Raw genomic sequence first — 288,358 nt, forward strand, 5'->3', positions numbered from 1 at the left:
GCGCAGCCTCGTGAGCGTTGTTATTTGCTGTACAGGAGTCTGTGCTCTTGTTATCCCTTGGCCATGCGCTGTGAGCGCTGCCTGTCTTATGACCTCATTTCATGTTGGCCGATGCGGTTATCGATGGCCATGAATCCCAGACCCCCAGTGTGTTTTCAATAATTCACACTGCGGGGCTGGGATTCATGGCCTTGTGCAGTAAATATGTTCGCCGCTCACAAATGTCCTTACACCTGCTTCAGACTGGGCGGCCTCAGCTCATCCCTTCTCGCATGCCGTGGCCATAAGGCCGCACAGTCTGAAGAAGGCGGAAGGAGATGAGTGAAGACAGGCGAACATATGCACTGCATATGCCCATCAATCACAACCTCGCAGTCAAAATAGATCAGACAACGAGGGGCGTTGTGTCGGGCAGGGCGGACGCACAGGCACAGCCAGCCAACCAATGATGTCAGAAGACAGGCAGCGCTAACAAGGGGGGTGCTGCGTGTCATTAAAAAGGAAAGTCACACCTCAGGGACATTTTAATGGTCTCTAATGAGACACATTTTGTACGTGTTAAATTCAACGTGGGCAAGGAGAAAAAGTCAGCCACCTTGTACAAATGCAGCATTACTGCTGTACAAGGTGGCTGTTATACATAGAAACACCTGGGGGTGGGGGTCAGGGTCCCTTTAATTTCAGTTCAGGTGCCTGCGTGGCCTTTGCAGGTCACGTTGCCGGCTACACAGCAGGGGAACAGCTGACGGTGCTGAACCCCACTAACACATTGGCTAGTGTTTTTCTCTGTGCAGCTAGCACGTCCGGGCAGAAACTGGCGGTGTTTGAGCCCAGGGTCAGCAGGAGGAGGAGAGGAGCAGAGTGTAGGCCGAAGCCTGCACTGGTGGCAGCTTTTGGTCTGTTGTGCCAGCGTGGCTTGTGCTGGACACGTTGCCGGCTAAACAGCAGGGGAACAGCTGGCGGTGCTGAACCCCACTGACACAATGGCGGGTGTTTTCCTCTGTGCAGCCAGCACTTCCGGGCCCCAACTGGCGTAGTTAGAGCCCAGGGTCTGCAGGAGGAGCAGAGTGTAGGCCGAAGCCTAATTGAACCAATTTCAAAGGCAACCTTTAACCCACCCTCAGGTGTTACAATGTAGAAGAGCCACACCTTGTGCAGCAGTGATGCTCCACAAGTGAAAGGTTGCTCTTTAAATTTTGCTCATTGCCCACGCAGAATGAAAGACGTACACAATTTTGCCCATTGTACAGTAGAACTGTATTGGAGGCGTGATTTGTGTTTTTAAGGAGATGCAGCACAGGTATCCAAAAATAACGCCTTGGTGCTGGGCGCAGCCTCGTGAGCGTTGTTATTTGCTGTACAGGAGTCTGTGCTCTTGTTATCCCTTGGTCATGCGCTGTGAGCGCTGCCTGTCTTATGACCTCATTTCATGTTGGCCGATGCGGTTATCGATGGCCATGAATCCCAGACCCCCAGTGTGTTTTCAATAATTCACACTGCGGGGCTGGGATTCATGGCCTTGTGCAGTAAATATGTTCGCCGCTCACAAATGTCCTTACACCTGCTTCAGACTGGGCGGCCTCAGCTCATCCCTTCTCGCATGCCGCGGCCATAAGGCCGCACAGTCTGAAGAAGGCGGAAGGAGATGAGTGAAGACAGGCGAACATATGCACTGCATATGCCCATCAATCACACCCTCGCAGTCAAAATATATCAGACAACGAGGGGGTTGTGTTGGGCAGGGCGGACGCACAGGCACAGGCAGCCAACGAATGATGTCAGAAGACGGCCAGCGTTACCAAGGGGGGTGCTACGTGTCATTTAAAAGTATAATCACACCTCAGGGGCAGTGAAATGGTCTGTAATGAGACACATTTTGTACGTGTTAAATTCAACGTGGGCAAGAAGAAAAAGTCAGCCACCTTGTACAAATGCAGCAGTACTGCTGTACAAGGTGGCTGTTATACATAGAAACACGTGGGGGTGGGGGTCAGGGTCCCTTTAATTTCAGTTCAGGTGCCTGCATGGCGTTTGCAGGTCACGTTGCCGGCTACACAGCAGGGGAACAGCTGGCGGTGCTGAACCCCACTAACACATTGGCTGGTGTTTTTCTCTGTGCAGCTAGCACGTCCGGGCAAAAACTGGCGGTGTTAGAGCCCAGGGTCAGCAGGAGGAGGAGAGGAGCAGAGTGTAGGCCGAAGCCTGCACTGGTGGCAGCTTTTGGTCTGTTGTGCCAGCGTGGCTTGTGCTGGACACGTTGCCGACTACACAGCAGGGGAACAGCTGGCGGTGCTGAACCCCACTAACACATTGGCTGGTGTGTTTCTCTGTGCAGCTAGCACGTCCGGGCAAAAACTGGCGGTGTTAGAGCCCAGGGTCAGCAGGAGGAGGAGAGGAGCAGAGTGTAGGCCGAAGCCTGCACCGGTGGCAGCTTTTGGTCTGTTGTGCCAGCGTGGCTTGTGCTGGACACGATGCCGGCTACACAGCAGGGGAACAGCTGGCGGTGCTGAACCCCACTGACACAATGGCGGGTATTTTTCTCTGTGCAGCCAGCACTTCTGGGCCCCAACTGGCGTAGTTAGAGCCCAGGGTCTGCAGGAGGAGCAGAGTGTAGGCCGAAGCCTAATTGAACCAATTTCAAAGGTAACCTTTAACCCACCCTCAGGTGTTACAATGTTGAAGAGCCACACCTTGTGCAGCAGTAATGCTCCACAAGTGAAAGGTTGCTCTTTAAATTTTGCTCATTGCACATGCAGAATGAAAGACGTACACAATTTTGCCCATTGTACAGTAGAACTGTATTGGAGGTTTGACTTGTCTTTTTAAGGAGACGCGGCACAGGTGTCCAAAAATAATGCCTTGGTGCTGGGCGCAGCCTCCTCAGCGTTGTTATTTGCTGTACAGGAGTACAGCTCCTGTACAGGAGCTCTTGTTATCCCTTGGCCATGCGCTGTGAGCGCTGCCTGTCTTATGACCTCATTTCATGTTGGCCGGTGCGGTTATCGATGGCCATGAATCCCAGACCCCCAGTGTGTTTTCAATAATTCACACTGCGGGGCTGGGATTCATGGCCTTGTGCAGTAAATATGTTCGCCGCTCACTCATGTCCTTACACCTGCTTCAGACTGGGCGGCCTCAGGTGATCCCTTATCCCATGCCGCGGCCATGAGGCCGCACAGTCTGAAGAAGGCGGAAGGAGATGAGTGAAGACAGGCGAACTTATGCACTGCTCGTGCCCATCAATCACACCCTCGCAGTCAAAATAAATGAGACAATGATGGGCGTTGTTTTGGTGCAGGGCGGACGCACAGGCACAAGCAGCCAACCAATGATGTCAGAAGACGGGCAGCGCTACCAAGGGGGGTGCTGCGTGTCATTTAAAAAGGAGAATCACACCTCAGGGGCAGTGAAATGGTCTGTAATGAGACACATTTTGTACGTGTTAAATTCAACATGGGCAAGGAGAAAAAGTCAGCCACCTTGTACAAATGCAGCAGTACTGCTGTACAAGGTGGCTGTTATACATAGAAACACCTGGGGGTGGGGGTCAGGGTCCCTTTAATTTCAGTTCAGGCGCCTGTGTGGCGTTTGCAGGTCACGTTGCCGGCTACACAGCAGGGGAACAGCTGGCGGTGCTGAACCCCACTAACACATTGGCTGGTGTTTTTCTCTGTGCAGCTAGCACGTCCGGGCAAAAACTGGCGGTGTTAGAGCCCAGGGTCAGCAGGAGGAGGAGAGGAGCAGAGTGTAGGCCGAAGCCTGCACTGGTGGCAGCTTTTGGTCTGTTGTGCCAGCGTGGCTTGTGCTGGACACGTTGCCGACTACACAGCAGGGGAACAGCTGGCGGTGCTGAACCCCATTAACACATTGGCTGGTGTTTTTCTCTGTGCAGCTAGCACTTCCGGGCCCCAACTGGCGGTGTTAGAGCCCAGGGTCAGCAGCAGGAGGAGAGGAGCAGAGTGTAGGCCGAAGCCTAATTGAACCAATTTCAAAGGTAACCTTTAAACCTCCCTCAGGTGTTACAAAGTAGAAGAGCCACACCTTGTGCAGCAGTAATGCTCCACAAGTGAATGGTTGCTCTTTGAATTTTGCTCATTGCACACGCAGAATGAAAGACGTACACAATTTCGCCCATTGTACAGTAGAACTGTATTGGAGGCGTGACTTTTCTTTTTAAGGTGACGCAGCACAGGTGTCCAAAAATAACGCCTTGGTGCTGGGCGCAGCCTCCTGAGCGTTGTTATTTGCTGTACAGGAGTCTGCGCTCTTTTTAGCCCTTGGCCATGGCCAGTTAGCGCTGTCCGTCTTATGACCTCATTTCATGTTGGCCGGTGTGGTTAGCGATGGCCATGAATCCCTGACCCGCAGTGTCTTTTCATAAAGTCACACTGTAGGGCTAGGATTCATGGCCTTGCGCAGTAAATATGTTCGCCGCTCACTCATGTCCTTACACCTGCTTCAGACTGGGCGGCCTCAGCTGATCCCTTATCGCATGCCGCGGCCATGAGGCCGCACAGTCCTCCATCAATCCTTCCAGTAGATGGGCATGGCACCAGGAGATGGAACAGGATCCTTGATGCAAACAACTGGTTAAGACGATGGTGCAGACAACAAGGATTTGGATTCCTGGACCACGGTGTGAATTACTTGTACGATGGACTCCTCGCCAGAGACGGACTACACCTCAACAAACCTGGGAAACACACATTCGCCAGAAGACTCGCTACACTCATCAGGAGGGCGTTAAACTAGAAGAAGAGGGGACGGGAAGAAAAACATTAGACTTGAACAAAGAAGAACCAGGAAAACATACTCAGATGGGAGGTAAGAACATTTCTAAAACAATCCACAGCGAGGAGATTGGAACAAAACAAAATCCTCTAAACTGCATGCTCGCAAACGCCAGAAGCCTGACAAACAAGATGGAAGAACTAGAAGCAGAAATATCTACAGGTAACTTTGACATAGTGGGAATAACCGAGACATGGTTAGATGAAAGCTATGACTGGGCAGTTAACTTACAGGGTTACAGTCTGTTTAGAAAGGATCGTAAAAATCGGAGAGGAGGAGGGGTTTGTCTCTATGTAAAGTCTTGTCTAAAGTCCATTTTAAGGGAGGATATTAGCGAAGGAAATGAGGATGTCGAGTCCATATGGGTCGAAATTCATGGAGGGAAAAATGGTAACAAAATTCTCATTGGGGTCTGTTACAAACCCCCAAATATAACAGAAACCATGGAAAGTCTACTTCTAAAGCAGATAGATGAAGCTGCAACCCATAATGAGGTCCTGGTTATGGGGGACTTTAACTACCCGGATATTAACTGGGAAACAGAAACCTGTGAAACCCATAAAGGCAACAGGTTTCTGCTAATAACCAAGAAAAATTATCTTTCACAATTGGTGCAGAATCCAACCAGAGGAGCAGCACTTTTAGACCTAATAATATCTAATAGACCTGACAGAATAACAAATCTGCAGGTGGTCGGGCATCTAGGAAATAGCGACCACAATATTGTGCAGTTTCACCTGTCTTTCACTAGGGGGACTTGTCAGGGAGTCACAAAAACACTGAACTTTAGGAAGGCAAAGTTTGACCAGCTTAGAGATGCCCTTAATCTGGTAGACTGGGACAATATCCTCAGAAATAAGAATACAGATAATAAATGGGAAATGTTTAAGAACATCCTAAATAGGCAGTGTAAGCGGTTTATACCTTGTGGGAATAAAAGGACTAGAAATAGGAAAAACCCAATGTGGCTAAACAAAGAAGTAAGACAGGCAATTAACAGTAAAAAGAAAGCATTTGCACTACTAAAGCAGGATGGCACCATTGAAGCTCTAAAAAACTATAGGGAGAAAAATACTTTATCTAAAAAACTAATTAAAGCTGCCAAAAAGGATACAGAGAAGCACATTGCTAAGGAGAGTAAAACTAATCCCAAACTGTTCTTCAACTATATCAATAGTAAAAGAATAAAAACTGAAAATGTAGGCCCCTTAAAAAATAGTGAGGAAAGAATGGTTGTAGATGACGAGGAAAAAGCTAACATATTAAACACCTTCTTCTCCACGGTATTCACGGTGGAAAATGAAATGCTAGGTGAAATCCCAAGAAACAATGAAAACCCTATATTAAGGGTCACCAATCTAACCCAAGAAGAGGTGCGAAACCGGCTAAATAAGATTAAAATAGATAAATCTCCGGGTCCGGATGGCATACACCCACGAGTACTAAGAGAACTAAGTAATGTAATAGATAAACCATTATTTCTTATTTTTAGGGACTCTATAGCGACAGGGTCTGTTCCGCAGGACTGGCGCATTGCAAATGTGGTGCCAATATTCAAAAAGGGCTCTAAAAGTGAACCTGGAAATTATAGGCCAGTAAGTCTAACCTCTATTGTTGGTAAAATATTTGAAGGGTTTCTGAGGGATGTTATTCTGGATTATCTCAATGAGAATAACTGTTTAACTCCATATCAGCATGGGTTTATGAGAAATCGCTCCTGTCAAACCAATCTAATCAGTTTCTATGAAGAGGTAAGCTATAGGCTGGACCACGGTGAGTCATTGGACGTGGTATATCTCGATTTTTCCAAAGCGTTTGATACCGTGCCGCACAAGAGGTTGGTACACAAAATGAGAATGCTTGGTCTGGGGGAAAATGTGTGTAAATGGGTTAGTAACTGGCTTAGTGATAGAAAGCAGAGGGTGGTTATAAATGGTATAGTCTCTAACTGGGTCGCTGTGACCAGTGGGGTACCGCAGGGGTCAGTATTGGGACCTGTTCTCTTCAACATATTCATTAATGATCTGGTAGAAGGTTTACACAGTAAAATATCGATATTTGCAGATGATACAAAACTATGTAAAGCAGTTAATACAAGAGAAGATAGTATTCTGCTACAGATGGATCTGGATAAGTTGGAAAATTGGGCTGAAAGGTGGCAGATGAGGTTTAACAATGATAAATGTAAGGTTATACACATGGGAAGAAGGAATCAATATCACCATTACACACTGAATGGGAAACCACTGGGTAAATCTGACAGGGAGAAGGACTTGGGGATCCTAGTTAATGATAAACTTACCTGGAGCAGCCAGTGCCAGGCAGCAGCTGCCAAGGCAAACAGGATCATGGGGTGCATTAAAAGAGGTCTGGATACACATGATGAGAGCATTATACTGCCTCTGTACAAATCGCTAGTTAGACCGCACATGGAGTACTGTGTCCAGTTTTGGGCACCGGTGCTCAGGAAGGATATCATGGAACTAGAGAGAGTACAAAGGAGGGCAACAAAATTAATAAAGGGGATGGGAGAACTACAATACCCAGATAGATTAGCGAAATTAGGATTATTTAGTCTAGAAAAAAGACGACTGAGGGGCGATCTAATAACCATGTATAAGTATATAAGGGGACAATACAAATATCTCGCTGAGGATCTGTTTATACCAAGGAAGGTGACGGGCACAAGGGGGCATTCTTTGCGTCTGGAGGAGAAAAGGTTTTTCCACCAACATAGAAGAGGATTCTTTACTGTTAGGGCAGTGAGAGTCTGGAATTGCTTACCTGAGGAGGTGGTGATGGCGAACTCAGTCGAGGGGTTCAAGAGAGGCCTGGATGTCTTCCTGGAGCAGAACAATATTGTATCATACAATTATTAGGTTCTGTAGAAGGACGTAGATCTGGGGATTTATTATGATGGAATATAGGCTGAACTGGATGGACAAATGTCTTTTTTCGGCCTTACTAACTATGTTACTATGTTACTATGTTACAGTCTGAAGAAGGCGGAAGGAGGGGAGTGAAGACAGGCGAAGATATGCACTGCACATGCCCATCTATCACACCCTCGCAGTCAAAATATATGAGACAACGAGGAGCGTTGTGTCGGGCAGGGCGGACGCACAGGCACAGGCAGCCAACCAATGATGTCAGAAGACGGGCACCGCTACCAAGGGGGGTGCTGCGTGTCATTTAAAAAGGAGAATCACACCTCAGGGGCAGTGAAATGGTCTGTAATGAGACACATTTTGTACGTGTTGAGTTCCACGTGGGCAAGGAGAAAAAGTCAGCCACCTTGTACAAATGCAGCAGTACTGCTGTACAAGGTGGCTGTTATACATAGAAACACCTGGGGGTGGGGGTCAGGGTCCCTTTAGATTCAGTTCAGGCGCCTGCGTGGCGTTTGCAGGTCACGTTGCCGGCTACACAGCAGGGGAACAGCTGGCGGTGCTGAACCCCACTAACACATTGGCTGGTGTTTTTCTCTGTGCAGCTGGCACTTCCAGGCCCCAACTGGCGGTGTTAGAGCCCAGGGTCAGCAGGAGGAGGAGAGGAGCATAGTGTAGGCCGAAGCCTGCACTGGTGGCAGCTTTTGTTCTGTTGTGCCTGTGTGGCGTTTGCAGGTCACGTTGCCGGCTACACAGCAGGGGAACAGCTGGCGGTGATGAACCCCACTAACACATTGGCTGGTGTTTTTCTCTGTGTAGCTAGCACGTCTGGGCAAAAACTGGCGGTGTTAGAGCCCAGGGGCAGCAGGAGGAGGAGAGGAGCAGAGTGTAGGCCGAAGCCTGCACCGGTGGCAGCTTTTGGTCTGTTGTGCCAGCGTGGCTTGTGCTGGACACGATGCCGGCTACACAGCAGGGAAACAGCTGGCGTTGCTGAACCCCACTGACACAATGGCGGGTGTTTTTCTCTGTGCAGCCAGCACTTCCGGGCCCCAACTGGCGTAGTTAGAGCCCAGGGTCTGCAGGAGGAGCAGAGTGTAGGCCGAAGCCTAATTGAACCAATTTCAAAGGTAACCTTTAACCCACCCTCAGGTGTTACAATGTTGAAGAGCCACACCTTGTGCAGCAGTAATGCTCCACAAGTGAAAGGTTGCTCTTTAAGTTTTGCTCATTGCACACGCAGAATGAAAGACGTACACAATTTTGCCCATTATACAGTAGAACTGTATTGGAGGCGTGACTTGTCTTTTTAAGGAGACGCGGCACAGGTGTCCAAAAATAACGCCTTGGTGCTGGGCGCAGCCTCCTCAGCGCTGTTATTTGCTGTACAGGAGTCTGCGCTATTGTGATCCCTTGGCCATGCGCTGTGAGCGCTGCCTGTCTTCTCACCTCATTTCATGTTGGCCGGTGCGGTAAGCAATGGCCATGAATCCCAGACCTGCAGTGTCTTTTAATAAAGTCACACTGCAGAGCTGGGATTTGTGGCCTTGCGCAGTAAATATGTTCGCCGCTCACACATGTCCTTACACCTGCTTCAGACTGGGCGGCCTCAGCTGATCCCTTATCGCCTACCACGGCCATGAGGCCGCACAGTCTGAAGAAGGCGGAAGGAGATGAGTTAAGACAGGCGAACATATGCACTGCACATGCCCATCAATCACACCCTCGCAGCCAAAATATATGAGACAACGAGGGGGGTTGTGTGGGGCAGGGCGGACGCACAGGCACAGGCAGCCAACCAATGATGTCAGAAGACGGGCAGCGCTACCAAGGGGGGTGCTTCATGTCATTTAAAAAGGAGAATCACACCTCAGGCACAGTGAAATGGTCTGTAATGAGACACATTTTGTATGTGTTGAGTTCCACGTGGGCAAGGAGAAAAAGTCAGCCACCTTGTACAAATGCAGCAGTAATGCTGTACAAGGTGGCTGTTATACATAGAAACACCTGGGGGTGGGGGTCAGGGTCCCTTTAATTTCAGTTCAGGCGCCTGGGTGGCGTTTGCAGGTCACGTTGCCGGCTACACAGCAGGGGAACAGCTGGCGGTGCTGAACCCCACTAACACATTGGCTGGTGTTTTTCTCTGTGCAGCTAGCACTTCCGGGCCCCAACTGGCGGTGTTAGAGCCCAGGGTCAGCAGGAGGAGGAGAGGAGCATATTGTAGGCCGAAGCCTGCACTGGTGTCAGCTTTTGTTCTGTTGTGCCTGCGTGGCGTTTGCAGGTCATGTTGCCGGCTACACAGCAGGGGAACAGCTGGCGGTGCTGAACCCCACTAACACATTGGCTGGTGTGTTTCTCTGTGCAGCTAGCACGTCCGGGCAAAAACTGGCGGTTTTAGACCCCAGGGTCAGCAGGAGGAGGAGAGGAGCAGAGTGTAGGCCGAAGCCTGCACTGGTGGCAGCTTTTGGTCTGTTGTGCCAGCGTGGCTTGTGCTGGACACGATGCCGGCTACACAGCAGGGGAACAGCTGGCGCTGCTGAACCCCACTGACACAATGGCGGGTGTTTTTCTCTGTGCAGCCAGCACTTCCGGGCCCCAACTGGCATAGTTAGAGCCCAGGGTCTGCAGGAGGAGCAGAGTGTAGGCCGAAGCCTAATTGAACCAATTTCAAAGGTAACCTTTAACCCACCCTCAGGTGTTACAATGTTGAAGAGCCACACCTTGTGCAGCAGTAATGCTCCACAAGTGAAAGGTTGCTCTTTAAATTTTGCTCATTGCACACGCAGAATGAAAGACGTACACAATTTTGCCCATTGTACAGTAGAACTGTATTGGAAGCGTGACTTGTCTTTTCAAGGAGACGCAGCACAGGTGCACATAAATAACGCCTTGTGCTGGGTGCAGCCTCCTGAGCATTGTTATTTGCTGTACAGGAGTCTGCGCTATTGTGATCCCTTGGCCATGCGCTGTGAGCGCTGCCTGTCTTCTCACCTCATTTCATGTTGGCCGGTGCGGTAAGCAATGGCCATGAATCCCAGACCCGCAGTGTCTTTTAATAAAGTCACACTGCAGAGCTGGGATTTGTGGCCTTGCGCAGTAAATATGTTCGCCGCTCACACATGTCCTTACACCTGCTTCAGACTGGGCGGCCTCAGCTGATCCCTTATCGCCTACCACGGCCATGAGGCCGCACAATCTGAAGAAGGCGGAAGGAGATGAGTTAAGACAGGCGAACATATGCACTGCACATGCCCATCAATCACACCCTCGCAGTCAAAATATATGAGACAACGAGGAGCGTTGTGTCGGGCAGGGCGGACGCACAGGCACAGGCAGCCAACCAATGATGTCAGAAGACGGGCACCGCTACCAAGGGGGGTGCTGCGTGTCATTTAAAAAGGAGAATCACACCTCAGGGGCAGTGAAATGGTCTGTAATGAGACACATTTTGTACGTGTTGAGTTCCACGTGGGCAAGGAGAAAAAGTCAGCCACCTTGTACAAATGCAGCAGTACTGCTGTACAAGGTGGCTGTTATACATAGAAACACCTGGGGGTGGGGGTCAGGGTCCCTTTAGATTCAGTTCAGGCGCCTGCGTGGCGTTTGCAGGTCACGTTGCTGGCTACACAGCAGGGGAACAGCTGGCGGTGCTGAACCCCACTAACACATTGGCTGGTGTTTTTCTCTGTGCAGCTAGTACGTCCGGGCAAAAACTGGCGGTGTTAGAGCCCAGGGTCAGCAGGAGGAGGAGAGGAGCAGAGTGTAGGCCGAAGCCTGCACTGGTGGCAGCTTTTGTTCTGTTGTGCCAGCGTGGCTTGTGCTGGACACGTTGCCGACTACACAGCAGGGGAAAAGCTGGCGGTGCTGAACCCCACTGACACATCAGCTAGTGTTTTTTCTGTGTAGACAACACTTCCAGGTGGCAACTGACAGTGTTGAAACCCAGGGAATCAAAGAGGAGCAGAGTGTAGGCCGAAGCCTGCAGTGGAGCAAGTTGAAAGGGAACCTTTAACCCCCCCCCCAGGCATTTGTTGCTGAAAGAGCCATCTTGTACAGCAGTAATACTGCACATGGAAAATGGTGGCTCCTAAAATTATGCTCCTTGCAAACGCTGAAGTACACACTCATATAATGTGTCCCCTCACACCGTTAAACCGTCCCGGAAGTGGGACTTTCCTTTGTAATGTGACACAGCACAGCCGTCATTCCAACCCCCTTGGTGCCGTGCGCCACCTCCTCAACGTTGTTTGGTTCTTTCACGGAGCCCGCGCTGTAATGTTATCCCTTGGCTATGCACAGTTAGCGGTGCCCGTCTTCTGACATCATTTTGGTGCCAGGCTGGCAGTGCCTGTGCGTCAAAGCTGCCCGAGATCCAACCTTGCAGTGTCATCTATTGTAATCCCACTGCGGGCCAGGGATCCATGGGCATGCGCAGTGCATATCATCGCCTCTCACTCACCTCCTTCCTGCTTCTTCAGACTGTGCGGCGTCACGGCCGTGGCATGCTATTAGGGATCAGCTGACGCTGCCTAGTCAGAAGAAGCGTGAAGAAGGGGAGTGAGAGGCTAGTATATGCACTGCGCATGGCCATGGATACCAGGCCCACTGTGGGATCACATTAGACGACACTGCGAGGTGGCATTTCGGGCAGCGTGGACGCACAGGCGCAGCCAGGACGACAACAAATGATGTCAGAGGACGGGCAGTGCAAACTGTGCATGGCCAAGGGATAACATAACAGCGCAGGGTCCATGACGGAATCAAACAACGCTAAGGAGGCAGCGCACGGTGCCAAGGGGGTAGGAATGACGGCTGTGCTGCGTCACATTACAAAGGAAAGTCCCACCTCCGGGACGGTTGAACGGTGTGAGGGGACACATTACATGAGTGTGTAGTTCAGCGTTTCCAAGGAGCATAATTTCAAGAACGACCTTTTCCTTGTGCAGTATTAGTGCTGCACAAGGTGGCTCTTTCAGTAACAAACGCCTAGGGGGAAGGGGGACAGGTTCCCTTACATTTTAGTTGTGCCAGCGTGGCGGTCGCATGACACGTTGCCGGATACACAGCTGGGGATCAGCTGACGTTACTGAACCCCAATAACAGAGGAGCGACTGTTGACTGTGCAAACAGCACTTCCAGGCACCAACTGGCGGTGTTAGAGCCCAGGGACAGCAGGAGGAGCAGATTGGAGGTATTGCCGCACACACAGCTGGGGATCAGCTGACGTTACTGAACCCCAATAACAGAGGAGCGACTGTTGACTGTGCAGACAGCACTTCCAGGCACCAACTGGCGGTGTTAGAGCCCAGGGACAGCAGGAGGAGCAGATTGGAGGTATTGCCGCACACACAGCTGGGGACCAGCTGACGTTACTCAACCCCAATAACAGGAGCGACTGTTGACTGTGCAGACAGCACTTCCAGGCACCAACTGGCGGTGTTAGAGCCCAAGGACAGCAGGAGGAGCAGATTGGAGGTATTGCCGCACACACAGCTGGGGATCAGCTGACTTTACTGAACCCCAATAACAGAGGAGCGACTGTTGACTGTGCAGACAGCACTTCCAGGCACCAACTGGCGGTGTTAGAGCCCAGGGACAGCAGGAGGAGCAGAGGAACAGAGTGTAGGCCGAAGCCTGATTGGAGCAAGTTGAAAGGGAACCTTTAACCCCCCCCCAAGACGTTTGTAGCTGAAAGGGCCATCTTGTGCAGCACTAAGGATGCAAAAGGAAAAGGTTGCTCTTTTAATTATGCTCCTTGCAAACACAGAAGTAAACACTAAAAATGTGTCCCCTTATACCGTAAAACTGTCCCGGAGGTGGGAATTTCCTTCGTAATGGGACGCAGCACAGCTGTCATTCCTATCCCCTTGGTGCCGTGCGCTGCCTCCTCAGCGTTGTTTTAAGCTGTCACGGAGCCTGCGCTGGTCTGTTATCCCTTGGCCATGCCCAATTTGCACTGCCTGTCTTCTGACATAATTTGGTGTCAGGCTGTCAGTGCCTGTGCATCCACGCTGCTCCAGATCTCACCTCGCAGTGTCGTCTAATGTAATCCCACTGCTGGCCTTGGATCCATGGGCATGCACAGTGCATATCCTCGCCTCTCACTCCCCTCCTTCCCTCTTCTTCAGACTGTGCGACGTCACGGCCGTGGCATGCTATTAGGGATCAGCTGACGGCGCACAGTCTAAAGAAGGCGGAGGGAGATGAGCGAGAGCCGAGGTGAAGATATGCACTGCGCATGCCCATGGATCCCAGGCTCGCAGTGTGATTCAATCAGAAGGCACTGCGAGGCGGGTTCTCGGGCAGCACGGGCGCACAGGCGCAGCCATCCTGACACCAAATTATGTCCGAAGACAGGCAGCGCAAATTGGCCATGGCCAAGGGATAAGAGAACAGCGCAGGCTCCGTGACAGCTTAAAACAATGCTGAGCAGGCAGCGCATGGCACCAAGGGGGTAGGAATGACGGCTGTGCTGCGTCACATTATGAAGGAAAGTCCCAGCTCCGGGACGGTATAACGGTATAAGTGAACACATTTTATAAGTGTTAAGTTCTGCGTGTGCAAGGAGCTAAACTAAAAGAGCTACCTTTTCCTTGTGCAACATTACTGCTGCACAAGATGGCTCTTTCAGTAACAAACGCCGGGGGGGGGGGGGACAGGTTCCCTTACATTTAGGTTGTTGTGCCAGCGTGGCGGTCGCAGGACACATTGCCGGCTACACAGCTGGGGATCAGCTGACGTTACTGAAACCCAATAATACTGGTTCGTATGTTTTGACTGTGCAGCCTGCACTTCTGAGCCGCAACTGGCGGTGTTGGAGCCCAGGAATAGCAGTTCAGGTGGTAGAAAGATGAACACATCAGGAGACCTGGATGACACTTAATTACTTAATCAGGCAGAGGAGTGGCAAATTCCTGCGAGATCCAGGCCTGGTTCATTTTCAGGAAAGTAAGCCGGTCAACGTTATCGGAGGATAGTCGCATGCGACGGTCTGTTAGTACACCACCTGCGGCACTAAAGACACGTTCCGATAAGACACTAGCCGCAGGGCAAGCCAGCACCTCCAATGCATACTGGCTTAGCTCTGGCCATGTATCCAGCTTAGAGACCCAAAACTTGAACGGGGAAGAGCCGTCTGGGAGTACAGTAAGAGGGCAAGCCATGTAGTCTGTCACCATCTGACGGAACCGTTGCCTCCTGCTGACTGGAGCCGCCGGTGATGGTGTAGACATTTGGGGTGGGCACACAAAACTTTGCCACAGTTGTGCCATACTGGGCTTGCCTTGGGCAGAGGCACTGCTTCTGCTCCCTCTTTTTGCAGAGCCTCCCCCACTGCCTCGACGCACTGAGCTGCTTTGTAAAGCACTAGCAGCACTCCTCTCAGTTGGACTGGAGAAGATGATGAAATTCACCAGTGTGTCGTGGTACTCCCGCATTTTACGCTCCCGGGTCAACGCTGGGATGAGGTTTTGGACGTTGTCCCGGTAGCGAGGATCGAGGAGGGTGAACACCCAATAATCAGGCATGTTGAGAATGTGGTCGATGCGGCGGTCGTTTCTCAGGCACTGCAGCATGAAATCCACCATGTGCTGCAGACTGCCAACTGGCCCAGAAATGCTGTTCTCTGCTTGAGACATGATCTCTGCCCGCTCGTCATCACCCCACCCTCACTGTACACACTGACCACTGGACAATTGTCTCACTCCCTCCTCTGGATGCAGGTCTTCCTCCTCCATTGACTCCTCCTCATCCTCCTCACAAAGTGGCCCCTGCGTACCCCTTTGTGAGGAACCACGTGGCGCTGGCTCTCCAGAAGCTGATGGAAAAGGTGACACCTCATCCTCCACCTCTTCCACAACATCATCCCTTAACTCTTGCAAAGTTTGTTGAAGCAGGCAGATAAGGGGGACAGTCATGCTGACTAGTGCATCATCTGCACTTGCCATCCGCGTGGAATAATCAAAAGGACGCAAAACCTGGTAGACGTCCTTCATAGTGGCCCACTCTGTGGTTGTGAAGTCTGATCGGCACTGACTGCGACTTTTTTGCGCCTGATGCTGCTGGTACTCCATTACTGCTTGCTGCTGCTCACACAACCGCTCCAACATATGTAACGTGGAATTCCACCTGGTAGGTAGGTCACATATGATGCGGTGTTCCGGAAGGCGGAATCGGCGCTGCAGAGCAGCAATGCGGGATCTTGCCAAGCTGGAACGCCGCAAGTGAGCACACTGTAGGCGGACCTTGTGCAGCAGTGCATCAAGATCCGGATAGTCCCTCAGAAAACTCTGCACAACCAAATTGAGCACATGTGCCAGACATGGGATGTGAGTGAGGTTGCCAATGGCCAAAGCTGCCACCAGATTTCGGCCATTGTCACACACTACCATGCCTGGCTGGAGATTCGCTGGCACTAACCACACATCGCTCTCCTACTTGATGGCATTCCAGAGCTCCTGCGCTGTGTGGCTTCGATTCCCCAATGAAACTAGTTTCAAGACGGCCTGTTGACGTTTGGCCACGGCTGTGCTCATGTCGGTCAGAGGTAAACGTTCACGTGTCCATGTGGAGGTGGACTGTGACGGCTCCTGCAGCGATGATTCTGAGGAACTTGTGTATGAGGAGGAGTCAATGCGTACAGACTGGATTCCTGCAATCCTTGGAGTGGGCAGGACACGTCCTGCGCCACTCGCACGATCTGTACCTGGCTCAAAAACATTAACCCAATGGGCAGTGAGGGAAACGTATCGCCCCTGGCTATGTTGACTGGTCCACGCATCGGTGGTGAGGTGGACCTTGCTACTGACGGCGTTCAGTAGCGCGTGTTTTATGTGTCCCTCCACATGCTTGTGCAGGGCAGGGACAGCTTGCCTGCTGAAGTAAAAGCGGCTGGGCACCTTGTACTGTGGGACTGCCAATGCCATCAAGTCACGGAAGCTGTCAGTCTCCACCAGCCTGAATGAGAGCATTTCCAGGGACATAAGTTTGGCAATGCCTGCATTCAGAGCCTGTGCTCGGGGGTGGTTGGCCGAGAATGCCCGCCTTTTCTCCCATGCCTGTACTACCGATGGCTATAGAGTAGACTGGGAGTGTGAGGATGACTGGGAATGTGGTGCTGTGGGTGGAATTACACTAGGTCTCTGGACAACAGTGCCAGAGGTTCTTCCATGGCGATCCTGGGAGGAAGCCAAACCAGCTGTGCGTGAGCTGGAGGAAGAGGCAACACGAGCTGAAGAGGTGGTAGCTGCCGTTGTTGGTTGGCCTAGGTCTTCAGTGTGTTTTTGTAACTACACCGCGTGCCTGTTCCGCACATGTTTCCACATATTTGTGGTATTGAGGTTGCTGACACTTTTACCTCTTTTGACTTTCTGATGACACAGCTTGCATTTGACAAAACAAATGTCATCTGCAACTGTGTCAAAAAAGGACCAGGCACTGCAAGTCTTGGGAGCGCCCTTTTTGGCTTTTGAAAGAGACAGGCTCCTAACGGGTGCCAAAGTGGAGGCTACAGGCTCCGCAGTCTTCCCCCTCCCTCTCCCTCTTTGGCCCGTAAGGGGAATCTCTTCCTCAGAGCTGCTCACACCACCTTCCTGTTCCTCACGCCACGATGGGTCAAGGACCTCATCATCTCCATTACCCTCTGCCACCAACTGCTCCTCCAGGGTAGTCTCGGCAGCACAGTACGCACCAGAAAGCGGCACCTGAGTTTCATCATCAGATGCGTACTGCGCTGTGGTCACCGCAGGCACTGGCCCACCCGCCTCTTCAGAGTCAGAGAGACAAAGCTGTTGGGCATCACTGCACACTGCCTCTTCTTCCATTTCTCCAATGCTGCTTGGCTGGCCCCCTGTTTCCAAGCCAAGAGATTCAGAGAACAGAAGTAGAGACGGCTCCTGTCCTGGGCTCTCTGACTGCCTGGCCAATTTGGCAGGTGGTGAAGAGACAGATGGCTGCTCTCCAGTGCTCTGTGCCTGAGAGGATGTGTGTTGTGAGTTCTGTTTTTGGGCTCCCTCTGGTGGTTACTGATGGTACTGGGTGACTTGTCTTTCCTGGTCTCTGGGTTCCACCTGTTCCATCAGGATATGGGAGTTTCCTATTTAACCTGGCTTTGCTGGCATTTCCTCGCCGGTTATCAATGTATCCAGTGTGTCTTGTTACCTCTGCTCCCTGCTCCTAGAAACTTCTGGTCAAGCTAAGTTTGGATTTTCCTGTTTTGGTGTTTTGCTTAATTTGGTTTTTAGTCCAGCCTGCAGATATGTGATTCTTTGCTGCTGGTTGCTCTAGTGGGCTGAAATTGCTCCTCATGTACCATGAGTTGGCACATGAGTTCAAGTAATTTCAGGATGGTTTTTTGAAGGGTTTTTCGCTGACCGCGCAGTTCACTTTTGTATCCTCTGCTATCTAGCTTTAGCGGGCCTCATTTTGCTGAAACTGTTTTCATACTGCGTATGTGCTTTCCTCTCATTTCACGGTCATTATATGTGGGGGGCTGCTATTTCTGTGGGGAATTTCTCTGGAGGCAAGAGAGGTCTGTGTTTCTTCTAATAGGGGAAGTTAGATCTTCGGCTGGAGCGAGACGTCTAGGATCATCGTAGGCACGTTCCCCGGCTACTTTTATTTGTGTGTTAGGTTCAGGGTCGCGGTCAGCTCAGGTTCCATCGCCCTAGAGCTTGTTTGTATCTGTGCTTGTCCTTTAGTGATCCCATGCCATTGGGATCATGACAGATGTGGCACTAATTGAAGTCGATGCCGATGCGTTAGCTGCCATCCATCCGACAACAGCTTCAATTTGATCTTCACGCAGCAGCGGTGCATGGCGCTCTCCGACAAAGCTGCGCATGAAGGACTGTTCCCTGCTGAAACTGAGTGATGATGAGTCACCGTGCCCGCAGCAGGCACAGAATCACCACGTCCTCTCCCTGCTCCTCTCCCTGCTCCGCGCCCCGTGCCCACGTGCCTTACTCCCTGCCCTCTTCATCTTTGTTGACAGATAAAGATAAGCAGAAAAGTACTAAGGCCTTAGTGTGCTTATTCCTGAAATGCTCCTCCTAACAGGAGTAAGAAACACTAATGTTGTAAAGTGTGGACTAGACTTTATAATGGATAAAATGTGGCCTACACAAGTGTTAAGTGGTGTTTGGTGAACTTTACTTTTTTTTTTATGCAGATCGGGCTACAGAGCGACTTTAACACACACGGGGACCGTGCAGACAGCAGTAAACGGCGCTGCAAGGCCCAAAAACCCTCCTCTAGTTTATCCTATGTAGTGTTTTTCCACTATTTAGCTGGAGACGGGTGGAAAGACACTAATAGGAAATTTTTTAAACAATTTTCAACTGGCTGCACTATTTGAAAAAAAGGAAAAGTTTTTTCACGGTATGAGGCAGTGACACACCCTGAGCTGAATCCAACCGGCTGTGGCTGCACACAGACTACAGGGCGAGCTGCGCTCACACGGAGACCGTGCAGACAGCCATAAACGGCGCTGCAAGGCCCAAAAACCCTCCTCTAGGTTATCCTATGTAGTGTTTTTCCACTATTTAGCTGGAGACGGGTGGAAAGACACTAATAGGAAATTTTTTAAAACATTTTCAACTGGCTGCACTATTTGAAAAAAAGGAAAAGTTTTTTCACGGTATGAGGCAGTGACGCACCCTGAGCTGAATACAACGGGCTGTGGCTGCACACAGACTACAGGGCGAGCTGCGCTCACATGGAGACCGTGCAGACAGCCGTAAACGGCGCTGCAAGGCCCAAAAACCCCCCTCTAGGTTATCCTAAGTAGTGTTTTTCCACAATTTAGCTGGAGACGGGTGGAAAAACACTAATAGGAAATTTTAGAAAAAATGTGCAGCAGGCTGCACTATGAGCAAAAAAGGACAATGGATAGAACTGTGTGAGGCAGTGTGAACCCCCCCTGAGCTGAATACAACCGGGTATATGGCTGCACACAGACTACAGAGTGAGCTCCACACACACACACACACAGAGAGACCTTGCAGAACGCTGTTAAAACAGCGCTGCAAGGCAAGACCAAGGTGAACAGTGAACAACACACAGCGTTTTGCTAAATTAGCCTTGGGAAAGCAAAATAAAGCAATTAGCTATCTCAACTGGCCCTCAGTTAGAACACAGCGTCCTGTCCCTAACTGAAATCACAGCAGAGTGAGCGCAAAATGGCGGCAGCGTTTTTTATAGTGCAGAGTGACATCATTTCAGCAGCCAATCACAGCCTTGCCAGTACTTACATACCCACCATGCTAAACAGGATGTGCCCACACTTCCATTCATTCCTCATTGGCTGCTGCGTGCAGTTTGAATTCTGTGAACTTCCGATTCCGGTATCCGATACGCGGGAAGTATCGGAATTCGGTATCGGAATTCCGATACCGCAAGTATCGGCCGATACCCGATACTTTCGGTATCGGAATGCTCAACACTACTCATGAAGAGAATGCCAAGAATGTGCAAAGCAGTCATTAAAGCAAAAGGTGGCTACTTTGAAGAACCTAGAATATAAGACATATTTTCAGTTGTTTCACACTTTTTTGTTAAGTATATAATTCTACATGTGTTAATTCATAGTTTTGATGCCTTCACTGTGAATGTACAATTTTCATAGTCATGGAAATACAGAAAAATCTTTAAATGAGAAGGTGTGTCCAAACTTTGGTCTGTACTGTATATTGCTCCTACATCATATTTCTGCATAAAGTATATTGGACCCCATATATTGCTCTGTACAGAATAATGGGCCCCATATATTGCTCCATACAGTATAATGGCCCCATATATTGCTCTATAAAGTATATAATGATGTCCCATCATTAGTCCCATGGATTCCAGTGCCATCTTTATGCTGATGACACTCAGATCTACCTCTCTGGCCCAGGCAAACCCCTCTATGCTGTCCAGAATCCCAGAGTGTCTATCAGCCATATCCTCCTTCTTCTCCTCACGGTTCCTCAAACTCAATGTGGACAAATCTGAACTCATCATCTTTCCTCCATCTCATAGATCTTCCTTACCTGACCTATCCATCACAATTAACGACACCACTCTTTCCCCGTACCAGAAGTCTGCTGCCTCGGAGTAACCCTTGACTCTGCCCTGTCCTTCAAACAGCACATCCAAGCTCTTTCCACCTCCTGTCGCCTCCAGCTCAAAAATATCTCCAGAATCTGTCCTTTCCTCAACCCTCAATCTACTAAAATGTTTGTGCATGCCTTCATCATCTCCCACCTCAACTACTGCAACACCCTTTTCTGTGGCCTCCCTGCTATCACCCTTGCACCTATCCAGTCCATCCTTAACTCTGCTGCCCGACTAATTCATCTCTCTCCTTGCTGCTCCTCTGCTTTCCCCCTTTGCAAATCTCTTCACTGGCTCCCATTCCCTCAGCGTATCCAGTTCAAATTACTAATACTGACCTACAAAGCCATCCATAACCTGTCTCCTCCATATATCTCTGAACTAATCTCCCGATATCTTCCCCTAATGTAATCTCCTGTCCTCCCAAGACCTCCTTCTCTCCTCCACACTTATTCGCTCCTCATCCAACTGCCTCCAAGACTTCTCCAGAATATCCCCCATCCTCTGGAATTCTTTGCCCCAACACGTCAGACTACAAACCACATTCGAATCCTTCAGACGGAACCAGAAAACCCACCTCTTTAGGAAAGCTTACAGCCTGCACTGACCCTGCTGCCTCCTCACCACTACAGTAGCTACCGCCTCACCGCCTATGCAACATCAATAGTAAAAATATGTCATGTTAAAACTAATACAAAAAACAAAAAACCTGCTATACTCACCCTCCGCCGCCTTTCTCGCTCCTCTCCACGCTCCCGGGACCGCTCCATTGCAAGCGGCAGCTTTCGCTCCCGTCCCGTCCCGTGGCTGGGCAATATACTACATTGCTGGGCAATATACTACGTGGCTGGGCAATATACTACGTGACTGTACAATATCCTACGTGACTGGGCAATATACTACGTCATTGGGCAATATACTACACGACTGGGCAATATACTACGTGACGGGCCAATATACTACTTAGCTGGGCAATATACTACGTGGCTGGGCAATATACTACGTGGCTGGGCAGTATACTACGTCGCTGGGCAATATACTACGTTGCTGGGCAATATACTACGTGGACATGCATATTCTAGAATACCCGATGCGTTAGAATCGGGCCACCATCTAGTACAGTATATAATGACCCTCACATATTGTTCCATACAGTATAATGGGATCAATAAAATGCTCCATATTGTATAATGGACCTCATATATTGCTCCATACAGTATATAATGGCTAGTGATGAGCGAACGTGCTCGCCACTACTCGTTACTTGCCCGAGTATCACTATGCTTGGTGTACTTGGCGAGCAGCGAGCATTTCCGGGATTATTCGGAGGTAATTGGTGTCTCCACCCAGCATTTTTGGCGGATGTTAGAGACCCAATCACGGTGCAGGGATTGTCTGCCAGGCCATGAAACGCCGCAGCCATCTTTGTTGTGGTCGTGCAGTTGGATCGCCCCCAGACACAGGGCCACGAGTTCTCGGTACCGGGCCTCTCTGGTTCGGTTCTGAGGCTTTCACGGTGGCTAGACCCGGTCCGCGACCCTGCTAAGGGGCGTCCAATAAAAGTGGTACAGTCTATCAGGGATTCGTGATGCCACCTGTGGTGTTCGGTCAGGTTGACCGACGCTGCTGTGGGGTCCGCTGGGGTGATGGAATGGCAGCTGGATGGTATACCTTCCCACAGGTAAAGTATGTCCCCAGGGCTTCCCAGTAAGGTAGATGGTGATGGTGTGAGGTGCAGTCAATAACGAGGACACAAGGTTGCAGTCTCTTTACCTCTTTACTGAAGACTTCAGGATCCGCAATCCAGAGCACAGTTAACAGGGCTTTCTGAGACCGGCCGGTCCGATGGGCACATCCAGAGTTCCCTTTGCAGGTGGAAATCAGTGCCTAGCACTAGCGCCTGTGTGTTGTAGTGCTACCCTGCTGAGCATTCAGAATAGTCCTCACAACTGCTGTTCTCGTTCGTTCGTACTTTCTAGTTCTCTTTATTTCTCTCGTTAGTTCCAGATGTTACTAGTTTCTCGTCCCCCAGGTATGTTATGGCTAGGATGCACCCATATGACGGGATGGCTCGGAGCTCTTCCGGGACCCTAGAGACGCCCCTCTCCACGCGTTGCCCCTATGTCTTCATAGGAAATTTAAGGTAGACAGCCAACCTATAATTAACTGTCCTGCGGAGTTCGAAGTAAGGCCTAGAGTCAGTTACTCCCGCGGTGTTCCGGCCACCGGCTACACGCCTCAGGATGTTGCCTCGGTCTCACAGCACGACTCCTACTGGCTCTCCTTTGTGCTTGATCTCGTTTCTCACTGTTCCACAATATCCTTCCCTTCGTGTCACTTTCTTAGGATACCGCCGCGGGGTGTGCAGGTGCGGTTCCGTAACGTTCTGCTCTGTTTGCTAGGCACCTGCCAGGTTCCCACGCCTGACAGGGACCCCCCTGTGTCTTCTCCCTGCAACACCCCCTGCCACGGGATGTTGCCTGAATCCAACCCAGTCAGCTTCTGACTAACTTCCTATCCAACCCCTAGTTTTACCAGTGTGAGGAGTGGCCCAATAAATAAAGCCTTTTTCTCCCCCTAGTGGCCGGAGTGTGAAGTGTAATGTGTGCTGGTGATACCTGGTCAGTAGAATTCCTTCAGTGCCATCAGACGTACCATCACTCCCCTTAGCGGCAGAGTGTCATACTGCAACGACCAGATCTCTGGGGCGCTGCACAGTGATTGGCTTGGCCACACAGCATCATCCTGAGTATAAGAGACCTGGCACTGCCCTGCTCGCCGCATTCTGTTCCTGATTCAGTGAGAGTAGGGAGAGCTGGTGCCCAGATAGGATCAGAATCGTGGTTTTTAGAGTTAGTGTAGGTCTGCAACTCTTAAATCCACAACTGCTCAGAAACCAAAAGTCCTTAATAGGGCTAATTCGGGGGCCCGATATTGCAGCGCTAGGTAGGCAGGGCACAGCATATCCACATCAGTGCAGGCACTGTATGTGCGTCCATTGCTCCCACTACATCCCTCCCAAAGCTCCATAACTGTCTGCTAATATTTTTTTTTTAAAATAACATCCTATTCTACATACTATAAATAACTCTCATTACCCAGCCGGGTATTCTACTAAGTGCAAATTCTGAACAATAATTTAACTTTTCCTTTAAGGGCGTATAAGCTGAACCCACTAAAGGCCTACTATAAAATACTATAAAAATAACTCAACTTTTCTTTTTTTTTCTAGCTTCACCAATGCAGGACCGCCTAGCTCCCGGGCTGGGCCTACTGTCATTGTCTCTCTTTCAGCAACCAACTGTCGTTCTACGGTTCTCCGGAGGACTCTCTCTCTAACCCCTACGGGTTCACTCTAATCTTTCCTGTCCTCAATCTCTATTAACATTATCAAAATTTTCTAAATCACAACATTATCAACATTTCAACTTTTCTTAAGGCAACATGTGAACGTTTCCTTTAAGAGGGAACCAAGTCTGTATGAGGTAGTGCAGATTCTCTCTGTCTGCAAGTCCAATGAAAGCAAGACCTTCTGCGTCATGTCCAAAAACAATCTCTTCGCAAAGTCTTCTTTCTTTTGGAAAACCAGTAGGGAGCACCTTTAAGAAGGTGCAAACTATGTACAAAACAGTTTTGGAATCATTCACTGTTCATGATCCGGCAGTCTTTGGAAACAATGATAACTTGTGCAAAAGGAAATAGAAAGAGAAATGTAAAGCAATAGGGATCCCGCGTCAACAAAGGGATCTCTTTAAGGAATAACCCTGGACGGCTTTAGAGCAGCAAAAGCAGGATAAAGAGTTAACTATTTACATCTTTTTCGGATCTTTGAGGTTTATTTCTCGACGTTGGTGGTTGTGACAACTCCACAGGCAGCAGTGGGCGGGGCCACCCCGCCGGACACTCACGGGCACTCGGCGTGGTCACAGGAGATCCCGGGCTCCAGTCGGGAGTCTGTGTGGCAATGGTTCTGAACCTCCTTGCAGCCGAGGTGCCAACCATTCCTGAGGCTGGGCTTTCTGCCACCACCGTAGTGGTAGTGTCCACGGTTAAGGTAGTGATTTTCACGATGGTGCATGTGGGGGTCACTACTGTAGTCTTAGTGGTGGTCGTGGTCCGGTCACAAGGGGGCACCCTCGCTACGGGGGACGGCTTCTCCGACTCCTTGTCTGGCGATGTCATGGGGACTGGCCGCTTGCGTACATTCAGGGCGAACCACCCCCTCTCCCCAAAGTGCCGCGTGTAGGTGACCTCGTCCCCCGGGTAGAGATCCTGGTCCGGGTGGCCTTCCCTGAGATGGGACTCCACATCCCTCCGGTTAACGAAAACCTCGGAATACAGATCCGGCTCCTTGATGAAGCCCCATCCCCCACGGAGCTTGAAATCCACAACGGTGCCCTGCCTGCATGGGGCCTGGTGGGCGGTGCGGTCCTTGCGGGCCCGGTCCTTTGCCTCGAGGTCCCGCTGGTAGTGGGCTTCTCGCTGGGCCTGGTGCTGTCTCTACTGCTCCTCCCACTGCCGATCCAGCTGAGCCTGGTATTTCTCCCAGCTAAGGGCCTCCACCATCTCCCCTTCCTGCGTCTTCACCCCGGGGAACCCCATGATATTCGATCCCGGGTTCACCCAGCGGCATATGGTGCGCTCGGCATAGACCTCGCCTGGCATGGCGATCGGCGAGATCGGGGCCTTGTAGAAATGCTCCATGCCGATGGCCCGGTCCCAGTGTGGAAGAGGCCTGCGAGCATGGGGCCCGGGGGAAGGGGGTGCTGCAACGAGGCCTATCAGCAGGTCCTCCGCTGGCGGGACGGGGTCAGCAGACTCACCAACCGACGTGACTTCCTCCGTTGCAGCCGAATCCAAGGATGGTAAAGGATCCGGGGTCGGGAGTTCCTCCGCTGGTGCCTCATGGCATGAGGCCTTGGTCTCTAGCCGCCACTGGAGAAGCTGCTCCATAAGATCCTCCATCTCACCCTGCAGGAGATCGGTCCCAGATGTGAGGCTCTGGCTGCTGTGCTCGTCCGGGTAGCTGGGGGAGCCCTCTGCTTCAATCCTGCAGTCTGGGTGTGAGCGGCCGGCCATGGCGTCCTCCACATGGGTCACTCCCTGGTCTCTTTCCCGCTCTCTCCTTCGTGGGCGGTTTCGCTTCTTGTGTCTCCGCCCTCCATTGAGGATCAGGAGGCGGATCTCAGCTGCTGACGGACACGTCCTCAAGGTACAGAAATATTTAGACTGGGCGGCCATTATCCTTCGCGCTCTTCAGCTTGCTCACGCCCACTTCCGCACCCTTCTTCTTCTCCTGTGCTCCTTGTGGCGCGGTAATGGCGGTGGTTTTGGCGGGAATCTTGCGGCAGATAGCAATACACAGTCTTTGCAATAAATCACAGTCCTAACACGTTTCAATCACAGTTCCAAGGCACACATGACCTGCTTTTCAGGCTTAAGTACGATCCTGTTCGTGACGCCAAGTTGGATCGCCCCAGACACAGGGCCACGAGTTCTCAGTACCGGGCCTCTCTGGTTCGGTTCTGAGACTGTCACGGTAGCTAGACCCGGTCCGCGACCCTGCTAAGGGGCGTCCAATAAAGGTGGTACAGTCTATCAGGGATTCGTGATGCCAACTGTGGTGTTCGGTCAGGGTGACCGACGCTGCTGTGGGGTCCGCTGGGGTGATGGAATGGCAGCTGGATGGTATACCTTCCCACAGGTGAAGTATGTCCCCAGGGCTTCCCAGTAAGGTAGATGGTGATGGTGTGAGGTGCAGTCAATAACGAGGACACAAGGTTGCAGTCTCTTTACCTCTTTACTGAAGACTTCAGGATCTGCAATCCAGAGCACAGTTAACAGGGCTTTCTGAGACCGGCCGGTCCGATGGGCACATCCAGAGTTCCAGAGAGGGCACTCGGCGTGGTCACAGGAGATCGCGGGCTCCAGTCGGGAGTCTGTGTGGCAATGGTTCTGAACCTGCTGAAAGAGCAGTCAGATGTCTGGATGACACCGCTGAACCTACAGCCAGGCATGGTTGTGTGTGACAATGGCCGTAAGCTGGTTGCGGCTCTGAGGCAAGGTGAGCTCACACACGTGCCTTGCTTGGCCCATGTGCTTAACCTCGTGGTTCAGCATTTTCTGAAAAGCTACACGGAGCTGCCAGATCTAATAGTGAAAGTACACCATCTGACCTACTCATGTTAGAAAGTCAGCTACTGCTTCAGCCGCCATTGCCGTGCTTTAGCAGCGTTTGCAGCTTCCAGCTCACCGGCAGGTGTGTGATGTCCCCACGCGCTGGAACTCTACGCTGCTTATGTTGGAAAGGCTTTGTGAGCAGAAGAGGGCAGTTGTTGACTACCAACATCAACAAGGCAGACGATATTCAGTTCAGACTCCACACATAAGACCTCAGGAGTGGACATGGATGTCCAACATATGTACCATCCTCCAAAACTTTGAGGACTGCACCATGATGGTGAGCGGCGATGACGCCATTATTAGCGTCACCATCCCGCTTCTTAGCATTCTGAAACCTCTCTGATCACAATTAAAGAGGATGCATTGCAGGCAGAGCACGAGAATATGGAGCAAGAAACCATACAAGGGGATTACACTCATGCCAGCCTCATGTCTTCTCATCGTGGACTGGTAGTTAATGAGGAGGAGGAAGAACAGGAGCTACTTTCATGCGCATTAGATGGTACTACAAACTCAGCTGTCATACCATCTGTTCAGCGGGGATAGCCTGAGGACAGGGAGGAGGAGGATGAGAAGGACAGTATGGTCAGTCATCCTGTTGGTGAGGACACGGAAGTCTTTCCTGTTAGCAGTCTGGCACGCATGGCTGACTTTATATTGCGCTGCGTTTCACATAACCCTCGCATTATAAAAATTTTGGGTGACTCTGATTACTGGTTGGTGACACTTCTAGACCCACGCTACAAGGAGAACTTTCAATCTCTTCTACCAGAGGCAGAGAGGTGTACTAAAATGTTGCAGTACCAGAGAGCCCCTGTAGCGGAATTACTTAGAAAATTCCATGTGAGAACGCTGGCAGCAGACGTCAGAGTTTGTTGTACAACCAAGGAGTCCAAGCGAGAGAGACAGAAGTGCAATTCAGCTCAGGCAGGGGACAGTTTTCTCAGACCCTCCCTTCATGCTGTCACAAGAAGTGCAATGTTTATGAAGTTGGTCAGGGAGTACCTTGCAGATCGTACAAATGTCCTCCGTGATTCCTCTGTGCCTTTTAATTATTGGGTATCCAAGCTGGACACGTGGCATGAACTGGCTCTCTACGCCTTGGAGGTCCTGGCCTGCCCTGCTGCAAGTGTTCTGTCAGAGCGGGTTTTTAGTGATACTGGTGGAATTATAACAGATAAGCTCATCCGCTTGTCAACTGAAAATGCTGACAGGCTGACTCTTATAAAAATGAATAAGGGCTAGATTGGGAAAGGCTTCTTTACACCACCAAGTGAAAACAGCGAAACATAACCTCAAATACATTCTCTCTTTTGGTGAGGTGTATTCTCATGCACCTCTTCACAACCACACATGGGTATACGCTTCCACATTTGGACTGTTTCTTTTTATACTCCTCCTTATCCTCATCCTCATCATCCAGAACCACTAGATGACCAGGGTGAACGCACTCTGTACTGTTATAGGCCGGTGAATTTTGGGCACGGGGACTGTGAAGGCGCTATTTTATTTAGTAAAAACAGGACTCCACTGCACGACCAGCTCTACCCTCGCCTACTGTATTCTCACCCACCCCTTGTAGATTGTGAGCCCTCGCGGGCAGGGTCCTCTCTCCTCCTGTACCAGTTGTGACTTGCATTGTTTTAGATTATTGTACTTAGTAACATAGTAACATAGTAACATAGTTAGTAAGGCCGAAAAAAGACATTTGTCCATCCAGTTCAGCCTATATTCCATCATAATAAATACCCAGATCTACGTCCTTCTACAGAACCTAATAATTGTATGATACAATGTTGTTCTGCTCCAGGAAGACATCCAGGCCTCTCTTGAACCCCTCGACTGAGTTCGCCATCACCACCTCCTCAGGCAAGCAATTCCAGATTCTCACTGCCCTAACAGTAAAGAATCCTCTTCTATGTTGGTGGAAAAACCTTCTCTCCTCCAGACGCAAAGAATGCCCCCTTGTGCCCGTCACCTTCCTTGGTATAAACAGATCCTCAGCGAGATATTTGTATTGTCCCCTTATATACTTATACATGGTTATTAGATCGCCCCTCAGTCGTCTTTTTTCTAGACTAAATAATCCTAATTTCGCTAATCTATCTGGGTATTGTAGTTCTCCCATCCCCTTTATTAATTTTGTTGCCCTCCTTTGTACTCTCTCTAGTTCCATTATATCCTTCCTGAGCACCGGTGCCCAAAACTGGACACAGTACTCCATGTGCGGTCTAACTAGGGATTTGTACAGAGGCAGTATAATGCTCTCATCATGTGTATCCAGACCTCTTTTAATGCACCCCATGATCCTGTTTGCCTTGGCAGCTGCTGCCTGGCACTGGCTGCTCCAGGTAAGTTTATCATTAATTAGGATCCCCAAGTCCTTCTCCCTGTCAGATTTACCCAGTGGTTTCCCGTTCAGTGTGTAATGGTGATATTGATTCCCTCTTCCCATGTGTATAACCTTACATTTATCATTGTTAAACCTCATCTGCCACCTTTCAGCCCAAGTTTCCAACTTATCCAGATCCATCTGTAGCAGAATACTATCTTCTCTTGTATTAACTGCTTTACATAGTTTTGTATCATCTGCAAATATCGATATTTTACTGTGTAAACCTTCTACCAGATCATTAATGAATATGTTGAAGAGAACAGGTCCCAATACTGACCCCTGCGGTACCCCACTGGTCACAGCGACCCAGTTAGAGACTATACCATTTATAACCACCCTCTGCTTTCTATCACTAAGCCAGTTACTAACCCATTTACACACATTTTCCCCCAGGCCAAGCATTCTCATTTTGTGTACCAACCTCTTGTGCGGCACGGTATCAAACGCTTTGGAAAAATCGAGATATACCACGTCCAATGACTCACCGTGGTCCAGTCTATAGCTTACCTCTTCATAAAAACTGATTAGATTGGTTTGACAGGAGCGATTTCTCATAAACCCATGCTGATATGGAGATAAACAGTTATTCTCATTGAGATAATCCAGAATAACATCCCTCAGAAACCCTTCAAATATTTTACCAACAATAGAGGTTAGACTTACTGGCCTATAATTTCCAGGTTCACTTTTAGAGCCCTTTTTGAATATTGGCACCACATTTGCTATGCGCCAGTCCTGCGGAACAGACCCTGTCGCTATAGAGTCCCTAAAAATAAGAAATAATGGTTTATCTATTACATTACTTAGTTCTCTTAGTACTCGTGGGTGTATGCCATCCGGACCCGGAGATTTATCTATTTTAATCTTATTTAGCCGGTTTCGCACCTCTTCTTGGGTTAGATTGGTGACCCTTAATATAGGGTTTTCATTGTTTCTTGGGATTTCACCTAGCATTTCATTTTCCACCGTGAATACCGTGGAGAAGAAGGTGTTTAATATGTTAGCTTTTTCCTCGTCATCTACAACCATTCTTTCCTCACTATTTTTTAAGGGGCCTACATTTTCAGTTTTTATTCTTTTACTATTGATATAGTTGAAGAACAGTTTGGGATTAGTTTTACTCTCCTTAGCAATGTGCTTCTCTGTTTCCTTTTTGGCAGCTTTAATTAGTTTTTTAGATAAAGTATTTTTCTCCCTATAGTTTTTTAGAGCTTCAATGGTGCCATCCTGCTTTAGTAGTGCAAATGCTTTCTTTTTACTGTTAATTGCCTGTCTTACTTCTTTGTTTAGCCACATTGGGTTTTTCCTATTTCTAGTCCTTTTATTCCCACAAGGTATAAACCGCTTACACTGCCTATTTAGGATGTTCTTAAACATTTCCCATTTATTATCTGTATTCTCATTTCTGAGGATATTGTCCCAGTCTACCAGATTAAGGGCATCTCTAAGCTGTTCAAACTTTGCCTTCCTAAAGTTTTCCTTGTTTTTATTATGTATACCCCTCCTCACATATAAAGCGCCATGGAATAAATGGCGCTGTAATAATAAGTAAAAATAATAATAATAATTTCATTGGGCCTACTTCTTAACTCTGTCTCCTGCATTGTATCCTTTACCTGCCACTAGATCACCAGGGTGGATGTGCTCTGTACGGTGCATTTTGGGCAAGGGGGCTGTGATGGCACTATTTTAATTTGTAAAGAAAGGATCCCACAATGGGGAATTGGGCATTACATTACATTGGGCCTACTTCTTAACTCAGTCTCCTGCAGTGTGTCCTTCACCTGCCACTAGATCACCAGGGTGAACGTGCTCTGTACGGTGCAGTTTGGGCAAGGGGGCTGTGATGGCACTAGTCTATTTTTAAAAGAGGTACCCCCATTAAGGGAATTGTTTGGCACCTCATGCACTGCATTACAAGTTTTAGAGACACACACCACTACATTGGGCCTAATTCTTAATTCTGTCTCCTGCAATGTCTCTTGTTTAACTGCCACTAGATCACCAGGGTGAACGTGCTTTGTACCAGTGAAGTTTGGGCAAGGGACCTGCGATGGCACTAGGCTATTTTTAAAAAAGAACACACCGTGAAAAAACTGGTTGGGAAAACTGTTAACCCTACGATGGTATCTATACTGGTACCTGCCTACCTGCGGGGGTTGGCGCCCTAGGGGAAACGTTATGGCGCCCCCACTCCACGGCGGCTGGCCCTATGGTCCCTATTGAACCCTTTAAGATCCCGGGTCCCACTACCTAATCGTATATCCAAAGGAACCCCTCACAACTATGTAGACTAAGGGTTAACTAGACCCCAAACCGTGCCATAAAAACAATAAGGAGCATGTAAGAGAGGAGATACATAGATAAATGAAAGCAGCCTTGGAGCACTTGATTTCTACTCCACTAAACATACAATATTCTCATCAACAGACTGCAAACATGCTCTTCAATCATATATATAGATATGCTGGGGAGTATGTCTCCACATAAGGACGTAATTATTAGTATACTCATCCAGCCACAGCATGTCATCCTCCTCTCCCCAGAACCCTATCTGCTATCATCGGGACACGTTTGTTGATCAGGGCCTCCTGATGAGCCGACGAGGCGAAACGAGTTGAGGCGGTACTGGGGAGAGGAGGATGACATGCTGTGGCTGGATGAGTATACTAATAATTACGTCCTTATGTGGAGACATACTCACCAGCATATCTATATATATGATTGAAGAGCATGTTTGCTCTTTAAGGTACACAAATATAATAAAGTCTTTGCCAACAAGGATGTGGTTTCACCAATGTGGGGTACCTTTTTTAAAAATATACTAGTGCCATCGCAGGCTCCTTGCCCAAAATTCACCGGCCTATAACAGTACAAATCACGTTCACCCTGGTGATCTATTGACAGTTAAACAAGAGCATTACAGGAGACAGAGTTAAGAAGTAAGCCCAATGTAGTGGTGTGCGTCACTGAGATTTGTAATGTAGTGCATGATCTGCCAAACAATTCCCCAATGGGGGTACCTTTTTAAAAAATATTTCAAAAATCTAATATTGCACAGGGGTAAAGCAGAATAAATCATATAAAGCCCCATAAAATTCTATTTATTTCAAAAATTTAAAAAACCACCAACCTGTGGTTTACCCAAAATATCACAAAAAAACACACCGTGAAAAAACTGGTTGGGAAAACTGTTAACCTTAAAGAGCTCCCTTAAAAAGCTCCTTTTTGTGTTGCCTGGTTGCTCACATTGGACACAATACACTTCATATAAATTTTATAAAGCAATGCTGTTAGTTTGGCTCAGTAGTTCATTAAAAATATAGCTTTGTCCACTATATTAGTTTCTCTCCTTGAGAGCCATAACTTTGGCTGCCTCAAATTTACAAATAGCGAATATGCACATGGCAATTTGTAACCAAGATTTAAATACTGTATACCCAATGCATTCAGACAATCACATAGCTGCCTTTCTTGCAAAACAGTTACAGATGTGACAGACAATGCTCATAGTGACACTATCTTGAAAAATATTTGTTTATTCACTTCACAAACAGTTCTAACCCTCTAAATGTTTGCTGTTTGTCATTGTAAAACATTAAGGTTTACTGAAACTATGCTGGTGGTGGTTTGATCTAAATCCTTGTGGCTTTTATTTTCTAGGGGTTTATGGCCTCTCGTCTGATGACTCCATGATATCTCAGTTTCATCCAACCTTGAAAAGTGGCCACTTGAAGGTCTGGGTGAAACTTGAGTTACTACATAGTGTAAATCACTAGAGTTGAGCGACCTTGACCTTTTTAGAGTCGAGCCGGGTTTCGCGAAACCCGACTATCTCAAAAGTCGGGTCGAGTGAAATCGGCCGATTATGACGTAAAGTCGGGATCGACCGAAACACGAAACCCAATGCAAGTCAATGGGGCAGCATAGTCGGCAGTGAGTGGGGGCCAGGAAAACACCTAGAGTGCCCATTTTAATGTCAAAACCATCCATTCTTCTTAATGAAGCTTGTCAAGCGTAATTTACCTTATAATAATTGGAAGGCATTTGAAATTGGGGGTCAAGTTGTGTGGGGTAGGGCTGGTTCAAGTAATTAGTGGGCCCAGGAAATCTGGACCACGTCACGGCAGTGGAGCAGGGAGAGGTAAGTATTTCAACTTTGCAAGTGCTGTGATCCTGAGCAAGCAGGGGGGGCCCACTTGTTGGCATTGGCACTGGCACAGGGCCCCTCAAAGTACAGCGGTGTGTTTGCACGGCGGGGGCGCCTCCCACCGGCAGCAACACTTTTGCGTACTATGAGAGGCCCTGTGCCAGTGACGTCGCCAACTAGTATTCCTCCCCCCACCTGATGAAGGAACCTGCACTTTCATCTGCACCTTCCTCTTTGTCCCCGTGTAAGGTGGTATGGTATGCGGGAAGAGCAACCTGACTTTCAGCAGGGTCACAATGTTGTTGTGTAGCATGCACGGGGAATGTTGCGTTATGGGTCAATGTACCAGCAGACTCATCTATCACTGGCTGGGCAATGGGCACGATGAAGTGGAAACACAGATATAGGCCCAAAGAATAAAGTGGGCTAAATGCAGTTCAAAATTGGTAACACAGGAATAACCAGGGGGCATTGCAGTGGAGGACAACTGGAATGAGAGGCTGACACAGAGAGTAGGGCCAAATCAGTAAGTAGTCGAAATGCAGTTCAAAATTGGCAACCGTAGTAAACAGGCGGCACAGCTTTGTTCAGTGGAGGAGAACAGCAAGGAGTGGCAGACACCGATAGTAGGCCCCAACCCAACTAGTAGGCCAAATGCAGTCTAACATTAACAACTACTTAACGAGAGCCTGAAAATGGAATTTCAGGACAGGAAACCAGGAGAACAGCAAGGAGTGGCAGACACCGATAGTAGGCCCCAAACCAACTAGTACGCCAAATGCAGTTGTTCCATTTAACCACAATTTAATGAGAGCCTGAAGATAGAAGCTCAGGAAAGGCAACCTGGGGAACACCTTGGAGTGTAACACACCATCTCTCTCCACCCCATACCCATTTTGTAGGCCTAATGCAGTGTACTTTTCTACAACTACTAAACGAGAGTCGGAAGACCGAAGCAATGGCAAGGAAACCTGGGGAACACCTTGGAGTGTAACAAACCCTCTCTCTACACCCCATACCCAATTTGTAGGCCTAATGCAGCGTAGTTTCCGACAACTACTAAACGAGAGCATGAAGATCGAAGCTCAGGAAAGGCAACCTGGGGAACACCTTGGAGTGTAACACACCCTCTCTCTACACCCCATACCCAATTTGAAGGCCTAATGCAGTGTAGTTTCCAAGAACTACTAAACGAGAGCTGGAAGATCGAAGCTCAGGAAAGGCAACCTGGGGAACACCTTGGAGTGGAACACACCATCTCTCTACACCCCATACCCAATTTGAAGGCCTAATGCAGCGTAGTTTCCAACAACTACTAAACGAGAGCCGGAAGATCGAAGCTCAGGAAAGGCAACCTGGGGAACACCTTGGAGTGTAACACAACGTCTCTCTACACCACGGAAGGGCTGATTCTTAGGAAGGAAGGCTGTTGGAAATAAGCATTGCGCGTCCGAGGGTGATTATATTCTTATTAGGTATATACTCATCCTCGGACGCGCCCTGCTTCTTTATTTGGAATGAATGTTTATTTGCAATGTGGTGTTGACTTTCTCTATTATTTTGGTAATTAATGATTTTATTATTTTCATTGTTTTGCATCTTCTCGGCAATAATATAAAGAAGACGCGACAGGACAACACTCGGTGGATGCCATATCTGTGTTTTCAATTTAAAAAACCTTTCAGTTAACTACTTGCAGGAGAAAGTAATTGTAGCTGGTGGCCATTTTTAGTACTGTACCAGATTTTAGTTGTCTGTTTGTTTTTAATGTTAAAATGTCTGCATTTGATATCTCTCCAGTATTTTCTTTTTTGTAAGCAAAATACTTATTTTTATATTTTCTGATGTTGGTTCCAGGGGTACACGGGCAGCAGTGCCCTGGTCAGTGTAGTAGTAGTTGAAAGAATGGACCGCAGACAGGCATCGAAGGCCTAAAATAAAAAAATTGGGCTGGCTGTAGGCAATTTTAAATTGGTTCCAGGGGTACACGGGCAGCAGTGGTGTGGTCAGTGGAGGCCTAGTGGAAGGAGTGACCGCAGACAGGCATCGAAGGCCTAAAATAATAACACATGGCTGTAGGCAATTTTAAATTGGTTCCAGGGATACATGGGCAGCAGTGGTGTGGTCAGTGGAGGCCTAGTGGAAGGAGTGACCGCAGACAGGCATCGAAGGCCTAAAATAATAACACATGGCTGTAGGCAATTTTAAATTGGTTCCAGGGGTACACGGGCAGCAGTGGTGTGGTCAGTGGAGGCCTAGTGGAAGGAGTGACCGCAGACAGGCATCGAAGGCCTAAAATAATAACACATGGCTGTAGGCAATTTTAAATTGGTTCCAGGGGTACACGGACAGCAGTGGTGTGGTCAGTGGAGGCCTAGTGGAAGGGAGGACCGCAGACAGGCATCGAAGGCCTAAAATAATAACACATGGCTGTAGGCAATTTTAAATTGGTTCCAGGGGTACACGGGCAGCAGTGGTGTGGTCAGTGGAGGCCTAGTGGAAGGAGTGACCGCAGACAGGCATCGAAGGCCTAAAATAATAACACATGGCTGTAGGCAATTTTAAATTGGTTCCAGGGGTACACGGGCAGCAGTGGTGTGGTCAGTGGAGGCCTAGTGGAAGGAGTGACCGCAGACAGGCATCGAAGGCCTAAAATAATAACACATGGCTGTAGGCAATTTTAAATTGGTTCCAGGGGTACACGGGCAGCAGTGGTGTGGTCAGTGGAGGCCTAGTGGAAGGAGTGACCGCAGACAGGCATCGAAGGCCTAAAATAATAACACATGGCTGTAGGCAATTTTAAATTGGTTCCAGGGGTACACGGGCAGCAGTGCCCTGGTCAGTGTAGTAGTAGTTGAAAGAATGGACCGCAGACAGGCATCGAAGGCCTAAAATAATAACACATGGCTGTAGGCAATTTTAAATTGGTTCCAGGGGTACACGGACAGCAGTGGTGTGGTCAGTGGAGGCCTAGTGGAAGGAGTGACCGCAGACAGGCATCGAAGGCCTAAAATAATAACACATGGCTGTAGGCAATTTTAAATTGGTTCCAGGGGTACACGGGCAGCAGTGGTGTGGTCAGTGGAGGCCTAGTGGAAGGAGTGACCGCAGACAGGCATCGAAGGCCTAAAATAATAACACATGGCTGTAGGCAATTTTAAATTGGTTCCAGGGGTACACTGGCAGCAGTGGTGTGGTCAGTAGAGGCCTAGTGGAAGGAGTGACCGCAGACAGGCATCGAAGGCCTAAAATAATAACACATGGCTGTAGGCAATTTTAAATTGGTTACAGGGGTACACGGGCAGCAGTGGTGTGGTCAGTGGAGGCCTAGTGGAAGGAGTGACCACAGACAGGCATCGAAGGCCTAACATAACAAAAATGTCAATACAATGGTATTGTCAGTGGCAGGCATTGAAGGATGTCAGCGCATAGACTAAACATTGGTGGAGCTGTGAGATAATTTTGCAAGTGGTAGAGCAGTGTTTGAGCTGGGGTGGGGGGAAACTGTCTTGTGGCCGGCGGTACAGGCCCAGGGCCCCTCATATTACAACGGTGTGTCTGACGTTGGGTGCGCACCACCACCGCCAGAGACACTGGCCCAGTGTACTAGGTGTACCCTGGTACTAGGAGGGGCCCAGTGGCAGTGCTGTCGACCAAAAGCGGGCTCACCCACCTCTTCAGACAAACTGCACTCTCACGGGTGCTGTCGCCAAGTGTCGATACCACGGCCCCGTGTGGGGAGTTTGGCCATTTAGTGAGGTGTAAACATGTCGTATGCTGGACAATCAGGTGCTGAAAATTACGAGATTGGAAAAGGCATTCAGAATAGTCCACAGGCAAGACCTTTTCATAGGAAAGCTAGGTGTCAGCCGGGCAAGGTGGGGCAAAAGATTTCGAAATCCAGTTGTGGTTCATTTTAATGAAGGTTAGATCATCTACATTTTGGGTAGCCAGACGAGTCCTTTTTTCTGTTAGTATTGAACCTGCAGCACTGAATACTCTTTCTGATAGGACACTAGCTGCCGGGCAAGCAAGCTCCTGCAATGCATATTCTGCCAATTCTGGCCAGGTGTCTAATTTTGATGCCCAGTAATCAAATGGGAATGACGGTTGAGGGAGAACATCGATAAGGGATGAAAAATAGTTTGTAACCATACTGGACAAATGTTGTCTCCTGTCACTTTGAATTGATGCTGCAGTACCTGTCCTGTCTGCGGTCATAGCAAAATCACTCCACAACCTGGTCAGAAAACCCCTCTGGCCAACGCCACTTCTGATTTCTGCCCCTCTAACTCCTCTGGTCTGCTGGCCCCTGCAGCTCGTGTGAGAACGATCACGGGCGCTGTGTGCAGGGAATGCCAGAAGCAAACGGTCAACAAGAGTTGATTGTTTGGTTGCTAATATTAGTTCCAAGTTCTCATGTGGCATTATATTTTGCAATTTGCCTTTATAGCGAGGATCAAGGAGGCAGGCCAACCAGTAATCGTCATCATTCATCATTTTAGTTATGCGTGTGTCCCTTTTGAGGATACGTAAGGCATAATCCGCCATGTGGGCCAAAGTTCCAGTTCTCAAATCTGCGGTTGTGCTTGGTTGAGGGGCAGTTTCAGGCAAATCCACGTCACTTGTGTCCCTCAAAAAACCAGAACCCGGCCTTGCCGCGCCACCAATTTCCAGTGGCCCCGGAAAAGCTTCCTCATTAAAAATATAATCATCCCCATCATCCTCCTCGTCCTCCTCCTCCTCTTCGCCCGCTACCTCGTCCTGTACACTGCCCTGGCCAGACAATGGCTGACTGTCATCAAGGCTTTCCTCTTCCTCAGCTGCAGACGCCTGATCCTTTATGTGCGTCAAACTTTGCATCAGCAGACGCATTAGGGGGATGCTCATGCTTATTATGGCGTTGTCTGCACTAACCAGCCGTGTGCATTCCTCAAAACACTGAAGGACTTGACACATGTCTTGAATCTTCGACCACTGCACACCTGACAACTCCATGTCTGCCATCCTACTGCCTGCCCGTGTATGTGTATCCTCCCACAAAAACATAACAGCCCGCCTCTGTTCACACAGTCTCTGAAGCATGTGCAGTGTTGAGTTCCACCTTGTTGCAACGTCTATGATTAGGCGATGCTGGGGAAGGTTCAAAGAACGCTGATAGGTCTGCATACGGCTGGAGTGTACGGGCGAACGGCGGATATGTGAGCAAAGTCCACGCACTTTGAGGAGCAGGTCGGATAACCCCGGATAACTTTTCAGGAAGCACTGCACCACCAGGTTTAAGGTGTGAGCCAGGCAAGGAATGTGTTTCAGTTGGGAAAGGGAGATGGCAGCCATGAAATTCCTTCCGTTATCACTCACTACCTTGCCTGCCTCAAGATCTACAGTGCCCAGCCACGACTGCGTTTCTTTCTGCAAGAACTCGGACAGAACTTCCGCGGTGTGTCTGTTGTCGCCCAAACACTTCATAGCCAATACAGCCTGCTGACGTTTGCCAGTAGCTGCCCCATAATGGGAGACCTGGTGTGCAACAGTGGCAGCTGCGGATGGAGTGGTTGTGCGACTGCGGTCTGTGGACGAGCTCTCGCTTCTGCAGGAGGACGAAGAGGAGGAGGAGGGGGTGCGAACGGCTACAGCCAATTGTTTCCTAGACCGTGGGCTAGGCAGAACTGTCCCAAACTTGCTGTCCCCTGTGGACCCTGCATCCACCACATTTACCCAGTGTGCCGTGATGGACACGTAACGTCCCTGGCCATGCCTACTGGTCCATGCATCTGTTGTCAGGTGCACCTTTGTGCTCACAGATTGCCTGAGTGCATGGACGATGCGCTCTTTAACATGCTGGTGGAGGGCTGGGATGGCTTTTCTGGAAAAAAAGTGTCGACTGGGTAGCTCGTAGCGTGGTACAGCGTAGTCCATCAGGGCTTTGAAAGCTTCGCTTTCAACTAACCGGTAGGGCATCATCTCTAACGAGATTAGTCTAGCTATGTGTGCGTTCAAACCCTGTGTACGCGGATGCGAGGCTAAGTACTTCCTTTTTCTAACCATAGTCTCATGTAGGGTGAGCTGGACTGGAGAGCTGGAGATCGTGGAACTAGCGGGGGTGCCGGTGGACATGGCAGACTGAGAGACGGTGGGAGATGGTATTGTTGCCACCGGTGCCCTAGATGCAGTGTTTCCTACTACGAAACTGGTGATTCCCTGACCCTGACGGCTTTGGCCTGGCAAAGAAACCTGCACAGATACTGCAGGTGGTGCGGAAAATGGTGGCCCTACACTGCCGGAAGGGATGTTGCGTTGCTGACTAGCTTCATTGGCCGAGGGTGCTACAACCTTAAGGGACGTTTGGTAGTTAGTCCAGGCTTGCAAATGCATGGTGGTTAAATGTCTATGCATGCAACTTGTATTGAGACTTTTCAGATTCTGTCCTCTGCTTAAGGTAGTTGAACAGTTTTGACAGATGACTTTGCGCTGATCAATTGGATGTTTTTTAAAAAAATGCCAGACTGCACTCTTTCTAGCATCGGATACCTTTTCAGGCATTGCAGACTGAGCTTTAACCGGATGGCCACGCTGTCCTCCAACAGGTTTTAGCTTTGCCACGCGTTTTGGGCAAGATACGGGCCCGGCAGATGGAACCTGTTGCGAAGTTGATGCCTGCTGCGGCCCCTCCTCCTCCGCTTCAGAACTGCTGCCGCCTGCACCCTGTTCCCCCAATGGCTGCCAATCGGGGTCAAGAACTGGGTCATCTATTACCTCTTCTTGTAGCTCGTGTGCAACTTCGTCTGTGTCACCGTGTCGGTCGGTGGTATAGCGTTCGTGATGGGGCAACATAGTCTCATCAGGGTCTGATTCTTGATCAGCACCCTGCGATGGCAATGTTGTGGTCTGAGTCAAAGGACCATGATAGTAGTCTGGCTGTGGCTGTGCATCAGTGCACTCCATGTCAGATTCAACTTGTAATGGGCATGGACTGTTAACTGCTTCACTTTCTAAGCCAGGGACGGTATGTGTAAAGAGCTCCATGGAGTAACCCGTTGTGTCGCCTGCTGCATTCTTCTCTGTTGTTGTTTTTGCTGAAGAGGACAAGGAAGCGACTTGTCCCTGACCGTGAACATCCACTAACGACGCGCTGCTTTGACATTTACCAGTTTCACGAGAGGAGGCAAAAGAGCTAGAGGCTGAGTCAGCAAGATAAGCCAAAACTTGCTCTTGCTGCTCCGGCTTTAAAAGCGGTTTTCCTACTCCCAGAAAAGGGAGCGTTCGAGGCCTTGTGTAGCCAGACGACGAACCTGGCTCCACAGCTCCAGACTTAGGTGCAATATTTTTTTTCCCACGACCAGCTGATGCTCCACCACTACCACTACCCTCATTACCAGCTGACAATGAACGCCCCCGGCCACGACCTCTTCCACCAGACTTCCTCATTGTTTTAAAAACGTTACCAAACGAACGGTATTTGTTGCTGTCACACAACTTACACGGTGAGCTATAACTTCAGTATGATTTAGCTACCCCTTTACAGGTGGGTGAGACCACAACGAAAATCAGCCACAATGTTACACACTCTGTTGTTGTTGGCAACAAATGAGATGGCACACACGCAGGACTGTCACTGAAGCGCAAATGTAAATATTTATCTCCCACTGATTTGTGTTTGTTTTTTTTAAAAGGGAGACTTCAGAAAAAAAAAAAATAAAAAAAAAATTATTTTTTACAGAAGAATTTATAAAACAAATAAAATGAAATGATTGTTTCAGGGAGAATTTAGGAAAAAAAAAAAAAAAGGCTTTGTAGGGCCCACTGAGTGAGAGAGGACGCACACAGGAGTCAGGAGTGGCACACAAGCCCAAAGGCCAATATTAATCTCCCACCGATTGATTTAGTTATTTTTTTTGGTAGATTTTGGAACCCAAATCAAGCAAAAAAATTAATAGGCTTTCTATGGCCCACAATTGGGGAGAGAGAGAGAGATGGCACACCCAGGAGTCAAGACTGGCACACAAGCAGAAGGGGCAATATGAATCTCCCACAGATTTTTTTTTTTTTTTTTTTTTCAGGGAGACTTGAGAGAAAAAAAAATACAAAAAAATGATTTTTTTCAGGAATAATTTAGAAACCAAAGAAAATAAAATGATTGTTTCAGGGAGAATTTAGAAAACAAATAAAACAAAAAATAGGCTTTCTAGGGCCCACTGAGTGACAGATGACGCACACAGGAGTCAGGAGTGGCACACAAGCCCAGAGGCCAATATTAATCTCCCACTGATTGATTTAGTGATTTTTTTTGGTAGATTTTGGAACCCAAATCAAGCAAAAAAATTTATAGGCTTTCTATGGCCCACAATTGGGGAGAGAGAGAGAGATGGCACACCCAGGAGTCAAGACTGGCACACAATCAGAAGGGGCAATATGAATCTCCCACTGATTTTTTTTTTTTTTTTTTTCAGGGAGACTTTAGGAAAAAAAAATAATAGAATAAAATGATTTTTTTCAGGAATAATTTAGAAACCAAAGAAAATAAAATGACAGGAGTCAGGAGTGGCACACAAGCCCAGAGGCCAATATTAATCTCCCACTGATTGATTTAGTGATTTTTTTCAGGTAGATTTTGGAACCCAAATCAAGCAAAAAAATTAATAGGCTTTCTATGGCCCACTATTTGTGAGAGAGATGGCACGCTCAGGACTGGCACACAAGCCCAGAGGCCAATATTAATCTCCCATTTTTTTTTTTTTCCAGGGAAAATTAATAAACCCAATAAAAAAAATAATAATAAATAGGCTTTCTATGGCCCACTATCTGAGAGAGAGAGATGGCACGCTTAGGACTGGCACACAAGCCCAAAGCCCAATATTAATCTCCCACTGATTGATTTAATGATTTTTTCAGGTAGAATTTAGAACCCAAATCAAGCAAAAAAATTAATAGGCTTTCTATGGCCCACTGAGTGAGAGATGGCACACACAGGAGTAAGGAGTGGCACACAAGCCCTGAGGCCAATATTTTTCTCCCACTGATTGATTGATTGATTTTTTCAGGTAGAATTAGGAACCCAAATCAACCAAAAAAATAAATAGGCTTTCTATGGCCCACTATTTGTGAGAGAGATGGCACGCTCAGGACTGGCACACAAGCCCAGAGGCCAATATTAATCTCCCACTTTTTTTTTTTTCCAGGGAAAATTTATAAACCCAATAAAAAAAATAATAATAAATAGGCTTTCTATGGCCCACTATCTGAGAGAGAGAGATGGCACGCTTAGGACTGGCACACAAGCCCAAAGGCCAATACTAATCTCCCACTGATTGATTGATTGATTTTTTCAGGTAGAATTATGAACCCAAATCAACCAAAAAAATAAATAGGCTTTCTATGGCCCACTATTTGTGAGAGAGATGGCACGCTCAGGACTGGCACACAAGCCCAGAGGCCAATATTAATCTCCCACTTTTTTTTTTTTTCCAGGGAAAATTTATAAACCCAATAAAATAATAAAAAATAGGCTTTCTATGGCCCACTATCTGAGAGAGAGAGAGATGGCACGCTTAGGACTGGCACACAAGCCCAAAGGCCAATATTAATCTCCCACTGTTTGATTTATTGATTTTTTCAGGTAGAATTTAGAACCCAAATCAAGCAAAAAAATTAATAGGCTTTCTATGGCCCACTGAGTGAGAGATGGCACACACAGGAGTAAGGAGTGGCACACAAGCCCTGAGGCCAATATTTTTCTCCCACTGATTGATGTTGTGATTTTTTCTGGTAGATTTTGGAACCCAAATCAAGCAAAAAAATAAATAGGCTTTCTATGGCCCACTGAGTGAGAGATGACACAGACAGAGATGGCACTCTAGCAGAAATGTCAATCTTAATCTCCCACAAAAAAAAAAAAAAAAAAGGAACTGTCCTTCAATTACTATCTCCCTGCAGTAATCTCAGCCAGGTATGGCAGGCAGCAATAAGGAGTGGACTGATGCACAAATTAAATAAAAAGTGTGGACAAACAAACAAGATAGCTGTGCAGAAAGGAAGGAACAAGAGGATTTGTGCTTTGAAAAAAGCAGTTGGTTTGCACAGCGGCGTACACACAGCAATGCAGCTATCAGGGAGCCTTCTAGGGCAGCCCAATGAGCTACAGCGCTGAGGAAAAAAAAAAAAAAAGGAGCTTCCACTGTCCCTGCACACCGAAGGTGGTGTTGGGCAGTGGAAATCGCTACAGCACAAGCGGTTTTGTGGTTAATGGACCCTGCCTAACGCTATCCCTGCTTCTGACGAAGCGGCAGCAACTTCTCCCTAAGCTCAGATCAGCAGCAGTAACATGGCGGTCGGCGGGAACTCCCCTTTATAGCCCCTATGACGCCGCAGACAGCAAGCCAATCACTGCAATGCCCTTCTCTAAGATGGTGGGGACCAGGACCTATGTCATCACGCTGCCCACACTCTGCGTTTACCTTCATTGGCTGAGAAATGGCGCTTTTCGCGTCATTGAAACGCGACTTTGGCGCGAAAGTCGCGTACCGCATGGCCGACCACGCACAGGGGTCGGATCGGGTTTCATGAAACTCGACTTCGCCAAAAGTCGGCGACTTTTGAAAATGTTCGACCCGTTTCGCTCAACCCTATAAATCACTATACAAATCCAGAGAAACATGACTAAGACAGATGCCAAAACTGGGATACCTGTACATGTACAGTATGCTGATACCTGCATAATTAGGGATGCCCATGCAGTGTAGGTAATCTCCCAGGGGTTCTCTGCCTTGGTGTTGTTTCTCTGATATTCCAGACGGATGATGTTTAAAAGCCTCTTGGTGATGATCTAAGTATACTGTATGCTGTTATTCACTATATTTATTTAATCATTATATGTACTTATTAACCTGTGTATGTTAACATATAATAACGTGTACGCACTCACGCTATTCAATCATACTATTCCTTGAATTTTGTAGTTTGCAATAAAATTGCGTTGTATTGCAAGTATTAGCCTTTTTTTAAAGCTGTATTTGAACCTTAGTGTTAAAAACATGGCAAATAAAATTGCCAAATTATCCTGTAAATAATTGTGCAAATAGGGAACCATCATACAATTAAAAAATACGAGTGGATTTTCATGGGCCCTTCCAGTATGTGGGCTTAAAGGCGTAATGGGGTGCATATGACTGACTATGCAGCAGGATGATATAGAAAATGTTCAGCACAGCCTAAAAGAGGAGGTGCATAGATATAGGTTCCTAAACCTTAATACGTGGAATAGTTGCAACTAGAACACTCCAATGTGATGCACAAAAGGGGGGTATTTAATATACATACAGTAACCACAAACGTTTCGGTCTGCAATGGACCTTCATCAGTGTGCTAAATGTAGCATGAATGGTATATATAGTGGAACCCCAATAAGAATTGACTGATTCGCATCAAAATGTAAGTTTTACTGGAAAAATTGCACTGAAAAAATTTTGAATGGTAGGTCAGTCCAGCTAGCGGGAGAGGAAGAGACACGAGAGCCACGCGGTATCCTAACTATGCGGCAGGGCTGGCCTTGCTGCCAATGTGTAAAACAAAGGAGTACGGGAGTACAAAATGCATATTGTGAAGTGGATTTTCATGGGCCCTTCCAGTATGTGGGTACCAAGGCCTAATGGGGTGCATATGACTGACTATGCAGCATGGCTGGCCTTGCTGCCAATGTGTAAAACAAAGGAGTGCGGAGTACAAAATGCATATTGTGAAGTGGATTTTCATGGGCCCATCCAGTATATGGGTTCCAAGGCGTAATGGGGTGCATATGACTGACTATGCAGCAGGGCTGGCCTTGCTGCCAGTGTGTAAAACAAAGGAGTACTGAGTGCAAAATGCATATTGTGAAGTGGATTTTCATGGACCCATTCTCTATGGGTGTTCCAAGGCGTAATGGGGTGCATATGACTGACTATGCAGCAGGGCTGACCTTGTTGCCAATGTGTAAAACAAAGGAGTACAGAGTACAAAATGCATATTGTGAAGTGGATTTTCATGGGCCCATCCAGTATGTGGGTTCCAAGGCGTAATGGGGTGCATATGACTGACTATGCAGCAAAGCTGGCCTTGCTGCGAGTGTGTAAAACAAAGGAATACGGAGTACAAAATGCATATTGTGAAGTGGATTTTCATGGATCCATTCTCTATGGGTGTTCCAAGGCGTAATGGGGTGCATATGACTGACTATGCAGCAGGGCTGACTTTGTTGCCAATGTGTAAAACAAAGGAGTACGGAGTACCAAATGCATTTTGTGAAGTGGCTTTGCATGGGTTCATCCAGTATGTGGGTTCAAGGGCTTATTGTGGTGCATATTGTGGTAGCAGGGCAGGCCTTGAATTCAATGCAGCACTTTTTCAAGAGTCCCTCCTGGACATCTTATGACAGGGGTATTGTTCTGCATCGTAATTCTTGGCAGCCCATCCACTAACAGCATAGGGTACAACAGCTTAGGAGACCCACTGTTTCATAATGGCCCTTTAAGAAGATTAATGCCGCCTGATGCACCAGTTAAAATAGGCTCTGTGACATTAAGAGTCCCTCCTTCATAAATGAAACAAGATGGGTCTGCTTATGTATCACATACCACATGGCCAGCTAGGGTTGTTAAATGTTAGAAGGACATTTCCCAGTGAATGCATTTGTAGTGGTTGAAAGCAATGTTAAAGTTTAAAACCGCTTCAAAAACGGTGCGTCTAAACTAAGCCTAAGTGGGGGAGGAAATTTTCGGTCTGTGGTTAAATATTTAGCCTTACAGGCAAGTCATTAAACTGCAAAGGATGTACCTTGACAAATTTCCAAGCAAGTTTTGGTTTAGTTTTAATGTGTTTTTTGTGGCACCGGGAAAAATGGCATGAATCTCGGAAAAAAATAGATTAAAGCTGTGAAGTAGGAGTTAGGAATGCTTCCAGGGGCGATCCCCATGATGTCCCTGTGTCATTTGAACAGTGTTTCCATAATTTTCAGATGTTTTTAGACCTTAAAAGGACCCCCGGGGGGGAAGGGGGGATCACAGTAAAAATACTCAGGTCTCCCATAGCCCTACATTGGGCTCGCTGTTCTGGCCGAGTACCCGAGTATACCAATTTGCTCGACCCGAGCAACGAGCACCCGTGCATTTTAGTGCTCGCTCATCACTAATAATGGCCCTATGTATTGCTCTATAAAGTACAATGGCCCCATATATTGCTCCATACAGTATATAATGGCCCCCACATAATGCTCCATATAGTATAATGGGCCCTATATATTGCTCCATACAGAATTTAATTGCCCCCAAATATTGCTCCAAACAGTATATAAAGGGCCCCATATATCGCTGCATACAAAAAAAATTAAATCCTCACCTCTCCTCGTTTCCTGCAGGTCCGGTATCTTCAGCGTCCTCTGACTCTCCAGGGCTCAGCACAGAGGGCGTGTTGTAGTGGCATCATTGCGCTCTCTGCCCTAAGATATCACAGAGTAAGGAGCTGCTGAAGACACTGGAGCTGTGGAGAATGAAGAGGGGTGAGTATTTCAGGGGGGCCCAGTGCCGGCCCTGATAGTCACAGCAGATCAGGTCTGCGTGTGTGTGCCCCTGTCTCCTAGGCTTTTAAAGGTCCCCTACTCCTAACATTTTTTTTTCTTCCTTAATCTTCTCTCTCTCTGACTCACCAGAAATTTCACCGGTAACCCGCCAGTCCAGTCCGACCCTGTGTGGGGGCGAGATTTCAAAACTGGCTAAGGAATTTCTATCTGCACATTGTGGAAAGGGATGAAATGCTTAAAGGAGAGTTACATCACTTCTAATGTGGTGTACTTAATTATTTGTACTAAATGTCCAACTGGGGGTCTGTATGTAGAGGAGACAAGGCAGAAACTGAGAACAAGGATGAACTCTCATCGCCATACAATAAAAGAAAAAAGAATGGATCTACCTGTGGCAATACATTTCTGTCTCCCCAATCATAGCATTATGGACACGAAAGTGGACACGAAAGTATAAAAAGGTAACTTCAAATCTCAGAATTACAGAAGAGTATGGGAATATAAGCTGATGATGACCTTTGAGACTCTCAGTGCAGGAATGAATGTGTCGCATTGATTTATGTCTTTTTACATCAACTAAGGAATTTGCTTCTCAGACCATGTGGGGTCATCATAACAGAACCAGACTCCAATCAGAGGACAATAAAACATTCCTAATCTATGAACTGTTCCAATATTTATGGTATAACTGTTTATCACTCACATAATGGTAATTCTGCTACAAGTCACCTGTCTTATCTATGGCATTTTTCTGTGATGTGTTGTGCATAAATTTGTGATTTTTCAGAATTGCTTTTAGTCTATGCCTGATGAAGAGACCGGAGTAGTCTCGAAAGCTTGCAATTTGTTACCATCTTATCAGTTAGCCATTAAAAGATATCAACCACTGAGGACTCTCAATTCTAAATATTTTTCTAAAGGAGAGTGTACCTTCATTATTCAACACGCAAATTAACTTATCATTCTTTACTTTCCTGTTGGATGCATTTTGAATCAAGTAGAAAAGCTCTATATTCTTTAGTGTTATTGGACGAATAAAAAGAAACCATATACTTCCATGTGTTCTTTATTATAGTACTGTACAAGTCATAGGAAGTGTGGGGATATGCAGTAGACATAACCAGGAGCCTTTAATGTGAGATTACATTATCTAGACTTGTACAATGCAGCTAAAAATTAAGCCTATATCTTACTAGATCTGATCATGTACATATTGTAACTACATGTAACTACATGTTTATCACTCTGAACATCCACAAAGTTATTTCTATTGTGCAGGTCACATGCATTTCCAAAGCAGAAGGTACTGTTAGCCTCATTTTATCATATGCAAATACTAAGTGTTTTAGTTTCATATTGTGTTTGCTGTTAGGATAGAAACATGAGTGTAGCTTATTAATAATAAGGCCACTGGTAAAAATTCCAGTATGAAAATAGAATTTTGTGCTTCATTTATCGAAAACATTTTCCACATATGTAAGAAACCAGAATCATATTTTTCACAAACTTTCATAAATTTTTGTGATGAATGTGGCACCCCTAGGGGTATTTGCCACAAAAATAGTTACTGACAGTAAGTACAAATACTAAAATAGCAAGACTGCACTACCACCTCCGGCCAGAAGGGGGAGCTCCAGAGACTCCCCTTGATCCATTCTGGTCTGAGAGAAGAAATGGCAGTTGGGCCAAGGAGCTGATAGTGAGAGGTCATACAGTTGAATCTCTAACAGCCCTGTGACTGTTACCAGGCCTAAATCACCGGCCTGAGGAGAAGAGGGATAGAGAAAAAGGACATTGTGAGAACCGGGTAGCATTAATCACTACCCAGAACAGGCGCAAAGACGGATACCGGATCCGTGGCTGTATTCATTATATATAATACAGCAACCGGAAAAACGTGAGGTGATATCAGCTTCACTAGGGCCGGACGCAGCAACAGACACAGAGTTCAGCGGTACTCCCAGAGGGGGTAAACCGATAAAAGGACTCGGGTTGCCCGTCGAACCAGGACCCGGAGGGGACAGATTGGGCCGGCAGCCAGTTCACATACAGCAGCAGGGCCACACAGAAATTGCGCACAATAAGAGGCGAAGACCCCGGCAGGGTCAAAGTAACTCAGAGTTCCCATACAGACTCCGGTGACAGGACTGGTTGTAAATCCTTTTATGTTAAAGTAAACTGGTTAAACGTTTCAGTGCCTCAGTCTTTCATTTGGACAATAGCCATCTATCCAGGATCAGGATCGTCACCGCTGGGAGAACCTGCTGCTGATCAAGTAAGTGCCTGTCCCCTCATGATACCCCTTACACTGTGCATTGCCTGAGGCCACAGCACCGGGTCAAGCCACCCGTGACATCCCCCTCAAGAGACAGACTCCATTGGTCCGGTGCTGGGTATCCCGGTCTCCTGGGCGTCACAATTGGCGTCACGAACAGGATCTAGCCAGCCCGTATACCGGGTATTGTGTGCCGTGATTGGAGCCCAAAACTGTGAAAACTGGGATGAAAAATCTTGAAAATTGACTTTATTAAAGAAAAATCCATTCCCCATTGAAAACTATTGAAAGTGACTTTTCCCCATTGGTTATAATGGAGTAAAGATGGCCGCCATCCCCTGAGGTAATCACTTCATAACCGTTAGGCACGAGACTGTTAATTGAGCTACGCCATCACCTGAGCCCCAGTCTAACTGAAAAACTTCAGAATCCGCCATTACAGAGCGCGGTGGGTGGGAGCAGCAGGGGGCGTGTCATTGTGGGCGGCACCAAGCTGAGCGCTCTGACATCAGAGCAAGGGGAAAATCGATCCTGCTGCACAGCGGAACGAATCTACACTATCCCGACGGAAGCGGAGGACCGGAAGGGTCCGGATTAACTAAGGGGGCACAGTATGTCGCAGCACGGAGACGCCGCAGCACTCGGCAACGCTAATGCAGCTGAAAGACAGAGTGTCAATAGAGAGTCCGGCAGCGCAGCGGTGCAAGGAGTGGCGCCCATCATGCCGGTGCTGATGCCATATACCCCGGGTGGCCCATGGCTTCCAATGTATGAAGGTGAGCCTAATACCCTTGACGATTTCAGAGAAAAGATGCTGGCCCATTTTGACATGTTCCCTGTGGGTGAAGTTCAGCGTGTTAGTCTCCTGATGATGCAGTTAAGTGGCCATGCTAAGCGAGAAGTCACAGCATGGGCAGCTGATCTAAAAGGCACTGTTGAACGCATATTTGCTGGATTAAAAGCTACATTTGAAACCACGGCCAGCAGCAAAGCTAAAATACGATTCTTTAGTTGCAAACAAAAAGCTAATGAGGGCGTGAGAGACTTTGCCCTAAACCTGCAGGAAGCCCTTAAATCACTTACACTGGCTGAACCCATTTTTAACACCGGAGCGGATAAACTGCTAAGAGATCAATTTATTGAGGGACTCTACACCCCTTCTCACCGGGGGCATGTGAGCATGCTTGTTTTTAAGAACCCTGAATTGACATTTGCCCAATTAAAGGAGAGCGCTATACGTCTCCAGCTGGCAGAGGCACCTCGGGATCAGGATCCTGCGCAACCCATGGCAGAGGCACCTCAACAACAGGGAGTGCCAGTGACATCAGCTATGTCTGGGGCCATTGCTAAGCCCCTGGGGCCCAGTACTAATGAGGCTCTTCAACAAAAGCTTGACTCTTTAGCTGATGTTGTTGCTTCAATGGCTAAAACCATGCAGGAGATGAGAGGACACAAGATGGAGTTGGCAAACTGTAGAGAGGATGTTCCATGGATGAGACCCCGGAGATACCCGACATGGAGAGGACGACCCCGCGACCGCTACCAACCGGATGGACAGCCCATTTGCCGCCGTTGCCAGCAGCCGGGCCACTTTGCACGAGATTGTGATTTAAACGGGAATCCCCTGGGAATGCGGGCCGCTTCGCAGGAATGAACTTTCAAGGCCCAACACCCTGGCACGACAGGTACATCGGAGGACGACCCATTATCCCTATCGTGCTGGACGGAATTCCCCTCAACGCTTTGCTGGACACAGGTTCCCAGATTTCATCTATACCGTATATCCTTTATAAGAGGTACTGGGCTGATGCAGATATTGATAAAGGGCCCTCTGATGTTGAACTAGATATATGGGCCAGTAATGGTAAGTTGGTACCGAAACTAGGATTCAGGGAGATGACCATAAAGATTGGTAAAGTAGAACTGAAGAAACAGGGTATAATTGTTGTTGATGTTGACCGGCGGAACTGTGAACCAACTGTATTGATAGGAATGAATGTGTTAGAGAACTGCTTTTCCGAAGTCATTTCTGTCTTACAGCAAATTGCTGAAACTGCCCAATCCTGCCAGCAGAGAGTTCTCCGGAGGGAAATAAAAGTATTGATGTTAAGGCAACAGGTAGAAGTTGCAGGTGGAGAAATCGGCAGTGTGAGGGTAAGTGATCCAGCGTCTATTGTAATCCCACCAAAAACAGAAATGCTGGTATGGTGTAGAGCAGCCATTGGTACTAAGGGATGAGATTATCAAGCCTTAATAGAACCAGTGTACACCGACAGCAGGCCCACTATACTCACAGCACGAGGGATAGTCGAGGTACACCGGGGACGAGTGCCGGTACGACTTTTGAACTGTGGAGAGGAAGAGGTCACTTTGCCAAGGTATGCTACAATGGCAAAGCTATATACTGTTGACAACAATGCCATCACAACCATTGAGCCCTTAGAACCAACCTGTCAGGTGGAAGGCAATGGCTCAGATGGAGAAATGGAGGATTGGTGCCAACAGCTACACGTGGGCATAAATTCAACACCTACCCATCAAAAACAAGGGGTGTATAGGCTAGTGACGGAATATGAACAAGTCTTCAGTAAACACCCATTGGACTTCGGACGGATAGAAGGGGTAGAACACACAATCCCCACAGGTGACCATCCCCCAATAAAAGAAAGATATAGACCCATACCGCCTGCTCACTATCAATGTGCAAAAGATATGCTGAGGGAAATGAAACAGGCCGGGGTAATAAGAGACAGCTGTAGCCCCTGGGCGGCCCCTCTAGTGATTGTCAAAAAAAAGGACGGAACCATGAGAATGTGCGTAGACTACCGGAAGATTAATAACATCACCCATAAAGACGCCTACCCCTTGCCTAGGATAGAAGAGTCCTTAACTGCTTTGAAATCTGCTAATTATTTTTCCACCTTAGACTTAACAAGCGGGTATTGGCAAGTCCCTGTGGCTGAGAGAGATAAGGAAAAGACGGCATTCACCACACCAATGGGTCTATGTGAATTTAATCGCATGCCGTTCGGACTCTGCAACGCATCCGGTACCTTCCAGCGGCTGATGGAATGCTGCCTCGGACACAAGAACTTCGAGACCGTCCTCCTGTACCTAGATGATGTGATCGTCTACTCAAAGACTTACGAACAACACTTAATAGACCTGGCAGAAGTGTTCGAAGCCTTATCCAGGTATGGCATGAAAGTCAAGCCATCCAAATGTCACCTTCTCAAGCCAAAGGTACAGTACCTGGGACACATCGTGAGTTCGGAGGGAGTAGCACCAGATCCCGAGAAAATAAGCGCCATAAGGGATTGGCCAAGACCTACCAGCGCAAAAGAAGTGAGACAATTCCTGGGATTGGTGGGTTACTATCGCAGATTTATAAAAGGATTTACCAAGTTGGCAGCACCCTTGCAAGACACCTTGGTAGGGCAGACGAAGAAACCTTCAAACCGAAACCCTCCTTTTCAGTGGAACGACGAAAGGGAAGACTCCTTTGAACAACTAAAGAAGGCACTAACCGGAGAAGAGGTTCTGGCATACCCAGATTACCATAAACCTTTCATCCTCTACACCGATGCCAGTAATGTGGGACTAGGAGCGGTGCTGTCACAAAAGCAAGAAGGTCGGGAGAAAGTCATCGCCTTTGCAAGTAGAAAGCTCCGGCCTACTGAAAGAAATTCAGAAAATTACAGCTCCTTCAAATTGGAACTACTGGCAGTAGTTTGGGCTGTGACGGAGCGTTTCAAACACTATCTGGCCGCTGCAGAATTTATTGTCTATACTGACAACAATCCGTTGACCCACCTGGACACAGCCAAATTAGGTGCGTTAGAACAGCGATGGATAGCCCGGTTATCTAATTACAACTTCATAATCAAGTATCGAGCAGGTCGCAAGAATGTAAATGCCGATGCCCTATCCCGGATGCCACACTTGAGAGATGTAGAAGAGGAAACGGGGGAGCTTGAAGAAATTGAACTACCAGCCTTCCATCGTCCCAAGGCAAAACATCATCAGTCAAGTACCTATCAGAAACAACAAGAGGTGAATTTTAATCCGTTAGCACACCATAGATGGGCTGACACCCAAGACAGCAATCCGGCTGTGAAGTTGGTGAAGGAACTGTTGACTGAGCAAAGTGCATATCCCTATGAGGATGCCCCAGAAGAGACGCATCAACTCTGGAAAGAGAGAGGCAAAATGTTCCTGTATCAAGGGAAGCTCTGTAGAAGATACACCAATCCGAAAACACATGAATTGGTTTGGCAGATTATTGTGCCTAAACAAGATGTGAAGATGGTCCTCGAAGCTTACCATAATGGTGCTGGTCACTTCGGTTGGAAAAAGTTAGAAGTACTTCTAAGAGAAAGATTTTATTGGGTCGGGATGAGAAAATCAATCGAACAGTGGTGCAGAAATTGTGGCCCGTGTAACCTCAGAAGAAACGATCAAAAGAACCAAAGAGCACCACTGCAGCCCATAATCACCAAACAACCACTTGAACGTGTAGCCATGGACCACGTGAAGTTGACACCAAGCCGCTCCGGCTATGTCTATGCCTTGACCATCGTGGACCATTATTCACGTTTCTTGGTAGTAGTACCCGTAAAAGATCTGACAGCAAAAACAGCAGCCAAAGCATTCCAAACGTACTTTTGTAGACCCCATGGATATCCGGAACAGGTTCTCACCGACCAAGGTACAGCCTTTGAATCAGAGATCTTCAGAGAATTCTGTAATATGTATGGTTGCAAAAAGATCCGGACGACGGCCTATCATCCACAAACAAACGGCTTATGCGAGAAGATGAACCATATTGTAATAGACCTACTAAAGACTTTACCTGAGACAGAAAGGAATCAATGGCCAGAGAAATTGCCTGACTTGGTGGATCTGTATAATCATGTCCCGGTGAGCTCCACCAACTGCACCCCAGCTTACCTTATGCGTGCAAGACCCGGCCAATTACCAATCGATCTAGAAATGGGAATTCTGAAACCAGACGCAGAAGTTCAAGACTCCAATTGGGATATCATACGGCAAAAGCAGTATCGCCAAGTGCAAGAGAGTGTGGAAAGAAGCCTTCAGCAAACTAGAGAAAGACAAGAGCAAACTTTCAACCAGAATGCTCTAGCGACCCCATTAAGACCGGGTGACCAAGTGCTCAAGAGAAATCGTCGAACCAATAAACTGGACAATCAGTGGGAAGCCGTACCCTACACAGTTTTACCAACAAGAGTGGATAATCCTAAAATGTGTCTCATTAGCAAAAACGGAGGATTAACATCTGTACTAGTGTCAAGAGACAATCTTAAATTATGTCCGGAAGCATTGAAAGAGCCAGACGTTGTCCAGCCAGAACCAGAAGTTATTCAACCCATACAGGTTCAACCAGTAAAGGAAAAAGAAGAGGAAGTGTATCACACCTGTATAGGAGACTTTCCCAAAACCCTACTAACATACCATGGTGCAGTAGTGGTTCCCATGGTGGCCTTTTACCCAACACCGAACCCAATACCAGAAGTCCCAAGACAGGAAGAGGCTGACCCCGTACTACAGGAGGTTCCAGGCCAGGAAGAACAGATTCCTGGTCAGAGTAATCCCATTCACGGTGGACTTGCCAACTCCATAGTCGTGGAATTATCTTTAGCAGAGCGGGCAGATACTACATCCGCAGTAGACAGTAGTACACCACATGAAGAGACACCGCTATTACGTAGATCACAGCGTAGTACCCAGGGTCAATTACCGGCCAGGTATGCAGATTACCAACTATAAAGCTCATAATGTGAATTGTATATATGTTATGCCGTATATAGTTAAACAGAAAATGTAGTATAGTCATTGCTATCAGTCTGCAACGTTTAAGCCCAGTGCCTACAGAGACTTGTCTGTATGAACTTATTGCATATTCTTGAACTTTTTATCAGCCCGGAGGCACTAAATCAAAGCTCCGGAAAGACTGCTTTTTGAACTTTGCTTTTTGCTCTTTTTGAACTTTCTTTAGACTTTATATTGATAACTCCGTTGGAAAAATGGAACTAAATTCCTGGACACTAAGTACAGTGCCGTTCCTAATACCTTCAAGGATAGAACTGTATTAATGGACGCTATTTGAAGTGACTTTTTACAGAACTCTATTTTTGTTTCCTTGAGTGGTTTTTGTAACTTTTCATTTTTAAGACTCTGTACATATTAATTGTTATTTCAAAATGTTATTGTCCCACAGTCCCGGAGTACTGTTCTTAACTAAGGGGGAATGTGGCACCCCTAGGGGTATTTGCCACAAAAATAGTTACTGACAGTAAGTACAAATACTAAAATAGCAAGACTGCACTACCACCTCCGGCCAGAAGGGGGAGCTCCAGAGACTCCCCTTGATCCATTCTGGTCTGAGAGAAGAAATGGCAGTTGGGCCAAGGAGCTGATAGTGAGAGGTCATACAGTTGAATCTCTAACAGCCCTGTGACTGTTACCAGGCCTAAATCACCGGCCTGAGGAGAAGAGGGATAGAGAAAAAGGACATTGTGAGAACCGGGTAGCATTAATCACTACCCAGAACAGGCGCAAAGACGGATACCGGATCCGTGGCTGTATTCATTATATATAATACAGCAACCGGAAAAACGTGAGGTGATATCAGCTTCACTAGGGCCGGACGCAGCAACAGACACAGAGTTCAGCGGTACTCCCAGAGGGGGTAAACCGATAAAAGGACTCGGGTTGCCCGTCGAACCAGGACCCGGAGGGGACAGATTGGGCCGGCAGCCAGTTCACATACAGCAGCAGGGCCACACAGAAATTGCGCACAATAAGAGGCGAAGACCCCGGCAGGGTCAAAGTAACTCAGAGTTCCCATACAGACTCCGGTGACAGGACTGGTTGTAAATCCTTTTATGTTAAAGTAAACTGGTTAAACGTTTCAGTGCCTCAGTCTTTCATTTGGACAATAGCCATCTATCCAGGATCAGGATCGTCACCGCTGGGAGAACCTGCTGCTGATCAAGTAAGTGCCTGTCCCCTCATGATACCCCTTACACTGTGCATTGCCTGAGGCCACAGCACCGGGTCAAGCCACCCGTGACATCCCCCTCAAGAGACAGACTCCATTGGTCCGGTGCTGGGTATCCCGGTCTCCTGGGCGTCACATGATAATCTAAATATACGGTATATGGGGCCCAATTTATTATTTGCAATTTATTGAAGTCACTTTTCTTTTTTTTATTGTGGTATTTGCTGATGGGTTTTGTGCTATAGTAAATTCTTCAAAATGTCACACACAGCTCATGAATTTGGCGCAAACAAAATGCATTTTTTGTCTTTAAAGGGAACCTGTCACCTGAATTTGGCAGGACCAGTTTTCGGTCATATGAGTGGAGTTTTCAGGTGTTTGATTCACCCTTTCCTTACCCGCTGGCTGCATGCTGGCCGCAATATTGGATTGAAGTTCATTCTCTGTCCTCCGTAGTACACGCGTGCGCAAGGAAAGGGTGAATCAAACACTTGAAAACTCCGCCCATATGACCGAAAACCGGTCCCGCCAAATTCAGGTGACAGGTTCCCTTTAACCAGTTTTAACAAAACTGTGCCATATTGAAAACAACTTCAGAAATCTTAATCCAGGGACGTAACTGAGATGTGCAAAGAAAATTGGACATATGGTAAAAGTTGCATTTTATGAATTTGTCTAAAATATCTGTATAAGCAAAGTTGTCACGGTAAATAATGACTTAAAAAAAGACACCTTAAAAGTGGTGGAAATAGTATAGAGAATATAAATGCAAAAGCAGGAAAAAAAGAAGCAAATTATTCCAGAAAACTGAAGAAATGTTTCCCCAAGCAGCAGACAGCTTCAATCATGCTACTGTATTCGTTACAATGATTCCTATTAAAGCATAGAACATCTCCAAATAGAAGAGTGCAATTCCATCTCAAGCTGTTGCAGCTGCTGCAGGAACCCACGATTGGGAGCAATACAACGGCGCTCAGAGACATGGCGAATGGCATCTACTAAGGAAAACCCTTGGAAGATCATTAGGTAGGCAAGAATCAATGTAGCAGAGCGACTTTTTCCCAGAACACAGTGTACAAGAACTTTTCCTGTAAAGAAAGGTTTATATTTTAGTACATATCTCTCACCATAGTAGAATTCCTTATACTTGAGTTTTTTAATATTCATGTTTGGCAGCAGATAAATAACTTGATTATATCTTTTAGTCCACTGAAAAATAAAAATTATGAAGATATTTAATCTCATCCATTATGTGAGTGAGAGCTAACTACCTTACAAGGAATCTATCAGTAGGATGAGCCCTCCTAAGCCATCTATATAGCCATGCAGGTGATGGGAAGCTGAATAAAAAATCTCTTTATTAGGGATGAGCAAACGTGCTTGGCGATACTAGATTATCAACAGAGTATCTGGGTCCTCGGATGTGCTTGGCACTCGAGTATTGGCTGGTGCTCGGATTTGAACTTGAATCTCCGTTCACATGTTTGGCACCTGTTACACAGCCAATAAAAATGTGATGATTGACTGCCAGTCACTGTAATGACATAGCCATCTTGGTATCATATGACTATGATTGGCTGTCCACATTAGGTTACTAGAGGTTATAAAAGGACAGGCGCCGCCATGCTCAGCTCACTGACGCCATTGCACAGCTCAGAGACAGTTTTGTTTGGAGGGAGAGAAGAGTTATCCAGGCCTGTATTTGCACTGTTTAACTAATCAGAGTCCTCTAGTGTTGATACTGGCACTGATGCTGAACCTTCATACTAACAGTCCTTCTAAGGGCTAATCTTCGCTTTGCTGTCAGCATAAGATTCATTCTTCATTTAGCCTAGGGACAGTTGCAGGAGCCTCTGGGCAGAGATTGGGGCTTTGCAGTATTTTGCTAAATATATACAGTGGGGAAAAAAGTATTTAGTCAGCCACCAATTGTGTAAGTTCTCCCACTTATAAAGATGAGAGAGGCCTGTAATTGACTTCATAGGTAGACCACAACTATGAGAGTCAAAATTGAGAAAACAAATCCAGAAAATCACCTTGTCTGATTTGGCAAGATTTATTTTTGCATATTATGGTGGAAAATAAATATTTGGTTGTAGGGAGGAGAGCCAAGCTAACAGTCTCTCTTGCATGTCTGGGCCGGAACTGTCGGGGCTATCACCATTGTTGCAGGGGGAAGAGATTTCTGGCCCAAGCTAGTCAGGACACCTGAGTGATGGGGCGGGTCCAACATAAATATCTGTCTGAGCGTGAAGACGGGACTATTGAGGGGGAACGCGCTTGTGAGCAGTTAGACGGTTGACTCCTTCTCGACGGACCCACGCCAGCTAGCTGCGCCTGTATTCCTGGCTAGCAAGACTACCAAAACATTCTACCCTCAGCCCAGAGACACTTCCGCACTGGGTAGTGACCAGGATAGAGCGCATACCTTCGCTCCGTTCGCCATCGCGGAGGCACCGCTTTGGCCCATTCTTGCGGTGCCTGCTGAGGACCGGCCCGTGCCTGTGGCTGTGTCAGCTGGACTGTGTGCTTCTACTTGCCTACTGAACTTTCTGCTTCTTTCACTGTGCTGCCGACCATCATCTCTACCCCATCGTGTGCCCAGATCAGAGAACACGTGCCGAAGGACAGGGAGGATTCGTCATCGCAAGGAGACAAGAATCGGAGATATCTCGCACTGCCTGTGGCGCCGCTCAGGGATCTTCCAGCCACCTCCCTCCACCACACAAAGACTGATAAGTTAACCTGTTTTTACCTTCTGCATTTGACTTTGCCCATCCGCAAGTTTACACCCTTTACCCCCTGCTTGTAATATCTCTGTTTGATAAAAAAGTACCTGTTAACCGTTGCTCTGTCTCCTGTTTGCCACTGCATCCTACACATCTGCTAGCATACTACATTTGGCGTAGTCAGCAGGATGCAGTCCAATAGCATGCAGGCGGCAGACCAAGCAATGGGGGGTGGCCCCAGGACTAGCCTTTCCCTGGAGGTCATGCTGAGCAATTTGCTCAAATTCACGGGAAGCAACACTTTGCTGTGGAGCTGGGCTGAACGCCTTAGAGGCATGATGGGAATGCACCCTATGACCCCTGTGCTTGAGCCTGAGGTGGCCATTATGGCACTGGATGGAGAAGTAATGTTACGGACCCCACGAGACCGGGATACCTTTAACAAGGTGTTACAGATCTTGGAGGAGACTCACGGAGACCCCACAGACGTAAGGGAACTGAGAGCATGTCCTTTAGCAGAATGCAGAGGGAGGGGGAGACCGTAACCCAATGTATGAATGCATTACAAGAACTACACAGACGGGAAGGGGCGTAGGACCCACAGACATAATGTTACGAGACTACCTAGTGACAATATTGCAAGACGTGCTGACGAAACAAGCTCTGCAAGAATGTATGCGAGTTAACCCCCAAATGACGTTCTCTGAAGTAGGGAGTGAAGCATGCATGCGTGAACAGGAGCAGGGGGTGACAGTCCCGGTGGGAAGGTTCAGACCGTGGGGGTGTCTGTTAATGCCATTACTGAACCCCAATGGGTGGAACAACTGAAGAGAGAACTTCTGAGAGTGAAAGTAGAACTGGCTGACATAAAGAAGATAACAGAGGCTACCAGTAATTCTCCAGAGAGCAGGGAAGGCCCAGAGCTCTGCCGTGACTCCAGAATGCTTTGCCAGCTGAGGCCCATCACTTGTTACAACTGCGGAGAGAGCAGATACATCACACGGGAGTGCACCCGCCGAGGAAGAATTGAATCTTGCCACCCGTTAAACTAAAGGGCTCTGAGCCGAAGGGACACCGCCCGGAGCCAGAACAGGTGAGGAAGAGTGGAAGTCCCGCAAGTTTAGTGCCAACATTTGATCAGTTTCTATGAAGAGGTAAGTTCCGGATTGGACCAATTGAACCCAGTGGATGTAGTGTATATGGACTTTTCAAAAGCTTTTGATACGGTGCCACACAAAAGGTTGATACATAAAATGAGAATAATGGGGATAGGGGAAAATATGTGCAAGTGGGTTGAGAGATGGCTCAGGGATAGGAAACAAAGGGTGGTTATTAAGGAGCACACTCGGACTGGGTAGCGGTTAGCAGTGGGGTACCACAGGGGTCAGTATTGGGCCCTCTACTTTTTAACATATTTATTAATGACCTTGTAGGGGGCATTCAGAGTAGAATTTCAATATTTGCAGATGACACTAAACTCTGCAGGGTAATCAATACAGAGGAGGACAATTTTATATTACAGGATGATTTATGTAAACTAGAAGCTTGGGCTGATAAATGGCAAATGAGCTTTAATGGGGATAAATGTAAGGTCATGCACTTGGGTAGAAGTAATAAGATGTATAATTATGTGCTTAATTCTAAAACTCTGGGCAAAACCGTCAATGAAAAAGACCTGGGTGTATGGGTGGATGACAAACTTAAATTCAGTGGCCAGTGTCAGGCAGCGGCTACAAAGGCAAATAAAATAATGGGATGCATTAAAAGAGGCATAGATGCTCATGAGGAGAATATAATTTTACCTCTATACAAGTCACTAGTTCGACCACACTTAGAATACTGTGCACAGTTCTGGTCTCCGGTGTTTAAGAAAGACATAGCTGAACTGGAGCGGGTGCAGAGAAGAGCGACCAAGGTTATTAGAGGACTGGGGGGTCTGCAATACCAAGATAGGTTATTACACTTGGGGCTATTTAGTTTGGAAAAACGAAGACTAAGGGGTGATCTTATTTTAATGTATAAATATATGAGGGGACAGTACAAAGACCTTTCTGATGATCTTTTTAATCATAGACCTGAAACGGACAAGGGGGCATCCTCTGCGGTTGGAGGAAAAAAGGTTTAAGCATAATAACAGACGCGGGTTCTTTACTGTAAGAGCAGTGAGACTATGGAACTCTCTGCCGTATGATGTTGTAATGAGTGATTCATTACTTAAATTTAAGAGGGGACTGGATACCTTTCTGGAAAAGTATAATGTTACAGGGTATATACACTAGATTCCTTGATAGGGCGTTGATCCAGGGAACTAGTCTGATTGCCGTATGTGGAGTCGGGAAGGAATTTTTTTCCCCAATGTGGAGCTTACTCTTTGCCACATGGGTTTTTTTTGCCTTCCTCTGGATCAACATGTTAGGGCATGTTAGGTTAGGCTATGGGTTGAACTAGATGGACATATAGTCTTCCTTCAACCTTAATAACTATGTAACTATGTAACTATGTAACATGCCCCCTAATATGGGCAGAAATGGACAGACATGCAGTGCGATGCCTGGTGGACATGGGCTCGCAGGTGACAACGTTGCTCAGAAGCCTACTTCCGGCGACATTTTCCCAGAGCAAAATGGCCTGAATAGGGCCCTGTGATAAAGATATAAAGTTAATGGTGGCCAACCAACTGCCCATCCCAGTCACAGGGGTGGTATAGATGCAAGTGTCTATCTGTGGGAAAGACCTGAGATGGAAAGGCGTTTTACTGACACAGGGAGAAGTGAGTAATGGACCCGCTGTCACCTTGGGGATGAATGTGCTGAAGGAGTTTGGAAGTCTTCTCATCAAAGAGCCTTCTAACGAAACTCTAAAACAGTGGGGCCCACATACACTGCAGAGAATAATTTTCCAACAATTAGTACGAGTGGCACAGGTACAGGAGTTTAGTTGTGAGGGAGAAGTGTTAGGAAAGGTAATCGTCCCGGCCTCCACCAAAATTGTTCTCCCACACGTGCCTGTGTCCCCTTGGAGGGGGTTGAGGTCCAAATTGAATCATTTTCTCCAGAACAACTACCCATGGGGCTCCTAGTGGCGCATACATTAGCCATTGTACGGGAAGGGACTGTACCGGTGTGGTGCATCAACTTAGGTGATCAGGACATTACTGTTGTTCCCAGAAGCTCTTCTGGGAAGGTATAAAGACGTTTTCGCCCTCCACGAGGATGATTTTGGCTGCACCACAGCCACTACGCATGAAATACCAACTGGGAGCACCGCGCCCATAAGAGAGCGTTACCGACAAATCCCCCCACAGTTATACTAGGAAGTGAAGAGCATGTTGAATCAAATGTTGCAAGCCGGCTTTATTAGAGAGAGCCAGAGTCCGTGGGCTGCTCCAGTTGTGTTGGTACGGAAGAAAGACGGCACCTTACGTTTTTGTGTGGATTACTGAAAATTCAACGCCTGTACAGTGAGGGACTCGTACCCGTTACCCCGGATTGAGGCGTACCTGTCTGCTTGGGGAAAGCCAGGTTCTTCTCTCCACTGGACCTCGTCAGCGGCTACTGGCAAGTCCCAGTATCTGAACAAGATCGAGCAAAGACTGCCTTCATTCTTCCCATGGGCCTGTACGAGTTCAACTGCATGCCGTTTGGCTTAGCCAACGCTCCTGGAACTTTTCAACATCTCATGGAGAGGTGCCTAGAGGATTTGAACTTTGAGTTGATGCTCATCTACTTGGACGACATTATAGTCTTTGCAGCTTCATTCGAGGAACATCTGCAATGCCTGGAACACGTGTTGGCCGGCCTTCAGAAACACGGACTAAAGGTGAAGACCCAGAAGTGCCATTTGTTCCACACGTAAATTGAATACATGGGCCATGTCGTTTCAGCCGAAGGGTTAGAACCCTCCAGAGAGAAGGTTGCCGTGATTCAAAACTGGCCCACTCCAGAGACAATGAAAGATGTGCAGGTGTTCCTAGGACTGATGGATATTACAGGCGGTTTGTGAAGAATTTCACTCGACAGGCAAAGCCCTTACAGGAACTGTTGAAAAGGTACCCTCTGGTGCCAATAACTGGAAGATCTGCTGGAAGGAGCCCGAAGAAGAAGCCTTTGAAGATCCCTAAAAGGCACTCACTGAAGCTCATATCCTAGCTTATGCTGATTTCTCTCAACCGTTTATTCTCCACACTGATGGGAGTCTGCTGGGACTTCAAGCTGTGTTGTCACAGATGCAGGACGGAAGAGAGAGGGTGATCGCTTATGCAAGTCGGTCCTTTCACGATTCCAAATGCAATCCGGACAATTACAGTTCTTTCAAGTTGTAGCTGTTGGCATTGGTGTGGGCTATGACAGAGAGATTTGCAGAATATTTGCCTGGCTCCAAAGTGAATACTGACAACAACCAGCTTGCGCACCTGGAGAACGCGAGACTAGGGGACCTGGAACCGCGATGCATGGCCAGAATGGTGAAATTCCACTATAAGATTGCCTACAGAAGAGGGGCAGAAAATATCCATGCCAATGCCCTGTCCAGGAGGAAGAGTACTAGACCTGAGCGAGACAGAGATGAAGAGCTAGAAGAGGATGAAGTCCCTAGATTCCGGAGGTCCACCTGGACCGTGGAGGCAACGCAGAGGCAGAAACATTCTTCAGTCCAAGATGGTATACTGGGACATACTTGAGATGAGTGGGTTCAGCTTCAACAGGAAGATGGTGAACTGGCTTTGTTAAGACACTGTGTGGCTTCTCAGAGACTTCCCAGCTTGACAGAAAGAGGTACTTTGTCCCAGGGTGTGTTGTGGATCCTATGGCAATAAGAACAACTGCGGATGAAAAATGGCTTGTTATATTGGAAAACGCAACTGCGGACAGAGCAGAATGTGACCTGGCAAGTCCTCGTTCCAACAACGTCATTGCAAGGAGCCCATTTTGGTCCAGAAAAAAACCTTCCAATGGCTACAGCAGTTCATCTTCTACCCCCAGTAGAAGATGAAAGTTGACGAGGCCTGTAAAAATTGCGAGCCATGTGAACTGGCTAAGCCGCCGGAGCAGAAGGCTCCCATTCAGCCCACTGTAACCTCTGCTCCTCTGGAACTCTTGACAATAGACTATCTAACCATCAGCCCGGCTCATCAGAGCTATGAACATTGCCTGGTAATGGTGGATCACTTCACAAAATTTGCCATGGTGACTCCGACCCGGAATCAGACTGCAGAGTCCGCTGCATACACAATATGTAAAAACTTCATCCAACCCTATGGGTATTCGAACATAATTCACTCCAATCAGGGAGCTTGTTTCTTGGAAGAGTAATGTATGAATGCACCACCTGTACCGAGTTGACAAGTCCCACACCACACCGTACCATCCTCAGGGTAATGGTGCCTGTGAACGATTTAACCGCACACTGATTCAGATGCTAAGAACTCTAGAGGAAGATTGAAAGGCCAGTGGCCAGAATACATTCCTGAACTGGTGTGGGTATATAATAATCGAGTACATTGAACCACGGGATATACACCTTACTCTCTTCTGTTTGGCCAAAAAGGAAAAGGAATCACCGAGTTGGCATTGGACCCAGAAGAGGACTTTCCATGGACGGGGGTGTCCTCCTGGGTTTGGGAACATCGACACCACCTGCAGACCCTACACCGGTTGGTCCAGACCAGATTACAGGAGCTGGTACATGCAGAAAAGACCCCATCCGGAGCAACAGAGTTTTGAGCTGGAGATCGTGTCTTAGTGCGGGAGAAGCGCCCTTGAGACAAGCTGGAAAATCTTTGGGAGAAAGAACCGTATCAGGTAAAGAGAACAGTTAGTCTAGAAGAACCTGTCTACTAAGTCCAGCTTGAAGGAGAGGAAGATGCCCCACCACTCTAACTCTTCACCGGAATATGCTCTAACCCTGCCTGTATAAGAATCCTGTCCTAGTAGAAGAGGAGCCCGAGACTCCACAGATGGTCCATACGCCAGCGGAATAAGAGGACGAAGTAAAGAGTGAAGGATCAAGATCCGAGAGGTTGGAACCAGAGAATACGGGTTCACCTATGGCTCTTCCATCACAGCCGGATTCAACCCCACAAGAGAGCTCCACCACTTTTCCTGATCTGAGATGCTCCGAATGAACAGCAGCTGGCAAGCCCCCTATCGCTATGACCAAGAACATTTTATCTGGCAAAAATAAAGAGAAGACAGTCACACACTCCTCGAAGAGTCTCGCCCATGGAATGGTGAGGAAAAAGAGTGGGGGAGTGAAGGGAGGAGAGCCAACCTAACCACCTCTCTTGCGTGTCTGGGCCGGAACTGTTGGAGTTGTCACCATTGTTGCAGGGGGAAGAGATTTCTGATCAGAGCAGTTCAGGACACCTGACTGATGGGGGCGGGTCCGACATAAATAGCTGTCTGAGCTGGAAGACGGGACTCTTGGCGGGGAACGCGCTTGTGAGCAGTTAGATGGTTGACTCCTTCTCAATGGACCCACGCCAGCTAGCTGTGCATGTATTCCTGGCTAGCAAGACTGCCGACACATCCCACCTTCAATCCAGAGAGACTTCGGCATTGTGTGGTTACCAGGATAGAGTGCATAACTTTGCTTCGCTCGCCATCGTGGAGGCACCGCTTAGTCCCATCCTTGCGGTGCCTGCTGAGGAAAACCCGTGCCTGTGTCCACTAGATTGTGTGCTTCTACTGCGGCCTTGTCTACTGAACTTTCTGCTTCTTTCACTGTGTTACCGACCATCATCTCTGCACCATCGTGTGCCTGGATCAGGAGACCACGTGCCAAAGGACCCGGAGAATTCATCATCGCAAGGAGACAGTGCATCGCCCTTCCGCGGGACCGGATCAGTGACATCTATTGCCGCCGAGGGATCTTCCAATCATCTCCCTCCACCACACAGAGACTGATAAGTTAACCTGTTTTTACCTTCTGCATTTAACTTTCCCCATCCACAAGTTTTACACCCTTTACCCCCCTGCTTGTAATATCTCTGTTAACCCTTGCTCTGCCTCCTGTGTGTCACTACGCACTACACACTACGCACCTGAAGTTAGTCAAACACACTGGTTATACCGAGGTATCATATAGGATAGAAATAGATATAAAATATAAGACCATATATAGTAAGTAAAATCAAGATACCCGGGAACACCAAATGTGTCAATCGTGTAGTATAACACTACAAAGAGCTAAAAGAGGTCGTGCTCATAGCATGCTAAGGCCAAGAAACCATTCACAGCAGAGGATATGAATAATTAAATATTTATTTATTAAATGGTATAGATCAATTTATAAAAATTCCAATATTAAAAACCAAATATCATTCAATATACATGTATTTAATAATGTAATTAATATACTAGTGCCCATACCTATTTGGCTGCCATCATATATATTATATGTATGTTCACACCCGTAAGGACTTAAAATTACCTACTATGGTTACAAAATGGTGTAAAAAATGCAAAAAAAAATTTTTGCAAAAAAATTATATGTGTAAAAGCTCTTTTTATAATAAAGTGCAACAATGTGCGTATAAGAAAGATAGCAAAATAAAGTGCAATCAGTGAAAAGGTGCAGATGCATTAAGTGCAAAAAACATATATTAATAAAGTGCTGACCCACTGAAAAAGGAGCTGTGCGTCCGAAACGCGCGTCAGGGTGCACCATACCTTATTGGCGATCCGTACATTAACCCCGTATATCCACAAGTAAGTGACTTCATATGATGATTCAACCATCAGCACTTTATTAATATATGTTTTTTGCACTTAATGCATCTGCACCTTTTCACTGATTGCACTTTATTGTACATATAATATATATGATGGCAGCCAAATAGGTATGGGCACTAGTATATTCATTACATTATTAAATATATGTATATTGAATGATATTTGGTTTTTAATATTGGAATTTTTATAAATTGATCTATATCATTTAATAAATAAATATTTAATTATTCATATCCTCTGCTGTGAATGGTTTCTTGGCTTTACCATGCTATGAGCACGACCTCTACTACGCACCTGAAGCATACTACATGGTCACCTAAAAACATGCAAGATTTCTGGCTCTCACAGACCTGTAGTCTAGTTAGTAGTTCACAGAGTATTTTGGCTTTGTGTTACATTTTTTGGCACATAACAATGCAAAAAATGCATTCAAAATTTATTCTGGATTTAGTTAGTCATCCATAGAGTAATATGTGCTATCTGATACATGTCAGTAGTATATAGCACTCCATAAAAGCGTTCAAAACATTTTCCGGATTGAATTTGTCACCCATAGAATATTACGTGCTTTGTGTTACATTTCAGTTTTATATAACACTCAAAAAAAAGAGTTATTTTTTTGGTTCAATTAGTTATTCATAGAGTATTACATGGATTCTTTTACATTTTGGTGGTATGTATTTAAGCGGTAAAAAAAAATTCTGGATTCAATTAGTCATTCATAGAGTATTATGTGCTTTGTGTTACAATTCGATGGTATATAGCACTCCAAAAAAGCGTTCAAAATTGTTTCTGGAATGAATTTATCATCCATAGAGTATTACATGGTTTGTGTTATATTTTGGTGGTATATAACACTCCAAAAAAGCCTTTAAAATGTTTTTTTTCTGGATTCAATTAGTCATACATAGAGCATTATGTGCTTTCTGTTAGATTTTGGTGGTGTATAACATTCCAAAAAAGCAGTCAAAAATGTTTCTGGATTCAATTAGTCATTCATAGAGTATTACATGCTTTGTCTTACAATTTAATGGTCTATAGCACCCTAAAACAGTGGTCAAAATTTTTCTGCAATGAATTTGTCATCTATAGAGTATTACACAGTTTGTATTACATTTCTATGGTATATAACACTCCAAAAAAAGGTTCAACATTTTTTCTCGATTCAATTAGTCATCCATAGAGTTCTTCATGCTTTCGGTTACATATCAATGGTATATAACACTTTAAAAGGCATTCAAATATTTTTATCGATTCAATTAGTCATCCATAGAGTTTTACGTTCTTTCTGTTACATTTTGGTGGTATATAACACTCCAAAAATCATTCAATTTTTTTCCTGGATTTAATTAGTCATTCATAGAGTATTACGTGCTTTGTATTACAATTCAGTGTTATATAGCATTGTTAAAATTATTTCAAAATTTTTGCTGGATTGAATTTGTTATCCATAGAATATTATGTGCCTTGTGTTACATTACATTGATAAGTTCAATGTTTTTTTGGATTAAATTACAGTAGTAATTTATATAGTGTAACATGCTTAGTGGGCAACAATTTGTCAAAGATCACAGAATCCCTCAAGATTCACAAGAGAATGACCAGAGAATGCTTTCCTAGAACCATCAAGTCCTGAACCCAGGCTGTAGACTTCACCCCGCTGGGGTTCTTGAGGACTGCGGACAGGAGAGCCAGAATCCAGCAACTAGTGAATGGACTGCGGGGCCTAGGCTAGTCAGAAAAGGGTATGGGTGCCAGGACCAAGATTGGAAACATGCTAGCGGGCCTACTAGCTACAAACTATTGATAATTGGCATCCCAATTGGAGGTTGTTATGTATGACTGGCAGGGGAGGTGAAAGAGTTTGGAATCCATCATCACATCTTGTTCAACCAGCAGGCAGTAGAGATGGAACACTTGCCTCAAATGTTCCAAGAGGTGACAGCTGGAACCAAGGTCACATTTATCAAAATAGATGTGCAACATGGCTGGCATGTGGTGGGTGTGATCCGAGAAGTAAGGGAGCAGGAGTAACCCTTCTTGCAAAATGAATGAGCCTAGGAGAGGCTCCTCAAGATGGGGCTACCACCACAGAGACATTGGACTGTACTTAGGATTCCCCATCTCTTATGTGGGAGCAAGCAATTGTGCAGGCAGCACAGGGAGTTGTCACCAATTTCTGCATATTGAGGGCTCCGGCATTAACCAAAGCCATGTCACGTGGGAATCGGGCTCCAGGAAGCAGGTGGAGGCAGTCCCCCCAGCCTCCCGAGGAAGAAGAAGAAGCGGACACCTGAAAAGGATGACTGTATTACCCTCCTTATATTTTTTTATGAGTGTAGGAGTACATCAACTACAGTTTCAAAATATTTGAGTGAGGCATGCCAGTTGCCTTCGAGTGTCTATGGATGACTTGTTGACCCACCTTAATGCAAAGCCTTAATTAGTGCAGAAGTGCCACAACAACAGTTTATTATATATTTTTTTAAAAGCACTACAGTTGATGCCTTCATAGGTGTATGGATGACCCTGCTTGTAATTTTGGCAGTCTTTACACTGTGTGCAGAGCTTTTATGAGTGTAGGAATACCACAACTACACTTTGTACACAATATTTGAATGAGGCAATACAATTGGTGCCTTCAAGGGTGTATGGATGATCCTGCTTGTAATTTTTGGCAGACTTTGTACTTATTGCATAGCCATTATGAGTCTAGGAGTACCACTACATGACAATTTGAACATAATGTGTATGAGGCCCGCTTTTATTTCTAAAACAGAGTATATCTGAGTTCATCTTCCATTAAATTTTGGGCAGTTCTTGCTTCTTTCATTCATTACTGTAACATTTCCATTTTTTAATTAAATATAATAAAAATTAATAAAAATTTCAATTTTGGTTTACTTAAATTATTATTTTTTAAAATCCTTATAACATTTTGCCTTATATACCAATCATTACATAGGATAGAATGTTTCTTAAAGAAAATCCTGTAAACTCCAATTTCTTATTGGTTTTGAACATTTTATAGTGATGAGCGAGTATGCTCGTTACTCGGGATTTCCGAGCATGCTCGGGTGTTCTCCAAGTATTTTGGGCGTGCTTGGAGATTTAGTTTGTGTCACCGCAGCTGCATGATTTGCGCCTGCTAGACAGCCTGAATACGTGTGGGAATTGTCTGTTTGTTAGGGAATCCCAACATGTATTCAGACTGTCTAGCAGCCACAAATCATGCAGCTGCAGCGACACAAACTAAATCTCCAATCACGCCCAAAATACTCGGAGAACACCCAAACATGCTTGGAAAACCTGAGTAATAGCATACTGGAGTAAAAGTGTGACATAATTATTCTCAGCAGAGATCTTCGAGTCAGAGATGCTTCTACAAGCCTTCTCATGCTGTTCTTCCTTCTATTCATCCCTTTTCCATCCATTTCATCATTTTCACTGGCCCCCAGAATTCCTTGTAGGGTCTGCCAGAAAAATGCTTGTATTTCCTCTTGACTCCCATTATACTCGCTACTTGAAACGAGCACCCAAACATTAGGAATTGCACTGTTTGAGTAACAAGCATCCAAGCATTTTAGTGCTCGCTCATCCCTCTCTTTATATAATCTTGTAGATCTCCTTGAGAATCTGGCTGTAGACCTTATTAGAAATGATAGGATGCATAGTGTGACACATGTAGTGACAGACAGTTTTTTAATTAATAATAATCTCTGGAGGCAGGTTCTCACGCAAATCAATTTCTGATCCATAGTTCTTGATGGATAATTTACATATTAATAAAATGCAGATTTCTCTGGAATAAAACTTCAGATCGCAGATATCAAGGTACAATTTTATTCAGCTTCCTATGACCTACTTAGAAGGGAAGATCCTACTGACAGATTCTCTTAAGGCCATTTGTCACAGTATTATGGGACAATTGTTTGAAGGGTGCATCTGCGACCGGGCGCGTGTTGAAACTGCCTGCTGATGCCCAGCACCCATTTCAACTAGATACAGTTAGGGCCAGAAATATTTGGACAGTGACACAAGGTTTGTTATTTTAGCTGTTTACAAAAACATGTTCAGAAATACAATTATATATATAATATGGGCTGAAAGTGCACACTCCCAGCTGCAATATGATAGTTTCCACATCCAAATCGGAGAAAGGGTTTAGGAATCATAGCTCTGTAATGCATAGCATCCTCTTTTTCAAGGGACCAAAAGTAATTGGACAATGGACTCTAAGGGCTGCAATTAACTCTGAATGCGTCTCCCTCGTTAACCTGTAATCAATGAAGTAGTTAAAAGGTCAGGTGTGTGGTTTTGCATTTGGAAGCTGTTGCTGTGAGCAGACAACATGCGGTCAAAGGAACTCTCAATTGAGGTGAAGCAGAACATCCTGAGGCTGAAAAAAAAGAAAAAATCCATCAGAGAGATAGCAGACATGCTTGGAGTAGCAAAATCAACAGTTGGGTACATTCTGAGAAAAAAGGAATTGACTGGTGAGCTTGGAAACTCAAAAAGGCCTGGGCGTCCACGGATGACAACAGTGGTGGATGATCGCCGCATACTTAATTTGGTGAAGAAGAACCCGTTCACAACATCAACTGAAGTCCAGAACACTCTCAGTGAAGTAGGTGTATCTGTCTCTAAGTCAACAGTAAAGAGAAGACTCCATGACAGTAAATACAAAGGGTTCACATCTAGATGCAAACCATTCATCAATACCAAAAATAGACAGGCCAGAGTTAAATTTGCAGAAAAACACCTCAAGAAGCCAGCTCAGTTCTGGAAAAGTATTCTATGGACAGATGAGACAAAGATCAACCTGTACCAGAATGATGGGAAGAAAAAAGTTTGGAGAAGAAAGGGAACGGCACATGATCCAAGGCACACCACATCCTCTGTAAAACATGGTGGAGGCAACGTGATGGCATGGGCATGCATGGCTTTCAATGGCACTGGGTCACTTGTGTTTATTGATGACATAAGAGCAGACAAGAGTAGCCGGATGAATTCTGAAGTGTACCGGGATATACTTTCAGCCCAGATTCAGCCAAATGCTGCAAAGTTGATTGGACGGCGCTTCATAGTACAGATGGACAATGACCCCAAGCATACAGCCAAAGCTACCCAGGAGTTCATGAGTGCCAAAAAGTGGAACATTCTGCAATGGCCAAGTCAATCTCCAGATCTAAACCCAATTGAGCATGCATTTCACTTGCTCAAATCCAGACTTAAGACGGAAAGACCCACAAACAAGCAAGACCTGAAGGCTGCGGCTGTAAAGGCCTGGCAAAGCATTAAGAAGGAGGAAACCCAGCGTTTGGTGATGTCCATGGGTTCCAGACTTAAGGCAGTGATTGCCTCCAAAGGATTTGCAACAAAATATTGAAAATAAAAATATTTTGTTTGGGTTATGTTTATTTGTCCAATTACTTTTGACCTCCTAAAATGTGGAGTGTTTGTAAAGAAATGTGTACAATTCCTACATTTTCTATCAGATATTTTTGTTCAACCCTTCAAATTAAACGTTACAATCTGCACTTGAATTCTGTTGTAGAGGTTTAATTTCAAATCCAATGTGGTGGCATGCAGAGCCCAACTCACGAAAATTGTGTCACTGTCCAAATATTTCTGGCCCTAACTGTATGTGTCTGAGAATGCACTTTCAGCTCAAATGTATTACAACGTCAAGACTCGCTAGCTCACTGCACTGTAATACACGTTGCCAATGACCGACACGTCAATGAGATTGACATGTCGGTCACGGGTGGCATATGATGTCACTGCTAACATGGTTAAGTCAACTTCCAGCCTCTGTGCCAGCTATGGATGGTGAAATTGCATTGCTTGTTTTTTTTAAATATGTTCGAGAAGAATGGCAGAACGAGGAACATTGCAATTGGAAAGGGCTCAGGATGGGGCGCATTAATTACAGGAAAGTGTCCAAGATGGCATGGAGAACAATATTACAGGAAGGGAATGCTAATATTATATATGATAGGGACATTATTACAGAATGGGGCCAGGATGGGTAACATTATTACAAGGGAAGTCAAACACATATGTCTTTATAGGATCTGGAATGCTTCAAGGGTCTGATTAAATTGAAGATCTAGATCTACAAAACAAAATTACAACAAAGCCCCCATTAGCACAATTTTAATAGCACTGGAATCTTCATATGGGGCAGAGAGTTCCTTGAGCCCGCTCACATTTTTGGTCCCAAATGTGAATGCTAACTAGGCACTCTCTATAGTTAGACCTCTGCCTGCTTCTACTACATGAAGTCAGTGTACATGGTATGCAGAGTTAAGCTCCACCCCTCAAGTGACGTCATTGTTCTCTGCACGTCGCCGGGTATTCTGACATCACAATCTGACCTTGCTCACTCCTCTGTGTTGCTGGCTTTGTCAATGCTGATCTGAGCCAGCAATGCAGAGTGCAATCTGTGATTGTGCACAGCATGCTGGGATTTCAGGGAGAGGGCAATGGCTGTGGCAGTGACCACAGCCTGTAACCCTTGATGATGCTTCATTTGAGTATCCCAGCATACACTGGAAATAGTAGAAAAAAAAAATCTAATAGCATTTAGTGCAGATAGGTAACAGTAGGGAATTTTTAATGCAAGCATATTAGAAATTAGTTTAGACTAAATAGGGATTTAAATGAACAGTTTTGTCCTGTGGACCAACCCTTCAAGGTATTTAAGGTATTTAAGGTACTTGAAGTGCTTGTAAAAGAACTAAAGATTGGCATAAATGAGTAATATGACATTGATTAATACTTACTGTATAACCATTGATGGCAGTATTGAAAGTGTAGCTGTGCGCTATGAATCTGATTCTTCTCTGTAGATGTTCATTGTGATGATATTTTAGATCCATCACTAAAGAGTAAGGCCATGTTCACACTTTGCGGTTTTTACCGCGGAACCGCAGCGATTTTGCCGCTGCGGGTCCGCTGCAGTTTCCATTGCATTTACAGTAACATGTAAACCCTATGGAAACCACAAACCGCTGTGCACATGCTGCGGGAAAAACCGCGTGGGAACGCAGCGGTTTACAACCCGCAGCATTTCACTTCTTTGTGCAGAATCGCAGCGATTCTGCACCCATAGGAATGCATTGATCCGCTTACTTCCCACATGGGGCTGTGCCCACCATGCAGGAAGTAAGCGGATAATGTGCGGATGGTACCCGGGGTGGAGGAGAGGAGACTCTCCTCCAGGCCCCGGGAACCATATTTGTGTAAAAAAAAAAAAAGAATTAAAATAAAAAATAATGATATACTCACCTCCCAGCGCTGCACGCCGCTGTCCGGTCTCAGGTTTGCTATGCGACCAGGACCTGCGGTTACGTCGCGGTCACATGACCGTGACGTCACGAAGGTCCTTCTCGCACAGCATCTTTGGAACCGGACCACCGCCTGCAGCGCCAAGGAGATCGGGACGTCAGAGGGTGAGTATATCATTATTTTTAACATTACTATTGATGCTGCATATTGCTGCATATGCGGCATCAATAGTAGGAGTAAATCCCGCAGCGGAACCCGCAACACAAACCGCGATAAATCTGCAGGGATAACCGCAGCGGGTTTGCCTTGCAGATTTATCAAATCCGCTGCGGGAAAACCCGCGGGAGAACCCGCAGCTCCCTTCCTAGGTGTGAACATATGATGCTTAGCAAGATAATTGCAAAATCATAAATGAATATCATTTTTTATATAATGCAAATGTTATGCGCATACAATGCTCAAAAAAATAAAGTTAACACTAAAATCCCACATCCTAGATATCATTGAATGAAATATTCCAGTTGTAAATCTTTATTCATTATATAGTGGAATGTGTTAGGAACAATAAAACCTAAAAATGATCAACGAAAAATCACAACTAATATCCCATGGAGGTCTGGAGTTGGAATGATGCTCAAAATCAAAGTGGAAAATTAAGTTACAGGCTGATCCAACTTCAGTGGAAATGCCTCAAGACAAGGAAATGATGCTCAGTAGTGTGTGTGGCCTCCACATGCCTGTATGACCTCCCTACAATGTCTTGGCATGCTCCTGATGAGGCAGCGGATGGTCTCCTGAGGGATCTCCTCCTAAACCTGGACTAAAGCATCCGCCAACTCCTGGACACAGGGCCGCCATCAGGGCATTACAGCCGTGACTGGCGTATGGGGCCCGGTGAGCAGAGGGGGCCCGCATCGGGCCCCGTCTTATCTGCTCACCGGGCCCCTACCGGCAGCCGCAGGCTGAACCGGGCCCTTAGGGGCGGCCGGCGCTGCAGCTGTTTAACGCTATTGACGTGCGGGCCCGCCAGCCAATCTGAGGCTGGCAGCTGACATCAGCCGCAGCGTGCAGGTCGCCGGCGTCTGACGTCATTGTCAGTCGCCGGCGAGTGCACGCTGCAGCTGCGTGGAGAGAGCAGGAGCGCAGCAGGTAAGCATAACTTGTTTTTTTTTTTATATATATTTATTGAGAGCGGCGATCCGGGGGGACCCAGGGCAGTAAAGCTGGACGCAGGGGGGAGCAGAAAGTTGGACATAGGGGAGGGGGGCAGAAAGCTGGACACAGGGGGGGGGGCAGAAAGCTGGACACAGGGGGGGCAGTAAGCTGGACACAGGGGGGCAGAAAGCCGGACACGGGGGGGGGGGGGGGCAGAAAGCTGGACACAGCGGGGGCAGAAAGCTGGACACAGGGGTGGGGCAGAAAGCTGGACATAGGGGGGGGCAGAAAGCTGGACACAGGGGGGGGCAGAAAGCTGGACACAGGGGGGGCAGAAAGCTGGACACAGGGGGGACAGAAAGCTGGACATGGGGGGGGCAGAGAGCTGCACACAGGGGCAGAAAGCTGCGCACAGGGGCAGAACGCTGGACACGGGCAGAACGCTGGGCACAGGGGCAGAAAGCTGGACACGGGGAGAAAGCTGGGCACAGGGGCAGAAAGCTGGGCACAGGGGCAGAAAGCTGGGCACATGGACAGAAAGCTGCACACAGGGGCAGAAAGCTGGACAGGGGCAGAAAGCTGGACACGGGCAGAAAGCTGGACATGGGGAGAAAGCTGGGCACAGGGGCAGAAAGCTGGGCACAGGGGCAGAAAGCTGGGCACATGGACAGAAAGCTGCACACAGGGGCATAAAGCTGGACACAGGGGCAGAAAGCTGGACAGGGGCAGAAAGCTGGACACGGGCAGAAAGCTGGGCACGGGCAGAAAGCTGGACATGGGCAGAATGCTGGACACAGGGGGGGGCAGAAAGCTGGACACGGGGGGGGCAGAAAGCTGGACACAGGGGGGCAGAAAGCTGGACACAGGGGGGCCCTGGACACAGGGGGGGCAGAAAGCTGGGCACAGGGGCAGAAAGTTGCGTTCAGGGGCAGAACGCTGGACACGGGCAGAACGCTGGGCACAGGGGCAGAAAGCTGCTCACAGGGGAAGAAAGCGACACGGGCAGAAAGCTGGGTACAGTGTTATGATCCGGTGACCTTGGAGCAGCATGAGAACTTTCACTGGAGTAGGTGGTCACTATACTGACCGCAATCCTGAACTTAACACCGCAACTAGAAGTAGCCGTGGAGTGTACCTAACCAATCCTAGACACCTCGTCACAGCCGGAAGACTAAATACCCCTAAAGATGGAAATAGGAATACTATCTTGCCTCAGAGCAGATCCCCAAAGGATAGACAGCCCCCCACAAATATTGGCGGTGAGTCGGAGAGGAAAAAACATACACAGGCAGAAAAACAGGATTTAGCGCAGGAGGCCACTCTAGCTAAAATAGGACAGGATAGGACAGAGTTCTGTGCGGTCAGTATTAAAACCCTTCAAAAATATCCATAGCAGAATATACAAAAACTTCCTACATCTAACTAAAGACGTAGGAGCGTATATCTGCAACTCCAGCGAATCCTACAATCAGAGCAGGAATACAAACAAAAACAAGCACACTGCCTGTGTGCCACAGAAAGAGAAACAGACACTTATCTTTGCTGAAATGGCAGCCAAGCAGGAGAAGCCAGAAAGAGATCCATCATATCCCAAAAAACATTGACAACTGGCCAGGACTAATGAGTCCAGCAAGCCTAAATAGCCCAGTCAGAACTGCAATTAGCAGATACACCTGTCCAAGACTGCAGCCCAAGAACACTTGCATTACCATCTGCTACCACCAGAGGGAGCTCAAAAGCAGAATTCACAACAGTACAGGGGCAGAAAGCTGGACACAGGGGGGGCAGAAAGCTGGACACAGGGGGGGGGCAGAAAGCTGGACACAGGGGGGGGGCAGAAAGCTGGACACAGCGGGGGCAGAAAGCTGGACACAGGGGGGGGGCAGAAAGCTGGACACAAAGGGGGGAAGAAAGCTGGACACAGGGGGGCAGAAAGCTGGACACGGGGGGAGAAGAAAGCTGGACACAGGGGGGGCAGAAAGCTGGGCACAGGGGCAGAAAGCTGCGCACAGGGGCAGAACGCTGGACACGGGCAGAAAGCTGCACACAGGGGCAGAAAGCTGCGCAGGGGCAGAAAGCTGGGTACAGGGGCAGAAAGCTGGGCACAGGGGCAGAAAGCTGGGCACAGGGGCAGAACGCTGGACATGAGCAGAAAGCTGCACAAAGGGGTAGAAAGCTGCACAGGGGCAGAAAGCTGGGCACAGGGGCAGAAAGCTGGGCACAGGGGCAGATTGCTGGACACGGGCAGAAAGCTGCACACAGGGGTAGAAAGCTGCACAGGGGCAGAAAGCTGGGCACAGGGGTAGAAAGCTGGGCACAGGGGCAGAAAGCTGGGCATAGGGACAGAAAGCTGCACACAGGGGCAGAAAGCTGGACACGGGCAGAAAGCTGGACAGGGGCAGAAAGCTGGACACGGGCAGAAAGCTGGGCACGGACAGATTGCTGGACACGGGCAGATTGCTGGACACAGGGGGGGGGCAGAAAGCTGGACACAGGGGGGGCAGAAAGCTGGACACAGGGGGGGCAGAAAGCTGGACACAGGGGGGCAGAAAGCTGGACACAGGGGGGGCAGAAAGCTGGGCACAGGGGCAGAAAGCTGCGCACAGGGGCAGAAAGCTGGACACGGGCAGAAAGCTGGGCACAGGGGCAGAAAACTGGGCACAGGGACAGAAAGCTGCACACAGGGGCAGAAAGCTGGACACAGGAGCAGAAAGCTGGACAGGGGCAGAAAGCTGGACAGGGGCAGAAAGCTGGACAGGGGCAGAAAGCTGGACACGGGCAGAAAGCTGGGCACGGACAGATTGCTGGACACGGGCAGATTGCTGGACACAGGGGGGGGCAGAAAGCTGGACACAGGGGGGGGCAGAAAGCTGGACACAGGGGGGGGCAGAAAGCTGGACACAGGGGGGGCAGAAAGCTGGGCACAGGGGCAGAAAGCTGCGCACAGGGGAAGAAAGCTGGACACGGGCAGAAAGCTGGGCACAGGGGCAGAAAGCTGGGCACAGGGGCAGAAAGCTGGGCACAGGGACAGAAAGCTGCACACAGGGGCAGAAAGCTGGACACAGGAGCAGAAAGCTGGACAGGGGCAGAAAGCTGGACACGGGCAGAAAGCTGGGCACGGGCAGATTGCTGGACACGGGCAGATTGCTGGACACAGGGGGGGTCAGAAAGCTGGACACAGAGGGGGGGGCAGAAAGCTGGACACAGGGGGAGCAGAAAGCTGGGCACAGGGGCAGAAAGCTGCGCACAGGGGCAGAACACTGAACACAGGTAGAACGCTGGGCACAGGGGCAGAAAGCTGCGCACAGGGGAAGAAAGCTGGACACGGGCAGAAAGCTGGGCACAGGGGCAGAAAGCTGGGCACAGGGACAGAAAGCTGGGCACAGGGACAGAAAGCTGCACACAGGGGCAGAAAGCTGGACACAGGAGCAGAAAGCTGGACAGGGGCAGAAAGCTGGACACGGGCAGAAAGCTGGGCACGGGCAGATTGCTGGACACGGGCAGATTGCTGGACACAGGGGGGGTCAGAAAGCTGGACACAGAGGGGGGGGGCAGAAAGCTGGACACAGGGGGAGCAGAAAGCTGGGCACAGGGGCAGAAAGCTGCGCACAGGGGCAGAACACTGAACACAGGTAGAACACTGGGCACAGGGGCAGAAAGCTGCACACAGGGGCAGAAAGTGACACGGGCAGAAAGCTGGGCACAGGGGCAGAAAGCTGGGCACAGGCGCAGAAAGCTGGGCACAGGGACAGAAAGCTGCACACAGGGGCAGAAAGCTGGACAGGGGCAGAAAGCTGGACACGGGCAGAAAGCTGGGCACGGGCAGATTGCTGGACACGGGCAGATTGCTGGACACAGGGGGGGGAGAAAGCTGGACCCAGGGGCAGAAAGCTGGACACGGGCAGAAAGCTGGGCACAGGGGCAGAAAGCTGGACAGGGGCAGAAAGCTGGACATGGGCAGAAAGCTGGGCACAGGGGCAGAAAGCTGGGCACAGGGGCAGAAAGCTGGGCACAGGGACAGAAAGCTGGACACAGGGGGGGGCAGAAAGCTGGACACAGGAGCAGAAAGCTGGACAGGGGCAGAAAGCTGGACACGGGCAGAAAGCTGGGCACGGGCAGATTGCTGGACACGGGCAGATTGCTGGACACAGGGGGGGCAGAAAGGTGGACACAGAGGGGGGGCAGAAAGCTGGACACAGGGGGAGCAGAAAGCTGGGCACAGGGGCAGAAAGCTGCGCACAGGGGCAGAACACTGGACACAGGCAGAACGCTGGGCACAGGGGCAGAAAGCTGCGCACAGGGGCAGAAAGCGACATGGGCAGAAAGCTGGGCACAGGGGCAGAAAGCTGGGCACAGGGGCAGAAAGCTGGGCACAGGGGCAGAAAGCTGCACACAGGGGCAGAAAGCTGGACAGTGGCAGAAAGCTGGACACGGGCAGAAAGCTGGGCACGGGCAGATTGCTGGACACGGGCAGATTGCTGGACACAGGGGGGCAGAAAGCTGGACCCAGGGGGGGAAGAAAGCTGGACACAGGGGGCAGAAAGCTGGACACAGGGGGGGCTGAAAGCTGGGCACAGGGGGGGGCAGAAAGCTGGACACAGGGGGCAGAAAGCTGGACACAGGGGGGGGCTGAAAGCTGGGCACAGGGGCAGAAAGCTGCGCACAGGGGCATAAAGCTGGACACGGGCAGAAAGCTGGGCACAGGGGCAGAAAGCTGGGCACAGGGGCAGAAAGCTGGGCACAGGGTCAGAAAGCTGCACACAGGGGCAGAAAGCTGGACACAGGAGCAGAAAGCTGGACAGGGGCAGAAAGCTGGACACGGGCAGAAAGCTGGGCACGGGCAGATTGCTGGACACGGGCAGATTGCTGGACACAGGGGGGGCAGAAAGCTGGACACAGAGGGGGGCAGAAAGCTGGACACAGGGGGAGCAGAAAGCTGGGCACAGGGGCAGAAAGCTGCGCACAGGGGCAGAACACTGGACACAGGCAGAACGCTGGGAACAGGGGCAGAAAGCTGCGCACAGGGGCAGAAAGCGACACGGGCAGAAAGCTGGGCACAGGGGCAGAAAGCTGGGCACAGGGACAGAAAGCTCCACACAGGGGCAGAAAGCTGGACAGGGGCAGAAAGCTGGACACGGGCAGAAAGCTGGGCACGGGCAGATTGCTGGACACGGGCAGATTGCTGGACACAGGGGGGCAGAAAGCTGGACACAGGGGGCAGAAAGCTGGACACAGGGGGGCAGAAAGCTGGGCACAGGGGCAGAAAGCTGCGCACAGGGGCAGAACACTGGACACGGGCAGAACGCTGGGCACAGGGGCAGAAAGCTGCGCACAGGGTCAGAAAGCGAAATGGGTAGAAAGCTGGGCAAAGGGGCAGAAAGCTGGGCACAGGGGCAGAAAGCTGGGCACAGGGACAGAAAGCTGGGCACAGGGGCAGAAAGCTGGACAGGGGCAGAAAGCTGGACACGGGCAGAAAGCTGGGCACGGGCAGATTGCTGGACACGGGCAGATTGCTGGACACAGGGGGGGGCAGAAAGCTGGACCCAGGGGCAGAAAGCTGGACACGGGCAGAAAGCTGGGCACAGGGGCAGAAAGCTGGGCAGGGGCAGAAAGCTGGACACGGGCAGAAAGCTGGGCACGGGCAGATTGCTGGACACGGGGGGGGGGCAGAAAGCTGGACACAGGGGGGGCAGAAAGCTGGACACAGGGGGACAGAAAGCTGGACACAGGGGGGGCATGTTATGATCCGGTGACCTTGGAGCAGCATGAAAACTTTCACTGGAGTAGGTGATAACTATACTGACTGCAAATCCTGATCTTAACACCGTAACTAGAAGTAGCCGTGGGATGTACCTAACAAGCCCTAGACACCTTGTCACAGCCGGAGGACTAAATACCCCTAAAGATGGAAATAGGAATACTACCTTGCCTCAGAGCAGAACCCCAAAGGATAGGCAGCCCCCCACAAATATTGGCTGTGAGTAGGAGAGGAAAGACACACACAGTCAGAAAACAGGATTTAGCACAAGAGGCCACTCTAGCTAAAATAGGAAAGGATAGGACAGAGTTCTGTGCGGTCAGTATTAAAACCCTTCCAAAAATATCCACAGCAGATTATACAGAAAATTCCTCCATCGAACTAAAGACGTGGAACGTATATCTGCAACTCCAGAGACTAGTAAATTCAGAGCAGGAATACAATCAAAAAACAAGCACACAGCTTGTGTGCCATAGAAAAAGAAACAATGGAGCAAAAAGAAGGGGAAAGAACCACTCTACAATACTGCACACCACAACAAGTATAGAAATATATAAAAAGGTAAACTTTATTGATGCAACGATAAAAACATTAAAAACAAGTGAAAAATACCAAAATACCCCACAATGATCCGTCAAGGTAACAGTAGCCAAACAGGGGCATGTATCCTACAGGTGAAATAATAATTCTTATAATCTGGGCAGTATGCATGTCTAAATACTAAGTCATTATAATAAACACACACTGGATACAATGCACAAAAGTAACCTTGTATAGCTACGCCTCCTAAATGAAGCCAAACTTCACCAAATAGAGAATATATATACTATTCTTGAAGGTCAAGGTAAGAAAACAGATCCTATCAAAAAGTATAGGTGAAGATGACAAAGAATTTGTCAGTACCTGTATGTCAGCAAAAAGTACACTAGCCAAATAGGGCAGCGCCAGACAAAAGGTCACCGAACAGGGTCAACAGACCAGAAGCGGATGCATCAAGTGCTCTACATATAAGGCTGCAATGGTCATATGCCCAAAGAGTGCATGGAGGTCCCAGGTCCAGCCATATGGAGCTATAGGAGCAAAACCGCCAGGCAACAATGTGTGAGGAGGCAGGGATCAGTGCAGGGAAGGACCCCACGCGTATCGCCGTTACAAGGACGGCTTCGTCAGGGGAAGGGTGCTACACAGACCATCAAAGACAGTTTAAATACCTAATAGCTGTAGCAGGAGGTGGGCACAGAACGCCGGAGACCGGAACCGGAAGTGACGCACGTTGAGGGCGGAAGGACATGAACGGCAGACGTCTCTGCCAGTACTGCACAATGCGCATGCGCCCAGAATCTACAGCGCAGCGCATTGTGCATAATAAAACAAGGACCGACGGGAGGGTGAAATACACACAGGTAGATGTAGTACATGAATGAAATATCCACCGCTAATGGCCATGGTAATGAGGCCCCATAAGATATATAAAGGGGACAGAAGAACAACAGCCACACGTAAGTGAACATGAATAGACACAGAAGGGACATAACACATAGACACACAATAAACAAGACAACGAACAATAAGACCTGCAAATAAAAAAGCTGTAAAATAAAGCAGCTGGAGTAGAGAGCAAACAGAGACACCGTACTCACTGAAAGATATATTTATTAGTTGTAAACAGGACCAAAAGACTAAAGGACAAAAATATGTACAAACCAAAAGATGTTGCATGGCCCATATCTAATAAACGAACACAAATCCGTCCTTGTAACGGCGATACGCGTGGGGTCCTTCCCCGCACTGATCCCTGCCTCCTCACACATTGTTGCCTGGCGGTTTTGCTCCTATAGCTCCATATGGCTGGACCTGGGACCTCCATGCACTCTTTGGGCATATGACCATTGCAGCCTTATATGTAGAGCACTTGATGCATCCGCTTCTGGTCTGTTGACCCTGTTCGGTGTCTGGCGCTGCCCTATTTGGCTAGTGTACTTTTTGCTGACTTACAGGTACTGACAAATTCTTTGTCATCTTCACCTATACTTTTTGATAGGATCTGTTTTCTTACCTTGACCTTCAAGAATAGTATATATATTCTCTATTTGGTGAAGTTTGGCTTCATTTAGGAGGCGTAGCTATACAAGGTTACTTTTGTGCATTGTATCCAGTGTGTGTTTATTATAATGACTTAGTATTTAGACATGCATACTGCCCAGATTATAAGAATTATTATTTCACCTGTAGGATACATGCCCCTGTTTGGCTACTGTTACCTTGACGGATCATTGTGGGGTATTTTGGTGTTTTTCACTTGTTTTTAATGTTTTTATCGTTGCATCAATAAAGTTTACCTGTTTATATATTTCTATACTTGTTGTGGTGAGCAGTATTGTAGAGTGGTTCTTTCCTCTTCTTTTTGCTCCATTGTCATTTTACTACCACTCTTCTGCACCCCTCTATATATAGTATATATAGTATAAGTAGTGCGCTGGTGCCGTTAATTTTGTCATTACTGTTGTTTAGGCATTTTTTGATGCCTTTTTCTAGCCAGCAGCACACAGCTTATCATAGCTTTTCATATTTACTGCATTTTTGACTATATTGTTATCGGGAGTTGTGTGGGACACGCCTGGGCCCATGGATTGGGACGCACGGGAGGCGGCATGGAGGGCCGCTTCTTCCCAGGCCTTTGTGGAGACCAATAATGTCCCAGGTGATTCAGTCTTTTCAGGTCTTACCACAGAATTAATTGCCTCACTAAAGCATGGTATCTGTTATGACCTGGTGGTCAGGACAATAATGGACCTGGTGGTTAAGAGCACACGGAATGACCTGATAGTTACTGTTAATAAGGACGAGCTCTGGGACGTGGGAACTCTGCTGACCGCAATCCCTAAACCTATCAAACACACTAGAAATAGCCGTGGATTGTGCCTAACGCTCCCTATGCAACTCGGCACAGCCTAAGAAACTAGCTAACCCTGAAGATAGAAAAATAAAGCCTACCTTGCCTCAGAGAAATTCCCCAAAGGAAAAGGCAGCCCCCCACATATAATGACGGTGAGTAAAGATGAAAATACAAACACAGAGATGAAATAGATTTAGCAAAGTGAGGCCCGACTTACTGAACAGACCGAGGATAGGAAAGGTTACTTTGCGGTCAGCACAAAAACCTACAAAAAGACCATGCAGAGGGCGCAAAAAGACCCTCCGCACCGACTCACGGTGCGGAGGCGCTCCCTCTGCGTCCCAGAGCTTCCAGCAAGCAAGACAACAAATTAAATAGCAAGCTGGACAGAAAAATAGCAAACCCAAGAAATACAAGCTGGAACTTAGCTTCTGATGGGAAGACAGGTCACAAGAACGATCCAGGAGTGAACTAGACCAATACTGGAACATTGACAGGTGGCATGGAGCAAAGATCTAAGTGGAGTTAAATAGAGCAGCAGCTAACGAAATAACCTCGTCACCTGTGAAACTCAGAAACACCCACCAGAGGAAGTCCATGGACAGAACCAGCTGAAGTACCATTCATGACCACAGGAGGGAGCCCGACAACAGAATTCACAACAGTACCCCCCCCTTGAGGAGGGGTCACCGAACCCTCACCAGAGCCCCCAGGCCGACCAGGATGAGCCAAATGAAAGGCACGAACCAGATCGGCAGCATGAACATCAGAGGCAAAAACCCAGGAATTATCTTCCTGACCATAACCCTTCCACTTGACCAGGTACTGAAGTTTCCGTCTCGAAACACGAGAATCCAAAATCTTCTCCACCACATACTCCAACTCCCCCTCAATTAACACCGGGGCAGGAGGATCAACGGATGGAACCACAGGCGCCACGTATCTCCGTAATAACGACCTATGGAACACATTATGGATGGCAAAAGAAGCAGGAAGGGCCAAACGAAATGACACAGGATTGATAACCTCAGAAATCTTATACGGACCAATGAAACGAGGCTTAAACTTAGGAGAGGAAACCTTCATAGGAACATAACGAGACGACAACCAAACCAAATCCCCAACACGAAGTCGGGGACCGACACAGCGCCGGCGGTTAGCGAAACGTTGAGCCTTCTCCTGGGACAATGTCAAATTGTCCACCACATGAGTCCAAATCTGCTGCAACCTATCCACCACAGTATCTACACCAGGACAGTCTGAAGACTCAACCTGCCCTGAAGAGAAACGAGGATGGAAACCAGAATTGCAGAAAAACGGCGAAACCAAAGTAGCCGAGCTGGCCCGATTATTAAGGGCGAACTCAGCCAACGGCAAAAATGACACTGAAATTTGACTGTAATTTTATTAAGAAGGCGGTAATCAATACAAGGTCTCAAAGAACCATCCTTCTTGGCCACAAAAAAGAACCCTGCTCCTAACGGTGATGACGACGGGCGAATATGGCCTTTCTCCAAGGATTCCTTTATATAACTCCGCATAGCGGCGTGTTCTGGCACAGATAAATTGAACAATCGGCCCTTAGGAAACTTACTACCAGGAATCAAATGAATTGCACAATCGCAATCCCTATGAGGAGGTAGGGCACTGGCTTTGGGCTCATCAAATACATCCCGATAATCCGACAAAAACTCTGGAACTTCAGAAGGAGTGGAAGACGAAATAGACAAAAATGGAACATCACCATGTACCCCCTGGCAACCCCAGCTGGACACAGACATAGATTTCCAGTCCAATACTGGATTATGAACCTGTAGCCATGGCAACCCCAAAACGACCACATCATGCAGATTATGCAACACCAGAAAGCGGATATCCTCCTGATGTGCAGGAGCCATGCACATGGTCAATTGGGTCCAATACTGAGGCTTATTCTTGGCCAAAGGTGTAGCATCAATTCCTCTCAATGGAATAGGATACTGCAAGGGCTCCAAGAAAAAACCACAGCGCCTAGCATACTCCAAGTCCATCAAATTCAGGGCAGCGCCTGAATCCACAAATGCCATAACAGAATAGGATGACAAAGAGCAAATCATAGTAACAGACAATAGAAATTTAGACTGTACCGTACCAATGGTGGCAGACCTAGCGAACCGCTTAGTGCGCTTAGGACAATCGGAGATAGCATGAGTGGAATCACCCCAGTAAAAACATAGCCCATTCCGACGTCTGTGTTCTTGCCGTTCAGCTCTGGTCAAAGTCCTATCACATTGCATAGCTCAGGCCCATGCTCAGATAGTACCGCCAAATGGTGCACAGCTTTACGCTCACGCAAGCGTCGATCGATCTGAATGGCCAAGGACATAGACTCATTCAGACCAGCAGGCATGGGAAACCCCACCATGACATCCTTAAGGGCTTCAGAGAGACCCTTTCTGAAGATTGCTGCCAGGGCACATTCATTCCACTGAGTGAGCACAGACCACTTTCTAAACTTCTGACAATATATCTCCGCTTCATCCTGACCCTGACACAGAGCCAGCAAGATTTTCTCTGCCTGATCCACTGAATTAGGTTCGTCATAAAGCAATCCAAGCGCCAGGAAAAACGCATCAACATCACGCAATGCCGGATCTCCTGGCGCAAGGGAAAATGCCCAGTCTTGAGGGTCACCACGTAACAAAGAAATAATGATCTTTACTTGTTGAACAGGGTCACCTGAGGAGCGAGGTTTCAAGGCAAGAAACAATTTACAATTATTTTTGAAATTCAAGAACTTAGATCTATCACCAAAAAACAAATCAGGAATTGGAATCCTAGACTCTGACATCGGATTCTGAACCACAAAATCTTGAATGTTTTGTATCCTTGTAGTGAGATTATCCATCCAAGAGGACAGACCTTGAATGTCCATGTTTACACCAGTGTCCTGAACCACCCAGAGGTAAAGGGGAAAATAGAGACAAAACACACTGCAAAGAAAAAAAAATGGTCTCAGAACTTCTCTTATCCCTCTATTGAGATGCATTAGTACTTTGGGCCACCTGTACTGTTATGACCTGGTGGTCAGGACAATAATGGACCTGGTGGTTAAGAGCACACGGAATGACCTGATAGTTACTGATAATAAGGACGAGCTCTGGGACGTGGGAACTCTGCTGACCGCAATCCCTAAACCTATCAAACACACTAGAAATAGCCGTGGATTGCGCCTAATGCTCCCTATGCAACTCGGCACAGCCTAAGAAACTAGCTAGCCCTGAAGATAGAAAAATAAAGCCTACCTTGCCTCAGAGAAATTCCCCAAAGGAAAAGGCAGCCCCCCACATATAATGACGGTGAGTAAAGATGACAATACAAACACAGAGATGAAATAGATTTAGCAAAGTGAGGCCCGACTTACTGAACAGACCGAGGATAGGAAAGGTTACTTTGCGGTCAGCACAAAAACCTACAAAAAGACCACGCAGAGGGCGCAAAAAGACCCTCCGCACCGACTCACGGTGCGGAGGCGCTCCCTCTGGGTCCCAGAGCTTCCAGCAAGCAAGACAACAAATTAAATAGCAAGCTGGACAGAAAAATAGCAAACCCAAGAAATACAAGCTGGAACTTAGCTTCTGATGGGAAGACAGGTCACAAGAACGATCCAGGAGTGAACTAGACCAATACTGGAACATTGACAGGTGGCATGGAGCAAAGATCTAAGTGGAGTTAAATAGAGCAGCAGCTAACGAAATAACCTCGTCACCTGTGAAACTCAGAAACACCCACCAGAGGAAGTCCATGGACAGAACCAGCTGAAGTACCATTCATGACCACAGGAGGGAGCCCGACAACAGAATTCACAACAGGTGTCAGGCTACTCTGGAACATTCGGTGTTTGGAGGAGTACTTGAAATTGAATATTGTACCCAGGGGACTCAGGATCTCTATTTTTCCTGCTTGGGAACCATCCCCCACTTTTCGCATAATTTGGGAGCAGGGCTTAATACGATGTTCAAATATCTTGATCAATTTGCTTATTACACACGACAGAGAGCTGTTAATCACTGTCAAGGCTGACATTAAAAATCTGGAATCCAAATTGGGTAATTTTGAGGAGGTTTCTCAGGTCCAGCCTTTCAGACTAACACTCAAGGATTTGCTAGACAAATACGACAAAGAAATTATGTCTAAAAAGCGCTCTAAATATGCTAGCGATAAAAGAGACTTTGATGATAAAACAGCATTTTCCTGGACACACCAGGGAAATAGACGCCGAGGTTTGAATCGCAGAGAAAGAGCTACTGGTACCGAGAGACCACCATCCACAGATGCACATACCTCGAGTGATTTTTTGTCCTCGGCAGAAAGCGATATCGACCCAGGACCAGGCAGGGACGCAGGAAGCGGACTTGTTCGGATCACCAGAAGTCACAGCTACAGACCACCGCGTCGCAATCCCCCATGGAGACAATTTCGCAAGTGATCTCATTGAGTTCGGAGAATACCCGTGAGTATGATCAGGAGGATGCTCTCCAGATTGTCAATCTTTCTAGTCATGTCCTCTCCATACATGAGACTTCTGTCCTTTCCAAAGGTTTAACTTTTTCACCAGTTCAACAGGTGGATAAATTTACTTTGATTAAAGATTTGTTTTTGTTCTGTAGAAAAATTATTATACAAGTTCTGCACAACAAACCGCAAGCTGCTCCTTTCTGGAACAGACTGAGCAGAACGTATTTCAAGATCTTATGGATTTGCTCAATGAAGGACAGAATGTTACAGGTAGGTCTAAATTCCCGCACAGGAATAAATCACATGTCTCGCCACCTTTCTCCATTGTCCCTGCGGTCAGGATATTTTTTGAAATGGCCAAAAGGGACATTGAGGCATTGCCTATCAAGATCAATAAAACTAACAACCTGACATTACTAGAGAGACGCGCCCTATCTGATCTCAAAACCAACGATGAGTTCATTATCCGTGAGGCTGACAAGGGGGGCAACATTGTCCTCTGGCCTCACGACCTCTATGTGGAAGAGGCACGTAGTCAATTGGACAATGTGAGATATTACCAACAATTTCCGTCAGACCCCACGGGCGTTTACTCGATCAAATTGAGAACGTTAATTGACAGAGCTCTGGAATTAGGCATCATCAATAAAGGAGAACGGGACTTCATCTGGGTGAAACATCCCACTACGTCAACGTTCTATATGTTACCTAAATTGCACAAAGACATCCACAAGCCACCTGGACACCCTATTGTTTCCAGCTTAGGGAGTCTGTGCGAGAAAGCCTGTACATATATTGACTTTTTTTTACAGCCCTTGGTTTTGGAACTTCCCTCATACATCAGGGACACATCACATTTCATCACATCATTACAAGGGATTACGTTGGCTCAAGGTGAGATCATGGTTACATGTGACGTTGAGTCGCTATATTCAAACATTGACCATGACCACGGCTTACAATCTGTTTTATTTTTCTTAGATCTACAGCAACATTCCGACAGGTTACATGACTCCTTTATAGGAACATGACGGGAAGACAACCAGACCAGATCCCCAACCCGAAGCCGGGAACCAACACACCGATGACGGTTAGCAAAACGTTGAGCCTCCTCCTGAGACAACACCAAATTGTGCACCACATGAGACCAAATCTGCTGCAACCTGTCAACCACAGAATCCACACCAGGACAGTCAGAAGGCTCAACCTGCCCAGAAGAAAAACGAGGATGAAAACCAAAATTACAAAAGAAAGGCGAAACCAAAGTAGCCGAACTAGCCCGATTATTAAGGGAAAACTCGGCCAATGGCAAGAAAGCCACCCAATCATCCTGATCAGCAGACACAAAGCATCTCAAATAAGTCTCCATAGTATGATTAGTTCGCTCGGTTTGACCATTTGTCTGAGGATGAAGCGCAGAAGAAAGAGACAAATCAATGCCCAGCCTAGCACAAAAGGCCCGCCAAAATCTAGAAACAAACTGGGAACCTCTGTCGGACACAATATTCTCCGGAATACCATGCAAACGGACCACATGCTGAAAAAACAACGGAACCAAATCCGAAGAGGAAGGCAATTTAGGCAAAGGCACCAAATGAACCATCTTAGAGAACCGGTCACAAACAACCCAGATAACCGACATTCTCTGGGAAACCGGAAGATCGGAAATAAAATCCATAGAAATATGCCTCCAGGGCCTCTCAGGGACCGGCAATGGCAAAAGCAACCCACTAGCACGGGAACAACAAGGCTTGGCCCGCGCACAAGTCCCACAGGACTGCACAAAAGAACGCACATCACGCGACAAAGAAGGCCACCAAAAGGACCTACCAACCAAGTCTCTGGTACCAAAAATGCCAGGATGACCAGCCAACATGGAACAGTGAACCTCAGAAATCACTCTACTAGTCCATCTGTCAGGAACAAACAGTTTCCCCACAGGACAGCGGTCAGGCTTGTCAGCCTGAAATTCCTGAAGAACCCGTCGTAAATCAGGGGACATGGCAGAAAGGACCACCCCTTCTTTCAGAATACCGACTGGTTCTAAGACCTCAGGAGAATCAGGCGAAAAAATCCTAGAGAGGGCATCAGCCTTAATGTTCTTAGAACCTGGAAGGTACGAGACCACAAAATCAAAACGGAAAAAAAACAAGGACCATCGAGCCTGTCTAGGATTCAGCCGTTTGGCAGACTCGAGGTAAATCAAATTCTTATGATCGGTCAAGACCACAATACGGTGCTTAGCTCCCTCAAGCCAATGTCGCCACTCCTCAAACGCCCACTTCATAGCCAACAACTCCCGATTGCCGACATCATAATTGCGTTCAGCAGGCGAAAACTTACGGGAAAAGAAGGCACACGGTTTCATTAAGGAACCAACAGGATCCCTCTGAGACAAAACGGCCCCTGCCCCAATCTCAGAAGCGTCAACCTCAACCTGAAACGGAAGAGAAACATCCGGTTGGCGCAACACCGGAGCAGAAGTAAATCGACGTTTAAGCTCCTGAAAGGCAGAGACAGCTGCAGAGGACCAATTCGCCACATCAGCGCCTTTCTTCATCAAATCGGTCAAGGATTTAACCACGCTGGAAAAATTAGCAATGAAACGGCGATAAAAATTTGCAAAACCCAAAATTTTCTGAAGGCTCTTCACGGATGTGGGCTGAATCCAATCATGAATGGCCTGAACCTTAACCGGATCCATCTCTATAGACGAGGGAGAAAAAATAAAGCCCAAAAAAGAAACCTTCTGCACCCCAAAGAGACACTTAGACCCTTTCACAAACAGGGCATTGTCACGAAGGATCTGAAATACCATCCTGACCTGTTCCACATGAGACTCCCAATCATCGGAAAAGTCAAAATATCGTCCAAATATACAATCAAGAACTTATCAATATAAGTCCGGAAAATATCATGCATGGAGGACTGAAAAACAGATGGAGCATTAGTGAGCCCGAATGGCATCACAAGGTATTCAAAATGGCCTTCGGGCGTGTTAAACGCAGTTTTCCATTCATCACCCTGCTTAATACGAACAAGACTATATGCCCCCCGAAGGTCAATCTTCGTAAACCAACTAGCTCCCTTAATCCTAGCAAACAAATCGGTAAGCAAAGGTAAAGGGTATTGAAACTTGACCGTGATTTTATTCAAGAAGCGATAATCAATACAGGGTCTCAAGGAACCATCTTTTTTAGCAACAAAAAAGAACCCCGCTCCCAACGGTGAAGAAGATGGCCGAATATGCCCTTTCTCCAAAGACTCCTTAATATAGCTCCGCATCGTGGTATGTTCAGGCACAGACAGGTTGAAAAGTCGACCCTTAGGAAACTTACAGCCTGGAATCAAGTCAATAGCACAATCGCAGTCCCTGTGCGGTGGAAGGAAACTGGACTTGGGCTCATCGAATACATCCTGAAAATCAGACAAAAACTCTGGAATTTCAGAAGAGGAAGAAGAGGAGATTGACATCAAAGGAACATCATTATGAACCCCCTGACAACCCCAACTAGTCACAGACATGGACTTCCAATCCAACACAGGATTATATACCTGCAACCACGGAAAACCCAGCACGATAGCATCATGCAAATTATGCAACACCAGAAATCGACAATCTTCCTGATGGGCTGGCGCCATGCACATGGTCACCTGTGTCCAAAACTGGGGCTTATTTTTAGCCAAGGGTGTAGCATCAATGCCCCTTAAAGGAATAGGGTTCTGCAAAGGCTGCAAGGGAAAACCACAACGCCTGGCAAACTCAAAGTCCATTAAGTTCAAGGCGGCGCCTGAATCCACAAACACCATGACTGAAAATTATGACAATGAGCAGATCAAGGACACAGATAACAGAAATTTAGGTTGTACAGTACTGATGGTAAATGAACTAGCGATCCTCTTTGTCCGCTTAGGGCAGACTGAAATGACATGAGAAGCGTCGCCACAATAATAACACAACCTATTCTGACATCTGAATCCTTGTCGTTCCGTTTTAGACAGAATCCTATCACACTGCATTGGCTCAGGAGTCTGCTCTGAGAACAACGCCACAACGCGCACAGTTCTGCGCTCCCGTAAGCGCCGGTCAATCTGAATGGCCAGAGACATAGAATCACTCAGACCGGAAGGCCTGGGAAACCCCACCATAACATCTTTAACGGATTCAGAAAGACCCTTTCTGAAAATTGCCGCCAAAGCATCATTATTCCATTTAGTCAACACAGACCATTTTCTGAATTTCTGACAATACAATTCTGCCGCCTCTTGACCCTGAGACAGGGCCAACAAGGTCTTCTCAGCTTGATCCACAGAATTAGGTTCATCATATAATAATCCTAAAGCCTGAAAAAAGGAGTCTACATTAAGCAAAGCCGGATTCCCAGATTCCAGGGAAAACGCCCAATCCTGCGGGTCAGATGACGATTTTAACCTGCTGAATGGAATCACCAGAGGATCGAGGTCTCAGAGCAAAAAATAGTTTACAGTTGTTTTTAAAACTCAAAAATTTGGACCTGTCTCCAAAAAACAAATCAGGAGTATGAATCTTCGGCTCTAAAACAGGAGTTTGAACAATATAATCAGAAATACCCTGTACCCTAGCAGCAAGCTGGTCTACACGAGAAACTAATTCCTGAACATCCATGCTTGCACAAGGCTCCTCAGCCACCCAGAGATAAAGAGGGAAGAGAAGATAAAGCAGACTGAAGAAAAAAAAATGGCTTAACATCTTTCTTCCCTTCTTCTGAGATGCATTTAACTCATTATTGGCCAGTTGTACTTTTATGATCCGGTGACCTTGGAGCAGCATGAAAACTTTCACTGGAGTAGGTGATAACTATACTGACCGCAAATCCTGATCTTAACATCGCAACTAGAAGTAGCCGTGGGATGTACCTAACAAGCCCTAGACACCTCGTCACAGCCGGAGGACTAAATACCCCTAAAGATGGAAATAGGAATACTACCTTGCCTCAGAGCAGAACCCCAAAGGATAGGCAGCCCCCCACAAATATTGGTTGTGAGTAGGAGAGGAAAGACACACACAGTCAGAAAACAGGATTTAGCACAAAAGGCCACTCTAGCTAAAATAGGAAAGGATAGGACAGAGTTCTGTGCAGTGAGTATTAAAACCCTTCCAAAAATATCCACAGCAGATTATACAAAAAATTCCTCCATCGAACTAAAGACGTGGAACGTATATCTGCAAATCCAGAGACTACTAAACTCAGAGCAGGAATACAATCAAAAAACAAGCACACAGCTTGTGTGCCATAGAAAAAGAAACAGACACTTATCTTTGCTGAATTGGCAGCCAAGCAGGAGAAGCCAGACAGAGATCCAACACTTCCCAAGAAACAATGACAACTGGCAAGGACTAATGAGTCCTGCAAACCTAAATACCCCAGTCAGAACTGCAATCAGCAGATTACACCTGTCCAGGACTGCAGCCCAGAGACAACTGCATTACCACCTACAACCACCGGAGGGAGCCAAAAAGCAGAATTCACAACAGGGGCAGAAAGCTGGGTACAGGGGCAGAAAGCTGCGCACAGGGGCAAAACGCTGGATATGGGCAGAATGCTGGGCACAGGGGCAGAAAGCTGCGCACAGGGGAAGAAACCGACACGGGCAGAAAGCTGGGCACAGGGGCAGAAAGCTGCGCACAGGGGCAGAACGCTGGACACGGGCAGAATGCTGGACACGGGCAGAACGCTGGACATGGGCAGAAAGCTGCACACAGGGGCAGAAAGCTGGACACAGGGGCAGAAAGCTGGACACGGGCAGAAAGCTGGGCACAGGGGCAGATTGCTGGACACAGGGGGGGCAGAAAGCTGGACACAGGGGGGGCAGAAAGCTGGACACAGGTGGGGGCAGAAAGCTGGACACAGGTGGGGGCAGAAAGCTGGACACAGGGGGGGGCAGAAAGCTGGACACAGGGGGGGGCAGAAAGCTGGACACAGGGGGGGCAAAAAGCTGGACACAGGGGGGGCAGAAAGCTGGACACAGGGGGGAGGCAGAAAGCTGGACACGGGGGGGCAGAAAGCTGCGCACATGGGCAGAAAGCTGCACACAGGGGCAGAAAGCTGCACAGGGGCAGAAAGCTGGGCACAGGGGCAGAAAGCTAGGCACAGGGGCAGAAAGATAAGCACAGGGACAGAAAGCTGCACACAGGGGCAGAAAGCTGGATACAGGGGCAGGAAGCTGGACAGGGGCAGAAAGCTGGACACAGGCAGAAAGCTGGGCACGGGCAGATTGCTGGACACGGGCAGATTGCTGGACACAGGGGGGGAAGGAAGCTGGACACAGGGGGGGCAGAAAGCTGGACACAGGGGGGGCTGTTGTGAATTCAGCTTTTGGGCTCCCTCCGGTGGTTGTAGAGGGTAATGCAGTTGTGACTGGACTGCAGGATTGGACAGGTGTATCTACTAATTGCAATACTGACTGGGGTATATAGCCTTGCTGGACTCTTTAGTCCCTGCGAGTTGTCCATTGTTTTTGAAGGATTCACTTCCCTGCTGGTCTCTCCAGTTTGCTGTGCTTTTCTACAAAGATAAGTCCTGGCTTTGTTTTTGCTGTCCACCTGCTGTGGACCTTAAAGTTTTGTGCATATTCTTGTTTTTGTCTTGTTCAGCTTTGTCTGTGGTGGATATTTTCTAGTGTTTTTATACTGACCGCATAGTACTCTGTTCTATTCTTTCTTTTTAGCTAGTGTGGCCTCCTATGCTAAAATCTGATTTCATTTCTGCGTATGTTATTTCCCTCTCCTCTCACCGTCAATATTTGTGGGGGGCTCTCTATCCTTTGGGAATTTTCTCTGAGGCAAGATAGGTTTCTTGTTTCTGTCTTTAGGGGAAGTTAGATCTTAGGCTGTGTCGAGGGGTCTAGGGAGTGTCAGGTACCCCCCACGGCTACTTTTAGTTGTGCTGCTAGGTTCAGGGTTTGCGGTCAGTACAGGGACCACCTTCTCCAGAGTCCGTCTCATGTTGCTCCTAGGCCACCAGATTATAACAGTACAACTGGCCAACAATGAGTTAATTGCATCTCAGAAGAAGGGAGAGAAGCTTTTGAGCCATTTTTTTCCTTAGCCTGTTCCTCCCTCTTTACCTCTGGGTGGCTGCGGAACCTAGTAATAACATGAATGTTCAGGAGTTAGTTTCTCGTGTGGATCAGCTTGCTGCTAGGGTACAGGGTATTTCAGAATATATTGTTCAGACTCCTGCCTTAGAACCTAAGATTCCTACTCCTGATTTATTCTTTGGTGACAGATCCAAATTTTTGAGTTTCAAAAATAACTGTAAACTGTTTTTTGCATTAAGACCCCGGTCTTCTGGTGATCCTATTCAGCAGGTTAAAATCATCATATCTCTGCTGCGTGGTGACCCACAGAATTGGACATTTTCCCTGGAAACTGGCAATCCTGCTTTGCTTAATGTTGATTCGTTCTTTCAGGCATTGGGGTTGTTGTATGATGAGCCTAATTCTGTGGATCAGGCTGAGAAAATCTTGTTGGCCCTGTGTCAGGGTCAAGAAGCGGCAGAATCGTATTGCCAGAAATTTAGAAAATGGTCTGTACTGACTAAATGGAATGAGAATGCCTTGGCGGCAATTTTAAGAAAGGGTCTTTCTGAATCCATTAAAGATGTTGTGGTGGGGTTCCCCACGCCTACTGGTCTGAGTGATTCTATGTCTCTGGCCATTCAGATTGATCGGCGCTTGCGCGAGCGCAGAGTTGTGCACTCTATGGCGTTGTCCTCTGAGCGGAGCCCTGAGCCCATGCAGTGTGATAGGACTTTGTCTAGAGCTGCACGTCAAACATTCAGGCGTCAGAATAGGTTGTGTTTTTACTGCGGCGATTCGGCTCATGTTATTTCTGATTGCCCTAAGCGTACAAAGAGAATCGCTAGTTCTGTTACCATCAGTACTATACAACCTAAATTTCTGTTATCTGTGACCTTGATCTGCTCATTGTCATCATTTTCTGTCATGGCATTTGTGGATTCAGGCGCCGCTCTAAACTTAATGGACTTGGAATTTGCCAGACGTTGTGGTTTTCCCTTGCAGCCTTTGCAGAACCCTATTCCTTTGAGGGGCATTGATGCTACACCGTTGGCTAAAAATAAGCCCCAGTTTTGGACACAGCTGACCATGCGCATGGCGCCAGCCCATCAGGAAGATTGTCGTTTTCTGGTGTTGCATAATTTGCATGATGATATTGTGCTGGGTTTTCCATGGTTGCAGCTACATAATCCGGTGTTAGATTGGAAATCCATGTCTGTGACTAGTTGGGGTTGTCAGGGGGTTCATGATCAGGTTCCTTTGATGTCAATTTCCTCTTCCCCCTCTTCTGAAATTCCTGAGTTTTTGTCAGACTTCCAGGATGTATTCGATGAGCCAGTTCCCTTCCACCGCATAGGGACTGTGATTGTGCTATTGACTTGATTCCAGGTTGTAAATTCCCTAAGGGCCGACTTTTCAACCTGTCTGTGCCTGAACATGCCGCCATGCGGAGCTATATTAAGGAGTCTTTGGAGAAAGGGCATATTCGGCCATCTTCTTCACCGTTGGGAGCGGGGTTCTTTTTTGTTGCCAAGAAGGATGGCTCCTTGAAACCCTGTATTGATTATCGCCTCTTGAATAAGATCACGGTCAAATTTCAATATCCTTTGCCTTTGCTTACTGATTTGTTTGCTAGGATTAAGGGGGCTAGCTGGTTTACTAAGATTGACCTTCGAGGGGCATATAATCTTATTCGTATTAAGCAGGGTGATGAATGGAAAACTGCATTTAATACGCCCGAAGGCCATTTTGAATACCTTGTGATGCCATTCGGACTCTCTAATGCCCCATCTGTGTTCCAATCCTTCATGCATGATATCTTTCGGAGTTATCTCGATAAATTCATGGTTGTATATTTGGATGATATTTTGATTTTTTTCCAATGATTAGGAGTCTCATGTGAAACAGGTCAGGATGGTATTTAAGATCCTCCGTAATAATGCTTTATTTGTGAATGGGTCAAAGTGCCTCTTTGGAGTGCAGAAGGTTTCTTTTTTGGGTTTCATTTTTTCTCCCTCATCTATAGAAATGGATCCGGTTAAGGTTCAGGCCATTCATGATTGGATTCAGCCCACATCTGTGAAGAGCCTTCAGGAATTCTTCGGCTTTGCTAATTTTTATCGTCGTTTCATTGCCAACTTCTCCAGTGTGGTTAAACCTCTGACCGATTTGACCAAGGAAGGCGCTAATGTGACGAATTGGTCCTCCGCGGCTGTCTCTGTTGTGAATTCTGTGATCGAACTCCCTCCTATGGTCATGAATGGTACTTTGGCGAATTCTGTCCATGGACTCCCTCTGGTGGCTGTGAGTGGAGCTGCTGCTTCTGAGGTTCCTTCCACAGGTGACGGAGTTTATTCTTTGGCTGGCTGCTCTATTTAACTCCACTCAGATCGTTACTCCATGCCAGCTGTCAATGTTCTTGTACTGGTTCAGTTCGCTCTTGGATCTTTCTTGTGACCTGTCTACTCCAGCAGAAGCTAAGTCCCTGCTAGTTAATTATTTGTTCATTGTTTTCTTGTCCATCTTGCTATCATGATTTTGGCTTGCTAGATGGAAGCTCTGGGATGCAGAGTGGCACCTCCGCACCGTGAGTCGGTGCGGAGGTCTTTTTGCACACTCTGCGTGGTCTTTTTGTAGTTTTTGTGCTGACCGCAAAGATACCTTTCCTATCCTCAGTCTGTTTAGTAAGTCTGGCCTCCCTTTGCTGAAACCAATTTCATTTCTGTGTTTGTGACTTCATCTTAACTCACAGTCATTATATGTGGGGGGCTGCCTTTTCCTTTGGGGAATTTCTCTGATGCAAGGTAGGCTTTATTTTCTATCTCTAGGGCTAGTTAGCTCTTAGGCTGTGAAGAGGCATCTAGGCCGAGTTAGGTACGCTCCACGGCTATTTCTAGTTGTGTGTTAGGATTAGGGGTTGCGGTCAGCAGAGTTCCCACTTCCCAGAGCTTGTCCTGTGTGAGTTTAACCATCAGGTCGTTCCGGGTGCTCCTAAGCACCAGGTCCATAACAGTACAGCTGGCCCAAAGTATTAATGCATCTCGATAGAGGGATAAGAGAAGTTCTGAGACCATTTTTTTTTCTCTGCAGTGTGTTTTGTCTTTCTTTTCCCCTTAACCTCTGGGTGGTTCAGGACACAGGTGTAGATATGGACATTCAAGGTCTGTCCTCTTCTGTGGATCATCTCACTGCAAGGGTCCAAAACATTCAAGATTTTGTGGTTCAGAATCCAATGTTAGAGCCTAGAATTCCAGTTCCTGATTTGTTTTCTGGGGATAGATCTAAGTTCCTGAATTTCAAAAATAATTGTAAATTGTTTCTAGCTTTGAAACCCCGCTCCTCTGGTGACCCCGTTCAACAAGTAAAAATCATTATTTCTTTGTTGCGTGGTGACCCTCAAGACTGGGCATTTTCCCTTGCGCCAGGAGATCCTGCATTGCGTGATGTAGATGCGTTTTTTCTGGCGCTTGGATTGCTTTATGATGAACCTAATTCAGTGGATCAGGCAGAGAAAATCTTGCTGGCTTTGTGTTAGGGTCAGGATGAAGCGGAGGTGTACTGTCAGAAGTTTAGAAAGTGGTCTGTGCTTATGAGTGTGCCCTGGCGGCAATTTTCAGAAAGGGTCTTTCTGAAGCCCTTAAGGATGTCATGGTGGGATTTCCCATGCCTGCTGGTCTGAATGAGTCTATGTCCTTGGCCATTCAGATCGATCGGCGCTTGCGTGAGCGCAAAGCTGTGCACCATTTGGCGGTATTCTCTGAGCATACGTCTGAGCTTATGCAGTGTGATAGGACTTTGACTAGAGCTGAACGGCAAGAACACAGACGTCGGAATGGGCTGTGTTTTTACTGTGGTGATTCCACTCATGCTATCTCTGATTGTCCTAAGCGCACTAAGCGGTTCGCTAGGTCTGCCACCATTGGTACGGTACAGTCTAAATTTCTTTTGTCCGTTACTCTGATTTGCTCTCTGTCGTCCTATTCTGTTATGGCATTTGTGGATTCAGGCGCTGCCCTGAATTTGATGGACTTGGAGTTTGCCAGGCTCTGTGGTTTTTTCTTGGAGCCCTTGCAGCATCCTATTCCATTGAGAGGAATTGATGCCACACGTTTGGCCAAGAATAAGCCTCAGTACTGGACTCAATTGACCATGTGCATGGCTCCTGCACATCAGGAGGATATTCGCTTTTTGGTGTTGCATAATCTGCATGATGTGGTCGTTTTGGGGTTGCCATGGCTACAGGTCCATAATCCAGTATTGGATTGGAAATCTATGTATATGTCCGGCTGGGGTTGTCAGGGGGTACATGGTGATGTTCCATTGCTGTCAATTTCGCCTTCCACTCCTTCTGAAGTCCCTGAGTTTTTGTCAGATTACCGGGATGTATTTGAAGAGCCCAAATCCGGTGCCCTACCTCCTCATAGGGATTGCGATTGTGCTATTAATTTAATTCCTGGTAGTAAGTTTCCTAAGGGTCGACTGTTTAATTTATCTGTGCCAGAGCACGCCGCTATGCGGAGTTATATAAAGGAATCCTTGGAGAAAGGTCATATCCACCCGTCGTCATCACCGTTGGGAGCAGGGTTCTTTTTTGTGGCCAAGAAGGATGGTTCTTTGAGACCTTGTATTGATTACCGCCTTCTTAATAAGATCACAGTCAAATTTCAGTACCCTTTGCCGCTGCTGTCTGATTTGTTTGCTCGGATTAAGGGGGCTAGTTGGTTCACCAAGATAGATCTTCGAGGGGCGTATAATCTTGTGCGAATTAAACAGGGCGATGAATGGAAAACAGCATTTAATACGCCCGAGGGCCATTTTGAGTACCTGGTTATGCCATTCGGGCTTTCTAATGCTCCATCTGTGTTTCAGTCCTTTATGCATGACATCTTCCGAGAGTACCTGGATAGATTCATGATTGTATATGTGGATGATATTTTGGTCTTTTCGGATGATTGGGAGTCTCATGTGAAGCAGGTCAGAATGGTGTTCCAGGTCCTTCGTGCGAATTCCTTGTTTGTGAAGGGGTCGAAATGTCTCTTTGGAGTTCAGAAGGTTTCATTTTTGGGTTTCATTTTTTCCCCTTCTACTATCGAGATGGACCCTGTTAAAGTTCAGGCCATTTATGATTGGACTCAGCCGACATCTGTGAAGAGCCTGCAGAAGCTCCTGGGCTTCGCTAATTTTTACCGTCGCTTCATCGCTAATTTTTCTAGTGTTGCTAAACCGTTGACTGATTTGACCAAGAAAGGTGCTGATGTGGTCAATTGGTCCTCTGCGGCTGTAGAGGCTTTTCAGGAGTTGAAGCGTCGTTTTTCTTCTGCCCCTGTATTGTGCCAGCCAGATGTTTCACTCCCGTTTCAGGTCGAGGTTGATGCTTCTGAGATTGGAGCAGGGGCTGTTTTGTCGCAAAGAAGTTCTGATGGCTCGGTGATGAAACCATGTGCCTTCTTTTCTAGAAAATTATCGCCTGCTGAGCGCAATTATGATGTTGGCAATCGAGAGTTGTTGGCCATGAAGTGGGCATTCGAGGAGTGGCGACATTGGCTTGAAGGAGCCAAGCATCGTGTGGTGGTCTTGACGGATCACAAGAATTTGACTTATCTCGAGTCTGCCAAACGGTTGAATCCTAGACAGGCTCGATGGTCGCTGTTTTTCTCCCGTTTTAATTTTGTGGTTTCGTACCTTCCGGGCTCTAAGAATGTGAAGGCTGATGCCCTGTCAAGGAGTTTTGTGCCTGACTCTCCGGGTGTTCCTGAGCCGGCGGGTATTCTCAAAGAGGGGGTGATTTTGTCTGCCATCTCCCCTGATTTGCGGCGGGTGCTGCAGAAGTTTCAGGCTGATAGACCTGACCGTTGTCCAGCGGAGAAACTGTTTGTCCCTGATAGATGGACTGGTAGAGTTATCTCTGAGGTTCATTGTTCGGTGTTGGCTGGTCATCTTGGAATCTTTGGTACCAGAGATTTGGTGGCTAGATCCTTTTGGTGGCCTTCTTTGTCACGGGATGTGCGTTCTTTTGTGCAGTCCTGTGGGACTTGTGCTCGGGCTAAGCCCTGCTGTTCTCGTGTCAGTGGGTTGCTTTTGCCCTTGCCGGTCCCGAAGAGGCCCTGGATGCATATTTCCATGGATTTTATTTCAGATCTCCCTGTTTCTCAAAGGATGTCGGTCATTTGGGTGGTTTGTGATCGCTTCTCTAAGATGGTCCATTTGGTACCCTTGTCTAAATTGCCTCCCTCCTCTGATTTGGTGCCATTGTTTTTCCAGCATGTGGTTCGTTTGCATGGCATTCCAGAGAACATCGTCTCGGACAGAGGTTCCCAGTTTGTTTCGAGGTTTTGGCGGTCCTTTTGTGCTAAGATGGGCATTGATTTGTCGTTTTCTTCGGCTTTCCATCCTCAGACAAATGGCCAAACCGAACGAACTAATCAGACTTTGGAAACATATCTGAGATGCTTTGTTTCTGCTGATCAGGATGATTGGGTGTCCTTCTTGCCTTTGGCTGAGTTCGCCCTTAATAATCAGGCCAGCTCGGCTACTTTGGTTTCGCCTTTTTTCTGTAATTCTGGTTTCCATCCTCGTTTCTCTTCAGGGCAGGCTGAGCCTTCGGACTGTCCTGGTGTGGATACTGTGGTGGACAGGTTGCAGCAGATTTGGACTCATGTGGTGGACAATTTGACATTGTCCCAGGAGAAGGCTCAACGTTTCGCTAACCGCCAGCGCTGAGTTGGTCCCCAACTTCGTGTTGGGGATTTGGTTTGGTTGTCGTCTCTTTATGTTCCTATGAAAGTTTCCTCTCCTAAGTTTAAGCCTCGTTTCATTGGTCCGTATAAGATTTCGGAAGTTCTCAATCCTGTGTCATTTCGTTTGGCCCTTCCAGCTTCTTTTGCCATCCATAATGTGTTCCATAGGTCGTTATTGCGGAGATACGTGACGCCTATGGTTCCCCCCGTTGATCCTCCTGCCCCGGTGTTGGTCGAGGGGGAGTTGGAGTATGTGGTGGAGAAGATTTTGGATTCTCGTATTTCGAGACGGAAACTCCAGTACCTGGTCAAGTGGAAGGGTTATGGTCAGGAAGATAATTCCTGGGTTTTTGCCTCTGATGTTCATGCTGCCGATCTAGTTCGTGCCTTTCATTTGGCTCGTCCTGATCGGCCTGGGGGCTCTGGTGAGGGTTCGGTGACCCCTCCTCAAGGGGGGGGGTACTGTTGTGAATTCTGTGATCGAACTCCCTCCTGTGGTCATGAATGGTACTTCGGCGAATTCTGTCCATGGACTCCCTCTGGTGGCTGTGAGTGGAGCTGCTGCTTCTGAGGTTCCTTCCACAGGTGACGGAGTTTATTCTTTGGCTGGCTGCTCTATTTAACTCCACTCAGATCGTTACTCCATGCCAGCTGTCAATGTTCTTGTACTGGTTCAGTTCGCTCTTGGATCTTTCTGGTGACCTGTCTACTCCAGCAGAAGCTAAGTCCCTGCTAGTTAATTATTTGTTCATTGTTTTCTTGTCCAGCTTGCTATCATGATTTTGCCTTGCTAGCTGGAAGCTCTGGGATGCAGAGTGGCACCTCCGCACCGTGAGTCGGTGCGGAAGTCTTTTTGTACACTCTGCGTGTTCTTTTTGTAGTTTTTGTACTGACCGCAAAGATACCTTTCCTATCCTCAGTCTGTTTAGTAAGTCTGGCCTCCCTTTGCTGAAACCTGTTTCATTTCTGTGTTTGTGACTTCATCTTAACCCACAGTCATTATATGTGGGGGGCTGCCTTTTCCTTTGGGGAATTTCTCTGAGGCAAGGTAGGCTTTATTTTCTATCTCTAGGGCTAGTTAGCTCTTAGGCTGTGAAAAGGCGTCTAGGCCGAGTTAGGTACGCTCCACGGCTATTTCTAGTTGTGTGTTAGGATTAGGGGTTGCGGTCAGCAGAGTTCCCACTTCCCAGAGCTTGTCCTGTGTGAGTTTAACCATCAGGTCGTTCCGGGTGCTCCTAACCACCAGGTCCATAACATGTCTCTGCCTTTCAGGAGCTTAAACACCGATTTACTTCTGCCCCTGTGTTGCGTCAGCCAGATATTTCTCTTCCATTTCAGGTTGAGGTTGACGCGTCTGAGATTGGGGCAGGGGCCGTTTTGTCTCAGAGGAATTCGGATGGTTCCTTGATGAAACCATGTGCCTTCTTTTCTCGGAAGTTTTCGCCTGCGGAACGCAATTATAATGTCGGTAATCGGGAGTTGTTGGCTATGAAGTGGGCATTTGAGGAGTGGCGACATTGGCTTGAGGGGGCCAAGCACCTTATTGTGGTCCTGACCGATCATAAGAATCTGATTTACCTCGAGTCTGCCAAACGGCTGAATCCTAGACAGGCTCGATGGTCCCTGTTTTTCTCCCGTTTTGATTTTGTGGTCTCGTACATTCCTGGTACTAAGAATGTTAAGGCGGATGCCCTCTCTAGGAGTTTTTTTCCTGATTCCCCTGGGGTTCTTGAGCCGGTCGGCATTTTGAAGGAAGGGGTGATTCTTTCTGCCATCTCCCCTGATTTACGATGGGTTCTTCAGGAATTTCAGGCTAATAAACCTGACCGCTGTCCTGTGGGGAAATTATTTGTTCCTGATAGATGGACTAGTAAAGTGATTTCTGAGGTTCATTGTTCTGTGTTGGCTGGCCATCCTGGGATTTTTGGTACCAGAGATTTGGTTGGTAGGTCCTTTTGGTGGCCTTCTCCTTTTTGTGCGTTCTTTTGTGCAGTCCTGTGGGATTTGTGCGCGTGCTAAGCCTTGCTGTTCCCGCGCTAGTGGGTTGCTTTTGCCATTACCGGTCCCCGAGAGGCCCTGGACACATATTTCTATGGATTTTATTTCTGATCTTCCGGTTTCCCAAAGAATGTCGGTTATCTGGGTTGTCTGTGACCGATTTTCTAAGATGGTTCATTTGGTGCCTTTGCCTAAATTGCCTTCTTCTTCTGATTTGGTTCTGTTGTTTTTTCAGCATGTGGTACATTTGCATGGTATTCCGGAGAATATTGTGTCCGACAGAGGTTCCCAGTTTGTCTCTAGGTTTTGGCGGGCCTTTTGTGCCAAGATGGGCATTGATTTGTCTTTTTCTTCTGTATTTCATCCTCAGACAAATGGCCAGACTTAGCGAACTAATCAGACCTTGGAGACCTATTTGAGATGCTTTGTGTCTGCTGATCAGGATGATTGGGTGGCTTTTTTGCCATTGGCCGAGTTTGCCCTTAATAATCGGGCTAGTTCGGCTACTTTGATTTCGCATTTTTTTGGTCATTTTGGTTTTCATCCTCGTTTTTCTTCTGGGCAGGTTGAGCCTTCTGACCTTCCTGGTGTGGATTATGTGGTCGACAGGTTGCAGCAGATTTGGGCTCATGTGATGGACAATTTGGTGTTGTCTCAGGAGGAGGCTCAACGTTTTGCTAACCGTCGTCGTTGTGTTGGTTCCCGACTTCGGGTTGGGGATCTGGTTTCGTTATCTTCCCGTCATGTTCCTATGAAGGTTTCTTCCCCTAAGTTTAAACCTCGATTTATTGGTCCTTATAGGATTTCTGAGATTATTAATCCGGTGTCCTTTCGCCTGGCTCTCGGCCTCTTTTGCTATTCATAATGTCTTCCATATATCTTTGTTGCGGAAATATGTGGAGCCCGTTGTTCCCTCTGTTGATCCTCCGGCCCCTGTGTTTGTCGATGTGGAGTTGGAATATGTGGTTGAGAAGATTTTGGATTCTCGTTTTTCGAGGCGGAAGCTTCAGTACCTTGTCAAATGGAAGGGTTATGGCCAGGAGGATAATTCTTGGGTTTCTGCCTCTGATGTCCATGCCGCTGATTTGGTTCGTACCTTTCATCGGGCTCATCCTGATCGGCCTGGGGGCTCTGGTGAGGGTTCGGTGACCCCTCCTCAAAGAGGGGCGACTGTTGTGAATTCAGCTTTTGGGCTCCCTCCGGTGATCCCTTCCGGTGTGGCTCCCGGGCTGTCATTCTTCCTTGTTACCTGTGAATAAGGCGATTTTGGCCTCTATTCTTTTTGACGCATGCGCTATCCATTTGTGGCGGCGGTGTTCATGGTGGGCGTTCCTGGTTAGTCATGTGGGTTTCCACGTGACTTCCCTGTACGCTTCCTGATCGAGGCGCCTTATGGTTACCTAGTAAATGAGTAGCACTTCCGGTCCTTGCGCTCTTTCTATTTCCGGTCTGGGCCTTTTTATTCTCCTCTCTTCTGCCTTCCTGTGTGCTCCCTGACGAAGGTGTTCCGAAACGCGCGTTGGGGCGGGCACCGGGACCCACACTGGCCAGCACTTGCCTGCATTACACGGTGATGTATTCTGACTGCCTGACTTGTTGAATTTTTTATTTTTTCTTTGTGACTACTCTCTTATACATGTGGCTCTACTGTGAGCCGGGTTTGGTATTAAGATGATGCTCTTCCCTCTGTATACTTTTGTATATAGTACATGTCAGGACCTTCCTTATACATATGTATTTTGTAATAAATATCTTTCAGATGATATATGAGGCCGATGTGGGTGCCTAGCGCCTGGCGTTAATTGTATTGGTGGCTTTTCCGTTGCTGCCACCACTTCTATGTCTTTTCTAATAAAGTAATTGCCGTATTTTCAAGACCTGAATTGTTGAGTGGAAGTTATTTTTCTTCCCCCCCCTTTCCCCCCCCCCGGTTGTAGAGGGTAATGCAGTTGTGACTGGACTGCAGGATTGGACAGGTGTATCTACTAATTGCAAAACTGACTGGGGTATATAGCCTTGCTGGACTCTTTAGTCCCTGCGAGTTGTCCATTGTTTTTGAAGGATTCACTTCCCTGCTTGTCTCTAGTTTGCTGTGCTTTTCTACAAAGATAAGTCCTGGCTTTGTTTTTGCTGTCCACCTGCTGTGGACCTTAAAGTTTTGCGCATATTCTTGTTTTTGTCTTGTTCAGCTTTGTCTGTGAAGGATTTTTTGCAGCTAAGCTTTGTCTCTGGAGATGCAGATATACCCCCCATGTCTTTAGTCAGATGTGGGGATTCGTATTTTCTGTGGTGGATATTTTCTAGTGTTTTTATACTGACCGCATAGTACTCTGTTCTATTCTTTCTTTTTAGCTAGTATGGCCTCCTATGCTAAAATCTGATGTCATTTCTGCGTATGTTATTTCCCTCTCCTCTCACCGTCAATATTTGTGGGGGCTATCTATCCTTTGGGAATTTTCTCTGAGGCAAGATAGGTTTCTTGTTTCTGTCTTTAGGGGAAGTTAGATCTTAGGCTGTGTCGAGGGGTCTAGGGAGTGTCAGGTACCCCCCACGGCTACTTTTAGTTGTGCTGCTAGGTTCAGGGTTTGCGGTCAGTACAGGGACCACCTTCTCCAGAGTCCGTCTCATGTTGCTCCTAGGCCACCAGATCATAACAGGGGGCAGAAAGCTGGACACAGGGGGGCAGAAAGCTGGACACGGGGGGCAGAAAGCTGGGCACAGGGGCAGAAACCTGCGCACAGGGGCAGAACGCTGGACACGGGCAGAACGCTGGGCACAGGGGCAGAAAGCTGGACACGGGCAGAAAGCTGGGCACAGGGGCAGAAAGCTGGGCACAGGGGCAGAAAGCTGCGCACAGGGGCAGAACGCTGGACACGGGCAGAACCCTGGACACGGGAAGAACGCTGGACACGGGCAGAACGCTGGACACAGGGGGGGCAGAAAGCTGGGCACGGGCAGATTGCTGGACACGGGCAGATTGCTGGACACAGGGGGGGGCAGAAAGCTGGACACAGGGGGGGCAGAAATCTGGACACAGGGGGGCAGAAAGCTGGACACAGGGGGGCAGAAAGCTGGACACAGGGGGGCAGAAAGCTGGGCAAAGGGGCAGAAAGCTGCGCACAGGGGCAGAACGCTGGACACGGTCAGAATTCTGGGCACAGGGGCAGAAAGCTGGACACGGGCAGAAAGCTGGGCACAGGGGTAGAAAGCTGCGCACAGGGGTAGAACGCTGGACACGGGCAGAACGCTGGGGACGGGCAGAACACTGGACATGGGCAGAACGCTGCACACAGGGGCAGGAAGCTGGACACGGGCAGAAAGCTGGACACGGGCAGAAAGCTGGGCACGGGGCAGATTGCTGTACACAGGGGCATATTGCTGGACACAAGGGGGGCAGAAAGCTGGACTGTTGTGAATTCTGCTTTTGGGCTCCCTCCGGTGGTTGTAGATGGTAATGCAGTTGGGGCTGGACTGCAGGATTGGACAGGTGTATCTGCTAATTGCAAAGCTGACTGGGGTATTTAGCTTTGCAGGACTCATTAGTCCCTGCCAGTTGTCAATGTTCTATTGCCAGTAATGGTTCTCTGCCTGGCCTCTCCTGCCTGCTGCCATTTCAGCTAAAGATAAGTGTCTGATTCTTTTTCTTAGGCTCATAGGCTGTGTGTCTATTTTTTCGTGCTGTTCATAGTTTCTATTTTGTTCCAGCTTCGACTGTCCTGTTGTTTTTTCAGTCTGGTTGGATTCGCTGGAGTTGCAGATATACTCTCCACACCTTTAGTTAGGTAGTGGAGTTTTTGTATTTTTCTGCTGTGGATATTTTGTAGATTTTGAGCTGACCGCTCAGTATCCTGTACTATACTTCCCTATCTAGGTAGAAGTGGCCTCCTTTGCTAAATCTGTTTTCCGCCTGTGTGTGTCTTTTCCTCTCCTACTCACCGTCATTATTTGTGGGGGGCTGCCTATACTTTGGGGGTCTACTCTGAGGCAAGTCAGTTTTCCTATTTTCCATCTTTAGGGATAATTAGTCCTCCGGCTGTGTGGAGGTGTCTAGGTCTGGATAGGTACACCCCACGGCTACATCTAGTCTCTGTGATAAGTTCAGGGTTAGCGGTCTGTATAGTTACCACTACTCCAGCAAAGGTTTTTTCATGTTGTTCCAAGGCCACCTGATCATAACAGTACAACTGGCCAACAATGAGTTAATTGCATCTCAGAAGAAGGGAGGAAAGGTTTTGAGCCATTTTTTTTCCTCAGCCTGTTTTGTCTTCTCCTCCCTCTTAATCTCTGGGTGGCTGAAGAACCTAGTACTAACATGAATGTTCAGGAATTAGCTTCTCGTGTGGATCAGCTTGCTGCTAGGGTATAGGGTATGTCAGATTATATTGTTCAGACTCCTGCTTTAGAACCTAAGATTCCCACTCCTGATTTATTTTTTGGTGACAGATCCAAATTTTTGAGTTTCAAAAATAGCTGTAAACTGTTTTTTTGCATTGAGACCCCGGTCCTCTGGTGATCCCATTCAGCAGGTTAAAATCATCATATCCCTGCTGCGTGGTGACCCACAGGATTGGGCATTTTCCCTGGAATCTGGCAATCCTGCTTTGCTTAATGTTGATTCTTTCTTTCAAGCATTGGGTTATTGTATGATGAGCCTAATTCTGTGGATCAAGCTGAGAAGACCTTGTTGGCCCTATCTCAGGGGCAAGAGGCGGCTGAATTGTATTGTCAGAAATTCAGAAAATGGTCTGTGCTGACTAAATGGAATGATGATGCTTTGGCGGCAATTTCCAGAAAGGGTCTTTCTGAATCCGTTAAGGATGTTATGGTGGGGTTTCCCACACCCTCCAATCTGAGTGATTCTATGTCTCTGGCCATTCAGATTGACCGGCGCTTGCGGGAGCGCAGAACTGTGCGCGCTATGGCGTTATCCTCAGAGCAAATTCCTGAGCCTATGCAGTGTGATAGGATTCTGTCTAAAACGGAACGACAAGGTTTCAGACGTCTCAACAGGTTGTGTTTTTATTGTGGCGACGCTTCTCATATCATTTCTGTCTGCCCTAAGCGGACAAAAAGGATCGCCAGTTCATTTACCATCAGTACTGTACAACCTAAATTTCTGTTATCTGTGTCCTTGATCTGCTCATTGTCGTCATTTTCTGTCATGGCGTTTGTGGATTCAGGCGCCGACTTGAATTTGATGGACTTTGACTTTGCTAGGTGTTGTGGTTTTCCCTTGCAGCCTTTGCAGAATCCTATTCCTATAAGGGGCATTGATGCTACACCCTTGGCTAAAAATAAGCCCCAGTTTTGGATACAGGTGACCATGCGCATGGCGCCAGCCCACCAGGAAGATTGTCGATTTCTGGTGTTGCATAATTTGCATGATGCTGTCGTGCTGGGTTTTCTGTGGTTGCAGGTACATAATCCTGTTTTGGATTGGAAGTCCATGTCTGTGACTAGTTGGGGTTGTCAGGGGGTTCATAATGATGTTCCTCTGATGTCAATCGCCCCTTCTCCCTCTTCTGAAATTCCAGAGTTTTTGTCTGATTTTCAGGATGTATTCGATGAGCCTAAGTCCAGTTTCCTTCCACCGCACAGGGACTGCGATTGTGCTATTGATTTGATTCCAGGCGGTAAGTTTCCTAAGGGTCGACTTTTCAACCTTTCTGTACCTGAACATACCGCCATGCGGAGTTATATTAAGGAGTATAGAAAAAAGAAGAGGGTAGTTCCAGCTTCAATAAAATCTTGAAAAACTTTAGGTTCTGTAGAAGGACGTAGATCTGGGTATTTATTATGATGGAATATAGGCTGAACTGGATGGACAAATGTCTTTTTTCGGCCTTACTAACTATGTTACTATGTTACTATGTAATACAATAAATTAAAATGAAGAAAGAACTCCTGGGATAACACCATAGCACATACGAGGTAGGCAACGCGTTTCGACCGACGCAGCGGTCTTTGTCACAGCTGATCTAATCATCGATTCATCCGGTATAAAAAGAATCAAAGACCAATGAAATGGTAAGAAATCCTCACATGACTCAAAGGTCCTAATTGTTAACAAAAAATAAAAAATGAACAAAACTATACAGATGGAAAAACTATACAAATAACAAACGTCAATATTGAAATGCAAATTAATATATAAAGAAATACAAAAAGTGTATAGGGAGCATAGGGAGCTATAAATGTAACGTCACTAATTGCACTACATGCAAGATTTTATTGAAGCTGGAACTACCCTCTTCTTTTTTCTATGTATCTTTACCACGTCTCGTCGGGCCGAGGTTTCGGGCTTCTCATGTGATCGGTGAGCTGGCTTCCTTTGTGTTGTTTGCTTATATTAAGGAGTCTTTGGAGAAGGGGCATATTCGTCCATCTTTTTCACCGTTGGGAGCGGGGTTCTTTTTTGTTGCTAAAAATAGATGGTTCTTTGAGACCCTGTATTGATTATCGCCTCTTAAATAAGATCACGGTCAAGTTTCAATACCCCTTGCCTTTGCTTTCTGATTTGTTTGCTAGGATTAAGGGAGCTAGTTGGTTTACTAAGATTGACCTTCAGGGGGCTTATAATCTTGTTCGTGTAAAGCAGGGTGATGAATGGAAAACTGCGTTTAACATGCCCGAAGGCCATTTTGAATACCTGGTGATGCCATTCAGACTCTCTAATGCTCCATCTGTTTTTCAGTCCTTCATGCATGATATCTTCCGGAGTTATCTTGATAAATTCTTGATCATATATTTGGACGATATTTTGATTTTTTCCGATGATTGGGAGTCTCATGTGCAGCAGGTCAGGATGGTGTTTCAGATCCTTTGTGACAATGCCTTGTTTGTGAAAGGGTCTAAGTGTCTTTTTGGGGTGCAGAAGGTTTCCTTTTTGGGCTTTATTTTTTCTCCCTCATCTATAGAGATGGATCCGGTTAAGGTTCAGGCCATTCATGATTGGATTCAGCCCACTTCCGTGAAGAGCCTTCAGAAATTTTTGGGTTTCGCTAATTTTTATCGCCGTTTCATTGCTAATTTTTCCAGCGTGCTTAAATCCTTGACTGATTTAACTAAGAAGGGCGCTGATGTGGCGAATTTGCGCTCTGCGGCTGTCTCTGCCTTTCAAGAATTTAAACGTCGTTTTTCTTCTGCTCCAGTGTTGCGCCAGCCGGATGTTTCTCTTCCGTTTCAGGTTGAGGTTGACGCTTCTGAGATTGGGGCAGGGGCCGTTTTGTCTCAGAGGGATCCTGTTGGTTCCTTGATGAAACCGTGTGCCTTCTTTTCCCGTAAATTTTCGCCTGCGGAACGCAATTATGACGTCGGCTGTTATGATCTGGTGATTAAGGAGCGACATGTGACTAGCTCTGAGCAGGTGGTAGCTATACTGACCGCAGTCCCTAAGCTCAACACAAGACTAGAAGTAGCCGTTGGATGCTCCTAACTCTGCGTAGGCACCTCGTCACAGCCTAAGAGCTAACTACCCCTAAAGACAGAAGCAGGAAAACTATCTTGCCTCAGAGAAAATCCCCAAAGGATAGATAGCCCCCCACATGTAATGACTGTGAGAGGAGAAGGAAATGATATACGTAGTATGAAACAAGATTTAGCACAGGAGGCACCTGCTAGCTAGATAGAAAAAGTACAGAACAGAGCACTGTGCGGTCAGTAAAAAAAAATAGAAAAAGTCCACCGCAGGGAAATGCAAAAAGTCTCCACACCTAACTAAAGGTGTGGAGGGCAAACTCTGCTGCCCAGAGCTTCCAGCTTAGCTGAATAGATCCATATTGATAAGCTGGACAAAAGAGCAAAAACAACAAAATACTGATCAACAAAGTCCACAACAAGTGAACTGCAAAAAGACAAGCAAGGACTTAGGATTTCCTGACACTCTGACCAGCTCAGCAAAGCTAAGAGCAATGACTCCAGGCAGGAACAATTGACAACTGGCATTGAAAGAGAGATAAGGCCAGACTAATATAGCCGAGCCAAGAAGACAATCAGTGAAAACAGCTGCAGGAGCTAAATCCAAGAAGCAGCCATGCCACTCAAAACCACAGGAGGGAGCCCAAGAGCAGAACACACAAAAATGCTACTTACAACCACCGGAGGGAGCCCAAGAGCGGAATTCACAACAGTACCCCCCCCCCCTTGAGGAGGGGTCACCGAACCCTCACCAGAGCCCCCAGGCCGATCAGGACGAGCCAAGTGAAAAGCACGAACCAAATCGGCGGCATGAACATCGGAGGCAACAACCCAAGAATTATCCTCCTGGCCATAACCCTTCCACTTGACAAGATACTGAAGCTTCCGCCTCGAAAAACGAGAATCCAAAATTTTCTCAACCACATATTCCAACTCCCCCTCAACCAACACCGGGGCAGGAGGATCACCAGATGGAACAATGGGCACCACATATCTCCGCAACAAAGATCTATGGAAAACATTGTGGATGGCAAAAGAGGCTGGAAGGGCCAAATGAAAAGACACAGGATTGATAATCTCAGAAATCTTATAAGGACCAATAAACCGAGGCTTGAACTTAGGGGAAGAAACCTTCATAGGAACATGACGAGAGGACAACCAGACCAAATCCCCCACACGAAGCCGAGGACCAACACACCGACGGCGGTTAGCAAAATGTTGAGCCTTTTCCTGGGACAACGTCAAATTGTCCACCACATGAGTCCAAATCTGCTGTAACCTGTCCATCACAGAATCCACACCAGGACAATCAGAAGGCTCAACCTGCCCTGAAGAAAAACGAGGATGGAAACCAAAAATACAAAAGAAAGGCGAAACCAAAGTAGCCGAACTGGCCCGATTATTAAGGGCAAACTCGGCCAACGGCAAAAAAGTCACCCAATCATCCTGATCAGCAGACACAAAGCATCTCAAATAGGTTTCCAAGGTTTGATTAGTTCGCTCAGTTTGTCCATTTGTCTGAGGATGGAACGCCGAAGAAAAAGACAAATCAATACCCATCCTAGCACAAAAGGCCCGCCAAAACCTGGAAACAAACTGGGAACCTCTGTCAGACACAATATTCTCCGGAATGCCATACAAATGAACCACATGTTGAAAAAACAATGGAACCAAATCAGAGGAGGAAGGCAATTTAGGCAAAGGTACCAAATGGACCATTTTAGAGAACCGGTCACAAACTACCCAGATAACAGACATCCTCTGGGACACAGGAAGATCCGAAATAAAATCCATGGAAATATGCGTCCAAGGCCTCTCCGGAATGGGCAAAAGCAACCCCCTAGCGCGGGAACAGCAAGGCTTAGCCCGGGCACAAGTCCCACAGGACTGCACAAAAGAACGCACATCCCGTGACAAGGATGGCCACCAAAAGGACCTAGCAACCAAATCTCTGGTACCAAAAATCCCAGGATGACCGGCCAACACAGAACAATGGACCTCAGAAATTACCTTACTTGTCCATCTATCAGGAACAAACAGCTTCCCTACAGGACAGTGGTCAGGTTTATTAGCCTGAAATTCCTGAAGCGCCTGCCGCAAATCAGGGGAGATGGCAGACAGAATCACCCCTTCCTTAAGAATACCAACCGGCTCAAGGACTCCAGGGGAATCAGGCAAAAACTCCTAGAGAGGGCATCCACCTTAACATTCTTAGATCCTGGAAGATATGAGACCACAAAATCAAAACGGGAGAAAAACAGGGACCACTGAGCCTGTCTAGGGTTCAGCCGCTTGGCCGACTCAAGGTAAATCAGATTCTTATGATCGGTCAAGACCACAATGCGGTGCTTGGCTCCCTCAAGCCAATGTTGCCACTCCTCAAATGCCCACTTCATAGCTAACAACTCTCGATTGCCGACATCATAATTGCGTTCCGCAGGCGAAAATTTTCGGGAAAAGAAGGCACATGGCTTCATCAAGGAACCATCAGAATTCCTCTGAGACAAAACGGCCCCTGCCCCAATCTCAGAAGCGTTAACCTCAACCTGAAAAGGAAGAGAAACATCCGGCTGACGCAAGACAGGGGCAGAAGTACATCGGCATTTAAGCTCCTGAAAGGCCTCAACAGCCTCAGAGGACCAATTAGTCACATCAGCGCCTTTCTTCGTCAAATCGGTCAGGGATTTAACCACACTAGAGAAGTTGGCAATGAAACGGCGATAAAAATTAGCAAAGCCCAAAAATTTCTGAAGGCTCTTCACAGATGGGGGTTGAATCCAGTCATGAATGGCTTGGACCTTAACAGGATCCATTTCTATAGACGAAGGAGAAAAAATAAACCCCAAAAAAGAGACCTTCTGAACTCCAAATAGGCACTTAGACCCCTTCACAAATAGAGCATTATCACGAAGGATCTGGAATACCATCCTGACCTGCTTCACATGACACTCCCAATCATCGGAAAAAATCTAAATATCATCCAAATACACAATCAAGAATTTGTCAAGATAATTGCGGAAAATATCATGCATAAAGGACTGAAATACAGAAGGGGCATTAGAAAGCCCGAAAGGCATCACTAGGTATTCAAAATGGCCTTCGGGCGTATTAAATGCAGTTTTCCATTCGTCACCCTGTTTAATACGAACAAGATTATATGCCCCATGAAGGTCAATCTTGGTAAACCAACTAGCCCCCTTAATCCTAGCAAACAAATCAGAGAGCAAAGGTAAAGGGTATTGGAATTTGACCGTGATCTTATCAAGAAGGCGATAATCAATACAGGGTCTTAAGGAACTATCCTTCTTGGCAACAAAGAAGAATCCCGCTTCCAATGGTGACGAAGACGGCCGAATATGCCCCTTCTCTAAAGACTCCTTAACATAGCTCCGCATGGCGGCATGCTCTGGCACAGACAGATTGAAAAGTCGGCCCTTAGGGAACTTACAGCCAGGAATCAAGTCAATAGCACAATCACAGTCCCTATGTGGAGGAAGGGAACTTGACTTGGGCTCATCGAATACATCCTGGAAATCTGACAAAATTTCAGGAACAGCAGAAGAGGGGGAAGAGGAAATTGACATTAAAGAAACGTCACTATGTACCCCTTGACAACCCCAACTAGTCACAGACATTGATTTCCAATCCAGCACTGGATTGTGTACTTGTAACCATGGAATACCCAGTACAACAACATCATGTAAATTATGCAACACCAGAAAACGGCAATCTTCCTGATGTGCAGGAGCCATGCACATAGTCAGCTGAGTCCAATACTGAGGTTTATTCTTGGCCAATCAATACCCCTCAAGGGTATGGGACTCTGCAAAGGCTGCAAAGAAAAACCACAGCGCCTAGCGAATTCTAAGTCCATTAAGTTCAGAGCAGCGCCTGAATCCACAAATGCCATGACAGAAAAAGATGACAATGAGCAAATCATGGTCACAGACAGGAGAAACTTAGGCTGCACAGTACTAATGGTAACAGATCTAGCGACCCTCTTAATACGCTTAGGGCAATCAGAAATAGCATGAGCAGAATCACCACAGTAAAAACACAACCCATTCTGACGTCTGTAAAATCCTATCACATTGCATGGGCTCAGGACTCTGCTCAGAGTACACTGCCATATGGTGCACCACTTTGCGTTCGCGCAGGCGCCGATCAATCTGAATGGCCAGAGACATAGAATCGCTCAAACCAACAGGCGTGGGAAACCCCACCATAACATCTTTAAGGGCTTCAGAAAGACCCTTTCTGAAAATTGCTGCCAGAGCATCCTCATTCCATTTAGTGAGCACAGACCATTTTCTATATTTCTGGCAGTATAATTCTGCCGCTTCCTGACCCTGACACAGAGCCAACAGTGTTTTCTCAGCATGTTCTACAGAGTTAGGTTCATCATACAATAATCCGAGCGATTGAAAAAATGCATCTACATTAAGCAGTGCTGGATTCCCTGACTCAAGAGAGAATGTCCAGTCCTGAGGGTCACCACGCAGCAGAGAAATAACTATCTTTACTTGCTGAATATCCTATGATCCTGGTGATCTGGTGATCCTCACCAGAGGAACGGGGTTTCAGAGCAAAAAACAATTTGCAGTTATTTTTAAAGTTCAAAAACTTAGGATTTCCTGACACTCTGACCAGCTCAGCAAAGCTAAGTCCTTGCTTGTCTCTTTGCAGTTCACTTGTTGTGGACTTTGTTGATCAGCATTTTGTTGTTTTTGCTCTTTTGTCCAGCTTATCAATATGGATCTATTCAGCTAAGCTGGAAGCTCTGGGAAGCAGAGTTTGCCCTCCACACCTTTAGTTAGGTGTGGAGACTTTTTGCATTTCTCTGCGGTGGACTTTTTCTAGTTTTTTTTTACTGTTCTGTACTTTTTCTATCTAGCTAGAAGGTGCCTCCTGTGCTAAATCTTATTTCATACTACGTATGTCATTTCCTTTTCCTCTCACAGTCATTACATGTGGGGGGCTATCTATCCTTTGGGGATTTTCTCTGAGGCAAGATAGTTTTCCTGCTTCTGTCTTTAGGGGTAGTTAGCTCTTAGGCTGTGACGAGGTGCCTAGGCAGAGTTAGGAGCATCCCACGGCTACTTCTAGTGTTGTGTTGAGCTTAGGGACTGCGGTCAGTATAGCTACCACCTGCTCAGAGCTAGTCACATGTCGCTCCTTAATCACCAGATCATAACAGTACAACTGGCCAAAAATGAGCTGAATGCATCTCAAAAGAAGGAAAAGAAAAGGAGTTCTGAGCCATTTTTTTTCTTTGGTTTGTTTTGTCTTTTTTCTTCCTCTTAATTTCTGGGTGATTCAGGATTTGGATGCAGGCATGGATGTGCAGGGGTTATTTTCTCGTGTGGATCAGCTTGCTGCAAGAGTACAGAGTATTCAAGATTATGTTGTTCAGTCTCCGGCCTTAGAGCCTAGAATTCCTACTCCAGATTTGTTTTACGGGGATAGATCTAAGAGCAATGACTCCAGGCAGGAACAATTGACAACTGGCATTGAATGAGAGATAAGGCCAGACTAATATAGCCGAGCCAAGAAGACGATCAGTGAAAACAGCTGCAGAAGCTCAATCCAAGAAGCAGCCATACCACTCAAAACCACAGGAGGGAACCCAAGAGCAGAACTCACAAAAATGCTACTTACAACCACCGGAGGGAGCCCAAGAGCGGAATTCACAACAGTCGGCAATCGGGAGTTGTTGGCTATGAAGTGGGCATTTGAGGAGTGGCGACATTGGCTTGAGGGAGCTAAGCACCGTATTGTGGTCTTGACCGTCCATAAGAATTTGATTTACCTCGAGTCTGCCAAACGGTTGAATCCTAAACAGGCTCGATGGTCCTTGTTTTTTTTCTCGTTTTGATTTTGTGGTCTCGTACCTTCCTGGTACTAAGAATGTTAAGGCTGATGCCCTCTCTAGGAGTTTTTTGCCTGATTCTTCTGAGTTCTTGGAACCAGTCGGTATTTTGAAGGAAGGGGTGGTCCTTTCTGCCATTTCTCCTGATTTACGACGGGTTCTTCAGAAATTTCAGGCTGACAAACCTGACCGTTGTCCTGTGGGGAAACTGTTTGTTCCTGACAGATTGACTAGTAGAGTGATTTCTGAGGTTCACTGTTCTGTGTTGGCTGGTCATCCTGGTATTTTTGGTACCAGAGACTTGGTTCGTAGGTCCTTTTGGTAGCCTTCTTTGTCGCGTGATGTGCGGTCTTTTGTGCAGTCCTGTGGGACTTGTGCGCGGGCCAAGCCTTGTTGCTCCCGTGCTAGTGGGTTGCTTTTGCCTTTGCCGGTCCCTGAGAGGCCCTGGACGCATATTTCTATGGATTTTATTTCCGATCTTCCTGTTTCCCAAAGAATGTCGGTTATCTGGGTTGTTTGTGACCGATTCTCTAAGATGGTTCATTTGGTGCCGTTGCCTAAATTGCCTTCTTCTTCTGATTTGGTTCCGTTGTTATTTCAGCATGTGGTCCGTTTGCATGGTATTCCGGAGAATATTGTGTCCGACAGAGGTTCCCAGTTTGTTTCTAGGTTTTGGCGGGCCTTTTGTGCCAAGATGGGCATTGATTTGTCTTTTTCTTCTGCATTTCATCCTCAGACAAATGGCCAGACTGAGCGAACTAATCAGACCTTGGAGACCTATTTGAGATGCTTTGTGTCTGCTGATCAGGATGATCGGGTGGCTTTTTTGCCATTGGCCGAGCTTGCCCTTAATAATCGGGCTAGTTCGGCTACTTTGGTTTTGCCTTTTTTTGTAATTTTGGTTTTCATCCTCATTTTTCTTCTGGGCAGGTTGAGCCTTCTGACCTTCCTGGTGTGGATTCTGTGGTTGACAGGTTGCAGCAGATTTGGGCTCATGTGGTGGACAATTTGGTACTGTCTCAGGAGGAGGCTCAACGTTTTGCTAACCGTCGTCGGTGTGTTGGTTCCCGGCTTCGGGTTGGAGATCTGGTTTGGTTATCTTCCCGTCATGTTCCTATGAAGGTTTCTTCCCCTAAGTTTAAGCCTCGGTTTATTGGTCCTTATAGGATTTCTGAGATTATTAATCCGGTGTCCTTTCGCCTGGCGCTTCCGGCCTCTTTTGCTATTCATAATGTCCTCCATAGATCTTTGTTGCGGAAATATGTGGAGCCTGTTGTTCCCTCTGTTGATCCTCCGGCCCCTGTGTTGGTCGATGGGGAGGTGGAATATGTTGTTGAGAAGATTTTGGATTCTCGTTTTTCGAGGCGGAAGCTTCAGTACCTTGTCAAATGGAAGGGTTGTGGCCAGGAGGATAATTCTTGGGTTTCTGCCTCTGATGTCCATGCCGCTGATTTGGTTCGTACCTTTCATCGGGCTCATCCTGATCGGCTTGCGGGCTCTGGTGAGGGTTCGGTGACCCCTCCTCAAGGGGGGGGGGGGGTACTTTTGTGAATTCTGCTTTTGGGCGCCCTCCGGTGGTTGTAGATGGTAATGCAGTTGGGCCTGGACTGCAGGATTGGACAGGTGTATCTGCTAATTGTAAAGCTGACTGGGGTATTTAGCTTTGCAGGAATCATTAGTCCCTGCCAGTTGTCAATGTTCTATTGCCAGTAATGGTTCTCTGCCCGGCCTCTCCTGCCTGCTGCCATTTCAGCTAAAGATAAGTGTCTGATTCTTTTTCTTAGGATCATAGGCTATGTGTCTATTTTTTCGTGCTTTTCATAGTTTCTATTTTGTTCCAGCTTCGACTGTCCTGTTGTTTTTTAGTCCTCCGGCTGTGTCGAGGTGTCTAGGTCTGGATAGGTACACCCCACGGCTACATCTAGTGTCTGTGATAAGTTCAGGGTTAGCGGTCTGTATAGTTACCACTACTCCAGCGAAGGTTTTTTCATGGTGTTCCAAGGCCACCTGATCATAACACTGGACACAGGGGGGCAGAAAGCTGGACACAGGGGGGGGCAGAATGCTGGACACGGGGGGGGGGGGGGGGCAGAAAGCTGGACAAAGGGGGGGGCAGAAAGCTGGACACAGGGGGGGCAGAAAGCTGGACATGGGGGGGCAGAAAGCTGGACACGGGGGGGGCAGAAAGCTGGACACAGGGGGGCAGAAAGCTGGACACAGGGGGGGCAGAAAGCTGGGCACGGGCAGATTGCTGGACAAAGGGGTAGATTGCTGGACACGGGCAGAATGGAGAAACGGGGCATGATTGGAGACACAGGGGGCAGGATGACAGACATGGCGGTATGACTGGAGACACTGGGGCATGACTGGAGACAGATGGGGCAGAATTGAGACACAGGGGGCATGATTGGAGATGGGGCAGAATGGTGATACAGGCATGATTGGAGACACTGGAGGCAGGATTGGAGACAGATGGGACAGGATCATGGGGCAGGATGGATACGATGGAGACAGATGGGGCAGGATGGGGAGATCATATGGGGCAGGATGGATACTCATTAGGGCAGGATGGGAGAACATATGGCTGACGCCAGGAATGAGACACACGGGGGCTAGGATGGCGAATATTATTACCATAGGGGCTAATTAAGGGATATTATTACCGCAGTGATGTATTTATTTTATTTTTTGAGTATACTGTTCTAAATGGGGGGGCGGTCCTATTACTGTGTAGAGTGATACTATGTCGCCTTCATGTGGTGTAATGTAGAAGTTGGGAAAATTAAGTAATGTGTTCTGCAAGTGGAATTCGAGATAACGGTGGTATTTCCTGCAGAGACGAGTCCTGGCTGGATGAAGTGATGGCGGTCTGTGCTGGATGAAAGATGAAGGACTTCACCTAGAGACGTCACTGGTGAGTCAGTGTGTTACCTATACACTGACACTATACACTGTATACTATATACAGAGGTCCTGTGTATAATGTCACCAGTGATCACTGGATTACCTATACACTATATACAGAGCTCCTGTGTATAATGTCACTGGTGATCACTGTATTACCTGTACACAGACACTGCATACTAAGTACAGATCTCCTGTGTATAATGGCACTGATGGTGATAGTATTGTGTTTTTTTTTTTTTTATTATTGATCAGTATTGTAGTATTCAGTCACTATGTGGTGGTAATATGTGGTCTGGTCATGATGTTGTGGTATTTGTTCCTTGTATTTGATATTATTCTAGCAATGTGGTGGTAATATGTCATCTGGTCATGGTGTGGCGGTATTTGTGCCTTGTAGATACTATTATAGGTCACTGTGGTGATATGGTGTCTGGACTGTTATGAACAGGTGATTCAGAACCACAATGGACCTAGTGGTTAAGAGCACACAAGTGACCTGATAGTTACTAACATAGGACGAGCTCTGAGACGTGGGAACTCTGCTGACCGCAATCCCCAATCCCATCATACCACACTAGAGGTAGCCGTGGATTGCGCCTAACGCTCCCTATGCAACTCGGCACAACCTGAGAAACTAGCTAGCCCTGAAGATAGAAAAATAAGCCTACCTTGCCTCAGAGAAATTCCCCAAAGGAAAAGGCAGCCCCCCACATATAATGACTGTGAGTTAAGATGAAAATACAAACACAGAGATGAAATAGATTTTAGCAAAGTGAGGCCCGACTTACTGAACAGAGCGAGGATAGGAAAGATAGCTTTGCGGTCAGCACAAAAACCTACAAACAACCACGCAGAGGGGCAAAAAGACCCTCCGCACCGACTAACGGTACGGAGGTGCTCCCTCTGCGTCTCAGAGCTTCCAGCAAGCAAGAAAAACCAATATAGCAAGCTGGACAGAAAATATAGCAACCAAAAGTAACACAAGCAAAACTTAGCTTATGCAGGGCAGACAGGCCACAAGAACGATCCAGGAGAGAGCAAGACCAATACTGGAACATTGACTGGAGGCCAGGAACAAAGAACTAGGTGGAGTTAAATAGAGCAGCACCTAACGACTTAACCTCGTCACCTGAGGAAGGAAACTCAGAAGCCGCAGCCCCACTCACATCCACCAGAGGAAGCTCATAGACAGAACCAGCCGAAGTACCAGTCATGACCACAGGAGGGAGCTTGACCACAGAATTCACAACAGTACCCCCCCCTTGAGGAGGGGTCACCGAACCCTCACCAGAGCCCCCAGGCCGACCAGGATGAGCCAAATGAAAGGCACGAACCAGATCGGCAGCATGAACATCAGAGGCAAAGACCCAGGAATTATCTTCCTGACCATAACCCTTCCACTTGACCAGGTACTGGAGTTTCCGTCTCGAAATACGAGAATCCAAAATCTTCTCCACTATATACTCCAACTCCCCCTCAACCAAAACCGGGGCAGGAGGATCAACGGATGGAACCACAGGTGCCACGTATCTCCGCAACAACGACCTATGGAATACGTTATGGATGGAAAAAGAAGCTGGAAGGGTCAAACGAAAAGACACAGGATTAAGAACCTCAGAAATCCTATTCGGACCAATGAAACGAGGCTTAAACTTAGGAGAGGAAACTTTCAAAGGAATATAATGAGATGACAACCAAACCAAATCCCCAACACGAAGTCAGGGACCCACACAGCGCCTGCGGTTAGCGAAACGTTGAGCCTTCTCCTGAGACAATGTCAAATTGTCCACCACATGAGTCCAAATCTGCTGCAACCTATCCACCACAGTATCCACACCAGGACAGTCAGAAGACTCAACCTGCCCTGAAGAGAAACGAGGATGGAAACCAGAATTGCAGAAAAACGGCGAAACCAAAGTAGCCGAGCTGGCCCGATTATTAAGGGCGAACTCAGCCAAAGGCAAAAAGGACACCCCTATCATCCTGATCAGCAGAAACAAAACATCTCAGATATGTTTCCAAGGTCTGATTGGTTCGTTCAGTCTGGCCATTTGTCTAAGGATGGAAAGCCGAGGAAAAAGACAAATCAATGCCCATCCTAGCACAAAAGGCTCGCCAAAACCTCGAAACAAACTGGGAACCTCTGTCAGAAACGATGTTCTCCGGAATGCCATGTAAACGAACCACATGCTGGAAGAACAATGGCACCAAATCAGAGGAGGAAGGCAATTTAGACAAGGGTACCAAATGGACCATCTTAGAGAAGTGATCACAAACAACCCAAATGACCGACATTTTTTGAGAGACGGGGAGATCCGAAATAAAATCCATAGAGATATGTGTCCAGGGCCTCTTCGGGACTGGCAAGGGCAAAAGCAACCCACTGGCACGAGAACAGCAGGGCTTAGCCCGAGCACAAATCCCACAGGACTGCACAAAAGAACGCACATCCCGCGACAGAGACGGCCACCAAAAGGATCTAGCCACCAAATCTCTGGTACCAAAGATTCCAGGATGACCAGCCAACACCGAACAATGAACCTCAGAGATAACTCTACTCGTCCATTTATCAGGGACAAACAGTTTCTCCGCTGGGCAACGGTCAGGTCTATTAGCCTGAAATTTTTGCAGCACCCGCCGCAAATCAGGGGAGATGGCAGACAAAATTACCCCCTCTTTGAGAATACCCGCTGGCTCAGACAAACCCGGAGAGTCGGGCACAAAACTCCTAGACAGGGCATCTGCCTTCACATTTTTAGAGCCCGGAAGGTACGAAACCACAAAGTCAAAATGGGAGAAAAACAGCGACCAACGAGCCTGTCTAGGATTCAACCGTTTGGCGGACTCGAGATAAGTCAAGTTCTTGTGATCAGTCAAGACCACCACGCGATGCTTAGCTCCTTCAAGCCAATGACGCCACTCCTCGAATGCCCACTTCATGGCCAACAACTCTCGATTGCCAACATCATAATTACGCTCAGCAGGCGATAACTTCCTGGAAAAGAAGGCGCATGGTTTCATCACCGAGCCATCAGAACTTCTTTGCGACAAAACAGCCCCTGCTCCAATCTCAGAAGCATCAACCTCATCCTGGAACGGGAGCGAAACATCTGGTTGGCACAACACAGGGGCAGAAGAAAAACGACGCTTCAACTCTTGAAAAGCTTCCACAGCAGCAGAAGACCAATTGACCACATCAGCACCCTTCTTGGTTAACTCAGTCAACGGTTTAGCAATACTAGAAAAATTATTGATGAAGCGACGATAAAAATTAGCAAAGCCCAGGAACTTTTGCAGACTCTTCAGAGATGTCGGCTGAGTCCAATCATAAATGGCCTGAACCTTAACAGGGTCCATCTCGATAGTAGAAGGGGAAAAAATGAACCCCAAAAATGAAACCTTCTGAACACCAAAGAGACACTTTGACCCCTTCACAAACAAAGAATTCGCACGCAGAACCTGGAACACCATTCTGACCTGCTTCACGTGAGACTCCCAATCATCCAAGAAGACCAAAATATCATCCAAGTATACAATCAGGAATTTATCCAGGTACTCTCGGAAGATGTCATGCATAAAGGACTGAAACACTGATGGAGCATTAGAAAGCCCGAATGGCATAACCAGGTACTCAAAATGGCCCTCGGGCGTATTAAATGCTGTTTTCCATTCATCGCCCTGTTTAATACGCACAAGATTATACGCACCACGAAGATCTATCTTGGTGAACCAACTAGCCCCCTTAATACGAGCAAACAAATCAGACAGCAGCGGCAAGGGGTACTGAAATTTGACCGTGATTTTATTTAGAAGGCGGTAATCAATACAAGGTCTCAGCGAACCATCCTTCTTGGCCACAAAAAAGAACTCTGCTCCCAATGGTGACGACGACGGGCGAATATGACTCTTCTCCAAGGATTCCTTTACGTAACTTCGCATAGCGGCGTGTTCAGGCACAGACAAATTAAACAGTCGACCTTTAGGAAACTTACTACCAGGAATCAAATTGATAGCACAATCACAATCTCTATGCGGAGGTAGGGCACTGGACTTGGGCTCATCAAATACATCCCGGTAATCCGGCAAGAACTCTGGGACCTCAGAAGGGGTGGATGATGAAATAGACAGAAAAGGAACATCACCATGTACCCCCTGACAACCCCAGCTGAACACAGACATTGATTTCCAATCCAATACTGGGTTATGGACTTGTAGCCATGGCAACCCCAACACGACCACATCATGTAGATTATGCAACACCAAAAAGCGAATATCCTCCTGATGCGCAGGAGCCATGCACATTGTCAGCTGGTTCCAGTACTGAGGCTTATTCTTGGCCAAAGGCGTAGCATCAATTCCTCTCAATGGAATAGGATACTGCAAGGGCTCCAAGAAAAACCCACAGCGCCTAACATACTCCAAGTCCATCAAATTCAGGGCAGCGCCTGAATCCACAAATGCCATGACAGAATAGGATGACAAAGAGCAGATCAAAGTAACGGACAAAAGAAATTTGGACTGTACCGTACCAATGGTGGCAGACCTAGCGAACCGCTTAGTGCGCTTAGGACAATCGGAGATAGCATGAGTGGAATCACCACAGTAAAAACACAGCCCATTCTGATGTCTGTGTTCTTGCCGTTCAGCTCTGGTCAAAGTCCTATCGCACTGCATAGGCTCAGGTCCATGCTCAGCATGCTCAGATAATACCGCCAAATGGTGCACAGTTTTACGCTCACGCAAGCGTCGACCGATCTGAATGGCCAAAGACATAGACTCATTCAGACCAGCAGGCATAGGAAATCCCACCATGACATCCTTAAGGGCTTCAGAGAGACCTTTTCTGAAAATTGCTGCCAGCGCACATTCATTCCATTGAGTGAGCACAGACCACTTCCTAAACTTCTGACAATATATCTCTACCTCATCCTGACCCTGAGACAGAGCCAGCAAATTTTTCTCTGCCTGATCCACTGAATTAGGTTCATCATACAGCAATCCGAGCGCCAGAAAAAACGCATCAATATTACATAATGCAGGATCTCCTGGCGCAAGGGAAAATGCCCAGTCTTGAGGGTCGCCACGTAATAAAGAAATAATGATCTTAACTTGTTGAACTGGGTCACCAGAGGAGCGGGGTTTCAAAGCCAGAAACAGTTTACAATTATTCTTAAAACTCAGAAACTTAGCTCTATCTCCAGAAAACAAATCAGGAATAGGAATTCTTGGCTCTAACATAGAATTCTGAACCACAAAGTCTTGAATATTTTGTACTCTTGCAGTGAGATGATCCACACAAGAAGAGAGATCTTTAATGTCCATCACTACACCTGTGTCCTGAACCACCCAAATGTCTAGGGGAAAAGAAAAACAAAACACAGTACAGAGAAAAAAAAATGGTCTCAGAACTTCTCTTTTCCCTCTATTGAGAAGCATTAGTACTTTGGGCCTCCAGTACTGTTATGAACAGGTGATTCAGAACCACAATGGACCTAGTGGTTAAGAGCACACAAGTGACCTGATAGTTACTAACATAGGACGAGCTCTGAGACGTGGGAACTCTGCTGACCGCAATCCCCAATCCCATCATACCACACTAGAGGTAGCCGTGGATTGCGCCTAACGCTCCCTATGCAACTCGGCACAGCCTGAGAAACTAGCTAGCCCTGAAGATAGAAAAATAAGCCTACCTTGCCTCAGAGAAATTCCCCAAAGGAAAAGGCAGCCCCCCACATATAATGACTGTGAGTTAAGATGAAAATACAAACACAGAGATGAAACAGATTTTTGCAAAGTGAGGCCCGACTTACTGAACAGACCGAGGATAGGAAAGATAGCTTTGCGGTCAGCACAAAAACCTACAAACAACCACGCAGAGGGGCAAAAGACCCTCTGCACCGACTAACGGTACGGAGGTGCTCCCTCTGCGTCTCAGAGCTTCCAGCAAGCAAGAAAAACCAATATAGCAAGCTGGACAGAAAATATAGCAACCAAAAGTAACACAAGCAAAACTTAGCTTATGCAGGGCAGACAGGCCACAAGAACGATCCAGGAGAAAGCAAGACAAATACTGGAACATTGACTGGAGGCCAGGAACAAAGAACTAGGTGGAGTTAAATAGAGCAGCACCTAACGACTTAACCTCGTCACCTGAGGAAGGAAACTCAGAAGCCGCAGCCTGTTGAGAGTTCTGTTTTTGGGCTCCCTCTGGTGGTTACTGATGGTACTGGGTGATTTGTGTTCTGCTGTCTCTGGTCTCCACCTGTTCTACTAGGATTTGGGAGTTTCCTATTTAACCGGGCTTTCTTGTCATTTCCCCGCCGGCTATCAAGGTTATCAGAGTGTTTTGTTACCTCAGCTTCTGGCTTCAGTAATCTTCAGGACAAGCTTAGTTTTTGATTTTCTTGTTTCACATTTAGCTTTATTTTTGTCTTGTCCAGCTTGCATGTAATTGTTTCTTTGCTGCTGGTTGCTCTAGTGGGCTGTAATTGCTCCTCATGTTCCATGAGTTGGAACATGAGTTCAAGTAATTACAGGATGGTTTTTTGAAGGGTTTTTTGCTGACCGCGCAGTTTACTTTTGTATCCTCTGCTATCTAGTTTTAGCGGGCCTCATTTTGCTGAATCTGTTTTCATACTGTGTATGTGCCTTCCTCTCATTTCACCGTCATTATATGTGGGGGGCTGCTATTTCTATGGGGTATTTCTCTGGAGGCAAGAGAGGTCTGTGTTTCTTCTAATAGGGGAAGTTAGATCTTCGGCTGGTGCGAGACGTCTAGGATCAACGTAGGCACGTTCCCCGGCTATTGTTATTTGTGTGTTCAGGTTTAGGGTCGCGGTCAGCTCAGGTTCCATCACCCTAGAGCTCGTTGGTGCTTGTCCTTTTGTGATTCCCTGCCATTGGAATCATGACAGTATAGCTGGCCAAAATGTTTGGGCTGAAGTAGGAGGAAAAGTAGTCCGAGGAAGTTTTTTGTTTTTTTTTCTCTCCTCTGAGGTTGCTGCCTAGCCTTAATTGCAGCCTGGCTGATTTTTTTTTTTTTTTTTTCCTCCTCTTAATCCTTGAAATGCTCTGACCTTAGCTGTTTATCATGGACGTCCAGAGTTTAGCTTCCAGCTTGAATAATCTTGCTGCTAAGGTTCAAAATATACAAGATTTTGTTGTACATGCTCCTATGTCTGAACCTAGAATTCCTATTCCAGAGTTCTTTGCTGGAGATAGATCTAGTTTTCTGAATTTTAGGAACAATTGCAAGCTGTTCCTTTCTTTGAAATCTCGCTCTTCTGGAGACCCTGCTCAGCAGGTTAAGATTATTATATCTTTCCTGCGGGGTGACCTTCAAAATTGGGCATTTGCATTGGCACCAGGGGATCCTGCGTTGCTTAATGTGGATGCGTTTTTTCTGGCATTGGGTTTGCTCTATGAGGAACCTAACCAGGAGATTCAGGCTGAAAAAGCTTTATTAGCTCTCTCTCAGGGGCAAGATGAAGCAGAAATATATTGTCAAAAATTTCGGAAATGGTCAGTGCTTACTCAGTGGAATGAGTGCGCCCTGGCTGCAAAGTTCAGAGATGGCCTTTCTGAGGCCATTAAAGATGTTATGGTAGGGTTCCCTGTCTCTCAAAAAATGTCCGTCATCTGGGTTGTGTGTGACCGCTTTTCTAAAATGAGAACTATACCAAGAAACCTTGTAGCTAACCGATGCTGAATAAAATTACGTTTTTATTATTTAAAAACAACACAGCCACCATACACACAACCGTACTTAACTACAACATAACCCTCACACTGTAAATAATCTAACTTTCCCTGCCTATACAGCGGAGGTTGGCACCCTAGATAAGTTCGAGATTGGCGCCCCCGCTCACCGGTGGCTGTCCCTTTTTCTCCTGTCCAGCCCCTGATAATGATGTGATGCAGTTAAATATCAATCAAACACGACAGGGAAAAATATGAAAAAGACAGTGATTGCTTTTAAACATATATCATCTATAGCAATCAAATAGACAGTGTGAGGTAGGGTGAATGACAGACTAATGTAAAAGTGCAAAATAGTGCATAACATACATAGAGTACCTCTCTACAACTGTTCCCTGCTCTGATAACCTGCCTAACTGTGGAGGTTGGCACCCTACTGTACAGCGGAAACGGCGCCCCCACTCCTCGACGGCTCACCCTACCAGTGGCCCTAGAAATTACACTACAGTACAGTGGGCATATAGCCAATATAACGACCATAGATATAGACACAAGGCAGATATGAACTATGTCAATAGAAAAGAGCACAGTCTGGGTCAATACTGTGCACTCATATTATGTTGTTAAAAAAGATACCAGTTAAACTCAATAGGGTACTCATCATTTGATGTTTCAGAGGATAAGTTCCTCATGCCTCAACGCGTTTCACCGATTGGATCATCAGGAGGCTGGGATATTCAGATGCTGCATGGTGGCCACCCACGTTGCTAGTATTTATAAATGATAGAAGTGGGCCCTGCACCAATCAGGAGAAATCACCTTAACCACTAGAGGTGGAAAAGGAGCCTCCACACAGCGGGTCCCATTAGTAGATAGACACTCAATTAAGCCCAGCATTTAGATTATGTTCTCACCTCGGCACCGTTCCCCAACAGATGTTAAACGCTAAACCGGAAGTGAAACTGGCGTCCATAGCGCGTGGTAAACCGGCCTGTGTATGGAGATCCATTGCGCATGACCGGAAGTTATCCGGACGTCATATTCTAAAGGCTCGGGATAAATCTATCCCTATGTTTAGACGCCATTTGCGCATGACCGGAAATGCCCCGGGCGCCATTTTCTTGATGTCATATTCATAACAGCCCTAGATGCATGAGCAGCAATTGCGCAAAACCGGAAGTAACCCGGGCGCCATTTTCTTGAAGCTCTGAAAGCGCAGATATCATTTGAATGTTATCAAGGCTTTACCGGTATCCCTTTATATTGGCATATACTCCATATTTGTCACTCAAAAGAGCGCTTGTCCCCTGATATTAATAAGCCTGAAATTATACCGGCAAATATTGCGCCTGGTCTAATTTTGTATATCCCAATGACCATTACGCATAGCCGGGTATATCTCGGGGACCATTTTCCTAAGGATCTATATGCCAAATCATATTCTAACAGCGATTAACTACATATACATAGTAGCCTCCTTAAATAGGAGGGAGAACAAGTATTGGACTATAATTGACAATATGTGAAAGTCCCTCAAATATTTTATCTGGGCAGATATACTGAGCTTGCACTATGACATATTCAATCATATGCATATATCGAATGATAATAAACAACCGGGTGCTTGAATACCTCTAGAACTCTAATAGCATGACATCATTGATCATAAATAATAAACCACAATAATTTGTGTATCCCACAAGAGATGGGATAAAGCGCTATAGTATGGCAAGAACACTTCTAGATAAAAATCAGAGATCCAACTATCCTTAACATCCTGGTTGTCAAAAAGTTGAAAACCAGACTTCTCGCATATATATCAATGTGTCTCAAAATAAAAAATAAAAAACTAATGAATTGTAAGAAATAATTATAATAAACCAGAGTCATGGTATAGCCCCTTTAAAGAAAGCATGCATATGATACATTTTCATTTAAGCCCCTGGGAGCAACACAATTGAAGCGATAAATCCAGGCACACTCCTTCTGTAGCAGTAGCCTGTCAAAATTCCCACCCCGGGGATTCGGAGTGAATGTTTCAATGATACTGAATGAAATATCACACACATTGCCGCCATGAATTTCATTCATATGTCTGGCGACCGGAGTATCACGTTTATGTCTAATATCGCCAATGTGTTCCCCCACCCTCCTCCTCAACTCTCTCCTTGTCTTTCCAACATAATTTTTAGGGCATCCACAAGTGGCTCCATATATATTACACCACTGGTCTTGCAATTTGAAAAGTCACGCAGATAGTATTCTCTGTTGTTTGATACACTAATGATTGATCTACATGGCCGCATATATTTGCAGTTGACACAGTCTCCACATTTGAAAAAACCGCACGTTCTGCGATCTAGCCAAGTACCTTCTGGGGCTGACCTCTTGAAATGGCTGTGTACTAATTTATCCTTGAGTGAGCGACCCCTTCTATAGGTAACAAATGGCCGGGGGCCCACAAGATCCGCCAAGTCAGGATCAGCTGTTAAAATGTCCCAGTGCTTGGAGAGAATTTTCATTATTCTGTTATTCTGGCAGTCATACGTGCCAATAATTCTAATTTTAGATGGAATTTGACTATCCCTATGGTTACGGGACTGTGTTTGTAACAGAGAATTTCTATCTTGCTGGAGGGCATGATTGAAAGCCCTCTCGATGATACCTCTTGGGTACCCTCTCTCGGTGAACCTCTTTTTCATATCCACCGCTTGTTTAAGGAAGGCATCCATGTCAGAGCAGTTCCTCCTCAGCCTCAAGAACTGGCCTTTGGGAATACCACTTTTTAGAGCCTGCGGATGATGGCTCTCCCATCTGAGTAAGCTGTTCGTGCTTGTCGGCTTACGAAAAATCTGAGATCTCAACAATCCATCGCTCCCCCTTGTTATTTGGACATCCAGGAACGATAATGAAGTTTCATTGAACTCATAGGTGAACTTCATCCCTATCTCATTGATGTTGAGCTCATCCATGAAATTGATAAACTCTTGTTGTGTGCCCTGCCAAATGACAAAGATGTCGTCAATGAATCTATACCACACACTGACGTGTTGATGCCACCATCTTATGTCATCAGTGAAGACAATGGTTTCCTCCCACCAGCCCAGGAACAGGTTTGCGTAGGACGGGGCGCAGGGACTGCCCATAGCCGTGCCCCTGAGCTGGTGGAAGTACTTCCTGTCAAAAATGAAAAAAATTTTCGTGAGTGTAAATTGTAAAAGATCCAAGACAAATTGGCTGTGATCTTTGCACTGTACAGCTCTAGATTTCAAAAAGTGTTCAACTGCTCTCAATCCCAAGCTGTGTGGTATATTGCTATATAGGCTCTCCACATCTATAGAGGCCAAGAAGGAACCCTCAATGACATGGATGCCCTCCAATTTAAGGAGGAGGTCAGAAGTGTCCCTGATGTATGAGGGAAGGGCTAGTACAAAGGGACGAAGTATCTCATCAATATAAATACCACAATTCTGTATGAGTGAGTCCGATCCCGAGACTATAGGGCGGCCTTTGATCGGATTTAAACCCTTATGCACCTTAGGTAAGGTGTAAAAGGTGGCAATCAGGGGATACAAAGGTAGAAGAAAGTCAAATTCGTATCTACAAATGAGTTTTCTAGACAGCGCTGTTTCAAGAAGGGAGGACAGTTCACTTTTATATATAACTGAGGGATCTAATGATAGAGTCTCATAAGTGTCTCGATCTTCCAAGATCTTTTTACACATTTCAATATATTTCAGCTCTGTCATGATCACGAGATTCCCCCCCTTATCGGAGGATTTTATGACCAACCCCTTCTTTTTGGTGAGCTGAAGTAGAGACTCCTGTTCCATCACTGTTAAATTTGAGTCAGGGGACCCTGATGGAATTTTCCTCAGATCTCTTTCTACCAAGCTGAGAAATATATCAATGCCCGTAATGTCACCTTGAGGAGGCATTTTAGTACTCCTATTTCTCAGATTGGTGAATGGAGTCTCTCTTGTAGCTGACTCATTTTCCTCCAGTAATCCCACCAGTGCTCTAAAGCCTTCCAGATCATCCTCATTCAGGCCCAATTTTTCGCAGTCTGTCTGATCATTATGTGAAAAAAACTTCTTCCACCTCAACTTTCTACAAAACAAATTAATGTCTTTTGTCCAGCCAAAACTGTCAAATTTATTTGTGGGGACAAAATTAAGACCTTTCCTCAGAACACTGTAATCCTCCCGTGTAAGAGGTACATCAGATAAATTAATGATTTGCCCATGATTTAGATTACACGGGGTCTCAGGCCATACCCCGGTCCGACATCCCTCTCTAAAAAAGAGGCCGAGGAAGACGAGGAGGAGGGCAGTGGTAACATTTGTGAAGTATTTCTCCCACTCATGGGTCCTCCTGTGGCTTGTTGATTCTGACCACCCCTGTAGGAACCCTTTGTGTGGTATCTTCCCCTGCCCCTCCATCCAGTTCTATATCGTCTTCCTCCTCTCAGAGGGGGGTTTATAGACTGAGAATGTTCAGTGTCGGATGTCTCAATGTCTGATGATGAGATATCGGCAGGGCCGCATTTAGAGTTTCTGCTGCCCTAGGCACTTTTAGCGCTGCCTCCCCCTTTGGTGAGTATGACACTATCGGCAGTGACTTTGGCAAAAATCGCTGATGTGAAAGTCGCCTTTTGCAGCAGATCCGACAGTTTTTCCGCATCTGCCGCGTAATGGATCACTTAGGGCAACACTGCGTTCGGCCTCATTCATTCCCTATGGGACTTACAGACATGTGCGGCTCTTGCGGTTTTGCCGCCATCCGGCAAATGCGGTACTTGCAGCAATGAGAAAAAACACTACTAGCAGTGTTTTATGTATCATCGTAAGTGCAAAACCGCAATTGCCGCACATGTTCGCAAGTAGCCATCATTACCTGTCCCTGCACCTTGCTAGCTCATCCCTATCCAACCCTCCCTGACCTAAAACTACACTATAAAGCTTCAGAAAAGCAATTTATTAACTGCCATATTCCTATGATAATGAGGGCTCTAGGCTACGGCGTAGACTGGGACGGGCAGTGTCCGGGTCTCCATCCTCTCTGTGCACACCCTCAGTCCCTGCCTCACTGCCTGTGCACAGACCTCCCTCCACCGCACCCGGTAATCACCGCTCGCAGTAGCATACCAGCAGAGGTGTATCTAGGGTTTCTGGCACCCGGGGAAAGAATTCATTTTGGTGCCCCCCCTCCGCCAAGGACATATGTGATTTGCACACTCAGTCATGTGCCCACGAGCTCCTCTCCCTAATGCTCTCAATGTTCAGTGAAAAACTAAGAGAAGCAGAAGAGAAGCTCGATGTCACAGGACCATAAGAGTATGTGTCCACGTTCAGGATTGCATCAGGATTTGGTCAGGATTTTTCATCAGTATTTGTAGCCAAAACCAGGAGTGGAACAATTAGAGGAAAACTATAATAGAACCATATGCTCCACTTCTGTATTTATCACCCACTCCTGGTTTTGGCTACAAATACTGATGTAAAATACTGACCAAATCCTGATGCAATCCTGAACGTGGACACACACCCTAAGTCTGAAAAATCGCATATGAGTGACGTGTCCATGTGACGACTACTGGAACTTGCAGAGCTGAATCCTGACATCGCAGCTTCTGAATTCTCACAACGCATGCACTGCACTTTTAGGATTCTCCCTTGCCGGTGGACGGTCATGTCAGCACAAGTATGTGATTTGTAGACTTCTGACCACATTCTGACTAGATGTGCCCGGCCTCGCTCAGTTCATTTTCATTGACGGAGGTCACGCATGTCTAGTCAGCACGTGATCGCATTAATGTAAATCCCCAGCATGAGAGAATCCTGACAGCGTGCAGTGTGCACTGTGAGAATTCAGAAGTCTGCAGTCACAAAGAATGACTGCAGACTCATCACAAGCCTGGACATCCCCTTTAAAAGGGACTCTGTCACCTGAATTTGGAGGGAACAATTTTCAGCCATAGGGGCGGGGCTTTCGGGTGTTTGATTCACCCTTTCCTTACCCGCTGGCTGCATGCTGGCTGCAATATTGGATTGAAGCTCATTCTCTGTCCTCCATAGTACACGCCTGCGCAAGGCAAGATTGCAGATTGTGCAGGTACAGTATGTACTACGGAGGACAGAGAATGAGCTTCAATCCAATATTGCAGCCAGCATGCAGCCAGCGGGTATGGAAAGGGTGAATCAAACACCCGAAAACCCCACCCCTATGGCTGAAAATTGTTCCCTCCAAATTCAGGTGACAGTGTCCCTTTAAATCTCCTAACATATATAAAAACATGAGAGTTAGCATCACAAATAACATTTACATCCAGGTACCTTATAGATGACGTCGCCTCTGGAGCCGTTCTCCTTTTCTTCATCTTGTCCAGATCCCATGATGAGTTTTCTCATCCACAGCCGTCTCTGCAGACTTCCATCTTCGCCGCTCTTTTGCAGAAAGTCTCCACATGACGCCCTTAAAGATACAAGTGTCATTATAATGCTCCCAAATAAAAAATTGCCCCTCACTATATTGTCTGCACAAAGTATGACCCCCACACTGTCCCTCTTATGGTACATGCTCTTCACACTGTCCTCTCCTTTCTATACCAGTCCCCTCTTCACACTGTCCTCTCACACTGTGTCCCCCTTATAGGGCCCAGTATTTATACTCCATATTTATACTCCATCCTCCCACACTGCGTTCATGCCTCCCCCATCCTCCCACCCTGCGTTCATGGCTCCCCCATCCTTCTCCCCTGCAAGCATGGCTCCCCCATCCTCCCACTCTGCGTTCATGGCTCCCCATCCTTCTCCCCTGCGTTCATGGCTCCCCCATCCTTCTCCCCTGCGTTCATGGCTCCCCCATCCTCCCACTCTGCGTTCATGGCTCCCCCATCCTCCCACTCTGCGTTCATGGCTCCCCCATCCTCCCACTCTGCGTTCATGGCTCCCCATCCTTCTCCCCTGCGTTCATGGCTCCCCATCCTTCTCCCCTGTATGCACGGCTCCCCATCCTTCTCCCCTGTATGCACGGCTCCCCATCCTTCTCCCCTGTGTGCACGGCTCCCCATCCTTCTCCCCTGTGTGCACGGCTCCCCATCCTTCTCCCCTGTGTACATGGCTCCCCATCCTTCTCCCCTGTGTGCACGGCTCCCCATCCTTCTCCCCTGTGTGCACGGCTCCCCAACCTTCTCCCCTGTGTGCACGGCTCCCCATCCTTCTCCCCTGTGTACATGGCTCCCCATCCTTCTCCCCTGTGTGCACGGCTCCCCATCCTTCTCCCCTGTATGCACGACTCCCCATCCTCCCCTGTATGCACGGCTCCCCATCCTTCTCCCCTGTATGCACGGCTCCCCATCCTTCTCCCCTGTGTGCACGGCTCCCCATCATTCTCCCCTGTATGCACGACTCCCCATCCTTCTCCCCTGTATGCACGGCTCCCCATCCTTCTCCCCTGTATGCATGGCTCCCCATCCTCCTCCCCTGTGTGCACGGCACCCCACTTTTTTCCCTGTCATACTTACCTCTCACCGGCGCGCAGCACAGAACTTCCTGGCATCTCAGCGTCTTCCTTCCTGTCTTCAGCGGTCACATGGTAGCGCTAATTAAGGGTGATGAATATGCGCATATTCATCACCCTTAATGATCGGTACCATGTGACCGCTGAAGACAGGACGGCGCTGAGACGCAGTTGCAGCCACCGCTGGAGGAAGGTGAGTATTACGTCTTCAGGGAGGGAGGGAGGGGGGCGGGAAGGAGGGAGGAGGGGGGGGTGGGAAGGGGGGAGGGAGGAGGGGGGGCGGAAACGTGACCCCGGAGTTTTATAAAATAAAAAAAAAAAAAAAAAGGAAAAAACCTAGCTCAAGGGCGCCCCCCCGCATCCCGCCGCCCTAGGCACGTGCCCTCAAGTGCCTAGTGGCAAATACGGCCCTGGATATCGGAGACACTATTTTGATGAAATGAGTATGCCTGATTTTCCCCAAAGGCCTTAAAATCTCTCTGGAACTGCAGTTGTTTCCTCTCCTTAATAAAGGATTGGTATTTTTCCACAGAGGTCTGTAGTAGGCCTTCCCGTCTATTAAAGTCCGGGTCCCCTTTTAGTTTCAAAATTTGATCTATAGATTTATTCAGTTGTTTGGATGATGCTTCAAATAGCTTTTTCTCCTCCTCCAAAAGCAATTGCATAAATCTTATTGAAGAATCTATAGATTCTTTCAACCACTTCCCTAATAGATCAGGGGAAGCAGTTCTCGGTGACGGATTCAAATGAATTCTTAGGCCTCTGGGGATTACTCTATTTTTAATGTAATTTTCTAAGGCCTTAATCTCCCACCAAGATTTTATATGTTCCTTGTAATCACCATACAGGTCACCAAACTGAGATTTCAGTGACTGGTTCGTATTATTTACACCAGGCTGGCTACTTGTGCAAAAAGCCTGATTCGCATCCTCCAACCAGGATTCTGTGTTCAAGGGACCTGATAAGAAGCTTGCCATACCAGCGAAAAGCAAAAAACTAAACAAAAATTTGGATTGAACATTCAAGGTTCAAAATCAAGAGAACTATACCAAGAAACCTTGTAGCTAACCGATGCTGAATAAAATTACGTTTTTATTATTTAAAAACAACACAGCCACCATACACACAACCGTGCTTAACTACAACATAACCCTCACACTGTAAATAATCTAACTTTCCCTGCCTATACAGCGGAGGTTGGCACCCTAGATAAGTTCGAGATTGGCGCCCCCGCTCACCGGTGGCTGTCCCTTTTTCTCCTGTCCAGCCCCTGATAATGATGTGATGCAGTTAAATATCAATCAAACACGACAGGGAAAAATATGAAAAAGACAGTGATTGCTTTTAAACATATATCATCTATAGCAATCAAATAGACAGTGTGAGGTAGGGTGAATGACAGACTAATGTAAAAGTGCAAAATAGTGCATAACATACATAGAGTACCTCTCTACAACTGTTCCCTGCTCTGATAACCTGCCTAACTGTGGAGGTTGGCACCCTACTGTACAGCGGAAACGGCGCCCCCACTCCTCGACGGCTCACCCTACCAGTGGCTCTAGAAATTACACTACAGTACAGTGGGCATATAGCCAATATAACGACCATAGATATAGACACAAGGCAGATATGAACTATGTCAATAGAAAAGAGCACAGTCTGGGTCAATACTGTGCACTCATATTATGTTGTTAAAAAAGATACCAGTTAAACTCAATAGGGTACTCATCATTTGATGTTTCAGAGGATAAGTTCCTCATGCCTCAACGCGTTTCACCGATTGGATCATCAGGAGGCTGGGATATTCAGATGCTGCATGGTGGCCACCCACGTTGCTAGTATTTATAAATGATAGAAGTGGGCCCTGCACCAATCAGGAGAAATCACCTTAACCACTAGAGGTGGAAAAGGAGCCTCCACACAGCGGGTCCCATTAGTAGATAGACACTCAATTAAGCCCAGCATTTAGATTATGTTCTCACCTCGGCACCGTTCCCCAACAGATGTTAAACGCTAAACCGGAAGTGAAACTGGCGTCCATAGCGCGTGGTAAACCGGCCTGTGTATGGAGATCCATTGCGCATGACCGGAAGTTATCCGGACGTCATATTCTAAAGGCTCGGGATAAATCTATCCCTATGTTTAGACGCCATTTGCGCATGACCGGAAATGCCCCGGGCGCCATTTTCTTGATGTCATATTCATAACAGCCCTAGATGCATGAACAGCAATTGCGCAAAACCGGAAGTAACCCGGGCGCCATTTTCTTGAAGCTCTGAAAGCGCAGATATCATTTGAATGTTATCAAGGCTTTACCGGTATCCCTTTATATTGGCATATACTCCATATTTGTCACTCAAAAGAGCGCTTGTCCCCTGATATTAATAAGCCTGAAATTATACCGGCAAATATTGCGCCTGGTCTAATTTTGTATATCCCAATGACCATTACGCATAGCCGGGTATATCTCGGGGACCATTTTCCTAAGGATCTATATGCCAAATCATATTCTAACAGCGATTAACTACATATACATAGTAGCCTCCTTAAATAGGAGGGAGAACAAGTATTGGACTATAATTGACAATATGTGAAAGTCCCTCAAATATTTTATCTGGGCAGATATACTGAGCTTGCACTATGACATATTCAATCATATGCATATATCGAATGATAATAAACAACCGGGTGCTTGAATACCTCTAGAACTCTAATAGCATGACATCATTGATCATAAATAATAAACCACAATAATTTGTGTATCCCACAAGAGATGGGATAAAGTGCTATAGTATGGCAAGAACACTTCTAGATAAAAATCAGAGATCCAACTATCCTTAACATCCTGGTTGTCAAAAAGTTGAAAACCAGACTTCTCGCATATATATCAATGTGTCTCAAAATAAAAAATAAAAAACTAATGAATTGTAAGAAATAATTATAATAAACCAGAGTCATGGTATAGCCCCTTTAAAGAAAGCATGCATATGATACATTTTCATTTAAGCCCCTGGGAGCAACACAATTGAAGCGATAAATCCAGGCACACTCCTTCTGTAGCAGTAGCCTGTCAAAATTCCCACCCCGGGGATTCGGAGTGAATGTTTCAATGATACTGAATGAAATATCACACACATTGCCGCCATGAATTTCATTCATATGTCTGGCGACCGGAGTATCACGTTTATGTCTAATATCGCCAATGTGTTCCCCCACCCTCCTCCTCAACTCTCTCCTTGTCTTTCCAACATAATTTTTAGGGCATCCACAAGTGGCTACATATATTACACCACTGGTCTTGCAATTTGAAAAGTCACGCAGATAGTATTCTCTGTTGTTTGATACACTAATGATTGATCTACATGGCCGCATATATTTGCAGTTGACACAGTCTCCACATTTGAAAAAACCGCACGTTCTGCGATCTAGCCAAGTACCTTCTGGGGCTGACCTCTTGAAATGGCTGTGTACTAATTTATCCTTGAGTGAGCGACCCCTTCTATAGGTAACAAATGGCCGGGGGCCCACAAGATCCGCCAAGTCAGGATCAGCTGTTAAAATGTCCCAGTGCTTGGAGAGAATTTTCATTATTCTGTTATTCTGGCAGTCATACGTGCCAATAATTCTAATTTTAGATGGAATTTGACTATCCCTATGGTTACGGGACTGTGTTTGTAACAGAGAATTTCTATCTTGCTGGAGGGCATGATTGAAAGCCCTCTCGATGATACCTCTTGGGTACCCTCTCTCGGTGAACCTCTTTTTCATATCCACCGCTTGTTTAAGGAAGGCATCCATGTCAGAGCAGTTCCTCCTCAGCCTCAAGAACTGGCCTTTGGGAATACCACTTTTTAGAGCCTGCGGATGATGGCTCTCCCATCTGAGTAAGCTGTTCGTGCTTGTCGGCTTACGAAAAATCTGAGATCTCAACAATCCATCGCTCCCCCTTGTTATTTGGACATCCAGGAACGATAATGAAGTTTCATTGAACTCATAGGTGAACTTCATCCCTATCTCATTGATGTTGAGCTCATCCATGAAATTGATAAACTCTTGTTGTGTGCCCTGCCAAATGACAAAGATGTCGTCAATGAATCTATACCACACACTGACGTGTTGATGCCACCATCTTATGTCATCAGTGAAGACAATGGTTTCCTCCCACCAGCCCAGGAACAGGTTTGCGTAGGACGGGGCGCAGGGACTGCCCATAGCCGTGCCCCTGAGCTGGTGGAAGTACTTCCTGTCAAAAATGAAAAAAATTTTCGTGAGTGTAAATTGTAAAAGATCCAAGACAAATTGGCTGTGATCTTTGCACTGTACAGCTCTAGATTTCAAAAAGTGTTCAACTGCTCTCAATCCCAAGCTGTGTGGTATATTGCTATATAGGCTCTCCACATCTATAGAGGCCAAGAAGGAACCCTCAATGACATGGATGCCCTCCAATTTAAGGAGGAGGTCAGAAGTGTCCCTGATGTATGAGGGAAGGGCTAGTACAAAGGGACGAAGTATCTCATCAATATAAATACCACAATTCTGTATGAGTGAGTCCGATCCCGAGACTATAGGGCGGCCTTTGATCGGATTTAAACCCTTATGCACCTTAGGTAAGGTGTAAAAGGTGGCAATCAGGGGATACAAAGGTAGAAGAAAGTCAAATTCGTATCTACAAATGAGTTTTCTAGACAGCGCTGTTTCAAGAAGGGAGGACAGTTCACTTTTATATATAACTGAGGGATCTAATGATAGAGTCTCATAAGTGTCTCGATCTTCCTAGATCTTTTTACACATTTCAATATATTTCAGCTCTGTCATGATCACGAGATTCCCCCCCTTATCGGAGGATTTTATGACCAACCCCTTCTTTTTGGTGAGCTGAAGTAGAGACTCCTGTTCCATCACTGTTAAATTTGAGTCAGGGGACCCTGATGGAATTTTCCTCAGATCTCTTTCTACCAAGCTGAGAAATATATCAATGCCCGTAATGTCACCTTGAGGAGGCATTTTAGTACTCCTATTTCTCAGATTGGTGAATGGAGTCTCTCTTGTAGCTGACTCATTTTCCTCCAGTAATCCCACCAGTGCTCTAAAGCCTTCCAGATCATCCTCATTCAGGCCCAATCTTTCGCAGTCTGTCTGATCATTATGTGAAAAAAACTTCTTCCACCTCAACTTTCTACAAAACAAATTAATGTCTTTTGTCCAGCCAAAACTGTCAAATTTATTTGTGGGGACAAAATTAAGACCTTTCCTCAGAACACTGTAATCCTCCCGTGTAAGAGGTACATCAGATAAATTAATGATTTGCCCATGATTTAGATTACACGGGGTCTCAGGCCATACCCCGGTCCGACATCCCTCTCTAAAAAAGAGGCCGAGGAAGACGAGGAGGAGGGCAGTGGTAACATTTGTGAAGTATTTCTCCCACTCATGGGTCCTCCTGTGGCTTGTTGATTCTGACCACCCCTGTAGGAACCCTTTGTGTGGTATCTTCCCCTGCCCCTCCATCCAGTTCTATATCGTCTTCCTCCTCTCAGAGGGGGGTTTATAGACTGAGAATGTTCAGTGTCGGATGTCTCAATGTCTGATGATGAGATATCGGAGACACTATTTTGATGAAATGAGTATGCCTGATTTTCCCCAAAGGCCTTAAAATCTCTCTGGAACTGCAGTTGTTTCCTCTCCTTAATAAAGGATTGGTATTTTTCCACAGAGGTCTGTAGTAGGCCTTCCCGTCTATTAAAGTCCGGGTCCCCTTTTAGTTTCAAAATTTGATCTATAGATTTATTCAGTTGTTTGGATGATGCTTCAAATAGCTTTTTCTCCTCCTCCAAAAGCAATTGCATAAATCTTATTGAAGAATCTATAGATTCTTTCAACCACTCCCTAATAGATCAGGGGAAGCAGTTCTCGGTGACGGATTCAAATGAATTCTTAGGCCTCTGGGGATTACTCTATTTTTAATGTAATTTTCTAAGGCCTTAATCTCCCACCAAGATTTTATATGTTCCTTGTAATCACCATACAGGTCACCAAACTGAGATTTCAGTGACTGGTTCGTATTATTTACACCAGGCTGGCTACTTGTGCAAAAAGCCTGATTCGCATCCTCCAACCAGGATTCTGTGTTCAAGGGACCTGATAAGAAGCTTGCCATACCAGCGAAAAGCAAAAAACTAAACAAAAATTTGGATTGAACATTCAAGTTTCAAAATCAAGAGAACTATACCAAGAAACCTTGTAGCTAACCGATGCTGAATAAAATTACGTTTTTATTATTTAAAAACAACACAGCCACCATACACACAACCGTGCTTAACTACAACATAACCCTCACACTGTAAATAATCTAACTTTCCCTGCCTATACAGCGGAGGTTGGCACCCTAGATAAGTTCGAGATTGGCGCCCCCGCTCACCGGTGGCTGTCCCTTTTTCTCCTGTCCAGCCCCTGATAATGATGTGATGCAGTTAAATATCAATCAAACACGACAGGGAAAAATATGAAAAAGACAGTGATTGCTTTTAAACATATATCATCTATAGCAATCAAATAGACAGTGTGAGGTAGGGTGAATGACAGACTAATGTAAAAGTGCAAAATAGTGCATAACATACATAGAGTACCTCTCTACAACTGTTCCCTGCTCTGATAACCTGCCTAACTGTGGAGGTTGGCACCCTACTGTACAGCGGAAACGGCGCCCCCACTCCTCGACGGCTCACCCTACCAGTGGCTCTAGAAATTACACTACAGTACAGTGGGCATATAGCCAATATAACGACCATAGATATAGACACAAGGCAGATATGAACTATGTCAATAGAAAAGAGCACAGTCTGGGTCAATACTGTGCACTCATATTATGTTGTTAAAAAAGATACCAGTTAAACTCAATAGGGTACTCATCATTTGATGTTTCAGAGGATAAGTTCCTCATGCCTCAACGCGTTTCACCGATTGGATCATCAGGAGGCTGGGATATTCAGATGCTGCATGGTGGCCACCCACGTTGCTAGTATTTATAAATGATAGAAGTGGGCCCTGCACCAATCAGGAGAAATCACCTTAACCACTAGAGGTGGAAAAGGAGCCTCCACACAGCGGGTCCCATTAGTAGATAGACACTCAATTAAGCCCAGCATTTAGATTATGTTCTCACCTCGGCACCGTTCCCCAACAGATGTTAAACGCTAAACCGGAAGTGAAACTGGCGTCCATAGCGCGTGGTAAACCGGCCTGTGTATGGAGATCCATTGCGCATGACCGGAAGTTATCCGGACGTCATATTCTAAAGGCTCGGGATAAATCTATCCCTATGTTTAGACGCCATTTGCGCATGACCGGAAATGCCCCGGGCGCCATTTTCTTGATGTCATATTCATAACAGCCCTAGATGCATGAGCAGCAATTGCGCAAAACCGGAAGTAACCCGGGCGCCATTTTCTTGAAGCTCTGAAAGCGCAGATATCATTTGAATGTTATCAAGGCTTTACCGGTATCCCTTTATATTGGCATATACTCCATATTTGTCACTCAAAAGAGCGCTTGTCCCCTGATATTAATAAGCCTGAAATTATACCGGCAAATATTGCGCCTGGTCTAATTTTGTATATCCCAATGACCATTACGCATAGCCGGGTATATCTCGGGGACCATTTTCCTAAGGATCTATATGCCAAATCATATTCTAACAGCGATTAACTACATATACATAGTAGCCTCCTTAAATAGGAGGGAGAACAAGTATTGGACTATAATTGACAATATGTGAAAGTCCCTCAAATATTTTATCTGGGCAGATATACTGAGCTTGCACTATGACATATTCAATCATATGCATATATCGAATGATAATAAACAACCGGGTGCTTGAATACCTCTAGAACTCTAATAGCATGACATCATTGATCATAAATAATAAACCACAATAATTTGTGTATCCCACAAGAGATGGGATAAAGTGCTATAGTATGGCAAGAACACTTCTAGATAAAAATCAGAGATCCAACTATCCTTAACATCCTGGTTGTCAAAAAGTTGAAAACCAGACATCTCGCATATATATCAATGTGTCTCAAAATAAAAAATAAAAAACTAATGAATTGTAAGAAATAATTATAATAAACCAGAGTCATGGTATAGCCCCTTTAAAGAAAGCATGCATATGATACATTTTCATTTAAGCCCCTGGGAGCAACACAATTGAAGCGATAAATCCAGGCACACTCCTTCTGTAGCAGTAGCCTGTCAAAATTCCCACCCCGGGGATTCGGAGTGAATGTTTCAATGATACTGAATGAAATATCACACACATTGCCGCCATGAATTTCATTCATATGTCTGGCGACCGGAGTATCACGTTTATGTCTAATATCGCCAATGTGTTCCCCCACCCTCCTCCTCAACTCTCTCCTTGTCTTTCCAACATAATTTTTAGGGCATCCACAAGTGGCTACATATATTACACCACTGGTCTTGCAATTTGAAAAGTCACGCAGATAGTATTCTCTGTTGTTTGATACACTAATGATTGATCTACATGGCCGCATATATTTGCAGTTGACACAGTCTCCACATTTGAAAAAACCGCACGTTCTGCGATCTAGCCAAGTACCTTCTGGGGCTGACCTCTTGAAATGGCTGTGTACTAATTTATCCTTGAGTGAGCGACCCCTTCTATAGGTAACAAATGGCCGGGGGCCCACAAGATCCGCCAAGTCAGGATCAGCTGTTAAAATGTCCCAGTGCTTGGAGAGAATTTTCATTATTCTGTTATTCTGGCAGTCATACGTGCCAATAATTCTAATTTTAGATGGAATTTGACTATCCCTATGGTTACGGGACTGTGTTTGTAACAGAGAATTTCTATCTTGCTGGAGGGCATGATTGAAAGCCCTCTCGATGATACCTCTTGGGTACCCTCTCTCGGTGAACCTCTTTTTCATATCCACCGCTTGTTTAAGGAAGGCATCCATGTCAGAGCAGTTCCTCCTCAGCCTCAAGAACTGGCCTTTGGGAATACCACTTTTTAGAGCCTGCGGATGATGGCTCTCCCATCTGAGTAAGCTGTTCGTGCTTGTCGGCTTACGAAAAATCTGAGATCTCAACAATCCATCGCTCCCCCTTGTTATTTGGACATCCAGGAACGATAATGAAGTTTCATTGAACTCATAGGTGAACTTCATCCCTATCTCATTGATGTTGAGCTCATCCATGAAATTGATAAACTCTTGTTGTGTGCCCTGCCAAATGACAAAGATGTCGTCAATGAATCTATACCACACACTGACGTGTTGATGCCACCATCTTATGTCATCAGTGAAGACAATGGTTTCCTCCCACCAGCCCAGGAACAGGTTTGCGTAGGACGGGGCGCAGGGACTGCCCATAGCCGTGCCCCTGAGCTGGTGGAAGTACTTCCTGTCAAAAATGAAAAAATTTTTCGTGAGTGTAAATTGTAAAAGATCCAAGACAAATTGGCTGTGATCTTTGCACTGTACAGCTCTAGATTTCAAAAAGTGTTCAACTGCTCTCAATCCCAAGCTGTGTGGTATATTGCTATATAGGCTCTCCACATCTATAGAGGCCAAGAAGGAACCCTCAATGACATGGATGCCCTCCAATTTAAGGAGGAGGTCAGAAGTGTCCCTGATGTATGAGGGAAGGGCTAGTACAAAGGGACGAAGTATCTCATCAATATAAATACCACAATTCTGTATGAGTGAGTCCGATCCCGAGACTATAGGGCGGCCTTTGATCGGATTTAAACCCTTATGCACCTTAGGTAAGGTGTAAAAGGTGGCAATCAGGGGATACAAAGGTAGAAGAAAGTCAAATTCGTATCTACAAATGAGTTTTCTAGACAGCGCTGTTTCAAGAAGGGAGGACAGTTCACTTTTATATATAACTGAGGGATCTAATGATAGAGTCTCATAAGTGTCTCGATCTTCCAAGATCTTTTTACACATTTCAATATATTTCAGCTCTGTCATGATCACGAGATTCCCCCCCTTAACGGAGGATTTTATGACCAACCCCTTCTTTTTGGTGAGCTGAAGTAGAGACTCCTGTTCCATCACTGTTAAATTTGAGTCAGGGGACCCTGATGGAATTTTCCTCAGATCTCTTTCTACCAAGCTGAGAAATATATCAATGCCCGTAATGTCACCTTGAGGAGGCATTTTAGTACTCCTATTTCTCAGATTGGTGAATGGAGTCTCTCTTGTAGCTGACTCATTTTCCTCCAGTAATCCCACCAGTGCTCTAAAGCCTTCCAGATCATCCTCATTCAGGCCCAATCTTTCGCAGTCTGTCTGATCATTATGTGAAAAAAACTTCTTCCACCTCAACTTTCTACAAAACAAATTAATGTCTTTTGTCCAGCCAAAACTGTCAAATTTATTTGTGGGGACAAAATTAAGACCTTTCCTCAGAACACTGTAATCCTCCCGTGTAAGAGGTACATCAGATAAATTAATGATTTGCCCATGATTTAGATTACACGGGGTCTCAGGCCATACCCCGGTCCGACATCCCTCTCTAAAAAAGAGGCCGAGGAAGACGAGGAGGAGGGCAGTGGTAACATTTGTGAAGTATTTCTCCCACTCATGGGTCCTCCTGTGGCTTGTTGATTCTGACCACCCCTGTAGGAACCCTTTGTGTGGTATCTTCCCCTGCCCCTCCATCCAGTTCTATATCGTCTTCCTCCTCTCAGAGGGGGGTTTATAGACTGAGAATGTTCAGTGTCGGATGTCTCAATGTCTGATGATGAGATATCGGCAGGGCCGTATTTAGAGTTTCTGCTGCCCTAGGCACTTTTAGCGCTGCCTCCCCCTTTGGTGAGTATGACACTATCGGCAGTGACTTTGGCAAAAATCGCTGATGTGAAAGTCGCCTTTTGCAGCAGATCCGACAGTTTTTCCGCATCTGCCGCGTAATGGATCACTTAGGGCAACACTGCGTTCGGCCTCATTCATTCCCTATGGGACTTACAGACATGTGCGGCTCTTGCGGTTTTGCCGCCATCCGGCAAATGCGGTACTTGCAGCAATGAGAAAAAACACTACTAGCAGTGTTTTATGTATCATCGTAAGTGCAAAACCGCAATTGCCGCACATGTTCGCAAGTAGCCATCATTACCTGTCCCTGCACCTTGCTAGCTCATCCCTATCCAACCCTCCCTGACCTAAAACTACACTATAAAGCTTCAGAAAAGCAATTTATTAACTGCCATATTCCTATGATAATGAGGGCTCTAGGCTACGGCGTAGACTGGGACGGGCAGTGTCCGGGTCTCCATCCTCTCTGTGCACACCCTCAGTCCCTGCCTCACTGCCTGTGCACAGACCTCCCTCCACCGCACCCGGTAATCACCGCTCGCAGTAGCATACCAGCAGAGGTGTATCTAGGGTTTCTGGCACCCGGGGAAAGAATTCATTTTGGTGCCCCCCCTCCGCCAAGGACATATGTGATTTGCACACTCAGTCATGTGCCCACGAGCTCCTCTCCCTAATGCTCTCAATGTTCAGTGAAAAACTAAGAGAAGCAGAAGAGAAGCTCGATGTCACAGGACCATAAGAGTATGTGTCCACGTTCAGGATTGCATCAGGATTTGGTCAGGATTTTTCATCAGTATTTGTAGCCAAAACCAGGAGTGGAACAATTAGAGGAAAACTATAATAGAACCATATGCTCCACTTCTGTATTTATCACCCACTCCTGGTTTTGGCTACAAATACTGATGTAAAATACTGACCAAATCCTGATGCAATCCTGAACGTGGACACACACCCTAAGTCTGAAAAATCGCATATGAGTGACGTGTCCATGTGACGACTACTGGAACTTGCAGAGCTGAATCCTGACATCGCAGCTTCTGAATTCTCACAACGCATGCACTGCACTTTTAGGATTCTCCCTTGCCGGTGGACGGTCATGTCAGCACAAGTATGTGATTTGTAGACTTCTGACCACATTCTGACTAGATGTGCCCGGCCTCGCTCAGTTCATTTTCATTGACGGAGGTCACGCATGTCTAGTCAGCACGTGATCGCATTAATGTAAATCCCCAGCATGAGAGAATCCTGACAGCGTGCAGTGTGCACTGTGAGAATTCAGAAGTCTGCAGTCACAAAGAATGACTGCAGACTCATCACAAGCCTGGACATCCCCTTTAAAAGGGACTCTGTCACCTGAATTTGGAGGGAACAATTTTCAGCCATAGGGGCGGGGCTTTCGGGTGTTTGATTCACCCTTTCCTTACCCGCTGGCTGCATGCTGGCTGCAATATTGGATTGAAGCTCATTCTCTGTCCTCCATAGTACACGCCTGCGCAAGGCAAGATTGCAGATTGTGCAGGTACAGTATGTACTACGGAGGACAGAGAATGAGCTTCAATCCAATATTGCAGCCAGCATGCAGCCAGCGGGTATGGAAAGGGTGAATCAAACACCCGAAAACCCCACCCCTATGGCTGAAAATTGTTCCCTCCAAATTCAGGTGACAGTGTCCCTTTAAATCTCCTAACATATATAAAAACATGAGAGTTAGCATCACAAATAACATTTACATCCAGGTACCTTATAGATGACGTCGCCTCTGGAGCCGTTCTCCTTTTCTTCATCTTGTCCAGATCCCATGATGAGTTTTCTCATCCACAGCCGTCTCTGCAGACTTCCATCTTCGCCGCTCTTTTGCAGAAAGTCTCCACATGACGCCCTTAAAGATACAAGTGTCATTATAATGCTCCCAAATAAAAAATTGCCCCTCACTATATTGTCTGCACAAAGTATGACCCCCACACTGTCCCTCTTATGGTACATGCTCTTCACACTGTCCTCTCCTTTCTATACCAGTCCCCTCTTCACACTGTCCTCTCACACTGTGTCCCCCTTATAGGGCCCAGTATTTATACTCCATATTTATACTCCATCCTCCCACACTGCGTTCATGCCTCCCCCATCCTCCCACCCTGCGTTCATGGCTCCCCCATCCTTCTCCCCTGCAAGCATGGCTCCCCCATCCTCCCACTCTGCGTTCATGGCTCCCCATCCTTCTCCCCTGCGTTCATGGCTCCCCCATCCTTCTCCCCTGCGTTCATGGCTCCCCCATCCTCCCACTCTGCGTTCATGGCTCCCCCATCCTCCCACTCTGCGTTCATGGCTCCCCCATCCTCCCACTCTGCGTTCATGGCTCCCCATCCTTCTCCCCTGCGTTCATGGCTCCCCATCCTTCTCCCCTGTATGCACGGCTCCCCATCCTTCTCCCCTGTATGCACGGCTCCCCATCCTTCTCCCCTGTGTGCACGGCTCCCCATCCTTCTCCCCTGTGTGCACGGCTCCCCATCCTTCTCCCCTGTGTACATGGCTCCCCATCCTTCTCCCCTGTGTGCACGGCTCCCCATCCTTCTCCCCTGTGTGCACGGCTCCCCAACCTTCTCCCCTGTGTGCACGGCTCCCCATCCTTCTCCCCTGTGTACATGGCTCCCCATCCTTCTCCCCTGTGTGCACGGCTCCCCATCCTTCTCCCCTGTATGCACGACTCCCCATCCTCCCCTGTATGCACGGCTCCCCATCCTTCTCCCCTGTATGCACGGCTCCCCATCCTTCTCCCCTGTGTGCACGGCTCCCCATCATTCTCCCCTGTATGCACGACTCCCCATCCTTCTCCCCTGTATGCACGGCTCCCCATCCTTCTCCCCTGTATGCATGGCTCCCCATCCTCCTCCCCTGTGTGCACGGCACCCCACTTTTTTCCCTGTCATACTTACCTCTCACCGGCGCGCAGCACAGAACTTCCTGGCATCTCAGCGTCTTCCTTCCTGTCTTCAGCGGTCACATGGTAGCGCTAATTAAGGGTGATGAATATGCGCATATTCATCACCCTTAATGATCGGTACCATGTGACCGCTGAAGACAGGACGGCGCTGAGACGCAGTTGCAGCCACCGCTGGAGGAAGGTGAGTATTACGTCTTCAGGGAGGGAGGGAGGGGGGCGGGAAGGAGGGAGGAGGGGGGGCGGGAAGGGGGGAGGGAGGAGGGGGGGCGGAAACGTGACCCCGGAGTTTTATAAAATAAAAAAAAAAAAAAAAAGGAAAAAACCTAGCTCAAGGGCGCCCCCCCGCATCCCGCCGCCCTAGGCACGTGCCCTCAAGTGCCTAGTGGCAAATACGGCCCTGGATATCGGAGACACTATTTTGATGAAATGAGTATGCCTGATTTTCCCCAAAGGCCTTAAAATCTCTCTGGAACTGCAGTTGTTTCCTCTCCTTAATAAAGGATTGGTATTTTTCCACAGAGGTCTGTAGTAGGCCTTCCCGTCTATTAAAGTCCGGGTCCCCTTTTAGTTTCAAAATTTGATCTATAGATTTATTCAGTTGTTTGGATGATGCTTCAAATAGCTTTTTCTCCTCCTCCAAAAGCAATTGCATAAATCTTATTGAAGAATCTATAGATTCTTTCAACCACTTCCCTAATAGATCAGGGGAAGCAGTTCTCGGTGACGGATTCAAATGAATTCTTAGGCCTCTGGGGATTACTCTATTTTTAATGTAATTTTCTAAGGCCTTAATCTCCCACCAAGATTTTATATGTTCCTTGTAATCACCATACAGGTCACCAAACTGAGATTTCAGTGACTGGTTCGTATTATTTACACCAGGCTGGCTACTTGTGCAAAAAGCCTGATTCGCATCCTCCAACCAGGATTCTGTGTTCAAGGGACCTGATAAGAAGCTTGCCATACCAGCGAAAAGCAAAAAACTAAACAAAAATTTGGATTGAACATTCAAGGTTCAAAATCAAGAGAACTATACCAAGAAACCTTGTAGCTAACCGATGCTGAATAAAATTACGTTTTTATTATTTAAAAACAACACAAGCACCCGGTTGTTTATTATGATTCGATATATGCATATGATTGAATATGTCATAGTGCAAGCTCAGTATATCTGCCCAGATAAAATATTTGAGGGACTTTCACATATTGTCAATTATAGTCCAATACTTGTTCTCCCTCCTATTTAAGGAGGCTACTATGTATATGTAGTTAATCGCTGTTAGAATATGATTTGGCATATAGATCCTTAGGAAAATGGTCCCCGAGATATACCCGGCTATGCGTAATGGTCATTGGGATATACAAAATTAGACCAGGCGCAATATTTGCCGGTATATTTTCAGGCTTATTAATATCAGGGGACAAGCGCTCTTTTGAGTGACAAATATGGAGTATATGCCAATATAAAGGGATACCGGTAAAGCCTTGATAACATTCAAATGATATCTGCGCTTTCAGAGCTTCAAGAAAATGGCGCCCGGGTTACTTCCGGTTTTGCGCAATTGCTGCTCATGCATCTAGGGCTGTTATGAATATGACATCAAGAAAATGGCGCCCGGGGCATTTCCGGTCATGCGCAAATGGCGTCTAAACATAGGGATAGATTTATCCCGAGCCTTTAGAATATGACGTCCGGATAACTTCCGGTCATGCGCAATGGATCTCCATACACAGGCCGGTTTACCACGCGCTATGGACGCCAGTTTCACTTCCGGTTTAGCGTTTAACATCTGTTGGGGAACGGTGCCGAGGTGAGAACATAATCTAAATGCTGGGCTTAATTGAGTGTCTATCTACTAATGGGATCCGCTGTGTGGAGGCTCCTTTTCCACCTCTAGTGGTTAAGGTGATTTCTCCTGATTGGTGCAGGGCCCACTTCTATCATTTATAAATACTAGCAACGTGGGTGGCCACCATGCAGCATCTGAATATCCCAGCCTCCTGATGATCCAATCGGTGAAACGCGTTGAGGCATGAGGAACTTATCCTCTGAAACATCAAATGATGAGTACCCTATTGAGTTTAACTGGTATCTTTTTTAACAACATAATATGAGTGCACAGTATTGACCCAGACTGTGCTCTTTTCTATTGACATAGTTCATATCTGCCTTGTGTCTATATCTATGGTCGTTATATTGGCTATATGCCCACTGTACTGTAGTGTAATTTCTAGGGCCACTGGTAGGGTGAGCCGTCGAGGAGTGGGGGCGCCGTTTCCGCTGTACAGTAGGGTGCCAACCTCCACAGTTAGGCAGGTTATCAGAGCAGGGAACAGTTGTAGAGAGGTACTCTATGTATGTTATGCACTATTTTGCACTTTTACATTAGTCTGTCATTCACCCTACCTCACACTGTCTATTTGATTGCTATAGATGATATATGTTTAAAAGCAATCACTGTCTTTTTCATATTTTTCCCTGTCGTGTTTGATTGATATTTAACTGCATCACATCATTATCAGGGGCTGGACAGGAGAAAAAGGGACAGCCACCGGTGAGCGGGGGCGCCAATCTCGAACTTATTTAGGGTGCCAACCTCCGCTGTATAGGCAGGGAAAGTTAGATTATTTACAGTGTGAGGGTTATGTTGTAGTTAAGCACGGTTGTGTGTATGGTGGCTGTGTTGTTTTTAAATAATAAAAACGTAATTTTATTCAGCATCGGTTAGCTACAAGGTTTCTTGGTATAGTTCTCTTGATTTTGAACCTTGAATGTTCAATCCAAATTTTTGTTTAGTTTTTTGCTTTTCGCTGGTATGGCAAGCTTCTTATCAGGTCCCTTGAACACAGAATCCTGGTTGGAGGATGCGAATCAGGCTTTTTGCACAAGTAGCCAGCCTGGTGTAAATAATACGAACCAGTCACTGAAATCTCAGTTTGGTGACCTGTATGGTGATTACAAGGAACATATAAAATCTTGGTGGGAGATTAAGGCCTTAGAAAATTACATTAAAAATAGAGTAATCCCCAGAGGCCTAAGAATTCATTTGAATCCGTCACCGAGAACTGCTTCCCCTGATCTATTAGGGAAGTGGTTGAAAGAATCTATAGATTCTTCAATAAGATTTATGCAATTGCTTTTGGAGGAGGAGAAAAAGCTATTTGAAGCATCATCCAAACAACTGAATAAATCTATAGATCAAATTTTGAAACTAAAAGGGGACCCGGACTTTAATAGACGGGAAGGCCTACTACAGACCTCTGTGGAAAAATACCAATCCTTTATTAAGGAGAGGAAACAACTGCAGTTCCAGAGAGATTTTAAGGCCTTTGGGGAAAATCAGGCATACTCATTTCATCAAAATAGTGTCTCCGATATCTCATCATCAGACATTGAGACATCCGACACTGAACATTCTCAGTCTATAAACCCCCCTCTGAGAGGAGGAAGACGATATAGAACTGGATGGAGGGGCAGGGGAAGATACCACACAAAGGGTTCCTACAGGGGTGGTCAGAATCAACAAGCCACAGGAGGACCCATGAGTGGGAGAAATACTTCACAAATGTTACCACTGCCCTCCTCCTCGTCTTCCTCGGCCTCTTTTTTAGAGAGGGATGTCGGACCGGGGTATGGCCTGAGACCCCGTGTAATCTAAATCATGGGCAAATCATTAATTTATCTGATGTACCTCTTACACGGGAGGATTACAGTGTTCTGAGGAAAGGTCTTAATTTTGTCCCCACAAATAAATTTGACAGTTTTGGCTGGACAAAAGACATTAATTTGTTTTGTAGAAAGTTGAGGTGGAAGAAGTTTTTTTCACATAATGATCAGACAGACTGCGAAAGATTGGGCCTGAATGAGGATGATCTGGAAGGCTTTAGAGCACTGGTGGGATTACTGGAGGAAAATGAGTCAGCTACAAGAGAGACTCCATTCACCAATCTGAGAAATAGGAGTACTAAAATGCCTCCTCAAGGTGACATTACGGGCATTGATATATTTCTCAGCTTGGTAGAAAGAGATCTGAGGAAAATTCCATCAGGGTCCCCTGACTCAAATTTAACAGTGATGGAACAGGAGTCTCTACTTCAGCTCACCAAAAAGAAGGGGTTGGTCATAAAATCCTCCGTTAAGGGGGGGAATCTCGTGATCATGACAGAGCTGAAATATATTGAAATGTGTAAAAAGATCTTGGAAGATCGAGACACTTATGAGACTCTATCATTAGATCCCTCAGTTATATATAAAAGTGAACTGTCCTCCCTTCTTGAAACAGCGCTGTCTAGAAAACTCATTTGTAGATACGAATTTGACTTTCTTCTACCTTTGTATCCCCTGATTGCCACCTTTTACACCTTACCTAAGGTGCATAAGGGTTTAAATCCGATCAAAGGCCGCCCTATAGTCTCGGGATCGGACTCACTCATACAGAATTGTGGTATTTATATTGATGAGATACTTCGTCCCTTTGTACTAGCCCTTCCCTCATACATCAGGGACACTTCTGACCTCCTCCTTAAATTGGAGGGCATCCATGTCATTGAGGGTTCCTTCTTGGCCTCTATAGATGTGGAGAGCCTATATAGCAATATACCACACAGCTTGGGATTGAGAGCAGTTGAACACTTTTTGAAATCTAGAGCTGTACAGTGCAAAGATCACAGCCAATTTGTCTTGGATCTTTTACAATTTACACTCACGAAAAATTTTTTCATTTTTGACAGGAAGTACTTCCACCAGCTCAGGGGCACGGCTATGGGCAGTCCCTGCGCCCCGTCCTACGCAAACCTGTTCCTGGGCTGGTGGGAGGAAACCATTGTCTTCACTGATGACATAAGATGGTGGCATCAACACGTCAGTGTGTGGTATAGATTCATTGACGACATCTTTGTCATTTGGCAGGGCACACAACAAGAGTTTATCAATTTCATGGATGAGCTCAACATCAATGAGATAGGGATGAAGTTCACCTATGAGTTCAATGAAACTTCATTATCGTTCCTGGATGTCCAAATAACAAGGGGGAGCGATGGATTGTTGAGATCTCAGATTTTTCGTAAGCCGACAAGCACGAACAGCTTACTCAGATGGGAGAGCCATCATCCGCAGGCTCTAAAAAGTGGTATTCCCAAAGGCCAGTTCTTGAGGCTGAGGAGGAACTGCTCTGACATGGATGCCTTCCTTAAACAAGCGGTGGATATGAAAAAGAGGTTCACCGAGAGAGGGTACCCAAGAGGTATCATCGAGAGGGCTTTCAATCATGCCCTCCAGCAAGATAGAAATTCTCTGTTACAAACACAGTCCCGTAACCATAGGGATAGTCAAATTCCATCTAAAATTAGAATTATTGGCACGTATGACTGCCAGAATAACAGAATAATGAAAATTCTCTCCAAGCACTGGGACATTTTAACAGCTGATCCTGACTTGGCGGATCTTGTGGGCCCCCGGCCATTTGTTACCTATAGAAGGGGTCGCTCACTCAAGGATAAATTAGTACACAGCCATTTCAAGAGGTCAGCCCCAGAAGGTACTTGGCTAGATCGCAGAACGTGCGGTTTTTTCAAATGTGGAGACTGTGTCAACTGCAAATATATGCGGCCATGTAGATCAATCATTAGTGTATCAAACAACAGAGAATACTATCTGCGTGACTTTTCAAATTGCAAGACCAGTGGTGTAATATATGTAGCCACTTGTGGATGCCCTAAAAATTATGTTGGAAAGACAAGGAGAGAGTTGAGGAGGAGGGTGGGGGAACACATTGGCGATATTAGACATAAACGTGATACTCCGGTCGCCAGACATATGAATGAAATTCATGGCGGCAATGTGTGTGATATTTCATTCAGTATCATTGAAACATTCACTCCGAATCCCCGGGGTGGGAATTTTGACAGGCTACTGCTACAGAAGGAGTGTGCCTGGATTTATCGCTTCAATTGTGTTGCTCCCAGGGGCTTAAATGAAAATGTATCATATGCATGCTTTCTTTAAAGGGGCTATACCATGACTCTGGTTTATTATAATTATTTCTTACAATTCATTAGTTTTTTATTTTTTATTTTGAGACACATTGATATATATGCGAGATGTCTGGTTTTCAACTTTTTGACAACCAGGATGTTAAGGATAGTTGGATCTCTGATTTTTATCTAGAAGTGTTCTTGCCATACTATAGCACTTTATCCCATCTCTTGTGGGATACACAAATTATTGTGGTTTATTATTTATGATCAATGATGTCATGCTATTAGAGTTCTAGAGGTATTCAAGCACCCGGTTGTTTATTATCATTCGATATATGCATATGATTGAATATGTCATAGTGCAAGCTCAGTATATCTGCCCAGATAAAATATTTGAGGGACTTTCACATATTGTCAATTATAGTCCAATACTTGTTCTCCCTCCTATTTAAGGAGGCTACTATGTATATGTAGTTAATCGCTGTTAGAATATGATTTGGCATATAGATCCTTAGGAAAATGGTCCCCGAGATATACCCGGCTATGCGTAATGGTCATTGGGATATACAAAATTAGACCAGGCGCAATATTTGCCGGTATAATTTCAGGCTTATTAATATCAGGGGACAAGCGCTCTTTTGAGTGACAAATATGGAGTATATGCCAATATAAAGGGATACCGGTAAAGCCTTGATAACATTCAAATGATATCTGCGCTTTCAGAGCTTCAAGAAAATGGCGCCCGGGTTACTTCCGGTTTTGCGCAATTGCTGCTCATGCATCTAGGGCTGTTATGAATATGACATCAAGAAAATGGCGCCCGGGGCATTTCCGGTCATGCGCAAATGGCGTCTAAACATAGGGATAGATTTATCCCGAGCCTTTAGAATATGACGTCCGGATAACTTCCGGTCATGCGCAATGGATCTCCATACACAGGCCGGTTTACCACGCGCTATGGACGCCAGTTTCACTTCCGGTTTAGCGTTTAACATCTGTTGGGGAACGGTGCCGAGGTGAGAACATAATCTAAATGCTGGGCTTAATTGAGTGTCTATCTACTAATGGGACCCGCTGTGTGGAGGCTCCTTTTCCACCTCTAGTGGTTAAGGTGATTTCTCCTGATTGGTGCAGGGCCCACTTCTATCATTTATAAATACTAGCAACGTGGGTGGCCACCATGCAGCATCTGAATATCCCAGCCTCCTGATGATCCAATCGGTGAAACGCGTTGAGGCATGAGGAACTTATCCTCTGAAACATCAAATGATGAGTACCCTATTGAGTTTAACTGGTATCTTTTTTAACAACATAATATGAGTGCACAGTATTGACCCAGACTGTGCTCTTTTCTATTGACATAGTTCATATCTGCCTTGTGTCTATATCTATGGTCGTTATATTGGCTATATGCCCACTGTACTGTAGTGTAATTTCTAGAGCCACTGGTAGGGTGAGCCGTCGAGGAGTGGGGGCGCCGTTTCCGCTGTACAGTAGGGTGCCAACCTCCACAGTTAGGCAGGTTATCAGAGCAGGGAACAGTTGTAGAGAGGTACTCTATGTATGTTATGCACTATTTTGCACTTTTACATTAGTCTGTCATTCACCCTACCTCACACTGTCTATTTGATTGCTATAGATGATATATGTTTAAAAGCAATCACTGTCTTTTTCATATTTTTCCCTGTCGTGTTTGATTGATATTTAACTGCATCACATCATTATCAGGGGCTGGACAGGAGAAAAAGGGACAGCCACCGGTGAGCGGGGGCGCCAATCTCGAACTTATCTAGGGTGCCAACCTCCGCTGTATAGGCAGGGAAAGTTAGATTATTTACAGTGTGAGGGTTATGTTGTAGTTAAGCACGGTTGTGTGTATGGTGGCTGTGTTGTTTTTAAATAATAAAAACGTAATTTTATTCAGCATCGGTTAGCTACAAGGTTTCTTGGTATAGTTCTCTTGATTTTGAACCTTGAATGTTCAATCCAAATTTTTGTTTAGTTTTTTGCTTTTCGCTGGTATGGCAAGCTTCTTATCAGGTCCCTTGAACACAGAATCCTGGTTGGAGGATGCGAATCAGGCTTTTTGCACAAGTAGCCAGCCTGGTGTAAATAATACGAACCAGTCACTGAAATCTCAGTTTGGTGACCTGTATGGTGATTACAAGGAACATATAAAATCTTGGTGGGAGATTAAGGCCTTAGAAAATTACATTAAAAATAGAGTAATCCCCAGAGGCCTAAGAATTCATTTGAATCCGTCACCGAGAACTGCTTCCCCTGATCTATTAGGGAGTGGTTGAAAGAATCTATAGATTCTTCAATAAGATTTATGCAATTGCTTTTGGAGGAGGAGAAAAAGCTATTTGAAGCATCATCCAAACAACTGAATAAATCTATAGATCAAATTTTGAAACTAAAAGGGGACCCGGACTTTAATAGACGGGAAGGCCTACTACAGACCTCTGTGGAAAAATACCAATCCTTTATTAAGGAGAGGAAACAACTGCAGTTCCAGAGAGATTTTAAGGCCTTTGGGGAAAATCAGGCATACTCATTTCATCAAAATAGTGTCTCCGATATCTCATCATCAGACATTGAGACATCCGACACTGAACATTCTCAGTCTATAAACCCCCCTCTGAGAGGAGGAAGACGATATAGAACTGGATGGAGGGGCAGGGGAAGATACCACACAAAGGGTTCCTACAGGGGTGGTCAGAATCAACAAGCCACAGGAGGACCCATGAGTGGGAGAAATACTTCACAAATGTTACCACTGCCCTCCTCCTCGTCTTCCTCGGCCTCTTTTTTAGAGAGGGATGTCGGACCGGGGTATGGCCTGAGACCCCGTGTAATCTAAATCATGGGCAAATCATTAATTTATCTGATGTACCTCTTACACGGGAGGATTACAGTGTTCTGAGGAAAGGTCTTAATTTTGTCCCCACAAATAAATTTGACAGTTTTGGCTGGACAAAAGACATTAATTTGTTTTGTAGAAAGTTGAGGTGGAAGAAGTTTTTTTCACATAATGATCAGACAGACTGCGAAAGATTGGGCCTGAATGAGGATGATCTGGAAGGCTTTAGAGCACTGGTGGGATTACTGGAGGAAAATGAGTCAGCTACAAGAGAGACTCCATTCACCAATCTGAGAAATAGGAGTACTAAAATGCCTCCTCAAGGTGACATTACGGGCATTGATATATTTCTCAGCTTGGTAGAAAGAGATCTGAGGAAAATTCCATCAGGGTCCCCTGACTCAAATTTAACAGTGATGGAACAGGAGTCTCTACTTCAGCTCACCAAAAAGAAGGGGTTGGTCATAAAATCCTCCGATAAGGGGGGGAATCTCGTGATCATGACAGAGCTGAAATATATTGAAATGTGTAAAAAGATCTAGGAAGATCGAGACACTTATGAGACTCTATCATTAGATCCCTCAGTTATATATAAAAGTGAACTGTCCTCCCTTCTTGAAACAGCGCTGTCTAGAAAACTCATTTGTAGATACGAATTTGACTTTCTTCTACCTTTGTATCCCCTGATTGCCACCTTTTACACCTTACCTAAGGTGCATAAGGGTTTAAATCCGATCAAAGGCCGCCCTATAGTCTCGGGATCGGACTCACTCATACAGAATTGTGGTATTTATATTGATGAGATACTTCGTCCCTTTGTACTAGCCCTTCCCTCATACATCAGGGACACTTCTGACCTCCTCCTTAAATTGGAGGGCATCCATGTCATTGAGGGTTCCTTCTTGGCCTCTATAGATGTGGAGAGCCTATATAGCAATATACCACACAGCTTGGGATTGAGAGCAGTTGAACACTTTTTGAAATCTAGAGCTGTACAGTGCAAAGATCACAGCCAATTTGTCTTGGATCTTTTACAATTTACACTCACGAAAATTTTTTTCATTTTTGACAGGAAGTACTTCCACCAGCTCAGGGGCACGGCTATGGGCAGTCCCTGCGCCCCGTCCTACGCAAACCTGTTCCTGGGCTGGTGGGAGGAAACCATTGTCTTCACTGATGACATAAGATGGTGGCATCAACACGTCAGTGTGTGGTATAGATTCATTGACGACATCTTTGTCATTTGGCAGGGCACACAACAAGAGTTTATCAATTTCATGGATGAGCTCAACATCAATGAGATAGGGATGAAGTTCACCTATGAGTTCAATGAAACTTCATTATCGTTCCTGGATGTCCAAATAACAAGGGGGAGCGATGGATTGTTGAGATCTCAGATTTTTCGTAAGCCGACAAGCACGAACAGCTTACTCAGATGGGAGAGCCATCATCCGCAGGCTCTAAAAAGTGGTATTCCCAAAGGCCAGTTCTTGAGGCTGAGGAGGAACTGCTCTGACATGGATGCCTTCCTTAAACAAGCGGTGGATATGAAAAAGAGGTTCACCGAGAGAGGGTACCCAAGAGGTATCATCGAGAGGGCTTTCAATCATGCCCTCCAGCAAGATAGAAATTCTCTGTTACAAACACAGTCCCGTAACCATAGGGATAGTCAAATTCCATCTAAAATTAGAATTATTGGCACGTATGACTGCCAGAATAACAGAATAATGAAAATTCTCTCCAAGCACTGGGACATTTTAACAGCTGATCCTGACTTGGCGGATCTTGTGGGCCCCCGGCCATTTGTTACCTATAGAAGGGGTCGCTCACTCAAGGATAAATTAGTACACAGCCATTTCAAGAGGTCAGCCCCAGAAGGTACTTGGCTAGATCGCAGAACGTGCGGTTTTTTCAAATGTGGAGACTGTGTCAACTGCAAATATATGCGGCCATGTAGATCAATCATTAGTGTATCAAACAACAGAGAATACTATCTGCGTGACTTTTCAAATTGCAAGACCAGTGGTGTAATATATGTAGCCACTTGTGGATGCCCTAAAAATTATGTTGGAAAGACAAGGAGAGAGTTGAGGAGGAGGGTGGGGGAACACATTGGCGATATTAGACATAAACGTGATACTCCGGTCGCCAGACATATGAATGAAATTCATGGCGGCAATGTGTGTGATATTTCATTCAGTATCATTGAAACATTCACTCCGAATCCCCGGGGTGGGAATTTTGACAGGCTACTGCTACAGAAGGAGTGTGCCTGGATTTATCGCTTCAATTGTGTTGCTCCCAGGGGCTTAAATGAAAATGTATCATATGCATGCTTTCTTTAAAGGGGCTATACCATGACTCTGGTTTATTATAATTATTTCTTACAATTCATTAGTTTTTTATTTTTTATTTTGAGACACATTGATATATATGCGAGAAGTCTGGTTTTCAACTTTTTGACAACCAGGATGTTAAGGATAGTTGGATCTCTGATTTTTATCTAGAAGTGTTCTTGCCATACTATAGCACTTTATCCCATCTCTTGTGGGATACACAAATTATTGTGGTTTATTATTTATGATCAATGATGTCATGCTATTAGAGTTCTAGAGGTATTCAAGCACCCGGTTGTTTATTATCATTCGATATATGCATATGATTGAATATGTCATAGTGCAAGCTCAGTATATCTGCCCAGATAAAATATTTGAGGGACTTTCACATATTGTCAATTATAGTCCAATACTTGTTCTCCCTCCTATTTAAGGAGGCTACTATGTATATGTAGTTAATCGCTGTTAGAATATGATTTGGCATATAGATCCTTAGGAAAATGGTCCCCGAGATATACCCGGCTATGCGTAATGGTCATTGGGATATACAAAATTAGACCAGGCGCAATATTTGCCGGTATAATTTCAGGCTTATTAATATCAGGGGACAAGCGCTCTTTTGAGTGACAAATATGGAGTATATGCCAATATAAAGGGATACCGGTAAAGCCTTGATAACATTCAAATGATATCTGCGCTTTCAGAGCTTCAAGAAAATGGCGCCCGGGTTACTTCCGGTTTTGCGCAATTGCTGCTCATGCATCTAGGGCTGTTATGAATATGACATCAAGAAAATGGCGCCCGGGGCATTTCCGGTCATGCGCAAATGGCGTCTAAACATAGGGATAGATTTATCCCGAGCCTTTAGAATATGACGTCCGGATAACTTCCGGTCATGCGCAATGGATCTCCATACACAGGCCGGTTTACCACGCGCTATGGACGCCAGTTTCACTTCCGGTTTAGCGTTTAACATCTGTTGGGGAACGGTGCCGAGGTGAGAACATAATCTAAATGCTGGGCTTAATTGAGTGTCTATCTACTAATGGGACCCGCTGTGTGGAGGCTCCTTTTCCACCTCTAGTGGTTAAGGTGATTTCTCCTGATTGGTGCAGGGCCCACTTCTATCATTTATAAATACTAGCAACGTGGGTGGCCACCATGCAGCATCTGAATATCCCAGCCTCCTGATGATCCAATCGGTGAAACGCGTTGAGGCATGAGGAACTTATCCTCTGAAACATCAAATGATGAGTACCCTATTGAGTTTAACTGGTATCTTTTTTAACAACATAATATGAGTGCACAGTATTGACCCAGACTGTGCTCTTTTCTATTGACATAGTTCATATCTGCCTTGTGTCTATATCTATGGTCGTTATATTGGCTATATGCCCACTGTACTGTAGTGTAATTTCTAGAGCCACTGGTAGGGTGAGCCGTCGAGGAGTGGGGGCGCCGTTTCCGCTGTACAGTAGGGTGCCAACCTCCACAGTTAGGCAGGTTATCAGAGCAGGGAACAGTTGTAGAGAGGTACTCTATGTATGTTATGCACTATTTTGCACTTTTACATTAGTCTGTCATTCACCCTACCTCACACTGTCTATTTGATTGCTATAGATGATATATGTTTAAAAGCAATCACTGTCTTTTTCATATTTTTCCCTGTCGTGTTTGATTGATATTTAACTGCATCACATCATTATCAGGGGCTGGACAGGAGAAAAAGGGACAGCCACCGGTGAGCGGGGGTGCCAATCTCGAACTTATCTAGGGTGCCAACCTCCGCTGTATAGGCAGGGAAAGTTAGATTATTTACAGTGTGAGGGTTATGTTGTAGTTAAGCACGGTTGTGTGTATGGTGGCTGTGTTGTTTTTAAATAATAAAAACGTAATTTTATTCAGCATCGGTTAGCTACCTCACACTGTCTATTTGATTGCTATAGATGATATATGTTTAAAAGCAATCACTGTCTTTTTCATATTTTTCCCTGTCGTGTTTGATTGATATTTAACTGCATCACATCATTATCAGGGGCTGGACAGGAGAAAAAGGGACAGCCACCGGTGAGCGGGGGTGCCAATCTCGAACTTATCTAGGGTGCCAACCTCCGCTGTATAGGCAGGGAAAGTTAGATTATTTACAGTGTGAGGGTTATGTTGTAGTTAAGCACGGTTGTGTGTATGGTGGCTGTGTTGTTTTTAAATAATAAAAACGTAATTTTATTCAGCATCGGTTAGCTACAAGGTTTCTTGGTATAGTTCTCTTGATTTTGAACCTTGAATGTTCAATCCAAATTTTTGTTTAGTTTTTTGCTTTTCGCTGGTATGGCAAGCTTCTTATCAGGTCCCTTGAACACAGAATCCTGGTTGGAGGATGCGAATCAGGCTTTTTGCACAAGTAGCCAGCCTGGTGTAAATAATACGAACCAGTCACTGAAATCTCAGTTTGGTGACCTGTATGGTGATTACAAGGAACATATAAAATCTTGGTGGGAGATTAAGGCCTTAGAAAATTACATTAAAAATAGAGTAATCCCCAGAGGCCTAAGAATTCATTTGAATCCGTCACCGAGAACTGCTTCCCCTGATCTATTAGGGAAGTGGTTGAAAGAATCTATAGATTCTTCAATAAGATTTATGCAATTGCTTTTGGAGGAGGAGAAAAAGCTATTTGAAGCATCATCCAAACAACTGAATAAATCTATAGATCAAATTTTGAAACTAAAAGGGGACCCGGACTTTAATAGACGGGAAGGCCTACTACAGACCTCTGTGGAAAAATACCAATCCTTTATTAAGGAGAGGAAACAACTGCAGTTCCAGAGAGATTTTAAGGCCTTTGGGGAAAATCAGGCATACTCATTTCATCAAAATAGTGTCTCCGATATCTCATCATCAGACATTGAGACATCCGACACTGAACATTCTCAGTCTATAAACCCCCCTCTGAGAGGAGGAAGACGATATAGAACTGGATGGAGGGGCAGGGGAAGATACCACACAAAGGGTTCCTACAGGGGTGGTCAGAATCAACAAGCCACAGGAGGACCCATGAGTGGGAGAAATACTTCACAAATGTTACCACTGCCCTCCTCCTCGTCTTCCTCGGCCTCTTTTTTAGAGAGGGATGTCGGACCGGGGTATGGCCTGAGACCCCGTGTAATCTAAATCATGGGCAAATCATTAATTTATCTGATGTACCTCTTACACGGGAGGATTACAGTGTTCTGAGGAAAGGTCTTAATTTTGTCCCCACAAATAAATTTGACAGTTTTGGCTGGACAAAAGACATTAATTTGTTTTGTAGAAAGTTGAGGTGGAAGAAGTTTTTTTCACATAATGATCAGACAGACTGCGAAAGATTGGGCCTGAATGAGGATGATCTGGAAGGCTTTAGAGCACTGGTGGGATTACTGGAGGAAAATGAGTCAGCTACAAGAGAGACTCCATTCACCAATCTGAGAAATAGGAGTACTAAAATGCCTCCTCAAGGTGACATTACGGGCATTGATATATTTCTTAGCTTGGTAGAAAGAGATCTGAGGAAAATTCCATCAGGGTCCCCTGACTCAAATTTAACAGTGATGGAACAGGAGTCTCTACTTCAGCTCACCAAAAAGAAGGGGTTGGTCATAAAATCCTCCGATAAGGGGGGGAATCTCGTGATCATGACAGAGCTGAAATATATTGAAATGTGTAAAAAGATCTAGGAAGATCGAGACACTTATGAGACTCTATCATTAGATCCCTCAGTTATATATAAAAGTGAACTGTCCTCCCTTCTTGAAACAGCGCTGTCTAGAAAACTCATTTGTAGATACGAATTTGACTTTCTTCTACCTTTGTATCCCCTGATTGCCACCTTTTACACCTTACCTAAGGTGCATAAGGGTTTAAATCCGATCAAAGGCCGCCCTATAGTCTCGGGATCGGACTCACTCATACAGAATTGTGGTATTTATATTGATGAGATACTTCGTCCCTTTGTACTAGCCCTTCCCTCATACATCAGGGACACTTCTGACCTCCTCCTTAAATTGGAGGGCATCCATGTCATTGAGGGTTCCTTCTTGGCCTCTATAGATGTGGAGAGCCTATATAGCAATATACCACACAGCTTGGGATTGAGAGCAGTTGAACACTTTTTGAAATCTAGAGCTGTACAGTGCAAAGATCACAGCCAATTTGTCTTGGATCTTTTACAATTTACACTCACGAAAATTTTTTTCATTTTTGACAGGAAGTACTTCCACCAGCTCAGGGGCACGGCTATGGGCAGTCCCTGCGCCCCGTCCTACGCAAACCTGTTCCTGGGCTGGTGGGAGGAAACCATTGTCTTCACTGATGACATAAGATGGTGGCATCAACACGTCAGTGTGTGGTATAGATTCATTGACGACATCTTTGTCATTTGGCAGGGCACACAACAAGAGTTTATCAATTTCATGGATGAGCTCAACATCAATGAGATAGGGATGAAGTTCACCTATGAGTTCAATGAAACTTCATTATCGTTCCTGGATGTCCAAATAACAAGGGGGAGCGATGGATTGTTGAGATCTCAGATTTTTCGTAAGCCGACAAGCACGAACAGCTTACTCAGATGGGAGAGCCATCATCCGCAGGCTCTAAAAAGTGGTATTCCCAAAGGCCAGTTCTTGAGGCTGAGGAGGAACTGCTCTGACATGGATGCCTTCCTTAAACAAGCGGTGGATATGAAAAAGAGGTTCACCGAGAGAGGGTACCCAAGAGGTATCATCGAGAGGGCTTTCAATCATGCCCTCCAGCAAGATAGAAATTCTCTGTTACAAACACAGTCCCGTAACCATAGGGATAGTCAAATTCCATCTAAAATTAGAATTATTGGCACGTATGACTGCCAGAATAACAGAATAATGAAAATTCTCTCCAAGCACTGGGACATTTTAACAGCTGATCCTGACTTGGCGGATCTTGTGGGCCCCCGGCCATTTGTTACCTATAGAAGGGGTCGCTCACTCAAGGATAAATTAGTACACAGCCATTTCAAGAGGTCAGCCCCAGAAGGTACTTGGCTAGATCGCAGAACGTGCGGTTTTTTCAAATGTGGAGACTGTGTCAACTGCAAATATATGCGGCCATGTAGATCAATCATTAGTGTATCAAACAACAGAGAATACTATCTGCGTGACTTTTCAAATTGCAAGACCAGTGGTGTAATATATGTAGCCACTTGTGGATGCCCTAAAAATTATGTTGGAAAGACAAGGGGAGAGTTGAGGAGGAGGGTGGGGGAACACATTGGCGATATTAGACATAAACGTGATACTCCGGTCGCCAGACATATGAATGAAATTCATGGCGGCAATGTGTGTGATATTTCATTCAGTATCATTGAAACATTCACTCCGAATCCCCGGGGTGGGAATTTTGACAGGCTACTGCTACAGAAGGAGTGTGCCTGGATTTATCGCTTCAATTGTGTTGCTCCCAGGGGCTTAAATGAAAATGTATCATATGCATGCTTTCTTTAAAGGGGCTATACCATGACTCTGGTTTATTATAATTATTTCTTACAATTCATTAGTTTTTTATTTTTTATTTTGAGACACATTGATATATATGCGAGAAGTCTGGTTTTCAACTTTTTGACAACCAGGATGTTAAGGATAGTTGGATCTCTGATTTTTATCTAGAAGTGTTCTTGCCATACTATAGCGCTTTATCCCATCTCTTGTGGGATACACAAATTATTGTGGTTTATTATTTATGATCAATGATGTCATGCTATTAGAGTTCTAGAGGTATTCAAGCACCCGGTTGTTTTTTATCATTCGATATATGCATATGATTGAATATGTCATAGTGCAAGCTCAGTATATCTGCCCAGATAAAATATTTGAGGGACTTTCACATATTGTCAATTATAGTCCAATACTTGTTCTCCCTCCTATTTAAGGAGGCTACTATGTATATGTAGTTAATCGCTGTTAGAATATGATTTGGCATATAGATCCTTAGGAAAATGGTCCCCGAGATATACCCGGCTATGCGTAATGGTCATTGGGATATACAAAATTAGACCAGGCGCAATATTTGCCGGTATAATTTCAGGCTTATTAATATCAGGGGACAAGCGCTCTTTTGAGTGACAAATATGGAGTATATGCCAATATAAAGGGATACCGGTAAAGCCTTGATAACATTCAAATGATATCTGCGCTTTCAGAGCTTCAAGAAAATGGCGCCCGGGTTACTTCCGGTTTTGCGCAATTGCTGCTCATGCATCTAGGGCTGTTATGAATATGACATCAAGAAAATGGCGCCCGGGGCATTTCCGGTCATGCGCAAATGGCGTCTAAACATAGGGATAGATTTATCCCGAGCCTTTAGAATATGACGTCCGGATAACTTCCGGTCATGCGCAATGGATCTCCATACACAGGCCGGTTTACCACGCGCTATGGACGCCAGTTTCACTTCCGGTTTAGCGTTTAACATCTGTTGGGGAACGGTGCCGAGGTGAGAACATAATCTAAATGCTGGGCTTAATTGAGTGTCTATCTACTAATGGGACCCGCTGTGTGGAGGCTCCTTTTCCACCTCTAGTGGTTAAGGTGATTTCTCCTGATTGGTGCAGGGCCCACTTCTATCATTTATAAATACTAGCAACGTGGGTGGCCACCATGCAGCATCTGAATATCCCAGCCTCCTGATGATCCAATCGGTGAAACGCGTTGAGGCATGAGGAACTTATCCTCTGAAACATCAAATGATGAGTACCCTATTGAGTTTAACTGGTATCTTTTTTAACAACATAATATGAGTGCACAGTATTGACCCAGACTGTGCTCTTTTCTATTGACATAGTTCATATCTGCCTTGTGTCTATATCTATGGTCGTTATATTGGCTATATGCCCACTGTACTGTAGTGTAATTTCTAGGGCCACTGGTAGGGTGAGCCGTCGAGGAGTGGGGGCGCCGTTTCCGCTGTACAGTAGGGTGCCAACCTCCACAGTTAGGCAGGTTATCAGAGCAGGGAACAGTTGTAGAGAGGTACTCTATGTATGTTATGCACTATTTTGCACTTTTACATTAGTCTGTCATTTACCCTACCTCACACTGTCTATTTGATTGCTATAGATGATATATGTTTAAAAGCAATCACTGTCTTTTTCATATTTTTCCCTGTCGTGTTTGATTGATATTTAACTGCATCACATCATTATCAGGGGCTGGACAGGAGAAAAAGGGACAGCCACCGGTGAGCGGGGGCGCCAATCTCGAACTTATCTAGGGTGCCAACCTCCGCTGTATAGGCAGGGAAAGTTAGATTATTTACAGTGTGAGGGTTATGTTGTAGTTAAGCACGGTTGTGTGTATGGTGGCTGTGTTGTTTTTAAATAATAAAAACGTAATTTTATTCAGCATCGGTTAGCTACAAGGTTTCTTGGTATAGTTCTCTTGATTTTGAACCTTGAATGTTCAATCCAAATTTTTGTTTAGTTTTTCGCTTTTCTAAAATGGTTCATATTGTACCCTTGCCTAAGTTGCCTTCCTCCTCTGAGTTGGTCCCTCTGTTTTTCCAGAACGTGGTTCGTTTGCATGGGATTCCGGAGAACATCGTTTCTGACAGGGGATCCCAGTTTGTGTCTAGATTTTGGCGGACGTTCTGTGCTAAGATGGGCATTGATTTGTCCTTTTCGTCTGCATTCCACCCTCAGACGAATGGCCAGACGGAGCGAACTAATCAGACTTTGGAAACTTATTTGAGGTGTTTTATTTCTGCTGATCAGGATGACTGGGTTGCCTTTTTGCCGCTGGCCGAGTTTGCCCTTAATAATCGGGCTAGTTCTGCTACCTTGGTTTCTCCTTTCTTTTGTAATTCGGGGTTTCATCCTCGTTTTTCCTCTGGTCAGGTGGAGCCTTCTGATTGTCCTGGAGTGGACATGGTGGTGGATGGGTTGCATCGGATTTGGAGTCATGTGGTGGACAATTTGAAGTTGTCCCAGGAGAAGGCTCAGCAGTTTGCTAATCGCCGTCGCCGCGTGGGTCCTCGACTTCGTGTTGGGGACTTGGTGTGGTTGTCTTCTCGTTTTGTTCCTATGAAGGTCTCTTCTCCTAAGTTCAAGCCTCGGTTCATCGGTCCTTATAGGATCTTGGAAATTCTTAACCCTGTGTCGTTTCGTTTGGATCTCCCGGCATCGTTTGCTATTCATAATGTGTTCCATCGGTCGTTGTTGCGGAGGTATGAGGTACCTGTTGTTCCTTCGCTTGAGCCTCCTGCTCCGGTGCTGGTGGAGGGAGAATTGGAGTATGTTGTGGAGAAGATCTTGGAAACTCCAATATTTGGTCAAGTGGAAGGGTTATGGTCAGGAGGATAATTCTTGGGTGGTTGCCTCTGATGTTCATGCTGATGATTTGGTCCGCGCTTTTCATAGGGCTCATCCTGGTCGCCCTGGTGGTTCTCGTGAGGGTTCGGTGACCCCTCCTCAAGGGGGGGGGGTACTGTTGTGAGTTCTGTTTTTGGGCTCCCTCTGGTGGTTACTGATGGTACTGGGTGATTTGTGTTCTGCTGTCTCTGGTGTCCACCTGTTCTATTAGGATTTGGGAGTTTCCTATTTAACCAGGCTTTCTTGTCATTTCCCCGCCGGCTATCAAGGTTATCAGAGTGTTTTGTTACCTCAGCTTCTGGCTTCAGTAATCTTCAGGACAAGCTAAGTTTTTGATTTTCTTGTTTCACGTTTAGCTTTATTTTTGTCTTGTCCAGCTTGCATGTAATTGTTTCTTTGCTGCTGGTTGCTCTAGTGGGCTGTAATTGCTCCTCATGTTCCATGAGTTGGAACATGAGTTCAAGTAATTACAGGATGGTATTTTGAAGGGTTTTTTGCTGACCGCGCAGTTTACTTTTGTATCCTCTGCTATCTAGTTTTAGCGGGCCTCATTTTGCTGAATCTGTTTTCATACTGTGTATGTGCCTTCCTCTCATTTCACCGTCATTATATGTGGGGGGCTGCTATTTCTGTGGGGTATTTCTCTGGAGGCAAGAGAGGTCTGTGTTTCTTCTAATAGGGGAAGTTAGATCTTCGGCTGGTGCGAGACGTCTAGGATCAACGTAGGCACGTTCCCCGGCTATTGTTATTTGTGTGTTCAGGTTTAGGGTCGCGGTCAGCTCAGGTTCCATCACCCTAGAGCTCGTTGGTGCTTGTCCTTTTGTGATTCCCTGCCATTGGAATCATGACAGTATAGCTGGCCAAAATGTTTGGGCTGAAGTAGGAGGAAAAGTAGTCCGAGGAAGTTTTTTTTTTTTTCTCTCCTCTGAGGTTGCTGCCTAGCCTTAATTGCAGCCTGGCTGATTTTTTTTTTTTTTCCCTCCTCTTAATCCTTGAAATGCTCTGACCTTAGCTGTTTATCATGGACGTCCAGAGTTTAGCTTCCAGCTTGAATAATCTTGCTGCTAAGGTTCAAAATATACAAGATTTTGTTGTACATGCTCCTATGTCTGAACCTAGAATTCCTATTCCAGAGTTCTTTGCTGGAGATAGATCTAGTTTTCTGAATTTTAGGAACAATTGCAAGCTGTTCCTTTCTTTGAAATCTCGCTCTTCTGGAGACCCTGCTCAGCAGGTTAAGATTATTATATCTTTCCTGCGGGGTGACCTTCAAAATTGGGCATTTGCATTGGCACCAGGGGATCCTGCGTTGCTTAATGTGGATGCGTTTTTTCTGGCATTGGGTTTGCTCTATGAGGAACCTAACCAGGAGATTCAGGCTGAAAAAGCTTTATTAGCTCTCTCTCAGGGGCAAGATGAAGCAGAAATATATTGTCAAAAATTTCGGAAATGGTCAGTGCTTACTCAGTGGAATGAGTGCGCCCTGGCTGCAAAGTTCAGAGATGGCCTTTCTGAGGCCATTAAAGATGTTATGGTGGGGTTCCCTGTCTCTCAAAAAATGTCCGTCATCTGGGTTGTGTGTGACCGCTTTTCTAAAATGGTTCATCTTGTACCCTTGCCTAAGTTGCCTTCCTCCTCTGAGTTGGTCCCTCTGTTTTTCCAGAACGTGGTTCGTTTGCATGGGATTCCGGAGAACATCGTTTCTGACAGGGGATCCCAGTTTGTGTCTAGATTTTGGCGGACGTTCTGTGCTAAGATGGGCATTGATTTGTCCTTTTCGTCTGCATTCCACCCTCAGACGAATGGCCAGACGGAGCGAACTAATCAGACTTTGGAAACTTATTTGAGGTGTTTTATTTCTGCTGATCAGGATGACTGGGTTACCTTTTTGCCGCTGGCCGAGTTTGCCCTTAATAATCGGGCTAGTTCTGCTACCTTGGTTTCTCCTTTCTTTTGTAATTCGGGGTTTCATCCTCGTTTTTCCTCTGGTCAGGTGGAGCCTTCTGATTGTCCTGGAGTGGACATGGTGGTGGATGGGTTGCATCGGATTTGGAGTCATGTGGTGGACAATTTGAAGTTGTCCCAGGAGAAGGCTCAGCAGTTTGCTAATCGCCGTCACCGCGTGGGTCCTCGACTTCGTGTTGGGGACTTGGTGTGGTTGTCTTCTCGTTTTGTTCCTATGAAGGTCTCTTCTCCTAAGTTCAAGCCTCGGTTCATCGGTCCTTATAGGATCTTGGAAATTCTTAACCCTGTGTCGTTTCGTTTGGATCTCCCGGCATCGTTTGCTATTCATAATGTGTTCCATCGGTCGTTGTTGCGGAGGTATGAGGTACCTGTTGTTCCTTCGCTTGAGCCTCCTGCTCCGGTGCTGGTGGAGGGAGAATTGGAGTATGTTGTGGAGAAGATCTTGGATTCTCGTGTTTCCAGACGGAAACTCCAATATTTGGTCAAGTGGAAGGGTTATGGTCAGGAGGATAATTCTTGGGTGGTTGCCTCTGATGTTCATGCTGATGATTTGGTCCGCGCTTTTCATAGGGCTCATCCTGGTCGCCCTGGTGGTTCTCGTGAGGGTTCGGTGACCCCTCCTCAAGGGGGGGGGTACTGTTGTGAGTTCTGTTTTTGGGCTCCCTCTGGTGGTTACTGATGGTACTGGGTGATTTGTGTTCTGCTGTCTCTGGTGTCCACCTGTTCTATTAGGATTTGGGAGTTTCCTATTTAACCGAGCTTTCTTGTCATTTCCCCGCCGGCTATCAAGGTTATCAGAGTGTTTTGTTACCTCAGCTTCTGGCTTCAGTAATCTTCAGGACAAGCTAAGTTTTTGATTTTCTTGTTTCACGTTTAGCTTTATTTTTGTCTTGTCCAGCTTGCATGTAATTGTTTCTTTGCTGCTGGTTGCTCTAGTGGGCTGTAATTGCTCCTCATGTTCCATGAGTTGGAACATGAGTTCAAGTAATTACAGGATGGTTTTTTGAAGGGTTTTTTGCTGACCGCGCAGTTTACTTTTGTATCCTCTGCTATCTAGTTTTAGCGGGCCTCATTTTGCTGAATCTGTTTTCATACTGTGTATGTGCCTTCCTCTCATTTCACCGTCATTATATGTGGGGGGCTGCTATTTCTATGGGGTATTTCTCTGGAGGCAAGAGAGGTCTGTGTTTCTTCTAATAGGGGAAGTTAGATCTTCGGCTGGTGCGAGACGTCTAGGATCAACGTAGGCACGTTCCCCGGCTATTGTTATTTGTGTGTTCAGGTTTAGGGTCGCGGTCAGCTCAGGTTCCATCACCCTAGAGCTCGTTGGTGCTTGTCCTTTTGTGATTCCCTGCCATTGGAATCATGACAGTATAGCTGGCCAAAATGTTTGGGCTGAAGTAGGAGGAAAAGTAGTCCGAGGAAGTTTTTTTTTTTTTCTCTCCTCTGAGGTTGCTGCCTAGCCTTAATTGCAGCCTGGCTGATTTTTTTTTTTTTTTCCTCCTCTTAATCCTTGAAATGCTCTGACCTTAGCTGTTTATCATGGACGTCCAGAGTTTAGCTTCCAGCTTGAATAATCTTGCTGCTAAGGTTCAAAATATACAAGATTTTGTTGTACATGCTCCTATGTCTGAACCTAGAATTCCTATTCCAGAGTTCTTTGCTGGAGATAGATCTAGTTTTCTGAATTTTAGGAACAATTGCAAGCTGTTCCTTTCTTTGAAATCTCGCTCTTCTGGAGACCCTGCTCAGCAGGTTAAGATTATTATATCTTTCCTGCGGGGTGACCTTCAAAATTGGGCATTTGCATTGGCACCAGGGGATCCTGCGTTGCTTAATGTGGATGCGTTTTTTCTGGCATTGGGTTTGCTCTATGAGGAACCTAACCAGGAGATTCAAGCTGAAAAAGCTTTATTAGCTCTCTCTCAGGGGCAAGATGAAGCAGAAATATATTGTCAAAAATTTCGGAAATGGTCAGTGCTTACTCAGTGGAATGAGTGCGCCCTGGCTGCAAAGTTCAGAGATGGCCTTTCTGAGGCCATTAAAGATGTTATGGTGGGGTTCCCTGTCTCTCAAAAAATGTCCGTCATCTGGGTTGTGTGTGACCGCTTTTCTAAAATGGTTCATCTTGTACCCTTGCCTAAGTTGCCTTCCTCCTCTGAGTTGGTCCCTCTGTTTTTCCAGAACGTGGTTCGTTTGCATGGGATTCCGGAGAACATCGTTTCTGACAGGGGATCCCAGTTTGTGTCTAGATTTTGGCGGACGTTCTGTGCTAAGATGGGCATTGATTTGTCCTTTTCGTCTGCATTCCACCCTCAGACGAATGGCCAGACGGAGCGAACTAATCAGACTTTGGAAACTTATTTGAGGTGTTTTATTTCTGCTGATCAGGATGACTGGGTTACCTTTTTGCCGCTGGCCGAGTTTGCCCTTAATAATCGGGCTAGTTCTGCTACCTTGGTTTCTCCTTTCTTTTGTAATTCGGGGTTTCATCCTCGTTTTTCCTCTGGTCAGGTGGAGCCTTCTGATTGTCCTGGAGTGGACATGGTGGTGGATGGGTTGCATCGGATTTGGAGTCATGTGGTGGACAATTTGAAGTTGTCCCAGGAGAAGGCTCAGCAATTTGCTAATCGCCGTCGCCGCGTGGGTCCTCGACTTCGTGTTGGGGACTTGGTGTGGTTGTCTTCTCGTTTTGTTCCTATGAAGGTCTCTTCTCCTAAGTTCAAGCCTCGGTTCATCGGTCCTTATAGGATCTTGGAAATTCTTAACCCTGTGTCGTTTCGTTTGGATCTCCCGGCATCGTTTGCTATTCATAATGTGTTCCATCGGTCGTTGTTGCGGAGGTATGAGGTACCTGTTGTTCCTTCGCTTGAGCCTCCTGCTCCGGTGCTGGTGGAGGGAGAATTGGAGTATGTTGTGGAGAAGATCTTGGATTCTCGTGTTTCCAGACGGAAACTCCAATATTTGGTCAAGTGGAAGGGTTATGGTCAGGAGGATAATTCTTGGGTGGTTGCCTCTGATGTTCATGCTGATGATTTGGTCCGCGCTTTTCATAGGGCTCATCCTGGTCGCCCTGGTGGTTCTCGTGAGGGTTCGGTGACCCCTCCTCAAGGGGGGGGTACTGTTGTGAGTTCTGTTTTTGGGCTCCCTCTGGTGGTTACTGATGGTACTGGGTGATTTGTGTTCTGCTGTCTCTGGTGTCCACCTGTTCTATTAGGATTTGGGAGTTTCCTATTTAACCGGGCTTTCTTGTCATTTCCCCGCCGGCTATCAAGGTTATCAGAGTGTTTTGTTACCTCAGCTTCTGACTTCAGTAATCTTCAGGACAAGCTAAGTTTTTGATTTTCTTGTTTCACGTTTAGCTTTATTTTTGTCTTGTCCAGCTTGCATGTAATTGTTTCTTTGCTGCTGGTTGCTCTAGTGGGCTGTAATTGCTCCTCATGTTCCATGAGTTGGAACATGAGTTCAAGTAATTACAGGATGGTTTTTTGAAGGGTTTTTTGCTGACCGCGCAGTTTACTTTTGCATCCTCTGCTATCTAGTTTTAGCGGGCCTCATTTTGCTGAATCTGTTTTCATACTGTGTATGTGCCTTCCTCTCATTTCACCGTCATTATATGTGGGGGGCTGCTATTTCTGTGGGGTATTTCTCTGGAGGCAAGAGAGGTCTGTGTTTCTTCTAATAGGGGAAGTTAGATCTTCGGCTGGTGCGAGACGTCTAGGATCAACGTAGGCACGTTCCCCGGCTATTGTTATTTGTGTGTTCAGGTTTAGGGTCGCGGTCAGCTCAGGTTCCATCACCCTAGAGCTCGTTGGTGCTTGTCCTTTTGTGATTCCCTGCCATTGGAATCATGACAGCAGCCCCACTCACATCCACCAGAGGAAGCTCATAGAAAGAACCAGCCGAAGTACCACTCATGACCACAGAAGGGAGCTTGACCACAGAATTCACAACACTGGTCATGGTGCTGTGGTATTTGTTCCTTGTATGTGGTATTATAGGTCATTTTAAAAATTGAAAAATAAATAAAAATATACCTAAATTGTATTGCATATTTTAACAAATATTTAATAGGTTACAGTAGAGTAGGGCCTGGCCAAAAGTGTCTACCTTGTCATTTTGGTGGCTTAAAAAAATCTTTTGGTCAAAACAAAAGCTGTCGGCAATATGTGTGATCTGGTGATGGGAACTGTTAATGTGTGATAGGTGAGAAGTGGAGTTTTTCCAAGAAAGAGTGGTGGAACTGTGGACAGTTTAAGGGGTGGAGCGTGGAGGCGGGACTGGGGTGGAGCCTGGGCGGAGTCTCAAGGGGGCCCCGGTAATTTTGCCAGTATGGGGCCCTGAAATTTCTAATGACAGCCCTGCCTGGACAGTCTGTGGTGCAACGTGACCTTGGTGGATGGTGCAAGACATGATGTCCCAGATGTGTTCAGTCGGATTCAGGTCTGGGGAATGGGCGGGCCAGTCCATAGCTTCAATGCCTTCATCATGCAGGAATTGTTAACACACTCCAGCCACATAAGGTCTGGCATTGTCCTGCATTAGGAGGAACCCAGGTCCAACCGCATCAGCATATGATCTCACAAAGGGTCTGAGGATCTCATCTCGGTACCTAATGGCAGTCAGGCTACCTCTGGCGAGCACATGGAGGGCTGTGCGGCCCTCCAAAGAAATGCCAGCCCACAGCATTACTGACCCACTGCCAAACCGGTCATGCTGAAGGATGTTGCAGGCAGCAGATTGCTCTCCACGGCATCTCCAGGCTCTGTCATGTCTGTCACATGTGCTCAGTGTGAACCTGCTTTCATTTGTGAAGAGCACAGGGTGCTAGTGGCGAATTTGCCAATCCTGGTGTTCTGTGGCTAATGCCAAGCGTCCTGCATGGTGTTGGGCTGTGAGCACCGCCCCCATCTGTGGACGTCGGGCACTCAAACCATCCTCATGGAGTTGGTTTCTAACCATTTGTGCAGACACATGCACATTTGTGACCTGCTGGAGGTCATTTTGCAGGTCTCTGGCAGTGCTCCTCCTGTTCCTTCTTGCACAAAGGCTGAGGTAGCCTTCCTGCTGCTGGGTTGTTGCCCTCCCTCTGCCCCTCCACATCTCCTGGTGTACTGGCCTGTCTCCTGGTAGCACCTCCAGCCTGGACACTACACTGACAGACACAGCAAACCTTCTTGCCACAGCTCCCATTGATGTGCCATCCTGGATGAGCTGCACTACCTGAGCCACTTGGGTGGGCTGTAGAGTCCGTCTCATGCTACCACGAGTGTGAAAGCACAACCAACATTCAAAAGTGACCAAAACATCAGCCAGAAAGCATTGGTACTGAGATGTGGTCTGTGGTCCCCACCTGTGGAGTGGAACCACTCCTTTATTGAGTATGTCTTGATAATTGCCAATAATTCCCATCTTTTGTCTATTCCATTTGCACCACAGCATGTGAAATTGATTGTCAATCAGTGTTGCTTCCTAAGTGGACAGTTTGATTTCACAGAAGTTTTATTTACTTGGAGTTATATTCTGTTGTTTAAGTGTTCCCTTTATTTTTTTGAGCAGTGTATATTGTCAATGAATGCAACTGTTGGTGGTTCCTGGTGTGGAATTTTCATTGCGACCAAGGAGTTTCCATTATTCCTTTGTTTTAATGGTCAACTAATTATCTAGCTGGATAAAAGGGACAGCTTAAGTGACATTGAGTGTTTTGTTGAAAGATGTAACTTTGTTTATTTAAATAGGGTAAAAATTATTTTAGCAATTTGTAAAAGATTGCTCTGTTTACCTTTTGTATACATCTATATATATAATTGTCTAAGGGGTACTTCCATCTTTCTGTCCTCAACTTCCGTCATGGAAATCCCGCGTCGCTGCCTGTCATGGCTGCCGCGACCAATTGGCGACGGGCACAGTCTGATTAGTCCCTCCCCTACTCCACTGCAGTCAGCGCCTGGAGAAGCGTTGCATGACGGGTAATGTAGTTCTCTCGCTCTCTTACCTCCGGTCTGTGATTCGTACTATGTGACGATCAGGAACTACATCTCCCAGAGTGCAGTGCGGCTACGGATGTGTGGACGGCAGTAAGTGGCCAGGCGGAGAGTGAATGTGATTTCTTTCTTACACATCATCAGTTCCCGGACACGGAGAGCCCTGGAGCTGGCAGACAGGTCTGTCATACTGTATGCATGGGCGGAGTGAGCGCTGAATTACGGAGTAGTAAAACTACAGCTCCCAGCATGCCCAGATGTTTGTAGCGCAATATGTGAACGATGTCTGTTTTTGTAAATAAAGTTGATCGACAGTGCCATATATTCACTGCATAGAATCAGATCGCTGCTTTCACTAAGCTGCCATATGAACTGGAGTGTGATTGGTGACGTAATGCGCACATGGCCCTCATTCTGGGCAATATACTACGTCACTGGGCAATATACTACGTAGCTGGGCAATATACTAAGTTGCTGTGCAATATACTACGTGGCTGGGCAATATACTATGTGGCTGGGCAATATACTACGTCGCTGGGCAATATACTACGTAGCTGGGCAATATACTACGTGGCTGGGCAATATACTACGTCACTGGGCAATATACTACGTGGCTGGGCAATATACTACGTAGCTGGGCAATACACTACGTGGCTGGGCAATATACTACGTCACTGGGCAATATACTACGTGGCTGAGCAATATACTACATGACTGGGCAATATACTACGTGACTGGGCAATATACTACGTGGCTGGGCAATATACTACGTGTCTGTGCAATATACTACATGGACTGTGCAATATACTACGTGACTGGGCAATATACTACGTGTCTGTGCAATATACTACATGGACTGTGCAATATACTACGTGACTGGGCAATATACTACGTGACTGGGCAATATACTACGTGGACTGTGCAATATACTACGTGAACATGCATATTCTAGAATACCCAATGCGTTAGAATTGGGCCACCATCTAGTTATAGATAACTGACTGCAAGATGTCTCAGGGAAAGAAAGATAAATGTTACAAAATGCTTTTGGAAAAAACTCATTGAATGATTCAATTTTAAAGGGATATAATGTAAGCTCTTATTGTCAACTAGGCATTCTCTCTCTCTCTCTTCTATAGAGTGTAAGCTCTTCTGGTCAGCAGGGTCCTTTCTCTCAAAAAAATAAAAAAATTCAAACAAGCTTTATTGGCAGGACTAAGTACATGTTAGCATTGCCAAAGCAAATGGTAAAAATAGGGGGACAGGGGTAGGGAGGCATATGACATGAGGTCCAGGATATATCAGGGGCATGTCCAGGGTGGGGTATAGGAGTCCATGACATATCAGGCTCTTAGTGGGTGGATAGGGACATGGCCAAGGTAGGGTATAGAGGTCTATGACATATCAGGTTCCTCTTAGTCTGGGGAAAGGGACATGTCCAGGGTGGGGTATGGAAGTCCATGACATATCAGTCTCCTCTTAGTCTGTGGCAGACATATTCCGCTGCTATGGCCGCTGCACTTTCCTCTTCCCCCAGTATTATCTGCAGTTTCTCTTCTTCCTCTATGGAGGTGAAGTCTGAGAGGAGATCAGACAGTCTCTTTAAGTGAGTGTCCCTCACTGCAGAGTATTTGGGGCATCTCAGCAGGAAGTGGGCCTCGTCCTCCATGGCCTCCTGGGGGCACTGCTGGCAGAGGCTGCTCTCTCGGGGCTTGTAGTTCTATCGGTGCCGCCTTGATTCGATAAGTAGGCTGTGGACACTCAGTCTGTACCGGCTCAGGATCTGTCGCTCTTTGGGTTTTTCTAGTTTCTCTAGATATGGGGCCAGTTTGTACTCCCTCTGTAGGTTCTGATATATCATCAGTTTCTGGGATTTGTTTGTCATTTCTCCAGATGCTGAGATATTCCTCTTTTGACTTTGTGTACCATCTTGTGGATTTCTTCTTTTGTCAGGCCATGTAGATTGATGGCTTGGTCAGGCTGGCTGTAGTTACTTTATGTTGGGAGGCTTCCTGGGGCTTCATGGTGTAGGAAGGCTTTGTGATGGTAGGAGCAGGGACTACTACCTTGTAGATGAGTCTTGAATGACTGTGCCTTCTTCTGGATTGAGAGGTGTAGTGGGAATCTGCCCAGTTCTGCTCGGCAGGCGCTGTTTGATGTGCTCCAATGGACGTAGAGAAGATACTTGCAGAACTCTAAGTGGAATATTTCAGTCGGCCCAGGGTCCCACTTTGACCAGTTTGGGTATGGGACTGGGCCCAAGACCTCACTGCCGTACAGAATGAGTGGGCAATGATGGAGTCAAAGATTTTTAGCCAGATGGTTACTGTTGCCTTGAAATGGTACAGACGTGTTATGATGGCATAGACGGTTTTGGATGCCTTGTCTTTCTGTAACTCTATGGCTTGCTTGAAGCTCCCTGACTCGATGAGTTCTAGGCCCAGGTAGGTGTACTTGTTGGTTTCTGTAAGTGGACAGTTGTCTATCATAAAGGTAGAATGACCAGCAGGTTTCTGCTTTCTTTTCTGGAAGACCATGTTATTAGTTTTCTTTTGGTTGATTGGCAGTGCTGAAGGTCTCTAGGATTTTCAGATGATCTTGCAGGCCTCTCTTGGTTGGTGATAACAGTACGAGGTCATCAGCATACTGCAGAAATTTCACCTGGGTGTCATGGAGGGTGAGTCCTGGTGCTGAAGAGGACTCTAGGGCTATCGCCAGCTAATTAATGTAGATTTTAAAGAGCGTTGTACTGAGGCTGCAGCCCTGTCTCACTCCTCGGCTCTGTTGGAAATAGGCCGTCCTCCTTCCGTTGACACTCACTCTGCAACTGTTCTCAGTGTAGGAGCTTCGGATAACATCATATGTTTTGCCTCCTATTCTGCTCCTCAGAAGTTTTAGGAATAGTCCTGGGTGCCACACTGAGTCAAAGGCCTTCTCTATCTTCTGTAGAGTATAAGCTCTTATGGTCAGCAGGGTCATTTCTCTCTCTTCTGTAGAGTGTAAACTCTTATCGTCAGTAGCATCATTTCTCTCTTTTCTGCAGAGTGTAAACTCTTATGGACAGTGGGGTCATTTCTCTCTATTCCGTAGAGTGTAAACTCTTATGGTCAGCAGGGTAATTTCTCTCTCTTCTATAGAGTGTAAGCTCTTATGGTCAGTGGAGTAATTTCTCTCTCTTCTATAGAGTGTAAACTTTTATGGACAGTGGGGTCGCTCCTCTCTCTTCTGTAGAGTGTAAGCTCTTATGGTCAGTGGATTCATTTCTCTCTCTTCTATAGAGTGTAAACTCTTATGGACAGTGGGGTCACTTCTCTCTCTTCTGTAGAGTGTAAGCTCTTATGGTCAGTGGATACATTTCTCTCTCTTCTATAGAGTGTAAACGTTTATGGACAGTGGGGTTGCTCCTCTCTCTTCTGTAGAGTGTAAACTCTTATGGTCAGCAGGGTCATTTCTCTCTTCTGTAGATTGTAAACTCTTATGGTAAGTGGGGTCATTTCTCTCTCTTCTGTAGAGTGGAAGCTCTTATGATCAGTGGGGTAATTTCTCTCTCTTCTGTAGAGTGGAAGCTGTTATGGTCAGTGGGGTCATTTCTCTCTTCTGTAGAGTGGAAACTGTTATGATCAGTGGGGTCATTTCTCTCTCTTCTGTAGAGTGGAAGCTCTTATGATCAGTGGGGTAATTTCTCTCTCTTCTGTAGAGTGGAAGCTGTTATGGTCAGTGGGGTCATTTACTTCTCTTCTATAGAGTGTAAGCTCTTATGGTCAGCAGGGTCATTTCTCTCTCTTCTGTAGCATGTAAGCTACTATGGTCAGCAGGGTTATTTCTGTCTCTTCTGTAGAGTGTAAGCTCTTATGGTCAGTGGGGTCATTTATTTCTCTTCTGTAGATTGTAAACTCTTATGGTCAGTAGCATCATTTCTCTCTTTTCTGCAGAGTGTAAACTCTTATGGACAGTGGGGTCATTTCTCTCTATTCCATAGAGTGTAAGCTCTTATGGTTAGTGGAGTAATTTCTCTTCTATAGAGTGTAAACTCTTATGGAGAGTGGGGTCATTTCTCTCTCTTCTGTAGAGTGTAAGCTCTTATGGTCAGTGGATAAATTTCTCTCTCTTCTGTAGAGTGTAAATGTTTATGGACAGTGGGGTCGCTCCTCTCTCTTCTGTAGAGTGTAAGCTCTTATGGTCAGTGGATAAATTTCTCTCTCTTCTGTAGAGTGTAAACGTTTATGGACAGTGGGGTCGCTCCTCTCTCTTCTGTAGAGTGTAAGCTCTTATGGTCAGTGGGGTCATTTCTCTCTCTTCTGTAGAGTGTAAACTCTTATGGTCAGCAGGGTCATTTCTCTCTTCTGTAGATTGTAAACTCTTATGGTAAGTGGGTAATTTCTCTCTTCTGTAGAGTGTAAGCTGTTATGGTCAGTGGGGTCATTTCTCCCTCTTCTGTAGAGTGGAAGCTGTTATGGTCAGTGGGGTCATTTCTCTCTCTTCTGTAGAGTGGAAGCTGTTATGGTCAGTGGGGTCATTTCTCTCTCTTCTGTAGAGTGGAAGCTCTTATGGTCAGTGGAGTAATTTATCTCTCTTCTATAGAGTGTAAACCTTTATGGACAGTGGGGTCGCTCCTCTCTCTTCTGTAGAGTGTAAGCTCTTATGGTCAGTGGATTCATTTCTCTCTCTTCTATAGAGTGTAAACTCTTATGGACAGTGGGGTCACTTCTCTCTCTTCTGTAGAGTGTAAGCTCTTATGGTCAGTGGATACATTTCTCTCTCTTCTATAGAGTGTAAACGTTTATGGACAGTGGGGTCGCTCCTCTCTCTTCTGTAGAGTGTAAACTCTTATGGTCAGCAGGGTCATTTCTCTCTTCTGTAGATTGTAAACTCTTATGGTAAGTGGGGTCATTTCTCTCTTCTGTAGAGTGGAAGCTGTTATGGTCAGTGGGGTCATTTCTCTCTTCTGTAGAGTGGAAACTGTTATGATCAGTGGGGTCATTTCTCTCTCTTCTGTAGAGTGGAAGCTCTTATGATCAGTGGGGTAATTTCTCTCTCTTCTGTAGAGTGGAAGCTGTTATGGTCAGTGGGGTCATTTACTTCTCTTCTATAGAGTGTAAGCTCTTATGGTCAGCAGGGTCATTTCTCTCTCTTCTATAGCATGTAAGCTATTATGGTCAGCAGGGTTATTTCTGTCTCTTCTGTAGAGTGTAAGCTCTTATGGTTAGTGGAGTAATTTGTCTTCTATAGAGTGTAAACGTTTATGGACAGTGGGGTCGCTCCTCTCTCTTCTGTAGAGTGTAAACTCTTATGGTCAGCAGGGTCATTTCTCTCTTCTGTAGATTGTAAACTCTTATGGTAAGTGGGGTCATTTCTCTCTTCTGTAGAGTGGAAGCTGTTATGGTCAGTGGGGTCATTTCTCTCTCTTCTGTAGAGTGTAAACTCTTATGGTCAGCAGGGTAATTTCTCTCTTCTGTAGATTGTAAACTCTTATGGTAAGTGGGTAATTTCTCTCTTCTGTAGAGTGTAAGCTGTTATGGTCAGTGGGGTCATTTCTCCCTCTTCTGTAGAGTGGAAGCTGTTATGGTCAGTGGGGTCATTTCTCTCTCTTCTGTAGAGTGGAAGCTGTTATGGTCAGTGGGGTCATTTCTCTCTCTTCTGTAGAGTGGAAGCTCTTATGGTCAGTGGATTCATTTCTCTCTCTTCTATAGAGTGTAAACTCTTATGGACAGTGGGGTCACTTCTCTCTCTTCTGTAGAGTGTAAGCTCTTATGGTCAGTGGATACATTTCTCTCTCTTCTATAGAGTGTAAACGTTTATGGACAGTGGGGTCGCTCCTCTCTCTTCTGTAGAGTGTAAACTCTTATGGTCAGCAGGGTCATTTCTCTCTTCTGTAGATTGTAAACTCTTATGGTAAGTGGGGTCATTTCTCTCTTCTGTAGAGTGGAAGCTGTTATGGTCAGTGGGGTCATTTCTCTCTTCTGTAGAGTGGAAACTGTTATGATCAGTGGGGTCATTTCTCTCTCTTCTGTAGAGTGGAAGCTCTTATGATCAGTGGGGTAATTTCTCTCTCTTCTGTAGAGTGGAAGCTGTTATGGTCAGTGGGGTCATTTACTTCTCTTCTATAGAGTGTAAGCTCTTATGATCAGCAGGGTCATTTCTCTCTCTTCTGTAGCATGTAAGCTATTATGGTCAGCAGGGTTATTTCTGTCTCTTCTGTAGAGTGTAAGCTCTTATGGTCAGTGGGGTCATTTATTTCTCTTCTGTAGATTGTAAACTCTTATGGTCAGTAGCATCATTTCTCTCTTTTCTGCAGAGTGTAAACTCTTATGAACAGTGGGGTCATTTCTCTCTATTCCGTAGAGTGTAAGCTCTTATGGTTAGTGGAGTAATTTCTCTTCTATAGAGTGTAAACTCTTATGGAGAGTGGGGTCATTTCTCTCTCTTCTGTAGAGTGTAAGCTCTTATGGTCAGTGGATAAATTTCTCTCTCTTCTGTAGATTGTAAACTCTTATGGTCAGTAGCATCATTTCTCTCTTTTCTGCAGAGTGTAAACTCTTATGAACAGTGGGGTCATTTCTCTCTATTCCGTAGAGTGTAAGCTCTTATGGTTAGTGGAGTAATTTCTCTTCTATAGAGTGTAAACTCTTATGGAGAGTGGGGTCGCTCCTCTCTCTTCTGTAGAGTGTAAGCTCTTATGGTCAGTGGGGTCATTTCTCTCTCTTCTGTAGAGTGTAAACTCTTATGGTAAGTGGGTAATTTCTCTCTTCTGTAGAGTGTAAGCTGTTATGGTCAGTGGGGTCATTTCTCCCTCTTCTGTAGAGTGGAAGCTGTTATGGTCAGTGGGGTCATTTCTCTCTCTTCTGTAGAGTGGAAGCTGTTATGGTCAGTGGGGTCATTTCTCTCTCTTCTGTAGAGTGGAAGCTCTTATGATCAGCAGGGTCATTTCTCTCTCTTCTGTAGCATGCAAGCTATTATGGTCAGCAGGGTTATTTCTGTCTCTTCTGTAGAGTGTGAGCTCTTATGGTAAGTTGGGTCATTTCCCTCTCTTCTGTAGAGTGGAAGCTGTTATGGTCAGTGGGGTCATTTATTTATCTTCTATAGAATGTAAACTCTTATGGTCAGTGGGGTCATTTCTCTCTCTTCTGTAGAGTGTAAGCTCTTATGGTCAGTGGGGTCATTTCTCTCTCTTCTGTAGAGTGTAAACTCTTATGGTCAGCAGGGTCATTTCTCTCTTCTGTAGATTGTAAACTCTTATGGTAAGTGGGTAATTTCTCTCTTCTGTAGAGTGTAAGCTGTTATGGTCAGTGGGGTCATTTCTCCCTCTTCTGTAGAGTGGAAGCTGTTATGGTCAGTGGGGTCATTTCTCTCTCTTCTGTAGAGTGGAAGCTGTTATGGTCAGTGGGGTCATTTCTCTCTCTTCTGTAGAGTGGAAGCTCTTATGATCAGCAGGGTCATTTCTCTCTCTTCTGTAGCATGCAAGCTATTATGGTCAGCAGGGTTATTTCTGTCTCTTCTGTAGAGTGTGAGCTCTTATGGTAAGTTGGGTCATTTCCCTCTCTTCTGTAGAGTGGAAGCTGTTATGGTCAGTGGGGTCATTTATTTATCTTCTATAGAATGTAAACTCTTATGGTCAGTGGGGTCATTTCTCTCTCTTCTGTAGAGTGGAAGCTGTTATGGTGAGTGGGGTCATTTATTTCTCTTCTATAGAATGTAAGCTCTTATGGTCAGTGGGGTAATTTCTCTCTCTTCTGTAAAGTGTAAACTCTTATGGTCACCAGGGTCATTTCTCTCTCTTCTGTAGCATGTAAGCTATTATGGTCAGCAGGGTTATTTCTGTCTCTTCTGTAGAGTGTAAGCTCTTATGGTCAGTGGGGTCATTTATTTATCTTCTATAGAATGTAAGCTCTTATGGTCAGTGGGGTCATTTCTCTCTTTTCTGTAAAGTGTAAACTCTTATGTCAGTGGGGTCATTTCTCTCTCTTCTGTAGAGTGGAAGCTGTTATGGTCAGAGGAGTAATTTCTCTCTCTTCTATAGAGTGTAAACTCTTATGGTCAGTGGGGTCATTTCTCTCTCTTCTGTAAAGTGTAAACTCTTATGGTCAGCGGGGTCATTTCTCTCTTCTGTAGAGTGTAAGCTGTTATGGTCAGTGGGGTAATTTCTCTCTCTTCTGTAGAGTGGAAGCTGTTATGGTCAGTGGGGTCATTTATTTATCTTCTATAGAATGTAAGCTCTTATGGTCAGTGGGGTCATTTCTCTCTCTTTTGTAAAGTGTAAACTCTTATGGTCAGCAGGGTCATTTCTCTCTCTTTCTGTAGCATGTAAGCTATTATGGTCAGCAGGGTTATTTCTGTCTCTTCTGTAGAGTGTAAGCTCTTATGGTCAGTGGGGTCATTTATTTCTCTTCTATAGAATGTAAGCTCTTATGGTCAGTGGGGTCATTTCTCTCTCTTCTGTAAAGTGTAAACTCTTATGTCAGTGGAGTCATTTCTCTCTCTTCTGTAGAGTGGAAGCTGTTATGGTTAGTGGGGTCATTTCTCTCTCTTCTGTAGCCTGGAAGCTGTTATGGTCAGAGGAGTAATTTCTCTATCTTCTGTAGAGTGGAAGCTGTTATGGTCAGTGGGGTCATTTCTCTCTTCTGTAGAGTGTAAGCTGTTATGTCAGTGGGGTCATTTATTTCTCTTCTATAGAATGTAAGCTCTTATGGTCAGTGGGGTCATTTCTCTCTCTTCTGTAAAGTGTAAACTCTTATGGTCAAGCAGGGACATTTCTCTCTCTTCTGTAGCATGTAAGCTATTATGGTCAGCAGGGTTATTTCTGTCTCTTCTGTAGAGTGTAAGCTCTTATGGTCAGTGGGGTCATTTATTTCTCTTCTGTAGATTGTAAACTCTTATGGTCAGTAGCATCATTTCTCTCTTTTCTGCAGAGTGTAAACTCTTATGGTCAGCAGGGTCATTTCTCTCTTCTGTAGATTGTAAACTCTTATGGTAAGTGGGTAATTTCTCTCTTCTGTAGAGTGTAAGCTGTTATGGTCAGTGGGGTCATTTCTCCCTCTTCTGTAGAGTGGAAGCTGTTATGGTCAGTGGGGTCATTTCTCTCTCTTCTGTAAAGTGTAAACTCTTATGTCAGTGGAGTCATTTCTCTCTCTTCTGTAGAGTGGAAGCTGTTATGGTCAGAGGAGTAATTTCTCTATCTTCTGTAGAGTGGAAGCTGTTATGGTCAGTGGGGTCATTTCTCTCTTCTGTAGAGTGTAAGCTGTTATGTCAGTGGGGTCATTTATTTCTCTTCTATAGAATGTAAGCTCTTATGGTCAGTGGGGTCATTTCTCTCTCTTCTGTAAAGTGTAAACTCTTATGGTCAAGCAGGGACATTTCTCTCTCTTCTGTAGCATGTAAGCTATTATGGTCAGCACGGTTATTTCTGTCTATTCTGTTGAGTGTAAGCTCTTAGTGGGGTCATTTATTTCTCTTCTATAGAATGTAAGCTCTAATGGTGAGTGGGGTAATTTCTCTCTCTTCTGTAAAGTGTAAACTTTTATGTCAGTGGGGTCATTTCTCTCTCGTCTGTAGAGTGGAAGCTGTTATGGTTAGTGGGGTCATTTCTCTCTCTTCTATAGAGTGGATGCTGTTATGGTCAGTGGGGTCATTTCTCTCTCTTCTGTAGAGTGGAAGGTGTTATGGTCAGAGGAGTCATTTCTCTCTCTTCTATAGAGTGTAAACTCTTATTGTCAAGCAGGGTCATTTCTCTCTCTTCTGTAGCATGTAAGCTATTATGGTCAGCAGGGTTATTTCTGTCTCTTCTGTAGAGTGTAAGTTCTTATGGTCAGTGGGGTCATTTATTTCTCTTCTATAGAATGTAAGCTCTTATGATCAGTGGGGTAATTTCTCTTTCTTCTGTAAAGTGTAAACTCTTATGTCAGTGGGGTCATTTCTCTCTCTTCTGTAGAGTGGAAGCTGTTATGGTCAGAGGAGTCATTACTTTCTCTTCTGTAGAGTGTAAACTCTTATGGTCAGCGGGTCATTTCTCTCTCTTCTGTAGAGTGGAAGCTCTTTTGGTCAGTGGGGTCATTTCTCTTTCTTCTGTAGAGTGGAAGCTCTTTTGGTCAGTGGGGTCATTTCTCTTTCTTCTGTAGAGTGGAAGCTGTTATGGTTAGTGGGGTAATTTCTCTCTCTTCTGTAGAGTGTAAGCTCTTATGGTCAGTGGGGTCATTTCTCTCTCTTCTGTAGAGTGTAAACTCTTATGGTCAGCAGGGTCATTTCTCTCTTCTGTAGATTGTAAACTCTTATGGTAAGTGGGTAATTTCTCTCTTCTGTAGAGTGTAAGCTGTTATGGTCAGTGGGGTCATTTCTCCCTCTTCTGTAGAGTGGAAGCTGTTATGGTCAGTGGGGTCATTTCTCTCTCTTCTGTAGAGTGGAAGCTGTTATGGTCAGTGGGGTCATTTCTCTCTCTTCTGTAGAGTGGAAGCTCTTATGGTCAGTGGAGTAATTTATCTCTCTTCTATAGAGTGTAAACCTTTATGGACAGTGGGGTCGCTCCTCTCTCTTCTGTAGAGTGTAAGCTCTTATGGTCAGTGGATTCATTTCTCTCTCTTCTATAGAGTGTAAACTCTTATGGACAGTGGGGTCACTTCTCTCTCTTCTGTAGAGTGTAAGCTCTTATGGTCAGTGGATACATTTCTCTCTCTTCTATAGAGTGTAAACGTTTATGGACAGTGGGGTCGCTCCTCTCTCTTCTGTAGAGTGTAAACTCTTATGGTCAGCAGGGTCATTTCTCTCTTCTGTAGATTGTAAACTCTTATGGTAAGTGGGGTCATTTCTCTCTTCTGTAGAGTGGAAGCTGTTATGGTCAGTGGGGTCATTTCTCTCTCTTCTGTAGAGTGTAAACTCTTATGGTCAGCAGGGTCATTTCTCTCTTCTGTAGATTGTAAACTCTTATGGTAAGTGGGTAATTTCTCTCTTCTGTAGAGTGTAAGCTGTTATGGTCAGTGGGGTCACTTCTCTCTCTTCTGTAGAGTGTAAGCTCTTATGGTCAGTGGATACATTTCTCTCTCTTCTATAGAGTGTAAACGTTTATGGACAGTGGGGTCGCTCCTCTCTCTTCTGTAGAGTGTAAACTCTTATGGTCAGCAGGGTCATTTCTCTCTTCTGTAGATTGTAAACTCTTATGGTAAGTGGGGTCATTTCTCTCTTCTGTAGAGTGGAAGCTGTTATGGTCAGTGGGGTCATTTCTCTCTTCTGTAGAGTGGAAACTGTTATGATCAGTGGGGTCATTTCTCTCTCTTCTGTAGAGTGGAAGCTCTTATGATCAGTGGGGTAATTTCTCTCTCTTCTGTAGAGTGGAAGCTGTTATGGTCAGTGGGGTCATTTACTTCTCTTCTATAGAGTGTAAGCTCTTATGGTCAGCAGGGTCATTTCTCTCTCTTCTATAGCATGTAAGCTATTATGGTCAGCAGGGTTATTTCTGTCTCTTCTGTAGAGTGTAAGCTCTTATGGTTAGTGGAGTAATTTCTCTTCTATAGAGTGTAAACGTTTATGGACAGTGGGGTCGCTCCTCTCTCTTCTGTAGAGTGTAAACTCTTATGGTCAGCAGGGTCATTTCTCTCTTCTGTAGATTGTAAACTCTTATGGTAAGTGGGGTCATTTCTCTCTTCTGTAGAGTGGAAGCTGTTATGGTCAGTGGGGTCATTTCTCTCTCTTCTGTAGAGTGTAAACTCTTATGGTCAGCAGGGTAATTTCTCTCTTCTGTAGATTGTAAACTCTTATGGTAAGTGGGTAATTTCTCTCTTCTGTAGAGTGTAAGCTGTTATGGTCAGTGGGGTCATTTCTCCCTCTTCTGTAGAGTGGAAGCTGTTATGGTCAGTGGGGTCATTTCTCTCTCTTCTGTAGAGTGGAAGCTGTTATGGTCAGTGGGGTCATTTCTCTCTCTTCTGTAGAGTGGAAGCTCTTATGGTCAGTGGATTCATTTCTCTCTCTTCTATAGAGTGTAAACTCTTATGGACAGTGGGGTCACTTCTCTCTCTTCTGTAGAGTGTAAGCTCTTATGGTCAGTGGATACATTTCTCTCTCTTCTATAGAGTGTAAACGTTTATGGACAGTGGGGTCGCTCCTCTCTCTTCTGTAGAGTGTAAACTCTTATGGTCAGCAGGGTCATTTCTCTCTTCTGTAGATTGTAAACTCTTATGGTAAGTGGGGTCATTTCTCTCTTCTGTAGAGTGGAAGCTGTTATGGTCAGTGGGGTCATTTCTCTCTTCTGTAGAGTGGAAACTGTTATGATCAGTGGGGTCATTTCTCTCTCTTCTGTAGAGTGGAAGCTCTTATGATCAGTGGGGTAATTTCTCTCTCTTCTGTAGAGTGGAAGCTGTTATGGTCAGTGGGGTCATTTACTTCTCTTCTATAGAGTGTAAGCTCTTATGATCAGCAGGGTCATTTCTCTCTCTTCTGTAGCATGTAAGCTATTATGGTCAGCAGGGTTATTTCTGTCTCTTCTGTAGAGTGTAAGCTCTTATGGTCAGTGGGGTCATTTATTTCTCTTCTGTAGATTGTAAACTCTTATGGTCAGTAGCATCATTTCTCTCTTTTCTGCAGAGTGTAAACTCTTATGAACAGTGGGGTCATTTCTCTCTATTCCGTAGAGTGTAAGCTCTTATGGTTAGTGGAGTAATTTCTCTTCTATAGAGTGTAAACTCTTATGGAGAGTGGGGTCATTTCTCTCTCTTCTGTAGAGTGTAAGCTCTTATGGTCAGTGGATAAATTTCTCTCTCTTCTGTAGATTGTAAACTCTTATGGTCAGTAGCATCATTTCTCTCTTTTCTGCAGAGTGTAAACTCTTATGAACAGTGGGGTCATTTCTCTCTATTCCGTAGAGTGTAAGCTCTTATGGTTAGTGGAGTAATTTCTCTTCTATAGAGTGTAAACTCTTATGGAGAGTGGGGTCGCTCCTCTCTCTTCTGTAGAGTGTAAGCTCTTATGGTCAGTGGGGTCATTTCTCTCTCTTCTGTAGAGTGTAAACTCTTATGGTCAGCAGGGTCATTTCTCTCTTCTGTAGATTGTAAACTCTTATGGTAAGTGGGTAATTTCTCTCTTCTGTAGAGTGTAAGCTGTTATGGTCAGTGGGGTCATTTCTCCCTCTTCTGTAGAGTGGAAGCTGTTATGGTCAGTGGGGTCATTTCTCTCTCTTCTGTAGAGTGGAAGCTGTTATGGTCAGTGGGGTCATTTCTCTCTCTTCTGTAGAGTGGAAGCTCTTATGATCAGCAGGGTCATTTCTCTCTCTTCTGTAGCATGCAAGCTATTATGGTCAGCAGGGTTATTTCTGTCTCTTCTGTAGAGTGTGAGCTCTTATGGTAAGTTGGGTCATTTCCCTCTCTTCTGTAGAGTGGAAGCTGTTATGGTCAGTGGGGTCATTTATTTATCTTCTATAGAATGTAAACTCTTATGGTCAGTGGGGTCATTTCTCTCTCTTCTGTAGAGTGGAAGCTGTTATGGTGAGTGGGGTCATTTATTTCTCTTCTATAGAATGTAAGCTCTTATGGTCAGTGGGGTAATTTCTCTCTCTTCTGTAAAGTGTAAACTCTTATGGTCACCAGGGTCATTTCTCTCTCTTCTGTAGCATGTAAGCTATTATGGTCAGCAGGGTTATTTCTGTCTCTTCTGTAGAGTGTAAGCTCTTATGGTCAGTGGGGTCATTTATTTATCTTCTATAGAATGTAAGCTCTTATGGTCAGTGGGGTCATTTCTCTCTTTTCTGTAAAGTGTAAACTCTTATGTCAGTGGGGTCATTTCTCTCTCTTCTGTAGAGTGGAAGCTGTTATGGTCAGAGGAGTAATTTCTCTCTCTTCTATAGAGTGTAAACTCTTATGGTCAGTGGGGTCATTTCTCTCTCTTCTGTAAAGTGTAAACTCTTATGGTCAGCGGGGTCATTTCTCTCTTCTGTAGAGTGTAAGCTGTTATGGTCAGTGGGGTAATTTCTCTCTCTTCTGTAGAGTGGAAGCTGTTATGGTCAGTGGGGTCATTTATTTATCTTCTATAGAATGTAAGCTCTTATGGTCAGTGGGGTCATTTCTCTCTCTTTTGTAAAGTGTAAACTCTTATGGTCAGCAGGGTCATTTCTCTCTCTTTCTGTAGCATGTAAGCTATTATGGTCAGCAGGGTTATTTCTGTCTCTTCTGTAGAGTGTAAGCTCTTATGGTCAGTGGGGTCATTTATTTCTCTTCTATAGAATGTAAGCTCTTATGGTCAGTGGGGTCATTTCTCTCTCTTCTGTAAAGTGTAAACTCTTATGTCAGTGGAGTCATTTCTCTCTCTTCTGTAGAGTGGAAGCTGTTATGGTTAGTGGGGTCATTTCTCTCTCTTCTGTAGCCTGGAAGCTGTTATGGTCAGAGGAGTAATTTCTCTATCTTCTGTAGAGTGGAAGCTGTTATGGTCAGTGGGGTCATTTCTCTCTTCTGTAGAGTGTAAGCTGTTATGTCAGTGGGGTCATTTATTTCTCTTCTATAGAATGTAAGCTCTTATGGTCAGTGGGGTCATTTCTCTCTCTTCTGTAAAGTGTAAACTCTTATGGTCAAGCAGGGACATTTCTCTCTCTTCTGTAGCATGTAAGCTATTATGGTCAGCAGGGTTATTTCTGTCTCTTCTGTAGAGTGTAAGCTCTTATGGTCAGTGGGGTCATTTATTTCTCTTCTGTAGATTGTAAACTCTTATGGTCAGTAGCATCATTTCTCTCTTTTCTGCAGAGTGTAAACTCTTATGGTCAGCAGGGTCATTTCTCTCTTCTGTAGATTGTAAACTCTTATGGTAAGTGGGTAATTTCTCTCTTCTGTAGAGTGTAAGCTGTTATGGTCAGTGGGGTCATTTCTCCCTCTTCTGTAGAGTGGAAGCTGTTATGGTCAGAGGAGTAATTTCTCTATCTTCTGTAGAGTGGAAGCTGTTATGGTCAGTGGGGTCATTTCTCTCTTCTGTAGAGTGTAAGCTGTTATGTCAGTGGGGTCATTTATTTCTCTTCTATAGAATGTAAGCTCTTATGGTCAGTGGGGTCATTTCTCTCTCTTCTGTAAAGTGTAAACTCTTATGGTCAAGCAGGGACATTTCTCTCTCTTCTGTAGCATGTAAGCTATTATGGTCAGCACGGTTATTTCTGTCTCTTCTGTTGAGTGTAAGCTCTTAGTGGGGTCATTTATTTCTCTTCTATAGAATGTAAGCTCTAATGGTGAGTGGGGTAATTTCTCTCTCTTCTGTAAAGTGTAAACTTTTATGTCAGTGGGGTCATTTCTCTCTCGTCTGTAGAGTGGAAGCTGTTATGGTTAGTGGGGTCATTTCTCTCTCTTCTATAGAGTGGATGCTGTTATGGTCAGTGGGGTCATTTCTCTCTCTTCTGTAGAGTGGAAGGTGTTATGGTCAGAGGAGTCATTTCTCTCTCTTCTATAGAGTGTAAACTCTTATTGTCAAGCAGGGTCATTTCTCTCTCTTCTGTAGCATGTAAGCTATTATGGTCAGCAGGGTTATTTCTGTCTCTTCTGTAGAGTGTAAGTTCTTATGGTCAGTGGGGTCATTTATTTCTCTTCTATAGAATGTAAGCTCTTATGATCAGTGGGGTAATTTCTCTTTCTTCTGTAAAGTGTAAACTCTTATGTCAGTGGGGTCATTTCTCTCTCTTCTGTAGAGTGGAAGCTGTTATGGTCAGAGGAGTCATTACTTTCTCTTCTGTAGAGTGTAAACTCTTATGGTCAGCGGGTCATTTCTCTCTCTTCTGTAGAGTGGAAGCTCTTTTGGTCAGTGGGGTCATTTCTCTTTCTTCTGTAGAGTGGAAGCTCTTTTGGTCAGTGGGGTCATTTCTCTTTCTTCTGTAGAGTGGAAGCTGTTATGGTTAGTGGGGTAATTTCTCTCTCTTCTGTAGAGTGTAAGCTATTATGGTCAGCAGGGTTATTTCTGTCTCTTCTGTAGAGTGTAAGCTCTTATGGTCAGTGGATTCATTTCTCTCTCTTCTATAGAGTGTAAACTCTTATGGACAGTGGGGTCACTTCTCTCTCTTCTGTAGAGTGTAAGCTCTTATGGTCAGTGGATACATTTCTCTCTCTTCTATAGAGTGTAAACGTTTATGGACAGTGGGGTCGCTCCTCTCTCTTCTGTAGAGTGTAAACTCTTATGGTCAGCAGGGTCATTTCTCTCTTCTGTAGATTGTAAACTCTTATGGTAAGTGGGGTCATTTCTCTCTTCTGTAGAGTGGAAGCTGTTATGGTCAGTGGGGTCATTTCTCTCTCTTCTGTAGAGTGTAAACTCTTATGGTCAGCAGGGTCATTTCTCTCTTCTGTAGATTGTAAACTCTTATGGTAAGTGGGTAATTTCTCTCTTCTGTAGAGTGTAAGCTGTTATGGTCAGTGGGGTCACTTCTCTCTCTTCTGTAGAGTGTAAGCTCTTATGGTCAGTGGATACATTTCTCTCTCTTCTATAGAGTGTAAACGTTTATGGACAGTGGGGTCGCTCCTCTCTCTTCTGTAGAGTGTAAACTCTTATGGTCAGCAGGGTCATTTCTCTCTTCTGTAGATTGTAAACTCTTATGGTAAGTGGGGTCATTTCTCTCTTCTGTAGAGTGGAAGCTGTTATGGTCAGTGGGGTCATTTCTCTCTTCTGTAGAGTGGAAACTGTTATGATCAGTGGGGTCATTTCTCTCTCTTCTGTAGAGTGGAAGCTCTTATGATCAGTGGGGTAATTTCTCTCTCTTCTGTAGAGTGGAAGCTGTTATGGTCAGTGGGGTCATTTACTTCTCTTCTATAGAGTGTAAGCTCTTATGGTCAGCAGGGTCATTTCTCTCTCTTCTGTAGCATGTAAGCTATTATGGTCAGCAGGGTTATTTCTGTCTCTTCTGTAGAGTGTAAGCTCTTATGGTCAGTGGGGTCATTTATTTCTCTTCTGTAGATTGTAAACTCTTATGGTCAGTAGCATCATTTCTCTCTTTTCTGCAGAGTGTAAACTCTTATGGAGAGTGGGGTCATTTCTCTCTCTTCTGTAGAGTGTAAGCTCTTATGGTCAGTGGATAAATTTCTCTCTCTTCTGTAGAGTGTAAACGTTTATGGACAGTGGGGTCGCTCCTCTCTCTTCTGTAGAGTGTAAGCTCTTATGGTCAGTGGGGTCATTTCTCTCTCTTCTGTAGAGTGTAAACTCTTATGGTCAGCAGGGTCATTTCTCTCTTCTGTAGATTGTAAACTCTTATGGTAAGTGGGTAATTTCTCTCTTCTGTAGAGTGTAAGCTGTTATGGTCAGTGGGGTCATTTCTCCCTCTTCTGTAGAGTGGAAGCTGTTATGGTCAGTGGGGTCATTTCTCTCTCTTCTGTAGAGTGGAAGCTGTTATGGTCAGTGGGGTCATTTCTCTCTCTTCTGTAGAGTGGAAGCTCTTATGATCAGCAGGGTCATTTCTCTCTCTTCTGTAGCATGCAAGCTATTATGGTCAGCAGGGTTATTTCTGTCTCTTCTGTAGAGTGTGAGCTCTTATGGTAAGTTGGGTCATTTCCCTCTCTTCTGTAGAGTGGAAGCTGTTATGGTCAGTGGGGTCATTTATTTATCTTCTATAGAATGTAAACTCTTATGGTCAGCAGGGTAATTTCTCTCTTCTGTAGATTGAAAACTCTTATGGTAAGTTGGGTCATTTCCCTCTCTTCTGTAGAGTGGAAGCTGTTATAGTCAGTGGGGTCATTTATCTCGCTTCTGTAAAGTGTAAATTCTTATGGTCAGTGGGGTCATTTCTCTCTCTTCTGTAGAGTGGAAGCTGTTATGGTGAGTGGGGTCATTTATTTCTCTTCTATAGAATGTAAGCTCTTATGGTCAGTGGGGTAATTTCTCTCTCTTCTGTAAAGTGTAAACTCTTATGGTCACCAGGGTCATTTCTCTCTCTTCTGTAGCATGTAAGCTATTATGGTCAGCAGGGTTATTTCTGTCTCTTCTGTAGAGTGTAAGCTCTTATGGTCAGTGGGGTCATTTATTTATCTTCTATAGAATGTAAGCTCTTATGGTCAGTGGGGTCATTTCTCTCTTTTCTGTAAAGTGTAAACTCTTATGTCAGTGGGGTCATTTCTCTCTCTTCTGTAGAGTGGAAGCTGTTATGGTCAGAGGAGTAATTTCTCTCTCTTCTATAGAGTGTAAACTCTTATGGTCAGTGGGGTCATTTCTCTCTCTTCTGTAAAGTGTAAACTCTTATGGTCAGCGGGGTCATTTCTCTCTTCTGTAGAGTGTAAGCTGTTATGGTCAGTGGGGTAATTTCTCTCTCTTCTGTAGAGTGGAAGCTGTTATGGTCAGTGGGGTCATTTATTTCTCTTCTATAGAATGTAAGCTCTTATGGTCAGTGGGGTCATTTCTCTCTCTTTTGTAAAGTGTAAACTCTTATGGTCAGCAGGGTCATTTCTCTCTCTTTCTGTAGCATGTAAGCTATTATGGTCAGCAGGGTTATTTCTGTCTCTTCTGTAGAGTGTAAGCTCTTATGGTCAGTGGGGTCATTTATTTCTCTTCTATAGAATGTAAGCTCTTATGGTCAGTGGGGTCATTTCTCTCTCTTCTGTAAAGTGTAAACTCTTATGTCAGTGGAGTCATTTCTCTCTCTTCTGTAGAGTGGAAGCTGTTATGGTTAGTGGGGTCATTTCTCTCTCTTCTGTAGCCTGGAAGCTGTTATGGTCAGAGGAGTAATTTCTCTATCTTCTGTAGAGTGGAAGCTGTTATGGTCAGTGGGGTCATTTCTCTCTTCTGTAGAGTGTAAGCTGTTATGTCAGTGGGGTCATTTATTTCTCTTCTATAGAATGTAAGCTCTTATGGTCAGTGGGGTCATTTCTCTCTCTTCTGTAAAGTGTAAACTCTTATGGTCAAGCAGGGACATTTCTCTCTCTTCTGTAGCATGTAAGCTATTATGGTCAGCAGGGTTATTTCTGTCTCTTCTGTAGAGTGTAAGCTCTTATGGTCAGTGGGGTCATTTATTTCTCTTCTGTAGATTGTAAACTCTTATGGTCAGTAGCATCATTTCTCTCTTTTCTGCAGAGTGTAAACTCTTATGGTCAGCAGGGTCATTTCTCTCTTCTGTAGATTGTAAACTCTTATGGTAAGTGGGTAATTTCTCTCTTCTGTAGAGTGTAAGCTGTTATGGTCAGTGGGGTCATTTCTCCCTCTTCTGTAGAGTGGAAGCTGTTATGGTCAGTGGGGTCATTTCTCTCTCTTCTGTAAAGTGTAAACTCTTATGTCAGTGGAGTCATTTCTCTCTCTTCTGTAGAGTGGAAGCTGTTATGGTCAGAGGAGTAATTTCTCTATCTTCTGTAGAGTGGAAGCTGTTATGGTCAGTGGGGTCATTTCTCTCTTCTGTAGAGTGTAAGCTGTTATGTCAGTGGGGTCATTTATTTCTCTTCTATAGAATGTAAGCTCTTATGGTCAGTGGGGTCATTTCTCTCTCTTCTGTAAAGTGTAAACTCTTATGGTCAAGCAGGGACATTTCTCTCTCTTCTGTAGCATGTAAGCTATTATGGTCAGCACGGTTATTTCTGTCTCTTCTGTTGAGTGTAAGCTCTTAGTGGGGTCATTTATTTCTCTTCTATAGAATGTAAGCTCTAATGGTGAGTGGGGTAATTTCTCTCTCTTCTGTAAAGTGTAAACTTTTATGTCAGTGGGGTCATTTCTCTCTCGTCTGTAGAGTGGAAGCTGTTATGGTTAGTGGGGTCATTTCTCTCTCTTCTATAGAGTGGATGCTGTTATGGTCAGTGGGGTCATTTCTCTCTCTTCTGTAGAGTGGAAGGTGTTATGGTCAGAGGAGTCATTTCTCTCTCTTCTATAGAGTGTAAACTCTTATTGTCAAGCAGGGTCATTTCTCTCTCTTCTGTAGCATGTAAGCTATTATGGTCAGCAGGGTTATTTCTGTCTCTTCTGTAGAGTGTAAGTTCTTATGGTCAGTGGGGTCATTTATTTCTCTTCTATAGAATGTAAGCTCTTATGATCAGTGGGGTAATTTCTCTTTCTTCTGTAAAGTGTAAACTCTTATGTCAGTGGGGTCATTTCTCTCTCTTCTGTAGAGTGGAAGCTGTTATGGTCAGAGGAGTCATTACTTTCTCTTCTGTAGAGTGTAAACTCTTATGGTCAGCGGGTCATTTCTCTCTCTTCTGTAGAGTGGAAGCTCTTTTGGTCAGTGGGGTCATTTCTCTTTCTTCTGTAGAGTGGAAGCTCTTTTGGTCAGTGGGGTCATTTCTCTTTCTTCTGTAGAGTGGAAGCTGTTATGGTTAGTGGGGTAATTTCTCTCTCTTCTGTAGAGTGTAAGCTCTTATGGTCAGTGGGGTCATTTCTCTCTCTTTTGTAGAGTGCAAGCTATTATGGTCAGCAGGGTTATTTCTGTCTCTTCTGTAGAGTGTAAGCTCTTATGGTCAGTGGATTCATTTCTCTCTCTTCTATAGAGTGTAAACTCTTATGGACAGTGGGGTCACTTCTCTCTCTTCTGTAGAGTGTAAGCTCTTATGGTCAGTGGATACATTTCTCTCTCTTCTATAGAGTGTAAACGTTTATGGACAGTGGGGTCGCTCCTCTCTCTTCTGTAGAGTGTAAACTCTTATGGTCAGCAGGGTCATTTCTCTCTTCTGTAGATTGTAAACTCTTATGGTAAGTGGGGTCATTTCTCTCTTCTGTAGAGTGGAAGCTGTTATGGTCAGTGGGGTCATTTCTCTCTCTTCTGTAGAGTGTAAACTCTTATGGTCAGCAGGGTCATTTCTCTCTTCTGTAGATTGTAAACTCTTATGGTAAGTGGGTAATTTCTCTCTTCTGTAGAGTGTAAGCTGTTATGGTCAGTGGGGTCACTTCTCTCTCTTCTGTAGAGTGTAAGCTCTTATGGTCAGTGGATACATTTCTCTCTCTTCTATAGAGTGTAAACGTTTATGGACAGTGGGGTCGCTCCTCTCTCTTCTGTAGAGTGTAAACTCTTATGGTCAGCAGGGTCATTTCTCTCTTCTGTAGATTGTAAACTCTTATGGTAAGTGGGGTCATTTCTCTCTTCTGTAGAGTGGAAGCTGTTATGGTCAGTGGGGTCATTTCTCTCTTCTGTAGAGTGGAAACTGTTATGATCAGTGGGGTCATTTCTCTCTCTTCTGTAGAGTGGAAGCTCTTATGATCAGTGGGGTAATTTCTCTCTCTTCTGTAGAGTGGAAGCTGTTATGGTCAGTGGGGTCATTTACTTCTCTTCTATAGAGTGTAAGCTCTTATGGTCAGCAGGGTCATTTCTCTCTCTTCTGTAGCATGTAAGCTATTATGGTCAGCAGGGTTATTTCTGTCTCTTCTGTAGAGTGTAAGCTCTTATGGTCAGTGGGGTCATTTATTTCTCTTCTGTAGATTGTAAACTCTTATGGTCAGTAGCATCATTTCTCTCTTTTCTGCAGAGTGTAAACTCTTATGGACAGTGGGGTCATTTCTCTCTATTCCATAGAGTGTAAGCTCTTATGGTTAGTGGAGTAATTTCTCTTCTATAGAGTGTAAACGTTTATGGACAGTGGGGTCGCTCCTCTCTCTTCTGTAGAGTGTAAACTCTTATGGTCAGCAGGGTCATTTCTCTCTTCTGTAGATTGTAAACTCTTATGGTAAGTGGGGTCATTTCTCTCTTCTGTAGAGTGGAAGCTGTTATGGTCAGTGGGGTCATTTCTCTCTCTTCTGTAGAGTGTAAACTCTTATGGTCAGCAGGGTCATTTCTCTCTTCTGTAGATTGTAAACTCTTATGGTAAGTGGGTAATTTCTCTCTTCTGTAGAGTGTAAGCTGTTATGGTCAGTGGGGTCATTTCTCCCTCTTCTGTAGAGTGGAAGCTGTTATGGTCAGTGGGGTCATTTCTCTCTCTTCTGTAGAGTGGAAGCTGTTATGGTCAGTGGGGTAATTTCTCTCTCTTCTGTAGAGTGGAAGCTCTTATGGTCAGTGGATTCATTTCTCTCTCTTCTATAGAGTGTAAACTCTTATGGACAATGGGGTCACTTCTCTCTCTTCTGTAGAGTGTAAGCTCTTATGGTCAGTGGATACATTTCTCTCTCTTCTATAGAGTGTAAACGTTTATGGACAGTGGGGTCGCTCCTCTCTCTTCTGTAGAGTGTAAACTCTTATGGTCAGCAGGGTCATTTCTCTCTTCTGTAGATTGTAAACTCTTATGGTAAGTGGGGTCATTTCTCTCTTCTGTAGAGTGGAAGCTGTTATGGTCAGTGGGGTCATTTCTCTCTTCTGTAGAGTGGAAACTGTTATGATCAGTGGGGTCATTTCTCTCTCTTCTGTAGAGTGGGAGCTCTTATGATCAGTGGGGTAATTTCTCTCTCTTCTGTAGAGTGGAAGCTGTTATGGTCAGTGGGGTCATTTACTTCTCTTCTATAGAGTGTAAGCTCTTATGGTCAGCAGGGTCATTTCTCTCTCTTCTGTAGCATGTAAGCTATTATGGTCAGCAGGGTTATTTCTGTCTCTTCTGTAGAGTGTAAGCTCTTATGGTCAGTGGGGTCATTTATTTCTCTTCTGTAGATTGTAAACTCTTATGGTCAGTAGCATCATTTCTCTCTTTTCTGCAGAGTGTAAACTCTTATGGACAGTGGGGTCATTTCTCTCTATTCCGTAGAGTGTAAGCTCTTATGGTTAGTGGAGTAATTTCTCTTCTATAGAGTGTAAACTCTTATGGAGAGTGGGGTCATTTCTCTCTCTTCTGTAGAGTGTAAGCTCTTATGGTCAGTGGATAAATTTCTCTCTCTTCTGTAGAGTGTAAACGTTTATGGACAGTGGGGTCGCTCCTCTCTCTTCTGTAGAGTGTAAGCTCTTATGGTCAGTGGGGTCATTTCTCTCTCTTCTGTAGAGTGTAAACTCTTATGGTCAGCAGGGTCATTTCTCTCTTCTGTAGATTGTAAACTCTTATGGTAAGTGGGTAATTTCTCTCTTCTGTAGAGTGTAAGCTGTTATGGTCAGTGGGGTCATTTCTCCCTCTTCTGTAGAGTGGAAGCTGTTATGGTCAGTGGGGTCATTTCTCTCTCTTCTGTAGAGTGGAAGCTGTTATGGTCAGTGGGGTCATTTCTCTCTCTTCTGTAGAGTGGAAGCTCTTATGATCAGCAGGGTCATTTCTCTCTCTTCTGTAGCATGCAAGCTATTATGGTCAGCAGGGTTATTTCTGTCTCTTCTGTAGAGTGTGAGCTCTTATGGTAAGTTGGGTCATTTCCCTCTCTTCTGTAGAGTGGAAGCTGTTATGGTCAGTGGGGTCATTTATTTATCTTCTATAGAATGTAGACTCTTATGGTCAGCAGGGTAATTTCTCTCTTCTGTAGATTGAAAACTCTTATGGTAAGTTGGGTCATTTCCCTCTCTTCTGTAGAGTGGAAGCTGTTATAGTCAGTGGGGTCATTTATCTCGCTTCTGTAAAGTGTAAATTCTTATGGTCAGTGGGGTCATTTCTCTCTCTTCTGTAGAGTGGAAGCTGTTATGGTGAGTGGGGTTATTTATTTCTCTTCTATAGAATGTAAGCTCTTATGGTCAGTGGGGTAATTTCTCTCTCTTCTGTAAAGTGTAAACTCTTATGGTCACCAGGGTCATTTCTCTCTCTTCTGTAGCATGTAAGCTATTATGGTCAGCAGGGTTATTTCTGTCTCTTCTGTAGAGTGTAAGCTCTTATGGTCAGTGGGGTCATTTATTTATCTTCTATAGAATGTAAGCTCTTATGGTCAGTGGGGTCATTTCTCTCTTTTCTGTAAAGTGTAAACTCTTATGTCAGTGGGGTCATTTCTCTCTCTTCTGTAGAGTGGAAGCTGTTATGGTCAGAGGAGTAATTTCTCTCTCTTCTATAGAGTGTAAACTCTTATGGTCAGTGGGGTCATTTCTCTCTCTTCTGTAAAGTGTAAACTCTTATGGTCAGCGGGGTCATTTCTCTCTTCTGTAGAGTGTAAGCTGTTATGGTCAGTGGGGTAATTTCTCTCTCTTCTGTAGAGTGGAAGCTGTTATGGTCAGTGGGGTCATTTATTTCTCTTCTATAGAATTTAAGCTCTTATGGTCAGTGGGGTCATTTCTCTCTCTTCTGTAAAGTGTAAACTCTTATGGTCAGCAGGGTCATTTCTCTCTCTTTCTGTAGCATGTAAGCTATTATGGTCAGCAGGGTTATTTCTGTCTCTTCTGTAGAGTGTAAGCTCTTATGGTCAGTGGGGTCATTCATTTCTCTTCTATAGAATGTAAGCTCTTATGGTCAGTGGGGTCATTTCTCTCTCTTCTGTAAAGTGTAAACTCTTATGTCAGTGGAGTCATTTCTCTCTCTTCTGTAGAGTGGAAGCTGTTATGGTTAGTGGGGTCATTTCTCTCTCTTCTGTAGCCTGGAAGCTGTTATGGTCAGAGGAGTAATTTCTCTATCTTCTGTAGAGTGGAAGCTGTTATGGTCAGTGGGGTCATTTCTCTCTTCTGTAGAGTGTAAGCTGTTATGTCAGTGGGGTCATTTATTTCTCTTCTATAGAATGTAAGCTCTTATGGTCAGTGGGGTCATTTCTCTCTCTTCTGTACAGTGTAAACTCTTATGGTCAAGCAGGGACATTTCTCTCTCTTCTGTAGCATGTAAGCTATTATGGTCAGCACGGTTATTTCTGTCTCTTCTGTAGAGTGTAAGCTCTTAGTGGGGTCATTTATTTCTCTTCTATAGAATGTAAGCTCTAATGGTGAGTGGGGTAATTTCTCTCTCTTCTGTAAAGTGTAAACTCTTATGTCAGTGGGGTCATTTCTCTCTCGTCTGTAGAGTGGAAGCTGTTATGGTTAGTGGGGTCATTTCTCTCTCTTCTATAGAGTGATGCTGTTATGGTCAGTGGGGTCATTTCTCTCTCTTCTGTAGAGTGGAAGGTGTTATGGTCAGAGGAGTCATTTCTCTCTCTTCTATAGAGTGTAAACTCTTATTGTCAAGCAGGGTCATTTCTCTCTCTTCTGTAGCATGTAAGCCATTATGGTCAGCAGGGTTATTTCTGTCTCTTCTGTAGAGTGTAAGTTCTTATGGTCACTGGGGTCATTTATTTCTCTTCTATAGAATGTAAGCTCTTATGATCAGTGGGGTAATTTCTCTCTCTTCTGTAAAGTGTAAACTCTTATGTCAGTGGGGTCATTTCTCTCTCTTCTGTAGAGTGGAAGCTGTTATGGTCAGAGGAGTCATTACTTTCTCTTCTGTAGAGTGTAAACTCTTATGGTCAGCGGGTCATTTCTCTCTCTTCTGTAGAGTGGAAGCTCTTTTGGTCAGTGGGGTCATTTCTCTTTCTTCTGTAGAGTGGAAGCTCTTTTGGTCAGTGGGGTCATTTCTCTTTCTTCTGTAGAGTGGAAGCTGTTATGGTTAGTGGGGTAATTTCTCTCTCTTCTGTAGAGTGTAAGCTCTTATGGTCAGTGGGGTCATTTCTCTCTCTTTTGTAGAGTGCAAGCTATTATGGTCAGCAGGGTTATTTCTGTCTCTTCTGTAGAGTGTAAGCTCTTATGGTCAGTGGATTCATTTCTCTCTCTTCTATAGAGTGTAAACTCTTATGGACAGTGGGGTCACTTCTCTCTCTTCTGTAGAGTGTAAGCTCTTATGGTCAGTGGATACATTTCTCTCTCTTCTATAGAGTGTAAACGTTTATGGACAGTGGGGTCGCTCCTCTCTCTTCTGTAGAGTGTAAACTCTTATGGTCAGCAGGGTCATTTCTCTCTTCTGTAGATTGTAAACTCTTATGGTAAGTGGGTAATTTCTCTCTTCTGTAGAGTGTAAGCTGTTATGGTCAGTGGGGTCACTTCTCTCTCTTCTGTAGAGTGTAAGCTCTTATGGTCAGTGGATACATTTCTCTCTCTTCTATAGAGTGTAAACGTTTATGGACAGTGGGGTCGCTCCTCTCTCTTCTGTAGAGTGTAAACTCTTATGGTCAGCAGGGTCATTTCTCTCTTCTGTAGATTGTAAACTCTTATGGTAAGTGGGGTCATTTCTCTCTTCTGTAGAGTGGAAGCTGTTATGGTCAGTGGGGTCATTTCTCTCTTCTGTAGAGTGGAAACTGTTATGATCAGTGGGGTCATTTCTCTCTCTTCTGTAGAGTGGAAGCTCTTATGATCAGTGGGGTAATTTCTCTCTCTTCTGTAGAGTGGAAGCTGTTATGGTCAGTGGGGTCATTTACTTCTCTTCTATAGAGTGTAAGCTCTTATGGTCAGCAGGGTCATTTCTCTCTCTTCTGTAGCATGTAAGCTATTATGGTCAGCAGGGTTATTTCTGTCTCTTCTGTAGAGTGTAAGCTGTTATGGTCAGTGGGGTCATTTATTTCTCTTCTGTAGATTGTAAACTCTTATGGTCAGTAGCATCACTTCTCTCTTTTCTGCAGAGTGTAAACTCTTATGGACAGTGGGGTCATTTCTCTCTATTCCGTAGAGTGTAAGCTCTTATGGTTAGTGGAGTAATTTCTCTTCTATAGAGTGTAAACGTTTATGGACAGTGGGGTCGCTCCTCTCTCTTCTGTAGAGTGTAAACTCTTATGGTCAGCAGGGTCATTTCTCTCTTCTGTAGATTGTAAACTCTTATGGTAAGTGGGGTCATTTCTCTCTTCTGTAGAGTGGAAGCTGTTATGGTCAGTGGGGTCATTTCTCTCTCTTCTGTAGAGTGTAAACTCTTATGGTCAGCAGGGTCATTTCTCTCTTCTGTAGATTGTAAACTCTTATGGTAAGTGGGTAATTTCTCTCTTCTGTAGAGTGTAAGCTGTTATGGTCAGTGGGGTCATTTCTCCCTCTTCTGTAGAGTGGAAGCTGTTATGGTCAGTGGGGTCATTTCTCTCTCTTCTGTAGAGTGGAAGCTGTTATGGTCAGTGGGGTCATTTCTCTCTCTTCTGTAGAGTGGAAGCTCTTATGGTCAGTGGATTCATTTCTCTCTCTTCTATAGAGTGTAAACTCTTATGGACAGTGGGGTCACTTCTATCTCTTCTGTAGAGTGTAAGCTCTTATGGTCAGTGGATACATTTCTCTCTCTTCTATAGAGTGTAAACGTTTATGGACAGTGGGGTCGCTCCTCTCTCTTCTGTAGAGTGTAAACTCTTATGGTCAGCAGGGTCATTTCTCTCTTCTGTAGATTGTAAACTCTTATGGTAAGTGGGGTCATTTCTCTCTTCTGTAGAGTGGAAGCTGTTATGGTCAGTGGGGTCATTTCTCTCTTCTGTAGAGTGGAAACTGTTATGATCAGTGGGGTCATTTCTCTCTCTTCTGTAGAGTGGAAGCTCTTATGATCAGTGGGGTAATTTCTCTCTCTTCTGTAGAGTGGAAGCTGTTATGGTCAGTGGGGTCATTTACTTCTCTTCTATAGAGTGTAAGCTCTTATGGTCAGCAGGGTCATTTCTCTCTCTTCTGTAGCATGTAAGCTATTATGGTCAGCAGGGTTATTTCTGTCTCTTCTGTAGAGTGTAAGCTCTTATGGTCAGTGGGGTCATTTATTTCTCTTCTGTAGATTGTAAACTCTTATGGTCAGTAGCATCATTTCTCTCTTTTCTGCAGAGTGTAAACTCTTATGGACAGTGGGGTCATTTCTCTCTATTCCGTAGAGTGTAAGCTCTTATGGTTAGTGGAGTAATTTCTCTTCTATAGAGTGTAAACTCTTATGGAGAGTGGGGTCATTTCTCTCTCTTCTGTAGAGTGTAAGCTCTTATGGTCAGTGGATAAATTTCTCTCTCTTCTGTAGAGTGTAAACGTTTATGGACAGTGGGGTCGCTCCTCTCTCTTCTATAGAGTGTAAACTCTTATGGAGAGTGGGGTCATTTCTCTCTCTTCTGTAGAGTGTAAGCTCTTATGGTCAGTGGATACATTTCTCTCTCTTCTATAGAGTGTAAGCTCTTATGGTCAGTGGGGTCATTTCTCTCTCTTCTGTAGAGTGTAAACTCTTATGGTCAGCAGGGTCATTTCTCTCTTCTGTAGATTGTAAACTCTTATGGTAAGTGGGTAATTTCTCTCTTCTGTAGAGTGTAAGCTGTTATGGTCAGTGGGGTCATTTCTCCCTCTTCTGTAGAGTGGAAGCTGTTATGGTCAGTGGGGTCATTTCTCTCTCTTCTGTAGAGTGGAAGCTGTTATGGTCAGTGGGGTCATTTCTCTCTCTTCTGTAGAGTGGAAGCTCTTATGATCAGCAGGGTCATTTCTCTCTCTTCTGTAGCATGCAAGCTATTATGGTCAGCAGGGTTATTTCTGTCTCTTCTGTAGAGTGTGAGCTCTTATGGTAAGTTGGGTCATTTCCCTCTCTTCTGTAGAGTGGAAGCTGTTATGGTCAGTGGGGTCATTTATTTATCTTCTATAGAATGTAAACTCTTATGGTCAGCAGGGTAATTTCTCTCTTCTGTAGATTGAAAACTCTTATGGTAAGTTGGGTCATTTCCCTCTCTTCTGTAGAGTGGAAGCTGTTATAGTCAGTGGGGTCATTTATCTCGCTTCTGTAAAGTGTAAATTCTTATGGTCAGTGGGGTCATTTCTCTCTCTTCTGTAGAGTGGAAGCTGTTATGGTGAGTGGGGTCATTTATTTCTCTCTCTATAGAATGTAAGCTCTTATGGTCCGTGGGGTAATTTCTCTCTCTTCTGTAAAGTGTAAACTCTTATGGTCACCAGGGTCATTTCTCTCTCTTCTGTAGCATGTAAGCTATTATGGTCAGCAGGGTTATTTCTGTCTCTTCTGTAGAGTGTAAGCTCTTATGGTCAGTGGGGTCATTTATTTATCTTCTATAGAATGTAAGCTCTTATGGTCAGTGGGGTCATTTCTCTCTTTTCTGTAAAGTGTAAACTCTTATGTCAGTGGGGTCATTTCTCTCTCTTCTGTAGAGTGGAAGCTGTTATGGTCAGAGGAGTAATTTCTCTCTCTTCTATAGAGTGTAAACTCTTATGGTCAGTGGGGTCATTTCTCTCTCTTCTGTAAACTGTAAACTCTTATGGTCAGCGGGGTCATTTCTCTCTTCTGTAGAGTGTAAGCTGTTATGGTCAGTGGGGTAATTTCTCTCTCTTCTGTAGAGTGGAAGCTGTTATGGTCAGTGGGGTCATTTATTTCTCTTCTATAGAATGTAAGCTCTTATGGTCAGTGGGGTCATTTCTCTCTCTTCTGTAAAGTGTAAACTCTTATGGTCAGCAGGGTCATTTCTCTCTCTTTCTGTAGCATGTAAGCTATTATGGTCAGCAGGGTTATTTCTGTCTCTTCTGTAGAGTGTAAGCTCTTATGGTCAGTGGGGTCATTTATTTCTCTTCTATAGAATGTAAGCTCTTATGGTCAGTGGGGTCATTTCTCTCTCTTCTGTAAAGTGTAAACTCTTATGTCAGTGGAGTCATTTCTCTCTCTTCTGTAGAGTGGAAGCTGTTATGGTTAGTGGGGTCATTTCTCTCTCTTCTGTAGCCTGGAAGCTGTTATGGTCAGAGGAGTAATTTCTCTATCTTCTGTAGAGTGGAAGCTGTTATGGTCAGTGGGGTCATTTCTCTCTTCTGTAGAGTGTAAGCTGTTATGTCAGTGGGGTCATTTATTTCTCTTCTATAGAATGTAAGCTCTTATGGTCAGTGGGGTCATTTCTCTCTCTTCTGTAAAGTGTAAACTCTTATGGTCAAGCAGGGACATTTCTCTCTCTTCTGTAGCATGTAAGCTATTATGGTCAGCACGGTTATTTCTGTCTCTTCTGTAGAGTGTAAGCTCTTAGTGGGGTCATTTATTTCTCTTCTATAGAATGTAAGCTCTAATGGTGAGTGGGGTAATGTCTCTCTCTTCTGTAAAGTGTAAACTCTTATGTCAGTGGGGTCATTTCTCTCTCGTCTGTAGAGTGGAAGCTGTTATGGTCAGAGGAGTCATTTCTCTCTCTTCTATAGAGTGGATGCTGTTATGGTCAGTGGGGTCATTTCTCTCTCTTCTGTAGAGTGGAAGCTGTTATGGTCAGAGGAGTCATTTCTCTCTCTTCTATAGAGTGTAAACTCTTATGGTCAAGCAGGGTCATTTCTCTCTCTTCTGTAGCATGTAAGCTATTATGGTCAGCAGGGTTATTTCTGTCTCTTCTGTAGAGTGTAAGTTTTTATGGTCAGTGGGGTCATTTATTTCTCTTCTATAGAATGTAAGCTCTTATGATCAGTGGGGTAATTTCTCTCTCTTCTGTAAAGTGTAAACTCTTATGTCAGTGGGGTCATTTCTCTCTCTTCTGTAGAGTGGAAGCTGTTATGGTCAGAGGAGTCATTACTTTCTCTTCTGTAGAGTGTAAACTCTTATGGTCAGCGGGTCATTTCTCTCTCTTCTGTAGAGTGGAAGCTCTTTTGGTCAGTGGGGTCATTTCTCTTTCTTCTGTAGAGTGGAAGCTCTTTTGGTCAGTGGGGTCATTTCTCTTTCTTCTGTAGAGTGGAAGCTGTTATGGTTAGTGGGGTAATTTCTCTCTCTTCTGTAGAGTGTAAGCTCTTATGGTCAGTGGGGTCATTTCTCTCTCTTTTGTAGAGTGCAAGCTATTATGGTCAGCAGGGTTATTTCTGTCTCTTCTGTAGAGTGGAAGCTCTTTTGGTCAGTGGGGTCATTTCTCTTTCTTCTGTAGAGTGGAAGCTGTTATGGTTAGTGGGGTCATTTCTCTCTCCTCTATAGAGTGGATGCTGTTATGGTCAGTGGGGTCATTTTTCTCTCTTCTGTAGAGTGGAAGCGGTTATGGTCAGAGGAGTCATTTCTCTCTCTTCTATAGAGTGTATGCTCTTATGGTCATTGGGGTCATTTCTCTCTCTTCTGTAGAGTGGAAGCTCTTTTGGTCAGTGGGGTCATTTCTCTTTCTTTTGTAGAGTGGAAGCTGTTATGGTTAGTGGGGTAATTTCTCTCTCTTCTGTAGAGTGTAAGCTCTTATGGTCAGTGGGGTCATTTATTTCTCTTCTATAGAATGTAAGCTCTTATGGTCAGTGGGGTAATTTCTCTCTCTTCTGTAAAGTGTAAACTCTTATGGTCACCAGGGTCATTTCTCTCTCGTCTGTAGCATGTAAGCTATTATGGTCAGCAGGGTTATTTCGGTCTTTTCTGTAGAGTGTAAGATCTTATGGTCAGTGGGGTCATTTATTTATCTTCTATAGAATGTAAGCTCTTATGGTCAGTGGGTCATTTCTCTCTTTTCTGTAAAGTGTAAACTCTTATGTCAGTGGGGTCATTTCTCTCTCTTCTGTAGAGTGGAAGCTCTTATGATCAGTGGGGTAATTTCTCTCTCTTCTGTAGAGTGGAAGCTGTTATGGTCAGTGGGGTCATTTACTTCTCTTCTATAGAGTGTAAGCTCTTATGGTCAGCAGGGTCATTTCTCTCTCTTCTGTAGCATGTAAGCTATTATGGTCAGCAGGGTTATTTCTGTCTCTTCTGTAGAGTGTAAGCTCTTATGGTCAGTGGGGTCATTTATTTCTCTTCTGTAGATTGTAAACTCTTATGGTCAGTAGCATCATTTCTCTCTTTTCTGCAGAGTGTAAACTCTTATGGACAGTGGGGTCATTTCTCTCTATTCCGTAGAGTGTAAGCTCTTATGGTTAGTGGAGTAATTTCTCTTCTATAGAGTGTAAACTCTTATGGAGAGTGGGGTCATTTCTCTCTCTTCTGTAGAGTGTAAGCTCTTATGGTCAGTGGATAAATTTCTCTCTCTTCTGTAGAGTGTAAACGTTTATGGACAGTGGGGTCGCTCCTCTCTCTTCTGTAGAGTGTAAGCTCTTATGGTCAGTGGGGTCATTTCTCTCTCTTCTGTAGAGTGTAAACTCTTATGGTCAGCAGGGTCATTTCTCTCTTCTGTAGATTGTAAACTCTTATGGTAAGTGGGTAATTTCTCTCTTCTGTAGAGTGTAAGCTGTTATGGTCAGTGGGGTCATTTCTCCCTCTTCTGTAGAGTGGAAGCTGTTATGGTCAGTGGGGTCATTTCTCTCTCTTCTGTAGAGTGGAAGCTGTTATGGTCAGTGGGGTCATTTCTCTCTCTTCTGTAGAGTGGAAGCTCTTATGATCAGCAGGGTCATTTCTCTCTCTTCTGTAGCATGCAAGCTATTATGGTCAGCAGGGTTATTTCTGTCTCTTCTGTAGAGTGTGAGCTCTTATGGTAAGTTGGGTCATTTCCCTCTCTTCTGTAGAGTGGAAGCTGTTATGGTCAGTGGGGTCATTTATTTATCTTCTATAGAATGTAAACTCTTATGGTCAGCAGGGTAATTTCTCTCTTCTGTAGATTGAAAACTCTTATGGTAAGTTGGGTCATTTCCCTCTCTTCTGTAGAGTGGAAGCTGTTATAGTCAGTGGGGTCATTTATCTCGCTTCTGTAAAGTGTAAATTCTTATGGTCAGTGGGGTCATTTCTCTCTCTTCTGTAGAGTGGAAGCTGTTATGGTGAGTGGGGTCATTTATTTCTCTTCTATAGAATGTAAGCTCTTATGGTCCGTGGGGTAATTTCTCTCTCTTCTGTAAAGTGTAAACTCTTATGGTCACCAGGGTCATTTCTCTCTCTTCTGTAGCATGTAAGCTATTATGGTCAGCAGGGTTATTTCTGTCTCTTCTGTAGAGTGTAAGCTCTTATGGTCAGTGGGGTCATTTATTTATCTTCTATAGAATGTAAGCTCTTATGGTCAGTGGGGTCATTTCTCTCTTTTCTGTAAAGTGTAAACTCTTATGTCAGTGGGGTCATTTCTCTCTCTTCTGTAGAGTGGAAGCTGTTATGGTCAGAGGAGTAATTTCTCTCTCTTCTATAGAGTGTAAACTCTTATGGTCAGTGGGGTCATTTCTCTCTCTTCTGTAAAGTGTAAACTCTTATGGTCAGCGGGGTCATTTCTCTCTTCTGTAGAGTGTAAGCTGTTATGGTCAGTGGGGTAATTTCTCTCTCTTCTGTAGAGTGGAAGCTGTTATGGTCAGTGGGGTCATTTATTTCTCTTCTATAGAATGTAAGCTCTTATGGTCAGTGGGGTCATTTCTCTCTCTTCTGTAAAGTGTAAACTCTTATGGTCAGCAGGGTCATTTCTCTCTCTTTCTGTAGCATGTAAGCTATTATGGTCAGCAGGGTTATTTCTGTCTCTTCTGTAGAGTGTAAGCTCTTATGGTCAGTGGGGTCATTTATTTCTCTTCTATAGAATGTAAGCTCTTATGGTCAGTGGGGTCATTTCTCTCTCTTCTGTAAAGTGTAAACTCTTATGTCAGTGGAGTCATTTCTCTCTCTTCTGTAGAGTGGAAGCTGTTATGGTTAGTGGGGTCATTTCTCTCTCTTCTGTAGCCTGGAAGCTGTTATGGTCAGAGGAGTAATTTCTCTATCTTCTGTAGAGTGTAAGCTCTTATGGTCAGTGGATAAATTTCTCTCTCTTCTGTAGAGTGTAAACGTTTATGGACAGTGGGGTCGCTCCTCTCTCTTCTGTAGAGTGTAAGCTCTTATGGTCAGTGGGGTCATTTCTCTCTCTTCTGTAGAGTGTAAACTCTTATGGTCAGCAGGGTCATTTCTCTCTTCTGTAGATTGTAAACTCTTATGGTAAGTGGGTAATTTCTCTCTTCTGTAGAGTGTAAGCTGTTATGGTCAGTGGGGTCATTTCTCCCTCTTCTGTAGAGTGGAAGCTGTTATGGTCAGTGGGGTCATTTCTCTCTCTTCTGTAGAGTGGAAGCTGTTATGGTCAGTGGGGTCATTTCTCTCTCTTCTGTAGAGTGGAAGCTCTTATGATCAGCAGGGTCATTTCTCTCTCTTCTGTAGCATGCAAGCTATTATGGTCAGCAGGGTTATTTCTGTCTCTTCTGTAGAGTGTGAGCTCTTATGGTAAGTTGGGTCATTTCCCTCTCTTCTGTAGAGTGGAAGCTGTTATGGTCAGTGGGGTCATTTATTTATCTTCTATAGAATGTAAACTCTTATGGTCAGCAGGGTAATTTCTCTCTTCTGTAGATTGAAAACTCTTATGGTAAGTTGGGTCATTTCCCTCTCTTCTGTAGAGTGGAAGCTGTTATAGTCAGTGGGGTCATTTATCTCGCTTCTGTAAAGTGTAAATTCTTATGGTCAGTGGGGTCATTTCTCTCTCTTCTGTAGAGTGGAAGCTGTTATGGTGAGTGGGGTCATTTATTTCTCTTCTATAGAATGTAAGCTCTTATGGTCCGTGGGGTAATTTCTCTCTCTTCTGTAAAGTGTAAACTCTTATGGTCACCAGGGTCATTTCTCTCTCTTCTGTAGCATGTAAGCTATTATGGTCAGCAGGGTTATTTCTGTCTCTTCTGTAGAGTGTAAGCTCTTATGGTCAGTGGGGTCATTTATTTATCTTCTATAGAATGTAAGCTCTTATGGTCAGTGGGGTCATTTCTCTCTTTTCTGTAAAGTGTAAACTCTTATGTCAGTGGGGTCATTTCTCTCTCTTCTGTAGAGTGGAAGCTGTTATGGTCAGAGGAGTAATTTCTCTCTCTTCTATAGAGTGTAAACTCTTATGGTCAGTGGGGTCATTTCTCTCTCTTCTGTAAAGTGTAAACTCTTATGGTCAGCGGGGTCATTTCTCTCTTCTGTAGAGTGTAAGCTGTTATGGTCAGTGGGGTAATTTCTCTCTCTTCTGTAGAGTGGAAGCTGTTATGGTCAGTGGGGTCATTTATTTCTCTTCTATAGAATGTAAGCTCTTATGGTCAGTGGGGTCATTTCTCTCTCTTCTGTAAAGTGTAAACTCTTATGGTCAGCAGGGTCATTTCTCTCTCTTTCTGTAGCATGTAAGCTATTATGGTCAGCAGGGTTATTTCTGTCTCTTCTGTAGAGTGTAAGCTCTTATGGTCAGTGGGGTCATTTATTTCTCTTCTATAGAATGTAAGCTCTTATGGTCAGTGGGGTCATTTCTCTCTCTTCTGTAAAGTGTAAACTCTTATGTCAGTGGGGTCATTTCTCTCTCTTCTGTAGAGTGGAAGCTGTTATGGTCAGAGGAGTAATTTCTCTCTCTTCTATAGAGTGTAAACTCTTATGGTCAGTGGGGTCATTTCTCTCTCTTCTGTAAAGTGTAAACTCTTATGGTCAGCGGGGTCATTTCTCTCTTCTGTAGAGTGTAAGCTGTTATGGTCAGTGGGGTAATTTCTCTCTCTTCTGTAGAGTGGAAGCTGTTATGGTCAGTGGGGTCATTTATTTCTCTTCTATAGAATGTAAGCTCTTATGGTCAGTGGGGTCATTTCTCTCTCTTCTGTAAAGTGTAAACTCTTATGGTCAGCAGGGTCATTTCTCTCTCTTTCTGTAGCATGTAAGCTATTATGGTCAGCAGGGTTATTTCTGTCTCTTCTGTAGAGTGTAAGCTCTTATGGTCAGTGGGGTCATTTATTTCTCTTCTATAGAATGTAAGCTCTTATGGTCAGTGGGGTCATTTCTCTCTCTTCTGTAAAGTGTAAACTCTTATGTCAGTGGAGTCATTTCTCTCTCTTCTGTAGAGTGGAAGCTGTTATGGTTAGTGGGGTCATTTCTCTCTCTTCTGTAGCCTGGAAGCTGTTATGGTCAGAGGAGTAATTTCTCTATCTTCTGTAGAGTGGAAGCTGTTATGGTCAGTGGGGTCATTTCTCTCTTCTGTAGAGTGTAAGCTGTTATGTCAGTGGGGTCATTTATTTCTCTTCTATAGAATGTAAGCTCTTATGGTCAGTGGGGTCATTTCTCTCTCTTCTGTAAAGTGTAAACTCTTATGGTCAAGCAGGGACATTTCTCTCTCTTCTGTAGCATGTAAGCTATTATGGTCAGCACGGTTATTTCTGTCTCTTCTGTAGAGTGTAAGCTCTTAGTGGGGTCATTTATTTCTCTTCTATAGAATGTAAGCTCTAATGGTGAGTGGGGTAATGTCTCTCTCTTCTGTAAAGTGTAAACTCTTATGTCAGTGGGGTCATTTCTCTCTCGTCTGTAGAGTGGAAGCTGTTATGGTTAGTGGGGTCATTTCTCTCTCTTCTATAGAGTGGATGCTGTTATGGTCAGTGGGGTCATTTCTCTCTCTTCTGTAGAGTGGAAGCTGTTATGGTCAGAGGAGTCATTTCTCTCTCTTCTATAGAGTGTAAACTCTTATGGTCAAGCAGGGTCATTTCTCTCTCTTCTGTAGCATGTAAGCTATTATGGTCAGCAGGGTTATTTCTGTCTCTTCTGTAGAGTGTAAGTTTTTATGGTCAGTGGGGTCATTTATTTCTCTTCTATAGAATGTAAGCTCTTATGATCAGTGGGGTAATTTCTCTCTCTTCTGTAAAGTGTAAACTCTTATGTCAGTGGGGTCATTTCTCTCTCTTCTGTAGAGTGGAAGCTGTTATGGTCAGAGGAGTCATTACTTTCTCTTCTGTAGAGTGTAAACTCTTATGGTCAGCGGGTCATTTCTCTCTCTTCTGTAGAGTGGAAGCTCTTTTGGTCAGTGGGGTCATTTCTCTTTCTTCTGTAGAGTGGAAGCTCTTTTGGTCAGTGGGGTCATTTCTCTTTCTTCTGTAGAGTGGAAGCTGTTATGGTTAGTGGGGTAATTTCTCTCTCTTCTGTAGAGTGTAAGCTCTTATGGTCAGTGGGGTCATTTCTCTCTCTTTTGTAGAGTGCAAGCTATTATGGTCAGCAGGGTTATTTCTGTCTCTTCTGTAGAGTGGAAGCTCTTTTGGTCAGTGGGGTCATTTCTCTTTCTTCTGTAGAGTGGAAGCTGTTATGGTTAGTGGGGTCATTTCTCTCTCCTCTATAGAGTGGATGCTGTTATGGTCAGTGGGGTCATTTTTCTCTCTTCTGTAGAGTGGAAGCGGTTATGGTCAGAGGAGTCATTTCTCTCTCTTCTATAGAGTGTATGCTCTTATGGTCATTGGGGTCATTTCTCTCTCTTCTGTAGAGTGGAAGCTCTTTTGGTCAGTGGGGTCATTTCTCTTTCTTTTGTAGAGTGGAAGCTGTTATGGTTAGTGGGGTAATTTCTCTCTCTTCTGTAGAGTGTAAGCTCTTATGGTCAGTGGGGTCATTTATTTCTCTTCTATAGAATGTAAGCTCTTATGGTCAGTGGGGTAATTTCTCTCTCTTCTGTAAAGTGTAAACTCTTATGGTCACCAGGGTCATTTCTCTCTCGTCTGTAGCATGTAAGCTATTATGGTCAGCAGGGTTATTTCGGTCTTTTCTGTAGAGTGTAAGATCTTATGGTCAGTGGGGTCATTTATTTATCTTCTATAGAATGTAAGCTCTTATGGTCAGTGGGTCATTTCTCTCTTTTCTGTAAAGTGTAAACTCTTATGTCAGTGGGGTCATTTCTCTCTCTTCTGTAGAGTGGAAGCTCTTATGATCAGTGGGGTAATTTCTCTCTCTTCTGTAGAGTGGAAGCTGTTATGGTCAGTGGGGTCATTTACTTCTCTTCTATAGAGTGTAAGCTCTTATGGTCAGCAGGGTCATTTCTCTCTCTTCTGTAGCATGTAAGCTATTATGGTCAGCAGGGTTATTTCTGTCTCTTCTGTAGAGTGTAAGCTCTTATGGTCAGTGGGGTCATTTATTTCTCTTCTGTAGATTGTAAACTCTTATGGTCAGTAGCATCATTTCTCTCTTTTCTGCAGAGTGTAAACTCTTATGGACAGTGGGGTCATTTCTCTCTATTCCGTAGAGTGTAAGCTCTTATGGTTAGTGGAGTAATTTCTCTTCTATAGAGTGTAAACTCTTATGGAGAGTGGGGTCATTTCTCTCTCTTCTGTAGAGTGTAAGCTCTTATGGTCAGTGGATAAATTTCTCTCTCTTCTGTAGAGTGTAAACGTTTATGGACAGTGGGGTCGCTCCTCTCTCTTCTGTAGAGTGTAAGCTCTTATGGTCAGTGGGGTCATTTCTCTCTCTTCTGTAGAGTGTAAACTCTTATGGTCAGCAGGGTCATTTCTCTCTTCTGTAGATTGTAAACTCTTATGGTAAGTGGGTAATTTCTCTCTTCTGTAGAGTGTAAGCTGTTATGGTCAGTGGGGTCATTTCTCCCTCTTCTGTAGAGTGGAAGCTGTTATGGTCAGTGGGGTCATTTCTCTCTCTTCTGTAGAGTGGAAGCTGTTATGGTCAGTGGGGTCATTTCTCTCTCTTCTGTAGAGTGGAAGCTCTTATGATCAGCAGGGTCATTTCTCTCTCTTCTGTAGCATGCAAGCTATTATGGTCAGCAGGGTTATTTCTGTCTCTTCTGTAGAGTGTGAGCTCTTATGGTAAGTTGGGTCATTTCCCTCTCTTCTGTAGAGTGGAAGCTGTTATGGTCAGTGGGGTCATTTATTTATCTTCTATAGAATGTAAACTCTTATGGTCAGCAGGGTAATTTCTCTCTTCTGTAGATTGAAAACTCTTATGGTAAGTTGGGTCATTTCCCTCTCTTCTGTAGAGTGGAAGCTGTTATAGTCAGTGGGGTCATTTATCTCGCTTCTGTAAAGTGTAAATTCTTATGGTCAGTGGGGTCATTTCTCTCTCTTCTGTAGAGTGGAAGCTGTTATGGTGAGTGGGGTCATTTATTTCTCTTCTATAGAATGTAAGCTCTTATGGTCCGTGGGGTAATTTCTCTCTCTTCTGTAAAGTGTAAACTCTTATGGTCACCAGGGTCATTTCTCTCTCTTCTGTAGCATGTAAGCTATTATGGTCAGCAGGGTTATTTCTGTCTCTTCTGTAGAGTGTAAGCTCTTATGGTCAGTGGGGTCATTTATTTATCTTCTATAGAATGTAAGCTCTTATGGTCAGTGGGGTCATTTCTCTCTTTTCTGTAAAGTGTAAACTCTTATGTCAGTGGGGTCATTTCTCTCTCTTCTGTAGAGTGGAAGCTGTTATGGTCAGAGGAGTAATTTCTCTCTCTTCTATAGAGTGTAAACTCTTATGGTCAGTGGGGTCATTTCTCTCTCTTCTGTAAAGTGTAAACTCTTATGGTCAGCGGGGTCATTTCTCTCTTCTGTAGAGTGTAAGCTGTTATGGTCAGTGGGGTAATTTCTCTCTCTTCTGTAGAGTGGAAGCTGTTATGGTCAGTGGGGTCATTTATTTCTCTTCTATAGAATGTAAGCTCTTATGGTCAGTGGGGTCATTTCTCTCTCTTCTGTAAAGTGTAAACTCTTATGGTCAGCAGGGTCATTTCTCTCTCTTTCTGTAGCATGTAAGCTATTATGGTCAGCAGGGTTATTTCTGTCTCTTCTGTAGAGTGTAAGCTCTTATGGTCAGTGGGGTCATTTATTTCTCTTCTATAGAATGTAAGCTCTTATGGTCAGTGGGGTCATTTCTCTCTCTTCTGTAAAGTGTAAACTCTTATGTCAGTGGAGTCATTTCTCTCTCTTCTGTAGAGTGGAAGCTGTTATGGTTAGTGGGGTCATTTCTCTCTCTTCTGTAGCCTGGAAGCTGTTATGGTCAGAGGAGTAATTTCTCTATCTTCTGTAGAGTGGAAGCTGTTATGGTCAGTGGGGTCATTTCTCTCTTCTGTAGAGTGTAAGCTGTTATGTCAGTGGGGTCATTTATTTCTCTTCTATAGAATGTAAGCTCTTATGGTCAGTGGGGTCATTTCTCTCTCTTCTGTAAAGTGTAAACTCTTATGGTCAAGCAGGGACATTTCTCTCTCTTCTGTAGCATGTAAGCTATTATGGTCAGCACGGTTATTTCTGTCTCTTGTGTAGAGTGTAAGCTCTTAGTGGGGTCATTTATTTCTCTTCTATAGAATGTAAGCTCTAATGGTGAGTGGGGTAATGTCTCTCTCTTCTGTAAAGTGTAAACTCTTATGTCAGTGGGGTCATTTCTCTCTCGTCTGTAGAGTGGAAGCTGTTATGGTTAGTGGGGTCATTTCTCTCTCTTCTATAGAGTGGATGCTGTTATGGTCAGTGGGGTCATTTCTCTCTCTTCTGTAGAGTGGAAGCTGTTATGGTCAGAGGAGTCATTTCTCTCTCTTCTATAGAGTGTAAACTCTTATGGTCAAGCAGGGTCATTTCTTTCTCTTCTGTAGCATGTAAGCTATTATGGTCAGCAGGGTTATTTCTGTCTCTTCTGTAGAGTGTAAGTTTTTATGGTCAGTGGGGTCATTTATTTCTCTTCTATAGAATGTAAGCTCTTATGATCAGTGGGGTAATTTCTCTCTCTTCTGTAAAGTGTAAACTCTTATGTCAGTGGGGTCATTTCTCTCTCTTCTGTAGAGTGGAAGCTGTTATGGTCAGAGGAGTCATTACTTTCTCTTCTGTAGAGTGTAAACTCTTATGGTCAGCGGGTCATTTCTCTCTCTTCTGTAGAGTGGAAGCTCTTTTGGTCAGTGGGGTCATTTCTCTTTCTTCTGTAGAGTGGAAGCTCTTTTGGTCAGTGGGGTCATTTCTCTTTCTTCTGTAGAGTGGAAGCTGTTATGGTTAGTGGGGTAATTTCTCTCTCTTCTGTAGAGTGTAAGCTCTTATGGTCAGTGGGGTCATTTCTCTCTCTTTTGTAGAGTGCAAGCTATTATGGTCAGCAGGGTTATTTCTGTCTCTTCTGTAGAGTGGAAGCTCTTTTGGTCAGTGGGGTCATTTCTCTTTCTTCTGTAGAGTGGAAGCTGTTATGGTTAGTGGGTTCATTTCTCTCTCCTCTATAGAGTGGATGCTGTTATGGTCAGTGGGGTCATTTTTCTCTCTTCTGTAGAGTGGAAGCGGTTATGGTCAGAGGAGTCATTTCTCTCTCTTCTATAGAGTGTATGCTCTTATGGTCATTGGGGTCATTTCTCTCTCTTCTGTAGAGTGGAAGCTCTTTTGGTCAGTGGGGTCATTTCTCTTTCTTTTGTAGAGTGGAAGCTGTTATGGTTAGTGGGGTAATTTCTCTCTCTTCTGTAGAGTGTAAGCTCTTATGGTCAGTGGGGTCATTTATTTCTCTTCTATAGAATGTAAGCTCTTATGGTCAGTGGGGTAATTTCTCTCTCTTCTGTAAAGTGTAAACTCTTATGTCAGTGGGTCATTTCTCTCTTTTCTGTAAAGTGTAAACTCTTATGTCAGTGGGGTCATTTCTCTCTCTTCTGTAGAGTGGAAGCTGTTATGGTTAGTGGGGTCATTTCTCTCTCTTCTGTAGAGTGGAAGCTGTTATGGTCAGTGGGGTCATTTCTCTCTCTTCTGTAGAGTGTAAACTCTTATGGTCAGCGGGTCATTTCTCTCTCTTCTGTAGAGTGGAAGCTCCTTTGGTCAGTGGGGTCATTTCTCTTTCTTCTGTAGAGTGGAAGCTGTTATGGTCAGAGAAGTAATTTCTCTATCTTCTGTAGAGTGGATGCTGTTATGGTCAGTGGGGTCATTTCTCTCTTCTGTAGAGCGTAAGCTGTTATGGTCAGTGGGGTCATTTCTCTCTCTTCTGTAGAGTGGAAGCTGTTATGTCAGTGGGGTCATTTATTTCTCTTCTATAGAATGTAAGCTCTTATGGTCAGTGGGGTAATTTCTCTCTCTTCTGTAAAGTGTAAACTCTTATGGTCACCAGGGTCATTTCTCTCTCTTCTGTAGCATGTAAGCTATTATGGTCAGCAGGGTTATTTCTGTCTTTTCTGTAGAGTGTAAGCTCTTATGGTCAGTGGGGTCATTTATTTATCTTCTATAGAATGTAAGCTCTTATGGTCAGTGGGTCATTTCTCTCTTTTCTGTAAAGTGTAAACTCTTATGTCTGTGGGGTCATTTCTCTCTCTTCTGTAGAGTGGAAGCTGTTATGGTTAGTGGGGTCATTTCTCTCTCTTCTGTAGAGTGGATGCTGTTATGGTCAGTGGGGTCATTTCTCTCTCTTCTGTAGAGTGTAAACTCTTACGGTCAGCGTGTCATTTCTCTCTCTTCTGTAGAGTGGAAGCTCCTTTGGTCAGTGGGGTCATTTCTCTTTCTTCTGTAGAGTGGAAGCTGTTATGGTCAGAGGAGTAATTTCTCTATCTTCTGTAGAGTGGATGCTGTTATGGTCAGTGGGGTCATTTCTCTCTTCTGTAGAGCGTAAGCTGTTATGGTCAGTGGGGTCATTTCTCTCTCTTCTGTAGAGTGGAAGCTGTTATGTCAGTGGGGTCATTTATTTCTCTTCTATAGAATGTAAGCTCTTATGGTCAGTGGGGTCATTTCTATCTTTTCTGTAAAGTGTAAACTCTTATGTCAGTGGGGTCATTTCTCTCTCTTCTGTAGAGTGGAAGCTGTTATGGTTAGTGGGGTCATTTCTCTCTCGTCTGTAGAGTGGAAGCTGTTATGGTTAGTGGGGTCATTTCACTCTCTTCTGTAGAGTGGATGCTGTTATGGTCAGTGGGGTCATTTCTCTGTCTTCTGTAGAGTGTAAACTCTTATGGTCAGCGGGTCATTTCTCTCTCTTCTGTAGAGTGGAAGCTCTTTTGGTCAGTGGGGTCATTTCTCTTTCTTCTGTAGAGTGGAAGCTGTTATGGTCAGAGGAGTAATTTCTCTATCTTCTGTAGAGTGGAAGCTGTTATGGTTAGTGGGGTAATTTCTCTCTCTTCTGTAGAGTGTAAGCTCTTATGGTCAGTGGGGTCATTTCTCTCTCTTTTGTAGAGTGCAAGCTATTATGGTCAGCAGGGTTATTTCTGTCTCTTCTGTAGAGTGGAAGCTCTTTTGGTCAGTGGGGTCATTTCTCTTTCTTCTGTAGAGTGGAAGCTGTTATGGTTAGTAGGGTCATTTCTCTCTCTTCTGTAGAGTGGATGCTGTTATGGTCAGTGGGGTCATTTCTCTCTCTTCTGTAGAGTGTAAACTCTTATGGTCAGCGGGTCATTTCTCTCTCTTCTGTAGAGTGGAAGCAATTTTGGTCAGTGGGGTCATTTCTCTTTCTTCTGTAGAGTGGAAGCTGTTATGGTCAGAGGAGTAATTTCTCTATCTTCTGTAGAGTGGATGCTGTTATGGTCAGTGGGGTCATTTCTCTCTTCTGTAGAGCGTAAGCTGTTATGGTCAGTGGGGTCATTTCTCTCTCTTCTGTAGAGTGGAAGCTGTTATGGTCAGAGGAGTAATTTCTCTATCTTCTGTAGAGTGGATGCTGTTATGGTCAGTGGGGTCATTTCTCTCTTCTGTAGAGTTAAGCTGTTATGATCAGTGGGGTAATTTCATTCTCTTCAGTAGAGTGGAAGCTGTTATGTCAGTGGGGTCATTTATTTCTCTTCTATAGAATGTAAGCTCTTATGGTCAGTGGGGTTATTTCTCTCTCTTCTGTAAAGTGTAAACTCTTATGGTCAAGCAGGGACATTTCTCTCTCTTCTGTAGCATGAAAGCTATTATAGTCAGCACGGTTATTTCTGTCTCTTCTGTAGAGTGTAAGCTCTTAGTGGGGTCATTTATTTCTCTTCTATAGAATGTAAGCTCTTATGGTCAGTGGGGTAATTTCTCTCTCTTCTGTAAAGTGTAAACTCTTATGTCAGTGGGGTCATTTCTCTCTCGTCTGTAGAGTGGAAGCTGTTATGGTTAGTGGGGTCATTTCTCTCTCTTCTATAGAGTGGATTCTGTTATGGTCAGTGGGGTCATTTCTCTCTCTTCTGTAGAGTGGAAGCTGTTATGGTCAGAGGAGTCATTTCTCTCTCTTCTATAGAGTGTAAACTCTTATGGTCAAGGAGGGTCATTTCTCTCTCTTCTGTAGCATGTAAGCTATTATGGTCAGCAGGGTTATTTCTGTCTCTTCTGTAGAGTTTAAGCTCTTATGGTCAGTGGGGTCATTTATTTCTCTTCTATAGAATGTAAGCTCTTATGATCAGTGGGCTAATTTCTCTCTCTTCTGTAAAGTGTAAACTCTTATGTCAGTGGGGTCATTTCTCTCTCTTCTGTAGAGTGGAAGCTGTTATGGTTAGTGGGGTCATTTCTCTCTCCTCTATAGATTGGATGCTGTTATGGTCAGTGGGGTCATTTTTCTCTCTTCTGTAGAGTGGAAGCTGTTATGGTCAGAGGAGTCATTTCTCTCTCTTCTATAGAGTGTATGCTCTTATGGTCATTGGGGTCATTTCTCTCTCTTCTGTAGAGTGGAAGCTCTTTTGGTCAGTGGGGTCATTTCTCTTTCTTCTGTAGAGTGGAAGCTGTTATGGTTAGTGGGGTAATTTCTCTTCTATAGAGTGTAAACTCTTATGGTCAAGGAGGGTCATTTCTCTCTCTTCTGTAGCATGTAAGCTATTATGGTCAGCAGGGTTATTTCTGTCTCTTCTGTAGAGTGTAAGCTCTTATGGTCAGTGGGGTCATTTATTTCTCTTCTATAGAATGTAAGCTCTTATGATCAGTGGGGTAATTTCTCTCTCTTCTGTAAAGTGTAAACTCTTATGTCAGTGGGGTCATTTCTCTCTCTTCTGTAGAGTGGAAGCTGTTATGGTTAGTGGGGTCATTTCTCTCTCTTCTGTAGAGTGGATGCTGTTATGGTCAGTGGGGTCATTTCTCTCTCTTCTGTAGAGTGTAAACTCTTATGGTCAGCGTGTCATTTCTCTCTCTTCTGTAGAGTGGAAGCTCCTTTGGTCAGTGGGGTCATTTCTCTTTCTTCTGTAGAGTGGAAGCTGTTATGGTCAGAGGAGTAATTTCTCTATCTTCTGTAGAGTGGATGCTGTTATGGTCAGTGGGGTCATTTCTCTCTTCTGTAGAGCGTAAGCTGTTATGGTCAGTGGGGTCATTTCTCTCTCTTCTGTAGAGTGGAAGCTGTTATGTCAGTGGGGTCATTTATTTCTCTTCTATAGAATGTAAGCTCTTATGGTCATTGGGGTCATTTCTCTCTTTTCTGTAAAGTGTAAACTCTTATGTCAGTGGGGTCATTTCTCTCTCTTCTGTAGAGTGGAAGCTATTATGGTTAGTGGGGTCATTTCTCTCTCGTCTGTAGAGTGGAAGCTGTTATGGTTAGTGGGGTCATTTCACTCTCTTCTGTAGAGTGGATGCTGTTATGGTCAGTGGGGTCATTTCTCTCTCTTCTGTAGAGTGTAAACTCTTATGGTCAGCGGGTCATTTCTCTCTCTTCTGTAGAGTGGAAGCTCTTTTGGTCAGTGGGGTCATTTCTCTTTCTTCTGTAGAGTGGAAGCTGTTATGGTCAGAGGAGTAATTTCTCTATCTTCTGTAGAGTGGAAGCTGTTATGGTTAGTGGGGTAATTTCTCTCTCTTCTGTAGAGTGTAAGCTCTTATGGTCAGTGGGGTCATTTCTCTCTCTTTTGTAGAGTGCAAGCTATTATGGTCAGCAGGGTTATTTCTGTCTCTTCTGTAGAGTGGAAGCTCTTTTGGTCAGTGGGGTCATTTCTCTTTCTTCTGTAGAGTGGTAGCTGTTATGGTTAGTAGGGTCATTTCTCTCTCTTCTGTAGAGTGGATGCTGTTATGGTCAGTGGGGTCATTTCTCTAACTTCTGTAGAGTGTAAACTCTTATGGTCAGCGGGTCATTTCTCTCTCTTCTGTAGAGTGGAAGCTCTTTTGGTCAGTGGGGTCATTTCTCTTTCTTCTGTAGAGTGGAAGCTGTTATAGTCAGAGGAGTAATTTCTCTATCTTCTGTAGAGTGGATGCTGTTATGGTCAGTGGGGTAATTTCTCTCTTCTGTAGAGCGTAAGCTGTTATGGTCAGTGGGGTCATTTCTCTCTCTTCTGTAGAGTGGAAGCTGTTATGTCATTGGGGTCATTTATTTCTCTTCTATAGAATGTAAGCTCTTATGGTCAGTGGGGTCATTTCTCTCTTTTCTGTAAAGTGTAAACTCTTATGTCAGTGGGGTCATTTCTCTCTCTTCTGTAGAGTGGAAGCTGTTATGGTTAGTGGGGTCATTTCTCTCTCTTCTGTAGAGTGGATGCTGTTATGGTCAGTGGGGTCATTTCTCTCTCTTCTGCAGAGTGTAAACTCTTATGGTCAGCGGGTCATTTCTCTCTCTTCTGTAGAGTGGAAGCTCTTTTGGTCAGTGGGGTCATTTCTCTTTCTTCTGTAGAGTGGAAGCTGTTATGGTCAGAGGAGTAATTTCTCTATCTTCTGTAGAGTGGATGCTGTTATGGTCAGTGGGGTCATTTCTCTCTTCTGTAGAGCGTAAGCTGTTATGGTCAGTGGGGTAATTTCTCTCTCTTCTGTAGAGTGGAAGCTGTTATGTCAGTGGGGTCATTTATTTCTCTTCTATAGAATGTAAGCTCTTATGGTCAGTGGGGTCATTTCTCTCTCTTCTGTAAAGTGTAAACTCTTATGGTCAAGCAGGGACATTTCTCTCTCTTCTGTAGCATGTAAGCTATTATGGTCAGCACGGTTATTTCTGTCTCTTCTGTAGAGTGTAAGCTCTTAGTGGGGTCATTTATTTCTCTTCTATAGAATGTAAGCTCTTATGGTCAGTGGGGTAATTTCTCTCTCTTCTGTAAAGTGTAAACTTTTATGTCAGTGGGGTCATTTCTCTCTCGTCTGTAGAGTGGAAGCTGTTATGGTTAGTGGGGTCATTTCTCTCTCTTCTATAGAGTGGATGCTGTTATGGTCAGTGGGGTCATTTCTCTCTCTTCTGTAGAGTGGAAGCTGTTATGGTCAGAGGAGTCATTTCTCTCTCTTCTATAGAGTGTAAACTCTTATGGTCAAGCAGGGTCATTTCTCTCTCTTCTGTAGCATGTAAGCTATTATGGTCAGCAGGGTTATTTCTGTCTCTTCTGTAGAGTGTAAGCTCTTATGGTCAGTGGGGTCATTTATTTCTCTTCTATAGAATGTAAGCTCTTATGATCAGTGGGGTAATTTCTCTCTCTTCTGTAAAGTGTAAACTCTTATGTCAGTGGGGTCATTTCTCTCTCTTCTGTAGAGTGGAAGCTGTTATGGTTAGTAGGGTCATTTCTCTCTCTTCTGTAGAGTGGATGCTGTTATGGTCAGTGGGGTCATTTCTCTAACTTCTGTAGAGTGTAAACTCTTATGGTCAGCGGGTCATTTCTCTCTCTTCTGTAGAGTGGAAGCTCTTTTGGTCAGTGGGGTCATATCTCTTTCTTCTGTAGAGTGGAAGCTGTTATGGTCAGAGGAGTAATTTCTCTATCTTCTGTAGAGTGGATGCTGTTATGGTCAGTGGGGTCATTTCTCTCTTCTGTAGAGCGTAAGCTGTTATGGTCAGTGGGGTCATTTCTCTCTCTTCTGTAGAGTGGAAGCTGTTATGTCAGTGGGGTCATTTATTTCTCTTCTATAGAATGTAAGCTCTTATGGTCAGTGGGGTCATTTCTCTCTTTTCTGTAAAGTGTAAACTCTTATGTCAGTGGGGTCATTTCTCTCTCTTCTGTAGAGTGGAAGCTGTTATGGTTAGTGGGGTCATTTCTCTCTCTTCTGTAGAGTGGATGCTGTTATGGTCAGTGGGGTCATTTCTCTCTCTTCTGTAGAGTGTAAACTCTTATGGTCAGCGGGTCATTTCTCTCTCTTCTGTAGAGTGGAAGCTCTTTTGGTCAGTGGGGTCATTTCTCTTTCTTCTGTAGAGTGGAAGCTGTTATGGTCAGAGGAGTAATTTCTCTATCTTCTGTAGAGTGGATGCTGTTATGGTCAGTGGGGTCATTTCTCTCTTCTGTAGAGCGTAAGCTGTTATGGTCAGTGGGGTCATTTCTCTCTCTTCTGTAGAGTGGAAGCTGTTATGTCAGTGGGGTCATTTATTTCTCTTCTATAGAATGTAAGCTCTTATGGTCATTGGGGTCATTTCTCTCTTTTCTGTAAAGTGTAAACTCTTATGTCAGTGGGGTCATTTCTCTCTCTTCTGTAGAGTGGAAGCTGTTATGGTTAGTGGGGTCATTTCTCTCTCGTCTGTAGAGTGGAAGCTGTTATGGTTAGTGGGGTCATTTCACTCTCTTCTGTAGAGTGGATGCTGTTATGGTCAGTGGGGTCATTTCTCTCTCTTCTGTAGAGTGTAAACTCTTATGGTCAGCGGGTCATTTCTCTCTCTTCTGTAGAGTGGAAGCTCTTTTGGTCAGTGGGGTCATTTCTCTTTCTTCTGTAGAGTGGAAGCTGTTATGGTCAGAGGAGTAATTTCTCTATCTTCTGTAGAGTGGAAGCTGTTATGGTTAGTGGGGTAATTTCTCTCTCTTCTGTAGAGTGTAAGCTCTTATGGTCAGTGGGGTCATTTCTCTCTCTTTTGTAGAGTGCAAGCTATTATGGTCAGCAGGGTTATTTCTGTCTCTTCTGTAGAGTGGAAGCTCTTTTGGTCAGTGGGGTCATTTCTCTTTCTTCTGTAGAGTGGAAGCTGTTATGGTTAGTAGGGTCATTTCTCTCTCTTCTGTAGAGTGGATGCTGTTATGGTCAGTGGGGTCATTTCTCTAACTTCTGTAGAGTGTAAACTCTTATGGTCAGCGGGTCATTTCTCTCTCTTCTGTAGAGTGGAAGCTCTTTTGGTCAGTGGGGTCATTTCTCTTTCTTCTGTAGAGTGGAAGCTGTTATGGTCAGAGGAGTAATTTCTCTATCTTCTGTAGAGTGGATGCTGTTATGGTCAGTGGGGTCATTTCTCTCTTCTGTAGAGCGTAAGCTGTTATGGTCAGTGGGGTCATTTCTCTCTCTTCTGTAGAGTGGAAGCTGTTATGTCAGTGGGGTGTTTTATTTCTCTTCTATAGAATGTAAGCTCTTATGGTCAGTGGGGTCATTTCTCTCTTTTCTGTAAAGTGTAAACTCTTATGTCAATGGGGTCATTTCTCTCTCTTCTGTAGAGTGGAAGCTGTTATGGTTAGTGGGGTCATTTCTCTCTCTTCTGTAGAGTGGATGCTGTTATGGTCAGTGGGGTCATTTCACTCTCTTCTGTAGAGTGTAAACTCTTATGGTCAGCGGGTCATTTCTCTCTCTTCTGTAGAGTGGAAGCTCTTTTGGTCAGTGGGGTCATTTCTCTTTCTTCTGTAGAGTGGAAGCTGTTATGGTCAGAGGAGTAATTTCTCTATCTTCTGTAGAGTGGATGCTGTTATGGTCAGTGGGGTCATTTCTCTCTTCTGTAGAGCGTAAGCTGTTATGGTCAGTGGGGTCATTTCTCTCTCTTCTGTAGAGTGGAAGCTGTTATGTCAGTGGGGTCATTTATTTCTCTTCTATAGAATGTAAGCTCTTATGGTCAGTGGGGTCATTTCTCTCTCTTCTGTAAAGTGTAAACTCTTATGGTCAAGCAGGGACATTTCTCTCTCTTCTGTAGCATGTAAGCTATTATGGTCAGCACGGTTATTTCTGTCTCTTCTGTAGAGTGTAAGCTCTTAGTGGGGTCATTTATTTCTCTTCTATAGAATGTAAGCTCTTATGGTCAGTGGGGTAATTTCTCTCTCTTCTGTAAAGTGTAAACTTTTATGTCAGTGGGGTCATTTCTCTCTCGTCTGTAGAGTGGAAGCTGTTATGGTTAGTGGAGTCATTTCTCTCTCTTCTATAGAGTGGATGCTGTTATGGTCAGTGGGGTCATTTCTCTCTCTTCTGTAGAGTGGAAGCTGTTATGGTCAGAGGAGTCATTTCTCTCTCTTCTATAGAGTGTAAACTCTTATGGTCAAGCAGGGTCATTTCTCTCTCTTCTGTAGCATGTAAGCTATTATGGTCAGCAGGGTTATTTCTGTCTCTTCTGTAGAGTGTAAGCTCTTATGGTCAGTGGGGTCATTTATTTCTCTTCTATAGAATGTAAGCTCTTATGATCAGTGGGGTAATTTCTCTCTCTTCTGTAAAGTGTAAACTCTTATGTCAGTGGGGTCATTTCTCTCTCTTCTGTAGAGTGGAAGCTGTTATGGTTAGTGGGGTCATTTCTCTCTCCTCTATAGAGTGGATGCTGTTATGGTCAGTGGGGTCATTTTTCTCTCTTCTGTAGAGTGGAAGCTGTTATGGTCAGAGGAGTCATTTCTCTCTCTTCTATAGAGTGTATGCTCTTATGGTCATTGGGGTCATTTCTCTCTCTTCTGTAGAGTGGAAGCTCTTTTGGTCAGTGGGGTCATTTCTCTTTCTTCTGTAGAGTGGAAGCTGTTATGGTTAGTGGGGTAATTTCTCTCTCTTCTGTAGAGTGTAAGCTCTTATGGTCAGTGGGGTCATTTATTTCTCTTCTATAGAATGTAAGCTCTTATGGTCAGTGGGGTAATTCCTCTCTCTTCTGTATAGTGTAAACTCTTATGGTCACCAGGGTCATTTCTCTCTCTTCTGTAGCATGTAAGCTATTATGGTCAGCACGGTTATTTCTGTCTCTTCTGTAGAGTGTAAGCTCTTAGTGGGGTCATTTATTTCTCTTCTATAGAATGTAAGCTCTTATGGTCAGTGGGGTAATTTCTCTCTCTTCTGTAAAGTGTAAACTCTTATGTCAGTGGGGTCATTTCTCTCTCGTCTGTAGAGTGGAAGCTGTTTTGGTTAGTGGGGTCATTTCTCTCTCTTCTATAGAGTGGATGCTGTTATGGTCAGTGGGGTCATTTCTCTCTCTTCTGTAGAGTGGAAGCTGTTATGGTCAGAGGAGTCATTTCTCTCTCTTCTATAGAGTGTAAACTCTTATGGTCAAGCAGGGTCATTTCTCTCTCTTCTGTAGCATGTAAGGTATTATGATCAGCAGGGTTATTTCTGTCTCTTCTGTAGAGTGTAATCTTTTATGGTCAGTGGGGTCATTTATTTCTCTTCTATAGAATGTAAGCTCTTATGATCAGTGGGGTAATTTCTCTCTCTTCTGTAAAGTGTAAACTCTTATGTCAGTGGGGTCATTTCTCTCTCTTCTGTAGAGTGGAAGCTGTTATGGTTAGTGGGGTCATTTCTCTCTCCTCTATAGAGTGGATGCTGTTATGGTCAGTGGGGTCATTTTTCTCTCTTCTGTAGTGTGGAAGCTGTTATGGTCAGAGAAGTCATTACTCTCTCTTCTATAGAGTGTATGCTCTTATGGTCATTGGGGTCATTTCTCTCTCTTCTGTAGAGTGGAAGCACTTTTGGTCAGTGGGGTCATTTCTCTTTCTTCTGTAGAGTGGAAGCTGTTATGGTTAGTGGGGTCATTTATTTCTCTTCTATAGAATGTAAGCTCTTATGGTCAGTGGGGTAATTTCTCTCTCTTCTGTAAAGTGTAAACTCTTATGGTCACCAGGGTCATTTCTCTCTCTTCTGTAGCATGTAAGCTATTATGGTCAGCAGGGTTATTTCTGTCTTTTCTGTAGAGTGTAAGCTCTTATGGTCAGTGGGGTCATTTATTTATCTTCTATAGAATGTAAGCTCTTATGGTCAGTGGGTCATTTCTCTCTTTTCTGTAAAGTGTAAACTCTTATGTCAGTGGGGTCATTTCTCTCTCTTCTGTAGAGTGGAAGCTGTTATGGTTAGTGGGGTCATTTCTCTCTCTTCTGTAGAGTGGATGCTGTTATGGTCAGTGGGGTCATTTCTCTCTCTTCTGTAGAGTGTAAACTCTTATGGTCAGCGGGTCATTTCTCTCTCTTCTGTAGAGTGGAAGCTCTTTTGGTCAGTGGGGTCATTTCTCTTTCTTCTGTAGAGTGGAAGCTGTTATGGTCAGAGGAGTAATTTCTCTATCTTCTGTAGAGTGGATGCTGTTATGGTCAGTGGGGTCATTTCTCTCTTCTGTAGAGCGTAAGCTGTTATGGTCAGTGGGGTCATTTCTCTCTCTTCTGTAGAGTGGAAGCTGTTATGTCAGTGGGGTCATTTATTTCTCTTCTATAGAATGTAAGCTCTTATGGTCAGTGGGGTCATTTCTCTCTTTTCTGTAAAGTGTAAACTCTTATGTCAGTGGGGTCATTTCTCTCTCTTCTGTAGAGTGGAAGCTGTTATGGTTAGTGGGGTCATTTCTCTCTCTTCTGTAGAGTGGATGCTGTTATGGTCAGTGGGGTCATTTCTCTCTCTTCTGTAGAGTGTAAACTCTTATGGTCAGCGGGTCATTTCTCTCTCTTCTGTAGAGTGGAAGCTCTTTTGGTCAGTGGGGTCATTTCTCTTTCTTCTGTAGAGTGGAAGCTGTTATGGTCAGAGGAGTAATTTCTCTATCTTCTGTAGAGTGGATGCTGTTATGGTCAGTGGGGTCATTTCTCTCTTCTGTAGAGCGTAAGCTGTTATGGTCAGTGGGGTCATTTCTCTCTCTTCTGTAGAGTGGAAGCTGTTATGTCAGTGGGGTCATTTATTTCTCTTCTATAGAATGTAAGCTCTTATGGTCAGTGGGGTCATTTCTCTCTTTTCTGTAAAGTGTAAACTCTTATGTCAGTGGGGTCATTTCTCTTTCTTCTGTAGAGTGGAAGCTGTTATGGTCAGAGGAGTAATTTCTCTATCTTCTGTAGAGTGGATGCTGTTATGGTCAGTGGGGTCATTTCTCTCTTCTGTAGAGCGTAAGCTGTTATGGTCAGTGGGGTCATTTCTCTCTCTTCTGTAGAGTGGAAGCTGTTATGGTCAGAGGAGTAATTTCTCTATCTTCTGTAGAGTGGATGCTGTTATGGTCAGTGGGGTCATTTCTCTCTTCTGTAGAGTGTAAGCTGTTATGGTCAGTGGGGTAATTTCTCTCTCTTCTGTAAAGTGTAAACTCTTATGTCAGTGGGGTCATTTCTCTCTCTTCTGTAGAGTGGAAGCTGTTATGGTTAGTGGGGTCATTTCTCTCTCCTCTATAGAGTGGATGCTGTTATGGTCAGTGGGGACATTTTTCTCTCTTCTGTAGAGTGGAAGCTGTTATGGTCAGAGGAGTCATTTCTCTCTCTTCTATAGAGTGTATGCTCTTATGGTCATTGGGGTCATTTCTCTCTCTTCTGTAGAGTGGAAGCTCTTTTGGTCAGTGGGGTCATTTCTCTTTCTTCTGTAGAGTGGAAGCTGTTATGGTTAGTGGGGTAATTTCTCTCTCTTCTGTAGAGTGTAAGCTCTTATGGTCAGTGGGGTCATTTATTTCTCTTCTATAGAATGTAAGCTCTTATGGTCAGTGGGGTAATTTCTCTCTCTTCTGTAAAGTGTAAACTCTTATGGTCACCAGGGTCATTTCTCTCTCTTCTGTAGCATGTAAGCTATTATGGTCAGCACGGTTATTTCTGTCTCTTCTGTAGAGTGTAAGCTCTTAGTGGGGTCATTTATTTCTCTTCTATAGAATGTAAGCTCTTATAGTCAGTGGGGTAATTTCTCTCTCTTCTGTAAAGTGTAAACTCTTATGTCAGTGGGGTCATTTCTCTCTCGTCTGTAGAGTGGAAGCTGTTATGGTTAGTGGGGTCATTTCTCTCTCTTCTATAGAGTGGATGCTGTTATGGTCAGTGGGGTCATTTCTCTCTCTTCTGTAGAGTGGAAGCTGTTATGGTCAGAGGAGTCATTTCTCTCTCTTCTATAGAGTGTAAACTCTTATGGTCAAGCAGGGTCATTTCTCTCTCTTCTGTAGCATGTAAGCTATTATGGTCAGCAGGGTTATTTCTGTCTCTTCTGTAGAGTGTAAGCTCTTATGGTCAGTGGGGTCATTTATTTCTCTTCTATAGAATGTAAGCTCTTGTGATCAGTGGGGTAATTTCTCTCTCTTCTGTAAAGTGTAAACTCTTATGTCAGTGGGGTCATTTCTCTCTCTTCTGTAGAGTGGAAGCTGTTATGGTTAGTGGGGTCATTTCTCTCTTCTCTATAGAGTGGATGCTGTTATGGTCAATTGGGTCATTTTCCTCTCTTCTGTAGATTGGAAGCTGTTATGGTCAGAGGAGTCATTTCTCTCTCTTCTATAGAGTGTAAACTCTTATGGTCAAGCAGGGTCATTTCTCTCTCTTCTGTAGCATGTAAGCTATTATGGTCAGCAGGTTTATTTCTGTCTCTTCTGTAGAGTGTAAACGCTTATGGTCAGTGGGGTCATTTATTTCTCTTCTATAGAATGTAAGCTCTTATGATCAGTGGGGTAATTTCTCTCTCTTCTGTAAAGTGTAAACTCTTATGTCAGTGGGGTCATTTCTCTCTCTTCTGTAGAGTGGAAGCTGTTATGGTTAGTGGGGTCATTTCTCTCTCCTCTATAGAGTGGATGCTGTTATGGTCAGTGGGGTCATTTTTCTCTCTTCTGTAGAGTGGAAGCTGTTATGGTCAGAGGAGTCATTTCTCTCTCTTCTATAGAGTGTATGCTCTTATGGTCATTGGGGTCATTTCTCTCTCTTCTGTAGAGTGGAAGCTCTTTTGGTCAGTGGGGTCATTTCTCTTTCTTCTGTAGAGTGGAAGCTGTTATGGTTAGTGGGGTAATTTCTCTCTCTTCTGTAGAGTGTAAGCTCTTATGGTCAGTGGGGTCATTTATTTCTCTTCTATAGAATGTAAGCTCTTATGGTCAGTGGGGTAATTTCTCTCTCTTCTGTAAAGTGTAAACTCTTATGGTCACCAGGGTCATTTCTCTCTCTTCTGTAGCATGTAAGCTATTATGGTCAGCACGGTTATTTCTGTCTCTTCTGTAGAGTGTAAGCTCTTAGTGGGGTCATTTATTTCTCTTCTATAGAATGTAAGCTCTTATGGTCAGTGGGGTAATTTCTCTCTCTTCTGTAAAGTGTAAACTCTTATGTCAGTGGGGTCATTTCTCTCTCGTCTGTAGAGTGGAAGCTGTTATGGTTAGTGGGGTCATTTCTCTCTCTTCTATAGAGTGGATGCTGTTATGGTCAGTGGGGTCATTTCTCTCTCTTCTGTAGAATGTAAGCTCTTATGGTCAGTGGGGTAATTTCTCTCTCTTCTGTAAAGTGTAAACTTTTATGTCAGTGGGGTCATTTCTCTCTCGTCTGTAGAGTGGAAGCTGTTATGGTTAGTGGGGTCATTTCTCCCTCTTCTATAGAGTGGATGCTGTTATGGTCAGTGGGGTCATTTCTCTCTCTTCTGTAGAGTGGAAGCTGTTATGGTCAGAGGAGTCATTTCTCTCTCTTCTATAGAGTGTAAACTCTTATGGTCAAGCAGGGTCATTTCTCTCTCTTCTGTAGCATGTAAGCTATTATGGTCAGCAGGGTTATTTCTGTCTCTTCTGTAGAGTGTAAGCTCTTATGGTCAGTGGGGTCATTTATTTATCTTCTATAGAATGTAAGCTCTTATGATCAGTGGGGTAATTTCTCTCTCTTCTGTAAAGTGTAAACTCTTATGTCAGTGGGGTCATTTCTCTCTCTTCTGTAGAGTGGAAGCTGTTATGGTTAGTGGGGTCATTTCTCTCTCCTCTATAGAGTGGATGCTGTTATGGTCAGTGGGGTCATTTTTCTCTCTTCTGTAGAGTGGAAGCTGTTATGGTCAGAGGAGTCATTTCTCTCTCTTCTATAGAGTGTATGCTCTTATGGTCATTGGGGTCATTTCTCTCTCTTCTGTAGAGTGGAAGCTCTTTTAGTCAGTGGGGTCATTTCTCTTTCTTCTGTAGAGTGGAAGCTGTTATGGTTAGTGGGGTAATTTCTCTCTCTTCTGTAGAGTGTAAGCTCTTATGGTCAGTGGGGTCATTTATTTCTCTTCTATAGAATGTAAGATCTTATGGTCAGTGGGGTAATTTCTCTCTCTTCTGTAAAGTGTAAACTCTTATGGTCACCAGGGTCATTTCTCTCTCTTCTGTAGCATGTAAGCTATTATGGTCAGCAGGGTTATTTCTGTCTTTTCTGTAGAGTGTAAGCTCTTATGGTCAGTGGGGTCATTTATTTATCTTCTATAGAATGTAAGCTCTTATGGTCAGTGGGTCATTTCTCTCTTTTCTGTAAAGTGTAAACTCTTATGTCAGTGGGGTCATTTCTCTCTCTTCTGTAGAGTGGAAGCTGTTATGGTTAGTGGGGGCATTTCTCTCTCTTCTGTAGAGTGAATGCTGTTATGGTCAGTGGGGTCATTTCTCTCTCTTCTGTAGAGTGTAAACTCTTATGGTCAGCGGGTCATTTCTCTCTCTTCTGTAGAGTGGAAGCTCTTTTGGTCAGTGGGGTCATTTCTCTTTCTTCTGTAGAGTGGAAGCTGTTATGGTCAGAGGAGTAATTTCTCTATCTTCTGTAGAGTGGATGCTGTTATGGTCAGTGGGGTCATTTCTCTCTTCTGTAGAGCGTAAGCTGTTATGGTCAGTGGGGTCATTTCTCTCTCTTCTGTAGAGTGGAAGCTGTTATGTCAGTGGGGTCATTTATTTCTCTTCTATAGAATGTAAGCTCCTATGGTCAGTGGGGTAATTTCTCTCTTTTCTGTAAAGTGTAAACTCTTATGTCAGTGGGGTCATTTCTCTCTCTTCTGTAGAGTGGAAGCTGTTATGGTTAGTGGGGTCATTTCTCTCTCTTCTGTAGAGTGGATGCTGTTATGGTCAGTGGGGTCATTTCTCTCTCTTCTGTAGAGTGTAAACTCTTATGGTCAGCGGGTCATTTCTCTCTCTTCTGTAGAGTGGAAGCTCTTTTGGTCAGTGGGGTCATTTCTCTTTCTTCTGTAGAGTGGAAGCTGTTATGGTCAGAGGAGTAATTTCTCTATCTTCTGTAGAGTGGATGCTGTTATGGTCAGTGGGGTCATTTCTCTCTTCTGTAGAGCGTAAGCTGTTATGGTCAGTGGGGTCATTTCTCTCTCTTCTGTAGAGTGGAAGCTGTTATGGTCAGAGGAGTAATTTCTCTATCTTCTGTAGAGTGGATGCTGTTATGGTCAGTGGGGTCATTTCTCTCTTCTGTAGAGTGTAAGCTGTTATGGTCAGTGGGGTAATTTCTCTCTCTTCTGTAGAGTGGAAGCTGTTATGTCAGTGGGGTCATTTATTTCTCTTCTACAGAATGTAAGCTCTTATGGTCAGTGGGGTCATTTCTCTCTCTTCTGTAAAGTGTAAACTCTTATGGTCAAGCAGGGACATTTCTCTCTCTTCTGTAGCATGTAAGCTATTATGGTCAGCACGGTTATTTCTGTCTCTTCTGTAGAGTGTAAGCTCTTAGTGGGGTCATTTATTTCTCTTCTATAGAATGTAAGCTCTTATGGTCAGTGGGGTAATTTCTCTCTCTTCTGTAAAGTGTAAACTCTTATGTCAGTGGGGTCATTTCTCTCTCTTCTGTAGAGTGGAAGCTGTTATGGTTAGTGGGGTCATTTCTCTCTCTTCTATAGAGTGGATGCTGTTATGGTCAGTGGGGTCATTTCTCTCTCTTCTGTAGAGTGGAAGCTGTTATGGTCAGAGGAGTCATTTCTCTCTCTTCTATAGAGTGTAAACTCTTATGGTCAAGCAGGGTCATTTCTCTCTCTTCTGTAGCATGTAAGCTATTATGATCAGCAGGGTTATTTCTGTCTCTTCTGTAGAGTGTAAGCTCTTATGGTCAGTGGGGTCATTTATTTCTCTTCTATAGAATGTAAGCTCTTATGATCAGTGGGGTAATTTCTCTCTCTTCTGTAAAGTGTAAACTCTTATGTCAGTGGGGTCATTTCTCTCTCTTCTGTAGAGTGGAAGCTGTTATGGTTAGTGGGGTAATTTCTCTCTCCTCTATAGAGTGGATGCTGTTATGGTCAGTGGTGTCATTTTTCTCTCTTCTGTAGAGTGGAAGCTGTTATGGTCAGAGGAGTCATTTCTCTCTCTTCTATAGAGTGTATGCTCTTATGGTCATTGGGGTAATTTCTCTCTCTTCTGTAGAGTGGAAGCTCTTTTGGTCAGTGGGGTCATTTCTCTTTCTTCTGTAGAGTGGAAGCTGTTATGGTTAGTGGGGTAATTTCTATCTCTTCTGTAGAGTGTAAGCTCTTATGGTCAGTGGGGTCATTTCTCTCTCTTTTGTAGAGTGCAAGCTATTATGGTCAGCAGGGTTGTTTCTGTCTCTTCTGTAGAGTGGAAGCTCTTTTGGTCAATGGGGTCATTTCTCTTTCTGCTGTAAAGTGTAAACTCTTATGGTCAGCGGGGTCATTTCTCTCTTCTGTAGAGTGTAAGCTCTTATGGTCAGTGGGGTAATTTATTTCTCTTCTATAGAATGTAAGCTCTTATGGTCAGTGGGGTAATTTCTCTCTCTTCTGTAAAGTGTAAACTCTTATGGTCACCAGGGTCATTTCTCTCTCTTCTGTAGCATGTAAGCTATTATGGTCAGCAGGGTTATTTCTGTCTTTTCTGTAGAGTGTAAGCTCTTATGGTCAGTGGGGTCATTTATTTATCTTCTATAGAATGTAAGCTCTTATGGTCAGTGGGTCATTTCTCTCTTTTCTGTAAAGTGTAAACTCTTATGTCAGTGGGGTCATTTCTCTCTCTTCTGTAGAGTGGAAGCTGTTATGGTTAGTGGGGTCATTTCTCTCTCTTCTGTAGAGTGTAAGCTCTTATGGTCAGTGGGGTCATTTATTTCTCTTCTATAGAATGTAAGCTCTTATGGTCAGTGGGGTCATTTCTCTCTCTTCTGTAAAGTGTAAACTCTTATGGTCACCAGGGTCATTTCTCTCTCTTCTGTAGCATGTAAGCTATTATGGTCAGCACGGTTATTTCTGTCTCTTCTGTAGAGTGTAAGCTCTTAGTGGGGTCATTTATTTCTCTTCTATAGAATGTAAGCTCTTATGGTCAGTGGGGTAATTTCTCTCTCTTCTGTAAAGTGTAAACTCTTATGTCAGTGGGGTCATTTCTCTCTCGTCTGTAGAGTGGAAGCTGTTATGGTTAGTGGGGTCATTTCTCTCTCTTCTATAGAGTGGATGCGGTTATGGTCAGTGGGGTCATTTCTCTCTCTTCTGTAGAGTGGAAGCTGTTATGGTCAGAGGAGTCATTTCTCTCTCTTCTATAGAGTGTAAACTCTTATGGTCAAGCAGGGTCATTTCTCTCTCTTCTGTAGCATGTAAGCTATTATGGTCAGCAGGGTTATTTCTGTCTCTTCTGTAGAGTGTAAGCTCTTATGGTCAGTGGGGTCATTTATTTCTCTTCTATAGAATGTAAGCTCTTGTGATCAGTGGGGTAATTTCTCTCTCTTCTAGAAAATGTAAACTCTTATGTCAGTGGGGTCATTTCTCTCTCTTCTGTAGAGTGGAAGCTGTTATGGTTAGTGGGGTCATTTCTCTCTCCTCTATAGAGTGGATGCTGTTATGGTCAATGGGGTCATTTTTCTCTCTTCTGTAGAGTGGAAGCTGTTATGGTCAGAGGAGTCATTTCTCTCTCTTCTATAGAGTGTAAACTCTTATGGTCAAGCAGGGTCATTTCTCTCTCTTCTGTAGCATGTAAGCTATTATGGTCAGCAGGGTTATTTCTGTCTCTTCTGTAGAGTGTAAACTCTTATGGTCAGTGGGGTCATTTATTTCTCTTCTATAGAATGTAAGCTCTTATGATCAGTGGGGTAATTTCTCTCTCTTCTGTAAAGTGTAAACTCTTATGTCAGTGGGGTAATTTCTCTCTCTTCTGTAGAGTGGAAGCTGTTATGGTTAGTGGGGTCATTTCTCTCTCCTCTATAGAGTGGATGCTGTTATGGTCAGTGGGGTCATTTTTCTCTCTTCTGTAGAGTGGAAGCTGTTATGGTCAGAGGAGTCATTTCTCTCTCTTCTATAGAGTGTATGCTCTTATGGTCATTGGGGTCATTTCTCTCTCTTCTGTAGAGTGGAAGCTCTTTTGGTCAGTGGGGTCATTTCTCTTTCTTCTGTAGAGTGGAAGCTGTTATGGTTAGTGGGGTAATTTCTCTCTCTTCTGTAGAGTGTAAGCTCTTATGGTCAGTGGGGTCATTTATTTCTCTTCTATAGAATGTAAGCTCTTATGGTCAGTGGGGTAATTTCTCTCTCTTCTGTAAAGTGTAAACTCTTATGGTCACCAGGGTCATTTCTCTCTCTTCTGTAGCATGTAAGCTATTATGGTCAGCACGGTTATTTCTGTCTCTTCTGTAGAGTGTAAGCTCTTAGTGGGGTCATTTATTTCTCTTCTATAGAATGTAAGCTCTTATGGTCAGTGGGGTAATTTCTCTCTCTTCTGTAAAGTGTAAACTCTTATGTCAGTGGGGTCATTTCTCTCTCGTCTGTAGAGTGGAAACTGTTATGGTTAGTGGGGTCATTTCTCTCTCTTCTATAGAGTGGATGCTGTTATGGTCAGTGGGGTCATTTCTCTCTCTTCTGTAGAATGTAAGCTCTTATGGTCAGTGGGGTAATTTCTCTCTCTTCTGTAAAGTGTAAACTTTTATGTCAGTGGGGTCATTTCTCTCTCGTCTGTAGAGTGGAAGCTGTTATGGTTAGTGGGGTCATTTCTCCCTCTTCTATAGAGTGGATGCTGTTATGGTCAGTGGGGTCATTTCTCTCTCTTCTGTAGAGTGGAAGCTGTTATGGTCAGAGGAGTCATTTCTCTCTCTTCTATAGAGTGTAAACTCTTATGTTCAAGCAGGGTCATTTCTCTCTCTTCTGTAGCATGTAAGCTATTATGGTCAGCAGGGTTATTTCTGTCTCTTCTGTAGAGTGTAAGCTCTTATGGTCAGTGGGGTCATTTATTTATCTTCTATAGAATGTAAGCTCTTATGAACAGTGGGGTAATTTCTCTCTCTTCTGTAAAGTGTAAACTCTTATGTCAGTGGGGTCATTTCTCTCTCTTCTGTAGAGTGGAAGCTGTTATGGTTAGTGGGGTCATTTCTCTCTCCTCTATAGAGTGGATGCTGTTATGGTCAGTGGGGTCATTTTTCTCTCTTCTGTAGAGTGGAAGCTGTTATGGTCAGAGGAGTCATTTCTCTCTCTTCTATAGAGTGTATGCTCTTATGGTCATTGGGGTCATTTCTCTCTCTTCTGTAGAGTGGAAGCTCTTTTGGTCAGTGGGGTCATTTCTCTTTCTTCTGTAGAGTGGAAGCTGTTATGGTTAGTGGGGTAATTTCTCTCTCTTCTGTAGAGTGTAAGCTCTTATGGTCAGTGGGGTCATTTATTTCTCTTCTATAGAATGTAAGATCTTATGGTCAGTGGGGTAATTTCTCTCTCTTCTGTAAAGTGTAAACTCTTATGGTCACCAGGGTCATTTCTCTCTCTTCTGTAGCATGTAAGCTATTATGGTCAGCAGGGTTATTTCTGTCTTTTCTGTAGAGTGTAAGCTCTTATGGTCAGTGGGGTCATTTATTTATCTTCTATAGAATGTAAGCTCTTATGGTCAGTGGGTCATTTCTCTCTTTTCTGTAAAGTGTAAACTCTTATGTCAGTGGGGTCATTTCTCTCTCTTCTGTAGAGTGGAAGCTGTTATGGTTAGTGGGGGCATTTCTCTCTCTTCTGTAGAGTGAATGCTGTTATGGTCAGTGGGGTCATTTCTCTCTCTTCTGTAGAGTGTAAACTCTTATGGTCAGCGGGTCATTTCTCTCTCTTCTGTAGAGTGGAAGCTCTTTTGGTCAGTGGGGTCATTTCTCTTTCTTCTGTAGAGTGGATGCTGTTATGGTCAGTGGGGTCATTTCTCTCTTCTGTAGAGCGTAAGCTGTTATGGTCAGTGGGGTCATTTCTCTCTCTTCTGTAGAGTGGAAGCTGTTATGTCAGTGGGGTCATTTATTTCTCTTCTATAGAATGTAAGCTCCTATGGTCAGTGGGGTAATTTCTCTCTTTTCTGTAAAGTGTAAACTCTTATGTCAGTGGGGTCATTTCTCTCTCTTCTGTAGAGTGGAAGCTGTTATGGTTAGTGGGGTCATTTCTCTCTCTTCTGTAGAGTGGATGCTGTTATGGTCAGTGGGGTCATTTCTCTCTCTTCTGTAGAGTGTAAACTCTTATGGTCAGCGGGTCATTTCTCTCTCTTCTGTAGAGTGGAAGCTCTTTTGGTCAGTGGGGTCATTTCTCTTTCTTCTGTAGAGTGGAAGCTGTTATGGTCAGAGGAGTAATTTCTCTATCTTCTGTAGAGTGGATGCTGTTATGGTCAGTGGGGTCATTTCTCTCTTCTGTAGAGCGTAAGCTGTTATGGTCAGTGGGGTCATTTCTCTCTCTTCTGTAGAGTGGAAGCTGTTATGGTCAGAGGAGTAATTTCTCTATCTTCTGTAGAGTGGATGCTGTTATGGTCAGTGGGGTCATTTCTCTCTTCTGTAGAGTGTAAGCTGTTATGGTCAGTGGGGTAATTTCTCTCTCTTCTGTAGAGTGGAAGCTGTTATGTCAGTGGGGTCATTTATTTCTCTTCTACAGAATGTAAGCTCTTATGGTCAGTGGGGTCATTTCTCTCTCTTCTGTAAAGTGTAAACTCTTATGGTCAAGCAGGGACATTTCTCTCTCTTCTGTAGCATGTAAGCTATTATGGTCAGCACGGTTATTTCTGTCTCTTCTGTAGAGTGTAAGCTCTTAGTGGGGTCATTTATTTCTCTTCTATAGAATGTAAGCTCTTATGGTCAGTGGGGTAATTTCTCTCTCTTCTGTAAAGTGTAAACTCTTATGTCAGTGGGGTCATTTCTCTCTCTTCTGTAGAGTGGAAGCTGTTATGGTTAGTGGGGTCATTTCTCTCTCTTCTATAGAGTGGATGCTGTTATGGTCAGTGGGGTCATTTCTCTCTCTTCTGTAGAGTGGAAGCTGTTATGGTCAGAGGAGTCATTTCTCTCTCTTCTATAGAGTGTAAACTCTTATGGTCAAGCAGGGTCATTTCTCTCTCTTCTGTAGCATGTAAGCTATTATGATCAGCAGGGTTATTTCTGTCTCTTCTGTAGAGTGTAAGCTCTTATGGTCAGTGGGGTCATTTATTTCTCTTCTATAGAATGTAAGCTCTTATGATCAGTGGGGTAATTTCTCTCTCTTCTGTAAAGTGTAAACTCTTATGTCAGTGGGGTCATTTCTCTCTCTTCTGTAGAGTGGAAGCTGTTATGGTTAGTGGGGTAATTTCTCTCTCCTCTATAGAGTGGATGCTGTTATGGTCAGTGGTGTCATTTTTCTCTCTTCTGTAGAGTGGAAGCTGTTATGGTCAGAGGAGTCATTTCTCTCTCTTCTATAGAGTGTATGCTCTTATGGTCATTGGGGTAATTTCTCTCTCTTCTGTAGAGTGGAAGCTCTTTTGGTCAGTGGGGTCATTTCTCTTTCTTCTGTAGAGTGGAAGCTGTTATGGTTAGTGGGGTAATTTCTATCTCTTCTGTAGAGTGTAAGCTCTTATGGTCAGTGGGGTCATTTCTCTCTCTTTTGTAGAGTGCAAGCTATTATGGTCAGCAGGGTTGTTTCTGTCTCTTCTGTAGAGTGGAAGCTCTTTTGGTCAATGGGGTCATTTCTCTTTCTGCTGTAAAGTGTAAACTCTTATGGTCAGCGGGGTCATTTCTCTCTTCTGTAGAGTGTAAGCTCTTATGGTCAGTGGGGTAATTTATTTCTCTTCTATAGAATGTAAGCTCTTATGGTCAGTGGGGTAATTTCTCTCTCTTCTGTAAAGTGTAAACTCTTATGGTCACCAGGGTCATTTCTCTCTCTTCTGTAGCATGTAAGCTATTATGGTCAGCAGGGTTATTTCTGTCTTTTCTGTAGAGTGTAAGCTCTTATGGTCAGTGGGGTCATTTATTTATCTTCTATAGAATGTAAGCTCTTATGGTCAGTGGGTCATTTCTCTCTTTTCTGTAAAGTGTAAACTCTTATGTCAGTGGGGTCATTTCTCTCTCTTCTGTAGAGTGGAAGCTGTTATGGTTAGTGGGGTCATTTCTCTCTCTTCTGTAGAGTGGATGCTGTTATGGTCAGTGGGGTCATTTCTCTCTCTTCTGTAGAGTGTAAACTCTTATGGTCAGCGGGTCATTTCTCTCTCTTCTGTAGAGTGGAAGCTGTTGTGGTTAGTGGGGTCATTTCTCTCTCTTCTGTAGAGTGTAAGCTCTTATGGTCAGTGGGGTCATTTCTCTTTCTTCTGTAGAGTGTAAACTCTTATGGTCTGTGGGGGTCTCTCTCTTTCTCTCTTCTGTAGAATGTAAGCTCTTTTGGTCAGTGGGGTCATTTCTCTCTCTTCTGTAGAGATTAAGCTCTTTTGGTCAGTGGGGTCCTCTCTCTTTTCTGTACAGTGTAAACTCTTTTGGTCAGTAGAGTCATTTCTCTCTCTTCTGTAGAGTGTAAGCTCTTATGGTCAGCAGAGTCCTTTCTCCCCTCTCTCTGGCTCTTTCTTCTGTAGAGTGTAAGCTTTTATGCTGAGCAGGGTTATCTCTCTTCCCTTACCCCAAGGGCATTTTACGAGCTTTGCAGCATGGAAATTAGTGCAAATGTATTCACCGCAAAAATTCAGACAAGCCAGCAAGCTGGAGTTTCTAAAATCCTGCTTATCTCTAGTTATGATGCATTGGTATGCATGCATTTTTTTCCAATTCTTTCCCCACTCATTAGTATGACATAATGCAGATCTAAATCTGCTGCAAATCAACAAGGAAAAAATAAGCAATGTGTGCACGAGACTTCAGAATTCTCATTCATTTTGCTGACCCTAAGAAATCTTTCAGACTTTGTGACAAATGCACGCAGAAAAAAAAACACGACAAAACCACAGCGGGCACTCCGACCCTCAGGGCTCGTACTCACATGCGAGAAACTCGAATGAGTCTCGCATGTCAATACCTGGCACTGCACCTGGCACTCAGATCAGAGCGTGCAACAGCATAGCAACACATGCAGCCGCATGCTCCGCTCTTGAGTGCCAGGTGCAGTGCCAGGTATTGACGTGCGAGACTCATTCTAGTTTCTCGCATGTGAGTACGAGCCCTTAGGCTACAATGAAATGTAGAGGATTTATCATAGATTTTGGCTGTGAATTCCTATTTAAAAACATAATGTACACAGGAATACATTTTTCTACAAACACTACAGATTTTCCAAGACTTCTAAGTTTTTTCATTTAAATGTTTTACTATACATACCAGAGGATGCATTAAGGGCTTGATGAATAAACTGTGCACCTCGACGAAAATATTCACTCATGTTAAATTCAGGACAATCTTCTGCAGTAATGCCATAGTTCTGGATGTCTGGGCCATAGTCAATGCCATGTCCTGTGCATTCCCATGAAGCATGAGCTGCATTTAGGATGTGGGTAATGTTCATCTTCTTTAGCTTCTTTATGTCACTGGCAATCACACTATTATGGATTCAGATGAGAAAATGTACTTAAGTAGTAGATATATTGTATTTTCAGGAAAAGGTAGCACTAGTCTAACGGTACATTTACACTGCAAGATTATAATAAGCGAATATTCCTAGGATCACTCATTTCACAATAATCTTGCAGTCTATTCAGGTTGCCTATCATCCAATGAATGAGCAATACACTTATTTTTTGGTTGCTGCCCAAAAGTTCAAGGTTCTCGGCAGCGTATTTTCTTGTGTAAATTGGACCTGTGATTCCGAGACCTATGCTGCCGAGAACAATGGCAGCCTACGCGCACTGAAAAATCTATTACTGATCATTCTATGTGCATCTGTGTTAACAGGCTATTAAACTGTAAGGGGTTGTAATACACATAGCCCTTGTCCCCAACAAGGGCATGTTTGTCATGCTATTACAATGTGTACACTTAAAGTTACTACTGTTACGTATAAGATGCATGTTATATTAGGGAAAGTGTATTACCCCTGGTCGGTCACTAGATGGGGCACAATGTAAAAGGGGAACATTGTCTCAGAAGGGCCACTAGATGGGGAATTGTAGTTAATAGTTAAACATAGGAGGGGCATGGTGGGATAAGGGGAAGGATACTTACTGATTGTATTCAGTTGGGGCCAGGGCGTCCATTAGCTGAGCAACACCGTGCCATGTAATGTTGATGAGACATGAAACCCAGCATGTATTTGGGACCTGGATTGTCTCAGGAGAGAGATATATCAGCAGCGCTGGCAATGCAGTTCAGTAGGTCTGCAGTTGCTGGTAGAAGAAGGCTAAGCAGTACGGGCAGGTCGCTCAACATGTGGCAGATCATTTCGATGGCTAATGCCCTCGGAGCTGAGGCAAAGCAGCTATTGAGGGAACCCCCATATGAGGCAAGCATGCTGTACAGAGAGGACGCTGAGGGATCGAAAGGTACGGTCAGTCCCAGAAGCAAGCTTAGCGGTAGAAAGAGAAGGAAAGGGACAGAAGAGGAGTTTGCTGATGTATACCCTGATGATGACAATACTGTGAAGAATCTCATGCTGTGCACAAGCCCAAGTAAAGAAGTTCTTGTTAAAGTTGGAATGGACCATGACTCTGTTTATTCTAAAGTGAATCCAGAGGACCTCCTAAAACGTGCTGAGGTTTTTGAAGGAGTCGGAGAAGACACTGCAGCTTTGATGTGCGATGGGCAATGTGTCTATGTGATGGGAGGTCAGGGCACACAGTTAGGCTAGTTTCACACTAGCTTTTATCCGGGCTGCGGAGGGATGCGGATTTCCCCCGTGAAGCCCCGTCCACTGCCGCGCCTCTTCGTTCAGCTCCTCCTACGGCTGCATGCGTCGTGCGCACCCTATCTTTAACATTGGCTAAGCAGGCCATGCTGCTGTGACCTACAGACAGTGTCAGGTTGGCACCGTTATATTGATTAAAATTATACCATGACAGTGACCTCTCAGAAGCCATACAGATGAATATGTAAGCAAAGCACCACATAAATCCTTGCCCACAGGCCGCCCCGGGGCATGAGAGTCTCATTAACTGAAAACTACAAATACACATTAAACAACAACCACAAGACATATTTCATCAGCCAAGATATAATTTTAATCAATAAAACGGTGCCGACCTGACACTGTCTGTAGGTTACTGAGCACAATCCTGCTGACAAATTCCATTTAAATGTCATTTGAACATGAAATAAAGATTACAATCCTAGGCACAAGTAAAAAAATAATATATTCTAGTGATCTCAGTTAGTGTTAAACCTGTGGGATAAAACAGTAACATATTAAAGCCTTTTACAACAAGTAATGCAGCATACTATAGAATTTGTCAGTTGCTCGGATTTCAGCTCATTGACATCATTAGCAATTACTCTGCATTAGATAGATGTAACTTGACACACATCGTTATATTATTTATTGCTAAAAAAAAATGCAACTTACACATCTCCTAGGTATAGGTTTGGAATGATTTCATCCACATGGTGTGTACCCCCTTTGTAGTTTTCTAGAAGTGCTTCTAGCTCTTGCACAGGAGGGGGGTCCCTGTATAACTTTCTCATTTTTGGAGCCCCAGTAAAACAGCAACAGTGAAAAGAGACTCCTGGCAGTGACAGTTGTGTCGCATATATCAGACTGTGTTTCTGAAATGACACTTGATGTCAAGCAACAGCTGACTGCCAGTCTTTAAATGCTGCTTGATGTTTTACAGGGGCCTGGGGAGGTTGAGACCCCCAGACTTAAGACTAATTGTCTCTAGAGTGTAAGGAGAATTCTGGTATTACAATGAATTTATTGTATTAAAGAGGAGAAGACGCTGAAGCAAACAATGTGTCTTTTACTAGCTAACGTCTAGGACAATGGAGTTTTAAACCTCCTAAAATAAGAAAAAAAATGGCAAGAAACTATTTTATAATATACTATTTTTCAATTCCCATTTATTTGAATGCATGCAAAACCATAAAAATTTTATTATCTCTAATAAGCTGAAAAACATGTCAGACAACTACATTTTTCATAATCAGTTTTATTTTTTTATATTTTTTATTTACATTGCAAATAATATATGTACAGTGCCTACAAGTAGTATTCAACCCCCTGCAGATTTAGCAGGTTTAATAAGATGCAAATAAGTTAGAGCCTTCAAACTTCAAACAAGAGCAGGATTTATTAACAGATGCATAAATCTTACAAACCAAAAAGTTTTGTTGCTCAGTTAAATTTTTATAAATTTTAAACATAAAAGTGTGGGTCAATTATTATTCAACCCCTAGGTTTAATATTTTGTGGAATAACCTTTGTTTGCAATTACAGCTAATAATCGTCTTTTATAAGACCTGATCAGGCCGGCACAGGTCTCTGGAGTTATCTTGGCCCACTCCTCCATGCAGATCTTCTCCAAGTTATCTAGGTTCTTTGGGTGTCTCATGTGGACTTTAATCTTGAGCTCCTTCCACAAGTTTTCAATTGGGTTAAGGTCAGGAGACTGACTAGGCCACTGCAACACCTTGATTTTTTGCCTCTTGAACCAGGCCTTGGTTTTCTTGGCTGTGTGCTTTGGGTCGTTGTCTTGTTGGAAGATGAAATGACGACCCATCTTAAGATCCTTGATGGAGGAGCGGAGGTTCTTGGCCAAAATCTCCAGGTAGGCCGTGCTATCCATCTTCCCATGGATGCGGACCAGATGGCCAGGCCCCTTGGCTGAAAAACAGCCCCACAGCATGATGCTGTCACCACCATGCTTGACTGTAGGGATGGTATTCTTGGGGTCGTATGCAGTGCCATCCAGTCTCCAAACGTCACGTGTGTGGTTGGCACCAAAGATCTCGATCTTGGTCTCATCAGACCAGAGAACCTTGAACCAGTCAGTCTCAGAGTCCTTCAAGTGATCATGAGCAAACTGTAGACGAGCCTTGACATGACGCTTTGAAAGTAAAGGTACCTTACGGGCTCGTCTGGAACGTAGACCATTGCGGTGGAGTACGTTACTTATGGTATTGACTGAAACCAATGTCCCCACTGCCATGAGATCTTCCTGGAGCTCCTTCCTTGTTGTCCTTGGGTTAGCCTTGACGCTTCGGACAAGCCTGGCCTCGGCATGGGAGGAAACTTTCAAAGGCTGTCCAGGCCGTGGAAGGCTAACAGTAGTTCCATAAGCCTTCCACTTCCGGATGATGCTCCGAACAGAGGAGACAGGTAGGCCCAACTCCTTGCAAAGGGTTTTGTACCCCTTGCCAGCCTTGTGACCCTCCACGATCTTGTCTCTGATGGCCTTGGAATGCTCCTTTGTCTTTCCCATGTATGAGTGCTGTTCACAAGTTTGGGGAGGGTCTTAAATAGTCAGAAAAGGCTGGAAAAAGAGATAATTAATCCAAACATGTGAGCTCATTGTTCTTTGTGCCTGAACTACTTCTTAATACTTTAGGGGAACCAAATAGAATTCTGGTGGGTTGAGGGGTTGAATAATAAATGACCCTCTGAAAAGACTTTTCACAATTTTTTAAAAAAATAAACAAAGAAATAACATTCTTTTTTGCTACAGTGCATTTCACACTTCCAGGCTGATCTACAGTCCAAATGTCACAATGCCAAGTTAATTCCAAATGTGTAAACCTGCTAAATCTGCAGGGGGTTGAATACTACTTGTAGGCACTGTATATATAAATATATATAGAGAGATCACAATATATGAATATATATATATATATATATATATACTGTATTTTTCAGACTATAAGACGCACCGGACTATAAGATGCACCCAGGTTTTAGAGGTGGAAAATAAGGAAAAAAATATTTGAAGCAAAGAAATGTGGTAAAATATTTAATAACATAAATAACATACTATTATATGTGGTGTTATTATATGATTATATATAATAGTATGTTATTATGTTGGAAGCTGCGGGTAGAAGATGGTGCTGTGGGACCAATGTGGTGGATTTAAAGTACTATATGAAGGGAGGGTGAGTATAAGAATGGGGGCACAGGGCTTATATTTAAAGCACCACTCCAGCACTGAAAAATAATACTGGAGTGCTGCTTCAAGAACCCATGGGAGAACTATAACTCCCAGCCTGTCCTGCAGATCCTATGGCATGCTGGGAGTTATAGTTCACCACAGGAGTGGCAGAGTACTTTATTGTGTGTTGTAAAGACTAACCTTTTAATTGTGGCAGGCAGCCATGCTGTGGGGGGGGGGGAGGAAACTGGAGCATCCCATGACCACACAGAGCTCTCCCTCTTGTTGCCTCTCCACAGTTCATAAGAGGAAGCTTGCAAATTCTAATGCAGTGTCTGAAGGAACTGTGATGACATCAAGAAGAGGGAGAGCTCTGTGCTGCCATTTGATGCTCCAGCCCACCCACTTCATGGCATCACAAAGGTCCTTATGCCAAAAACACATGGGCTACTTGGACAATGAACAAGTCTGTAGGAACCTGTTCACACACCAGCACCAAGAAACTTAAAGACACAAAAGAGCACAGTGAGGTAAAAAATACTCGGTTGTAAAAAAAATCACAGTAATAAGCAAGTACTAGTCAAGAGATGGAAAAAACAGGGTATTTAGTTGATACGTTTTTTTGCAAAAAAATGTATACTAAGCTGCTCCAACCAATCATCAAGGTATACCTATATAGAGCAGTCCTACCTAATGTATATAATCCCTATCTGATGTATTTAAAAACCTGATCATCTGTATACTACCTGTATAAGCAGGGTTCAGAGAGGGAATTTTCATGTGGATATGCTGGATGGAACAGCTTTGATGCAAATGACCCATAAGGAGTGGTGGACTCCCTAGTCTTGTAGAAACAAGAGAACAATTACAGAACCGGAAACACATGGGCTACTTGCACAATGAACAAGTCTGTAGGAACCTGTTCACACACCACCAAGAAATGTGATGACACAAAAGAGCACAGTGAGGTAAAAAATACTCTGTTGTAAAAAAATCACAGTAATAAGCAAGTGGTAGTCAAGAGATGGAAAAAACAGGGTATTTAGTTGATACATTTTTTTTGCAAAAACATGTATACTAAGCTGCTCCAATTGTCAAGGTATACCCATATAGAGCAGTCCTACCTAATGTATATAATCCCTATCTGATGTATTTAAAAACCTGATCATCTGTATAGTACCTGTATAAGCAGGGTTCAGAGAGGGAATTTTCATGTGGACATGCTGGATGGAACAGCTTTGATGCAAATGACCCATTAAGAGTGGTGGACTCCCTAGTCTTGTAGATATGATGAGATGCAGGATAGGGCCAAGTCTGTGATGCCAAGAGATGAGAGGATCTGTAGCAGAAGGGAGTGGTTCCCAGTGTCAAAGGCAGAAGACAGGTCCAGAAGAAGGAGGACAGAGTAGTATCGCTTGCTCTTTGCAGTTAGTAGGTCATTGGTAACTTTAGTTGGGCAGTTTCAATTGAGTGATGGGGTCAGAAGCCAGATTGTAACCGGTCAAAGAGGGCGCAGGAGGAGAGGTGGGAGGACAGTTCAAGATTATTATTATTTATTATTATAGCGCCATTTATTCCATGGCGCTTTACATGTGAGGAGGGGTATACATAATAAAACAAGAACAATAATCTTGAACAATACAAGTCACAACTGGTACAGGAGGAGAGAGGACCCTGCCCGTGAGGGCTCACAATCTACAAGGGATGGGTGAGGATACAGTAGGTGAGGGTAAAGCGGGTCGTGCAGCGGTTTGGTCAATCAGATGGACATGTTGTTGCAGTAGTTTTGAGTCATAAAGGAGAAGAGATATCGGGTGATAGCTAGACAGAGGATGGGTCAAGTGAGGGCTTTTTGAGGATGGGTGTGATCTTGGCATGTTTGAAGGATGAGGGGAATACACCTGTTGTGAGTGAGAGGTTGAAGAGGTGTGTTAAGGTTGGGATGAAGACCGTGGAAAGGTTAGGGATGAGGTGGGATGGGAGAGGGTCAAGTGTGCAAGTGGTGAGGTGTGATCTTGACAGGAGGGTGGAGAGCTGATCTTCTGTCATGGTGCAGAAGCTGGTTTTGGAGGAACAAGGTTGAGCACCTAAGATGGGCATTGGGCGCTGTGGACCAAAGCTTTCTCTGATCCTATCGATCTTCTGTTTAATGAAAGAGGCAAAGTCTTCAGCAGAATTGAGAGGGGAGGGATGAGGTGCAGGGGGATGGAGTAGAGAATTGAAAGTGTTGATAAGCTGTTTAGGGTTGTGAGACAGGGAGGATATGAAAGATGAGAAATAAGTTTGTTTTGCAGCAGTGAGCGTGGACTTGAAGCTGGTGAGGGACTACTTGTCTGCAGTGAAGTGGTCAGCAGAGCAGGATCGCTTCCATCTCCGCTCAGCAACTCTGGAAGCCTGTCTCAGTTCTTTGGTCAGCCAGGGCTGCCTGTTGATTGTATGAGCTTTGCTATGCATGAGTGGGGCGGCCCAATCGAGTGTTGCTGTTATTGTGCTGTTATAAAAAGTGGCAGCAGCATCAGTGTCATGAAGAGAGGCTGTGTCTGTAAGAAGGATCAGAGAGTGATTGTAAATTGAGGTCTTTGAGATTTCTGCGAGGGTGAGTGAGTTTGTGGAGTGGGGGCTGCACACTAGGAGAGCAGAGGGAAGAGAATGTCAGTAGGTTGCGGTCAGGGGTGACTTAGCGAGATTAGAAAGGGAGCATAGGTGGGTGAAGATGAGGTCCAGCGTGTGGCCATCTTTGTGAGTGGCCTCAGAGGACCATTGAGTGAGGCTGAAGGAGGCAGAGAGCAATAAAAGTTTAGAGGCAGCTGAGGTGGAAGTATCAATGGGGATATTGAAGTCACCCACGATGATGATGAGGATGTCAGCAGAGAGGAAATGAAGTGGTCGAGGAGTGGTCGAGAAAGGTGGAGATGGCTAGTTCTGGGGGGCGGTAGATGACAGCCAGGTGGAGGTTGGAGGGGGAATAGATGCGGATGGAGTGCACCTCAAATGAGGGAAGAGTAGCGGAGGGTGGTAGCGGGATTAGAGTAAAGGAGCAGATGTCAGACAGGAGCAAGCCAACTCCTCCACCTCATTTGTTGCTGGAGCGAGGGTGTGAGAGAGGTGGAATCCGCCATAGGAAAGTGCAACTGGAGAGGCTGAGTCAGAGGGGGTGAGCCAGGTTTCACTGATGCCAAGAAAGGAGAGTTTGTTGGTGATGAAAAGGTCATGGATTAATGGCAGTTTGTTGCAAACAAAGCGTGCGTTCCATAGTGCTCCAGGTAGGGGGACCGGGGAGGTGGGGGCTGGATGAATGGGCATGAGGTTATCATGGTTGGGAAAATGTGTAGAGGATCGTGGTGTAAGGATTCCGGACTTCCCTTGTTCCTGTTCGCCCTGATCCAAGATGGAGTCTTGGATCTCACCCTGTCATGGAACTTCCTGTCTGTCTTGATTATTTAAGTCCGAGTCATGTGGTGTTCTGTGCTTCAGTATTTTGTGCTGCTGGCTCCTGAGCTTCTGCCTGTGTTTTGGGGAGCTCCCTGCTTCAGCTGCCTCACCCCTTTGAGCTTCATCTCGCCTCTGGAATTGCTGCGACTGGCAGCACGCCTTTGGAAGGATTTCCCTTGTTTGCTAAGCTTTTCCCAGTGTTGTGCCTCTTTGCACAACCACACCAGGTGAGCAAGTTTCCTGTGTTACTTTTCTCACCAAGAGAGTGTTATACTCATCTACTACGCTTAGATAGCGTTCTGCCTCTTTTTCCCTTCATCCTCTTTCACCAGGACTTCATGCTCAATGCACCACCTGCTTATTATTGAACTTCCACAAACAAGTGCTGTGTGCACGTGGGATCAAGTTTTGCTGGACTTCCTCGTTAAGTACTGTGTGCATTTCTACTTCACTTCTGCTGGATTCTCAAGTTTAAGTACTACTGTCACGCATGCGCCCAGACTGAATGGCGCGGGCATACGGGGGTGGTTTGTGGCCCCACTGTGCCACAAACCAGACTACCCTGGAAGGGGCGTGACTATGACAGCTGCCTGGGTTTTCACTGGAGCCTCTGATGGTGAGGACAGGCTTGTGCAGCAGGCAGCTGCCAGGTGCTACTCCAGGGTGGTGTCTGGCTGTGGCTGCTGATCCCACTTGGGAGACAAGAACACCAGGATTGGTGCGGGCATTAGGCAGGACTGGCAGAAGAGCACGGCTGGAACACAGACGAGTAGGCTGGCACGGCTGAGACAGGGCTGGCAGAGACACGGCAGAGAACTCAGGGCTGGCAGAGACACGGCAGGAAACAGGACTGGCTAGGACAGCAGGAACACAGGACTGGAAGGCAGGGCAGGAACGGCAGGACTGGCAGGAACACAGGATTGGGAGGCACTGCAGAGAACACAGGACTGGAAGGCAGAGCAGGAACGGCAGGACTGGCAGGAACACAGAATACACAGGACTGGTTGATGTGGTGTATGAATCAGGCTGCACTCAGATGACACCCGAGTGCAGTCCTATTGTGAGAGTGATGAAGGAACAGGTAGGGACCTGTACACACAGAAGATGCAGGTACGGAAACAAGCCAGAAGGAAAGGAGAATGAAGGAACAGGTAGGGACCAGTTCACACAGGAGGTGCAGGAAAGGAAACAAGCAGAAAGGAATGAGGTATGAAGAAACAGGTAGGGACCTGTTCACACAGGAGGACCAAGTAACAAGTAGAAGGTGGAACTAAGAAAAGAAAAGGAGAAGGCAGAGCCAAGGGCGGAGACGCTGGAGGCAGAGCCAAGAGCGGAGACGCTGGAGGCGGAGCCAAGAGCGGAGACGCTGGAGGCGGAGCCAAGAGCGGAGACGCTGGAGGCGGAGCCAAGAGCGGAGACGCTGGAGGCGGAGCCAAGTGCAGAAACACAGGAGGCGGAGCCAGATAGTACCGCAAAGAGCGGAGCCAGATAGAACCGCAAAGAGCGGAGCCACAGAGCAAAGCCAGAGAGTGCGAAGCAAAGTCTGAGTGCAGAGCTGCAAGAGTGCGGAGTGTAAGCAAACAGAAAACACAAGGAAAGAAAGCAGGGAAGGAAGCCACAGACAAGGAGACCGAGAAAAGACAAAGTACAGACAAGGCAATAGAACAAGACACAAAGACACAGGGACCAGGATATTCTGCCTCCTGGAGGGCGGACTACAAGAACAAGGCAAAAGCACAGAGAAAAGCTCAGAGGGAGTAACTCAGAGCAAGGCCAGGCAAACTCAGCAGCTAAACACTAACTGAGCTAACACATTGCACAGGCCCAGACCACAGGGTGGAGCTGCACTATATACAGGAGGCCTCTTGGTAATTGGTCAGGAACTGATTAGACAGGTGCACCTGATTCCTATAAGAACCAGAGAGTTCAGGCGCCGGCCCCCTATACACATAGCCATGAGGCATGCACAGAGCAGAGACACAGAACATGGAGCTGGCATTAAACAGAAACCACATCATGGCATGGAGCAGTGGGTAAGATTGTGTGAGAGATGTGAGGCCATGCTGTGATGCCAGCAGAGTTGTTACAACTGTGTGCATTTCCACTAATCACCTACTGGACTTCCTTGTCAAGTGTCTTGCTTGCCCCCTCGTCACATCCTTGCTGGACTGGTTCATATTAGCGGTCACGTCCCGATATTCACTGTGCTGTGATTACCATGTTGTGCTGAGCACCTCGTTACAATTGCAGGAATATCTGTGTTAGTTTTGTTTGCATTTCTGTTTTGTTTAAATACATCTTTTACTGCAGCTTTGCTCTCAGACTGGTTTTATCCCACGCTATCAGATTCCTTAGTACCTATATATTGTTACACGTGGCAGGGGATACCCAGGATTTGGGGATACATCACCAGCGATGAGGAGTAGCAGACGGAAGGTGGGAGCAGGATAGGACATGATGCGGCCATGTGTGTCTGGAGAAAAAGGATTGTATGTGGAGGAACAGTTCTGAGGAGAAAGTGAGATGGCTGGGGAGTATGGAGGGAGAAATGAGTAGTTCTTTACTAGGTGGAGGGATTGCAGGAGATTGTAAGAAGGAAAGTAGTAAGGAGGTGAAAGAGAAAAAAAACCGAAACATTGTAATGGTTTGATATTCTGTTACCTTCCAGTCAATTCCAGTCCTATTCAGTCTAATTCGAAATAATTAGAAATATGTAATTTGAAAGATACATGGATCAGGCTAGAGTCTTGATCAGACTCCTGGATCTGAATATATCTTCTACTAAGAGGACTCAGCTGTGAGTGTATGTGGGGGTGTGTGGCCAGAACACATGTTCAGAGTTAAACAAAAGGTCATAAAAGGAGGGGGAGGGTTTAGACTGACCCCTCAGAGGTATGCATGGAAAACACCAGAAAAGTGGAATACATTATGGAGGGGGGTCCCTGTATAACTTTCTCATTATGGATCCAAAGTGAAGGGTGAGCAGTAGGGTTGAGCGACTTTTACTTTTTAGGATCGAGTCAGGTTTCGCGAAACCCGACTTTCTCAAAAGTCGAGTCGCGTGAAATTGGCCGATTATCGCGAAAAGTCGGGGATCGACCGAAACACGAAACCCAATGCAAGTCAATGGGGAAGCATAGTCGGCAGTGAGTGGAGGCCAGGAAAACACCTACAGTGCCCATTTTAATGGCAAAAACATCCATTCTTGTTACTGAAGCTTGTCAATCTTAATTTACCTTATAATAATAGTTAGACATTGTAAATTAAGGGTCATTTGGCTAAAGTCGTGGGGGAGTAGTGCTTGTTCAACTTTTTAGTGGGCCCAGGAAACGTGGACTACGTCACGGCAGTGGAGCAGGGAGAGGTAAGTATTTCAACTTTGCAAGTGCTGTGATTCTGAGCAAGCAGAGGGGGCCCACTCGATCGCATTGGCACTGGCACAGGGCCCCTCAAAGTACGGTGGCGTGTTTGCACGGCGAGGGTGCCTCCCACCGGCAGCGACACTTTTGCATACTATGAGGGGCCCTGTGCCAGTGACGTCGCCAACGAGTATGCCCCCCCCACCTGATGAAGGAACCTGCACTTTCATCTGCACCTTCCTCTTTGTCCCCGTGTAAGGTGGTATAGTATGCAGGAAGGGGAACCTGACTTTCAGCAGGGTCAGATTCTGGCTGTGTAGCGTGCAAGAGGAATGTAGTGGTCTGGGTCAAAGTACCAGCAGACTCATCTAGCACTGGCTGGGCAATGTGCAGGATGAGGAGGAAGCACAGATATAGGCCCAAATAATAAAGTGGGCTAAATGCAGTTCAAAATTGGTAACAGGACTAACCAGGCGGCATTGCTTTGTTCAGTGGAGGACAACTGTAATGTGAGGCTGACACAGTGAGTAGGCCCAAATCAGTAAGTAGGCTAAATGCAGTTCAAAATTGGTAACAGTAGTAAACAGGTGGCACTGCTTTGTTCAGTGGAGGAGAACAGCAAGGAGCGGCAGACACCGTTAGTAGGCCCAACCAAACTAGTAGGCCAAATGCAGTTAACAATTTGTAAATATAGGCCAAAAGCCTGAAGATCGAAGCTCAGGAAAACAAACCAGGAGAACACCAAGGAGCGGAAGACAATGTTAGTAGGCCCCAACCAAACTAGTAGGCCAAATGCAGTTTAATATTAAAAATATAGGCCGAAAGCCTGAAGATAGAAGCTCAGGAAAGTAAACCAGGAGAACACCTTGGAGCGGCAGACACCGTTAGTGGGGCCCAACCAAACTAGTAGGCCAAATGCAGTTTAATATTAAAAACATAGGACGAAAGCCTGAAGATTGAAGCTCAGGAAAGTAAACCAGGAGAACACCTAGGAGCGGCAGACACCGTTAGTGGGGCCCAACCAAACTAGTAGGCCAAATGCAGTTTAATATTAAAAATATAGGACGAAAGCCTGAAGATTGAAGCTGAGGAAAGTAAACCAGGAGAACACCTAGGAGCGGCAGACACCGTTAGTGGGGCCCAAACAAACTAGTAGGCCAAATGCAGTTTAATATTAAAAATATAGGACGAAAGCCTGAAGATTGAAGGTCAGGAAAGTAAACCAGGAGAACACCTAGGAGCTGCAGACACCGTTAGTGGGGCCCAACCAAACTAGTAGGCCAAATGCAGTTTAATATTAAAAATATAGGACGAAAGCCTGAAGATTGAAGCTCAGGAAAGTAAACCAGGAGAACACCTAGGAGCAGCAGACACCATTAGTGGGGCCCAACCAAACTAGTAGGCCAAGTGCAGTTTTCAAATTCCGATAGGCTGAAAACCTGACAATTGAAGCTCAGCTTTTTTAAGAGGAGGACAGCTGTATTGAGTGGAGTAGACAGAAACAGGTAGTAGGCCTTAAACAAAAAAATTGGCTCCATGCAGTTTAAAAACGGTTACAGGGGTACACGGGCAGCATTGGTGTGGTCAGCGGAGGACAATTGGAAGGAGGGACCGCAGACAGACTTACTAGGCCTAAAATAAAAGGCTCTATGCAGTTTTAAATAGGTTACAGGGGTACACAGGCAGCATTGGTGTGGTCAGTGGAGGACAATTGGAAGGAGGGACCGCAGACAGACTTACTAGGCCTAAAATTAAAAAGTTGGCTCTATGCAGTTTTAAATAGGTTACAGGGGTACACGGGCAGCATTGGTGTGGTCAGCGGAGGACAATTGGAAGGAGTGTCTTACACAGTTAGTAGGCCAAAATAATAAAGTGAGGTTAATGTCTGGTAAAAAAATTTTTTCACAAATAAACATGTGGCATACCTAGGTACAGGGGTGGGCTCCTCTGCTGACTTGCAGACAGTGGTAGTTGGTGCAAAGTATTAACTGATGTAAATGTAGGACAGGGCCCCTAAATATTTTTACTAGCATCATACATGTCAACAAATTGGTATTGGCAGTGCCATTGAAGGATTTAACCGCATAGACTAAACAGTGGTGGAAACAGGAACACATGGGCTACTTGCACAGTGAACAAGTCTGTATGATCATGTTCACACACCACCAAAAAACCTGAAGACACAAAAGAGAATAGTAAAACCAAAAACACTCAGTTTGAAAAAATGTTGCAGTAATCCGCAAGTGCTAGTAAAAGATGTAAAAAACAGGGTATTTGGTTGATACGTTTTTTGCAAAAAATGTATACTAAGCTGCTCTACCAATCTTCACGGTATACCCTTATCAGAGCAGTCCTAACTAATGTATGCAATCCCTATCTGATGTATTTAAAAACCTGATCATCTGTATATAACCTGTGTGAACAGGGTTCAGAGAGGAAAAATCCATGTGTGCATACAGGGTAAAACAGCTTTTGTGCAGATAGCCCAAGAGGAGTGGTGGAACTCCCCAGTCTTGTAGACACAAGAGAACAATTATGGAAACAGGAACACATGGGCTACTTGCACAGTGAACAAGTCTGTATGATCATGTTCACACACCACCAAAAAACCTGAAGACACAAAAGAGAATAGTAAAACCAAAAACACTCAGTTTGAAAAAATGTTGCAGTAATCCGCAAGTGCTAGTAAAAGATGTAAAAAACAGGGTATTTGGTTGATACGTTTTTTGTAAAAAATGTATACTAAGCTGCTCTACCAATCTTCACGGTATACCCTTATCAGAGCAGTCCTAACTAATGTATGCAATCCCTATCTGATGTATTTAAAAACCTGATCATCTGTATATAACCTGTGTGAACAGGGTTCAGAGAGGAAAAATCCATGTGTGCATACAGGGTAAAACAGCTTTTGTGCAGATTGTGCAGATAGCCCAAGAGGAGTGGTGGAACTCCCCAGTCTTGTAGACACAAGAGAACAATTATGGAAACCCGCAAAAAATACGGCACAATTATTCTCTATGCCCCTGCTCCTATCTGCCGTATTTTACTGATCAGTATTATACGGCTTTCTACGGCCGTACAAAATCGCAGCATGCTGCGTTTGTCACCGTACTGCGCAAGAAATACGCCAATGAAAGTCTATGGAAGCGTGAAAAATACGGATTACACACGGACAAGCAGTGTGACTTGGGAGAAATACGCAGCGCTGTTAGAGAGAAAAGCCGGCAATTCAGTGCGGTGTACAGTAAAATCACACTGACAGCTTACAGTATAGGTTATATACAGATGATCAGGTTTTTAAATACATCAGATAGGGATTGCATACATTAGTTAGGACTGCTCTGATAAGGGTATACCGTGAAGATTGGTAGAGCAGCTTAGTATACATTTTTTGCAAAAAACGTATCAACCAAATACCCTGTTTTTTACATCTTTTACTAGCACTTGCGGATTACTGCAACATTTTTTCAAACTGAGTGTTTTTGGTTTTACTATTCTCTTTTGTGTCTTCAGGTTTTTTGGTGGTGTGTGAACATGATCATACAGACTTGTTCACTGTGCAAGTAGCCCATGTGTTCCTGTTTCCATAATTGTTCTCTTGTGTCTACAAGACTGGGGAGTTCCACCACTCCTCTTGGGCTATCTGCACAAAAGCTGTTTTACCCTGTATGCACACATGGATTTTTCCTCTCTGAACCCTGTTCACACAGGTTATATACAGATGATCAGGTTTTTAAATACATCAGATAGGGATTGCATACATTAGTTAGGACTGCTCTGATAAGGGTATACCGTGAAGATTGGTAGAGCAGCTTAGTATACATTTTTTGCAAAAAACGTATCAACCAAATACCCTGTTTTTTACATCTTTTACTAGCACTTGCGGATTACTGCAACATTTTTTCAAACTGAGTGTTTTTGGTTTTACTATTCTCTTTTGTGTCTTCAGGTTTTTTGGTGGTGTGTGAACATGATCATACAGACTTGTTCACTGTGCAAGTAGCCCATGTGTTCCTGTTTCCATAATTGTTCTCTTGTGTCTACAAGACTGGGGAGTTCCACCACTCCTCTTGGGCTATCTGCACAAAAGCTGTTTTACCCTGTATGCACACATGGATTTTTCCTCTCTGAACCCTGTTCACACAGGTTATATACAGATGATCAGGTTTTTAAATACATCAGATAGGGATTGCATACATTAGTTAGGACTGCTCTGATAAGGGTATACCGTGAAGATTGGTAGAGCAGCTAAGTATACATTTTTTGCAAAAAACGTATCAACCAAATACCCTGTTTTTTACATCTTTTACTAGCACTTGCGGATTACTGCAACATTTTTTCAAACTGAGTGTTTTTGGTTTTACTATTCTCTTTTGTGTCTTCAGGTTTTTTGGTGGTGTGTGAACATGATCATACAGACTTGTTCACTGTGCAAGTAGCCCATGTGTTCCTGTTTCCATAATTGTTCTCTTGTGTCTACAAGACTGGGGAGTTCCACCACTCCTCTTGGGCTATCTGCACAAAAGCTGTTTTACCCTGTATGCACACATGGATTTTTCCTCTCTGAACCCTGTTCACACAGGTTATATACAGATGATCAGGTTTTTAAATACATCAGATAGGGATTGCATACATTAGTTAGGACTGCTCTGATAAGGGTATACTGTGAAGATTGGTAGAGCAGCTTAGTATACATTTTTTGCAAAAAACGTATCAACCAAATACCCTGTTTTTTACATCTTTTACTAGCACTTGCGGATTACTGCAACATTTTTTCAAACTGAGTGTTTTTGGTTTTACTATTCTCTTTTGTGTCTTCAGGTTTTTTGGTGGTGTGTGAACATGATCATACAGACTTGTTCACTGTGCAAGTAGCCCATGTGTTCCTGTTTCCATAATTGTTCTCTTGTGTCTACAAGACTGGGGAGTTCCACCACTCCTCTTGGGCTATCTGCACAAAAGCTGTTTTACCCTGTATGCACACATGGATTTTTCCTCTCTGAACCCTGTTCACACAGGTTATATACAGATGATCAGGTTTTTAAATACATCAGATAGGGATTGCATACATTAGTTAGGACTGCTCTGATAAGGGTATACCGTGAAGATTGGTAGAGCAGCTTAGTATACATTTTTTGCAAAAAACGTATCAACCAAATACCCTGTTTTTTACATCTTTTACTAGCACTTGCGGATTACTGCAACATTTTTTCAAACTGAGTGTTTTTGGTTTTACTATTCTCTTTTGTGTCTTCAGGTTTTTTGGTGGTGTGTGAACATGATCATACAGACTTGTTCACTGTGCAAGTAGCCCATGTGTTCCTGTTTCCATAATTGTTCTCTTGTGTCTACAAGACTGGGGAGTTCCACCACTCCTCTTGGGCTATCTGCACAAAAGCTGTTTTACCCTGTATGCACACATGGATTTTTCCTCTCTGAACCCTGTTCACACAGGTTATATACAGATGATCAGGTTTTTAAATACATCAGATAGGGATTGCATACATTAGTTAGGACTGCTCTGATAAGGGTATACCGTGAAGATTGGTAGAGCAGCTTAGTATACATTTTTTGCAAAAAACGTATCAACCAAATACCCTGTTTTTTACATCTTTTACTAGCACTTACGGATTACTGCAACATTTTTTCAAACTGAGTGTTTTTGGTTTTACTATTCTCTTTTGTGTCTTCAGGTTTTTTGGTGGTGTGTGAACATGATCATACAGACTTGTTCACTGTGCAAGTAGCCCATGTGTTCCTGTTTCCATAATTGTTCTCTTGTGTCTACAAGACTGGGGAGTTCCACCACTCCTCTTGGGCTATCTGCACAAAAGCTGTTTTACCCTGTATGCACACATGGATTTTTCCTCTCTGAACCCTGTTCACACAGGTTATATACAGATGATCAGGTTTTTAAATACATCAGATAGGGATTGCATACATTAGTTAGGACTGCTCTGATAAGGGTATACCGTGAAGATTGGTAGAGCAGCTTAGTATACATTTTTTGCAAAAAACGTATCAACCAAATACCCTGTTTTTTACATCTTTTACTAGCACTTGCGGATTACTGCAACATTTTTTCAAACTGAGTGTTTTTGGTTTTACTATTCTCTTTTGTGTCTTCAGGTTTTTTGGTGGTGTGTGAACATGATCATACAGACTTGTTCACTGTGCAAGTAGCCCATGTGTTCCTGTTTCCATAATTGTTCTCTTGTGTCTACAAGACTGGGGAGTTCCACCACTCCTCTTGGGCTATCTGCACAAAAGCTGTTTTACCCTGTATGCACACATGGATTTTTCCTCTCTGAACCCTGTTCACACAGGTTATATACAGATGATCAGGTTTTTAAATACATCAGATAGGAATTGCATACATTAGTTAGGACTGCTCTGATAAGGGTATACCGTGAAGATTGGTAGAGCAGCTTAGTATACATTTTTTGCAAAAAACGTATCAACCAAATACCCTGTTTTTTACATCTTTTACTAGCACTTGCGGATTACTGCAACATTTTTTCAAACTGAGTGTTTTTGGTTCTACTATTCTCTTTTGTGTCTTCAGGTTTTTTGGTGGTGTGTGAACATGATCATACAGACTTGTTCACTGTGCAAGTAGCCCATGTGTTCCTGTTTCCATAATTGTTCTCTTGTGTCTACAAGACTGGGGAGTTCCACCACTCCTCTTGGGCTATCTGCACAAAAGCTGTTTTACCCTGTATGCACACATGGATTTTTCCTCTCTGAACCCTGTTCACACAAGTCATATACAGATGATCAGGTTTTTAAATACATCAGATAGGGATTGCATACATTAGTTAGGACTGCTCTGATAAGGGTATACCGTGAAGATTGGTAGAGCAGCTTAGTATACATTTTTTGCAAAAAACGTATCAACCAAATACCCTGTTTTTTACATCTTTTACTAGCACTTGCGGATTACTGCAACATTTTTTCAAACTGAGTGTTTTTGGTTTTACTATTCTCTTTTGTGTCTTCAGGTTTTTTGGTGGTGTGTGAACATGATCATACAGACTTGTTCACTGTGCAAGTAGCCCATGTGTTCCTGTTTCCATAATTGTTCTCTTGTGTCTACAAGACTGGGGAGTTCCACCACTCCTCTTGGGCTATCTGCACAAAAGCTGTTTTACCCTGTATGCACACATGGATTTTTCCTCTCTGAACCCTGTTCACACAGGTTATATACAGATGATCAGGTTTTTAAATACATCAGATAGGGATTGCATACATTAGTTAGGACTGCTCTGATAAGGGTATACCGTGAAGATTGGTAGAGCAGCTTAGTATACATTTTTTGCAAAAAACGTATCAACCAAATACCCTGTCTTTTACATCTTTTACTAGCACTTGCGGATTACTGCAACATTTTTTCAAACTGAGTGTTTTTGGTTTTACTATTCTCTTTTGTGTCTTCAGGTTAAACAGTGGTGGAGCAGTGAGAGATAATTTTGCAAGTGGTAGAGGACTGTTTGAGCTGGGGGGGACACTCTCTTGTGGCTAGCAGTACTGTCCCAGGGCCCCTCATGTTACGACGGTGTGTCTGACGTTGGGTGCGCACCACCACCCTTCATTGTACTAGACACTTCATTGTACTATGAGGGACCCTGTGCACTGGTGCTCGCGCCAAGTGGTGACCATGGCCCCGTGAGGGAGTCAGACCATTTAAGGAGGTGTAAAAGTGGTGTAGGCTGGACATACAGCAGCTGCAAATGGAGAAATTGGAACCGTTAGTAAGACCAGTCCAAAAGCAAAACCTTTTTACAGGAAAGCTAGGTGTCAGCCGGGAAAGGTGGGGCAACATAATTAGAAATCCATGATTGGTTCATTTTAATGAAGGTGAGATTATCAACATTTTGGGTAGCCAGACGACTCCTTTTTTCGGTCAGTATTGAACCAGCAGCACTGAATACTCTTTCTGATAGCACACTAGCTGCTGGGCAAGCAAGCTCCTGCAATGCATATTCTGCCAATTCAGGCCAGGTGTCTATTTTGGATGCCCAGTAATCAAATGGGAATGACGTGTGAGGGAGAACATCGATAAGGGAGGAAAAATAGTTAGTAACCATACTGGACAAATGTGGTCTCCTGTCACTTTGAATTGATGCTGCAGTACCTGTCCTGCCTGCGGTCATTGCGAAATCACTCCACAACCTGGTCATAAAACCCCTCTGTCCAACGCCACTTCTGATTTGTGCACCTCTAACACCTCTGCCATGTTGCCCCCTGCAGCTTGTGTGAGAACCATTACCGCCGCTGTGTGCTGGGAATGCCTGAATCAAGCGGTCTACAAGAGTTGCGTGTTTGGTTGCCAATATTTGCTCAAGGTTCTCATGTGGCATATTATTTTGCAATTTCCCTTTATAGCGTGGATCCAGGAGGCAGGCCAACCAGTAATCGTCATCGGTCATCATTTTGATAATGCGGGTGTTCCTTTTTAGGATACGCAAGGCATAATCCGCCATGTGGGCCAATGTTCCAGGTGTCAATTCAATGCTTGTGCTGGGTTGAGGAGCACTTTCTGGCAAATCAACATCACTTGTCTCCCTCAAAAACCCTGTACCTGACCTTGCAACGCCACTAGTTTCTATTGCCCCCTGAGAAGCTTCCTCCTCCAAAAAATATTCATCCCCATCATCCACCTCGTCCTCCTCCCCTTCGTCCGCCACCTCGTCCAGGAGACTTCCCTGAGCAGACAATGGCTGACTGTCATCAAGGCTTCCCTCGTCCTCGGCTGCAGACACCTGCTCCTTTATGTGCGTCAATCTTTGCATCAGCAGACGCATTCCTCAAAACACTGAAGGACTTGACACAGGTCTTGTAGCTTCGACCACTGCACACCTGACAACTCCATGTCTGCCATCCAACTGCCTGCCCATGTATGTGTATCCTCCCACAAATACATAACAGCACGCCTCTGTTCGCACAGCCTCTGAAGCATGTGCAGTGTGGAGTTCCACCTTGTTGCAACATCGATCATTAGGCGGTGCTGGGGAAGCTTCAAAGATCGCTGATGGTTCTGCATACGGCTGGAGTGTACGGGCGAACGGTGGATGTGCGAGCAAAGTCTTCGCACCTTCAGGAGCAGGGCGGGTAACCCCGGATAACTTTTCAGGAAGCACTGCACCACCAGGTTCAAGGTGTGAGCCAGGCAAGGAATGTGTTTCAGTTGTGAAAGGGCTATGGCAGCCAAAAAATTCCTTCCGTCATCACTGACTACCTTGCCTGCCTCAAGATGTACACTGCCCAGCCATGACTGAGCTTCTTGCTGCAAGAACTCGGACAGAACTTCCGCGGTGTGTCTGTTGTCGCCCAAACACTTCATTTCCAACACAGCCTGCTGACGCTTACCACTAGCTGTTCCATAATGGGACACCTCGTGTGCAACACAAGGAGCTGCGGATGGAGTGGTCGTGCGACTGCGGTCCGTGGACGAGCTCTCGCTTCTGCTGGAGGACAAGGAGGAGGAGGAGAGGTGGCGAACGCCTACAGCCAACTGTTTGCTAGACCGTTGGCTAGGCAGAACTGTCCCAATATGGCTGTCCCCTGTGGACCCTGCATCCACCACACTAACCCAGTGTGCCGTGTTGGACGCGTAACGTCCCTGGCCATGCCTACTGGTCCATGCATCTGTTGTGAGGTGCACCTTTCTACTGACAGATTGCCGGAGTGCATGGACAATGCGGTCTTTTACATGCTGGTGGAGGGCTGGGATGACTTTTCTCGCAAAGAAGTGTCAACTGGGTAGGTTGTAGCGTGGTACTGCGTAGTCCATCAGGGCTTTGAAAGCTTCGCTTTCAACTAACCGGTAGGGCATCATCTCTAACGATGTGGGCGTTCTAACCCTGTGTACGCGGATGAGAGGATGAGTACTTCCTTTTCCTAACGAGAGTCTCTTGTAGGGTGAGCTGGACTGGAGAGCTGCATATGGTGGAACTAGCGGGGGTGGTGGTGGACATGGCAGACTGAGAGAGGGTTGGTGATGGTATTCTTGCTGTTGGCCTACATACAGTGTTTCCTACCAAGAAGCTGGTGATTCCCTGACTGCTTTGGCCTTGCGACGATACCTCCACATTTGCTGCAGGTGGTGTCGTCAACGGTGGGTTTACAGTGAGGGAAGAAATGTAGCGTTGCTGACTAGCTTCATTGTGAGCGGGTGCAACAACGTTACGGGATGATTGATAGTTAGTCCAGGCTTGCAAGTGCATGGTGGTTAAATGTCTACGCATGCAAGTTGTATTTACATTGTTGACATTCTGACCTCTGCTAAAGGTCCTTGAGCATTTCTTGCATATGACTTTGCACTGATCATTCGGATCTTGGTTAAAAAATTGCCAGACTGCACTCTTCCTACTATCGGATACCTTTTCAGGCATTGCACACTGAGCTACTTTAACCGGATGGCCACGCTGTCCTACAACTGTTTTTGGTTTTGACACACGTTTTTGGCCAGATACGGGCCTGCCAGATGAAAGCTGTTGCGATGTTGATGCCTGCTGCGGCTCCTCCTCCTTCGCTTCAGAGCTACTGCTGGCGGCACCCTGTTCCCCCAATGGCTGCCAATTGGTGTCAACAACTGGGTCATCTATCACCTTCTCTTCTATGTCCTGTGCACCTTCCTCTGTGTCACCGTGTAAGCCGGTGCTATAGCATTCGGGACAGGGCACCATAGTCTCATCAGGGTCAGATTCTGGATCAGTACACTGCGAGGGCAATGTTGTGATCTGAGTCAATGGAACAGCATAATAATCTAGCTGTGGCTGTGCATCTGTGCACTCCATGTCCGATTCATCTTGTAATGGGCATGGCCTGTTAACAATTTCCCTTTCTAACCCAGGCACGGTATGTGTAAAGAGCTCCATGCTGTAACCCGTTGTGTCGCATGACGTATCCTTCTCTGTTGTTCTGGGTGAAGGACACAAGGAAGCGACTTGTTCCTGACCGGGAGCATCCACTGACGACGCGCTGCTTTTAAATTTTGCACTTTCCGAAGAGGAGGTGAAAGAGCTAGAGGCAGAGTCAGCAAGGAAAGCCAAAACTTGTTCCTGCTGCTCCAGCTTTAAAAGCGGTTTACCTACTCCCTGAAAAGGGAGCGTTCGAGGCCTTGTGTAGCCAGACGAGGACGCTGGCTCAACAACTCGAGACTTAGGTGCTATATTGCTTTTCCCACGACCACCTGATGCTCCACCACCACTACCATCATTACAAGCTGGCAATGACCGCCCATGGCCGCCCACGACCTCTTCCACCAGACTTCCTCATTCTTGGAAAAATGTAACCAAACTAACAAACGTTATATGGTACTGTAAAACCAGTTAGAAAGCCCAGGCTGGAGCGAGCTCCCCCCCTCCTCCACGGGCGGCTACGTGGAAGCCGACATGACAGGGGGTTTGAAGCCAGGTTAAGTGAGGCGGGGGTTAATTTTTTAAGGGGGAGGGTTTTCTATGCAGTGAAGGGAGCTATAGTGGTGGTGGGGGGTGGAGCCTGTCTCTTTCCCGCTCAGGAGACAGCGAGCAGGAAGCCCACGCCACTCACCATGATCTCCGTGGATCTGATCTTGTCCCGGCTCCGGGCTGCAGCAGTGAACCAGCCTCCTGGCTGGTTAGAGACCCAGGTGTCCTTCATCCTGGGTGACGGCAGCGGGGGTTCCACACCCAGCGGTTCCGGTGAGCGGCCCTCACGGCGTGTTCGTCCCCCGGAACGGCTCTCCCCCGGCCTCCCTCAGACCTCCCGGCGATGGCGCAGGAGCCCCTCAAGGGACCCTCCAGACGGGGTGCCTGCTCGTAAGCATCCGAGCAGGCTGCGGTCCGGGAGGAATCAGCCAGCCGCGCTGGGGCCTGCGGCGGCGGTTGGGCCTTCTACTCCTTCTTCCCGGGGGGCGGGGCCCACGCGCGCCGGCACCAGCACTGCGCACAGTTACATTACGGCGGGTCACCCCGGAGATGAAGGCGCCAGACGACCTGCTACAAACGGCAACGGGAGACAGCAGATGAGTGCGGACGCAGCAGCTGGCAGAGCTCCAGCCAGGTCTCCCAGGCTGGACCTGGCCTCGGATCCAGGACCCCAAGCGCCACCTGCAACGGGGGTGGGCCCCTTCACTTCGGCGGGATCGGATGGCGGCGGCATGATCGGTGGGCTCGGTGTTGGGGCTCCCCTACACCGGGCTGCATTAGTGGCAGACGGCGTCGTGGCAGTGAACTCGGCTGTCGTTGGGACGGCGGGACCTTCTACAGGAGGCGAACCTCATCTTCAGGATGGTACCAGGACGACATCGGCATCTGGAGATGGCTGGACAACCACGGCGCCTGCGGCTGGGGGGATCACAGCTCCCCTGCAGCCTGGTGAGCATGCTTCTATGTCTTGTCTGTCATCGCCTTTTTTAACATCTTCGTCTGTTGGTAGTCGGGTGTTGGGGGTCTGTTGGTCAGAGTGAGGGGGTTGGATCGAGGGCCGACGTGGGTGGTGTCGAGGTGGGGGAGCTTTTGCTAAATGTTCATGAGCTGCTGTCGAAGTTGGGTGGCGTTCGGCCTAGGCCGTCCCCTTTGTCGGCGTGGGTGGGACTCTATGATGTGGGCCAGGAGTTGTCCAGTAGCAGTACGGCGGTGCGGGTTGGGTCGGCTGAGCCGGTATCGGTATCCGTACAGACAGAGAAGGAAAAAGAGGGTGGGATCCGCTTGGATGATAAGGCGTGGGGCAGAGGTCTACGTTTGTTTTGAGGGTCATTTAGGGTCTCATTTGAAGAAGGAGGTGCGCAAAAAGATTTGGAAGGACGAGTACGTGGAGATTTTTTCGCTGTTACCGTTGGAGAAATTTAATTTAGACAAGAGCAAGAAGGAGGATAGCAAGAAGGAGGATGAGGAGAAACGGAGATGGCGCCTCATTCCTCAGACTTTTATGAATTGGCTCCAGGCGTTCGCGATTCTGGTAAGCGTCGTTGGTGAGAAGGCTCCTGAGAATTGTTCAGCTTTATTTTGCTACATGGATTCAATAGGGGAAGCGCATAGGGCTTATGGGGGTCAAGCGTGGTTGCGCTATGAAGAACAGTTTAGACAAAGGAAGGCGGTTCGTCCTGCGATTCGGTGGGATCAGAAAGACATAGGGTTGTGGTTGCGGGTTATGGTGCCAATAAAATTTGGCCATTCCTTTCAAAGCGGGGCCGGAACTTCCAGCCAGGCCACTTCGCAAGGCAGTTCTTCAAGTGCCGGGGGTCAATTAGGACAACCTGGAGGTCAAAAACATGCCGTGTGCTGGCAATTTAACGAGGGCAAGTGTAAGTTCGGAGCCACTTGTAAGTTCAAGCACTTGTGCTCGCACTGCAATGGGTCTTCTCATGGAGCGGCTAGATGCTTTAAGAAAAAAGGGAAGCCGGATAGTAATTCAAAAGGGGCGATGCCAGTGAGGCTGGACGCGATAGCCCCCTTTCTAAATAGGTTCCCTGACAGAGAAATGGCGGAGTTGTTGCAGGCGGGGATTCGTGATGGTTTCGGATACCTGCTCCTGATTTTGTTATACCCCCGAGTTTGAGGAATCTTAGATCTGCTGAGTTACATGCACCGGTGTGTTGTGAGTTCTGTTTTTGGGCTCCCTCTGGTGGTTACTGATGGTACTGGGTGACTTGTCTTTCCTGGGTCTCTGGGTTCCACCTGTTCCATCAGGATATGGGAGTTTCCTATTTAACCTGGCTTTGCTGGCATTTCCTCGCCGGTTATCAATGTATCCAGTGTGTCTTGTTACCTCTGCTCCCTGCTCCTAGAACCTTCTGGTCAAGCTAAGTTTGGATTTTCCTATTTTGGTGTTTTGCTTTATTTGGTTTTTTAGTCCAGCTGCAGATATGTGATTCTTTTCTGCTGGTTGCTCTAGTGGGCTGAAATTGCTCCTCATGTACCATGAGTTGGCACATGAGTTCAAGTAATTTCAGGATGGTTTTTTGAAGGGTTTTTCGCTGACCGCGCAGTTCACTTTTGTATCCTCTGCTATCTAGCTTTAGCGGGCCTCATTTTGCTGAAACTGTTTTCATACTGCGTATGTGCTTTTCTCTCATTTCACCGTCATTATATGTGGGGGGCTGCTATTTCTGTGGGGTATTTCTCTGGAGGCAAGAGAGGTCTGTGTTTCTTCTAATAGGGGAAGTTAGATCTTCGGCTGGAGCGAGACGTCTAGGATCATCGTAGGCACGTTCCCCGGCTACTTTTATTTGTGTGTTAGGTTCAGGGTCGCGGTCAGCTCAGGTTCCATCGCCCTAGAGCTTGTTTGTATCTGTGCTTGTCCTTTAGTGATCCCCTGCCATTGGGATCATGACAGTATAACCGGCCCACAAAGTGTTAATTGTATTGGCTGAAGTAGGAGGATAAGTAGTCTGAGGAAGTTTTTTTTTTTTTTTTTTCACTTTCCCTCAGAGTTTGCTGCCTAGCCTTATTGCAGCCTGGCTACTTCCTCCTCCTCTTAATCTTTGAATGGCTCTGATCCCAGCTGTTTATCATGGACGTCCACAGTTTGGCTTCCAGCCTGAATAATCTTGCCGCTAAGGTTCAAAATATACAGGATTTTGTTGTACATGCTCCTATGTCTGAACCTAGAATTCCTGTCCCAGAGTTTTTTTCTGGAGATAGATCTCGTTTTCTGAATTTTAGGAACAATTGCAAGTTGTTTCTTTCTTTGAAATCTCGCTCCTCTGGAGACCCTGCTCAGCAAGTCAAGATAATTATATCTTTCCTGCGGGGTGACCCTCAGGATTGGGCATTTGCATTGGCACCAGGGGACCCTGCGTTGCTTAATGCGGATGCGTTTTTTCTGGCATTGGGTTTGCTCTATGAGGAACCTAACCAAGAGATTCAGGCTGAAAAAGCTTTGTTGGCCCTCTCTCAGGGGCAAGATGAAGCAGAAATTTATTGTCAAAAATTTCGGAAGTGGTCGGTGCTTACTCAGTGGAATGAGTGCGCCCTGGCTGCAAAGTTCAGAGATGGCCTTTCTGAGGCCATTAAAGATGTTATGGTGGGGTTCCCTGCGCCTACTGGTCTGAATGAGTCTATGACTATGGCTATTCAGATTGATCGGCGTTTACGGGAGCGCAAACCTGTGCATCATTTGGCGGTGTCGTCTGAACCGTCACCTGAGATAATGCAATGTGATAGAATTCAGTCCAGAAGTGAACGGCAAAATTATAGGCGGAAAAAAAGGTTGTGCTTTTATTGTGGTGATTCAGCTCATGTTATATCAGCATGCTCTAAACGCACAAAAAAGGTTGATAAGTCTGTTGCCATTAGTACTTTACAGTCTAAGTTCATTCTGTCTGTGACTCTGATTTGTTCATTATCATCCATTTCCGTCGATGCCTATGTGGATTCAGGCGCTGCCCTGAGTCTTATGGATTGGTCATTTGCCAATCGCTGTGGGTTTAGTCTGGAGCCTCTGGAAGTCCCTATTCCTTTGAAGGGAATTGACTCTACACCTTTGGCTATGAATAAACCTCAGTACTGGACACAAGTGACCATGCGTATGACTCCTGTTCATCAGGAGGTGATTCGCTTCCTGGTACTGTATAATTTGCATGATGTCCTAGTGCTTGGTCTGCCATGGTTACAAACTCATAATCCAGTCCTTGACTGGAAATCGATGTCTGTGTTAAGCTGGGGTTGTCAGGGGGTTCATGATGATGCACCTCCGATTTCTATCGCTTCATCTACTCCTTCTGAGATTCCTGTGTTTTTGTCTGACTATCGGGATGTTTTTGAGGAGCCTAAGCTCAGTTCGCTTTCTCCTCACAGGGATTGCGATTGTGCTATAAATTTAATTCCAGGCAGTAAATTTCCTAAAGGTCGTTTGTTCAATCTGTCAGTGCCAGAGCATACTGCTATGCGGGATTATGTTAAGGAGTCCTTGGAAAAGGGACATATCCGTCCATCTTTGTCCCCTTTGGGAGCAGGTTTTTTTTTCGTGGCCAAAAAAGATGGTTCCTTGAGGCCTTGTATAGATTATCGTCTTTTGAATAAGATTACCGTAAAATATCAGTATCCTTTGCCATTGTTGACTGATTTGTTTGCTCGCATTAAGGGGGCTAAATGGTTCACTAAGATTGATCTTCGGGGTGCGTATAATCTTATACGAATAAAGCAAGGTGATGAGTGGAAAACCGCATTTAATACGCCTGAGGGCCATTTTGAGTATTTGGTAATGCCTTTCGGACTTTCTAATGCTCCTTCAGTCTTCCAGTCCTTTATGCACGATATTTTCCGTGAATATATGGATAAATTTATGATTGTGTATTTGGATGATATTTTGTTTTTTCTGATGACTGGGAGTCTCATGTTCAGCAGGTCAGGAAGGTGTTTCAGGTCCTGCGGGCCAATTCCTTGTTTGTAAAAGGCTCAAAGTGTCTCTTTGGAGTCCAGAAGATTTCTTTCTTGGGGTATATTTTTTCCCCTTCTACTATTGAGATGGATCCCGTCAAGGTTCAGGCTATTTGTGACTGGACGCAGCCTACATCTCTTAAGAGTCTACAGAAGTTCTTGGGCTTTGCTAATTTCTATCGTCGTTTTATAACTAATTTTTCTAGTGTTGTTAAGCCTTTGACGGATTTGACTAAGAAGGGTGCTGATGTTGCTAATTGGTCTCCTGCGGCTGTGGAGGCCTTTCAGGAACTTAAGCGCCGGTTTTCTTCTGCTCCTGTGTTGCGTCAGCCAGATGTTTCGCTCCCTTTTCAGGTTGAGGTTGATGCTTCCGAGATTGGAGCGGGGGCGGTTTTGTCACAGAGAAGCTCCGATGGCTCAGTGATGAAGCCATGCGCGTTTTTTTCTAGAAAGTTTTCGCCGGCTGAGCGGAATTATGATGTTGGTAATCGGGAACTTTTGGCCATGAAGTGGGCATTTGAGGAGTGGCGTCATTGGCTAGAGGGTGCTAGACATCGTGTGGTGGTCTTGACTGATCACAAAAATTTGATTTACCTTGAGTCTGCCAGGCGTCTGAATCCTAGACAGGCTCGTTGGTCACTGTTTTTCTCTCGTTTCAATTTTGTGGTTTCATACCTGCCAGGTTCAAAGAATGTGAAGGCGGATGCTCTTTCTAGGAGTTTTGTGCCTGACTCCCTTGGAAATTCTGAGCCCTCTGGTATCCTTAGGGATGGGGTGATTTTGTCTGCTGTCTCCCCAGACTTGCGAAGTGCTTTGCAGGAGTTTCAGGCGGGTAAACCTGATCGTTGTCCGCCTGAGAGACTGTTTGTTCCGGATAATTGGACCAGTAGAGTCATCTCCGAGGTCCATTCTTCTGCGTTGGCAGGTCATCCTGGAATATTTGGTACTAGAGACTTGGTGGCCAGGTCTTTTTGGTGGCCTTCCTTGTCGAGGGATGTGCGTTCTTTTGTGCAGTCTTGTGAGGTTTGTGCTCGGGCTAAGCCTTGCTGTTCTCGGGCCAGTGGATTGTTGTCACCTTTGCCTATCCCGAAGAGGCCTTGGACGCACATTTCCATGGACTTTATTTCGGATCTCCCTGTCTCTCAAAAAATGTCCGTCATCTGGGTTGTGTGTGATCGCTTTTCTAAAATGGTTCATCTGGTACCCTTGCCTAAGTTACCTTCCTCCTCTGAGTTGGTCCCTCTGTTTTTTCAGAATGTGGTTCGTTTGCATGGGATTCCTGAGAACATCGTTTCTGACAGGGGATCCCAGTTTGTGTCTAGATTTTGGCGGACGTTCTGTGCTAAGATGGGCATTGATTTGTCCTTTTCGTCTGCATTCCATCCTCAGACGAATGGCCAGACTGAACGAACTAATCAGACCTTGGAAACTTATTTAAGGTGTTTTGTTTCTGCTGATCAGGATGACTGGGTTACCTTTTTGCCGCTGGCCGAGTTTGCCCTTAATAATCGGGCTAGTTCTGCTACCTTGGTTTCTCCTTTCTTTTGTAATTCGGGGTTTCATCCTCGTTTTTCCTCTGGTCAGGTGGAACCTTCTGATTGTCCTGGAGTGGACATGGTGGTGGATAGGTTGCATCGGATTTGGAGTCATGTGGTGGACAATTTGAAGTTGTCCCAGGAGAAGGCTCAGCAGTTTGCTAATCGCCGTCGCCGCGTGGGTCCTCGACTTCTTGTTGGGGACTTGGTGTGGTTGTCTTCTCGTTTTGTTCCTATGAAGGTCTCTTCTCCTAAGTTCAAGCCTCGGTTCATCGGTCCCTATAGGATCTTGGAAATTCTTAACCCTGTGTCGTTTCGTTTGGATCTCCCGGCATCGTTTGCTATTCATAATGTGTTCCATCGGTCGTTGTTGCGGAGGTATGAGGTACCTGTTGTTCCTTCGCTTGAGCCTCCTGCTCCAGTGCTGGTGGAGGGAGAATTGGAGTATGTTGTAGAGAAGATCTTGGATTCTCGTGTTTCCAGACGGAAACTCCAGTATTTGGTCAAGTGGAAGGGTTATGGTCAGGAGGATAATTCTTGGGTGGTTGCCTCGGATGTTCATGCTGATGATTTGGTTCGCGCTTTTCATAGGGCTCTTCCTGGTCGCCCTGGTGGTTCTCGTGAGGGTTCGGTGACCCCTCCTCAAGGGGGGGGTACTGTTGTGAGTTCTGTTTTTGGGCTCCCTCTGGTGGTTACTGATGGTACTGGGTGACTTGTCTTTCCTGGGTCTCTGGGTTCCACCTGTTCCATCAGGATATGGGAGTTTCCTATTTAACCTGGCTTTGCTGGCATTTCCTCGCCGGTTATCAATGTATCCAGTGTGTCTTGTTACCTCTGCTCCCTGCTCCTAGAACCTTCTGGTCAAGCTAAGTTTGGATTTTCCTGTTTTGGTGTTTTGCTTTATTTGGTTTTTTAGTCCAGCTGCAGATATGTGATTCTTTTCTGCTGGTTGCTCTAGTGGGCTGAAATTGCTCCTCATGTACCATGAGTTGGCACATGAGTTCAAGTAATTTCAGGATGGTGTTTTGAAGGGTTTTTCGCTGACCGCGCAGTTCACTTTTGTATCCTCTGCTATCTAGCTTTAGCGGGCCTCATTTTGCTGAAACTGTTTTCATACTGCGTATGTGCTTTCCTCTCATTTCACCGTCATTATATGTGGGGGGCTGCTATTTTTGTGGGGTATTTCTCTGGAGGCAAGAGAGGTCTGTGTTTCTTCTAATAGGGGAAGTTAGATCTTCGGCTGGAGCGAGACGTCTAGGATCATCGTAGGCACGTTCCCCGGCTACTTTTATTTGTGTGTTAGGTTCAGGGTCGCGGTCAGCTCAGGTTCCATCGCCCTAGAGCTTGTTTGTATCTGTGCTTGTCCTTTAGTGATCCCCTGCCATTGGGATCATGACACCGGTGGTGTCGGAGAAATTGAGTAAAGAGGTCGCGTTAGGTCGGATGTCGGGACCGTTTCCCGCTCCTCCTTTGGACAACCTGGTTGTGTCGCCTTTGGGTTTGGTTCCCAAAAAAGAGCCGAACAAATTTAGGCTTATTCAGCACTTGTCTTATCCAAAAGGGAGGTCGGTGAACGATGGGATTGACCTGGAGCTTTGTTCCGTAGTCTATACGTTGTTTGATGAGGCTGCTAAGTGGGTGCGGAGTTCTGGCAGGAGGGCATTGTTAGCTAAGACTGACATTGAGTCTGCTTTCCATTTGTTGCCGATTCACCCTGATAGCGTGAGGCTGTTAGGCTGTTTTTGGGATGGCGAGTTTTATGTTGACAGATGCTTGCTCGTTGTCGTGCGCTTATTTTGAGGCCTTTAGTTCATTTCTTGAGTGGGCAGTACGGGATGTATCCGGTTTGGATTCTGTGATTCATTATTTCGATAACTTCTTATGCATCGGGCCTGATCAGTCTCAATGTTGCGAGGTTCTCTTGAGGACTGTTGTTTGGGTGGCTGAGCGGTTTGGAGTACCGCTAGAGCCGGAAAAAAACGAGGGCCCGTGTACGAGCTTATCTTTTGTAGGCATGTCATCGATTCTGAGAAATGGGAATTTAGGTTGCCTGTTGACAACGTGCTTGGTTTGAGGACCGACGTGGCTCGGGCCAGGCACTTGAAGAAATTGCCGTTGCGTGAGGTGCAGTTGCTCCTTGGGAAACTAAATTTTGCGTTTAGGATTATTCCAATGGGGAGAGTTTTTTCACGCAGGTTGGGTAGTGCGACAGCTTGGGTTCATGCCCCTCATCATTTTGTTCGTTTGTCGGCGGAACACAAGGCCGATTTGGAGGTTTGGGACCGTTTTCTGGCTTGTTACAATGGGCGTTCTTTGTTGTTGGATGATGTAGTTGGGAATGCTGACTTGGATTTTTTTTACCGACGCATCTGGTGGTATTGGTTTTGGGGCCTTTTTTGGAGGTCGATGGTGCGCCACCAGATGGCCGGAGGAATGGTTTGCGAACGGTTTGGTGAAGAACATTACTTTGCTTGAGATTTTTCCGATTTTGGTGGCTGTGCATCTGTGGGGCAATTAATTTCGGAACAAAAGGGTCCGTTTTAATTGCGATAATATGGCAGTTGTGTGTGCTATCAACAGTTTGACTACATCTTCGCCCCCGGTTATTAGGGTTCTTCGTCAGTTGGTTCTGTCTTGTTTGTCCATGAATGCTTATGTTACAGCATCTCATTTTCCCGGTGTTCAAAATTCCATTGCCGACTCTTTGTCTCATTTTCAGTGGGAGCGTTTTCGGTTGCTGGCTCCGGAGGCAGAGGAGACGGGGCTGGAATGCCCGGGGAAATTTGGAGCGTGGTGTCCGGGCTGCGGAACCTCTAATTCAGGCAACCCTGGCTCCCAGTACGTGGTCGGCTTACCAGGCGGTATGGAGTTCTTGGGAGAATTGTTTGGCATCGTACGGGAGTGATAATACAGGCCAGGATCCAGTTGGGGTTTTGCTTCTATGGTTGAGATATGGAGCGGATCAAGGATGGTCGGCGGCTAAGGTCGACAGGATGATTGCAGCTTTGGCGTTTGGTTTTTGGTTTTGGGGTTTTTGCGATTTGACAAAGTTCTTTTTGGTGAAGCAAGCGGTGAAGAGGCTGAGAAGAGCATGTGCCCGGGGTGATCGTCGGCGCCCGGTGTCGTTTGTGATGTTAGAACAGTTGGGTGCATGGCTGACTGATATCTGTGTTTCTCGTTTGGAGGCGGCCTTGTTTCGTCTAGCTTTTTCCCTTGCCTTTTTTGGGGAGTTGAGAGTTGGGGAGCTTGTGTCACCTTCTACGGTTCGTCAAGGGGGGCTTTGGGCTGGGGACGTTTTTGTTACCGGGGGTCTTTACAATTTTGGATTTGGAGGTCTAAGACGGATCAGGAAGGTCGAGGCAAAAGGGTGGTATTGGGTTCTGTGCCGGGTTCGGAAATGTGTCTTATCCGTTGTTGGCAGGTTTTTGATAGTTTTCACCCGAGCAGGGACGGGCCTTTGCTGCGTCACGAAGATGGGTTCTTTCTTTCCAGATACCAATTTGTGGCAGTTTTTCGGCGGGCATTGGGGGCCATCGGGATAAACCCATACAGGTTTGCCTCACATTCGTTTCGGATTGGGGCTGCTACAGAGGCAGCGTTGAGTGGTTTGGCTCCTGCGGTGGTTCAGAGGATGGGTCGGTGGGAGTCTGGCCGTTAACCGGAGTTATGTCAGGCCTGGTGACGTGTTGGCTGATTGTTGATTCTGTTTTCCTGTGCGTTTCCTGTGTGTTTTTTACGTTGTTTGTATTTTTCAGGTTCGTCCTCGCTTTTGGTTTGGTTTGTCGGCCACTCATACGTGTATTGGGGCGTGAAGTGGGCGGATGTTCGACAGGACGGAAGACGGCTTGGTTTTTCTAGGGATGTGGCTGTTATCAGGTGGTTGGGTTTCCGGGGCCTGGACTGGAACAGGGTTATGCAGGATGTGCACAACGGAGTTCGATTGGACAGGACACCTGATATATTGGTGTTGCATGATGGGGGAAATGATTTGGGAGTCCACCCTTGTCGCGAATTGATTAGAGACATCAAACACGATTTATTAAGATTATGGGTTTCGTTTCGGGACATGTCTATAGTGTGGTCGGAGATTGTTCCGCGGAAATCTTGGAGGCATGCCAGGTCGGTTGACAAGCTGAATAAGGCCCGCATTAAGGTAAATCAGACTGTGACTGGTTTTGTGGTTAGGAATGGGGGCTTGGCAGTTCGTCATTTTGAGTTGGAACGTGGAGGAGATGATTTCCTTCTGGGCGATGGTGTCCATCTGAAAGCCGTGGGCAGCGATTTGTGGTCCCTGGGGCTGCAGACTGGAATTGAAAGAGCCATAGTGGTTAGGGCTGGTGGGGTCTCGGGTACTTGAGGGAGGTCAAGTACTCTCATTGTGGCAGTGGGAGGGGTCCCTGGAGTTGGTGCTAAATTGGCGTGGGGGATCCGTCGGGATACGGATTCTTCAGTTGTGATAAGTTTTGGTTTCGGGTCTGGTGATCTGGGGGAGTCTTGGCAACGGTGGGCCAGATTCCTAAGTTGGAAGTGGACAATGGTAACCCTTTGGGGTATCTTTGGTGCTCTCGAGCCAGTGGGGTAACGGCTGAGAGTAAACTGTGGTGGTTTTCTGTCCACTAGTTTATCCTATGGTTGACACCAGATTTTTAGCTTCAAGGACCCCTTCCCAGCTTGTTTTACTGTTATATGTTTGTTTGTTTATAATAAAGGCTGCTGTGGCCATTGATATCCAATTTAGGAGTCATGTCGTTATTTTGGGTTGGGGTAAGGGTCAGAGACCCATGGGAGGATGCTCATTACCTGGGTATCGACAATACCAATGTCAGGTGTACGTTAACTTGTTGTGAATTTAAATCTCTCTTTATAGGTGTGTGAGACTGCTGGGAAAATCATCCCCACTGTATTATACTACACAGTTACTGTGTCAAAAAGTGGCTGACAGATATGCCACAAACAGGACTGGCGCAGATGCACTTAGTGGCAATAGAAATTTTGCTTTATAGGTGTGGAAGACTGCTGGGAAAATCAGGCCCACTGTATTACACTACACAGTTTCTGTGGCTGAAAGTGGCTGACAGATATGCCACAAACAGGACTCACGCAGATGCAATTAGTGGCAATAGAAATTTCCCTTTATAGGTGTGGGACACTGCTGGGAAAATCAGGCCCACTGTATTACACTACACAGCTTCAGTGGCAGACAGTGGCTGACAGATATGCCACAAACAGGACTGACGCAGATGCACTTAGTGGCAATAGAAATGTCCTTTTATAGGTGTTGAGAGACTGCTGGGAAAATCAGGCCAACTGTATTACACTACACAGCTTCAGTGGCAGACAGTGACTAGCAGACATATATATATATATGGATTGTTATTGTAGCACAGTCCCATTATATATATTTATATATATAATGGGACTGTGCTACAATAACAATCTCCCTACAATGATCTAAGGACAACTATGGCAGCCAGCAGTAAAAAGGACTGCTGCGCACAAAAGTGTGGACAAACAAAGAAACAAGAGAACTGTGCAGAAAGAAGCAACAGGATTTTTGCTTTGAAAAAAGCAGTTGGTTTGCACAGCAACGTACAAACAGCAATGCAGCTATCAGGGAGCCTTATAAACTACAGAGCTGATGCACAGATATATAGCCTCCACTGTCCCTGCAAAGAAAAGGTGGTGTTGGACAGTGGAAATCGCTACAGCACAAGCGGTTTGGGGGTTTATATTCCCTCCCTAACAATATCCTTGCTTCTGATGAAGCTGCAGCAACCTCTCCCTTTGCTCAGATCGGCAGAAGTAAGATGGCGGTCGGCGTGCATGCCCCTTTATAGCCCCTGTGATGCTGCTGAAAGCAAGCCAATCACTGTCATGCCCTTTTCTAAGATGGTGGGGACTGAGACCTATGTCATCACACTGCCCACACTCTGCGTCCACCTTCATTGGCTGAGAAATGGCGCAGAACGCGTCATATGAAACGCGACTTTGGCGCGAAGATCGCCGACCGCATGGCCGATCCCACACTGGGATCCGTTTCGCTCAACCCTAGTAAGCAGTGCATATCAGAGGAAACTGAATGCAGTTCACATAGCCATTCAGGAGCTGGGGAAAGCAGTAACATTCAGTGCATACCAGAGAAAACTAAATGCAGTTCACATAGACATTCAGGATTCGGGGAAAGCAGTAACATTCAGTGCATACCAGAGCAGAACTAAATGAAGTTCACATAGACATTCAGGAGCCAGGGAAAGCAGTAACATTCAGTGCATGCCAGAGAAAACTAAATGCAGTTCACATAGACATTCAGGAGCAGGCGAAAGCAGTAACATTCAGTGCATACCAGAGAAAACTAAATGCAATATTCATTTTATAGGAGGGGAAGATAGTGCAGATAGAGACCTGGGCACAAATATTGAAATTGGGGGTGGGGATGGCATGGGGGGTGGGGTTAGAACAGTTAATAATTTAAGAAACAATAAAGGTGCAGAGAGATATATAAAGTGCATATATAATAATGCCAGGAGCCTCACCAACAAAATGCAGGAATTAGAATCAATTTTGTTGGAACATACTTATGACATGGGGGAGGATAACTGAGACATGGCTGGATGAGAGCCACGACTGGCTGTTAATTTACAGGGCTATAGTCTGTTCATAAATGACCAAACAGATAAGTGAGGGGGAGGTGTCTGTTTATATGTAAAATCATCCTTAAAACCCATCCTGTTTGATAATACAGGTAAATCTAATGAAAATGTAGAGTCCCTCTGGGTGGAGATAAGGGGAGGGGAGAAAAATAATAAATTACTGATAGGAGTTTGTTATAAGTCTCCAAAAATAATGGAAGCAATAGAAAATATCCTCATAAATCAACTAGATGAAGCAGCAACTCAAGAAGTCATTATTATGGGGGATTTCAACTACCCTGAAATACATTGCGGAACAGAAACCTGCAGTTCCAGCAAAGGTAATCGGTTTTTGATTAGTAGTGTGATGTAGCGATGTCCGTGCTGTGCAGTGAATAGGCAGTGACCCATATAAAGTTCAAATAAAGTCTTATTTATTTCACAGCATACTCACAAACCGGAAAAGAAAGCAAACAAGTCCTTCGGTATGCAGCCGGGAAGAATAACAACAGTCCACAATCCGTTGCCGTGAACGTACTACACCACTGTGTACGCTGGGGTGTCAGGCTTTTCAGGCTCTGCCTGGCCCGTGTTGCTCCACACGGAAAAAGCTCCTCATAAGCCTCCTGCTAGGTCTGACTCCCAGACCAGACTGACACACCTAAACTCTCTTGCAGGTTTTTTTTTTCTTTCCTCCAGATTCTATGGCCATGGGCCACTATAAGATCTGGGCTGGAGGAAACGGACCGGCCCCACTACCTTCCTGCAGTCCGTTTCAAAAATAAAAGCCCATACCGGGTTTTCCTGAATAATTTCTGGGTCAAATAACTTGACCCAGTTCACACTCACTTTTATTCTTCCCTGTGTCTCACAGGCAACCTGCTATGAACACAGGGTACTCCAGCGGATGTAATATGCTTCTAAGCACATCCTGGGGGATACATAGCGACCCTCACATATGACACCGGTCACTGCCTCACATACCCCACCCCCCTCTGTTCAGACTTGTGGGGTTGAACATTTGTCAGCATACATGGTGCCCGCGACAGGGCATCGGCATTTCCCTGTGATTTCCCAGCCCGATGTTCCACAGAGAAGCTGAAGTTTTGTAGGGACAAGAACCATCTGGTGACACGGGCATTCCTCTCTTTTGCATTTCTCATCCAGACGAGGGGTGAATGGTCCGTTACCAACCAAAACTGACGCCCGAGCAAATAGTAGCGTAGGGACTCCAAGGCCCATTTGATCGCCAAGCACTCCTTCTCCACTACGCTATAATTTTTCTCTGCCGGGGTCAGTTTCCTGCTTAAATAGGTGACTGGATGCTCATCCCCGTTCACCTCTTGTGACAGCACCGCTCCTAAGCCTACCACTGAGGCATCAGTTTGCACAATAAAGGTTTTCTTGAAGTCGGGGCTGATGAGGACCGGCTGTCCACACAACGCCGACTTCAAAGACTGGAATGCTTCCTCTGCTTGAGGATTCCACTTGACCATCACCGTTTTCTTCCCTTTTAACAGGTTCGTTAGGGAAGCCGATTTACCTGCAAAATTGGGTATAAATCGACGGTAATACCCAATGATGCCAAAGAATGCCCTCACTTGTTTGGTACTTAAAGGCTTAGGCCAGTTTTCAATGGCCTCAATTTTGTTCACTTGAGGTTTGATAACCCCCCGGCCGATCATGTATCCTAAGTACCGGGCTTCCGTAAGACCTATCGCGCATTTCTTTGGGTTTGCTGTTAACCCTGCAGCTCTAAGAGACCCAGCACTGCTTGTACTTGGGACAGATGGGTATCCCAGTCGGTACTAAAAATGACTATGTCATCCAAATAGGCCGACGTGTAATCTGTATGTGGCGCTAACACAATGTCCATCAGCCTCTGGAATGTGGCTGGAGCCCCATGTAAGCCAAAAGGTAAGACAAGGTATTGAAAGAGACCCTCTGGGGTTATAAAAGCAGTCTTTTCCTTTGCTGACTCTGTTAAGGGAACCTGCCAGTGACCTTTTGTAAGATCCAGCGTGGTACAGTACTGGGCCTTCCCCAGTCTCTCAATTAGCTCGTCCACCCGTGGCATGGGATAGAGGTCAAATTTTGACACTTCATTTAACTTCCTAAAGTCATTACAGAAGCGTAATGACCCATCTGGTTTTGGTATTAGAACAATGGGGCTAGCCCACTCACTTCGGGACTCCTCAATGACTCCCAACTGAAGCATTTGCTTTACCTCGGCCTCGATGGCTTGCCTTCGGGCTTCTGGCACTCGGTACGGTTTCATCCGCACCTTTACCTGGGGCTCAGTGACAATGTTATGCTGAATCACCGAGGTTCGCCCCGGCAGCTCTGAGAATACATCCATATTCTGCTGTACCAAAGCTCGAGCCTCCCGCCGCTGCTGTTTTGTGAGGGCATCATTGACTTTTACCTCACAGCCGGCTGTGTCCTTCGCCAGTGCCAGAGGGACCTCCGATTGTATGACCGTAGTTGCCTCTGTGACCAAACATTCTCGGTCCTTCCAGGCCTTTAGCAGGTTTACATGGTACAGCTGCTCGGGTTTTCTTTTCCCGGGTTGGTACACTTTGTAATTCACTTCCCCCACCTTCCCCCGTATCTCATAAGGCCCTTGCCACTTGGCCATGAGTTTACTCCCTGGGGTGGGTACTAGTACCAACACCCGGTCTCCTTCTTTAAAGGTCCTGACTGTGGCCCTTTTATTATATGTACGGCTCTGAGCGGCCTGGGCATCTAACAGATGCTCCTTTACTATGGGTCGCACCACCACAATCCGATCCTGCATACTTGCCACATACTCGATGACACTCTTATGTGGAGTGGGCTCCTGTTCCCACGTCTCTTTGGCTACATCCAGAAGACCCCTCGGGTGCCTGCCATACAATAACTCAAATGGGGAGAATCCCATGGATGCCTGTGGTACCTCGCGTATGGCGAACATTAAATATGGCAATAACATATCCCAATCCCTCCCATCCTTGGCGACCACCTTTTTGAGCATGGCCTTGAGGGTTTTATTAAACCTCTCAACCAACCCGTCGGTTTGTGGATGGTACACTGACGTACGTAATTGTTTAATTTGGAGCAACTTACATAGCTCCTTAGTCACTTAAGACATAAAAGGAGTTCCCTGATCCGTAAGAATCTCCTTGGGTAGCCCAAGGCGACAAAACATGGCAAACAGTTCACGGGCTATTAATTTAGCCGAAGTGTGCCGGAGCGGTATCGCCTCTGGGTATCGGGTGGCGTAGTCTACGACTACTAATATGTGCTGGTGATCCTGGGCGGATTTTACTATTGGTCCTACCAGATCCATCGCTATCCGCTCAAAAGGTACTTCTATGATGGGCAGAGGCACTAATGGACTCCGGTAGTTCGTGGTGGGTGAGGTTAGTTGACACTCAGGACATGTGTCACAGTACTTTGTAACCTCAGCGTAGATACCAGGCCAAAAAAACCTCTGTAATATGCGCTCTAACGTCTTTTTGGCCCCCAAGTGCCCCCCCAACATGTGAGTGTGAGCCATGTCGAGCACTGCCCGACGATAGGGTTGGGGCACTACCAGTTGTTCCACCACCTCATCCCGGATTTTATCAACCCTGTACAGTAACTCCTGGTTGATCATCATCAGGGGAAACTCCTTTTCTGCACCAGGTTGTTGTGCCACCCCATTCACCTCGATTACTCTTTCCCTTGCCCGGGTCAGAGTGGGATCCTGGAGCTGGGCAGTCCCAAACTTACCAGGTGACACCTCCAGCTCAGGAATTGGTGGATTCTCTTCCACTTCTCCTGCCAACACCTCTAGGGGAAACCTATCGGGATTACACACTGTCCCTATCGTGGCGACCCCTACGGCAGGTGTCCCTGACTCGGGATCTTTGGGTTCTGCACCCGGAATGCTTTTTACCCTGAGAGGGTTAAGTCTGGTCTCCCAGAGGGACCAGAACAAGGGCAAGTCTCTACCCATCATGGTTCCATACGGAAGAGTCTTTACCACTCCCACCACATGTTTTCTCTCCACATGGAGTGGAGAACGTGACCTCCACAGTCGGGTACTCTCGGAGGTCCCCATGTATGCACACTACCCCCACCTTTCGTCCATTAGGACTGTCCCCAGCAACCAGGGACCCGTGTACCAGGGTCACCAAGCTCCCCGAGTCCAAGAGAGCATCCGTCTGGTACCCATTAAAGAGTACTCTGCACAGCTGAGGTTCGGTACCAGCATGGTCTGTAGTGGCAATGCAGACTGGCTGGGCATACATAGACACCTGGCAGGTATACCCGCAGTCCATGGGCTCTGTTGTTAGGGGGCAATTAGCAACCACATGTCCAGGTTCTTGGCACCGCCAACACGTAATGACTGTGGCACGAGGTAACCTTGGGGCCAGTTTAGGGGACACCGGTCTGTGGTCACTCTCTTTCTGAGACAACCCCTCAGCACGGACTCGGTCCGGTTTTGTCCCAGTGGAGGGTCGTGGACTTTTCTCAGACTCCTGAGCTGGCGGATCCTTACGTGACAGCCGAAGCGGAGCAGTGTCCCGTATAAAGTCCTGGGTGGCCTTATATCGCTCTATCAGACCTACAACCTGGTCTAGGGTACCCGGGTCCCCTTGACCCACCCAACGCTGTATGGCTGCTGGCAGAGCCCTCACCAGTCGGTCGACCAACACCCTCTCCACTATCTGACTTGTGGATAAAGTCTCAGGTTGGAGCCACCGTTTCACAAGCTGCAGTAAGTCAAAAATCTGAGACCGGGCAGGCTGGGCTTCCACAAAAGTCCAAGAAAACACCCGTTGAGCTCTCACATAAGTATTAACCCCCAGTCGGGCAAGGATCTCACCTTTTAGCTTAGAATAGTCCTGGGCATCCTCCCGACTGAGGTCAAAGTAGGCCTTTAGCGCATCACCCCTCAAGAACGGAGCCACAACTTCAGCCCACTGTGCTGCTGGCAGATTCTCCCGTTCTGCCGTGCGCTCATAGACGGTGAGGAAAGCTTCCACATCATCTTCCGGACTCAATTTCCTCAAAGCGGAGCGGAACTTGTGTCATGATATGTACTTTTGCCCTGTCCTGTATTTGAATAATATGCCATTTGATGTATGTAACTGTTCTCTGGTTTCTATTAGCTGTAATTTATGTATTTTCTTGTGCTGGGAGATCACCTGTAACAATATGTCTCCTTCCCCCAATACTTGCAGCCCTCAGCTCTAATGTAATTAAGCTTTGTCAACACCACTAGTGAAAGAATAGCCATTCTTCCTCACAGCAGGTGGCTAATCAAATGTACATACTACATAGACTATGTGGAGCCCACCAGTCTAGAATCTTCTGGTGGACCCAACCATTGAATAGAAGGTGTGACCCCTACCCCCTTCATGGGCGGATCCCAGGAGCTCAGACAATCCATTCTTATTTTGAGATCAGATGTGAATTGATCCTTGATGGAGAAGGAGTGGGGATTCTTAGCTGAGGCAAGACCCCATGTCCATCTGTGACTGCGGAAGCGAACGGGGCGAGACTTGAGCTGAGGACATATCTCGTCGTTCGTGGGATTGTTTTGGGATCCCTTGGACTCGTGTGGACTATTGCTTTGTTACCTGGCACAAGAATTATCGGGAGGTGCCCCCGAACCTGTTCCGTTGGACTAATTGTGGACTCTGTAGATCTACCTGCAAGTGTTGTTCCAGCAATCTTGATAATAAATCTGTGGAATCATCCCTTGGCCTGTTGCCCCTTCTTGCTCTGCCGTACACCCCGTCACAAACTGGTTGGCAGCAGAGGGACCAGAGCAGAAGGAATGGAGGACAATGGTCCAACATCAGGAACCAACACCGCAGAGTAAAAGAACTGGACTTTGGGGAGCCTACAATCAAAGGCCCGTGAAGTAGGAGTCCGTTTTAAGGGACTCTCCAAGGAGCAGCTTATTGAGGCTTTGGAAGGAGTTCACCTGCAAGATGACGCTGAGGAAGGATCCTCACAGCAAATGGAGGAAAGACTGCAGCCGGAGGTAAATACCTGTTGTGAGTTCTGTTTTTGGGCTCCCTCTGGTGGTTACTGATGGTACTGGGTGACTTGTCTTTCCTGGGTCTCTGGGTTCCACCTGTTCCATCAGGATATGGGAGTTTCCTATTTAACCTGGCTTTGCTGGCATTTCCTCGCCGGTTATCAATGTATCCAGTGTGTCTTGTTACCTCTGCTCCCTGCTCCTAGAACCTTCTGGTCAAGCTAAGTTTGGATTTTCCTGTTTTGGTGTTTTGCTTTATTTGGTTTTTTAGTCCAGCCTGCAGATATGTGATTCTTGCTGCTGGTTGCTCTAGTGGGCTGAAATTGCTCCTCATGTACCATGAGTTGGCACATGAGTTCAAGTAATTTCAGGATGGTTTTTTGAAGGGTTTTTCGCTGACCGCGCAGTTCACTTTTGTATCCTCTGCTATCTAGCTTTAGCGGGCCTCATTTTGCTGAAACTGTTTTCATACTGCGTATGTGCTTTCCTCTCATTTCACCGTCATTATATGTGGGGGGGCTGCTATTTCTGTGGGGTATTTCTTTGGAGGCAAGAGAGGTCTGTGTTTCTTCTAATAGGGGAAGTTAGATCTTCGGCTGGAGCGAGACGTCTAGGATCATCGTAGGCACGTTCCCCGGCTACTTTTATTTGTGTGTTAGGTTCAGGGTCGCGGTCAGCTCAGGTTCCATCGCCCTAGAGCTTGTTTGTATCAGTGCTTGTCCTTTAGTGATCCCCTGCCATTGGGATCATGACAGTATAACCGGCCCACAAAGTGTTAATTGTATTGGCTGAAGTAGGAGGATAAGTAGTCTGAGGAAGTTTTTTTTTTTTTTCTCTTTCCCTCAGAGTTTGCTGCCTAGCCTTATTGCAGCCTGGCTACTTCCTCCTCCTCTTAATCTTTGAATGGCTCTGATCCCAGCTGTTTATCATGGACGTCCAGAGTTTGGCTTCCAGCCTGAATAATCTTGCCGCTAAGGTTCAAAATATACAGGATTTTGTTGTACATGCTCCTATGTCTGAACCTAGAATTCCTGTCCCAGAGTTTTTTTCTGGAGATAGATCTCGTTTTCTGAATTTTAGGAACAATTGCAAGTTGTTTCTTTCTTTGAAATCTCGCTCCTATGGAGACCCTGCTCAGCAAGTCAAGATTATTATATCTTTCCTGCGGGGTGACCCTCAGGATTGGGCATTTGCATTGGCACCAGGGGACCCTGCGTTGCTTAATGCGGATGCGTTTTTTCTGGCATTGGGTTTGCTCTATGAGGAACCTAACCAAGAGATTCAGGCTGAAAAAGCTTTGTTGGCCCTCTCTCAGGGGCAAGATGAAGCAGAAATTTATTGTCAAAAATTTTGGAAGTGGTCGGTGCTTACTCAGTGGAATGAGTGCGCCCTGGCTGCAAAGTTCAGAGATGGCCTTTCTGAGGCCATTAAAGATGTTATGGTGGGGTTCCCTGCGCCTACAGGTCTGAATGAGTCTATGACTATGGCTATTCAGATTGATCGGGGTTTACGGGAGCGCAAACCTGGGCATCATTTGGCGGTGTCGTCTGAACCGTCACCTGAGATAATGCAATGTGATAGAATTCAGTCCAGAAGTGAACGGCAAAATTATAGGCGGAAAAAAAGGTTGTGCTTTTATTGTGGTGATTCAGCTCATGTTATATCAGCATGCTCTAAACGCACAAAAAAGGTTGATAAGTCTGTTGCCATTAGTACTTTACAGTCTAAGTTCATTCTGTCTGTGACTCTGATTTGTTCATTATCATCCATTTCCGTCGATGCCTATGTGGATTCAGGCGCTGCCCTGAGTCTTATGGATTGGTCATTTGCCAATCGCTGTGGGTTTAGTCTGGAGCCTCTGGAAGTCCCTATTCCTTTGAAGGGAATTGACTCTACACCTTTGGTTATGAATAAACCTCAGTACTGGACACAAGTGACCATGCGTATGACTCCCGTTCATCAGGAGGTGATTCGCTTCCTGGTACTGTATAATTTGCATGATGTCCTAGTGCTTGGTCTGCCATGGTTACAAACTCATAATCCAGTCCTTGACTGGAAATCGATGTCTGTGTTAAGCTGGGGTTGTCAGGGGGTTCATGATGATGCACCTCCGATTTCTATCGCTTCATCTACTCCTTCTGAGATTCCTGTGTTTTTGTCTGACTATCGGGATGTTTTTGAGGAGCCTAAGCTCAGTTCGCTTCCTCCTCACAGGGATTGCGATTGTGCTATAAATTTAATTCCAGGCAGTAAATTTCCTAAAGGTCGTTTGTTCAATCTGTCAGTGCCAGAGCATACTGCTATGCGGGATTATATTAAGGAGTCCTTGGAAAAGGGACATATCCGTCCATCTTTGTCCCCTTTGGGAGCAGGTTTTTTTTTCGTGGCCAAAAAAGATGGTTCCTTGAGGCCTTGTATAGATTATCGTCTTTTGAATAAGATTACCGTAAAATATCAGTATCCTTTGCCATTGTTGACTGATTTGTTTGCTCGCATTAAGGGGGCTAAATGGTTCACTAAGATTGATCTTCGGGGTGCGTATAATCTTATACGAATAAAGCAAGGTGATGAGTGGAAAACCGCATTTAATACGCCTGAGGGCCATTTTGAGTATTTGGTAATGCCTTTCGGACTTTCTAATGCTCCTTCAGTCTTCCAGTCCTTTATGTACGATATTTTCCGTGAATATCTGGATAAATTTATGATTGTGTATTTGGATGATATTTTGTTTTTTTCTGATGACTGGGAGTCTCATGTTCAGCAGGTCAGGAAGGTGTTTCAGGTCCTGCGGGCCAATTCCTTGTTTGTAAAAGGCTCAAAGTGTCTCTTGGAGTCCAGAAGATTTCTTTCTTGGGGTATATTTTTTCCCCTTCTACTATTGAGATGGATCCCGTCAAGGTTCAGGCTATTTGTGACTGGACGCAGCCTATATCTCTTAAGAGCCTACAGAAGTTCTTGGGCTTTGCTAATTTCTATCGTCGTTTTATAACTAATTTTTCTAGTGTTGTTAAGCCTTTGACGGATTTGACTAAGAAGGGTGCTGATGTTGCTAATTGGTCTCCTGCGGCTGTGGAGGCCTTTCAGGAACTTAAGCGCCGGTTTTCTTCTGCTCCTGTGTTGCGTCAGCCAGATGTTTCGCTCCCTTTTCAGGTTGAGGTTGATGCTTCCGAGATTGGAGCGGGGGCGGTTTTGTCACAGAGAAGCTCCGATGGCTCAGTGATGAAGCCATGCGCGTTTTTTTCTAGAAAGTTTTCGCCGGCTGAGCGGAATTATGATGTTGGTAATCGGGAACTTTTGGCCATGAAGTGGGCATTTGAGGAGTGGCGTCATTGGCTAGAGGGTGCTAGACATCGTGTGGTGGTCTTGACTGATCACAAAAATTTGATTTACCTTGAGTCTGCCAGGCGTCTGAATCCTAGACAGGCTCGTTGGTCACTGTTTTTCTCTCGTTTCAATTTTGTGGTTTCATTCCTGCCAGGTTCAAAGAATGTGAAGGCGGATGCTCTTTCTAGGAGTTTTGTGCCTGACTCCCTTGGAAATTCTGAGCCCTCTGGTATCCTTAGGGATGGGGTGATTTTGTCTGCTGTCTCCCCAGACTTGCGACGTGCTTTGCAGGAGTTTCAGGCGGGTAAACCTGATCGTTGTCCGCCTGAGAGACTGTTTGTTCCGGATAATTGGACCAGTAGAGTCATCTCCGAGGTCCATTCTTCTGCGTTGGCAGGTCATCCTGGAATATTTGGTACTAGAGACTTGGTGGCCAGGTCTTTTTGGTGGCCTTCCTTGTCGAGGAATGTGCGTTCTTTTGTGCAGTCTTGTGAGGTTTGTGCTCGGGCTAAGCCTTGCTGTTCTCGGGCCAGTGGATTGTTGTCACCTTTGCCTATCCCGAAGAGGCCTTGGACGCACATTTCCATGGACTTTATTTCGGATCTCCCTGTCTCTCAAAAAATGTCCGTCATCTGGGTTGTGTGTGATCGCTTTTCTAAAATGGTTCATCTGGTACCCTTGCCTAAGTTACCTTCCTCCTCTGAGTTGGTCCCTCTGTTTTTTCAGAATGTGGTTCGTTTGCATGGGATTCCTGAGAACATCGTTTCTGACAGGGGATCCCAGTTTGTGTCTAGATTTTGGCGGACGTTCTGTGCTAAGATGGGCATTGATTTGTCCTTTTCGTCTGCATTCCATCCTCAGACGAATGGCCAGACTGAACGAACTAATCAGACCTTGGAAACTTATTTAAGGTGTTTTGTTTCTGCTGATCAGGATGACTGGGTTACCTTTTTGCCGCTGGCCGAGTTTGCCCTTAATAATCAGGCTAGTTCTGCTACCTTGGTTTCTCCTTTCTTTTGTAATTCGGGGTTTCATCCTCGTTTTTCCTCTGGTCAGGTGGAACCTTCTGATTGTCCTGGAGTGGACATGGTGGTGGATAGGTTGCATCGGATTTGGAGTCATGTGGTGGACAATTTGAAGTTGTCCCAGGAGAAGGCTCAGCAGTTTGCTAATCGCCGTCGCCGCGTGGGTCCTCGACTTCTTGTTGGGGACTTGGTGTGGTTGTCTTCTCGTTTTGTTCCTATGAAGGTCTCTTCTCCTAAGTTCAAGCCTCGGTTCATCGGTCCCTATAGGATCTTGGAAATTCTTAACCCTGTGTCGTTTCGTTTGGATCTCCCGGCATCGTTTGCTATTCATAATGTGTTCCATCGGTCGTTGTTGCGGAAGTATGAGGTACCTGTTGTTCCTTCGCTTGAGCCTCCTGCTCCAGTGCTGGTGGAGGGAGAATTGGAGTATGTTGTGGAGAAGATCTTGGATTCTCGTGTTTCCAGACGGAAACTCCAGTATTTGGTCAAGTGGAAGGGTTATGGTCAGGAGGATAATTCTTGGGTGGTTGCCTCGGATGTTCATGCTTATGATTTGGTTCGCGCTTTTCATAGGGCTCATCCTGGTCGCCCTGGTGGTTCTCGTGAGGGTTCGGTGACCCCTCCTCAAGGGGGGGGGGTACTGTTGTGAGTTCTGTTTTTGGGCTCCCTCTGGTGGTTACTGATGGTACTGGGTGACTTGTCTTTCCTGGGTCTCTGGGTTCCACCTGTTCCATCAGGATATGGGAGTTTCCTATTTAACCTGGCTTTGCTGGCATTTCCTCGCCGGTTATCAATGTATCCAGTGTGTCTTGTTACCTCTGCTCCCTGCTCCTAGAACCTTCTGGTCAAGCTAAGTTTGGATTTTCCTGTTTTGGTGTTTTGCTTTATTT

General features: G+C 45.5%; 1 protein-coding gene across 1 annotated transcript; it reads right to left on the reverse strand.

Annotated features, from left to right (window-relative positions):
• Positions 1-57,217: 57,217 nt before the first annotated feature.
• LOC138667678 (dual specificity protein phosphatase 13A-like) lies at positions 57,218-243,385 on the reverse strand. The gene is made up of 3 exons (XM_069755802.1): positions 243,267-243,385; positions 241,094-241,311; positions 57,218-57,429 (listed from the first exon to the last, which is right to left on the reverse strand). The coding sequence occupies exons 1-3, from the start codon at positions 243,383-243,385 to the stop codon at positions 57,218-57,220; spliced, it is 549 nt and encodes a 182-aa protein (XP_069611903.1).
• Positions 243,386-288,358: the final 44,973 nt, after the last annotated feature.

This window comes from Ranitomeya imitator, chromosome 2, assembly GCF_032444005.1.
Source record: "Ranitomeya imitator isolate aRanImi1 chromosome 2, aRanImi1.pri, whole genome shotgun sequence".
Lineage (NCBI taxonomy): Eukaryota > Metazoa > Chordata > Amphibia > Anura > Dendrobatidae > Ranitomeya > Ranitomeya imitator.

What these genes read in the sequence shown, in the direction of transcription:
- LOC138667678 (XM_069755802.1), bottom strand. Translation starts at nt 243,385, where the DNA reads ATGAGAAAGTTATACAGGGACCCCCCTCCTGTGCAAGAGCTAGAAGCA. An exon ending in AACCTATACCTAGGAGATGT is followed by an intron (nt 241,312 to 243,266) that starts GTAAGTTGCATT and finishes AATCCATAATAG; the next exon opens with TGTGATTGCCAGTGACATAA. An exon ending in AGCCCTTAATGCATCCTCTG is followed by an intron (nt 57,430 to 241,093) that starts GTATGTATAGTA and finishes CTTTCTTTACAG; the next exon opens with GAAAAGTTCTTGTACACTGT.